Consider the following 288,358-nt stretch of genomic DNA (forward strand, 5'->3'; position numbering starts at 1 on the left):
GAATAATTTGTCACCCCAACTCAGAAATAATTATAGCTGAAATTATCAGTGGTTTTTCAGGCAACTTATTAATCCTCCTAAGTGGTGCAAGAAAAGTAATCTTCTCTTCTTTTGTCAGCTCAATGATGCCTTTTGTTTGAAAACACAGGGGGTGGAAAATATTTTTGTCAATCTTAGAGACACATATTAGGAGTAAGGATGCTCTGATTGTGATTTTTGGGACTAGTCACCAATTCCTAACACTGACCAACTTCAGGTTTTATTTGAAGCCTTTGATTGTGCTTATCAGATTATTCTTAACAAAAGTGTACGTTAAGAATTATTGAGAATGTGTCATAGTTTGACTGTTGATTTAAAATCCAATTCCAAAACCGTTGAGATAAGATAAGACTTTATTGTCATTGTCACTTTGCAAAGTTACAACGAAATTAAATGGTGCTTGACTCATTTAGAGTTAAAACAAACATAGTAAAAGTAAAAATGTAGAGAATTGACACTGCTATTTCCAAGAATTGCACATGTATTTACAGAAATTGCACTGGTAGTGGTAAATATTGCACTGGCGTGATAGTATAAGTAGAATAGAATATAGACAGAGATGTAAACAGAATTGTATTGGTAATAGATATATATGTATATACACAAGAACATTTTTTTTATTGCATCTTTGAGTTCAAGGCCATGATTGCTAATGGTGTGTAAAATATAAATAAAAACAGAATGCAATAATGAGTAAATATCTCAAACCAGTATTTTACTCACAATACAACATAGATAATATACAGAATGTTAAAAGCCAGACAGTTATACCATAGAAAATACTGATCTAGAATGTTATGGCAGCAACATGTCTCAAAAAGAGTTGGGTCATGGCCAGCTAAAGGCTAGAAAAAGTAAGTGGTACTAAATAGGAAAAGTTGGAGGGACAAGTTGCAACAAATTAGGTTAATTGGCAACAAGTCAGTAACATGATTAGGAACATAAAAAAAAGAGCATCTGAGAGAGGCAGAGTCTATCTGAAGTAAAGAGGGGCGGGACTTCCAGTTGGGCGATCAATGGAGTAGGACATAACTTTTGGAACTCCAGCTAAATGTTCTGAAAAACTATTTAAAAGGCACATTTTGGAGTTTTTTTCTTTTTCCAGCCTTATCCAACAATTCAACTTCAACTTTTTGCTGACCAACATGCCTACTAAATCCAAAAATTAATCTGTGCTACCGATGAGGCCTGCCACACACGCTCAATCCTCACCTCCTAGCAATACCTCATCCTCATGCCACAACGCTACTATGCCCACTGTTTTCCCCATTTCAAGAAGGAGCTGCTCTCCTCACTCCGAGATGACAATTATCTTCAAATCTGAGCTCCAGACAGCCTTGGGTGAAATCTTGACATCCATTAAAACGGAGATACACACATTAAAATCCAAACTGACTGTGAGTATTAACAACATCCAGTACCTATAGTAGGTGAAGTGGAAACTTCTGCTGGCTGTGATGACATCGCTGTAGAGTGGAAAAAAAATGTGAGGATCAGGTCAAGGCGTAACAATATAAAGATTGTGGGTGTACCTGAGGACTCAGCCTACTCTTCCACAACTGCAGCTGTCTCCACTCTGCTTAAGGAGGCTCTCAAACTGGAGTTAGAGCCAGTTTTGAACCGTGCTCATCGCACCCTCCAACCAAACCCGAAGCCTGGAGAGTGCCCACGTCCCATTATCGCTCGATTACATTATTATGCGGACCACATTAACATCTTACAATGAGCCAGAGCCCAAAAGATCAAGGTTGGTGAAATGGTCAGTTCATCTTCATCTTTCCCGACCATACGGAGAAGACGGCCCAGGCTGCCTTCAATGACATCCACCGCCAGCTCTGTGAGGTACCAGGGATTTGGTTTGGTCTGCTGTACCTGGCGCGCCTCTGTGTTACACATTACAGTTCCACAAAGGTATTCCACTTCAGCTCCTTTGTAGAGAAATCAGTGATTTCACCCTGCTCTGGCTGAACCCACTTTCTTGATATGGTTTCACAAAGGCCAGCAAACTTTTAAAGATCTCTACAAGAATGGTATGTTTCATAGTTTTCCAGATTTAGCAAAAGAGTTCCAACTCCCACCTTCTAACCTTTTTAGATAATTTCATATCAGACATTGTGCCAAATCTCTTTTTCCAGCTTTTCCTTATTTACCCCCAGCTCAGTTGTGGGATCTCTTTCCCTATTGCTACTTGTGCTGACATTATCATTGAAGAGCAGAATTTCTTGTTCATATGTTTTACTCGTTTATGTGATCTGACCTGCATGCCAAGCATTCAAATCACAAAATAATTTGAAGGAATGAGATATTGCCTCTCCTCTCCCTTCTCAATAGAAATCAATCAACCGTGCAGTGAACACTGCTCAAATTATTTAGGCAGCCAAATTGATCGGAGCACCCGTAGTTAACACCACAGTATTGGCCAAATAAGAAACAATTCAATGATGAAAAACATTCAACCCATCAGAAAATCTGTGTTTTGTTAGCTGGTAATGAGCTGTTTCAGAATGATTTTAGAACCATCAGCAGTATTGGCTGACAAAGGCCTTTAAAAAGAAATGTTAGTATGTATTGGCAAATACCAAGCTTCCCTAATTCAGAGTTTTGTTTGTAAAATGTTCAGTCTAAAGTAAGAATGACATATTTGAAATGTTGTAAACATGTTGTTTTGTCCAGTGAATGAGTACATTTGTAAGGCATTGTATTCTGTTTGCACCTGCCTGTGAGCTTACACTATAAGAGTAAGCGTCGTAACATGTCAATCCAATGGTACGGAGAACGTGATGTTCCCTGCAAATGATCTGTATGAAGAATTAGCTGCTCATAGCTCCCCTTTTGCACAATATCCATGGTTATACACTGAATTACAATTACTTATTCACTGTGATACAAAGAAAACATGACAAATATGATATTCTATAATTTATTATAAACATGAAAAATCCCATATTGCATTACATGTTTAGATACTTGTATACATACATAAATACATAAATCTTTCAGTATTTCCTGACTGGGACATGTGAGTCTAAGGTCAAGTCTAATGGTGATTAGCTGTTGCACGACAGCAATTAATGACTTAATTTTAAAGAACAATTTCAACATCAAAACACATGTACTATATGTTCTGATAGCAACAATATGTATCTATTTACTGGTGAGAGTAGTGAGGCATATCTACTAATGGTTTTCTCTGGATACAAACCCTGCATTGGCATTGAAAAGCTGTTGTTGGATTTTATTATGGAGGCATCTTGAGACAAGATAGTGCTTGATTGTAAACATAATTTTTTTTCTTTTGACCCGCACAAACTGTCTTTTCTTATTCTAATTTTAGTATTACCCTGTGCCTAGTGGCTTCTCAGATTTGATTATTTTGCAGCCTTCAGGCTCTTGCTTCCCTTTTTTGTATGACAAGCTGTCAAACTGTACCATTAGTTTTTCACACTGTAGATCAAAAATTCAGATTCATTGTTTGTTTTCCATGAGTTGCTGGCCAACAAATTTTCCACTTTGCTTGACATTACAGCTGTGTTGTGACGCTGTATGCTAGTGAGTTTTGAGAAAGTAGATATAGAAAATAATTTCAGAAATGTACAAATACAGAACAAGATACAGAACACAACATTCTAAAGTTGGGGGAACTGTGCCAACACAACCTTTATGGAACTTGAATATTTTGAACTTGTGACACTGAACAAGAAAGAATTAGATTTCTGACATGTGGTAAGAGACTAGAGTGTGTGTGCAAAGCATGTCATGATGTTCGCGTAGCCCTAACCAAGCCATTTTTAAGGTGTAAAAGTATTTGGTCAAACCAAATTAAAGTCTCCTGGATGGAACCAAATTTCTGAATGTATAGTTACTATTGCTAGTTGAACATATTTTTCAGTATAGAATTATGTTTATTCAGTAAGTCATTGTCACGGTGCGTGGTGCGAGAAGGGACCCAGATGCAGTTCTTTAACTTCCAAAACAAGGTTTATTCCAAAAAACAAGACAAGGCAAAAACATAAAGCGCGGCAGAGCCGGATCAAAAATACTTAACTATGAAACAAGACAATGACTGTGAACAAACAAAGGAACAGGACTATGAAGCAAAACCAGACTTATCTTTCTGTGACTCGGCATGACGTGGAAGCATGAAGGGATAGTGAGGTAAGGATTCTGCAGTGACTGAAAGGAAACCAGAAGACTAAATACTGTGGAGGGAGTGATCAGTGAATGAGGCGCAGCTGTGAACAATCAACCAGGCGACCTAAGTGAACCGAGGTGGCAGGGGAAAAACAGGACTAGAACATAACTGAAACCATGATTAAACAAACTGACATAACATAAACTTCTATAGCCGACTGTGACAGAGCCCCCCCCCCCCCTCAAGGATGGCTCCCAGACATCCAACGAGGGTGGGAGGGAGGGGCTCTGAAGGACCTAAAGCTGGGTCCCGTCTGGCGGACGGCCAGGGACCCGATCCCCAGTGCCGGAGACCGTCTGGCGGACGGCCTGATCTCCGGCAACCCGGCCGCCCCTTCAGGGCAACGAGCCGAGGTGGAGTCCGCCGCGGGTTAACCAGGGTCCCCACTGGCAACAAGTAGCGGTGAGTCCGCCCGGGCTCCCACTGGCGACGGCGCGAGGCCACCCGAGCCTCCATGGGCCCGGACAGCGATGAGCCCACCCGGGCCCCCATAGGCGGAAAGGTCAAGGCTTTCCCCACCCTGCCCACCCCCGACGACGCCCATAGCCCCCTCCTCAAGAAACGGCTGCCAGACGTTCCAAAAATGGGGTGGGTGGGCGAGGCATCAGGCGTGAACGAAACGGGGTGGGTGGGCGAGGCATCAGGCGTGAACGAAACGGGGTGGGTGGGCGAGGCATCAGGCGTGAACGAAACGGGGTGGGTGGGCGAGGCATCAGGCGTGAACGAAACGGGGTGGGTGGGCGAGGCATCAGGCGTGAACGAAACAGGGTGGGTGGGCGAGGCATCAGGCGTGGACGAAACCGGCAGGAAGGCCGGACCAGGCGTGGACGGCTGCGGCAGGACGACCTCGGCGGCAGCGGGCGGCTGCGGCAGGACGACCTCGGCGGCAGCGGGCGGCTGCGGCAGGACGACCTCGGCGGCAGCGGACGGCTGCGGCAGGACGACCGCGGCAGGACGACCGGCAGAGGCGTGGATGAAACCGGTGTAGACGTGGATGAAACCGGCAGGACGGCAGCGGGCTGTGCCGGGACGGCGATGTCAGCGGGCTGTGCCGGGACGGCGATGTCAGGAGACGGAGCTGGGGACGCAAAGGGAGAAATGAGAGGCCCGCGGAGAGCGTGCAACATCTGGGCCGAATCCGCGCCGAACACATCCAAAGAAGACTAAATACTGTGGAGGGAGTGATCAGTGAATGAGGCGCAGCTGTGAACAATCAACCAGGCGACCTGAGTGAACCGAGGTGGCAGGGGAAAAACAGGACTAGAACATAACTGAAACCATGATTAAACAAACTGACATAACATAAACTTCTATAGCCGACTGTGACAGTCATGGTCTATTTTCTGTGTAACAGAAAATTAAATTAAGCAGAGTATCCTTTAGTTTGTGACTTCCTTGTTAAAAAAAACAGGGACAATGCACATTAATAAACATAACTGTAAATGCACCAGAGTTAGCCAGATGGCTAGTTTTCATCTGGGGTCCCTATCCCTTGTGATTAAAAAGTAACTAGTGTGTGGGTGTGAATAATTTCCATAGTTGTCAATTACCCCTTGCTTGTCACTTCTAGTCCAAAGTTGCAAATTGCAACCTATTTAATACCCCTTGTCTCAAACTCCCCTTCCAAGCCTTAGGATAAACTATGTGTCTGGTAAAAATGCTAAAAGCACTGTCTAGAACTGTCTAGTGTTTAGTTAGCTTGTTCTTGGCTTCTGTAATAATTCTGCTGTGCATCTTAGCTGTCTCCAAGGAAGAGGATCTGTGAAATCCTTCTAAATCGTAAACACAAACAAAAACCATAAAAGTACTGCATTAATAATGCATTCACATTGCTTCCATGTTAGTTATGCATATCTTCAGAAATAAATATTACACATAAAGATACCACATGAAGGTGACCAGTGGAGGCGGTGGTAGTGATATAAGTATATAAAGGACTTTTACCCAGGAGACAGATGTTTATGTTTATGTTTATGTATTTAGCAGATGCTTTTATCCAAAGCGACTTACAAATGAAGATTTAACAAGCTATATAAAGCTAACAATAAACTACATAGAAGGAACCCACTGGTCTGACTATGTCAGAGGTGACAGAGTAGAGATAGGGTGCAGGCATAGAAAGAAGTGCAGAAAGATAAAGTGCAGAGATAGAGGGGGTAGGGAAGTACAAGGTAAGTGCTAGGATAGGAGATGCTCTCTGAAGAGCTGGGTTTTCAAGAGCTTCTTGAAGATAGACAGGGACGCCCCTGTTCTGGTAGCGCTCGGTAGGTCATTCCACCATCGTGGGACGACACATGAAAAGAGTTTGGATTGTCTTAGGCGTGGTGTAGGCACTGCTAGACGACAATCCTGGGACACACGGAGGGACCGAGTTGTGACATAAGCCTTTGCAAGAGCATTCAAGTAGATGGGAGCCGTTCCATTAAGCACTTTGTAGGCTAACATCAGTGACTTGAATTTGATGCGAGCGGCTAAGGATAGCCAGTGGAGTTCAATGAACAGAGGGGTGACGTGTGCTCTTTTAGGCTGATTGAAGACCGCCGCGTTCTGGATCATCTGCAGAGGTTTCACAGCACAGGCTGGGAGACCAGTTAGGAGAGCGTTGCAGTAGTCGGGCGGGAGATGACCATAGCCTGCACCAGGAGCTGGATAGCATGTTGGGTCAGGTATGGTCTGATCTTTCTTATGTTTAGTAATGCAAAGCGGCATGAACGAGCAACCGAGGTAACATGATCTTTGAAGGTTAGTTGGTCATCAATCATGACACCCAAGTTTCTAGCAACCTTTGATGGAGCAAGAGATAGGGATTCGGTTTGGATGCAGATGCTGTGTTGTATGGTTGGTTTGGCTGGAAAGACAAGCAGTTCAGTTTTTGGGAGGTTAAGTTGGAGATGATGGGCTTTCATCCATGCTGATATGTCAGAGAGACAGTCTGAGATTCGTGCTGAGACCGTGTGGTCATCAGGTGGGAATGACAGATAGAGCTGGGTATCATCAGCATAACATTGGTATGAGAAGCCATGTGATCGGATGATCTGTCCCAGTGAGTTGGTGTATATGGCAAAGAGAAGAGGTCCCAGTACTGAGCCTTGGGGGACCCCTGTGGCAAGGTGGTGCGCTGCAGAAGTGTGACCAAGCCAGGATACTTTGAAGGACCGACCAGTGAGGTACGATTCAAACCAGGAGTGTGCTCTCCCTGTGATGCCCATGCTTGAGAGCATGGACAAAAGAATACTGTGGTTGACAGTGTCAAATGCAGCCGATAAGTCGAGCAGGATAAGTACAGAGGACTTAGCTGTCGCTCTGGCTTCTTTTACGGCTTCTGTCACAGCTAACAGAGCCGTCTCGGTGGAGTGTCCACTTTTAAACCCAGATTGGTTTGGGTCAAGGAGGTTGTTATGAGAGAGGTAATCCTTGACCTGCTTAAAGACCGCCCTTTCAATGATTTTAGACAGAAACGGGAGGAGAGAGACCGGCCGATAATTCTCCACATGAGTTGGAGGGAGGGAAGGTTTCTTGAGCAGCGGTGTAACCTGAGCTTGTTTGAAGGTGGTAGGAAATGTGCCCGATGTCAGTGAAGCATTAATCACATGCGCTTAACTCTTCCCAAGTCTTTGGAGGGCTTGACAGGGCTATCTCAAATAATGTCTGTGTCACTGTATATATTCACGATATAATCCATTAGGGAGTCAGTCATTGTGTTTAAAATTCAAAATGAAACTTTTCAATCACTATGTAGTATACCACATCTCCATCGCTCGATACACCACAAAGAGTGTACAGAAGCTGTACCTAAACTGGTCCAAATAGACCATAATCCCTTGTATCTTGAAAACAAGAGCCAACAGAGCATGCTAACACTAGCTACTGCTAGCTATTGCTCGCAACTGCTAGCAACTGGCACTAACACTCGCAGGTTAATATTTTGATTTTATGAAGCATTGAGCAAAATGATGCGCCTTCGATGATGAGAGAATCGTGAAGTGGTTGAGGCAGCTCATATTATTTCCTTCTGAGAAACAGTACTTGAGAAATTGTCAGTATAATATAAATGGAGAGTCATATTTGTTAAGTCTAAACAATATATCTTGTGGTTTTATGAATTTTTTAGGGCATTCTCATTAATCTGTCCTTTCTGTTGTCTTTGTGCTTTTGTAACTGCTGATGCTTCGTGAGACTTGTCCCTCGTGGAATAAAATTGATAATAATGATAATTTTTTGTTGACGTTATAGCTGCTGTCAATATTTGTGTAGCTCAGCTCAGTGCAATTAAAAAAGTAGATGTGCGCAGTTTATCTGTGTCATACTGTTTTATTTCAGTGTTATTTGGAAAGATGCCAATTAGGACGTGTTCTCATCCACAAAAAGCACATTGTGGCGTCTCTTACGTCCGTGCAGATCCTGCCGGCATTTGTTTATCTGACATGAAAGTATGAATAAGCATTACATAATTATGAAGTACTGCTGCAATTCAAGTTGTGTTCGAAATGCATCAGCAGCTCTACCCATGACTGAATCCTCTAGTGAACAATATATAGTGAATGAGTGAGTTGGAACAAATAGACAATTCGAAAACAGCCCATTGCTCTTTACAGGGCATGTTCAAGTGTCATAACAAGTCCTTAAAGGTCTATTGCAGGAAAAAGGGCTTTTAGTGTGAATCATACACAGTGCTCCTTCCGATTTGAACTTCACACATTTCTGATTGCTCGTTCGCCTTAAGATCCCTGAAGTCAACTTATAACCCTAAACTTCATAAGTTTCAGGCAGAGGTGTCTATCACAGCTGTCATGTGACAAGAAGCAGAGAACACCCTGGAAAGGTCCGTTAAAACAGATGTGTCACACTATTAGGACAAATGTCCATTTAAATGCTGTACTGCATGACATACATTGTAATGCTTTAAATTGTATGTCTGTATACTCCAGAGATGCACAGAAAAATGGGCCTGGAAATTGCCAGTATTTTTAGGTAAAGTCTTTACTGGGGAGAATTCTGTGTGGGCATCCATCATAAGGACTGGCTTTTACTGAGTGTGGCTATACTGTACAAGCAGTGGAGAGCACGCAGCTGGAAAAATACAGCCGTGGTGCATTTTATATGTGTACTATCTAAAAGCCAGTGAGGAAAAAAGGGAGAAGCACAGGTGGGGCTGTGCTAAAACTGAGGCATGTAGGAATACAATGTAAAAAAATAATTCTAGAGAAGTACTAATTCTTGTGGATGAGCAAACTTCTTGACCGCTCAATAACTAGTCAGACGAACAAAAATTACATCAGTTAGTCACTCTAGAACAGATAATTTCACACTCTAAAGAACGTTTAGGGCACACGGTTCATAACGTGAAGAAGTAGTGGTCTGGAGTCCAGACATCTAAGACTTTTGCTGCTGTAGATTCCAGACTGTGCTGGTGTTTCCTGTTGCTTTTAGTTTGAAATTGAACTAAATCTGAAATTATCTTGTGTCAGATTTCATGCGTTCATTATGTTACCTAACCATCTACATTTTCATGAAACGATGAATGAGGTAATTTTGTAAAATGTTGGGATATGATCATATCTGCCAAAATGAGTAGAAAATAGGTCCTCTACCTAAAACAACCAGCTGCCTTTTTTTTGGATAATGCACAATGCATATCTACGAAGTAACTGTAGTGATTTGAAAAATAGCTGATATTTTACTTACTGGCTAAATTTATTTACTTTCAATGTATTTCCCTCAATAAATAGGCTGCTTATGATGTTTTCTCCTCACCTCAGCACCCGTAAGCATTAATAAAGTTATTGCAGTCACGGTCTGTAACACATGATAACCACCCACATGTTTCCTTCTCTAACACACCAGTTTTATTTCTCTTTTTGACACTGATTAAATTCCCCCACAAATCTAACTGAGGTTTATTGGAAAATTGATGTGTGGGAATGAAAACATTGTGCACCAAATGCTTTGTAATTACAGTGTTGGATCAATACAGCAGAGCACTGAGTGAGCTCTTTGCCATGATAACTGACCTACACTGCAAAAGCTTAGAGTGGGCCTTATTTGGGAAACTTTACCACATATTTTGTTAATTTATGTTTGACTCGTTCATGAACTGCACAGGAGGCTGCGAATGAAAGGTCGGCTCAGAAATGTCAGTCGTGTTCAGTTTATATGCTTGCTGTATAAAAATCTAATTCCTGGGAGACACATTTATTATTTTTTTCAGTTAGATTGTTCAAACATTGTCATACAGTGTGACAGCCGATACAAATTGTGTATCGGTTATACAACAGATTTATAATAGATTTTTGATGCAACAGGTCTAGGCGTTTATTACAATCAAAGTTGGTCTACCAGAAGCTAGGTTGCTTCTTGTTACAGCTGAATATTTAGGTTTAAATCAGTTTTCAATGAGTCACTTCTTATTCTTCTTATTGGTGTGCTGTTGGCTATGATGAATGAATGCGTGGGAAGAAAGTAGGCTGTCATGGGCCAAAGATTAAGCTGCAATGAAATGGGGTTAGAGGCAGGTTACACACTGAACAGGCCATCAGTTCCTCGCAAGGCAAACACCAAGAGACAGACAGGCTTCTTTTTCACCTTTACATTGCAGACTTTTACCACAGAACTAAGAAATTCTCAGCTATTGTAGGCTGTATCTAACAGAGAGATGGGCTGTTGTCCTTGGTGAAGAGCTCCTACCTAATCTCTGGTGACCTTAGAAGCCCCCTCAGTAGTAGGCTCCTACACCCATTGTGCAGGTCCTTCGTACCACCTGCAGTAGAACCGTATTATAACCATCTCACATAAACCTTATTCACTTATATGTGCTTAAAGTCTGCCTTGCTTTTGAGGCAGCCATGACTCAGCACAGAAGATTGTCCAAAGTTGGAGGTTCATTTGTCTCTTCTTGTGAATTTAAAGCAGGTAGCACATGCAAATAAACCCTCAGAGACCTTGCAACTATAGGAATTGTGAATGAAAGATAGATCAAAGACTAACAGTCAGACTTGTGGACGAGTCTGCAGCACGCTCACAAGAAGTTATTTCTTGAAGTCATTTCACAAGAAATTATTGTTACATGGATGAGGATGTGCTTACGTTTTCCCCTGAAGAATGTTTCTTCTATTAATTTTGTTCAATAAATGAGGAAAATATGCTATGTTACTTGTATACAAATATAGAAATGACAACGCTTGTTTGTCTAAAATCTATCAAAGAGAACCAAACATCTCCATGGGCTGTGTTGATCTTTATGCATAATTCTAATTCAGCATAACATGGCCATTGCTTTTATGAAGACAGCCTCTACTTTGGTAAATCAACTTTTAGAATTTGCAATTTGTAGTTGAGTAGGGATGCCAAACACAGCAGTCACCAACAAGGACCAATTCGAGTTACCCTGACAGAAAACAAACAGATAAAAAGGCAACGTCAGCTGAATGCTGGGGTGGCACCGAATATCCAGCATGGGTGTTAAATTGGTCAGTGTCCAGCTTTACAGATACTCAGACTGAACAGTGTTTTAAGGTTAACCACAAATAGGCGACGAGGAAAGATTGGAAATTGACTATTTGAAGCTCAAAATACTACATCACTCATTTTATTGTTTAGAACTATGGAACACCAGATGTAGAAACACTTTCTGCATATTTTTGTCCAAGACTTTTACTAATTAGCTTCATCTAGGACTAAAGTATCTCCTGGTGAAGGGTAAGTGCTGCAAGAAACATTGATGAGTGAGTCACTGTTTAAACTGAAATGTTTATTACATGAGTAATATTAAGAATTCATTCAAATGCTATGTAAATTTTGTAATTACAGTCTGCTACAGCCATTGCAAGAGACTGACAGTGTTTGCCTGCAAGGTATTTTCAGAACACACACACACCCACACACATACATAATGGAAATGCTAATTATATTAAACATCTTTGATCATAATAGGTTTTAAACACTTTCAGGTTGAATAGCATTGATACAGTGCTTTAAGACTGCACTAATAAATATCAATATTATAAAAGCAGATTTGCAAGGGGAGGCTAGAGTTGAACAAAAATAATCAGTCACAAAAAGAACAAGAGCCAAAAGGACTGCAAGAGTAGGAAGTCCAACTTAAGTCCATGAAAAAAGAAAAACCGGAGAGCACAGCCATAAACGGAGTCCGGCAAAAACTGGCAGGAACAACGATGGCCTGCCAGGGAACAAGAAAAATTCAGGGGAAAAGACACAGGGAGGGGTGATCAACTGACGGAGGTCAGGTATGGAGCAACTATACATAGGTGTGGAACTAAAGCCAGGAGTGAGATGGCTAATAGAAGCTAACAGAAAAGCACAGCAGCAAAAGATCAAAGGTAGTAATGTTACCTAAAGCACCAAGAATGAAAATCCAAAAATCAAAAGACAAAATCTAAAGAAAACACAACCAAAGACCACGACATAATGGCTCTGTTGCCTTTCTGATATATCAGCAGGGTTACTTAAACAAACAAAACAGAAGATTATTGAATGCTTTTCCATCAGTTTGTAATTAGATTTAGTTTTATGCCCACAGCTTAACTGAACTGGTTCAGACTCATTGCGCTGTTCCACCATGTTTGGGTACAGGATTTCACAATTTCTAGTTTTCCCATAGTGTTTGGACAGCTCTGGTCTGTAAGCATACAATCCCATTTAATGGTAATGTTAGCCCCATTAGCTGTGCTGTGTGCAAATACCAATGGTTTTTGTGGGGAATTAGCATAGCTGCTAGATGCAGATGAGTGTTTGAGACACACTTATGAACAAAACAGACATTCTGTTGTTTCTGTGTGACAATTTTACAAGTAAACAAAGCCAAAATCAGAGCACAGCCAAGGTATTTAACTTACCTGACTAACCTGGTCGGGGATTTTCTTAAATAGCATTGGGCAAAGCAAAACAGCAGTTTGAAAATGGATTTTGTTTGGCTGCTAGGTAAAATGTAGTTTTCATGGGCCATGTTTCAGTCAAATGATTCTAAACAGTTGGGAATTAGACCATATAAAACACAGTTGCCTTATTAGCCACAACTGTGCTAACAGTACACATGTAAGGACTTTCTGTGGGAGCTGTGCCAAAAGAGATAAAAGAAATTCATTAAGTCAACAGTTCCCCAGATGCTGTGAGTGCATCTTAACTATTGTGTTTGTCCTTGCAGCCAACAACTTAATATTTGGCATGCTTTGGGAGTTACTTTTAGTATTAGAATGGCTCTGACGAGGAAATAGAGGCTAATATAGGTAGTTTCACATTCTAACAAGCTTTGTTAGAATTAGAAAAGGAGCTTGTTACTTTGTTTAAACCTTTCTTTAACAGTAAATGTATAAAGGAAATTGTTTTCAGTGTTTCCACTACCTAACTAACTAACTTCCCAACAGCAAATATGAACACATTTATGCTAATTAAGTATAGTTTGATGGCAGCAACACACTCAAAAAGTTGGGATAAAGGTATGTTTATCATTATGTTGCATCGCTTTCCTTTTAAGTACAACTTTTTGCTGAATTCAAGCGGTTCAGCAGCCCGCACTTTTCTTTTCACAATGCTGTACATTTTCAATAGGAGACAAATATAGACTGCAGACAGGCCTTCTTTATTTTTTGCCATCGATTTGTATATGTATTTCTAAATTTTACCACTGATTTATTTTGCCAGCTAAACAGCACAATAATTGTCTGAAGTGAAACTGCAGTTAGTGGTTCACTAATTAGCAGTTGTTGTTCATTTTAACCAAAGTTGCAGATGAGAATATCCCGGGTGGATATCCCTGTGCATTAACTGTACAACTCCATGCACATCTATTGTCAGTAACAGGATTCTGACATGTCTCATATGATAACTGCATTGTATTTTATTCAGCAGTGTTTCTTCATTTTGGTTATGTGGTGGATTTATTATGGTACACACTCAGTCCACCAACTTAAAACCATATCATTTAAACAGCTTTAACTTTACCATTACAAGTACGCTACCATAACCAAACACGTATGTGACATATGAACACAACTGGGTGCACCATTTTTGTTGGTTGTAATAGGCAGTTTATTTGCACCTATTTACTGCTGATGTGTGTTGTGCATAAATCGAGCGCAGAGTGACTCTGCAACTGTTGCACAGCAGGTTGGTTGATGTTCACAGTGACGCATATGTTGTGGGCAGATTTTTGGGCTATATTCCAGGACCAGCGCCCCCACAACTGAAATGCAGAGGTTTTTGTTGCAAGCTTCAAGCCCTGAGCTGTGCGCTGCCCGAACGATACAGTACCTGCAGTGTAGCCCACATTGGCCTCATTTTCTCCTGATGCACCCCCATGCCATCATAGACTCTGCCTTTTGCACTTTTCTCTGATAACAGCCTGGAAGGTCATTCTCATCTTTGGCATCTAGAGCCATATGCCAATTTTCTCCTACAAGCAATCATGACCACAGAATATCTGTCCACTGTCTTTCTGTCCATCTGAAATGAGCCGTGTTACATTTCTGAATGCAGCAACAGACAGCGTCGAGTAAAAATAATTCACCAAGATACTTGTGGCTGTATTGATCATGGTGGCATCGTGGTTTCACATGCTGTGATGCCGAAGGCCTCGAAAGACCATCCAGCAGTGGCTTCTATTCTTTGCCCTTTACACATTGAGATTTCCACAGACTTCTGCATCTTTTTTCACAATATTACGTAGATGTTATGTAGAGGTTGAAAGACCAAATTTCGTTGCGGTCTTTTAAACTTTTAAAATTTTGTCTTTACTTGCCCTTCTCATTCTTTTTTTTTGTGTTGCCAACAACAAATTTGTTATTTTTGTTCAATTGCTTTAATACAATTGAGATGGTAGGGGAAGACTTTGAATGCAATTTCCTTTGTACTTGTGTCTAATAAATAAATAAAGGCTATAATTGATCAACAAATGATGTCAGTTTGGAAGTGCTAAAATTACAGATATAAGTTTTTGTTGTATTTTAGAAAGTGTTCCAACTTCTCTGGAAATCTGTTTTGTATACTATAAATTAGATGTTTCCCATTATCAGCTGTATATTTGCATGTATTGCATTCATCCCTGTAGCATGACAGAGAGTGGTAAAGCCTACCTCAGAATGTTCCATATGTGTATACATATATATATATATATATACATACATGTATGTATATAATTTCTTATACTAGCTGTATTTATCTAGTGTAAAAAAAAATCATATTTTACAAACGGTGCTAGTGAAGTGACTGCAGTTAGCATTCCAAACGTAACTTTCCAGTGTTCATACAACCCCAAGCATTTGTATTCACTTAAATCCACCCACTCACATTACTCTTTGAAAAAAAAACGCTTGCACAACTGTGTTGGTTATCTACTGTTTGCATAATTGAGCCTGTCATGTCTCACCATGCACTATATTAGCAGTGAAAAATGAGCAGCTAAACCATTTAAATGGATGAAAGTAAGCACAGCGTATGAGCGGTTCTCTGTGCCAGTTCAGGTTTGTCATGAGAAAATCTCTAAATGAAACTCAGTGGGGCGTAAAGGAAAGCACAACCTGGTGCCATTATTTTTCCACACAGTGGGTTAAATTGTGGCCAACACAAATGAGAAACATGCTGTTTATCCTAAAATACAAGCAGATATGATACCAGGCAATCATCAGTAAAAAGGGACAAAAGAGGTTTGTGGCTTTGCTTCTGTGATGAATTATGGAGAATCTTCTATCTGGAGAATATGAGATCTAAGTTGATCTCAGACTTATATATACTAAGCTGCTTGTACAGAGACATGTTGTGGATAATAGAACTAAAGGCCTGACTCAAGGATTTTGCGGAAAAAGTGCCTCTGCTGCAGTTAGGCATCCGCTTGCTCAAAAGCTTCCTCTGCAACCCTTCATTTACCTTTCCCTTCATATTAACTCACTCCAGATGTAACACACACACCACAACAGCAGTAGCAGTTGACTTCTGTATGGATAACCTCATCTTTCTGCATTCAGGACAGAGAACAGCTCCAGAGCCAGGGCACAGTACTCCCTGCAGTGCAACAGTGGGTGATGATTAGCATGGTGTGTCATTTATCTTTGATGTAATGTCAAAACTTCTGTTTGAACTTTCAGTATCATCTGACCAATATTAGTACAATGGTGTTCTAAGGAAGGAAGCGCTAAGGTCGCATGACCATTTCTTTGTGTAACATTTTGTAGTTATTCTGGTCACCAGAAGGGGACCTATTAAAAGTGCAGCTAAAAGTGGAATATGCCGGAAGACAACATGTCTGTCCATATTAGAAGGCAAAATGCAGACTTGTTCCCAGAGATGATGTTCAAAGAGAATCTGTCTTTAGCTTGTTATGACTTAATGTTGATTTTATTGTTGAGCAACTTCTAAAAAATTCTTGCCACATCTTGAAATTAAGAGTTAGAATATATACCAGGATGACATTAAGCTGCACAAAAGTGAGGGAGATATTGACTCACTGATCGTCCTTGATGGAACATATACTGTCAGGATATGAGAGTTCTTGCCAGATGTTATTGTCCATGGTCCACAGATTCTTTAGTCAGTCACAAGGACCAACAGTCTGTAGTTTAAGATGATGTTAATTGTACTACTCCCAATCCCATGAGTACTGGCAGTGGCCATGTTGAATGTTCAAACTTACTAATTACTGTTGTCATTAACTTGTGTTGCTCTTTCTCAGCTGGTATCCCTGGCCTGGTGTCACGAAATTTGTTGTCTCCTCTTTTCTGTCCTCTCAACTCTCAGCTGGTCGAGGCAGATGGCCACCCTTCCTGAGTCTGGTTCTGCCAGAGGTTTCTTCCTGTTAAAAGGGAGTTTTTTCTTACCACAGTTGCCTGATGCACGCTCAGGATGCGGGATTGGATCAAAGAGTTGTTTCGGTGCAATCTGTTGGTTTCCTTGGCGAGGCAACGTTTTTTTCATTGGCTCTCTATGAATTGGACCAATTTGATATTTGATTAATTTTGATTTGATTGGATTATAATTGTATTGAAGTAACTTGAGGTCAAATGTAACTGAGACAGACAAGCGGGTACTAGCCAACCAGTCCAAATATATTGGTAGTAGACAAGCGGCAGAAGTTGTAAGTTGTGATGAATGTCGTAATCCCCACTGCCAATAACGTCAGGAAGATGGAGCTTGAGAAGATTAAGTAGGAACGACTGGAACAAATGTGAAAAATGGTTTAAGGGAAAATAGACACATTAGGGGCTGTGATTCCCAAGGCACCTCTTGAAAATCAAGCACAAATCCTTGATTGATGAATCAATTTCTGGGATGCCACGTCACCAAATCTCACCAAAGGACTCTTCTAACAGTACAGATCCTTTAAAAGGACTTTGACTTTCATTTGGAGACATTTAAAGTATGCTTCTGTATCCTCAGAATTATTTAAGCACCTACAATACTTTGCGCAAGATGAAAATGGAAACCGAAGATGGATTAATGTTGTCAAAATATGTTACTTCAGTTATGCTAAATAAACTGTTTTCATCAAATTTGCTATATTCATGAAGTAGTTGGCATCAGTTTGTGAGCCAACAAAGGACATTACAGTATAACTGTCCAATTTAAAGTCTGTTAGGTTTCCAGTTTCCAGTTACGTCAATTTCTCAGCTGCCCTGTATGTAAGATGTTACTGAAATTGGGACCATTGCAGTGACCTATGCCCACTTGTTAGGACAGTTACAGTATGTGTTTTCCCAATACAAGAAACAAGTCTTCTTGAGATTACCAGAAAAAGCCATCTTGACTCTGAGAAGCACCTCCAGACTCAGAGACACCTCAGTTAAAAGTCATAGCGAGTTCTCAAAAAGTCTCTCAAACAAAACCTGATACGTTCCAACTTCTGTCCTAATACCCACAAGAAACAAGTTACACTATCACATACTGAGTCTAGTTTTGGCCACAATATTTTGTAAACCTACTGTAAGTACACCACAAGAGCGGCTAAAAGTAGATGCTCCCTAATTACCAGATACTAATGCACGTTTACATTTCTGATTATGATGATTAGAGTTGATGCACAGTATACTCATGAGGCCCAAAAAGGAATGCAGTCTTCTTTTAAGATTTTGTCAATATAAAATTATTCAAATATAGCTTAGTATATCTACTGCTGAGGGAGGATATTGATTGACCCTCCGGTAAGGAAACCAATATCCCAATAATGAGATAGTTAACGTGCAGAATGTGCTGTAATAAATGTTGAGTTCAAACATATCCCTCTTTCTCAGCTACAGTCTTTACTGAAAGACATTTATTTCTTTTGTGTTGTACACTTAAAAAGTTCCAGAGAATCGGTGCATTTTTGAATAGAGTGCTTGAAATTTCAGGATGTCTGTCACGACCTGCATCTTATGTTTTTGTCACGTCTGTGTTTTGTGTTTTCGTCCTGCCATTTCCTCACCTTTCCTCAGTTCCCTCCTGTGAGTCGTCAGTTCCACTCACTGTGTTTCTTCCCTCAGCTGCCTTCACTCACTAATCAACCTCCTCTGCATTTAAGCTCCCATTCACTGGTTGTCAGATCCTCACCGTCACACCTCATGTCTTGTTGGTCTGTTGAAGTTCTGTTCTTCGTGTCCAGTCAGGTCTGTTTATTCTTCGGGTTTTGTTTATTAGTTTTGTTGTTTGGAATTCCGGCTTTGCCGTGCCTTTTGTTACAGCTTTTTTTTTTTTTTAATAAATCAAGTTTCCATTAGCAATCTGGGTCTGCATTCGGGTCCTCTCTTTTCACATCGTTGCTACGCCAACAAACCGTGATAATGTCTGAATGGAATGGGAAGAAAGGGTTTATTGTTTAATGATCGAGCAAACATGCCTAAGCTAAAGCCTTCATCTTTTGTTGAGTGTGCTGTTGTATTTTCAGCTTTTTTTTAAGGCTGCTCTTGGAAGCCAGCTTGCTATGCTGGTTCTCTTTTTCTAAGAATAACAGGAAGTTAAAAAGATGGTCCTAGCTGTACCAACAAGATCTATTGAGAATTATATTTTTAGATACCTTTTAGGATACAAATTTTCAATGAAAAAACAGTCTAATCATGTGGAAGAGTAAATAATTAAATACAGATGTAATTGATTACTTCTACCCTCCTGGGGTTTGCCTGATGTGGATCACCAGCTCGAGCTCTGAGTTTACCACCTTTTACAGTTTCTCGCTATATTACGAGTACCAAAGCTGACATGAAATACAACAGAATTAATATTTAGCTGGTTATATAACATCTAAAATAAGCACTTTATGAGCAAGCTGTTAACATGACTGTGTAACAAGTTATAACTTTTGAAGGGCACGTGGATGTCTAGTCCACTAACACCTTCAACAGTTTAAAATCAACACAGAATTATTACAGCCTTGCAAATGAAGCAAGCTCACAATATGCACCGTCACTTTGATCTTCTAAGAAAATGAATATCTCCCAGACATGTTTTAAAATCCCAGCCTACAAAATCAATTTTTCATAGGCTGGAGTTGATACAGAGCCTTGATCCTGGTCTTCTTTGAAGCAGTCAGTCGTCCAGTAGTCAGCTACAGCATGGCTCGATGCCATCTGAATCCACTGCCAAGTGGATATGAGCCAATGCACAAATTTAACTGGTATTGAAAAGAGTCTCTCACTCTTCACTTGGCAGTGTGTTGATAATTTTTGGAATAAAAAGTTTGGTGACCATCACAGGATGTATAGGGACCTATTAATCCACCATCTCAGTTGGTGAGCCAGGCCAATTTGGAATGACCCTACTGTGAATCAAAGTCCAGTAGATAGAACTATCCTGCACAGGAAAATTCATTACATACTGCCCAGCCATTCTGACTACAGCCATCCTAACTGCCTGACCTGAAGATCACATTAAATCAGTCCAAATCAATACACAGAATAGCAATTCAAGTTACTTTCTGACCATAAAAACTGTTCAAGATCAAAGATCAAAGAGTCTTATAGGCTCTGTTGTTAAATACAGGACCCATCACTAACTCATTAATGGCATGTTTTTGTGGTTCAAGTCAATACTGTTGTTGTTTTGTTTGTGCTGACTTTATAAATGTTAATATGATTACCAATATACAGTAGCTTTCTACAGATATGGGTTTGATCAATAGCTTACCATCAGATTTCACTTGACATTGTGACCACAAAGTTAGTGAGTTGTGCCATGTTGTGACCCCAACCAGTTTCTATTCAAAGTGGCTGGACTCAGCCTTAAAAACAGGGTGTGGAGCTTCACCACCCGGTAGACCTTGAAATGGAGTTGCTGCTCCTCTGCACTGAATTGAAGTGGTTTGGACATCTAAATAGGAAGTTCTAGTTGTCTCTGTTTTTTTGGGCATAATTAGTCAAAATGAGGCACCAGGGCAGACCCAAAACACACCGGAGGGATTATACATCTCATCTGGGGATTCTTCCATGCATGCATCCATACACCTGTGACAGATGGTTGGAAAAGTCTGATTCTTTTCCATTGTTCAGTTATTCCACTTGATGTCATATTAGCAACACTGGTTCTTTTAGACTTACAGACCATAAAAATGAGGAACTATCTGTTTGAGACCAATCCTACCAGCTGGCCTTTTGTCCGTGGCTTGAACTCAGGCAGTCCGGCTCTGAGATGCTACTCCTGCATCATTTTGATAAAATAGACACTGTTTGGGCAGCCTTTGGCAAGGTGTTGCTTCCTAAGTTCCTAAGCAGGAGTAGGCTTGTAAATCCCTGGAATTTTCAAAGTTGGAAACTTTCCATGGGAATTAACAGGAATTAATGGAAATTAACTAGAAATTTTCAAAATTGAAAGTTGGGAACGTCAATATAATTGGTAAGAAAATATATTGAAACATAATCTTGGATAAAACAATAGATTTGATGCAAATACAGTTGAGTATCTATGCCATTCCTCAATCACAGGCACATAGCACACTACTTACTGCATGGCTACTGAGGCCTCACTCCCTAAATGCGGTGGGCAGTCCTCCATCACATGCACAGATGATTTCTAGAATTCTGAACTACTAAAGCTGCTCTTTTGAGCCTACAGAAGAGAGACACAGACTATTGAAGTCACACATTTGAGGCCAAAGACTACATAAAGTGAATGATGATATTATGAGGTAAACACATTTGATCTATGGTGTTAAAGTTTAACTAGCAACTATTAAATCAAAATGTATTCTTACAGTAGCACTGACTGGTCAATGTAAGCTAAATGTAAGCTGGTTAGCACTATTTCATTACATAGTCTATCTTATCATGGTTGCTAGCTACCTCAAATGTCATGCTGCTTCTTCTCTCTCCTGCTGGTCAATTTTCTGTAACCATACAAAATATTATACATCAGTTGTAAAATATTCTGAAGACCATTCCATTTCTTCAGCTATCTATCTCTCTATACCGGGAATCTTCCACCCCCTTTTCAACCCTAAACAGGACAAAATCAGAATATAATCTTTGCTTTTTTCCAGCATAATAAAAGAGAAAAAGAGCCATGAAAGACCAAGTCTCTTTTAAACTCTAAAATGAAGTCTCCTTGGAGGTGAGGGTGTGGTAACAGACTGAATGTTTAATAATGATGATACAGCTTAAGTCTAGGAAGTTTTGGAAGCACATTTCTGTTGTGAAGAAGAAATGCCTTTGTGCAAGAGAAAAAAATAAATAAAACTTTGGGTTTCCATTAATGGGATGTTACTTTGATACATACCACCTAAACATGGTTGCTGACCTCTTTCTTGGATGATGGTATTCCCTGATGGCCGTAGCCTCTTCCTGCAGGATAATGCATCACACAATGTCACACAAACATGGTTCAAGAATGGTTTGAGGAACCAGAGGAGTCTGAGGCGGTGATAAGGCCTCCAGATTCTCAGGGGATTTAAATAATTCTGATTATTTTTAACTCAATCACAATTCTGACTTTGTAAGAAAGACATTTTTTATTACATCATTTTGATTTGTCTGAGGTTATATTTTTTACCTTAACCCTTATAAAATTTGGGCTTAAATATCTACTTACTGTTGAGTAAGTTCAAATGTCACCAGAACTACATCCTTTGATTATTGTTTCACATTTTGTGACTTTTATCTTCTTATTCAGACATTGTGGCTCATCATTTAAACTTTTATTCTAACTATTTGATGTTTATCTTAATTTTTTTCGAAAGAATCATTTTGACTTTCCAACATCAAATTTTGGCTTTTAATGTCGTAACTGGATTTGGTAAGTTTCAATAAAAAATTCCACCACAGCTTACATTATATGTAAAGTCTTGAGCCACCTCTCATTTCTTTGTTTTTGCTTCGAAGGACCCAACCTTCCTTATAATCCCACAAAGTGATTTTGAGCAATAGTTCTGTAGGCATTCATTTTCAGTCTACTTGTACCTGACCATTTTGAGGAATGTATTTGTTTGATTTTTGGAATCATTTAAGTGTGAAAAAGGCACCTAACTCAAATGATAAACTAGTGTTAAATGGTAAATGGACTTGTACTTGTATAGCACTTTTCTAGTCTAGCTGACCACTCAAAGCGCTTCACTACATTCACCCCACTCACACACATTCATACAGCACGTCTTAGGATATAACTACGTGCTTTCTAAGCATTCACACACATTCATACCCCAATGATACACTGGGGGAGCAACGTGGTTCAGTGTCTTGCCCAAGGACGCTTCGACATGTATCCTGGGGAAGCCAGAGTTGAACCACCGACCTTCCGATTGGTGGGCGACTGCTCTTCCTCCTGAGCTACAGCCGTGTTTCCACGTACAAATTATATCTCCAAGCACTGTTACTAGCAGCCTGTCACAAATACACATAACTTATTCATATTTCTTTAGTTATATTTATGATAAATACGGATGATAACATAGTTTGACAGATACAAAATTGTACTTTTGCACAAACAAGGTGATTCCCAAAGAGCTATCAGCTAAAAACTTGGCATATCTCAGCCTGGTGTGCAGTGTGTCCTTAAAACATTTGATGGAAATGGACAAGTGGAAGACAAAAGAATAAGTGTCAGGCCTAAAAAACTATCTACAGCAGATGAACAGGATCTGAAAGTATCTGTCCTGAAGAAAAATCCAGCAGACCTGACACAGGACCTGAGAGACCTTCAGCTGATCTGTTGACTGCTCACTGAAGCCTCATCAGAAATGGTCTCCATGTTAGGGTGGCTGTCAAGAAGCCATTCTTAGGGAAGGGAAACGGGGAGAAAAGGCTGAGCTATGCCAAATGACACAAGAAGTGGACTGAAAATCAGTGGCAACAGGTCTAATGGAGGGATGAATCCTCCCCAGAGCCCGGACCTCAACATTATTGAAGCAGTGTGGGATCATCTGACAGAGAACGGAACAAAAAGAGGAGCTTTGGGATGTTCAGAACTATTCCTGAAGACTACTTAAAGAAATGACAGAAAGCTTGTCTTTAAAGCTCATCAGAACTGGAGAAACTGTTTTTGCCTTATATTCTGTTATTTCCATCCCTGTTTACACTTGTCTCAATAAATCGCTGCACATGTTTCCTGTTTTCCTGGTAGATACACTAAGGGGGGGGGCGAGAACTTGGGCACAGCGTCTCTCTAATTTGATCTTTTTCTGATGAAAATAAACCAGGGGTCTGTGTGGATAACTGGCTGTGACATCCACCTGCTCACCACGTGGAGGCGCCGCAGACCCGCTTTCCCGCGTCTCACTTCCTCGCCTGACAGTACTGGCAAAGAAAAAAGAAAAAGTAGTGGAGCCGTTACTGGGGGGGGGGGGCTCTTTTTGAACGCTTTAGCTCGAGATCAGATGCTCCCTGTGCGGGCTGTGGAGAGCGCCTGTGAGTGGAGCCGAACTGAGCACACAACTTCTCTGCAGCCCTTCCGCTGCAGCTGCTGCTGGACTTTCCTTTCAGGATTTGCTTCTAGAGACAACGCGAGCTGGACTTTTCTACTTTGCCATTCGTCAAAATGTATCCAGCAGCATTGCTACTGATGCTGGCCGTCAGGATCTGCGCAGACAGCATGGAGGGACCAACAGGTAAAACATGGCAATGTACGAGTACAAATAAATAAATAAAAGTAATTAAAAATGCGGGGAAAACACCGAGTTCACGCGCTGACTCCCTCCCGGGCAGCAACCGTTAAAGTTGACGCTCAGGTTGGGAAGTCGTGTTGAAGTTGAGGGAAAAGTGCGTGTTCTGGTGGGAACCTGCTCCTGTTCGGCATGCTGTGAACTTTCTCCTCCTGAGCTCACTGTGCCGTTGCATCATTTCACTTCCAGGCTTGGTGGGACTTTCTGTCGACGTTGAACTTTTCTTGTCAAATCTGCGAATCAAAAAATGAAAAAAAAAACAACTCAGAAAGTGGGGCACACCTTTTCTCGACTCGTTTCTTTTCTCCTCACCTGTGCCTCAGCTGTGAGGTTGTTCGCATGCTTTCATATGTTCATGCTTCAGCAAGTGGCACCACCATCTTATAGCTAAATTTCTCACCGAAAAGTGGGGAATCCTCCTTTAATTAACCTGTAGTTTTGATGCAATGCACAGAATTTGGCTTCTTACTTGCCCTCGTGTGAACGGCATTGACTTTCTTCATGTTTCTGTGGCTGCTGAAGATGATTTGGGGCTCAGGTTTCTTTTCTTTTTCCTTGCCTGCACACAGCAATCCACCAGCAGTGAATTGGTGATGTCAGTGTTATGGCTCCCAAACTGTGCTGATGCAAACATTCAGTGCTGTCTGTCTGTTAGACTCTGATAGACACATGTGGGGGAGACCAGAACACCTGAAATCCACTGAGCCTGTCTCAGACAGGAGTGAAAGTGCTTTCCATTTATCCTGTGGCCGGGTTAAACATTGCGTGGCTGAAACAGTTTGAGAAGATTTCTGAAGTCCTCCAGACATTATCCCCTAGAGACTGCTAAGGAGTACGACTTGAAAAGAAATGCATCCTGTGACACCTTTTTTTTTTTTTTTGAGTTGTCTCAAGCAAAAGTGCCAGTTGCTGTTTTTTTGTTTTTCTTTCACAGGAATGCTTTGCAACTCGCAAGCTTTGTGGCTGCGTTATAAATACTTGGGTTCGTGAGTATCAGTTACACGGCTACCGAAAGCAGTTGTTGAATAGACATGCACCCAGCCACTCCCCTGCTCTCCAGGATCAAGTGGGTTCGGTGGGGAAGATCTACTGCGAGAAGCCACCTGTCGTGTGCAGAGAAACAGATGAGAATGCCTCACAAAAGTCGGCACTGGGTCAGTTTACTGGGTCAGTAAATTCCGCCATCAAGAATGAATCCTGGTGGAGGATGGCTACAAATGGCCAGACCCAACTGTTTTTCTTCTGGGCTGTGAACTGAAAGCCAGGGGAATTTGTAGCATTTAAAAAGATGGCCTAGAATTTCTCTTCCTACTGTTCCTACTGATCGTATTGTTCCGGATTGAAAGCCCCGCTTATGACTGTTTGATCTCCACACAATTCTCCTTTGGTTCACACATATTTGTTTTCACTGTCGGTTAGGTTTTGATTAAATTAATTATGTGTTTGGGTTGTAATAAGTCTGGACATCACAATAAATACGCATCCCACTTTGTCCAAAGCACAGAATGTCTCAAAATGTCCTTCCAAGTGCGAAACCCGTCGATATCAGTTAATTATTGTGGAATGCAGAGTTTTTCTATGATCTGTTATCTCAGCTGTCTCTTTGGTATGTTTGTCCAAAATGAGGGACAGAAAGGGAAGCTCATCACTACCAAAGTTATTACCCGAAACAATTAACAAATTATTGTATCTAACTGTCTGTCTCTGTATAGTCTATCACCCATGGAGATGAATACTAATGATTGCAGTTTTCCGAATACAAGACTTCAGCTGCTCAAAAGTCCGTAGTTGCTGTTGTGTGAGGCTGTGCACACACACACACACACATCTGCATCTGCAGGTTTTCTATGCATTTGTGCCTGTCGTCCACATGCAAATGCACTTTTGAAACGTTTTGGAAAAAGCCTTCTGGGGTAAATATTTTCCACCGAGTCTAACTAAAACGCTTATGTGCAGACTGGAAAACCAGGGCTTTTGGTTTGCCACAACAGACTGTGAGCCACTGTGTCCTTGGTTTAACCTGAGAATATGCAACAGTTTTGCGTTTGATTACACGAGAATGGCAGACCTCGCCATGACCTTGCTGGTACCGATGGAGTTAACAAGGCTTTATAAAGTCTTTGTACATAATGGTCAGTTGCTCTTGAGGGGGTGTTTGCTGAAGAATTGTGGGAGAACTTGTGAGGACGTTAATGCATTTCACTGAGCTGCTTTTGAAGGGCAGGAAACTTTCATGCGATCACGTGTCAGTCCAGTCAAAAAAGTTGCATCAACACTGTGCTGCTGAGATACAAATGTTTAATGTCGACATGATTTCTTTTTTTTAGGAGGGGGTAAAAACCTGTTTTTAACAGTGCCTGGGTCTGATACTCCATACATTTGTAATAGGAGGCAGATCTGGCCGGCCAGTCAGGCAAACCCACTGTGGGTCTATGAAGCCATGCTGCTGAAAGGTGTGCAGAATGAGGTCTAACATTGTCCTGCTTATATAACCACAGACCTGGGAAAAGACGTCACCTCTGAGATACACTTCTGCCTCCATGCCATTGACACTGATGCACCCCCATACCATCACATACGCTGGACCTTACTCTGATAACAGTCTGGATGGTTTTTGCCATCTTTGGAGAGAAGAACCAGATGTTTCCTAAAAGCAGCTGAAATGTGGACTCATCCGACCACAGAGCTTGTGTCCACTGTCTTTCTGTCCATCTGAGATGAGCTCATGTCAAGAGAACACCACAGTATTTCTGCACATTGTAGATATATGGCTTCCTCCGTGTGTAATACAGGATCAGGTTACATTTTTGGATGCAGTGTTGATTGTGTTGAGCGGAAATGGTTTTCTAAGGTACTCCTGAGCCCATGTGGCTTTATTGAGCATGGTGGCATGACAAACCGAGAGCTCGAAATCCAACAGTGGTTAATGTCCTTGGCCTTGATACAGATTTCCCCAGACTCCCTGAATATTTTCACAAGTTTGGAAGGCTGCCCCCAAAGTGTCAAACTGAGCTTTAGACCAGAATAAAAGTCTTAGCTGGGCAAAGTTGAAATGGTAGGTTAATTGTAAGCTAGGGGATATTTTTACTTGAACTTATTGTATATACAATATTATATTTTCAGAAAACAGTAATTTTCACATTCACATCTTTGTCATCTGTTGTCTGGATCCATGCTCACTGAATTAGCCGATAGGGACTTTCCTGCAAAGAAAATAAACTATTCTTTGTTCAAATGTTGCTACATGTATGAAGAGATGCTTTTTTAATTATTTTTTTTTAAGAAAAAAAAAAGTTTAAAAGCTGGTCATTCTTGTTGGCGACAGTGTGGTCTAATGAACATTCCTCCATGCATATTGAATTTGTAAGATGTGTGTGTGTGAAAAGTGTGTCAAAGTGAATCAGAAACATTTGTGTGAAAAACTCAACATTTATCTCTTATAAAAGTGCAACAAATAGTTGACAGTTTGCTCTAAATTTTGACCGCTGGTTGAGCATAAAAGGTTTTAATCGAGGGAAAGGAAGATGCTGTTGTTGTTTTCCATGAGAAAAATGTATTTACTTCCATCCATCCATTTTCTATACCGTCAATCTGTTAATCGGGTAGCGGGTGGGCTGGAGCCTATCCCAGCAGTCATGTATTTACTTAACTTCTTGAATTTTTTAAAAACTCATCAGTAATTCTGTTTGTTGAGTTTTACATGCTGAGTCATGACTCATCCATGCTAGGAAAGACTACCTGTGATGGATGCTCCTTTTATACCCAATTTTGACACCCTCACATGTCACTACTTCATCTGCTGATTATAGAATCTTCCACAATGCTGTTTTATGTATTTTAAACTATTCTGTCATTCTTTGATTTTTCTCCCAGCTTTTTTATAGTGCGTTGCTGGCATCAAATTCTTGATTTCTTTATATTTTCTAAACATAATGATGGTGGTCTGTGAACACACTGAAAATAATTGAATTTGTTCTCGTTAGATAAAAGTCCTAACTAAATAACAAATTACAGACTTGTTGATTAGTCCATAGCTATGGCCTCAACTTCTCACAGGTACTGAGCTATATGAGGGAAACAAACATACAGTTACATTCCTTATGAAGCACTGCCATTTTTAGGCCCATTATTCTGGAAATGAAAAAGGAGTGTTTTCGCTGCTGACTTTGAACTCTTTCTTTTTTTTTCTGCACAATTATGTCAACAAGTTGTGTCACGCTTTAATGTGGATTTGGTTAAACATGACAAACAGCATGTCACCCTCAGTTTGATTTAGATCTAGCCAGTATTGCCTCAATCTCATTAAAATTCCATGAACAAGTTCATTAATACACAATGTCTGACATGGCAAAAATCCCATATTCAGTCTAAAATGGCTTCTTCCCTACTGGTACACAGGATGCTTCCAAGAGGACTTTTAGCTGGTATTGTGCTGTTATATAGGTGTATCAAACTTAATGGGTTTCTATGAAATCAAGTTTCAGTAGGGTCTTCAGCTAAGACCTTTGATACCTCAGTAGTAAAGTGGAATCCCTAGGTATGGTCTCTAACCCCAGCTCCAGTGGTTTGTCCTATAGAATGTATGATTTCTCAGGTAACACCTGGTGTGTTGCACCTTTTTCCTGTGGGGGGGTGGTATGAAACCGTGTGAGCAAAGTCCAACACTGAGTGGCGCTGACTCGCAGTAACCAACACTCTTGAGATTGGAAGTTGGAAGGAGGATAGACTGCACTGAAAATAGGCACTGACACGAGAAGGTGGGCTTTCATGGTCTGCTGGGAGGATGTAGAGAGGGGGGGTCCTTTGGTGTGTAGCAGCGTGGATCCAGCTTGGTGTTAATCCAATGGAAAAAAAGCCTGATGCACACACACAGTGCTCTCCGGGGGCAAATGTGGAGGGTGTAAATGGAGAAAATGGAGCATGTGCACACACAAAAGGCTATGATGAAATGTGGTTGTTCTGGAGGAAATAACACAAGGGTCTTTAATAGAACAATGGTGAGCTGTATAATGAGTACATGTTGTTAAAGAAAGGAAGTACATTATAATTATAGATCGTGATAATGAAATGGGAATGAAACAAAAACTTTTCCAAGACCATAAGAAATTAGAGGAACTAACAATAACCCGTCCACAATGTTTACCAATCAGTTATAAGGCTTCAGAGCTGTGGAAGCAGCACACTAAGCAGTCTGACTTTAATTGTCTGATTGCTGAAGAAAAATGGATCCACTTAGCCTGAAATGGATAAAAATGACCCATTTGAAATGATAAAGTAAAACCCTTGTTTCACTCCTTACCTCTCTGATGAACACTGCAGCATGAGATGGATTACATATTATAAACGGCCTGCAAGAGGTTGTTTTTGGTTATTGAAATGGATGGCAGAACAAAGCGGCCCCTGGCAGCGGTGGAAATCAGTAAGCATCATATATACTCAGGCCTTCTGATAGCATTTGAGGAAATTTTAACTGCCTTTTCTGCTTGTCGTCATTCTTTTAGCCATGTGGGTAAAGCAAACATAGTTGATTTGTATGTCTCTCTTATAAGAGGACTTGATGCGTATGTGGTGAAATATCTTTTAGTTGGTATCTTTTACGACAGCTCTAATGTATGTTTAGTATCTGGTCACCATAGCCGTCACAGTCAAACAGCAATAAATCAGACAACAGATGCTGTAAATACATTTTGACCTTGCTAAGCTGTGGCTAAGTTATCGTGGAAGGAGTCTAATACCTGGTTTTATCTTCTGATGTGTTTGCTGGCTTCTGTATTAGCATCTGATTCACCTTGACATCTCACCTGTTGAATGTTGGGACCTGTTGTCTCTTCAGAGTTTAGTCCATTGTTCCTTCATTCTTATAAAATCCCAATGATTTCCAGACTTTAGATCTCATTGTAAACACATTTTGTTTTTACTTCACAAGCAACAATAGATGCGTATACTCCACATCCCTGGACCTCTTAATCGTTTAAATGGTATGCCGAAATAATGGTGTGCTCACTTTGGCGTATACTCTGACCTCGATAGGGAAACTTTGCAGTTCTTGTGTGTAGTGTGTGCAGTAAAACTTTATTCAGTCGGATTTAATTGGTAGAATCGGGCTATCAACCAGGCTATAATGCATGCTGTTCTATCCAGGAATTAGTGTTCTGATTGAATTGCATATTTGATATTTCATTCAGGTTCCACTTTGTATTGGTTGATCTTTACAGCCTGAGCAAACATGTGAAGGTGTGTGACTAAGTTTAAAGTTAAAATTTTAAAGAGAATTTGGCAGATTACTGTTCTTCGGTTCCCCCTACAGTTGTGGGATGTAACGTTATCGTCATCGAAACAAATTCCTGTCAATTTGTTGTCACGTTGAAGACGCCACAAATACGCCACGAGAATCCCACAAAGCTTGGTTTTCTACTGAAAGAACTTTTCTTCCTGGAGGTGATGTTGGTGAAACGCAGAGCTGGCATCAACAAACATCCTTTGCCCTTTGACAGGCTGAACTCCAGCTTTTTCTGCTCCTTGTGTCTTTCAGTATTAAGCATCTTCAGTTGCCTTGCGTTGCCAGAATATTGGGCTGTGATTCACGATGTGCTTCGATAATTTTCTTATATGACAAGCTGTATAACATCCTACTTTTACTGCTGTCAGTGATGCTGAATTACTTTGCCATTGTTTGGGTCTGCTTCAGCCTTTGAGTTTCATATTCAAGGACATTATGAGCAGCTGAATCAGAAAAAGTGCTTGTTTCAGCGTCCAAGTGGTACTTCAGAGTTCGGAATGATACACATTTCTGACAGCAACACAATATCTGCCTTGGTGTGAAGAACGAGTGCAGTGACAGCGTTTGTTGGCAGACCAGCAGCTACACAATGCGTAAGTGGTAATTATTTTCTTCCTATTGTCCAGACCTCTTTTAATGACCATCCAAGACAGTTATGTTGTTTTGGATTTTTTTGTTTCATTCTGCCTTCTCCCTCTCTGCCCAACCCCAGTCAGTGTTAGAGGCTCGGCTTTTAATTGAATCCCAGATTAGCTTCATGCCATTTTCTGGGCTAACTTCTTCACCTTATACTGAGATGGGGTCCATGTTGACAGCCACATGTAGGTTGATCGTGGAGGAGGCAAATGGAGCATCCCGCACTATTAACGCCTCGTGCAGCATCCTCATGACACTAATCTGCGAGTGTGGCTGCTGCTGCTCTCGTGTGCCTGTCACCGCCTCGCATTGTTAATGGAGCTGACAGCGGTGCTAGAATGCCTCGGCCCGCACCCGCGAGGCGTCTTTGCCCGTAGGAGCGATTTGAGCTCTCCAGGTGTTAGAAGTGCGTTGTTTATCTCCCCTCATTGACGACAAATCATTACTGAGCAGATGGAGACATGCCAGCAGGCGCCGTGTCGCCTGTCAAGCCGATTGCCAAAACATGTTTAAACAATAAAGTTAATTTAGTCACTTTTAGACGATTGTAGTGAGCGCCTACTTTGATGTTTGCTGTAGATGACTTCAGAGGGAGCTGCCGGGTGTTTGATTGCTGTTGCTGTCTTTTCACGGCGACTCTTTTGAAGCTGTACAATAATGTGCTGGAAGAAAAGTTTTCTAAGCTTATTGAATTAGCTCTGGGGAATGTAGTCACAGCTGAATTTGTTGGTTGGAATCTGCCGTGTATTGCAGAATGCTGCTAATTCCAAAAAAATTCAGTCAGGGGACTGACCTGTTGTGTGTGCAGCATTGCGCAAAGAGCTTCAAGCATCCAAACTTTATGACAGATAAAAAAATCGGATGAGCAAATGTGAGATGGCATCTCTGCTCTGGAAACCCCTCCCATCCTCAGCCTGAAAGCTCACCTTCTGCCAAGGACCGGGTCTCAATTTTTCCATCATGTGATTGTGAATTTGATGCTTTGAAAGCTGCCAGGTTGATGGCATTTGCAACGATATCTCAGGGAAATGTGTAAATCCATTTTGAAGGAGAGCTGACTGTTAAATGAAAGAAATTGTAGATTTTTTCCCCTCCTCCCTTATATTTTGTTTTTCATATTGTTCATTTTTGACACTCCAAATAACATCCAGCTTACAAAGTGGAAGGAGACGAGGCTATTTGAGGGAAAGCTCTCACACCAGAAAAGCAAATGAAAGCTTTTCATAAAAATTCATGCCCTGGAATGCTCTCGACATCATAGATTGATGATGGATAAGACTTTTCCTTTGAAGGATAATTTACCCTGTGGTTCTGGAAGAATTTGTTCTCATCACATAGACACGACCCACTCGCTGTGAATGGCAGGTGAGATTGATGGGGCAGAATCCCACCAGTTGTAGCTATTGCCGTGTTCTTGTCTTAGAGATGAGGTTTACACAGAGATGAGATATGCAGGAGCATGACTGTTCTGCGGTGATGGCTGCCTGTCCGTTCAGTCCAGCTCTGCTCTCTGTCAGATTCTGCTTCTGCCATTACCTCCAGATTTGTCACCGCTGCTGACAGCAAACCATGAATAATTTTTATGAATATCCCTCTATAGCTCCATTGCCGACAGCGTGTTTACAGTCTGCGGCTGAGCCAATTGTCCGAGATATTTTCCCGTCCATGAAACCTGCGGTTGGAGCTGTCACGGCCGATGACGAGTCGATGCCAGACGCGGCGCTATCAGCAGAGCGGAAACAGTCGCCCGCTTACCGCCGTGCGGCAGATTCAGCGGATGGGGTCAGAGTTCAGCTACAAGATGATTTTGTGGTGGTGCTGTCAGCAAGTGTCACTCTAGATTGCGATGACGTCTGGGGCCAAACCGCAGGAAGAGCTCCCCTCGCACTTCCTTTCCTGTCAGCTTCAGGGGGAAACTGCATGATGCCTAAAGCTATTTCTTTTCAGCTTTGCTGCCTCAATTTCTTATCTCTCCCAGAGTCGCCCCTCTTGGGCTCAAATGCTTGCTCCCCCGTGTCATTAATGTAGAAAACCACAGTGCTGATAAACTGAAATCAGATTAACTACCATACTACAAACTCACTCTTCCTCACATTCCTTCATGTTTTAAAGATACCTACAAAAAAAGAAAAAAAAAATCATGATTTGGAGCAAAACCGGGGGTGTATGGGTCCCAAGGCAGCTGTGGATATTACGCTTTAGAAAATAGCTGTTTAAAGTTATCAAACCTGTGGGCCTCAGAGTGTCCCCGTGGCACACAAGAGATATTAAAAGTTGAGGGAAAACTTGGTGAAAAAAAAAAAAAAGCCAAATTATTAGATAAATAGTTTGACATGCCCCTCACTGGAGTGAACAAGGGCACTGCGGCAGAACCTGCTCACCCCTGTCAAGGTTAGCATTGACCCTCCTGTGCACAGCGGGGGAGGATATGCAGCATGGGCAGCAACACCTGCGTCTCTGCTATTACTGCGGGGCGTCTTCGTCGCCTCCGTCTTCAACGTCTTCACCGTCTTCACCTTGGCCTTCTGTGATGCTGGATCAATGCCAGTTTTTTTTTCTAATGTTGCTCTTTTCCATATAAATCTTACCTTGGAATGGAAAACATAAAGCGTCTGAGCCACAGGGTACCTGCTGGGAAAGAAGGGGAATCAAAACCTTTGTGTCACACCTGGGAGCATCAGGTACTGACAGTGCAGCCATGGACACATGCAAGCCATGTCCTCAGTCTATAAATGTTTCACAGCAAGCTGAAACCAGCAATTTCTGCCTGTCAGGTGAAAATTTACCGTGTGGCATGGCTGGAAAGACACATTGAGTGACAACAAGGCAGAGATTCTTTTGTTTGTGAGGAAAAACTTAATGTAAATGTTTAAATTAATGCACTCTACCCACTTTTGTGGACACCAGCCTAAAGGTGCCCTATTTAATTTCTCTGTTTTTCTTACCTGATATATTCCTGGCTCATTTTTTAAAAAGTACAAGCACAGCACTTCTCTGATGCTTTGATGATTTATATTTTAAATTGAGTTCTAAAGAGAAAAAGCTTAAGGGCCTGTAATCTAGTGCAAGGTGGGCTATATTTCAGTTCCTTTTCTGTTGGAATGTGACAAAAATGGCGAGCACTGGAGCACTTTTTTTAATGCAAGTTTCAGAGAAGTTTTTTTTTTTTTAATAGTTAAATATTCAATTAAAATAAAAATTGCAGTAATCAGACTGGACTGATCACTCTTAACAAAATTGAAAATTGAAATCCGCCAAGACAAAGGCAGTCATTTCTAGTTTAGAAGCCCAATGTCTTTTTTGTGTTCGGGTAAATTTCATAGTTGATTCTGGGTTTTGACTGACACCTGATCTGCTGATGAAGGTCAGTTTAAGAGCTCATACTGAAAATAGGGCGTGCGCCGAATCAGTGCTTCCCCGCTGGGGCTTAAAAATGACGTACTTGAGTCCCTACCTGAAACCACGCAATTGTTCTGTTGTAATGATCTTGGTTGTCCTCAGAATAACACAAGAGAGGATTCTAGAGCAGTTCAAATTCTCATTAGTCACAAGATGAATTAAGTGGGCAGGCTGGATTGTTGCTTTTAGGACAAGTGTAGGACATGGGGTGGCCAAATGTGGTGTCAGAAGGGTTTGGAATTTGAAAGGCTGTGTGGAAAACCAAGAAGCACACAGTTTTGAGGCATACACTGAACTTCACACAACGAAGGAAGGAACTGTGCCAGTTTTCAGCATGGCGTATGACAGAAAGCCCACTTTTTCAAGAAAAACAAACTTCAAACTGAAAGGGACACAGTCAACACTTCCTGTTTAGGTGTACTTGCTGAGAATTGAACCTTTAACCCTCCTGGTGTTACTGCTTTCCACCCCCATCCTACCTCCCGTGCCGTTCAACCCATCTGTCCTTTCTCTCAGAAACAGCTCAACGCATTTTTCTTTTATTAAGTTCTGCACTTCTTTTACTTGGTTCCTTCTGACATCGACGAGGAAGGATAACCTTGACAATGCTTCATGCTATGATGGTAATTTGGCAGTAAAAAGAAGTACTAGCACCTGCGCCAGCATCTGCTCTGTTAGCCTTCCAAATAGCATATGCATCAGTCGTGAACATGGCAGGTTGCAGCCCCTATGGCCTCAGAATTCAGACAGACACAAGTAAAGGATTATATTTATGGGCAAGAAACTGATGGATCATGCCCTAAATGGGATTAAGCAGACTGTAGAATCTTTGCATTCACAGAGGAACATGTTGGCCTGGGCAAGGGTGGCATAAATTTGAGGCATATGCATCTAAAATCCTCATTCTGTTCTTTGAGATGTATTGCTGCAGATGCCTGGGGTGTGATGTTATGGTTTTTATGAGCTTGGCATTGCAGCGGACCCTAAATCATTGATTCAGTAAGCAGGACCCTCTAGTGGAGGTACTGCATCTTATATAGAAGTGGAGAAAAAGAGGCAGAGAGTGATGTGAATTTAGGCGGAGAAGAGAGGAGCATGTGGAGCAGTGTACAGGATATTATTGATTACACTAGTGGAAGCAGTTTGGAGGGAACAGCATGGAAATCAGGTGGCGGTCAGATTTCTGTCGGCGGCACAACTCTCCGCCTCACCTTTCATCTTCTCTTTTCCGTCTGATCTAGCTGGCCGGCATGCAGCGAAAGTAATTCATAAGAGGCGTCTTCAGATCGGCCACTGAGCATGTGTGTCCCCGTGGCCTCCTGGCCTACACTCCTAATCTCAGCATCAATAGAGTGTGAGCAGATGGCGCGGTGGCTGAGGTCACCAAACCAGCAATGATAGGGCAGGAGAGGATGATGAGGCTGGCCCAGACACTGGAGGGGATGATACAGGGATGACCTGAGTAGACATTAAAAACAGATCCACTTTGTTTGCCCTTGCATAAGAAAGCAGTTGACATATGTTGTTTGTGAGTTGGTTCAAGCATAGCCTCCTGTATGTTGACCTAGAAAAGTGATGAGAACGCAGAAGAAAGCTTGCCATCAAAAAGCTGCAGTTGATATATATATATATATATTTCTGTTTCATGAGAAGCTCTTTGCTGGTATTGATGTATTATGAAACTAAAGAAAAATCTGCCATAGGCAGAGCAATGGCTTCAGATGCTAGGTTAGAACAGGGTTATGGGAGAATTTAAACTGATGTGAGCTGTTTGATGATGGCTTTCATGCAGCACAGATTTTACAGTTGCTATTACATTTACATTCAGATTACATTCAAATATTTCATCTAATTCCATGTCCCAATAGTTTCCTGAAAGTTAAGTTTGATTAGTTTGTTAAAACAATTTAGAGTTAGGATAGGATGTTAATGCAGAATATGATAAATAATACTTGATAATAATGCATATTAAGTTTTTATTTAATTGTTTATGTGGCAAAAGCTCACCCTAAACAACATTTAGGCCCCTTAAATGTGACTTTTTTGGCCATCACTCCCAGATCTCCTATGATCAATGTTGACAAGATTAAATCATGATTTTTACAATGGGGAAATATCTCTTAAATGTTTTTTTTTAAATAAAAGCAGCATTATGCAAAAGAGCTCTTTAAAATGCTCAACTTTGATTTTCCACTTTGAATGCAACACACTTACTCTGAAGTGCTTCACAGTGCAGAGAAACGGAAAGAGATGTTAGGATGTAATATGGGCACTAGAAATAGATACATTTATTACTGCCAGCTTTAACAACTGCTGGGGTGGTAACATCGTAATACATCCTGCTCATTTGACCGTAATATTTCTTCTGCGTTTATGTGTGCTTTGAAGTTAAACTTTACCTTTTACCACTTGACTGTAGCATTAGCCTATGCTCCTACAAAACTGTCAGATTCCCAATGGACATTTTAGTAAATATTTACTAATACTTTGTATAATAAAATCAATATCATAATTCCACACATACAGATTCAAGTATGTTTAGCTAGTTGCAGTTAATGGCGCTTGAATCTTTGATATTCAGTGGGCGACCGAGCTACAGATTTCTCGTTAGTTCACTTTTTCATGAAACTAAATTGTTAAATGATTTTTGTTACACTTAAGCACCTTGTAACACACGGTTTCCTGTAAAGGCAGTGACATTCCCTTTTGTTGCTAAATGATAACATTATTAAGCTGAAATTAGCCATTAGCCAACATTAGCTTAATTTACAAGTTAGGCCAAGAATACGCTTGCTCTTTAACCTAACGCTTACATGGGTAATTTTTCACATTTTCAAATTTTCCTGTGTACTACGTTTTTTTTTTAGCAGAGCATTCAACCACCCACCAAACGCCTGTCATCCATGGATGTCTTTTTCAGGGCCAAAAAGATGTTAAAAATCAAACTTTTCTTCGACCAATTGATGTGGTCGAAATGAGCAATTAGGATTAGGATAGCATTAGGCTTTGTTTAGGGGCAAACTCATCAAAACTTCTGGATTTGCAGGGTGTCAACCACGAACATAACAATAATGGAGACTTAGTTTTTGTGAACAACGCAGTGGAAGAAGTAAAAGCTGCAGTATTGTAGATGGTGTTTAAGACCCCCAAATGAAGGATGTTGGATATCTGGCCACATACCCATACTCTGCCTCTACTGGTCACCTCCATTTTTTCCATTATTTTAAGATGCAGCACACATTAGGGAGGAGTCATCACAAACCTGCTAACGCTCAAATGAATACCAGTACACTCTCAGCCTTTGCCTGTAGCCTTATAACTCCTGTCCGTATTGATCTGACTTTGTTTACTATGCTTTCTGTGCAGTTTTATTATCCATGAAATAACATTTGGCTGGCTTTAAGCACAATGTGATAAATTAACATGACCTTAGAGTTATTTTAATTGAGACCCAGGAAGTGATGCCTTGAAGGCAAACTCTCGACTCAGTTAAACTCAATTATTTTATGGTAGCTACATTTCTACAAAAGTAAGTATATGGTATATTGTCAAAAGTGGAAGAGTCGTCTTGCGATAATGGAATATTTGAATGTTAAAGAATCTATTTAACATAGTGGGCAACACAGCAGGAAAAGGTTGAGCTCTAGCCTTGCAGCAATAGCTGAGTAGATATCCCTGACTCAGCTGCCAGCTGGGGTCATTTGCCTGTTACTCAAGTGCAGGTAGGGGCAACAATGACCATGATGTGGTGACCTCAAGGGGAGGTCAAATGTAGAGCAACGTGGGACTTTTGTCGTTGTCATTCTGAAGGGACGGCGTTCACATAAATTGCTCGTGCCTGAATCTCTGCAGCCACACCCACACGCTTCTGTCGCAAGTCCCAGACATCACTAATTATATGCACACAAAAGTAGGTTATGCATTGTTATCAAATCTCCGCTTCACCTCTTTCTACCCTCATTCCTCCCTCCCCAACCACTTGCCAATTCTGTCACCCACTTTCTGCCAGGACAGAGGACCTGTTGTTAATTAAACCCTGTCAATCAAAGTGAGATAAGGAAAGGAATAGGAGGAGAGTTAATTCTAGGAAATGTTTTACAGCGGCGCATGCTTTATGGTAATGGAGTTGGTTACATTTTCAATTCACAGGCTGCGGCCAAGGATTTGCACAATGTTTTTTTTTTTTATATTAATGTGTGTGTACGTGTCTTGTCCTCTTTCTGCACATACATGAGAGCACTCGGGGAGGGTGGAGCAATTAACAGTAGTTGTAGATCACAAGCCTGTCAAACGTGACAGCTCTATTTTATTCTGTCTAGAGAGAAAAGGACTGAGTTTGGGTAACAAGCTCTGTTGCACACTTGGAATTATGCACAAGTGTCCTTTCGCCTCTAGGTCCTTGCCATGCCTTAGCAGTTTTTGACCCCCATGTGGCGTCTGAGTTTAATTAAAAATCCACTAAAGAGGGATTACAGTACAAGGGTGGCCAAATCTGTAGTGGCAAACAAGTGAGAGTAGAAGTTGAAGCACTAATACGAGGTTTAGTGTGGTAGGTTGGCTGGACACAAAAGCGTCTGTTGGTTGGGCTTGGGGGGCTTCTGCAGACATCTTTCCCTGTTTGAGTGAAGGTTGACACACTCGTCTTATCTCACTGAGCATTTGTTGTCGGAGTTGTTGCTCCTAAATCATGTCAAGTCAGTACCATGGTTTTTCATTTATGCTCTCAGCTGCCACCTTTACGATATCTGGAGCCATCTTGTTGTCAACACAAGATGACTCTGAAATTCCAAATTGACTAAATGTCATCTCCTTACCACAGCTTGACTTTGGAAACTGGACACAGCTATTGTGTGTTTTAGACACATTGACGTCATAGCCACATTTTCTGTGACTGAAAAGTAGATAGAAAACTGCTGTATGCCATGTAGCCGCAGAAGACACTCTGTGTCATTACTGATTCAGGTGAACAGTTGAAGCTGTAATTCAGGGGGCTGGATAGTGTAATGTAGGTACTACTTCCAGTAGGGTCTTCAGGCAAGACCCTCTTACCTATACGCCTACCAGTGTAAGTCGCTTTGGATAAAAGCGTCTGCCAAATGCATAAATACTACTTGATAATAGTAGGCCTAAATTATGAGAAATGATAAACCTTTTTTTACTGCCCCCATTACAGTGTACCGGAAGCATCTTGTTGTCAAGCATACAGTCTGTTTAGCTCCATATATTTCATATTTATTACAGATTTCAGTTTATCTTTATCTTGCATATTTACAGCAGTTTGTATGATATTTGTATTAAGTCACACTGAGGACTAAACTGCTTACGCTAAACGTTGTTGAAATTTATCTATGGCTAGATGGAAATGTTGAAATCCCATCTAGTGTGTTGGCCATCATGATATTGACATGACTCACCATGTGTGAAAAAAACACTGAAAAAAATCCTTGAATCCATGTAACTGCAACATTTAGGCTAAAGTACGGGGAAGAACAAGAGGTATACATTTTTCAAAGAACAAGATCTTTTTATACACCCTTCCAGTGTCATTGAAGTAACTTATGAAGTATACCACCTTCATTACAGCTTATTCCAAATTAAGGCTGTGTTCTGTTGCCCAGCGGTTCCCTGTGAAGTAGACTCCAGAGTATTCAGAGTATGCAGCTATGCTAAGTAGGATTTTCAAACCATAGGGAGCCTTTCTGAACAAAGGGAACCGTTCAAAGGGAATTGTGAACTGTGTAACTAGGGACCGAATGGTTCATCACTTCACATTAAGTTGAAAAGTTATATTATCCGTCAGTGATTGTGCTTCACTTGAGTTCCAAACCGAAAAGAAAAAATGTGAGTTTAAACATTTAGTTTGATAGTGATCACATTACATAAAACATTTTTTTTTTTAAAAAGTCCCAGAAAAGTCCTGGCTGTCCCCTTAAAATGGTACCTGTGGGGACCAAAAGGGAGCATTCCATGTAAGCTTGATCCGTGTTGCTTTTAGAACATCGCACCAAGACGAGTGTTATTATTAAGTAGTAGCAGATGATTCTTCTGACAATTGGCTCATTTTTGGAGTTGTAGGAGTGCATTGTTGACGTGGTGCTTTAAAAGTGTTGCTAACTGCAACTGTAGTTACTGCTGCTATCATTGCAGTGACAATGTAGTTAAATAACCAAGAACAAACAATATTTCATGACAGTTTTTGGACAAATACAACTAAAATGAATAACATTTGAGAATGAGAAATATCACATTTGATATATAGATATATATGTGTGTGTATATGTATGTTGAAGCCAATACTGGGTAAAATGTTGTGCTGCTGTTTTCACTTCCCCTTTCGAGCTCTCAGCCCAGCATACATAAGTCCTGTCTGTCCATAGCTGACAGGACTACTGGACACCTGACTCGGGACTGACCTCTAACTTATGCTGGTTTGAGACGGGATCTCTGGTCTCAGGGGGATGTTGGTAGTAGACTTTGCCAGAGGGCACCGGGACTGTGTGCTGTGCCCAAGGTGTCTGCTTGGAGAAATGAAAATGAATTCAGCAAACTTGTGAGTGTGTGGGTGTGTGAGTCCCGACCTAGCCGTGGGCGTGAATAAAAATGCCCAGTAATTGCCTGATTCTGTCACCGAGCTCATTACCACAGGTGTTTGGGCCCTTGTTGATGCAGGTGGGGATGCGTGTTTGTTGAGCGCTGACAGAAAAACAAGCTTTTTCCCCTGATTTTTTTTTTTTAAAGACTTGGCATTAGGCTATAATGATTGGGTAGGTAGGGGCCCTTTCGCTGTCACTAACTTTGACAGCTGGTCTTAACGATGTTGACATTTCAAATATGCTTGGGAGAAAATTGGCTTCTCTTTCCATGTTATGAAAAACAGAATCACTGGCATATGAAATTTTGCGCGGTGGAGGAGGGGAAGTGGTTGTATCAGGAACTGGGATAAACTGGGCACAAGTTTTTTCTGGTTGATTAAGCAGATCAAATCATTCTTTGTGATGCAGGGTAGAAGACCGAGGGAGGAAGGGAAGTTATACCTCCCGGAGGAAGACGTTCTGGGTTCAGCGTTGCTGGATTGAAGCGGATGGGTATTTTGTTCTGGGCTCGGTTTCAGGGGCATGGGCTTATTCATAGGCAACACTGGAGGCTCCTGAATTTATTCCGGCCCAGTGGGCCGCTGCGGCAGTGATGGCGAGCTGTGCTGGAGGATTTAAACCCCTATTGCAGCTGCACAGCAGCATGCTACTCACAGAGAAAATGAAAGCACGGAAGAAAAACCACATTCTCTCATTATCAGAGTCCACAGGAGACTGAAACATGGGGATGGACAGAGAGAGACTGCTGCAGAAAGGACTCGGCGGTGTAGGCTGATAGGGGAATAAATGTTGGGGAGTAAATGATGGGAAAAGTATTGAAATTGGAGGAATAAATAAGAGAAGGAAATGGGTGAAGAATGAAGATGAGGAGGAAGAAGAATGGTGGGGCCACTCAGTCCCTGTGTGAAGGATAGAGAGTGTGTTTGTCCACTGTTTGAACACAGCAGGGTCACTGTCTGCAGCTGCATGATCCGTGTGGCGGAGCTCCATTTCTGGGATTTTGTGCATCCGAACAAACATGCTCACAAAGAAAGGCAACTTGCATTAAAGCGAGGCTTCTCATTAATGTGCGGAACGGCACTAGGCCTGTTTTAGAAACCATTACGTCCTGCTAAGAACGCCTCGTTTGTCAAGATAGTGCAGGAATTACATCTGACTTGTCTTATTTGTTGCAGTGCACTTGATGTACAGTCAAATCAGTTCACCCATACTTCAGAGCTCGAACTAGAAAATTCCCTCTGTGGAAAGTATCCTTCCCGACTATTTTTACATATGGAGAGGAAAAAAAAAGAGTGTGGTATTTTTATTCTCCTGGCCCTCTGCCGTTTGTGCCTTCTCTCAAGGCTTTGAAAGGCCCAAGGGAAACTTGGCATTTTTGTCAAACCAGGTGCGAGACTTGAGGAGCATTTTGTGCACCCACCTTTACTATCGCTTTCTATATATGAGTACAGTTGATAAAACTTCTTTCCACTTGGTTATGAGCACAGCAACTTTTCTAGGGCATCCCCCCTAAAGTGTCCTCCAAGTAGCACATTGTACCACCGGCCCATCTTGACTGTATACCTGTAGCAGCTTTGGGGCTATTTCATGGGGGAAAGGCTCAATGGGGCTGTCTGCTGGCCTGCTCCAGGGTTACCGATGATAAATGGAGAAAGTCAAACATTCTGTGGTAATATGGAATGTTTTTCAGGACTGTACACTCTGACCTTGACGTGAACACAAAGAGAATTGACGGCTCCGGACTGATTGATGATCCGTGGATCTGATCTCTGGCCTCCAAGTTTAGTGGCTGTAGTCAAGAGTGACATGTTGTAACTATCAGGCTTATACATTAGCCTGTTGATATGAATAATTTTATTAAAATTGTTTACTGCTGACAGATAGTTCCAGCTCACCACATTTTGTCACACCTGAATCTTAGATTAGATTCAGTTAATTTTTTTCCCTCACACAGCGTTTCATAATGGCAAATAAATGTAGTTTTTTTTTGTGTTTCATAGATAAAAAGTGCAAAAGTGTACTTTTTGCAGAAATGACAGCCTCAAACCTTTTTTGGTAAAGATAGCACAAGCCTGCAGATCGTTCCATTAATAATTCCTTCCACTCTTCTTGGTTGTTATTAAAGCCCAACCAGCCCGGATGAGGAGGCCATGAGATATTTCCAAATAAGTTGGCTAAACCTAGCTTGAGTCTGGGATAAGGTCCAGACTCTTTCTGGATAACTCCAGCTCATTCACAGGGATTTCTTATGGTAACTCTTGGGGTGCCTTGGTAATATACATCTATTTATTGTCCTGATCCAGATCACTGTGGGAGGGATTAATCAGTTTTATTCTAAAACATAAACTAATGCTAGCTTAGCTTGCTTCTTAGCTGGTTTTGATGTTAGTTATAGCTCGTTTTCCTTAAGATAGGGGATTTCTAGGAAATGTCAGACACAAAGAATTTTCAGTTTTGAGCATTGTTGTTCGTGGGTAACTTAACTTCTTGAAAAATGCATCAGTAGGGAGTGTGGATTACTATCACAAAACTTTTGAACTCTTTCGCTAGCCATAATGACTGATGCCAATCTTGCGATGTGAAATGATAAACTGTTGGTCAGTTTGTCCCCACACAGTTTACAGTTCCTTTTGATTAAAGTATTTCTGCTCTTTATACTCTATGCAGCACTTTACAGGGAACTAGTTGACAATTGGAAGGCACCCTGATACTTTTGCTTCCCGTTTTTTTTTTAGCTGATTACATGACTATCCCGCTCTCGCCCGTTATCCACACCGGTTCTTTATTAGACATGACTTGCTATGTATACATATTTCAGTTTCTGTTGTTCCCTGCCAGGTTGTCTTTTCCAAAGTGGTTAGTTTCCCCTCTTTTTGATTGTCATGTTTTCCAGTTGAGTGCATGACTTTGGCTTGTTTCTGGTTTTTGCCTTGTCCTTGTCTGTATTGTTTGCTTCTGAATTTTTTTGCACTACTTCTGATTGTGGATTCTGTTTTTTGACTTATTTGGTTTACTTCCGGGACTGATTATCTGTGCTTCACCCTTGCTTAATTTAAAAACCTAATCTTTCAGATTTTACCTAACTGTGCTTTGCATTTGGGACCTCTTTCACATATGTACCATCAAGGAGAGAAATGTTAAGCTGGTTGGAACATTGAATACAAAATTGGGGAAAAAAGCCGGTGATATACAGAATAAAATTTGACCAGGTGAGAAAACATCCTGCAATGGTTCATTTAGCTTTGTATACCCCGGGCAGATAGCACTTTCCAAAAGTCTTTTTAAAATATATTTTGTTCACTGGATTTGTCTTGAATCCCAAAGCGCTTTTTGCAGTTAGCTGATACCGTAATTGTTAATGCCAGTTTTGAAAATCCATATCAATCAAAGTCTGCTTCTGTATGTTCATAGGAATAAAAATAAACTGTCATCACTGTCAGATGCTTCTCAAACCTGACTTGTTTATCGAATCTGAGCTGTAGGCCGAAAATAAATCAGCCAGATTTATACTGCATTCATGTCGGATTGGATTTATCGTCAATATGTACTAGCTGCCAAGTGAGATTCTGGCACTTTGGTGACAACGTATGTCACACAATTGCTTCCAAATCAGGGGAGGGATTGTTTTTTCCCATTTTCTGAGGTCACCACACTCTGTGTAACTTTTTTTGTCCACTTCACTGTTTTTGCTTTGTTTCCTCTGGCCTGTGCAGGGTTTTCTGCCAGCACATCTCCCACCACACCAGCACCTGTGCTCCACTTATTATTTCCGGGCCTCCCGATCTGACTGTGCAGATCACAGTGCAATGGGCTTGATTACTGCAGCCAATAACCACAAGTGGATCTGATTGCAAAGCGCCTCAGCCATGAATACGAACCTCACACTATGTAATCTGTGGCTGTAAAGTTTCATGTTCTGTGCTGTTGATTGCGGAGTTTCTAGAATCTTGTTGAAATGAAGGATAATTGCAGCCCTGCTCTGATAGATCATAGACTCCACGTTTTTGAGTGGCAAAGAGAAAATGAGAAAATTGGTGGTATTTTGTCCCAGGCTTTTCTACCCTGAAAAATCCTTTATTTCGGTGCTAGCAATCATTGATACTTCATTAGCAAACCGTTGATCAGTGGTTCTATCAAAGGAGGATGCAGGAGAAGCTGGCCTATAGTTGGTATATCATCCCTCATGAAAATAAATTACCCGCTTTCTCAATGAATCATAGACAATAGAGACTAATTATAGCCATTCACAAGTCTTAAGAGGATGGTGTTGTATCGCAAAGTAGGTTGCCCATGCTGTGAGTGATCCTAACACTCTGCAATGCTCTAACAACACTGGCACTGTGCGTTTATTCGAGTCAATGCTCTGAAGCAAAGACAGGTTTATGAGGGTAGTTATTGCTCTCTCTCTTTTCCTTCCCTCTGATGTTCTTATAAATTTGACTGAATATCTTTAGAGAAGAGTCTCCTCTAAGGAGCCGGCTCCTCCACAGGGGACCGGGTGTATTTGTAGAAGCAATCTGTCTACTTGAAGACTGTGTCTCCAGAGTCTCTTAAATCTTATTTCTTCTTTTTCTGCCAAAATGAAAGACGACACAGGGCGCTGTCTGCCCATTATCCAGAGGGTTTAGCCTCTCCTGTCTTCTCAAAGAGACTCGGGATGTATGTGTAAGTGTCCGTACCTATTTGTTTGTGTGCAGTGCAGGTTCCTGCCAGGGAGATGACACTCACACCTAGTGTACCTCCCAGATAATCTTTTTTTTCAAGATGGAAAAAACAAGATTCAGACATTTGGTGATGCGGTTAGAAATTAGAATCTAGAGGTGTACAAGGCCTGACCAACATTAGCTTATTGCCAGTCTGGGAAACTACGAGCTATATTCTAATGACTACACGTCCAGGGGCAGCAGCCAGTATTTCGGGGTCGTGGTGTAGCGAGGAGATGATGGATGTCCTGGTTAAGATTACAAAGATAAAACCTGCGTCAGGTGACAGCTGATGGTCTCCATTGTATTTTGGCTGACATTTTCTTTGTCTTTAGTCAATTTACGTTTCCTCGGGAGATTTATCTTTTCAAACTTTTGAATAATGCTGTCATAATCAGCATGAATCTTGAGAATTAATCAGATTAGATATACGCATTGAACAAGTGTTTGACATATTTCCAGAGCTGTGTGGTTATTCCAGTGTATTTTAAATGCACAACAAATGAAAAAGCGATAAATGACATTAGTGATAATAGCGATGATATTAAAGAATCTAAAACCACACTATAAGATGTCATTAAAAAGAGTTTTCGTCATTACAGTTTGTGCCAGTAAGAACAAAGAGAACATACTGGATTTCAGAGGTTAAATCCAGAACTCCTTTTACAGCATGCCTCATAAAAAAGAAGAAAATATCAGAAAATCTGCCATTGAATTTTGATGGACCAAGGTCTCATCCTTTTGGGTACATTTTTCAATTATCTGTTTATTCAAATTTGATTGCAGCAGGTACACTGGGTTTGGTGAAGATTTGAATTGTTAATCTGTTGCTGTTGGAAGTTGTTGCATTGCACAAACACAATCTCGCTTCTCACAACTGTCGTCATCCATGTTTCAGGTATTAATTGATTATATTATATATGTCCATAACATTATAATAAAACATTAAGCAATTATTAGAATTACTTTTGTTAGAATCATTTGGGACCAAATAACAATATGTGCTTACTCCAGATGTGCATGTCAGGGTAGTTCTGAGCAAATCTAAATGTAGTTATGTAAAGGTCTTACACAGCCTGGTTGTAGAGGCCATGCTTGATTTAAATAGCTGTGCTTGCATTACAGCTCTGTAGAGTTCATATAACCTGTCTGGGGATGGATTGTGGGAGGAAAGTGGAGCACCCACTTAGCTGTAGGGATGTGGTTAAACCCAGAATGTCTCTGATGTGGGCAGCATGGTGGTACAGTGGTTAGCACTGCCACCTCACATCAGGGCTCTGAGTTACTCGCTGGATGGCTGGAGCTTCGGTCCCTTGTGCTGGGATGAAGCGTAATGAAAGGATGTCTGATGTGTAACGACGCCTCCAAGAATGAACTGGCACAGTGGAGTATTAATTTCTCTGATGTCTGGGCCAACTTGTTTGTATCTGATTTGTTTACTGTTGCTTTTACTCAAAGGAAATTATGTCAAAGGATTCCATCAATTTGTTATGCTATGAAATTGTGCACATTTTTATAGCATGGAAATGACTCAACAGTTAATCAGCCAGGTGCAGAGATTTCTGGCTTGCAGAATGAACCTTCAGAGCAACAACCCGACCCACAGTCCCTCCTTCTGTCCCTCAGCTGCTGGCATTTTCAGCTCACTGATGGATGATGTCTGAGTGTGCATCTACAAAAGCTAAAATACCTTGTTCTCGAGCAAGGGGGAATGACAGTGACAAACTAGCATTTTAATATAGTATTTATCATAGGATTTTGCATGGTTATATATTTCACATTTGGCTTCACCAAGTAAGTGGGCTGTCACATCTTTTGAAAATCAAGAATGCTCTTAGGTCACATTGTCCATGGCGACAGCTACAATAGCTTCATGGGACAACTCAGATTCATCCGGTGCGCTGTCGATACTTCCTGCAACGTGGACTGCTGTGTGTCTTCCAACTGTCACATAAGAATTTATGACCAGTGATGTCCACCTGCATCCTTTATTATCGTCTTAAAGTTTCTCTGTGTCGTACAAATGTACGACGTGTGATGGGATTGTTGTGTGACTTGACGTGGATTTTTATAACGTGGCTCCAGGTTCGTCAGAAGTTCCTTTGACCCTTCTCCCTAAACAGTAGTGATGGGCTGCATATCTTGGCATAGGCATTTTGCTGTAGTGTTGGTGATTTGTTGGCATTTTTTGATCCTCTGATGGGGTACGTGCTGTAGCTGACTGTGCGGAACAGCAGGCAGTCAGGTGACGTTGAACACTGGACAGAGATTTGCTTTTACAAGTTGCCTCCGCTGCCTCACTTGGTGGCTAGTTGTTATCATATATTAACATTTTAGAATCATAAAATACTTCTTATTACATTGCTTCTCTGATTATTTGGTGTTATGTTGTCATATTAGGAGTTTTTTGCTTACTTGTTTCATCAATTTGCAAAACAAATATTATATTATAGTAGTTTATTTCCTTCAGGTGGATCAAATGGTGAGTTACTTCTAACAGCCGTCTATACAGCCTATAGTCTGAAGTACTTCCAAAATATAATTTGAAGTTTTTAAGTTCCCCTGTATTAAACTTTGAAGAAAAGTGACTTTAGTTGCAACATGTGACTTCTGTTAGCTTTACTGTGGGTTTCACGTGTTCACGGAAACAGGACTGCATCATGGAGTTTCAGAGCTTAACTGTACAATGGACTCCTCAAGTAATGGATAGAAATTCTGCAGTGCCAGTGCCCTATCTGTATGAACAATACATGAAGCCAAAGCTTGCTAGCAGCTGAATACCGGCTGCACCAGGCTCCCATACAAAGTGTGCTGATGCTAGTTGTTCAGAAGCATTGGCTGACCACCAAACACTAAAACTATGTTCGAGAGAGATGCGTATGTATATGTGTGTGTGTATATGTATGTGTGTGTGTATATATATGTATGAAATATATTTTGTACTTTTGGAAAAACTGTAGCTTCAAGATCTGAGACTTTACACTGCTTGAATCATGCTTGAGCTTCAGCCAAAGAGACGAACAGTAGTGGCTAAAGGCATCTATTTCTTCCTCTGTTCCATCCATGCGCTTTTACCAGAGCTGCACCTCCCCGCAGGCGTGCATTTTTGCCCTCCCTCTCGTGCTTTCTAATGCACACAAAGACACAACATGAAACAAACACGTTTTCTTTTTTGCTTTGATTTGCTACTCCCCACTCACCAGCCCACACCTCTTCCCTGTCCCGGCCATCAGTCAGACTTCCCGCTGCGCTGCCGATGTGACAGAAAAGCCGTCAGAGCATCTCAGTTAAAGGCCATGATGCTGAGCTGGAATGACAGAGCGACAGGGGGAAATGTGCCAAACAAAACAGCCAGTAATATTGCTCTGTCCTTTCACTTAGAGCTTTCTGTCAAGTCAGTGTGCTGACAGAGTGGGGGAAAAAGCACAGGCTCTCCTAAACATGCAGACATCCAAGTTATAGGCACCCTATGCACCTACGCACTCCCGTGTACACATAGATACACTATCCACATAGCTGTTTGCATTGTGTATGGATCATTTCAAAAGGCTTACTTGCTGTGATGCTCATGGAGTGTTTTTTTTTAAATAGCTTCCTGCTGCAAAGCCCAATGCAGAGATTCATGAATGCCAAAACTGTATCCCTCGCATTCAGTGTCTGACTTTGCCATCATAACCTCCCTCAGAGTTATTTGCACAGCTTCGGGTGAGGATTATGTCCACGGGCCCTGATTGTTTCCCATGCATGACTGGCATTAATGTGTCTGGGTAACTAAACGGGATGGGCGATGCACAGAGAGGCAGCAAGATCTTGCCTCAATCAGGGCCTGGATGATCCGGGATTACCGGAAATCACATCCATCCATTCTTTACGGGACTGCAGCTTGGTATGTCTCCAGGTCTGCTTGTGCTACACGCTAATCGCTGCTGAGGCACTCATCTGATCACATTCCATGCAGCAGCATTACTTCTGAGCTTGCTATAGGAAGAATCTTAAAGCTTTTGCGATGTTTTCTAACTACAAGGTTCAAGTATCAATGACAGATCTGTTCGCTTGTTTGTCGTTTTACAAGCATACACAGCTGAAATTTAGAGAACATCCTGTTCTATATGCTCATGCTCTAAGGCTTTCCCAGCTTTGACACTGACTCGTTTTTCTTTTATTAAGGGCCAAAATAATAAAATTGTTGAGTAAGCTTATTGAATTTAATGTGGAAAATCTGTTCATTTTCTTCCTGGAATATTCATCCTCACTGAGTTCTGCAGTGACAAAAGAGATTAAGAGGCCCCGATTCTCCTCAGAAATCCACTTTAGCCCTCCTAGAGATTCTCGCCCGAGGGTTAGAGGAAGCTTTACTTTCCTATCGCCAGGCTGAGCTTGTCTTTAGCTTTGTGTCCAGTGTTTCCCTCTTGTTCATCAATGATTGGTGCATCAGATAATCAACCCAAGGCAAATGGCTTGGATTATTTCCTGGATGCCTGCTGTTGAAGAACTTGTGACCTCCAGATGGACAGAGGGGTTCCAAGACATCCGATTGCTTACAAAAGAAACTTTTTCCATGCTCATGTGGGAAGTAACTGTATTATTGAAGAGACCACGTTCCTCATGGCCAATTGTTAGCTGACCTTTGACTTCTGCACCCAAGCAGATAGCCTTCGATTCTGCAGCGGCATCCAGTTACTGAGTACTGAGCACAGTTAATCTTCTAATTCATCTTTCTCATCCCCTTCGTAGGTGACACACATGCTCGTTGAGTTGGTGATGAATGATTGTCGTCTTAATCAGGACAAGTATGAATCGTGCGAGGAGACCTGCACAGTGCACAGCTCCTGGGATCCCCTGGCTCTTTTGGGTTTTTGGTCAGATGGAGCAGGTAGTTAATTTATTCTGTGGCTGCAGAGCCTGGCTGGAGGTGAAGCTACTGCTGGGCAGCCTGTGGCCACATTAATCTCCCTTCTTCCTGGAACCTATGCTGACCGCAGAGTGATCCCATTTAAAGCAGACATGCTTATGTGTTTTCATCTTTCTGAGAATAAGCGAGGGATTAATTTTGTTGTGTTAGGGGGTCTCTGTCTGCAGGTTAGTATGAAGTAATGCTCCCCTCTGGAACTTTACTCTTTGATAGCCAAAGGGTGTAAACATAAGTGGATTAGAAAACACACTTGCACAGAATCCACTTTCTGTTTTATTGAAGCTGCATGTCTCTGCACCTATATCCCAGCTTCCCCTTCCTTCTCTGTCCGTAGCGCCCACTAAAGCACTTGAAAACTAACATGCATAAGCATAAATAGACCCTCATGCTGGAACATTGTTCCGTGGCGATGAATTTGACGGTGGCTTTGCTCGTCTCGGTCCCTTGCTCAAAACAAGCTGTGATGGTAACACGAGGTGAAATGTTATCCGGCGTGGCCTGTTCATGAGGCTCGCCCTCTGTGGGGTGGCACAGCACCAACTGTGCAGCCACGAACAGTGGGCACACCCTGGAGCAAGGCAGCAGGGGAGAGCTAGACCCAGAGATAATGATGCAGTGCATCTTGCTTCCATTTTTTATTTAAATGAATTTTTTTCTCCAAAGTTATGCTGACTGCCTCGTGGCCTTTTCCACAGGCCAGCCATTAGTGGGATGCAAAGGGGTCCAGAGCTTTCTGCAAGTGACTAATATGAATGAATTCTGCTGCATCTGCATTTGATGGAAGGTTGTGGTCTTGTGCCCTGAGCTGGCATTCATCATTACAAAGTAAAATATCCTGACTGTTTTCATGGGTGTCCCACCAAAGAAAACCATTTGTTACTTTGATATTGACACTGTGTACTATAAGGCCTTGTGTGTATTATTATGAGCATACATGAGATCCTTACGTCTGGCTTTTTTTCTTCTCAGGAATGGCCTGAACTGAATGTCTTCTGACAGCATTAGAAAATGCAGGCATGACAGGGGCTTCACTTAATTCATTGACCTCATTCCTTGATCTTGTTTACATGTGTTCCGGCGACTTAGCAGGCCCCTTTAATGACAGCGGGTGCCGCACGGCAGCTCAAGCTAATGTATCTGAGTGTGTACGGGCTCGCTTTGAGATGCAGAGAGATGAAGCGGAGAAGAGACAAGGGGTTATTAGATTATCTCAAACATTATTTCAGCTCCCTTTCACATCCCTGACAGAGACTGCATACAAAAGTGGGAGGGTAATAGACTTTTAAACTAACTATTTGAATGGCTGATTTAATGCCTGTATTTCAGAAAGTGAAATCAATACCTCAGCCCACCCTCAGGCTCAGCCTATATAGGATATCCATAAATTGAGTAGATGATAGCCAGCAAGTCAAAGCCACCTACTCCCATTAAACACCATCATGAGAAGGGACAGCGATGGGTCACATTGTCGAAGTGCTGACAGAGATTAATTGAGGCTGTGCGACTTTGTGGACCTGCAGATTCTCAGGGGCCATCTCAGTCTCTGCCCTTAAATAACCTCATGCTGCTCAGCCACCTTGCAGACAGTAACAGGTGAATATTTTATGAACTGCAGGGATCTGAGAGAAACCGCTGCAGTTTTTTTTGTGGCTGATAATGGATTCAGATGTGAGATAAGGGAAGGTTCGAACTTTCCTTTCCTTCAACCTGATTTGAAGGTTGTACAGTTTATTCTGCTCACAGAGGCACAGTTACTCAGTGAAGCTTAATGTCATGTTAGTCTGCCTGGACACATAGGGGAGGCCAAACTAAATAAATGGCCTCTAAATTAAACTGTGCACGAAAGCCATTCTTTGAAGGAGGCCCACATGGCGAACAAACTGCAGTGAAGTCTCCCTATCATTTGTTTCTTAAATCCTCAGCTGCTTGGGACTCTGACTTTGTCTGCTGTCAACCTGTCTAGTTGCGACAAGTGCTCGAATTAAACTGCTCTTCATGCCTGAGCCTCTTTTATTATTTGTGAGAACAAAGCATGCAAGGCTTCTCTAATTGGACTTGTGATTCTCAGTCATAAGCTCTTTCCTGAATAGTTTCATTCCCTGCACACACACACATACACTTTGTGATTATGCTTTTGAAGATGTTCAGTGCAGCCCTTACAACAGAAATGTTGTGATTTTTTTTTCTTTTTCATTCATCATGTTGTTTTTCAGGTATAGAAAATTAATTTGATGACTGTAGTTTCTTGAAGGGATGTTCAGGTCTAACCAAAGTATTAAAATCCGAGGAGCCTTTTTAAGTCGTGAGGATTCTTTTCCAAAGTTATGCAGAGCGCGGTTATTAGTTATCAGTTAAGCTCATACCCAGCAAAGAGAAAAAGAAAAAAAAACATTCTTCTTGGTTCACATGCACGGCTTGACACGATACAGTTTGAGGATTTAAACTGTTCCCGTCCCCTGACTCTGCTTATAATCCAGGAGTGACCCCATTATGTTGAGGTCAGGGCTCTGTGGGGGTCAGACCACATGCTGATGGACTTCAAGTTGTCCTCTTTTTGTTTTGGGGCATTGGATTAGCATGTAGCTATGTACAAAATGCTTAGACCTTTTCAACACACTGTGGTTTGAATTATGAACGTGCGTATGAAAGTGGGGTGGGCGGGTTGGACAGAAAGATGGGATTTCTTTAAAGTGTACACAGGAAACAAAAAAGGCCTCAAATGGTCACATCAGTACTGTGCACTGCAACACATACAGATAGTTATTTATGTACTGCTTCATTTAGAGAGAAAAGAAAGGTTTTGTTTAAAAAGATGGGCCAGAGTTATCAGCAGAAATCACTTTCCACAGGTAAGCTCAATAGAAAATCTGATGAAGATACAGAGAAAGGCACAATATTTCCAAAACTCTGACAGCAGGCTACCGATAGTGAGGCACTAGATTTAAATATGACTGCAGTCATTACCGCAAAATTGTTTGGATAGCGAAGAAGCTTTTTGGCCCCTTACACATTTAAAGCTCTTTGAGACATATTAAAAAAGCCTTCACAAGATAACAAAATAGATTAGTTTGTCCAAATGTCCAAAATAGTCGGAGTACAACGAAGTAGTGGTGTTACAATGAAGTAGTAGTGTTGCAACGAAGTAGTCGTGTTACAACGAAGTAGTAGTGTTGCAACGAAGTAGTCGTGTTACAGCGAAGTAGTTGTGTTACAACGGAGTAGTTGTGTTACAATGAAGTAGTGGTTGTACAACGAAGTGGTGTTACAGCGAAGTAGTCATGTTACAACGAAGTAGTAGTGTTGCAACGAAGTAGTCGTGTTACAGCGAAGTAGTCGTGTTACAACGGAGTAGTTGTGTTACAATGAAGTAGTGGTTGTACAACGAAGTAGTGGTGTTATAGCGAAGTAGTAGTGTTATAGCGAAGTAGTAGTGTTGCAACGAAGTAGTAGTGTTGCAACGAAGTAGTAGTGTTGCAACGAAGTAGTAGTGTTGCAACGAAGTAGTAGTGTTACAATGAAGTAGTAGTGTTACAACGGAGTAGTTGTGTTACAACAAAGTAGTGGTTTACAACGAAGTAGTGGTTGTACAACGAAGTAGTGGTGTTACAGCGAAGTAGTAGTGTTACAACAAAGTAGTGGTGGTACAACGAAGTAGTTGTGTTACAACGAAGGCAGAAATTGTGATATTTGTAACATTTGTCATAGTCTCTTTGTATAGGAAAACATTCAGCCTGTACCTATCAATGCTTTAGCCTAAACATGTGTTTTTCTATGACTGTTTAGTTGAAAAGTTGTTTAATTGGGTTTTGGAAGTGGTAATTTTATCATTTCTGAGCATTCATTCGTTTGACAAAATGCAAGGCTTTGTCAAGCTGCCACTCTGGAAGGCAGACATATAATGACTTTGCGATCCATAAAAGGAGGATCATTTTCCAAAATTTTAGTTTCACGCTGTGGACCAACATAGCATTTTTACAGAGAGTTCCATCAAAGAAACTACCCCAACTATCTCTTAATGTCTTTGACAAAGCATCTGTTGGTTTGAAAAAAAGATTTCAATGTGAACGACAAAGCAAACCAGGTCCAAATAAGTCTGCTTTGGTATTGACTGAAAATAGAACACAATGGACGCGAGAACACACTGTTATAGACATTAGGCCCTTGTCAGTCTCGACTGGGGAGTTTTTGGTCTGAAATTGACCGACTCTTATTCTGGACCTGTAAATCTTCTGTGGATAGTTGGATCTTCTTGGTTTAATTAAGAGTTTCACTCTAAACTTTATATCCAAGTCCTGGGACTGGAAGAACCATTAAATATTTCTACTTCTGACGATCAGAACAGGACTACTTACTCTTTAAAGAGGAGCATTGTAAACTTAATGAGCTCGCTGTGAGCTGTTAGAGCACCTTGATTTGGCTCCGGCAGATTATATTTTATTAAATGTTTGGCCACAGACTTTTTTACTCTCTGCCTTTGTGTTGTTATTACTTTGGGAATGAAATGGCAAACATAAATACTAAAGCTGTGAATTATTTGCTTCATTCGGAAGCCTCAAAGTGTCCGCGGATCAGTAGTTGAACAGTTTGCCTTTTTAGCCATTTTTGTCAGAGAGATGAATTTTCATCAGTTTGGTATTGCAAATAGAGGGCTATTGTCTCGGAAAACACTGACTGTTGCTTGTATGTATGTGTCGGTGTGCAAATGAGTATTTTCACACTGTTTGATGAAGGTTGAAGAGCGTACACGCTCATTTCTGTGAGGATGTGTGCACATGTTCCACTGAACGGTGGGTTGTCATGTTTTTTGCCACACTGTAGTTGTGCGTGAGAGCTTCTCTGTGCGATTCCATCTGTCTCTCGGTATTTGAATGAAAGCAGACTTTTACAAATTGCTCTCCATAAACATCAGAGCAGAGTACATCATAAACACCATCGTCTTCCCCTCGCGGCCCTACCTGCCAAAATTGCGTACCCCCTAAATCTCAGCACCTGCTGCTCCATTCAGAGTAAATTACCTTTTGTACACAAAGATGCGGTTGCATGAAAAACAACTCCGATTTCATCACTCTTTCCGACATCTCCGGTGCTTGTCCCTATTCCTCCCTTTTCCTGTTTTTTCAACTCCCATTTCCATTCTGATGAGTTGTGGGGTGACAAAGCCTTTGGGGAGGTAGTCTAGACGCGGTGTCTTGGATGGAGGAGGATGAGGTTTAATTCTTTTAATTCTTCCGCTGTGGGGGTGATGAGGGAAAGGAAGTCTCTTCGAGGTCTGCGAGGGGTAAATGGAGATTATTAGAGACGTTGCAGAAGCACAGAGAGTTGTATGAGTCATTAAAGGCTGCTGCCACTCTCCCTTGTCCCTCTGTTCCTTCACTCGTGTGGTGAAATGCGGCGATTGCAGTAGAAAAAACACAGCTGAAACGACTGCAATGAAAAGGCAAATTATCCCTGAAAGCAAACACCTGCATCTTCACATGGCTGCTGTTTTTCTACCCTTCACATCATGTACGACTAATTAGCAGTTGTGACTTAGAAGAACACTGCAGGGATGACAAGGAGCTACCAGCATGCCTGTCCTCCACTGGAGGTAGTGTCCACTCAGAAGAAGAAAACATAAGGAAATTATTTCTTGAAAGTGAACAAAAAAAATCTCCTATACAGAATTTAGGGGACACTGTAAACTATCCAAATGATTTATTCGTACTTACATTCAGGGTAAATAACCTTTTAAATACCATTCAGGTTCACGCGTTGAATTAGACAGCTGACAGCCCTGGAAGTACCGTCTCAGCATTTCTGCAACTCTGAACAAATGATTGAAAATATACTGTCAAACATCAAAGAACACCAGCGAAGGCTATAAGTGAAAAAGCTCAATCGCTGTGTAAAATGGGAATCAATGAAAAACAGAATCTAGTGAACTGCATTTCGTAACACTATTTAACTGGAGCTTGAACAAAGACGACGTAGAAAAAGTTGAATCTGTGAAATTTCCAGTTTTTGGGAAACTACACGCTGAACCGATTAGATTCTGTTTCCAAGAAGAGAGAGGTTATTCCTAGCTTAAGAAGAGCTGACTTGGAAGGTCCCATCCTACCAAAAGCAGCACTTTAAATCGTGATCCAGTTGGTGACCAAGTGGATATACAATTGTACATACAGACACATACAGCATATGATGTTTAATATACAGTACTGCTCATTAAATAATGTTAAATCCTTGTCAGTGCTTAGTAAGTACAGAGAAACTAGCTTCCACGTTAGCTAACCCCTCTGCTGCGGTTTTTGCAGTAGGAGCTCCCAGTCTCTTCTTTTTAGTTTCCCCCAGTTTATCTCCCAGCTGTGACAAACAGCCATATATTGAGAATCACGTATAACAGCCTGAAATCATGGATCCGTGTTGGACGTTGCGGCTGTAAAATTTCCCGCCTGGTTGGTACTAGTGGAAAATGAAATGCTCAACATCTGTATGGTACCATAAAAATGGTGTGTTACCCTGAAGAAGAGGGGACCATCAAAGGGTAGCTTCTGTGATGGTAATATGTTGCCGAGCATAGTGTCATACCACGTAGAGTGCGTTCTGGAAACAGGGCTGTAATGCACCTTTTCTGAAAAGTAATTTACCTGCCGCTGATATTGTAGGAGTTGGGATTAAAAAGGTTTAAGTAGAACATTTTTGGGTCATTTTTCTTTTGTGCCCAAAGTTATGTGATCGTTTGCACTGAGAGGGCTCATTGCTGTAGCTCTCACAGTGGACTCTTTAACCCGCATTCTGCTCACAGAGTGTTTCACGTGTTAAAGGTGCTCGGAAATTGTGCGCCTTCAGATCTAAAAAGTTCAAAAGTGATCAACCAGTTTTGATTGAACAATGCGAACGTGCTGTCCACCCGGTCTTTCCAACAGAAAGTTCCACACTGGTTCCCCTTCCCTCAGCGTCCTCTGGCTTCATACAGTCTCACCTCTTAAGCTCACTCGAGTCCTTCAGTCTCGGCTCTCTTGAGCACCTTCCCACCTGTCATACAGTCACACTGTGTCTGTGTGTGCTCATGTGTGACACCCACAGGGAGTGTTTAACTCTGGTGCAGATGATAAATCTGTTTGTCCTCTTGCCTCCTTCAAAGTGTTTCGTCACATATCTTCCTATGTTGACACACATGCATATCTTTAATTTCCTGAACACGACCTAATCCCTCTTGAGTTTGGGTCACGGTAACATCTTGTAGTCCTCAAAGACAAAGTGGCTTCTCCAGTCTCACGCTTTTTTTTTACACTTCCTCCTCTTCTGCTGTTGTGTTTACAACTCTTATGCTGTCTCCGTGTTCCATCCACTACAATCAGAATGTAATCATGAGCACTGAGGCATGGCTTGCAAATGGAGGCAGAGATTTATTTTCTCATTGCTGAATTACTCACGATGGTGTGCTCTTTATGTAGCTTGTTAAACGACAGTACATTCAATCCCATCTACAGTTTATGGCCTGTAAGTATTAGGCTAGATTTGTATTTAAGATTTGTGTCCTTTCATTGCATTTTAAATTACGTTTATCTGACTAAAACATGCGCCCAAATAATTGGCAAGTTCAGGGGCACAATTCATCTGGTAATGGAGGCAACAGGCCCACCCATTTAAAAAAAGGGAGCAGGGAGATGATAATAGTTATATTCGAAGGTTCCAGCACTCACAGCAGTTGAGGCTCTTTAGGTTAGTGATGAGGGGTTGCCAGGTAGCTCATATTGCTGGATTGCTGCATGTTTGCCTGCGTCTCTGTTCCCGCTTTCCCTTTCTCACCACCTGCAAATAAAGTCTTCAATAAAATCTACATTTTCTAATCAAATATAATTACTATATGGTTACAGATTACCCATTTAATCTTTTGATAATCTTTTGATAATCTGTTACACATGTTTAGACTGGGCTGATTTCTCTGGGCTATACCATCTATTACTGGACACTTGGCATTTGTGTTTTTCTGACACTGCAGTAAACACAACATTTCACTGAGCAGGAAACAACATTCAGGAATTTCAGTTTACCCGTTCACACATCTTTTCTCAAATTGGAACACATCACTAGTTATCAATGGCTGCAGGATGATTAAATCTTCCCGATCTTCCCCATTCTTATTGCGTATCCATTGTTTTCCTTTCCCCATATTGTTTTGTATTTCGGGCTTTTTATTTCTCCTTGAGTTTCCGCAGGGCGATCATGAATGTTTCATTTGATCTTATCCGACCGTATCTGCCACATTCCTTCACAAGGCAGCAGTACCGTGCTGCTGCCTCAGAGTCGGGACCTGCTGCGTTCTCGGATATCATGAGATTTACGGTTTATTCCGGACAAAGCAAAGGTTGGGGCTGGAAGACCTATTTTCCTCTGGGGAAACGGTTCTACTCCTTACTAAAGATAGGGTGCAGCATAGAAAAAAAAGAGTTCTGATGGTGTAATAAACACAATAGAGGTGACACATTGATTTTATATTATAAGATCACTTTACTCTTTTCAGTTTGTGAGAGGTGTTGTATGATGTCTTCTTATATTTTTCAGATTTTTAGACACATGGGAGGCCTAACTGTTGGATTGCATTATAAGCACTATGGAGCATCGGAGCTAGCCCAGTTTTAAGTAACGCAAACTCACTTCTGTTAAACCAGTGTTTAGCGCTTTGCTGTGAGTCCCAGCTTCATGGCTGTGGAACACTGTTGAACTTTAAATTGTTTCTGACATGTATTTGACAACTTCTTGTGATTTAGCATCTGACATGCAATGCTACCAACAAGCAACTGGACTGAATTACTCGCCTCGCTCCAGTCCATGCGGAGTGACAGCTTCTGTATCAATTACATGGCTTCGGTGGAAAAGTAAATTGCAGTTTTCCACACAGTTGGTCAAAAACACTTGGTCACGAAACAGCAGAGCTGGAGTCATCATTGAAAGGCATCTCATCATTGGACATTTTATCCTGAAATGAGAGAAGCTTTGAAAAAAATGTTTTGAAAAAGGCTTTTTTTGCTGGATCATTAGATATCAAGTTTGTTTTTGATCTGATCAAGTGAACAGATATGTAAATTATATTAATAAGAATCATCAAAGCGATACAAAGAAACCAAGTTAATGGTTCTAAAGTAATGCCTTTTGTCTTGGACCCAGTGGAAGTTTGCAATAATATCCGAAATTACTCGGGATGGTTTAGCAGCTCAGATGCATTCAGGTTCCATTTTATGTGATATCAGTGGAGTTCAGGGAGAAAAAAGACCTGCTGATTGTTTTTGAAAACACCTCACAAAAGAAAGATTATGTTGATATGAGACAAAAGAAAATATCTGAACCTCTAATATATAAAGAACAGCCGCAAGGCTCATGATATCTGGTGCTGTGCATTACGTTAATGTCATTGTTTTCCATAAAATGGAAATTGTTTCTACTTTCACCGTGTGAAATGTAACAGACAGCCTTTTTTGTTTTTGTCCTCCTGTTCCATTTGCTTTTGAAAGGAGCCAAGAACATTGTCAATGGCTTCAATGGAACCTGTGCAGTGTGGGGATGGGAGGGGCCCCTGGGACACTTTTGCCAATGCTTTTTTTCCCCCATAACTCTCATGCTCTCTTACAAATGCAACAAGAGGCCCCTCTTTATAAAGTGGACACGCACAAACACACATACACACACACACACACACACACACACATATATATATATATATATATATATATATATATATATATCTACTTCTCTTTGTGATGTAGCTCTAACTTAGAGATGAGAGACTGAGGCAAAAAAGGAGCCTGGCTGATAAGGGAGATCAAAGCTGGGGAAGAAAAGAAGGAAACGAGGGAATAAACTGCCCTGAAAGGAAAATATGTAAAGATTAGTAATGCACCTCTGTGTGGTGATTAAGAAGACTACGGGTGGTAGGAATGGTGGGAGGCCTCGGGTTAGTTTTGTAGGTGCCGGTATTAAGGTCAGATCGACAGCTTCCAGCTCATTTCCTCAGTTCAGCACTCCTGCCTCCGTGTCTCCTCCCCACTGTACACACTTGCAGACACACTCCACTACACAGAGAGATGGTGGACATCATCGCTCATGAGCGCTCTGCTGGGCTTTAAGAGTCCTCCCCACTATGCACCAGTGTTGGAGTGAAGCCTTGTGCTCCTGTAGCCTCACTTTATAGTTCCCAGGTGGCCGTGCTGTTCAGCCTTCAAGTTAAAACCAGGTTAATGTGTTTGGCTAGTAGAGACAAGAATGTATGTGATGTATGTAATGTATACTGATGTTGCTAGAGATACAAGATTTTGAAATAATTTTTCATTCAGTATTAGAGATGCACTAATTGTGATGTCTTGGCTCATTCCAAATCCCCCCCAAAGTACCTCGGTAGAGTAGAGGTATTTGTATAAAATCCAAAGGAAAATTAAGTCCATTAGATTCTGCTTTTATACACAATGTTATAAAAAAAAAAGGAAAAAAAGAATGAAAGCCGATGTGATGGCAAATAGGAGAGCAGATGGGGAGAAGCTCGGGTTTGTTGCTCAGGAGCTGAAGAGCTGGGGAGCAGACCGGGGCAGAGAGTCAAGAGAGAGGAGCTGGGTAGAACACATTCCAGCGACGGGAAATATGGCTGAACAGCTAAAGCAAGGCTGGAGAGGGACAGCTTTCCAGGGCCGAGTACTACAGCAGAGGCAGATTGGGTAAAAAGTAGAGCAGAAGGTTTCCAGTAAGAGCATTCAGATCTGTTGGGATCTTCTGAACTGCAAAAGACAAACTGCTGCAGAGTTTGTGATATAACAAGACAGAAAATTGTTGAGGTCTTGCTAATGAGACTGGTCTCAGTTGGTGGGGGTCTGTTCTGACTCCGGCACACCTGTGTCCATGCCTGCTGTTAAAGCTACGTTGGAATTGTCCATTCGTTCAGTGTAGTCCACCATGCAGTAAATCAGCCATTTTGTAGTGCTGTTAGAAATCTCAGCTGTAACCTTTTGGCTTAGACTGCCATGTGACAAGTGTGTTGTGCCCTTCATCTGTGTCACATGGTTCACTAAAGCTGCATTCCTTACCGCAGTGTACTGAACAGTATTCCCTACCCCCTGGTCTCTGCTCAAGGAATATCAGCTTTGGGAAAATTCCTTTATTCAAAACGACGAGAACCTAACCATCACAGATGGCCCCCTCTAGATGAATTGCGTTGTTAACACAATAACGTCCTTAACAAACAAGGGATGCCTATATAACATTCCCGCTTTGTCTGTTACTGGTTATTTAGCAGGCCATGAACAGGACATTGTAGATATCCTTAACAACTTGTCGTTTGGTCGCGTTGTGATGTTATGAATAAAGGAAATTCAACCTTCCTCTTTTGATCTAGCAGATAACATTTTCTTCCTTCGCTCACGAAAGGAACTTCAGAGGTTTCTTTAGATATGTGCATGTGTGTGTTTTGACATAAACATCCATAAAATCAACCTCTTTAAAAATGTCTTTCCCTATAACTGCTAGCGAAAAGGTCCTTGTGTATAGCTTAGTGCGTTAGGCATTTTTCTGTGATTCCGTCAGACTGGTTTTGATCTTCGGCCATGTAAGAGTCCGCAGTGATTTGGCTAGAGGTTCATCTTTAGCATTAATTTTTGTTCCGCAAATAATGTCCCCTCAATGACGAGTCACGAGTCTGACTCGACTCTGATGAAATATGATAGCCCTTAATTACTGAAAATATACTGATATTAGCACAAGAAGGCAATTAAACACAAGAGGCAATTCAGGGAAAATTATCTTAATTAAACATCCCAAATCAAGACAAGTGCAAACGAAATAAAGATGTGCATTACTGAAAAATAAAGGGATGCTGCTGTTGTTGCAGGTGGGTGCGCCTGCAGTTATAACTAAAATATTGAAATATATTTAATATGATATTAAAAGCCTATAACATTGAAATATATTACCATTTTTAGATGATACGTCATATTTATAGTCTTGCTGAGATATGCAAAATTTTGCATTCAACTTTTTTCCCGCCATCTATTTTGGTAAAATTCTGCCATGCTGCCGATGTTTTTGACATGGATGGTAGAGGAGGACTCACTGTAAGTGGAACGCTCAAAATAAAAATAAATATTCAGCAAACCATCGTTGAATAACGTGGATGTTGTTCAATCTACTTGTCTCTGGTGGGTTGGGCCAATCCAAAATAGTGAAATCAACGGGGGTGTTCTCAGAGAACAAGTGCTCTGAAAACACCCCCATTAGCACTTAGTACTTTCCTCCTGATGAAATTAACCAAAGACTGTATGAAATTAATACGGCAAAAAAAATCGACCAATCAGAATTTTGGTCGACCCACAACATATGGACCAATAAAGTCGACCAGTCGACTAGGACTTTACAGCTCTACTCTACACTATTTAATCGTATTCTTCAGCAAGTTTTCTATTTGCTTTTAAATCTGGAACTCAATTGAGCTGCAATGACTCATGGGGCATGACTCATGGGGCATGTGACTCGTGGGGCATGACTCGTGGGTAATCTTGCTATTCAGCGTAGTGCCAAATGATGAGCCATTGCTCAGTTCTTCCCTACAATGCTCACAGATCCCTTTGAACTGAGGGTTTCTGCTCTGCTCTGCTGAATACTTTGTGTTACTTAACAGAGAACCATGTTTACGGCCCGGAGCCAATGACTATTGAATTGACAGAGCATGCTAATGCTAACATCAGCGGCTCCTTATTGTCATTTTCTTTCCTATTGAGAATGTCGGCATTTGTTTTTGCAACATATAGCTGTGATGCACAATTTTAAAGGATAGCTGCATATGAGTAGTCTCCTGAATACATCAGCAGCTGTGTCCCCCTGTGAGTTCTTGATACACTGAACACAATGCAGTGAATGCGTGAGGGAGTGAATGAGTGGTCAGTACGAACACAACTTAACAGAAAGAGACTTGCAGGCATCAGAAGATGAAGGAAAGGGAAAAAAAAACTAGAAACCACAAGGGAGGAGCTGGAGGAAAGGCTGGCACCATGTCACAATTTTGTTGCAATACATTTTGGCTACGTCAAATTTTTGCCCCAGGGTCCCTGGGATAGTTATTCCAACACTTTCATTATCAACACACCGCATCCTTACACTTTTCTGTGTGGACTATAAAGCATTTCTCTCAGTCGTCTGCGTGATACACTGCAGGAGGCAAAGCAACCACTGATGTTGAAGGGAGGACGCTTATTGAGAGGTCACTCTCTGCATTCCGCTCAATGACACAGACAACCTGAGCAACGAAAGACATACGGTGCATGACATATTTTATTTCTGGACTGCCTACTGCAGGCTGGGTGTTGGCACGATGCCCACATCCTCACCTTGAAAGGAGAAGCAGGCATGTCTTGGAGTACACACAAATACACACCAGGATCAGCTTCCATAAAATAAATAGCCATGGGTCCCTTTTTTTCTTTAATCCACTGTGACTAACTTTAAATCAGAACAACAGACTCTATGGGTAAATCATGGGTAAAATGTGCAAATATTAACTGCTATATGGCACCTGCTCAGACAACTTATTGCACACACTTGACTCTGCGACCAAAGGTTATGTTGTGGGAACGTGACCTGGCAGAAGATTAACTCTTACTTTCACTTTGTCTCCTTCTGTTTAGAACTCTTCTACCAACTTGATATATGGATCTTTTGTGCTTCGCAAAGGCCAAATGCCAAGTGGTACTAACTGATGAACACACTTGTGTGCTTGCTCTGCGACCCGGCCTGGAAGCTGCTTCTTGTAAAATATTGGCAGCTGTTTCGGAGTCTGAATATTAGATTAAGCTGGACTGTCCGTGGGGCAGCTGAGTGTTCCAGTCCAGCTTGAGTGATTGATGGAGAGTCTTGAAATATTATCCGAACAGCGGCTTAAGTGTCGTAATGGATTTTACCGCATCGTAAACTTTCACTCCTGGTTTAATGCTTCAGAGGCAGACACACATGCGCCACATGTGCACACACGTACACCGACTCGCGACGCCTGTAGTTAACCTTTACAGAGTCGCACTTGCTCTCTAACTCAGTCCAGATGGCCATGTGGGCTGTGGGCATTGGCCTCTATAACCACCACTAATAATATGCAGCACAAACTCCCAGCCCTTGTAATTCTTCACCCTTGCTCTGCAGCCTTAAAACTCCTCCCCAGCGACTCAGCAGGGCCCCACATCAGATCTGTACTTCTGTATGACCACAACTAAGCGCCTAATTATCAGCTTATACTGCCCCATGAAGGAGGATATCATCTGCCGTTGAGGAGGGCGGTGCAGTGCGCGGGCGAGGGGGCGGCGCTGACATTGTCCTTTTGCTGTTGTGGTTTCTGAGGGCCCTTGTGACAGTGTCAATGCCGGCCCCACTGAACACAAGAGTGCAAGCCAGGCTGGCCCCTGGCTGTGCTAATTACAGGCCCCACCACAGAGCTTTTGTGCGACATCGACTCATCCCGCTCCCTCGCTCACAGTTTGTAACAGAATTGTACGGCCGTGACCCGGTGAGGGGCCGCGTGGCTGTGGCCACAGAGCCTGCCTCCACTGCTCTCCAGAGCACAACACGGGAGTCAGAATATTGAGAAATTTTGCTTGAATTTAAAGTTATACTGTAAGATTATGATGCAGGATTTCTTTAATTAACCCAAGAGATCATGAAACTGATACCCAGAGCAACTCCACGTGCTTTCTGTGCGTCTTGCAGCATTTCGCACTAAAAGATAATGCATTACCGTGTCGTAAAACTCCACATAGTGCTCACGTAAGCTGACATAGTAATGCTTTTTTTATGAAAAGATACCGGAGGGATCTGAAAGCCATGTTTTTCTTTTTCTTGCAAACATGATACAAATAATAATGCTTCCATTTCCTTTTCTGTGCACTGGGAAGAATTCAGTCTGACTGCATGGGCTCACCTGGCACGAGCTTTTTGTCGCTGGTGTTTTTTTTTCATCTTAGTTCCCTTCTTCTTCCAACCAAAGCGTGAATTGAAAACAGTATTTCCCTTGAACTTTACATGTGGCTGAGACAAAATTGTAGAACGACAGCCTGCTGTTGGTGAAATTTCTGTTTTTATTTGCAGTTAAATCAACTGCTAAGGAGTTGGGCTGCATGAGTCGTAACCTTGCCGGTGTGTTGCTCCATCATTGTCAGTGCTGGATGAGAGTGCCGGTGGCAGCTGTTTTAAACTGAATAGTTTCAAGGTAGATGCTTTTCCAAATTTTCACGCTGCACAGTTGGTATGTTGTAAGACAGGAACTCATCCGGAGGCTGTTTGGATAAGGCAGCGTACATGAAACGACGGGAACCTTGAGCCTTGAATAGTAAAATGTGTAAGGTTGGGCACGTGGTTTCTATGTCCACACATACAAAATGACTGCTACACAATTAACTCCTAAGCATGTTGATTTTTTTTAACACTTACCATGAAAGCAAAGTAATTCCAAGTGAGTGTGAAGTGATAGGACAGTGGAAATCGTGTGGAATTGGTCTTGAATTGGGCTCTCCAGCATGGGCCTCACCACACATCTTTCATCCTTGTTGGTCGTGGCGAAAGGCATCGTCAGATACTTTTTACTGGTGCCTGTGCTCCAGTACAGATCAGCTGGGCCTCAGTATAATGTCACATCAGAGTTTAATCAAACTGGCACTTTGGGATCTGAATTAATAGTAATGAGGACAGTTATTTTATTGATCTTCATTATCATACATTGTCATTTAATTCAATAGAAGCTGAAGCGAACACAAAATGGTCTGTCTCTGCACAGCCTCACGCAGTGGGCACAGTGTGCACGTCGATAGCCAGATGGTGAGAAAAAGATGCTGCCGTGTCACAGAGATTAACCTCCAAGGAACAGTTGCCACAGTAACACAGATCTTCTCAGTCTTACTTTTTGCACTTGGAAGAGTTTCTTTATGCCTAAATGAGTCTAACCTTCGTATTTGTAGATATTTTTCAGAAAGATTGGCGGCCTACCTGGACTAGTTTCAGCTGTATGGCAGAAGCAGAAAAACTGGGCTTAACAAGCAAGTTTTTTGTCGTATAAGCGGTCATTGTACCATATTTGAGCCATAGCTGCGACAGACATGGCTCTAACACATTCTGCCGTTAGACTCGGTTGCTACGTAAACTGTCCGAAAGAACTATCAGGGAACACCTTCAGTTCAGACACCTTCTCTTCTCTTCTCTATGGGACTGGAATACTTAATTCCGTGGTTCAGCCTTATGGTTAAGGGTTAGGGTTTGACGTCCACACCTTTTTTGGACAGCTGTTGGACTTGCTTGGCTGGATTGCGTTGAAGAGAAGTCTCTATTTTGCTCTGCTGTCAGCCATTTATGCATCCTGGAAAAAAAGAAAAGAAGCCTTTTCCTCTCAGTGTGTACGTGAGTCACTCAGAGCTCATGTGGATGCAACCTTTCTTTGTCCAAGATCAATTCTACTTTATGATGGACGATTTGAGCTAATACTAGTAAACAAGATAGATGTTGCTACTCGATTATTTCCATTGACCTGATGACTCTTCTCTGCTGTTGTTATGCTATAGTACCCATTATCCATAATTGTTACTTGCAAACACAGTGGCCTCTCTTCACAAAGACTGCCACCTTCATTCATACTCTGAGGCGGACTAAAAGGAATTGAATGAGACCTGCTTCTCATCAGTTTCTGTCTCTCTTTTTTAAACTCATTATACACAATCTAACCATCGATACAAAGGGTGCATATAGTGGACACTTAAACTAAATTCTGTGTCTCGCTGCTGTGGAATAAAGAAGAGCAGAAAGAGCTCTTTTTCTCACCAGAGCTTATTCCAATAACTTCCACGTGCTGGAATTAGACAGATGTCAAAAGTCAACCAGCAGACTGAGGAACTGTGTCTGCATTTTGGAGAGTTTTTGTAATACTTTATCATAATAATGGACTGCACTCCAACTCCCAAGCTTCTTAACACAAGTGCTCATTTAAATGTATAGGCAGCTAAAGGAAGAGCTCCTTATAATGTCATGTAAAGCCTCTTGTTACTGAACACCACTCTCTGTTTCCGCGTCTTTAAATTTCTTACATGTGCGGCTGAATGGCATAACCCTCTGCTGACTAAAAAAGATGCTCGATGCATCCTCAGCCAGGCACTTTTGTCGGTAAGGATGTGGGGAGGGGGATAAAGAAGTAGAAAGTGGGAACGGAAGACAAAAACTGCTTAGAAAAGGGAGTAAAAGATGCCACCGGAAGGAAAGGGATCAAGTGTTCCACAGGGCATCCGAATCAAAGCCCTCTCTTCTCTCGTCGGCACAGTGAGAGGGGAGGTGTGAGTGGTAATTAAGTCGGAGCAAAAGACAGTGAGACTCTCTAAGGAGCACTGATCTCTTTCAGAAAGGGGCTCTCATCGCCGCGGTGATGGCGCCTTGTTATGCCAGTTTAGCATATTGTTTGTGTGTGCAAATGTTTTTTTTTTTTAGGTTGCTGTTGTGGTGACAGCTTCTTTTCAGATTGTGTATTTTGTCAAACTTTTTGACAGTTTGCTTTCACATGTGCGAGTACACCTGCAGAAATAGTTGAATTTTTTGTTCTGGATTTTAGATGCTGATAATCCCCCCTATACGGTGACTCAGTAACATCCGTGAGTCCTGTAGACTTACAGCAGCACATTCATGTTGGATAAGACTGAGGGGTGAGGCTTTTTTTTGTCTGAAATGCCTCTACTGCAATGAATGTGACTCAGTACCAGGCTGCAATCATGAAATGGCTCAGAAGCTAATTCACAATGTATCATTATCATTATGGATATACCTTCAATGTATAGAGTGGATTGTATGAATGTATTCCTGAATGGATGACTGTGGTTTGTTATGTAGAGCTCATCAAGTTGTCAGTACTAACAAAGGGCCATGTAAGTGCGGTCAACATAGCGTCAGCTTGCCTTATTTTTCAGATGGGGCATTGCCCGGATAGCATAGAGTCTTTGGCCCAAATTTGGCCCTCATCTTCAGTTTATTTATGGCCCACATTTAGCTTTGAAAAATGGCCAGTCAGGCCCTCGCATCATTGTTAGAGCTTTAAGACAGTCATAAGTGCTTAAAGCTGCCCAAATTCAGCCCAGATGTGCTCCTGGCCTTTGCACAGCGAAGGCTGTCATAATAACGGCAAATTTTATAACACCGTTGTACTAACAGGCCAACTGCAGAGGATCCCATGTAAATGCCACAACTGGCAGTGTTCCCTTCTTTTCTTCTGATTCAGTTTTCATGTACACATTTTTTTACTTAAAAGAAAGAAGAAAAGCTGCACTAAGACTGGCCATCAGCTTGCTTTTTCACAGTTTTAGGGCTGTGGCATGTAGCGATGCTCGGCCACCCACGGTCCATTTCTCTCCCCAGTGCTTCAGCCCCGGGAACCTCCGAAGGTGTCTGAATGTGCACAATGTCCTGAGCCTTTGCCTGCTATCAGGTGGAGTGTGACAGCTGTTGGCTGCCATCCGGCAGTAATTGTTTGGTTATTTTGGTAGGTGGGAGGGTTTTAACAGGTGTTACCTGGTTGCAGTTAACCTCTCTCCTCTCCCCACCTGCAGAAGGCAGAGCTGTGGTCACAACACTCGAGCCCTAATCTTCATTCCCATCCACATTCTACATAACAGCCACAACTTTATCTCTTGGTTATAAAGATTTGGTTAATCTAATAAATGATTTCCATTGGCTGCTATCCACAGTGTGTCTCCACTCCCCGTCATCAGACCACCCTCATATGTCTCGGTATCCCTTCGATGACCACACTCCTGAAAGCCTACTCTGAGGAAAGTGTTGAGTTGTTGCTTAGTCCACGCTTCGCCTGTCCTCTCAGTCCCATAAAATTCAGCTCAGTGATTTTTATTAATACCTGTTGACGGTGAGACAGACAGATCGCAGTAAAACCATTTTTTCTACTAATTCTTTTAATGAAGTGACATTGCTAGTATGTTGTGCGCAGTTTGTCTTTTTGACAAAGTGTCAAATCTAACTGTACAAATGGTTGCAACGTTAAATTACAGCAATATATTTCCACATGTGCTCTTAGCTCTGTGTTTTTAATGTGGAGCACATCCTTTGTATGAACAAGGGGAGGTGTGCTGAAGTGTATTGTCTCGCCATGTGCCTGTTGGGATTATGATGGCAGGGAGTGTGTGCAGTCAGGGCCCTGTCTCAGTAATGGAGGTCAGGCCCCCTGCAGCTGCCTCTGGAACCCGTGGGACGTGCTGGCTCAGCGATGTCAGAGACTGGTTCTCTGAGGACAGAGAAAGGGGGGGGGATTCCATCATTTGGTATTCTGAGCGTGTTCCCTGCTCTAGTTGATTTATATACATATACATGTATATGTATACAGTATATGAACGGGGGGAAAAGTCTTGCTACTGCTTGGATGTGCTTATTTGTAACCATATTATTGTATGGAAATCGACATCAAAGCAGCCGAGCACTTGGTTGCCGTGACATCATATGCTCGTTCATCTTGTATTCGTCCTCACATCCCATTACCATAATCAAACAACATCTTGCAGATGGATGTGATTTTTTTCTGGAGCTTCTGTTCTGATGTCGCCGGGATGAGACGAGCCCTGTTCTTAAAACCATACACTGAAATCTAACTCCTAATTGACCGTGACTGATTTAGGCATAAAGACCTCAATGATTCAGCGTACATGACCATCTCACAGGAAGATGCAGCTTTCAGCTGATGCATTTAGGTCACTCCTAAAACGAGTGCTGCTGTGTTGCAGCACACACAAGAGGCCTGACATCAGTTGTTCCATATGAAAACAAGCATATTCACAGTTGTGTCAGCCTTGTGCTGTAATGCAGGTCCTGGAGAAAAAAAAACTGTCCTCTTGATTAGTGTTTTTTGGGCCTCATCGGACAAGGTCTGCTTTTATTCATCAACCTCCATTCATGTGCTCCTGTCGTCATAATGTCTCTAACAATAGCATTGACAGGCTAAGCAGATCTGATTGTGTGAGATGGAGCTCTATAATTGATGTCTCTGTGGAGCATGAGAGGCGATGGAAAGATTAAACGAGAAATGAAAGTGAAGAGCCCATCCTAATGAAAAGTATCTGCTTGGTCCACGGCAGCTACTTTGTGACACCTAAATAAATTGTTGGCAGAGGATCTATAAACACTCTCTTTGCTGACAAAGGGGGGAGTATATTTCCTAGCCTGAGCCTTTTCTTTCTCTGCCGGTATCTATTTTTCCATCTCTTGCTGGTATACAGTTTGTCTGTGCTGCCATGTTGTTTTAGTTGGTTTAGAAAAATACTTCTGGAAGAAAACAGTGGAAACACTGCAATCAGGTATGATTTCCACCTTTCGTGTGGGAGACCAGGGTTCAGATCCCCTGCATGAAAGGTACTACCTCCAGTAGGGGTCCTTAGGTAAGACCCCCTTACCCTATCTGCCTACCTGTAAGTTTCTTTGGGTAAAAGCGTCTGCTAAATGCATAAACATAAACATAACATAACTTTCATCCATTTGCAATCACATCCTGCAGCAAAATCTGCACAATCTGGCACAGCTACTGGCAGCACACCTCACTGAGATTGGGCCTTCGGACTTTCTCCACACAGAGATCGCCGGGTAATGTTGGAAAGAACACGTCCTTGTTACGCTGTCATTGCTTGCTACTACTCGTTCACACACCAGAAGCGCCTCAGCGCTGCATCAGTGTATAGAGCGACACGTTTCCTTCGGCTGGCTCCTCAGCTCTATGATTACCTGCGCCCAAACGTGCATCAGCTTGACCCCCTGACTCTGACCGCTCTCTGGCAAAACTGAACAGGCCGTGTGAAAAGAACTATTGGTTACTTTTTCCCCAGAGGTCAGTAAATAATCTATTACCTTCTTAAGGATACTGAAGGATGCCTGAGTGTTGTTGTATCTGAAGTTACTGGTCTTGGCAGGCCCGGGCCACTGGGAGTTTGGCTGTTGCAGTTAGCAACTGAAACCATTGTGCACCAGTAATGAAACAATTTCACACAACAGTGTATGCCCTGCAGTGCCAATCTTACCGTCTGCTTCCAACCCAGGCGGGAAAAGTGCAGCATGCAGTTAGAGGGAAATTAGATTTTTTATTTACACCCCCCCACACACCCATTTCCTTCTTTGGGGTGTTCATAGTGACTTATTTGCAGTATGGTGAGTGAGAATGCAGCAGGTTGGAGCAAGACGGTTTGTTCAATCAAAGATAGGAGGGGAAAAACCAGATGGTGAAGAAAGAGGGCAGGGAGTACAAACAAAATATGGCTGCGGTTCATCTGCATTTAATGGAGACTTAAGGGACAGGTTTGTCCGAGGCTGGAAAGCCATTTTATCACTGCCAGAGCTTTCACTCTACATTTACTATCTTTGTCACAAAAGCACAGCGGTTTAGCCCTGCTGAGATATATTTATACTTATTTATTTATTGGATAAACCCCTTGAGATGAACCATGTCCTGTATGCCGGTCACCCCGGGCCCGGGTGTTGGTGGGCTTTCACAGGCAGCAGGTTTCCCTGCAGGTGCAGCAGTGGTGTCAGTTGCCCTCAAGAAAGCATCATCAGCCAAAGATTCGATTTCTTGGTAAATTCAAAATGTGCAAGTAGATTTGCCTGTCTTCCTTTAGACATGATGGATTTATGATTTAGCCACATTTAGCCAATATTTTTTTCTTATTCATATTTAAAGATTAAGTAACGTTCGGTTTATGACACAGCGCCCCCACGCTTCAATGGTGAGGACAAGAATTGCATGCAGGCCGGCATCTTTATTAAATTGAAATAGTGATAATTACCCTCATGCACAAATTATACATTAAAAATAGCCTAATTCTACTCGTGATGCATGATTATGACAGTACAAAAAAAAACAAAACAAAAAGGAATTGCTTGGGAAAAAACAGCATTTTGCCAGTAATTTAGAGACCCCCCAAAATTTCATAAATCATGTTTTCAGGGGAGCTCATGTCTCATTAAGGGGGGCTGAGACCCCTCTAGCTCCCCCGTAGTTCGCACCCTGCTTGTAACTCACAGCTGACGAACCGACAGAGTGGCCGACTTTACCGAAGCCGTGCTTTTATGAAAGGAAATACTTGAGTCCACACTGTGATTTCTCTTTTTTCCCCGACCCCTTTCATCTTGTTCCCTGACCCACAACTCAGTGCTTTTGATGCCTAAACCTAAACAGGAAACTGTCAGGTCTAAAAGGCTGTGTTCAGGTGTTTCACTTCATCTCACTGTGAGTACAGCTGATAAGCTGGAGGGGCGTGTGAATTGATTGGCTATGGTCTACCCACTGGTTTCACTTGTCCCAACCTCACGACCGGTTAACTTTAGTCCACATTGGTTTGTCCCACCCTTCTCTCATGCTCCTGGCAACCTACATCTCTATTCTGCCGAGAATTGAGGCTGCTGTTGTTGAGTGTTAGTTATCGCCTCCAATAAAAGGCTTTGCTGTCGACAGGGAGCTGAGCGACCTGTCACATGAGACTGAGCAGCTGTGGACAAAACACTGTTAAAGACGTGATAAAAAGTTTAGGAATGAAATAAAAACCCACTTTCAAGGTGCCCTATTCTAATGTTCTTCTTCCTATTTTGCCCCTGTACATTGAAGCTTAATATTTATTAATCAAATTGACTGAAGATGATGCTTCTGCTGACAGATATGAGAAGTTAGTGCACCATCAAATGAGTTGATTTTAGCATTTAGGTGCAGATAGAAAATCCTTTTCATGCTCATTTGAATATAATTTGTGTTAAAATGGCCTGCACAGTGTTTTTGTTGCCCTCTATATGATAGTTATAGGCAATATAATTTCATTATATATGCGTATCAGACTTCCTGCAAGTGTATGGGTTTAAATTTTATTGGATCGATGATCTGTTAGATTCAGATCATAGATGGACGGTCTTTGGATTGTTTTAGCTCTGGAATTTCTTCACTGCATTGGAGGGTTCACTAGCTGAACAGGTGAAAATATGTTTTAATTCCTGATTTTGGGATGTTCTGTACCAAACGACAACGCTTCACCTAAAGAGTGGAGCATTCAGGAACAAATTCTTTTTTTTGCCCCAGTCAGACTCCAGGTTCTGATGTCAGCTCACTGCTGTGTGTTAAGGGTGAGAAAGCTGAAGCTTTCAGTGTTACTGTCATAGTTTATCAGCCCACAAACGCTACGGTCAGACTGCCTGAATCCAATATTCTGCTCATACCTGACTTGGACCGGTTTATTTTTTCACTGTGTGAACAGTACAGATCCGATATTTTTGCGATGCGACCTCTGTCTGTACGTTCGAATTGGAACTCATGCAACTTCCGCGTCACTCTCGATCAGCATTATAATTCATTCAGGGATCATTTCTGTATATAGTGACGTCTTTGTCTTTTTGCTTGTGTGACGACGTCTTCGTTTATTCTTTGCGCATGCGGATCGGCTCGGCACAGTGAATCCTTCACACTGATATCACCAACACAAAAGAGTAACGAGAACAGGCCAACGGAAAATTGGATCTGAGCAGTAAATCAGAGTCGAGCACTGACGTCTGCAGTCTGTAGTCAAAGTTTTGGCAAAAGGAAAACTGAAGTTTTATGACTAATTTCAGTTTTAGTCAAATAGGAATCATTTTCTTATCTCCACAAATACAAATATAACGTGCTCTGCTCACCCTTATCACCAAAGGAATATTTGAAACGTGCATTTTTCAATTTAACGATTAACATATCAGGGTTTAGTTGTAATGGAACTCGCTTTTTAACTATTTGAGGCCACAGTGGATTTTGTGGGTGATATTGTGGGTATGGTACAGTTTAAATAGAAATATTTGCAGGTGATTAGCAGGGATTACCATCACAAAGTTTCACGGCGGTGTTGTGAATTGAGATGTTTACTGTTTTTTTTTTAAAGAAAAACCTGGTGCTGTCCATCACCTGTTTTCACTTCAAGACTTCACTTCGCCGCCGGTGTTTCTGAGTCGTGACTGTGAATCGTGGCTCATAATTATAAAGCAATGCTGCCTTAAAATAGATTAGGAATGACATCAGCAGCTGGCTGCCTCCATACCTCAATGAGTCCTCTATATAGTGGACAGTCTGAGCACAGCCCGGTTCTTGATGTGTAAAGACAAGAAAATACAGAAAAAAATAAAACCCATTGCTTTGAATGGGTGAGAAGAGCCTGCTTGTAAACCTTCTGGCTTATGTTTCGGGTTGCAGTCGGCAAAGACAGACAAAACAATGCACCAACAAAGACTGGAGAGGAGGAGAGTGGCTGTAAACAATTCATCATGAATACTTAAAAGAAAGAACTGGCTCGATAAATATTTGAAGATGAAGCAAATGCACTCAGTGGGTTTGTCAGACCGAAGGGACACAAAATGACTTCCTGCGTGAAAGTGAATGCTGCGCTTTCGTTTGTTTAGGATTAAACTCTACAGGGTACCTTTAATGTTGTGTGTGTGTGTGTGTTTGTGGATCTTGTGCATATTAAGCGTCTAACATCTATACCCCAGTTCGGGCTGTAAGGATTGAAATTCACTTAAGTTTTATGGCATGAAAAATTGATGCTGTGTGTATTGTTTTCGATGTAATAAAAACAATATTGACCGAACTCTGCAGCCTACAGAGAGCACTGCTTCTCTTTAATAAACCATCATACTCCGCTTGCTGCCCTCTTCATTGCTAACGCCTCTGACAAAGCAGTGGCTGTTTTTAATGGTCCATGAAGAAGTGGCGTCTGCTGCCTCAGTATTGATGGGCCGTTCGACCGTGTCTCGCTTGTTCCCGCCCCTCCCTCCCCTCCTCCCACTTCGTTCATAAGTAAACTCGTCAGGTCTGATGCATTGCCTGTGCACTCTCGAATGCAAATCACGCAGTGGCGGAGCTTTATCTCAAACCTAACAAGAGAAGCGGCAGAACATCCTGGATCCTCAGTCCCAGCAGAGCTGCTGTAACTGAAAGCTCCGAGATTAAAGGAGCAGCAGAGCGCCGCCGCTCGTTACACGATATTAGGTGGTTTGCCTGAGGAATTTGCTTCATTGCAATGGGAAATGAGCTTAACAGAAAGGGCTGCTTTATCAGTATAGGAGGATATTTTTGGTTAGGTTCAGCCGGTGAAGTACTATTTTAAAAAAAAGAAAAAAAAAAGAAAGGAGAGATTTGTGAAAAGAATAGCGGCTTGACTAAAAGAGAAGCAGCCCTGGAAATAAAACTGCCGTGCAGGAAAAAGTTTGAAATCAAACTGGAGGGGACAAAGTTCTCGATACGTTTCCTTGAAACATAAACAAGCAGCAATCAGATGGCTCATGAGAGAGGAAACGTGGGAGAGGATGCAGCGTTTGAAATAAAGCACTGACACGTGAACCATGAGCCTGGCTGAGATTTCCTCTGATTAGAATCGGCTGTCAGCACTGTAAGAATAACTGCAAAGAGTCCTTGTTATGTACAGATGATTTAAGTCTTCCGACGACAGCAACGGCAAAAAGTGATCACTCAAAACCAACTTCTCTGACCTGCTACGGCATAAGCTTTGCTAAGGGGGAAAGAATCCTCCGGTTGTGCCGTGCACTGCGTTTGATTTGTTCTCATCATCCCTGCCCCTCTTTCGGGACTGTTCACCCCGCCCACGTTTTCTGTCTCGCCCCTCTAATTTATGTCTCCCTCTCCAGGATAAATGCTGTGTAAGAGACTTGGGTTTTCCACCTGATCCATCACAACGCGTTTATGATGAGCTTGGTGTGTGGGCTATTAGTCAGGGTCGCCATGTTCACTGCAGAACAAGCTAAGTTGGACGCTTGTGCATGGGGGTCCGTCGCAAGTATTCAGGCTGCTGCACACATCCTCCCATTAATCTCCCTGCAGGGACTCTTCTGGCTGTCTTGCAGCCGCTAAGCAGTTACGCTGACTCTAAACCCACAATTCAGCACAACACAGTTCTTGATCTTCTACCATCTTACATGCAGCAACATGTTTCCATTCAAATCTCTGAATTGACTTTACATGGACAAAAAAGTTTGACCCTCCCCTATGATAAATGTTAAGGTTCAAATTGCTATAGTAACACTGAATATGTTCAGATGATGCTGCAGCGATTTAGTCATGAAGAGACCAACAATCGGCAATGAACATATATGGAATTGTATGTAAAGATTTGACATTTGGTCGTTTGTGCCATGAAGCACTAAAAGCTTTAGAATAAACACCTCAGTAAGGCGCTCAGGTATTGTGACATCATCAGAACACTGCAGTTTGTTCTTACTCAGTTCTGACTTGAAATGGGGAGGCCTCTGATGGTATTTGGATCATCACTGGAGGATGTATTAATGAGGTTCTTTGCCGCCTCTCGCAGGCTTTCCTGCCTTTTCCCCCACGCCACACTGGGGGGAGTGTTCTGTTCAGCAGTCACATGTGAGATTAGAAAGCAGAAAAACAGCGCCTGGCTTGCTAATGTGGGATCTGAGGTATCTGTTGGACCCTGCGGCTGATCTAAGGCTGGGTGATCTGGTAATGAACCTCTGGCTGTGGACGAGACAGAACCGGATCATTTATCAGTGCTTCCAACAACAGAAAGTTACAATTTAGGTGTGAAGGGAGAAAGTGCGAGTGCAACGTCTCCCTTTGTTCTTTTTTTCTTTGTGCGAAGAGAAGGATGGGAAAATATGTCGATTTGAGACAGGAAGACAAGCCAAGCACAGCTAAATCATTCTAGGCTTTGTATCTTACAACAAGCTGAGGTCTTGTTTGGCAAATTACCTCCCCTACCTTTCAAAGAGGAGGAAGCCTCGTTTTTATTTCTTTTCCCCTTTTTGTTCTCTTCCTGAGAGAGTTGTCAGCTCTGACAGTGTCTCACTGAAGTTATCGCAGGCCTTGTTGTCCGTGTCCCACATCGCTTGGGGAGTGTTCTGAACAGAGCGGCGCTATCGCCTCTGATAAGCAGTTGGCATTCTAAAAGCTCCTTTCTCTCACATCTAGGTTTATTATGTGGAAATGTGAGCAGTCTTGGTCCCACGCCGGCCAGGTCCCCTGTCGCTATGAAGAACTCAAATTAATTTGGAGTCATTAGGGGTTTGGCGTGATTTGGCGCTGACAGATTCATTACAATTTTACTAAATTTTAACTGGCATCAAAACAGCAAAAAAAAAAAACTCTCCTTCCACACATATTTTTAGAAATGCACATCCACACATGCTCGCATCAGTTAGAACTCAGCAGAATGCACGTGGATTTTTTAATTACATGGGCTTTCCCTCCTGCTGCCAGAGAAGCTCATTTGGGCGCCGAGAGGAGCATGCACGCTGAAAGCAAAGGAGGCGTGGAAGGAGGAGTCCTAATGAGGGGAGTCAGTGGAACGTGTCTGATGGTGACATTTCTTCACCAAGCTGGAGGGCTCTCAGTGAAAAGCAGGCCTTCACCGTGGGCCCCGTTTCAACCACTCGGCCCTCTCATTCTCTGATAAACAGGGACCGTGCAGCACAACATGCAGCCTTCACACAGGAGGCAATTAAAACTGTGATCTGCTTACACATCCGGAAACACTCGCTCGGCTGCAGGCAGAAGGGAAAAGGGGGTGATGTTTGTTTGTTAGCAGGAATGGTGAAAGCATTGGTCTTAAATTAACAGACTGTGTAGTTTATTGCAACATGCGATACTTGTATATTACTTAAGAAAACAGATGGAGTTTCTGAACCAAATACAAACGGCAACTTGGGGGGAGTTGGCCAAGTGGGATACTTTTAAGCAGAAGTTGGCAAAGAGTCAGAGCAGCTCTTTACCAGCAGCAGCACTGCTGTCAAGCCTTAATACGATCTGATGGTGAAGAGGGTCCAGGGACTGCAGCTGGACTAACCGAGGGTATTTGGAGTTAGATAGAGGACCGTTAGGCTTGTTTTCTAAAGCAGGTTCAGACTGACTGATGGCCAGCTTAGCGGTTGGCTGACAGGCCTGTGCAACACTGTACAAATGAGCAGCTCCCCTGAATCCCTCTTTTATTCCTGAGCCGCTCTCTGAGCAGGTGGAGCTGCTCTGTACAAATCGCACTGTATATTTAAACGTGAGGAGACTCAGTAGGGTTCTCAAAAAGCATGTGTCCCAATGATTCTGGTTTCCTGTTTACAAGTCCTTTGACTGCGCATGGGTTTTGCAACTTGGGTTTAATTTTTGTTACTCAAGAAACTGGAAGTATTAACTGTGATATCAGTATTCATTAGGGCTGCCACAAACGATTATTTTGATAGTAGTCCTGGTGCGATAAGCTGTATGTTTTACATTCAATATACGTATGATCCGATTAGTTGACTAATCCAAAAAAAAAGAATCTGATTAGTCGACTAATCGGATCATACGTATATTGAATGTAAAACATACAGCTTATCGCACCAGGATGCAGCTGCTCTTATATAACCATCATTATCTTTCAGCTTGGAGTGTTTAAGGTATATGCTAAAAAAAAAGACAGTTAATATCATAGTTCATTAACCCTTTGAAATATGCAGCTTGTTGCAACAAACAATTATTTAACTCTGTAGAAAACACACAAAAATAAATACTTCATTTGTCTCTGACATCAAACATAGCTGCATTTAAATTAAATGAGGGAGGCACCTGAAACTAAAGAATTATTCACAAAAGGTTTTGGTCTCACTGATTCAACTATAACACCAACATGTTCAGTATGGACTCAGTCAGGACATTTGCGTTACGTTAGCAAACATTAGCATTCCTATTCAAACACATCACTGTTATAACGTTACAGAAAACACATGAAATATGTGCTAAGGCTAATTAATCAAATCGTCATAGCTAATGTTAACGTTTACAGCTATCAATATGAGTAAGTAGCAAGTTAATTCTCTGTTTACGCTAATTTTAGCAGCTAACAAACCAGTTAGCTTACCGAGATGACGTCCCTCTTCACAATCAGCCACAGCAACATGCTTCCTTTTCAGATGCTCGTGCATCGTCGTTGTGCTGCTGTGGAAGGCAAATTCTACCTTGCAGATATTGCATTGCACACATTTGTCTTTATTTTTCTTAAAATGCTCCCACACTTTTGAGCTCCGTTGCCGGGTAGCCATGATACCAGAGCTCGTCTGGTTTAACTTCCTGTGACATCACGGCTGTCCCTGGTTACCACTACTGCGCATGTGTGTCAAAAGTTTGAAGAAAAAAAGGTCAATTGTTTTAGATACAGCGACATCTTGCACTAATTGCAAGTTGCAAGCAATGCATACCACTACTACAACAATGTTTTTTGGTTATTTGTCCCTTCTTATTTACCGTAGTTATATGGCAGAGCAGCATGGTGGAAATCAACTGCTCTTTCCAACATAGGGACTAAAAACTAATATTTTGCATCTCTGCCTCTAGGCTGTTACTTTTTGTTGTTTCATACATCCTTTTCAGTGTGGGGAAGCTTTGAACACTGCTCACCCAATAGAATTGAAATACTACAGCCTGTTGGTGCTTATTAGCCGTGTGATCCAGCAGATCTAGCATGTTGTGTTTGTTACGTTTCTGTGAAAATGGAGGAAACAAGCAAGCAAAGCTGTCTTTAGGAGGGCAATCAAAATACCAAATAATCTGAGCTGTACAAAACAGCTCTGCAATGATAAATCTGCAGACTTAACCTGTTAACTGTCAAGATCGGTGGTGATGGCAGGACCCAGATGCAGTTCTTTAAATTCAAAAAGGTTTATTCCAAAAGCAAGTCAAGAGCAAAAGGCGCGGCTGAGCCGGTTATCAACAATACTTGAACTGTGAATAACCAAACAAAACAAGACAAGACTGTGACTTATACATAACAAGACTATGGATAACAAGACTATGAATTACAAACGAGAAAAGACTATGAGGCAAGAACCAGACTTGCCAGTGGCAACTGTGGGATGAAGGGTCGTAAGGATTCTGCAAAGAACATTAACCAACTGGGAGACTAAATACTGAGGAGGGTGATTAGTGAGTGAGTGCAGCTGATGACAATGAAACAGGTGACATGAGTGAAACTATGTGGCAGAGGAAAAACATGACAAGAACATAACAAAGAACCTGAACATAACAATAATCAAAACAAAAACTGTGACATTAACTATCCACCCAACTGGAGACGCTGGTTATAAGCAAGTCAGTGTCGTCTGACTGCCTGCTGTTCAGCACACTAAACGAAAGTAACTAAAGTTACTCTTTTGATCCTTGAACAGAGTGTCTTTGCTAAAGATAAGGCCAACCAAATAAGAAACAAGAGTAATCAAGGCACTTTGGCCGAATTAGCTACCACTCTGTTAGAAGGCAACAGCAAAAATCATTGGTGGTTTTGATTTATTGTAATGCAAAAATCAAAAAGAAAATTAATGCCCTCTGCTGTTTGGAGATTGCTAACGATGTGATGTATTTTTTTTACCAATTTTTCTCCAAGACTGCTCTTGCTACAATTGTAGGCTGCTCCCTCTGGAATCCAGAAACTTAAAATAAACAGGCACAATTGGTGGATGAGAATTACCCACTATCCATTCGTCTAACTTTTTCCATCTTATATTGCTCTCTGAACAAATCTTGCTAACATAAATATTGATATCTGTCAAGTACCAGAGCACTCTGTGTTTCTTTATTATTCCAAAATCAATCGAATCCACAGAGTTTTTCCAAAGCAGTTTATTTTGTTGTCTTACAGGCACAAAGATCAGAGTTCCCCACATCAAGATCCGGCCAATTTTGTATTCGGGTCTGGTAACGATGAATGCAATGAAACCCACATCTTCCTTCAAGCGATTTATCAGTGGATGGAATCATGTGAAACAATCTTATTATGGATTTGTTTGACATTATTTTCAGCATTTATGTGGCTGTTGTGCAGTTTATACCTGCATTATTGTTGTCTTGGTTTTAGACTGTTACTTGGGCGACACAAGCAGCTCTGCATAGTTGTGATCGGAACTTTTCACCATTTTCAGACATTAGAATGAATAAATCAATCAGGGAAACAATCAAAACAGTGAGGGCAATTGTAAAACCAAAGCTCCAGTGGGCATCGAGGGGAAGCCTAAGGCTCATAACCATGCATGATCAGAAATCTTCCTAAGTCCAGAATAATCATTTTGAGATTTTCTAAAGTGCTTGTGTGCACCAAGCTGACCAATTAAACAAGAATAGAACATTTTTACCCCCTGGTTCGATAGCAGAGCTGGTGCCTTTAAAAGCCTGTGGTTTGTGTGATAATGGCCAAATAGTGAATGTAACTATTAGATGTCAGACAGGGTTGGGTCACCTTCACTGGTTGAGAGCCAGGCTGTTGTTGCCCTCCATCAGCTACAGAACCCCCTTTGCTGCTCTGGCACATTCGGCCCATTATTGCAGCCTATCAGGGTGACCTGTGGCTGCTGTGTCATTTTCACACCACAGGGCTAATTGCACCAAATGGTGGTGGGTTTTAAAGGGGATAGATGAGTGTGCTGCAGACTGTGCTGACCGCCTGGTGCCAAGTATTGGCTGTAATTTAGTTTATAGCTGCAAAGATTCTCTGTGTTTTGATGTATTAAGGGCAATTACAATGAGACTGTGATGTAACTGAGCAGTAATGTTCCTCCAATACTTTTTCTTTCTCCAGGCAGCGTGCTGCAAAGAAACTTTACTTACAGCAACTTTTCAGAGAAAAACTGCTTTTCAGTTTCTCCTCTTATAACACTTTAAAAAAAAACTGTTTTCCCTCTCTGTAGCTGGCTGCACCTTTGATGAGGATTCAGACCCTGGCTTATGCGACTACCGACAGGGCCAAGAAGACGACTTTGACTGGCAGCTAATCAGGACCTACAGCTGGCCTCACCCGACCACGGATCTTCTGCGAGGTAGGCTTCGAAGTGGATCTCAGTTAAAAGATAGCTTTGATGTGTTAAAACCACGATGTTCCCTGACGTAATCAACAACACTTTTAGGGACTTCTACAAAACCTTATGTTCATCACAAAATGATCCACCAGAAGATCAGCTTCTTAGTAACATCAACCATTCAGAATTACAACTTGAACAGGTCATGGCTTTGGATTTACCTCTTTTAATAGGTGAACACCCTGAAGCTCTTCAAAATATGCCTAGAAATAGAGCCGCAGGACTAGATGGATTTCCAGTGGAGCCATACAAAGAATTTTGGGACTGTTTTGGCACATGCATTTCACAAAATGGTATTGCAAATAAAAGAGAATGACAGGCTACCCCCAAATATAAACTCTGCTAACTTTAGCCTACTACAGAAACCAGGAAAAGACCCACGTACTTCCATCCAACCTCTGTCCAATATCACTAATAAATACCCTCGCCAAAAGACTAGAAAAAATAAATCCTCTTATAATACATCCTGACCAAATAGGTTTTATAAAGGATAGACACTCATCCACTAACACACGCAGGCTAATTAATCTCATAGAATATTCTTCGATTGACAACTTGGAAACCACAATTGTCTCTCCAGATGCATAAAAAGCATTTGATCAGGTTAACTGGAAATCCTTATTTGCAACTTTAAACAAATTTGGGTTTGGGTCGTCCTTCAGCAACTGGATAAGAATATTGTATAGACAAATGATCAAACCTCTCCAAGCTTTAGTCTGCAGAGAGATACCAGACACTTTCCCCCTCACTGTTTGCCTTTTTTAAGAACCTCTTGCAGATGCAATCAGACAAAATATAGATATTACAGGAATCCAATCCAAAAGTGTTGAGCGTAAAAGAAGCCTTTATGCTGATGATGTATTACTTTTCCTGCAGAACTCACAGACACCTCTAACTCATACATTCACGCTCAGAAATAAATTCTCAGCACTTTCTGACTACTCTATTAACCACAGTTCTGCCCATTATCTGTAGTTTCCAGAATATACCCACTACCATTTTACAGTCAGGAAATATTAGATATTTAGGCACAAACATTTCCTCCAGGCTCCAGCTAACAAAGCTAAATTATGTGCAGCTTTTAAAGACAGTAGAGGGTGATATCACACGATGGAAGTCCCTAACCACATCACTCATGGGGAGAGTTGCTTCCATTAATATGATGGTCCTACCAAAAGTTAACTAATCCGCTACTTAGCTTAAGTCACTAGATTCATACATCTCTAAATTTCTGCGGAAAAACAAACCAGTTTAAAAACTTTACAGAAGACCAAAGACAGTGATGGATTGGATTTTCAGCACTATTCTTAGCTGATAAGTAACAATATATATCAAAATAGTTTAGATCTAGCTCACAAGATGAACCATGACTAAATACAGAACAAAGGTTGGATGGGTCATTGTGGGGGAGCTACATGACTGGCCTTATTGGTGGCTTTGGTGGCTTGCGGAAATGGGTGGGGATCACTGGGGGGCTTTGTGCTGATGGCTCTGGGCGGGGTGGCTGGACTGCTCGGGCATTGGTTGTGATGCAGAGTCTTGGGTCTGGGCCCAGCCAGGTGCCTGGGGGAGGGTCTGGGTCGCCTTGGGCACACCATAATGGGTTGGTGCAGGCCCTCACTGAGTTATTGTACAAGGCAGGTACAGTATGACACTGGAATTTCAGAAACAACAAAAAGAACAATAAGTAACAATCGCAGATAGCTAACTATGTTGATTCTATAGAAGTATCTGCTATTCACTCAATATGATTACATGTTATTAGAAAGAAATCGAGTTATTTTGTTAGATGGACTTAAAATGGACTTTGAAAACATGTTGGTCCAACTGAAATTAGACTAACACACCCAGATAATGCAGTTGGGAGTTGAATTACTCTAGCGTATACAGTACACATACAATGGAACTGGAATTCTGTGCATGCTCGACCCAGAGGCCTTGTCCTGGAGGTCACAGAAGAAGCCGGTTAACAGAAGAAGATAAAGATTAAAATCAATTTAGTTTTTAGTTCCAACTCAAGCTTATTACAACTAGATTAATTGTAATGCAATCAATTCATTCAAATTCTAAATTAGTCCAATTCATACAAAGCCAATTAAAAAAATAGCCTAGCTTATAACAACAGAGAATAACATAAGGGACAGAGTGCATTTAGTTTGTTAAAGTGGTAAAAACTGCATAGCATGAATGAAATGTACAGAATGCAAAGCTGTACAATTTGCAGATCAACCTGGCACCAATTTCGCACATACTTAGCTTAGTAAATCGATTCCCCTAAGGCGCAAAGACTGTGGTCCAATTAAATGGCTCAGTTGAACGTACTGACTGTTATGATGAATTGTGACATACAATCCAGCTTCAGACTGAGCATAGCCACATACTGACATCTGAGAGGAAGGAAAAAAGTAGCTGTACCTAGTACTTCACTGACAACAATTTTCAGTGCACACCTGCTGTAGCAGAGCAGCTCACCCCTGAGCAGTTGTAGACTGTTCTCACATTGGACAGCTCCCATGTGTGACAAGTAACAGGTGGACGTGAGCATCTGTTGTAAGCACTCTATTCCAAGCACTCTTTGAAGTATGCGTAGTTTTTGCTGCAAAATACTTTATTTACCCTGCCAATGTCCAGGTGAGTTTAGGCAGAGGGAAACGGCAAAAAGATGCTGCATTTTTATCTGTGAAGGAGAGCAACACAAAAGAGGTAACGTATGCAGATGTGGAAGTTAGTAACCTGGTCAGTTTCCAGCTGTTGATAAGTTGATGTATAAATCATCTTTCACAACAAGGCCATTTAAAGTGCTTTAGCAAATTTTGGCCAAATCTATGATGGGCCAAGCACAGCCCATCATAGATTTTCCTCTCATTTATCTTCTCCCAGCGATGACACATCAACAGTTTATTGCTGGAGAAGTATGAAGATGTAAGTGCTCATCTACCACTGCCCACATCCTGCCAAACAAACAGGTGTTTTGGCTTTATTACGAACAGATATTCATTGGAAAAGTGATTTTAGCCATCCAGCCACTGTTGTACAAATGACTTGATAAAAATGTTGAGACAGTCCTCCTCAGTTGTTTCCATGGTTTCTGGCACTGGGACTTTGGCAGCTGATGCTTTTAGTCTTGTAGGGGTGAGGGGTGGTGTCCACTGTGGATCTGGCTTGTTCCAGGGTTTCCTGGGATCAGTACGGAAAATGTGGTTTGTATGTCAGATTTGATTTTTAGGACACACTGACAGCAAAAGATTAGATTGAATCTGTGTGCCCAGACATCACAACCTGCTTTTGGACATTGGCAGGCATGCAGCAACTTTCCAGCTGTTGGTTCCTTCCACCTTTAACTTGAGAGGTGACTCCCTCCAAACTGAAAGTAATCGGTTTACTTCGGCATCTGTCTGTGGAGCGTTCTTAATGTTGCCCTTCCTCAGCTGAATTACAAAAATTACACTTAGCGATTTGGTTTTGCTTTTCCAGTTTCTAGTTCGAGAGTCTTGAGTTTTTTGCTGTTCAGATGGTCTTTGAGATGGGTCGTCCTGCTGGACAAGGAAGCTGCCAAAGGTGGGTGAAAGAATCATCCATGTGAATGCAAAGACCCTAGATTTCCCAACAGAACATTGCATTGTGACAAGACAATCGCTGTTTTTCACTTCAGCAATACTTTGAATGTTGTGGCTGATGATTGTGTCTCCAGTGGGTTGCTGAGGCATGTAAACTACTTGGCTCGTCATTTGCCCCTCATTTCGGGACTTTTCTCCTGGAGTGATGAGGAAGACATTCTACAGGCCCCTTAGATCAACCACTGGTGTCTCATTCACATCCACCAGCGTGTCAGTAGTTGGCTTCCATGTAGACACTGGTTTCTCAAGCCTCTTAAGTCTTATTTTTGTCGCCAATTGTTCTCGGCAAAATGTTTTTTTTTGCTCATTAGACAGCCACACTAATAGAGCTCGAATGTGTCCTAGTTAGAGAAACGGGGAACAAGACGTGTTTGCTTGAGTTTAATGACCCTGTCAGGAGTCTGATATTGTAAATTTTATTTTCTCGGAACAAATGTGAACCACACAAGCACCAGGTATCCTTAGATATTTACCACCTAGTCAGTAAATAAGGCGATAAACAGGACCGATTCTGTACAGAAAACCCAGTGCAAAATAACCCACCGGTCTACAATAAGGCAGGCTTTTATGTGCTGTGTAGTTTTTCTACACAGATCATTATGGGAGAATGTTTTCCGACATTTAATGAAAGCAAAAACTCTAGAAAACTGACTTTGACTGTTTGTGCTACATTCTGTCAATTGAACTTTCAAGTCCAAATCCCAGGTCCAAACCAACTGCAGAACAATCCAAACTGGATAATTGTCTGATTTTCTTTTTTCAAAAGAGGAACAATTATTAGTCCCTATCTTTGTGGCTTTCATGTGTGTGTATTCCTTCATAATAATTCAAGATACCATGTATTACATCCTTTTTGTCAAAGAGTCTTTGACATGTGGGGAGTTCTGGAATGTTCCAAATGTAAATGAATTAGATCAGAGTTTGAGACATCAAACCAGCATTTAGCCCAGCTTTGGATCTGTACTATCAGCAATTTATGGGAAATCTATCTAAACGCAGTCAGGAGTGATTATAGTCTGTGTCCCCCTAAACCTAAGATCAAACTGCATTTTAGATTCTTCTCAAAAGGTGTATTTATGATTGGATTTTTTGCTTCCCAACTCACTTTTGATTTCCATTACGAGCAGTAAACTCTGACTGCTGCGAAAAAGAAAGAAAAACAACATTTGCGTTCGGTCATGCAGCTCGAAGAGAGTCGTGGTGGCTGTTGGATTTGTTGCCGCAGGGAAGCTTTGAACTTCATCACCTTGTGTGAGGTGTGTGGCAGATAAACTGTGCTTTGTGGCTTTGACTTGCTCTATCCACCATACTGTGTTGACTGTGTGGTCAGACGTGGCAGACGGGGATGACTAGATTACCCTCAGAAGTGGAGTGAGGAGTTGACACCTGAGTGACTCCTATATTGGCTATTTTTTACACCCTTTCTTTAATCTATTAAATCGTGACAGAATGACCAAAAGAATCATCAGTCCAAAGATGAAAGAGGGTCAGAGATATGCAGCAGTAAGTAAACAGTTCAAAACTGTCCACATAGATTTTCAAAACAATAAAATCTGTCATTTAATCATACATTTTAGCTTTAAATGTCGCTGTCCCACTGTACTTCTACAGTCTAGGCACAGATCCTCCCCATCCTCTTGTTTCAACAGCATGTTGTAACTTCTGAAAGTTTAGAAGCTGATTAAAGAATTCTTGAAAACAAGATCACCCTGGTAAAGCAGCTCACTTCTGCTGATTGTTCACTGATGACTGGAGGGAAGATCTGCCTGTTCTCTGAAAGAGGAGCACTCTTTATTTCAGGTCTGCATGAATGTTAACAGAATGTTGAAGTAAATTACACGCAGCCTCTGCATGTTCACCAGGTTTCCTCAGATTTATGCCAAACAATCTTATTAAATTGGACCCTTTTCCAGTCCTCAGCCTCCTGCCAGCTTGTTTCCTCGTCTGTGCTCCCTCTGTGCTTTACATGTTTAAGTTTGTCGTGTATCAACACAAGTGGCCTGCATCCAATCTGCGCTGACATTTTACATATATGTTTATTTAAGACGGACCGTTTTTTCTGGAGTATCGCTGTGCAAGCACACATCTGAGAGGGAAATATCTACGCGGGAAAGGCGGCGGTTATAGGTGGCTGGCTCGGCCAAATCATTTTCGACTGGTGGAAGGAGCTGGCAGACATCCGGGATTTCATAATTCATTCACAGTTATCAAGTGCTTGTTCCACTGTTCCAGGCACAGCTCCCCCGAGGCAGGCAGGGGATGTTAACGAAGTCCCTGGGATTGCTAGAGTCAAGCATGGGTCATTGCTGATTACACTTTCTGATGTTCTTAAGGGGCCAACAGCACCGCAAAGACTGATTTTCATCTTTTCACTGCTCTCAAACAAGATGAGCACATGCTCGGATGACTTGGTTGTTTCTCTCAGAGGCTGCTGGTGAAGAGATGAAGATTTCATATAGAGTATCTGAGTGGTGTATGGTCCCATCATGCAGCAAGCCTACCATGGGGCCACTTATGGCATTATTCATTAAGCACAAGCAGTGAAGCACACAAACACTGACATTTGTGATACAAAATCATGTGGATATCATCATCAAGTGTAAGTACCTGTAAATTGGTCTGGAGCATTTTGGGTGTTTTAACACAATACCAAGGAGAAAGAGATCGCCAATGATGTTCAGAGAAGCAATTTTTGCTGCTCATTAATCTGGGAAAGGTTTTTAAGGTACTTTCCAAGCAAGTTGAAGTCCATCATTCTGCAGTGAGAAATATTGCTCACCAAACATTCAAAACAGCTGTCAATCTTACCAGGAGTGGACGTCCCAGCAAATTCACCCAAAGGTCAGACTGTGTAATGCTCAGAGAAACTGCAAAAACAGGAGCTGCATCTCAGACTCTACAGGCCTCAGTTACCATGTTAAATGTTAAAGTTCATGACAGCACAGTTAGAAAAAGACTGAACAAGTATGGCTTGTTTGTAAGAGTCGCAGGAGGAAGCCTCTTATCTCTAAAAAAGAGCATGGCAGCACAGCATATCCATACAAACAGCAATTGTCAAGCACGGTGGTGGCAGGTTGATGGTTTGGGCTTGTTTTTCAGCCACAGGATCTGGGCACCTTGAACTCCTGGAATGAACCTTAAACTCCTCTGTATACCAAAGTATTCTGAAGTCATGTGTGAGGCCATCATTCTTCTCGACTGAATCAACACAACAACACAACACAACACGACAACAAACCCAAACCTCAGAGCTGAAAGAGGATGTACTTTGTTCTTCACACGACTGTAGATATGGATGCATAGAATCAGATATCACTTCCAATTTTATCACGTCTTAGAGACACTTTTTACTATTTAAACTTCTCAGTACCTTGTGTGTCAACATTATATGTTAAATATAATTTTATGGACTCGATTTTATCTGCACATACTAATAAAAGATTCATTTAAGAACCAGATGCCCTGGTCTCTAAAGCTGGCTGTAAACGGGTCCAGGTGGTCAGTGCAAGTAGCAACTAAAAAGCTGATATTTCTATTCAGCACAAACCTGAAGGACCTGCAGCAGATTGCAGAGTGAATGTGATGTGACCAGTGTAGCAGGCATCGTAGTGTAGATCCACATCAACATATGCCTTTCACGTCTCTGAGACCGAGACAGCCACCCAGCTCCTTCATATGCAAGATGCGGTGATGAGCCCTGTAAACATCAGCAGTAATATACCTAAGGGCAGAATGATAAACAACATCCAAGGCCTTAAGAGCGGAGGCACCTTGTCAATCACATCAGCAGAATCACCTGAAAAGACACAAGGTTGGTTCTGTTTTTATTCAAAACAGTGATACTTTCCTTTGTGATTGTGAGGTTTATATTTTATACCCTGGCATTTACATCTGATCACCTCCAGCTCTAGACCGCATACGCTTTCTTATTGTGGATTCTGTGCAGGCCTGAGATCATTAAGTTCTTGAAGATTTTTAAGCTAATGGTGCCAACCTTAAGGCATCGGTATGTAGTTTGGAGCTACATCTTAACCTGTTACAGAAGTAAAAATCTTTTGGTTGGACTCGATGAGATGGTTCCAGGAGAATTTATTGGAAGTGCAATTGATTTGCTGGTGAGTGGAAATGTGGCTTCAGCCGGTCACCTCGAGTATGAAGTCAGCTGTATCGGCGATCATTAAAAGCGTCAGTGAAAAAAAGCATCCATCTATCTCAAGGTCTGTGGCTAAGGAAGAATGTTCAAGGTCAGAGTTCTGAAAGTTGCTTTGCTGCACATGTGCACAGGTGACGCTGCACATGCACAATCTACCTTGAATTTTTCCAAGGGCTTCAAATTCTCTCAGAGACGCTAAAGAGACAGCAATTGAGACAACAACTTAGTTTATTGGACACCAGCAGCTCGATAGTATTGATTTGCACCCACCAGCCAGTGGAATACCAATGACATGAAACATTGCAGCTGAAAAGGAACATGTTACACCCCTCAGCTGTGCAGGATATTTTTTTTTTTATAGTAGTTTTTTCCAAATCTCTCAGCCTGCTTTTTCTAATGTGGCAGGGTGAGATGCCAGGGCTCATTGTCAGGAGTTGCAGGACAAAGGAGACATGCTTGTTCTGCCTCATAGGCAATGTTTCTGCTCTCCTTTTTATAAAAAATAAAAGTGAACTTCTTATTTCAAGATCAAACAAAAGCCCCTGAAGGAGATTTCATCGGACTTAGATTGAACAGAACGTGCAGAAGACATCTTATCAAAAGAAAAAACAGGACTAAGGTGATATCTCCGGGGATCCTGGCAGTCCCCAGAAAGTTTGATCTAGATGAGAGTTACAGACATGAGGAGAAGGTACTGTGAGGCTGTGATAGACATGCTGCTTTCTCTTAGCACTGACATTCCAGTCCAATCTGGCCAGATGGCCTTGGTGTGAAAAGGAAAGTACAACCTCTTCCAATTCCACGGTTGCACATATCGGGGGCATAACACCGGGTCAACCTCAGGTGAACAAAAACAAAAGACATGTTACTCCATGTTTGAGAAAAGCTAAGCCAAAACCTTTGTCAGCCAGAAGCATTGCTTGAAAAACTAAGTCCACCCCAGGATTCCACAGCTTGCAGAACTACCTGAAGCAGCAGTCACTTAAAGTATCGGATGATGGGATCAGTCGCTCACATATTTGTGGAGGATTCACTCTTCTTTTCAATCTTGCTTCAGCTCATTGGGGCTTCCGGGCAGTCATTTTTGCACAGCTCTCCTAAGTTTGGATTTTGACTTGGTTGTTGCAGCCCCTTAATTCTTTTTTTCCCACTTATTCTGTTGTAGATGTGGAAGTGTGATTGGGATCGCTGTCCTGTTAAATGACCCGACTTTGAACAAGCTTTAGCTGTCGGACAGATGGCTTAGATGACAGAGTTTATGGTCGACTCTGTGACTGCAAAGTCCTGCAAAAAAAAGCCCAAATCATCAGCCCTCCACCACCGTGCTTGACAGCTGGTGTGATGTGTGTTTCTGCTGATCTGACTCAGCAAACCTCTGACATTTGAAAAGCTGCTCCTGGCTGCTTCTTACACGGTTCATTTCTATGAAAGCAGCACAGAGGGACCCAGTTTTTCATTCACTACTTGTGCATTTTGAATTAGTATTTGTTCTGTCAGTAATGTGTAACAGCTCATGTTGTGTTCTACATCAGAGGTTGTATTTATCTCATTTTGAGACATGGCAAGAACAAGATGTTGTTTTTTTTTTAAGTCCCATTACGGGTGTTCTTTTCCATTTGCTTTTTTTCTGGCCAGTTTTAGTTCTTTCATTTTAAACCAAATGAAAGATGATAAGTATTCAGAAAGGAGGTGATACTGACATGATAATATTCATACTGACCTCATAAATTCATTTAGTTGTTGTCCTGTATTCATATATATTCATATATATGTAATTCTTTGAGCTGTCAAGTTGCTGTCAGTTAACTTAATCACAGTTTAATCAAGTGAGTGAGTAGCCAGTCCACTGTTAATACCAGCATGCGTAATCACCTCATTTTGTTTGGACAGCCATCATCTGCTTGAAACAGAGCAGCTATAACTGTAAATCAAAGTCAGATACACCCCACTGCTCCACGTGAACTCCTTAAAAGAGGCCAGTCTGGAAAATGAGGGTAATCTCCTACACTCCGAGAGTCCATTAATTATGTTGGCATCTTGGCAGACCCTGTGGTCTTTATGCATGTTGGCTTTGAAAAACAATATGAAAAAAAGGTTTGTTTGTATATTTCTAATCTGCCGGTGCTAATAAACGTCGGGGCAAACATACTGTCATTGTCACACCTGGTTCGTAACTCACCTGTGTTCCATCTTCCCTTGATTGCCCCGTTAGTTTAAATACCTGGTCTTCTCCGCCTTTCTTTGCTCGTGTGTTAATGTATTTGTTATGCCTGTTTGGTTCACGACCTGGATCCTGACCCTTGGTGTTTTGTGGATTATTTTCTGTTCTTGGATTACCTTGGTTTTTTGCTCCGGTCCTGCTGGCCGACTTCCCTGCTCACCAGGCCAGGTTTTTCCTCTGTGTGAGATTTTCTGTTAACCAATAAACTTTTGTTTGAACTAAGAGTTCTTGTTCTCCTGACTCTGTGACCGCACCGGGGCCCGCACTTCATTACGGTGTGACAGTCATGTTGAGAGGAGGAACTTTTCTCTCTTAAAAAGCGCAGCGGTGGCCCAGTTATCAGTGTCAGGAATCGATGTGCGATTCTTCCTCGCTCTCTGCTGCTTTAGACGGGCTGAGAATGCAAAAATCGTTTGGCTCACTGGAATAATGCCAAAGAAGCATAAATAACTACAAAAATTAGAAAAGAAATCAAGTAAGGCTTAGCAGATATAAGAGGCTACTCTCCCTTTTAACCTCCCTCGTGGGATTCAACATGATGCTTATTTGCTGAGCAGAACTTCAAACCCATTTGTGGTCTCTTTTCTCCACCCTTTGCCCTCTTGCTTGAACCCCCGTTGTGCTTGGTTTTCTCCTGCTGGCTTTGATGGTCCTGTGTGCGGTGTTGAAAAACTAACGAGTGAAAACAGAATGACTCTTTGCATTTAAATGGAGCATTAACAGAGAACGGTTCCTCTTGATCCTGTGACTTATTTGAATTAGTTGCATTTGCAAGTCTGACAGAAGTGCAAAGTTATGAATAGTGGTACCCATCAGACACGAAGCTCTTAATATTCTTATCAGGGTGAACATAGACTCTAATTACCAGCTTCGCTTGCTTATTGCAGCTGGTTTGCTGGAAGGGTTCAGTATATGTATGAATCCACAAATAATTACATTCCGTTCATTGACTGGTTGCCCTGAAAAGGGTTTAAGCTTCGATATCTAGGGTCAGGTGGCAGGACTCGGCTTTCCATCTTTCTTACCTCTAAAGTATCTAGAGAATATGAAATACTGTGTTGTAAGTTAATTTTGTATTTTGGTCGGTAAAACATGTGCGTCTCTTTTTGGGCTTATTGTCTAATTGTGGATTTCGAAAGTTAGAAAATAAATTTTTCAGTATATTTGAACATTTGCTGTGGTTTAGAGGATTCTCCAAAGGATTGTCTCCATTTTTTGTCTGAACCATTGGGCCTGCCACAGTCCATCCGCAGGGGGGCAGGAAGGAAAGAAATCCTCAGAAATCCAGCCAATAAGATGTGCAGCAGTGGTCAAAGTGGGATTTGAATGTCTCAGAATCAGATCAGAACCTGGGTGTTATGGATCTCTCTGTCTGCGTGGGAATATTTCAAGTCGAATAATTCGATGACCTCAGTATAAGAATGAAAATATGGGTCTGTTAATGCATCTGTGAGAAGGGACACTTTGCATTTCCTCTCAGGAAGACTCAACCATGCGTTTGGATCTTAAACACCACTAACAGGGGTCTTAAACTCCCCAGGGGGAAAAGGTGATGAGTTGTGGCGCTGATAGGCTGAAGGCAAGCGATGGAGCTTTTTTTTCCTCGTGTCAAAATTGCAAAGATTCTCCATGTGGAACTTCTACCTGGCAGGTGTTTTCTTATCCTCCTGTGGCACATCAAGATGATAAAGGCTCAGGGCAAACGCTGAGATTTCTCTTGCTGGTAGAAAAAGGAAGACAAAAAGTGAAGATAAGAAAGCTGGCAAAAAGCTCCGTCTCCTCTTGCTAAGGACCGAGCACCACAAGTTTTTAGAATCAGCTGAATGAGTATAAGGCTACAGAGGTTTAGCTGACAGCTCATATTGATTGGCCTATAATGCAGCGAGCTTGACAGAGAAGTGATTAGACGGGCTTTGTATGGTTCACTATTGTTTTTGAATAGCTGCTGCTGACCATCATAATTAGCTGATTCTGTGCAAGTTTCATTGGCTCATGTCATGATACAACTGCATTACTGAAGCTGATTGGAACGTCTGAATGGAAAGTTGTAATTTGTGAGCATTAGAAGTTCATTAGAAGTTCAGGCGGCTTATTTATTTATTTGTTCGCATAATTTGTCCTTGTATGGAACATTGATTATACACCCGATAAGGAAGAACGTCTTTAAATTCCAGACTAAAAGAGGCTCACTCTGATTGGTAAAGAACTGTCCCAATATCATATTTACATAGTTTTATGATGAGCTCTGGGACACCAGGTTCAGTTCTGTTGAAGTGAACATTGAGATTTAACCCACAGTGGAACCCCCCCCCCCCCAAAAAAAAAAACGGACACGGCTGCCATGTCCTCGTGTCATCAGGAGAACCTCATCAGAGGCAAAGTTTTTGTGCAGCTCGAGTCTTAACAACGGGGTCAGTTGTGTTGCCCTGTCTAAGCTCTCTGCAGTTTATGAGAGGCATTTAGAGTGGATTTACATTATTTATTAGCTGTGCCTTCGCCCTTCAATGTTTGCCTGAGCTTTTAATACCTGGTATTAACAACACGTTATTCCCCAAGTGACTGTTAGGTCCCACTGTTCCAAACAAGACTCTGCTCTCTATTACTGCCACTGATTATTATAAGGCTGCTCATACACTCATACTGACTACTCTGTTTCATTAAACTGCAGTGCACACACACACGCATCTGTGCTACCTCTGACTTTTAACTTCCCCTCTCAAGTAATGACAAAAAGCTGAAGGACTGAAAAAAGCAGGGTGAGAAACTCAGATGATCGGTATGTATGTGATCCAAAACCAGAAAATATCTCGTCTGCTTTTGACCTGAATAAGTAACACGAACTGCAGACAAAGACGCAGGTGGTCAATTTTCTCCCCAAACATGCTGTATCATACCAGGTATATTTGTGGTAACTATGTTCTGCTGGAGCAAAGAATACAATATAAATGCAGATGGTTCTCTGTGTGTCGTACATCAGCAGCTTTGGTGGGACAGATGAGCTCCCCACTTGGTTTACTGCACAGCAGGCACTCTGACTGAAGTCCTTCTCAGGCTAAGCTGTTTAAATGGTAAATGGTAAATGGACTTGTACTTGTATAGCGCTTTTCTAGTCTAGCTGACCACTCAAAGCGCTTCACTACATGCCGCATTCACCCCACTCACACACATTCATACAGCACGTCTTAAGATTCATAACTACGTGCTTTTCTAATCATTCATACACACATTCATACCCCCAATGATACACTGGGGGGGGGGGGGGGGGGCAACGTGGGGTTCAGTGTCTTGCCCAAGGACGCTTCGACATGTATCCTGGGGAAGCCAGAGTCGAACCACCGACCTTCCGATTGGTGGGTGACTGCTCTTCCTCCTGAGCGCATGTTTACTTGCATGTGTTTTTGTGTCCTGTCCACATGCGTGTACACCTGAATTTTATTAGACCACCTTTGAATTACTACTTGCACAGGCTGGAAAAGGAATGATTCATTTGCATATTCAGAGTGTCTGACATTTTGTAGCTTACTATTAAATTTTAATTGTTTTCAGTGCAAAACTGAAAATTAAGTATCCAAATCAACCAAAGTATTACACATTTTTATTTTGTACATTTATAATTGCAGTCATGTAGTTTAATTAGCAATAAGTATGCTTGTTTAAAATATTCATATAGTTCCATTTTGTTCTAATTCTTTTTATGGTGTTTTTACAGCGAAGGCTGTCCCAGCTGTCATATTTGGATCTTTTGTCGCTTTGATTCATGTGGATTTATTTCTTCTGAGCCGTATGTGTCTGTATTTTTTCTCCTTTTCCTTTTTTTTAATCCCCTTTCTTCTCCTCCTCCAGGTGCTGGCAGGCTATCTTTAGGAAATCTTTCTATATCCGCTCAATGCAAATGTCTTATTGTCAGTGTAATTGATGTATTTCGTATTACAGGTTCCAGGGTTAGGATGAGTCATTTGCATATATCGGGCAGATAAGTGACGTAATAATGAATGCCTCGAGCCCGACACGGGAGCGATGAGGCTCACGAGACTAATGAGCGTTTAAATAATGCATGATAAGTGATATTTTCCAGCCAGATCAGAACCTCTGGAGCTCCGCAGTCAGAAGGAGGAACACGCTAGAAAAACAACGTTTCACTGAATTCCAGCACAAATGATGAATCTTATTAATTTTGTTGCCTTCTTGAACTGAGACCACAGTGTCTCTAACCCCTGCTCCAGAGTAAGACAGAGTTACTTGTCATGCCCAGTGCTTTCAGGCACTAATGAATCAGTTAATTATTTTTCTGAACCTGCATGTGACTCGGACCCCCCCCCCCCTAAAAAAAAAAACCAAAACATAAACAACAAGCAGAAAGCAGCAACAGTAGTAGCCAGTTTTGCAAGCGATAGACTAAAATAAATACACATTTAACCCAGTTACCAGTTAATTTTAATAATAACCAATGCAGTCTATTAAAAGTGACACCATTTTGTTTCGGGTGACAAAACGGCACACCTGGTGAGGGTGCTGCTATTATTGGCACGATAAGTGTTCAAGGTGAAAGCTTTTCCTCCCTGAGAACACAACGCTGTTTCAGCAGCAGACATCACCATAATATCAGCCCTGAAATCCCAGCCACAGAGGAGTCAGTCAGTTGAAGAGAATGCCAAAATATTAAGTGTAGCAGGAGGCACTGGGAGACGTGCCACTCAACATGCTGTCATAGCTCTTGAGTAGAAAATTCTACAAAGAGTTGCTTTCTGTTCTCTGTGCCGCCTTCTCGTAGCACCAGCGATAATTGTAGTCATGTCAAGTGCCAAATGAGTGAAGACTTAATCTCCTAAAAACTCAAAAATGTACATTTTTAAGTTATTGTCACGGAAAAAAAAACTTTGTTGCCTCAGAATGGCTCAGATGTGACGCCACGTCCTCTCCAAGCCAGCAAAGAAATGTAGAAATGTCCCAAGAAATGTAATTTCTTCAGCAAGTCTGCCCCAAGGACTGCCCCCAGTTAAACCGATCTCAGTCACCTCCGCTGGTCGGCGTTTGGTGGGCATTCTACCAGATGCCCAAACCACTTGAGCTGGCTCTTTTGATGCAGAGGAGCGGCTCATCCTGAATGACCCAGGTCCTCACCCTCAGCGACCCTTCAGAGGAAAGTCGTTTTGGCCACTTTGTATTTACAATTTCGGCAATTGAAAGCTATTCCTGATACAAGTGGACAAAAGGAGGTTCAATCCTCATTTTGCTGGCATAACCCAGATATTTTTAAGTCAAATATGCAAAGCAGACGCTTGAAAAGAGAAGACTGCAGGCCCATGTCCTCTGATATTTTTAATGGGAAACTGCGGGACGCCTTCTAAGAAATCGAATTGATTCCTGTCCTAGTTTAACATCTTTGGGTAACACATTTCAGAATCTGATTTCATGCCATCACAGCCATAAACAGAGTCTGCCACGTCTGCACACCGGGGAGCTTCTCCTACTTGCTGTCTCTCTGCTTAGCTTGTGCTAACTTCTCCTGTAGTTTGCACTAGCTTCTCATTTCAGTGGTTTTCCACAGCACATGCATATTGGCCAAGCAATGGTTTGGTCCACAGTGTTTGTGGGGCTCATGTCACTTTCCTGTGCAGAGCTGTGCAGACCCGTGCTCAGTCACCCACCGTTTACCTCACTCAGTGCGTGCAATGTTCAATAAAAGTCATGTTTTAGGACCGGTAGCAGGAATGTGTCACGTAAGCTAACAACCACAGAGATGTGGCGGCAGCTACTGTTTCTCCGGATGGGTGTTAGTGAGTGTGATGTTAATGCTGACACGCTGTCTGCTAATTAAACAGACAGGCCTCATCAGCTAAAGAGCATCTTTCTTTTTAACCCTGACTCAGTTGACTCGGCTGCTCTTACACTACGAGTCGCCTGTCAGCTATTAGGCATCATGGCTTCACTTCACCGAAGCACCACATTTCCTCTCACACTCGCTCGGCTGACTCACTTTCTCTGTAATCCTGAGTACGTGAGCTCTGCCTCAGTGGGGATGCTTCCTGTGTCCTTGCGGAAGCTTTGTCTACCCTGGTGGGCAAACCCCACACACAACTCAAAGTCTTCCATGCTGATGTTTATGTGTCTCTCCGTTCGTGCTGTCTGATCAACTGATGTTTTGCATGTTTCAGTCCATTTGTTCCTGGAATCCCAGCGGGTTGCTCCAGAAAATGCCCTGAATCCTCTGAGAATGTGGAGACTGAAAAGGCCATCTCATCCAGGCATGACAAACGTGCCGGATGAGTGTGAGCACTGTCAGTGCAAGACTTTCATCAGCCATTAGATAACACATCATTCTGCTTGGAGGTTTACATGCTTAATGCTCCAAAACAGATTTTTTTTATTGTTGTACTATTGTTATCATTATTGTGACTTTGCCGACCAAAAGGAGACACACTGAACGGGAAGAAATATTAATACCATCTCTTAAAAGCCTGTAACCTTTCCCCTTCTCCTCCTTCCTGACATCGTGCAGAGTGTCTGCCCCCCCCTCAAGTGAAAGTATCTCCCGCGCCTCCCTTTCTGTTCAGCTCACGTGTTGCATATCATTTGCCTTTGTGGTTGCCAGACTCCCTTAATTCATCATCATCTGTGGCTTGTGGCTCTGTCTGGCTGCAGGTTGTTGTTGCTTATGCAGCGGCCGCTCTTTTCCTTCCAATCCCCAAGCTGCAGATAAAATTCTGGTTGACACAGAGGGATGACACGGGGTGGTTATCGGACAGAAAACAGGCTGCCACTTCTCACCACGGTCGACTTCCTCACATGGGTAATTGGCTTCCTCTTCTCCTTCTTCTTCATCGTTCTCTCGGCTGCTGCTCACTGATGAGTGCTATCTCTCCCCCCCCCCCCCTTTTTGCTCATTTCAACTATGGCGAAATTGAAAGTTCGTTAGATTGAGATTTGAAAATGGGGACGGTAAACATGCTCTACACTTGAAGAGGCTGTTGCAAAGTGGGAAATGAGGGCTGAGGAAGATTATGATGTCAAAAGGAAATATTTTCACTCTCAGCCTTTTGCATCTTAACTAGTTTCAGTTTGAAGGTTTTTAAACCCATTGAAGTATTGCTGCAGTGTTAACTTTTCTCTGCCCGTCTGGTAACCTGTTACTTGTCTGTGGTGAATTAACTGTAAATTCTCAAAATGCAGACATTATATTATTTTTGCTTTTGGGTTACTAACAATAAGCTGCCACTCATACAAACGGTTGATAATACACATGTAGCAGCTCAAAGTAGGAATCCCTTTAAAACACAGGAAAAGTGTAAGTGTGCAAATATGTTGAGAAAATATTGCAAAGGAAATGATTTAAGAGGACATACAGTCATTAATTGGTAGTTTAAATGGAACAAGGATGAGTTTGGCTGCAAATATATTAGGGATTCCATCCAGTAGGGATGCAAATTTGAAGTGAAGTCTTGAAATGTTCAGACAATACACGTGTGGATTATTTCTATCAGCTTGCTTGGACTAAATACATGAGGCTGCGCTTGTCTCCAGCGGACGCAGTGCAGGCTAAGTTGAAGGGCTGTTTACCAAGGAGATACTCGATAGCGTTACGATACGAAAGGGACAAATGACTATATGTCATAAAATGTTTATGATGAACAAGACCCCATCTTACTTTTTAAAGTTATAAACCACCAGCAGAAAAAGGAGCATCGACTTTCATTAAAAACCTTTCATAGACATGACTGACATCAGTCACGTGAGCAACATGTTGTCTGTGTTGCGGCTGATTTTGATGAGGTGTTTCTAACTGTTCACGGGGTGCACTAGAACAGATGCAGGTCATTGACACGCTGAATGCGTCACTGTGCACAGTTGAATCGAACTGAATCACATTTTTTTTTGTCATGTAACCATGCCGACTGCATCCAGTGGAAATACACTTGAAAAATATGTTGGATTGAATGGAAGCTTAAGTTTGGGGAAACGATCGAAATCTCTGTGTTGTTGCCGGGGCAACATTAGGTCAGTGCCTCTGGCTTTGGTGAGGGTAAGGCTTTTTTTCTAAAGGAAGTGAACTTAGTTTTTTTATAATTTGTTTATTTGTTGGTGTATTTTTTTGATGTTAGATTTCAGAAGAAGACAAGTAAGAAGAGGTAAAGAAGACGTGCATCTGTAATACAGAAAATAAATAAAAGCTCGATGCTTCCACTTTGCAGAAAGAAATTCAACCCTTTCCTGACATCAGAAGACTTTTTAAGCAAAGAAAATTCTTTAATATGATGTTTCTTCTGCATTGGATTCCTTATTTTATTAGACTGAACAGACTCGTCTAACCTTTCCTTGAACTTGACGGCTTTCTCAGTTACTTCTGTTTTCCACATATTTGCCTTCTTGTCTTGAAGTGCAATAGCTGACGGGCTGCCGAACACGCAGGGTGTTGCTGCGAGGTGCGCTCACGGGTGCCTCGTGGTTACCGTGGTAGATGGGGGGGGGGCTGCATTGGCTCTCCCCCCGGCGCGTCTTAATGTTGACATGAACTGGAGTGCTCTCTTAGAGCACCCGTCAGAGGAACAGAAATAAAAAAGACGGCAAGTGAATCTTCACTTGGCAGGTCTAATCCTGACTCCAGGATCTGCTGTTCTGGGCTGCTGTCTTTAACCGGGGGCTGCAACTCCCACGGAGCGGAATTCAAGACTCTGATTGGGCTGCCCATGCTGGTGCAAAATTTTTAATTTTTTTTGGCCAGAGCTGGAGGCTTAGTTGTTGCTGTGTACTTTTCTCTTCAAGCCAGAGTGATACAGCGAATAGAAGGTCACGGCCTTAAAAACTGCCTTCAGCTTAGATGAGCACAGAGTTTTGCTTTCCTGCACTTTCTCTGCCCCGTGAAGAGAGCACAGACCTAAGAGAGATGTTGCTGCAAAAGGAGCGAACCCTAAATCTCAAACAGAAAAACAGTGGGCTCACACCACTCCGCGATGTCGAGAAGAGAAGAAGTCAAAGAAAACCTTTACAATGCAGAACGAAACCAATTAAGTCTGTGTTTTCGTTTCTTAATGACAGCTTAGATGAATCCGAGCTTGGCAATTTATTCTGAACGTTTTTTAATTGGATGTGGAGCGATCTCTCCTGATTAGCACACATTGGAGTTATTGGAGGGGTTTTCATTTTGCTCTCCAGTAATCTCCAGAGCTGGATGAAAACTCCTCAACTATCAGAAAGGTGAAGAGTTCCACAGTGATGGCATGAGAAGATATGGAGAGTCTATTTCCCCAAACAGGCGAGTAATTAATTGGACGAGAGAGGCTTACGTAATCCTGTTTTCCACGGTCCATAGCCATCTTTGTCCTGGGACTCAGGCACTTCAAAGCCCGGCCTAAAATACCTAATAAAGACAGAGAGAAGTCCATATCTCTACATTACATCGCTTCCACCCTCTCTTTCTCCTTTTTAGCCATCAAGTTTTGCTCTATCTTCTTTCCCTTTCATGGGTTCTGTAAAGATAGAGAATACGAGAGCGATAAAGTCATTAAAATTCGAAGAAAAAAAAAGTTTCTCCTGGCACCGCTTATTGAATTAGTTTTTTTCTGCCTTGAAGAGGTCTTTGAATGCCATATTAGCCCTATCTCAAAATGAGTTGTAATGAATGAGTATCGGATTTGTGTGGAAGGAGGGCCCTGAAAGATCAAAATGCTGCGTAGGGTAAGTTAGAAAGTTCCACCCAGGAAAAATGACATCTCCACTGGCTTTGCTTCTAACAAATATGACATATTTCAGTACTGAAAGCAGCGTGTCGCAAACTCTGCTTCAAAGAATCCATTTTCAAAAGGTCTAGTTTTGACAAGATGGTCGTCCAACCCTGGTATGACATATGAAGCTTTTCTCAGGTTTTATTTATGAAGTACTGTTTGAGAGTTATTCATGGCCAATGCTTCCTCTGGAGAACATTCTCATTTCTCTTTAGAATCTGGACATCACAGATTGTTTTTTTATGACTCCATGTGGCTGCATCTACGGGTTTCAAGTCACCTTATGTAGATGTGACATTGATACACTTACAGCTTTACTTTCATTACTGTCTTTTTAGAAGTATGTCTAACTTAAGCCTACAATAGGTGGCAATGGCCCCCATTCAGCTTATTACTTATTTGTTTTTTTTCCAGTTGACAGGCTACATGACAATCTAAAACAAATAACAGGTCATTTAGCTGTAAGATTGGCACACTCCCCTTCTTTTTACCGGCTTTTTCCATGACTTCTGGATCAAAGCTTGGAGCGGGAACATAAAACTGTCCAATTTACAATCCCCTAATCCCGGTGTGTTAGTCCGACTTTAAAAATTGGATTTGGAACAATTTCGGACTAACATCTTCACATGTATATGAAAGGCCTGCTTTTAATTAAATTAGCGCTGTATTTGCTATTTTTCCTAATATACTGACTGTTGCCTGACCTCACCACAGGAATAATAGAATTTGATTGTTTAATGGGGTAAAAACGACATGTCCATTTCCAGAGAAGCCTATTTGAACCCCAAATGCAATATTTTCTTTTATCAGTAAGTGAAAGTTAAAGAATAACAGTCCCACATGAAACTCAAAATTCCGATGACACCTGTCCCCATGACTTCCAGGCCAGGAATTCACATGCTTTTAATTACAGATATGCGTGCTTATCATGGCTGCCTTGTGTATCCTCTTATTTGTTTGGAGCGTCGTTTTGTGCACGTCCTCAAAAATCGCCGCCGCACGTTCAGAAGCTGCAACCTGTAGGTGACCAGTAGGGGCAGTGTAGGGCCAAATTCCACTGGATGTAGGGTCATTGGGTTGGCAGGGGTAAAAATGGCAGGAACTTTTGAGAAAGCTAGCACTTACCTGCATCTTTATGATGTGTCTTTGCCACTGCAGTGACATATATGTTTGTCAAAATAGCTGACGAGAAATCAGACACCATTTTGGAATTGCCCATTCATGGCAGAAAGTGCTGATGGCATGTTTTTGTCTGGTCTGAGTCATCTGGTGTGCCCCCTAGTGGAATCCACTGATAACAGGTGTAATACAGCGGCAACAAGTATGTGAACAGTCACGCCCACAATGGAACAAGTTGCTTATGTGATCAAGTGATTAAGAATCAAGTATTTTCCTGGTCTTAGACCACCTGTTTTCCATATATCTGCACTCAGTTATTTGTGTGTAGTTTTTGCACCAAGTGAAGCAAAATGTTGCACTGACATGTCCTCTTGTAGTGAACAGGCAGCTTTGTTGCACACTAAGCTGCGACACTGGCACGGTGTTATAGTTTTCTGTAGGAATATAAAGAAGCGGGAAGAAACAGTAAAAAAAGAAACCACCAAATCCCCTTAAGCTTTGTGATCCACCCAAGTATGAAAATCCTCAGTGTATCGAAGACTGGGATCAGCTTGCTTTTGTTGTTCTATCTGAGCTCCGCTGTGACGGTCTGTTTTCATCTCCGCATTCTGAGCTTTGTCATTACTCAGAGCGCAGAACATGGGTGTGCCTTTTAAACACACCACCCTCCGTCGGTGCAGAATGTCATGAATAACACAAAAATGATAACTAGCCTTCGGATGCAGAAGCCTTATTCTTAGGAAAAGCAGTAGGCTGTTTGCCATATACAGAAATGTCACACTTGGACCTGGAAATACAGAAAAAGTTGCTCTTGGAGAGACAAATCCATATGTTTGAACATATTATTGTTCTGTTGAAGCCTTGTGGTCTGAATTAGCTGGTTAGGGTTGAACCCAAAGGAAGCACAACAAATTAATCTCTGAATATATGAAAATAAACTTGAGAAAGTGTGACACACACAGCAGTTGACTCAATCAAAATAACTCACATTTAGATAATAGCTTGGCAGATATGATGGTCAGGACTGAATTCATCCTTCAGGGAACCTAGAGGCAAAAATGAGCTGAGAGTTGCTGTCGGTCTCCACCCCTCCAAGCTGATTTTATAAGTCCAAAATTACCCATCATATAACATCAACTTGAATATCAAAGGAATTAAAAAGCAGAAACCGAGTCTAAGACAGCCTCACAATCACACAGCTGCTCAGGTTTTAGAAATCTAAGGTTCACCGCTCAGTTTAATGTGTTAGCGTGTTCATATTTGCACATGGACACAGAAAATATGTCCAAGGCTAACAGGATGCAATGATTAATGCTGTTAGTTTTTTAGAAACCGGGGGATTGGATGAAATAGATCCTGACCTGAGGGGGTGTTTGAAAAGTCAAGATGAATGTCTGCGTTTCCTCTCATGGAAATACTTCCAATAGCTGTTGGAATATTTTACTGTAAAACACACATTTGAGTGTGTTTGCAGAAAGTTGAGTAAAATGTCAACCAAACCAGAGTGGAATTAGTTGCTGATGATTTATGCTCCGCTCCGATCGCCCAAAACATTAGAACCAGTTTGTTCTTGGAAGATCAAAAACAAGAAAACATGAAAATGAGTCTGAGTTGTTCACCCAGACTTAGACTCCACCAAGGCCCATCCACACAACCCATGGAGCCAATAGGAGCTATTGCCAACGTCCTAATACCGGATGCTTGGGGACACCCCCGACCGTCTCTTCCTGTTAAAAGCGAGTTGTTCCCTGGCATACATGCTGAGGACAGGGAACCAAATCAAAGTGAAGATTTAATGCAGATTTAACAACTTTCTAAAATAGGCTTTATTTATAACACGACAAGAATGAATTGGACTGAATGGGATCATAATGATAAATATAGTGGGCACATAAGGACCTACTGAACAAAACTTAGGTGGTCATAATGTTGTGGCAGATGTCCATGTAGATATTTAAAAAAGGCAACATGTGAAATGTTAAAAAAGAATGAGATGATTTTCACAAGAAGAGCAGATGTAATTCACCTCTTTTTTCTGTTAACACACACTTCAGTAGGTGTCTAACCACTCTAACTGCATGCTGCGTTTTTGGTTAAAAATGCTTGCCATGTAATTGTGTATAAGTTAAGTCTTCCTCGTCCTTTCACACTTGTTCTACTGCTGAAGAGTTGGATTTGTATTTAGACCTTTCTGGGTGCCAACAAACTGGAGTGGGATGTTATGAGAAAGTGCTTCTAGCCAGCAGGTTCTCATTATTTTCAAGGTGCCCTGGTTTGTCAGTGGCAGGAAGGGCAGCGCTGTTTCTGCTTTGCAAGGGACAAAATGGAGTGCCGCTGCAAAAGCATTCCTAGAAAACACCAAAGTTTCACACATTTCCAAGGTCGGAGGATTGTAGTGAGAGCTTTTTGGTAAACTGATGATTTGGGGGTTTTTTATGCACATTTTCCAGCTTTACCCAAATAAAGCTACATTTTCTGAGCTTTGGGGAAAGGAAGCAGAAATGAAATCTTAAAACGAATCTGTGGTTGAAAAAACTGTTTAGATACATCTGCTGGAGCCTGACGGAAGCTGATGGCAGTTGGAAGAAGAGAAATCTAAAGCCAGAGAGGTAAAGAGGGGGGGGTGGAAAGTGAGATGAGATCATGCGACAGTTTATTATGCAGATGAGTAAAGTCAGTGACTCCTAAACTGTCTGAGAGTTTTCTAATTCATCACTGTCGCTGGGAGTGTGTGCGTTCATTACGACACAGCGGTGTGTCTGCGTGGCGGCCAGCAGTTCTGATTGATCACTCTTCTGCCAACAATAGAGGCACATTCTCAGGGCCTGTAGCTGCACCCGTAGCTGCCTTGTCGCCTTGATTAAGGCAGAAGCGACCCCAGAAATGAGCGCCGCTAAAGGCTTCACCCTCTCAGACATTGTTCTGTGCCTTTCATTCTCTGTGGCTCTCTGTGTCCTTCCACTCCTCAGATTAATCTGTCCCCCTCCTTTGTTCACCCATCTGATTTCCTTTTTTTTAAACCACCCCCTCTTCTCTCTGCCAGGTTTTGCATCTTTTCTCTATTGACTTTCTTTTGTCTTTTAGTCACCTTTTTGCTTCCTCCTCTACCGGTTCTGTGTTTCTTTTTAGCCTTTTCAGTTTCTCAGAGATTTGTAATTTTATAGTAAAGAAGTTGTGCTGGATTTGATTTGTTGTCAAACGGAAGCTCTGCACCGAAAATCATTATTACATTTATTGCATTTCCCATGTGTCGGGTACATGCTTTCACCATGTTGTACAGTAATTATTTTTCACATTAATCTCTTAACCGTCTGTTCTCTAACCAACCAGCAGTGTCTTTTGGAAATAAGCCTTTTTAACCATCATTGCTGGCACAAAGTTATGAACAGACATTCAGAATAGTCATTCATTCAGTCTCAGTTGTACAATTCAAAACAACCAAAGTAGTCTTCTACTAGTGGACTGGACTGTCATAAGAATTTTCTCCTTGTCCTTGATCTTTTGTTGTGGTCTGGGCTGAAACAGCAAGGTGCTTTCAGACTGCAGGAACCCTTTCATAAGTCAGGATTCCATTCAATAGCAGATCAAACCTAAATGATCTTTTGAAAAGCCACAAAAAAAGAAATGTTAGCCAGAAAGGCTGTTAGCCTAATTTATTTGCTTTGCTTCTATTAGCTGGTGTGAATCGAATAAACTCAGGTAGTGTGGTGTTGCCAGTTGGTAGCAGTATGGGCTATGCTGCTCATAGCTGTAATTCAGTAAAAAAAAGAAAAAAAGTTGTTGTCCTAAACAGAAACAAACCCTGAAGAGGAAAAAGAAACAACAACTGCAGTGGACGTCCACAAGAGGAAAGTGAAGTGAGCTGGAAATACCTGGGATGTTATGTCATATCTGGGAAGATGCCTGTCATTCACATGATTCTAATGTGTTCTGGTTGAGACTGGCAACCGCTGTTGAGTCACTCCAGGTCAGGTACAACTGGCAAAGTTTCTCCAAAGCACCGCAGCAAGAAAAAACCCACCACAGGCTGGTGTTTAAACCTTTTTGTGCTTTACTGGAACTACTTCCCTTCAGTTCTTTCAATCACGTCCCTTAAATGCAAATTGAAAACAACAGTTGAAACGGGGCTATTCCTTCTATAACTACTGAATGAAGCTCCCCGTTTTCGTGTTTAGGAGCGACGACTGATCACGGCTCATAAAACTCCTGCCTCATAGTAGGAGCTCTTCAAGCATGAAGGGAACCCCAGCATGTGACGAAACTGTATGCCAGTGTCTGTATCTGCTGTTCGAATGCAAATCACGGTTGCTTTTAGGAGAGCTTTCCAGTCCCTATAACCCTCAGCATGCCCGAAGACCCATTTGGTCCAAAAGCTCCCCCAGGGTCATCGGGATGGTCAGACTGTTCATTAGATTGTGACTGGTTGGGGATTGTTCAACTTTTCTAGAAGTAGCTTTCGAAATAAAAGAAACAAACACTTAACAGCTGTTTTAGTTGTAACCGAACTGTCTCAAGCTGAAAACCACCAATTGCATCATGTGAAATCATAGACGGGCTGAATAACTGCCGTCTGGAAATGACAGGTGACAAATGTCTCCATGACAGCTGACAGAATGATAGCAGTAAGGGGTCGCTGCAGTTGTCACATTTCAAACTGGACAGGTTGTAGGTTTTCGAGGTGAATCCGTACTAGATCCCAAAAGGCTGCAGATCATTGGAACTGTGACGGCTGATGGACAACACCTGCCGCGGCAGCATTGATTGGGTCGTGCCCTCAGATACAACATGTTTGAAAGTCTCCAGGATTTATAGAAGGGAGGATATTGCTCCTCTAAATTAGTGACAGTTACCTTCTTCAAAGCCAAGCTTACACAGTAATCCAGTAAAAGCTTGTATGTGTTTTGGTTTCTCTTCTCACTCCTCCTCCATCCTTTCCCGCTCTCCTGCATGTGGAAGCAGCAGCAGCTGACGGCCGGGAATTTGTCTTCCGTTAGAGTGCGGCATTCCCTGGGAGCGCCACCAGCTCCAGTCATACAGCTGCCATTACATTCTGTTGGCATTACATTATTTATCTCCCCAGCTGACACCTATCACCCGTAGTGACTGCTCTGCAGCCCCGCTGACATCCCTGCTGTCAGCCCGTTGCTGCTGCCTGTTCACCCCACATTAACATGTCTGGATCCCTTGGGGGACCCAAGCAGACACTTTCCCCCACTTTCATTCAGCCGCAGCAGTCTCCAGGCTTCCCCAGGACCGGCCTCCCGACCCTGTCCCGAAAGGACGGGAGGGTTTTGCAAGGGTCTGAAAGGATTAGAAACAAACGTTAGGAAGTGTGTCTGAGTGAATAATGACAGCTTCCAACCGTCACCTCCTCCTCAATCAGCTGGATAAAACAATTGGATCTGGAGCAAAGAAAGGCAGAGCAGCTGTTTATGAACGCCACTGTGTAAGAGTCCTGATCCACCGTTCATTCCTTTAGATTTTGCCTCCAAGCAGCCAGACTTTCTTGTGATCTTTTAAATATTTATTCAGGCTTTCTGAAGGTACATCTGTGAAAAATGTGAAAATCTGAAAATCAACAACAGGTCTAATGGAGGGATGAATCCTCCCCAGAGCCTGGACCTCAACATTATTGAAGCAGTGTGGGATCATCTGACGGAAGAACGGAACAAAAGGCAGCCAACATCCAAAGAAGAGCTTTGGAGTCTTCTTGAAGGAGCCTGCAGAACTATTCCTGAGCTTTCTGTCATTAAAGAAATGACAGAAAGCTTTTCTAAGAGGGTTCAGGCTGTGCTGGAGAATAAAGGTGCTCAGACCAGATATTGACTTTAAAGCTGGTTTCAAACCGTGTTTACCTCAGATACTGAATTTCCATTCATTTTTGTACATATTTCAATAAATTGTTGCGCTTATTTCCTGTTTTACTGAAAATGTAGAAATAGACGCGGGGAGGTTTAGGACTTTTTCACAGAACTGCCCATATAAGGAATATCCTTTATTAGATATATGGGAACTGCAACCAGTCCAAGTATAGTAGTTACATTTCTATTGTAGCACCCGGTTCTGTGCTCTAAGGCACAGCTGGGCATTGATCCAGACTGAATCCAGCCGACGCGCACACACCTCACACTCACACAAACACAAGTCAACGGGCAGTGATGTATTGTTTCCCGTGTCGTTGCGTTTTTGCTGCACGATCTCTGAGTGTCTTCCAAACCGACTCTCCTGTCACAGATTAATTGGATTCTTGACCCAGTTCCAGTTTGTTCCCCTCCTTGTCTCAGTGCTCCACTTGGGCTCTGACAAGAGGCTGTGTATCGTGTGCGTGTGTGAGCGTGTGTGGTGGGGCCCGGGGGGGTGGTCATCAAATGTGTGTATAGGATTTAATGTGTTTTGGGAATCTTTGTCTTCCTGCCACCCCCTTCTCTCGTGTGTGTCTCCCGTCTGACAGGCCAACAGCCAGCGAACAAAGCCAGAATCCCACATTTAACCCTTTCACACCCACTCACACACACATGAACACGCGTACCCCTCCGCCCGGCCGGCCCTCTTCATAACGGCCACTTGCTGCCTTGTCACAACAATAGAAGCCGCTTCTTCTGCTGATGCTATGGTTCTCCAGACATTTCGGGACCTCTTTGGGGGGCTGTTGGCATTAAGTCTGTCTGCAGTGCTCCTCACAGAGGGCCAGTAAAACAAGAGATACGGCATTAAGCTGACTGCATGGCTGCAAACTCATGCCTCCCTCCTTTATTTGTTGTTCCCCCTCTGTCGCTGCAAATCAAACCCCGGCTCTCTGTAAGAAAACTAATGAGAGAGTTGCCGTGGAACGCCTCCGCTACTTTTTGTGTCCTCTGATGCATTAGTGAAAAATAGTTTTAGTGTTCAGCCAGTTGCATTTGCGCTGGAGCTCGTGACCTTGCAGTGAAAGTGCTCAGGTCAGTTGTTTTGCATTGAAAAATAATGACTATAATGTCACTTTTGCTTGGATATTTTCCCCCGCAGGCTTTCATCAGACTTTTCCGTCTCTGCGCTCTTTTGTAATTACAAACCCGATGCTGCTTCAGGTGCAGGGTCAGCCTTTTGCAGCTCCTTTTACGGACACTGATGGCCATGATTTGTAGTCAGTCGGGCCGCTCACCCTTAGCGGATCCGAGGATTAAGAGTTCCCCTCATAAATGTCAAACAGCGTGCATTTTCCCTCCAACTTCAGCCGAGATGCTTATTATGCTGATTTATTACTATTGATTTCAATTTCCATGGCTTTATACGCTGGAAGCTGCACCATTAAAACGGCAGCCACGCAGGATATGAATTAAGATCCCGGGGATTACAAACGCCTTTCATTTGCATCTCGCAGAGCAATGACTTTTGAATGAGCGACAGGGTTTGCACGCATGTGAAAGCAGATGAACTCTGAGTGCCGCCTGCTTTTTGTTTGGTCCGTTTGAAACCCGCAGCTGGGACATTGGCTGCTTCTGTGTCTCCCCGCAGCCAATTGGGTTGAAGCGTGGGTGTTTTTGAATGACTCCCAGTCACGGTATTGTGTGTGGCACGTTAAGCCGTTAGTCCGTTGGTTTAGACCCAAAAGGGGTTTGAAAGGCCCCCTCCCAGTTAACGGTCTACCTTTCACTGACACATTTAAAATTTAAAGCACCCTGATTTTTTTTTTTTTTTTTAATCCAACAGATTTACGTTTGTTTTCCCTTGAGATTGGGTACACATACAGATTCATTATTAAGTGAGGGGCCTCAGTAAAAGTTGCAGACTGGCATTAGTGTGCCCCCTGCTGCTGGATTTAAAAGCCCCAACGAGGTCTACTGAGGGCTTATTTTGTGATTAGAAACATTCAGAAATACAAAACTGTTATCAAGAATAGAACTTTTGACCTCTTAAGTGATCAAATTGTCTATAATGTCTGAGCTTTTTGTGTCAGGTCTATAGGCTTCATGATTTCAGGTTTGGAAACCCAAAGGATTCAAAATTAAATGAACAAATAACCACATTATGCAGTCACTGTTCAGAAGTTATTTCTGCTAGATTCAATTCTCAGTGTATTTTTCTGTTAACATCACGGGTGGTTAATTTCTGCCATTGTCAAAAATACTTAGATTAGGTCATCGAAAATACAATTTTTCAAACTGAGCTCACATAATTGACAAATTGTATCGTATGAAAGTATAAGAGGTGCTTTGTGTGAATGGGTAAATCATAAAAACTCATTGTAAAGTGCTTTGTGGAACCTGGATTGGGTCAGAAGGCACCTCATACCGTCAGCACGTACCTTTATTAACCTTTCACTGTTTTTGTGCCGTGTCCTCCATCATCTTTATAAAAATACAGAATTATAGAACCCCTGCAGTAGAGCTCATTAACTTAGCTTATTTGTAACAAGCAGCAGTGAAGGAGCTCTGTGGTGAAGGCACCTTATTAAAGTTCCATTCTGTAACATTCAGGACAATCAGTTAGTCAGAAATGTAACATAGAGGGAATAACTATGGTTTCATTTGTACAGAGTTGTGTAAAAAAAAGTAGAATTGTTTTCTTTGCTTATGAAAAGTACTATATATATGCATTTTTAATATGTCCTCTGTTGTTTAACAGAAGCTTTTTATTCCGAGAAACTCAGTGATGAATAAATTGATATGACTACATTAAGTTAGCAGATCCAACAGGGTTTACTTAAAGGTCATCCTCACGGTCAGCACTGAAATCATTAAAATGTTTTCCTCAACAAGTTTATGTGGAGCTACTTTGAACTGTTCCTTTTTTATGTTTAGGGTACACAATAATAACTCCGCACTGGGTCTGGTTTTGGCCGCCCTCGCGAGTTGAGCATGTTTTGAGCCTGGGGTTGTGATTCAGGCTTAGCAGGAAGATGTCCAAAAGATTGGAGCAGATGTTTCACAGCTGCTGAGTAAACATGTGAATGTGGAGTCGCGGCGGTGTTCCGTCGATGGGGTTGACCCGTCCGCTAACCAGCAGCTGGGTCACAGAAAAATTCCCAGAAAATTGATCCAACGGGCACAACCTCATGTTCGGGGAGAGGAAGTCATCAAACTTTTTTGGGATGTTGCTCGTCTATGTCGCTGCAACACTTGAACCCAAACATTATATAACATTTTATATTTGGAACAAACAAAAAAAAGATTGCATGGCTGCTGCAGTTTCACTTCCATCATTTCAACATGGCTGTGCCCGCCCTGACCCTGTCTGACAGGACGTTCCTGTGGTCAGGGCTGCAGAGGCTGGGCTGCAGAGGGGACACGTTGGGGAGGGGATAAGGCTTGGTCTTTGCAGCTTGAAGGTGATCCGACCAGATGGTATCCTTTCTCCTCCAGATGCACTTCAACTTTCCCTATCCGCTGCCGGCGCACCACAGGACTGTAACGGATAGGGCCTTATCGCAGCAGCTCTGTGTGCGGAGGTTGCTGTAGCGGGACCTGCAGCAGGCTTTGATCCTGCCTGGCAGATCCCGTACCCGCTCGTCTCCTCCTCTTCCACACAGATGCTGCAGCTCTGCACTGCACCAAGTGATGAAAATCTGATTTAAGGCTGCTGGTCTCAAACTTCCCACCCACTTGTCACCGTTCCTATCAGTGAAGGACAAACAGAGCTCAGAAACGGGCTTATCATGAGGGGAAATCGGTTCAGGGAATGGAGAGCTGCATGGAAGCTGAAGACTCTGGACAGATCATGACCTGCTTTTATCGATTGGCCTCTTCCCCCTCATTACCTCAGGTTACTCAGCCTGAGTGCCTGCTCTCATGTTGCCTTGTGTAACATGGCAACCATCCTGTAACATCCTTCTGTTACAGGATGTATAAATTCACCTAATGTCTGAGAGACTGCAGTATCCAGGCTGTGATGGAGCCTCTTATGACGCGACCATTAGAGCTGTTCTTATTGTCTTCTCTCAGACTCACCCGTAGGATTCATCAAGAGAGTAATGATATCTGAAGTAGATGCGGTCTCTCTGAAGGATATTTTCTTTTCTCACTGAAGGGCCACAGCCATTAGGTGTCGTTGAGAAAGCATTTCAAGGCCGAATTCAGCTCAAAGACAAAAAATAGATAAATAAAAGAACGGAGCCACATAAGCTACATATATAGATTGGAGGAACACTGTTTTAAACATTAAGATTTACTGGATCCAGTCATGTAATATATTATTATTATTAACTACTAACATGAAGATTTAATTATTTTTTTAATCAGAGGGGAAACCTTACACCAGCAGTTTGCACACCAGCTCTCATTGTAGAAAGAGTTTAAAGGTACTTTTAGAGGTTGTTTTATCAAAAAGTTTGCACTGATGAAATGTGTCACTGATTATCGATACACTGAGGATTCATTCTTTTATTTCCATCTTATCGGCCCTCATTTGTTCTGCATGACTGAGTTACGTTACTTAAACCAGTGATTCGCAACATGGGGGTAGAGACCTCCGGGAGGGTTGTGAGATGACATGTTGGGGTCATCTTACGGTTGTAAAGAAAAGATCAAACTCATGTACATTTTATCACCTGTACTAGTAGCTGGAGTTCTGTTACTGGAGTGGGAAATCTGAAATGATCTGAAGTGTCAAAAGTCTTTTCTTTGTGGTTGGAGTAAAGTAGAAGAACAACAGAGTCGCTACTTCGTGAATGAGACGCTTCCTCCAACACTTATCACCCCGTACACCTGCTAGTGTACACTAACTCTGATTTATAACTTGATTCTTGCTCCTCTGAACTCCCAGCAGTGGAGGAACTTCCAAAGTCTATTGACTTGCTGCTGTGAAAAAGTAATACATTTATTAATCATCTTTCTATCTCGTAGACCCAGTTGTTTATTAAAACCCGTACATTTTGTATCTTGTTGCTCTTAAATATGTTGTCTATACACAGGCTGAATTGGTAAAAGTGTCTTTACATGGAAGGAAATGACTAAGCAGTGTGCTCAGGTGTGTGCCATGGCTTTTAAAAATTGCTTTCATTCAAAATTATAATGTGTGTGTGTGTGTGAGTGTGTTGCTTTTTGCTAAAAACTTATTTCCCATGCAGCCAGTCCCCACAAGAATTACTAACCTGAAGATGAGGAGAGATCAGTTCAGAATGTCCCACAATGCAGACACTGAAAACACAGGATAGACGTTCATTGAAACTCCAGAAGCACCCAACTGTATACGTGTCCAAAAAGCCCAGCTAAAGGACTCTGAGTACTTATTACTGTACATGTGACTAGTATCTAACGTCCAGTCTGTACAGAACTGAGGTTGGTCACTCAGGCTCTGCTACTGAAACGAGGCAGCTTTTTATATTCAAACCGTTTCCAGGTTTTTTCTTTTAAGGTTGATCTGGCTGCTTGTATAAATTAACATGTAAATGTTAGACAGCAATTTGATGATGCGAGACAAATCAAACCATTAACAAGTGAATCATAATGGAATGAGGAGGCCAGTGAATATTCACACCTTTAGTAGCTACACGGTCTGCTCCCTGTTCTGAAAGCTCTTACGGAGGCTGCAGTCACAACTTTGCTCACTTACGAGTAGGAAAAAAAATTAATCAGAGTCCAGCAGAATTTTTACTTGTCTTAGATAGTCTTACCATCCTTAGATACATGGAATACATCAAATCCCTTTTATGTGATGATACACATTCTTTCCATTTCTGCAACAGGCAGAGGTCTAAAATAGTTGCATTGTTCTCATAATAGCCAACACAGTAAGACAAAATATATACAGTATACATGCCTTTTAAGAACAGCCTATGTGTTCAGCACATGTACGTCACTTCCCTGAGGGGAAAGCTCACCGTTGCTGCACTTATTTGTCCGTCATGGCCCCGCTCTGAGCCCTGATCCTTCACAGGAGGCGTCCAGAAATGGTGCTCTGTTCACTGGATGACTGGTGTGGAGGGAGTGAGGGATGCCGACACGGAGAGCAGAACATGCAGCTCCCGAAAAGGCCTGCGGACGGCCGAGATGAAACAAGCCATAGATCACAGGAGCTGGATGGAGAGGCTGAGGGCGGGCGGGATACATCAAGATGCTGCAGAAGGGGGCGAGAGAGCTGGTGGTGGTATACGAGAGAGCATAGCCGGCCCGCACATTGTCGCTGGGAGGCTGCTAATGCACTATTGATTTCTGCCACTGAGAAAATTACCCTGCGGTCCGAGCCTGCTCCCCTCCTCTCATGCCTCTGTCAGCTGGCCCGGACCCTGGTGGACGTGGACTTCAGTTTAGAATCTTTTTTTTGAAAGGCCTGAATTCACGCTGCGAGCTACAAGAACTTTTATAACTGAGCACAGATGCTGTGGAGAATGTGTCTCATCAACAGGTTTTAGTGCTCCGACTTGTGGTTTTTAGCCTGAGACCCTGCTGTGTTTTCTTAGTGAACACCTTACGAGCTTTGCAAGAACGAATCGAGCCCCATACGACACATGACGATGTTTCATATTTCCTTTTATCAGTACAGATGGTTTTTTTTTTGCCTTTACAGCTGCAGGAATGACTTTCCTCAAACACGGTCCCAAGAAAGTGGAGGAGGCAAATTTTTTCTAACTGAATTGAAAAAAAAATCGGCATGACTCTTGTATGACTTTGCACCATTTCCCCCCATCAAAGTTTATTCAGCCTCACTCCTTTGGATTCTGGAGGGCCACGGTCATTCCACACTGTTGTGATGCCTTTTTCCACGGGTCATCAGCTGCGTGCCTCGTACCGGCAGCAGCAATGGCTGCTCACTTAGACGACCCAAGAAGACCAAATTTCATGGTCACCTTATGGAGATGCGGCTGTTGGACTCAATCATGGGAGAGCCTCGTTGGAATGAAAATTGCTTTCCTGAGGCAGGACTTAAAAAGACAGCGTTTCCCTCCTTTTTTGTAGTCGGTCTTTGGAGAAAATGGTTCTTGGGCCAGAGTTGGAATTTTAAGACACAGCAAGAGAAAAGCCATTTCCTTACATATACTGTATGTGGCAACAGTAAGGGAGCGTGGCGCCACACTTTGGGGCAGTTGTGAGTGTGTGATTCAGTGGAGTTTATTAGATGTGAAAAACTTTTCCGTCAATATGCTTCACAGCAGGTCAAAGGAGTGGAATTCAACCTCAGGTGTGACACGTTATGTGTTCTGTTCTCAGACGAAGGTGTTTAAGTCTCCAGCCATCTGTTCAGGTGTAATCATACTGAACTCACCAAATTAATTTCTGGGATCCCAGAATACCTGCAACGTTTCTGGAGATATAAATACAAAGTATCTGGCAATCACATGAAGTTACAGAACCTGGGAGGATTGCTGTATGTACAATGTTAAATGTTCACTGAGAGATGGCTGAGTGAGTTTTGGCCTTTACCTTTTCTTTCTCTGGCACAATCCCACAGCGCCTGCATACTAGTAGAAGATCTGACCTTGACTTGAGCCAATCCAAGTTTTGTAACGTCATGGTTTGTAGTTAAAGGAGGACCTAAAAAAAGGCTGCGGGGGGAAGCAGACACATGTAGAGCAAAGGATCATTGAATGGAACTTTTAAACAAAGTCACTGCAGAGCAAAAAATGTAGAGCAGGCAGAGTAAGGAACTCTGTTGGGGCAAAAGGGCAGTAAAGCAAATCAGTTGGAATAATGAGGCTCTGACATTTAACTGTATGTGTAGACAGTGAGGATGTGAAGGATGTGTAACCAGCCAACTGATGCCAGGTGTGAAACTAAGAGTCAGGGTGAACTGTTGTATATTAATGTAATGAGCTATCTGAGATGCAGCCATGGTAAGATCAGGATAAATGATTTGAAAGCGTAGGGAAGAAGCATAAATGTTGATCTCACTGAGAACAGGAAACACAGAACCACATCCTCAAGTGCATCAGATTCATTATGAATCTCTCTTGCCATGTTTCCCTTGCTTAATTTTCCAGGAAGAGCTCTTTTTTCCCTCTTCTTCTTTCTTGACTACTTGCCGACACCCCGAGTGTGACACTGCCACAGGGGAGGAAACAAAACCCACCGCAATGCACGAAGAAACATTTTTATCAAAAGAAAACAAGTCGTGAACCAAAGCAGAACGAGAAAACATAAGACCACAAAGATGAAATGCAAACAAGCACAAAGAAAACAACCTAAACTGAAAGGCCAGGACATGTGCAGATTGCTTTTCCATTTCCTTGCTACAATCTTTCCCTTCAGTCTAGAAATTTCAGAAATATAGACTCTGGACATAGTTTTTTTCATGAAGCGCCTGCTTTTGGTTGGACTCGTAGTTGAGCTTTTGGAATCTTCTCAGGCAAAGTAAACTCTTTAGAGGAGCTGTTGATGGCTCGCACCCCTTTGATCCTGCTGAAATCAGCTTTCTCCACTAAAGTGGCTGATCGAAATGCTATCATAGCCAACTGCTCATCACACAATGCTAGAATTTCTTTTTCCTTTATTTTGAATTTCTGAAATGACAATGTGAAAGCAGTGTCTGTGTGAAGGAGTCTGTTGTGGTGAGGGACGTGCAGAGAATATCTGAATCTGCAGGTCCTCTCGGTCTCATTCTGCAGGCCCCCCCTGTCAGTGTTCACTCTTTTAGTTCACTCTGACCACATTGCAATTTTTAGCCCCATCAGGAAAACTGCTCTCACTGGAAAAACACTAAAATCCCACTGTACCCTACCTGCTGAGCTCCAAAATGCAGACGGACACAATCAGTGACTAACTGCTAAGCATTCAGCAGCTAAAAACTCTAATATTCGCTGTGTTGCAGTGCAGTGGTGAGCTTTGCCCTGCTGGAAGAGGCAGCTGCTGTCAGAGTCCGGCAGGCACATTAGAAAAAACTATTTAAATCTAAAATTTACATCTAAAATAACTCTCTAACTGTTTTTGCTCTTTGTCTCCCCCTACAGTTTTGGGATGCAATGCCACCATCATAACCACAAACCTCTGTGTCAGCCCTACAAAGATACAGCCACACACTTGAATTTGTTGTCTTGTTGGAGAAGCCACATAGACACCGTGAAAAGCCCACAAAAATGTCAGCTGACCGTAAAGAAAAGTTGTGAACTGCAGTATCTCAGTGGAGAGTTTCAGGCCTGGGAATGTGAGTGACAACTGTCAATGTGATTCTAAACGAGTCAGAAGAACCTAGTTCTTAAGGTTCACAAACTTATCTAGTGTTGCTTTTGAATCACAGAGTATAAGAAGAGCAGGTACGGCTGCACAAAGTAAGGTGTTAGGAGAGGAAATGCTCTCTGAGCGTAGGCCCGTATGACCGTGCAGACCTAGGGTAACTCGGTGCAGTTAGGCTTGTTTTATAGTTGACGCGTCGCTCACGGCACGGACGTATTTCTGCCTGAAAAGTCAGCAAAAAAAGTCAGCACGACACGTAGTCGTGCACCAGTCAAAATTTGTAATTTGGTGCGTGCAGAGAACGACAAACCGGATGGACCCATTCGAAAACAGGCTCAGCGAGGAAGTGTGTCTGCACTGAAACAGCATAAACAAGTAAAACAGCAAACCGATCTATTATTATTATTATTATTGCATCCTGAAAGGCAACGATAATTCCAAAGTGTGTCCATTGAAGCATACTATTTCATAACAAACAAACAACGAAAAGGTAACACAATACACTTAAAAGTCCTATAACAATATTCTAAACACTATATCAGACTATAATGGTGATAACACACCTATTGGAATTTCAGCTTCAACTTCTGCAGGCTCATCAGCTATTATGTAAGCAGAGGTGAGAATGCTGACCATTGATGACAGTGCTACTCTTCCTGCTCTTGACGGGACATTGTTTTCTTCTCCTCTTTCGTCGTTGTAGAGTAGTTAGCGGTAACCTTCACGTAGCAGCGACACCTCTGTGACAGAGAAGATGGCAACTACTGGCGCATCAACTCGCCACTACATGTGGCCGGCATGACATCGCGCAAACCATGCTGGGCCTTTACACTGTAGGCAGTAATGGGGAGCCAGTGAAGCTGAATGAGTTATGAAATAACATGTGTCCTTTTAGATTGATTAAGTATGAATCTGCGCCACAGCTTTCTGGACCAAATTTGAGTTTCACTGTGCAACCTGTCAGAAGAGCAGTGCGAGATAGCCCATATGGACCATGGGTGACATTCTGAGTGATTTAAGGGCTGATTTTTATAACAAGGTCATCAATGTTATGAACTTGCCGGTGGTTTTAGAGGTTTGGTGGAACAGAACAGCAGCACACAGGTAAAGCTACTACATGTGGTGCATGAAAGCGCATGTTGTTGGCGCATGCCACTCAGTTGGTGCTGCTAATCAGTGCGTCTCAGAGGTGCCGATGTAGAAAGACAGTAATGACTCATTGTTGATGGCGGTCTCCAAGTTGTCTGCTGGGTTCTCGAGTCTCAGCTGGGGAATTCATTAGCTCAAACTGTCAGCTGCACTCAGACTTGTTTTGTTTTTGGGATGTTTTGGCTCCATCGGAGTGGCATTCGTGACCAGCTGCTGTTGGTTTGTAGATTTCCCATTTGCACATTGTGAGCAGTGTGTCACCTTGTAAATGGCAAAATCTGCATTGCCTTTTGGCTCCACTAAACAAGCCCGGCTCCGGTGTTCGTGCCAGACGAGTACATCACACACTGCAGCTAGATACAAAGAGGAGCAAACTGCATGACCAATCATCTACACTTTACATTTCTTATGTATAATATCATCTGAGGTCAGAGCGGGTCTGGTTTGCAATATCGGAAAGACGAGGAAGAAATTGCAGGAAGCAAATATCAAATTCAGAGCTGAGATTAAAAATCGGGAACAACCTTCTCCAGATGCCCTGTAGGAGTGGGGGAGGGAGTCGCTTTCGTCAAATACATGGTCCTGATCAACATCACCCAAAACCAGACCGCTCAGTGTTATTCGTGGAGAGTGGACGCAGAGGTAGTATGGGGTAGGAAATGTGAGATAAGGATTTGATTAAAATGCATCAGGTTTTGCCCAGCCTCTTCAAAGGAAAGATGGTGTTGTCATTGTGTGGAATGGGACTGCCTGAGTTATACAAAGCGTTATTGATGGCTGCGGAGGGATTCTAACGAAAAATGACAGGCTCTAACATAAAGATAAAAGCCTTGGCTATCTCTCCCTCTTTTCTTGCTCTGTTTCCCTGCCCCTCCCAACCACTTTCGGCTCCTCTCGTTATTTATTTTTTTTTCCTTAGTGTAAGTGTGATAAAAGCAGGCAGACCTATGACTCAGGCTCCCGCCCCACACTCTGATATGAATTCAGGGAGCCCAGGCCGTCCCCTAATCTCTTAATGCATGTTCCCTCAACCTTGGCAGGGTCATGGGAGAAATAGATGGAGCCTTATCAGCTTTTATGGATTTATGGAGAATTTCTCAGCACTGGCTGTGTATTTTTTTGATACACCAGCTTGTGTGTACTTGTACAGTATGTAACTCTGTTCATGTGGGTGTCCTCAAGGGTTCTCTGTAAGGTTATCGAGATGATTTTTATGGGTTCTATGATTTTTTAATTACTAAATCAATCATGTTGACTTTAAGCAAGAGCCTATTTTTGACTAATTTGTGCCTGTTAGATAACCTTCACCTGTCTGCTTCAGCTAAATCAGAATATCATGCTACCCTGTGGCTTAAAGCTGCCTTCATCAATATATTTTGAACATTGTGGGTCATTTAGCGTGACTGAGACGAGAAAAAAAAAGGTCTCTCTCTGGGGTTTTCATTCACCATTTTAGTGTTCTTCATTTCATTGGAATAGGATTTTTTTGGCCAGAAACTTTAGCTGCTGTGATGGTTCAATCTCAGGAAGGGGATTCAGACCACAGCCAAATGAAAAATTAGATTGTACATTTGACATACATTGATGTATGAAGATGGATATATCAGTTAGCAATTGTTTGCTAACATTAGCGCTGTAGAGAATGCTAACATTTATGCTGACACATTAGCAAACAGTGAGAGTAAGGGCTCTCAGGCAGAAATCCACATTTTTTTTGTTAATTTGTTAATTTGTTAGTAATGCCCACCCTCTAGGAATGACTATGAGTGGGTTCAGTCAGAGGTGTCTCCAGCTCTGCTGCTGTAAAGAACGTTACAGGAGGTCGTTCCTGCCAGCAGCAGTAGCCACACATTGACTACATTGAACATTTATTTTACTATTAATTACTAATGCAATGATTTTAAGAGATGTCCTGCAACGTTATTTTCCTTTGGGTTGAATAGATATTTTTTAATTTAATTTTTACTTTCATTAGGGAAAGCAGCGCAGTAACCAGTAACTGCTGGTCGAAATGCGATGACGCTGATGACATGTTAACAGGCTTAACCTGTTTCTTTGTTTTCCACCATTCAGTCAACAGTGACTGGGATACTGATGACTGGTTATTGTTTTAAACGCAAGACGATATCGAATTTATACACTGGGTCAAAACCATGAACCTTGTTTTAGGCTTTGGTTTGAACTTTGAGGCATGAAATGTCCCTTAGACCTTTCCCACGTAGAGGTTACTGATGTAGAAAAGCAATTAGTGAGACTATTTCTGTATATATGAGTGTAGATATATTTGATCTCATGCAAGCAGTGTTGGACAGATATCTAACACACTTTCTATGTGGATCACTACTGTTGGATTTTGAGAGGACTCGCCTCATTTCTGAGCATTTTAGATTAGAAAGCTCCACATACGGTTAAAAGGCAGTTTGCAGTCTTGGTTTGATTAATTTCAGCAAAATAGAAGAGGACGGGCAAGACTACTGGGCAGATGAATGGGTGCAGATCCACAAATTGCTGAAGTTGAATTTTAGATATTGACATTTGTTTTTCCCATAACCTAAATCTAAATTGCTTTCAGGCATAAACCTAACAGACTGCAGGGAAAGCTCTTTGCTATTTTTCCTGCCCTTGATAGGAGGGATAATTCCTGATGTGCTCATCTGGGTCATACCCAAGGTAAGGACAAACAATTTATGAGGTTGTTCAGGTTACAAGCCACTAGGTGGCTTCAGCAGACCTAAATGAGTAATGCACCCTTTGGGAGCAAATAAAGAGCGTCCACATTTGGCTTACCAAATTGAGCGTTACAGCCGTGGCTGCATATCGTTGCTATCCCACTCCCACTCTTCCCAGTACAATCTCGTTATGAGGACAGTTGGAGACTTGCCCTCCAACAATGTGGGGCTCCCGCTCTTATAGCTGAAGAAAAAGCAATTTAACCACACAGCCCCCCTGGAGAACTGACACATCAAAGCAGCAAGAGTGGCGGGGCCTAAGCCTTCGTCCGCTCAGCCTTCGCCTGCAAGCAGGTGAGGGAGAGAAATATATCAGCGTTGTCCAAGAACACAACGCTGATACGTTGTCCGAGATCTCAAAGGACAGCAGCTGCTTGTTATCACAGGATATTTCTGTCAGGTTGGTGTGTCATCCGGGCAAGACAGGGAAGACTGAGGCGAGAGAAGGGACGAACAGTGGGCAGGCCATCCATTTTAGATCTTTGTATCTCCAGATTGTCCATGGCTCTGACTTACCTTTTGACCATTTTTCAGTTTCCTAAAATGTAGGAGATGATAAGAGTAAATCTGACCAAAAAGGCCCAGAACAATCTAAGTTACACATTTAACCAGGCTTTAACATGCTTTCGAAAACCGAATGATGCCACTGCATCACAGGTAAAACAGAGAAAATGACTGTACAACTACTCTTAGTATAACTATAACCTTACGGGAAGGGACACATGGTGAGACAGGTGTCACGAATGATTGAAACTAAAATGAATTTACCAAAATGGTGGTGGTGTTTGAAAATCTTGTTGGGAAATGTCATCTATGTGGTCCATTTGGTCTATTTTATATTCCCTATCATTTTTATTGAAAGAAAAATGGGTCTGGGTTCTTATGGGTTAGCTTTTTCCTATATAAATGATCACATTAAGACAAAGGAGCACATTAAAGTGTAAAAAACATTGTCTTGTGTGCAATCGGCACTCTTAACTGTAATCCATGAAGTAACAGCACCACTTACTTTTTCTTTCAGTCCACACATCACCTGCTAATGGAAACCTTTGCTGATATTTTTCTGTGATGTTTATGCTTTATGCTTTTACTGGAAAACAGAAAGCAAATGGCAAACCTTTCGTGTTAAAACGATTCCACTTGCCATTTATAAATGTATTACAGAGTACATTTATTGGAAAGGGGTAGAGAAAAAGGAGATGAGGAGAAAAGGAGGATGACAGAAAAGTAAAAAAGAGAATAGGGAGGAGCTCATAGAAGACGCCTGGGAAGGTCAGCAAGACTTGGATCTGAACTTTGTTTGTGTGTGTATGTATTTATAAGATAGAAATGTGTGTGCTGATATGTGTCCTGCTTGTCAGCGTGTAGGTATTATAGCCATCTCTCTGGTTTAAGCATTCCCTCGGTTGCCATTATGGCCTAATAACTGTGTCAGTATGATTAATGGCTGGAGGCAGCGGTCTGATTGCACTCTCCCTCAACTACAGTACCTAGGCAACTACACTACCCACGATCCCCACGGTCTGTCAGACCAGGCTGCGTCGAGCCGCAGGCAACACAACTCGACTCTAGAATTTTTTTGTGCAGGAAGTTATGCATTCACTCTCCTGCGGGCAACGTGAGAGAGTCCGTCCAGCCGTGATTGTTAAAGATAGCATCTTATTGTGTTAATCCTTATCTCTGGTTATCATTTGTTTATAGAAGTAGACTGAGGAAGAGCATTTAAAAAACAAAAGGACAAACCATTATGGAGGATATTTGTTTCTTGAGCCTTATATAATGTTTCAGTATAATGTAATAAGTTACAGTTTTGGCACCCCAGGCAAAAAGAAACATTCACTGAAGTAAAAAAGAAGTAAAAACCAGCCCAACAAGTTCTCTAATCCATATGACCTCATGGGTGGTTTGTTCACGCCCTTCTAAGATGGCACCCCTACAGGCTTCAGAACAGTCTCACCCACCCAGCAAGACGATTTAGGGGGTGTGCAAACGTTTTGGCCCCGTCAGTGATCTGTTACAGCCCATTTTCATATCCAAACCAATAATCACTACGTTGGTCCATCGTGTGAATAAAGGTTGTATAAAAAAATACATGTGACAGTTGCATTCTTTCTTTCTATAAAAGTCACAGGACTTTCCCCCATCGGACGAAGGTTTGTGTCCTTTCTGCTGCCATCGTGTTTTAAGCCTTAGTTTTATCCGTTTGTGCTTTAGTTAAGTTTAGGCACATTTAGTCAGAGAAACAACTTGGTTGTTTTGTTTTTTTTAAAGGCGATAATCTGGCTTCAGTTTTCTGATATTGCTTGGTGAATGAGTTCTTCCACTAGAACCATGACCAGCTCACAATTTTTTTTCTTGAATGCAAAACAACTTCAGACCATTTTCCTTGCAGATGGTTTTAAGTGCTGAGATAAGCTTAACGCTGACACAGCGTGTTTATATAGTCCCAGAGATTGTAAACAGCCACGGGACTGTAAGGCCCGTTCCAAAATCTCCGTTTCCTGCGGTGGTGGAAGTTATTCTTGCATCTAAATTCTGAAGATATTCTGGGGAATCAATTCCTTCCATTGTTCAGCATTTTCTGTGCCACAGCCTGCTTCCTGAGCCAGAAGCAGAACGATCCAGTGCACTAAAAAGTTCACATGGTGTCCTTTCTTTTTATCTCCAAACCAAAAGTTGTTCTACCTTTCGTCACAAGCATGTTTGTTAAACCCTGTTTGTTTCCTGACTTGTGCTTTGAATTCTTTGAATGAGAGCTGATGGGAAAACATCGGACACACATTGGACGTAAAGCAACATAAAGAGCTTCTGTGTGACAGCAAAAATTTTAAAGCAAGCCTATACCTTCACAATGTTTCCCTTGCTTGTAACCTCTCGATTGCATTTGACACAGCAGATATGACCAACTAGTGTTTGAATGGGTTTAATATCAGTCAGCTAGCTTCGTTGGCAGAGCCCCTGCTTTTTTTTAGTTTTACCACAAGGTTTAAAGAAGTGGAACTTATTACCATCAGCTGAGTTCCAACTGACAAGTCAGAATAAAATCTTAATGAGCTTCTGAAGCTTCTCAACTTTTGCACATGCCACTTGATTGAAGGTGGTAGAAGGCCGAGGCCACATTCTAAAGCAGACCACCCGTTAATATATCTATCGCCACGCTCCTCTGATGGCCAGGGCATTGCAGCTGTGCTGTCTGGAAAAGAGAGCGAGCCTCGCATCTGTGAACTTCAGTCCAAAATAAAAGTCCAATTTGATACCTCAGCTTTGAGCCCAGCAGATCTGAGGTAGCGCTGTAAAACTGATGGAAGCCCTGTGAAGGCAAGGAGAAGCGCATACTCAACAAATACAGACAAATAGCCAGAGAGGATCTCGCAGATATTTTGAGTAACAACCTTGAACCTGTCAACTTTGGCACTCAGGCTCTGTTTTGGCAGTTTAAAAATAAGGAGACGGCAGTCTGGCTTCAGCAGCTTAAAACTAACATGACATGTCTATCTTCGGTGAGGTGTTACAGGTGAAGCCCGACGAGTTGGAGCTTGTTATTTCTTGTTATCTTTGTCTTGCAGGTGAAAATACTTACATAGCTGCTATCTGTCAGTCATGCATTTCTATAGCAGCTTGGTAATGTTATACCTTTGTCTCAGTTCCAAACTTGTAGGAGCTTCGTTTCAAAATGTGCAGTATTTGAAGAGAACAACTGTCCTTTTCTGTTTTCACCACCAGGGTCCTTCATGATGGTCAATTCCTCGCAGCATTTCGGGGGTCAGCGTGCTCAGTTGCACCTGCTTCCGCTCAGCGAGAATGACACCCACTGCATCCAGTTCAGCTACTTCCTGTACAGCCGCGATGGCCACAGTCCCGGAGCCCTGCAGGTCTACATCCGGGTCAACGGGGGTCCAAAAGGCAGCGCCGTGTGGAATATCACCGGCTCCCAGGGGCACCAGTGGCACCAGGTGGACCTCGCTGTCAGCACTTTCTGGCCCAGTGAATACCAGGTTAGTAAAAAACATGAAGAAGAACACCAACCCTGACTCATTTTTATATTAATTCTGAGCCAAAGCAAAATGAGGAGGTGAATTAGTTTGTCCAACTTGTGAAATGTGAAGTAATATCTGGTCTGTAATGTTTGGGGGGCGTTCACTGCGGCTGCTGATTGACAGCTCCCACGCCAGCTATGCGGTAAGTGAATCTGTTGGTATCACATGAATCGAATCAAAATTGATTCCAACACACTTGAGGGCTCCAGGGAAGTTTCAGGCTCAGCAATGTGCACAACAGACATCAGTGTTCTTCACAATGAGTCAGACACACAGTTTTGGGGTTCACACACTTCTTGGGTGTTGCTTTAAATATAATCTACACGGCAATTGAAAGTTGTGTTGGGTCGCCTAGTGAAGGGATATATAGGTAAAGTGAAAAGGCTTCGAGCACAGAACCCTGCGGAACTACACGACTAACAATGCTGTGTGAAGAGAAGTCATTGTTTTGAATGAAAAAACTGCAATCTGTCAGATAAATGTGACTTAAACAAGCTTAGTGGGGTTTGTTTAATGTTTCTTTGGGACAACATCATATGAAGACACTATGGAGGTAGCTGGTGACTCCCCTGTGTGCAACAGTAAAGATAAGTAACATACCGGTCACTTTAAACTTGAGTTTTTTTTGGCTTTTTTTTTTTTTTAGAAAATATGTACTTCACATGTACTGAAATCTTTTCTCTGTTCTTCATAGATTGTGTAAGTTGTACCGGTCTCAAACAGAGATGCAGTGAAGAATGCATGGAGAGCTCTTTTTGTTTTGTTTTCACCTTTAAGTTGTTGGCATCGCACTGTGTTCCATCAGTGGACAGGAAAGTGTAAAGAATAGTATAAATGGCTGATATGTCGCCTTTAAACAGCTACAAGCTATTACCAGTCTTGTCAGCTTTTCAGCTGTTATTAGTGGGATGTAGCTGATCATTGCGGTGACATCATTGTGTGATGGATTTAAAAACTCTTTATTTACCTAAGAAGGACCCAACTTGGCAGGTCTCATCCTACCAAGGAAGCATCCTCGACTTTGAGAAGCACCTTGCTTCTGTTCTTGGCTCCTTGTTAAGTCGCTTTGGCCTCTGTACTGCGGTCACTTTTTTTTTCAAGTCCTTCTTTGTTTCACGTAGTGTTTGGACTAAATAATGCATCAGTTTGCACCATTCTCATTAAGTTTGATGTTTTGCAGGATACATTTTTAATAATTTATTGAAAATAAATGAATACACGTGTAGATAATATCATTACTGTCGGCTTTATCAGCGAGTTACCCGTTGGAAATGTCACTGTTTATGAGCATTTCTAGAAATGGCTGCTTGCACTTCGGTTTGTTTGGATGCAAGGCTAGGTAAAAGTTGGTGTTTTCACTCTTAAGTGTGGGATTATTCTCCTGAGAGGTTTGTCCAGTCTTTACCCAACCTGAATTCTATTATGACACGTTTAGATTTTAAAAGCGATGTTTCTATTCTATATCGTGACCCCTGTGAGTTGCAGCATGCTTTGTTAAACCACATGCAGGAATTAGCAAATTGCAGCTTTGTCATATGCCACTGTGGTTCAATAGTTGTGTAATTACAGGGTGTGTGTTTAGATTGTATCTTTATTTATTGGTCAATTTACCTGTGTGCTGCATTGTAATCAATAGATGTGTTTGACGCCTGTGTCGGCGGTGCTGCATTAGAAGCACCATTGTGGAGCTTATAAGCTTCTCATGACTGCATGCAGCATTGCCTCACCTCATTACAGCTGATAATTTATCCCCTAATGCTTCTTACCAAGCCTGCTGCCTCCCACCTCACCTCACCCTAAAAAACTGCTGTTAATGAGAAGGCAGTGGCTGCTGTAAGGGCTTGTGGGAGCGTGAGTCTGCAAGACAGTCAATTGACCTCAATTCCATGCAACCCGTGAGGGGGGGGGGGCATCCGGGTGTTTGCTTCCATAACCTTGGTGTACCCCGAAGCCCATCTCAATAAATCAAGAGCCAGTTAATGAGATTAGAGGCCTGCACAGATCAATGACAGCCTGCGCCTCGCCATCCTCAGCTCTGCTGTCCTCACAACTCTCACAAACAGCCAAACTTATTTAAAGTAATGATTTTCTCCTCTTCTGTATGGATGAGAGAAGTTTGCCTGCCACACACGGCAACAGAGGGGGTCTCAGAGGGGTAAGCTGAGGTGTACAGTTGGGCTCAAGTGGGGAGTTTGCGTAGCGCTGCAGTGTTTGGGAAGGCGTGCATACACAGTGAGATCTACTACACTGGTGATGAATCTCCAAGCTGCATCAGGTTCTCCAACAAGGCATATAGACACAGCAAGGATTGTTTTATTTGGTCCAATAAACTTGGATGATGGGCAGCAGCTACTGAAACAAGTAAATCTGCACCGATGAGTTAGGAGGCTCAAACAGGAACAAAGAGTTTATCTGCTGTGTAAAAGAAGGCACGAGTGAACCTGGAGAGAATCTCTCTGCCTCTTCTTTAGTGTTTTTTTAAGTCACATGATCCCACTAGCACTACTGCTCAGAGCTCAGCAAAGGCCCCACAGGGCTGGCTCCACTCATCCATTCACCCAGTGCCATCGATAAAGATCACTGCCAGCACACAGATCAGCCCCTGCAGGCCAAAGAGCAGCAGCTCCTCGCAGGGGACGAACAACCACTTCAAAGGGCTTCGAGGGCAACACACGAGTGCAAGAAGCTGCTGGTGATGGTGGTGGATAAGATTAAATTAAAAAAGGGAAAAAAAAAGCACTCAGTAATCATTGAACATCGACTCCCCCCCTCAGGAGAGACAGACTGCTTTAGAGATATGTTGGACTGTGATCAGAGGTGTTTTTGGCCTGTAGCATTTAGACTTTAACTGATATCAGATTTTTTAGAGTCATTGTCAATAGTTCTGGATTCCAGGCGTCCATCTTTGATATTATGATAGCCTTTTGTGCTATAAATCCAGTTTATTTCAGGTTGATGTAACGGTTTAATGACAAAAAGATGGGCAAACCTTTTAGACGTGATATTGATCTGTTCAGAGAAGGTAAAACCTATCCGTGCTGGTTCCAGTGCCAATCAGCTCAGGAAATATAGCAAAGCAAATTGTCCAACTTAATCATTTAAGGGGCACTCCAGTGATTCCAGTGATTTAATACTGTGCTTTCATACAGTCTAGGGGACTCAAAATAGGCTAATTAAAAGAAGAGTGGCTGAATGATATAGCGGAGGCCAAGACATTCATTTAATTGATTTAAACTCCAATTTATATCCTTGAAATTCTCTCCATCATTTTATATGGCTACAGTTATTAAAAACAAAAAAATTCAGTTTCAAGCTTTTCCATATTGGGACATGAGAAAGTATCCTCCAGTATTAGAGTCTTAAAAAAAAGAAAGTGAATTTATCCTCAGTGTAACACTGTGTGTAATGTGCTGCTGCTCATCTGTGTCATTATATATTTACCAGAAGCTCAGCCAAATTGCAGAAGCAGGTGGTAAAATAAACTACAGTAAGTCCACCCTCACTGCTTCTATGGGAAATAAGAGGGGGGATTGACAACATGTCTTCGAAAATAACTTCAAGCTATTGCTGCTGAAGGTGGTTCTACGGACTATCAGGTCACGAGTTGGACTTCTGCCTCTCTGTTTAGTTTCTGTTCGGTAAATTCTGCACTTTTAGCCGCTGCTTTACAGCTAATTTAACACAGAGGTCGTAATAATGCAGCCTGGATCATGAAACACCGTGAGTTTGTGCAGTTTGTCTGTTGAACCGGTGAAACTTTGTGGAGGAAGAGAAGCTCCATGGGCAAACAAAACAGAACGCATCACAGTTTTTGTGCCGATCCGGATCACCTTGAAAACTGCATTAAAAATCGAACTTTGGGCTTTGGACTGTCCAGTCCAGTGCTCTTCTAATTTACTGCAGTTTAAAGAAAAACCTCTCAGTGTCTGAAATATGTCAGTGGTTTGGCTTGTTTCACTGTACATTCCATCTGTAGCTTTTATCTCTTACTGGCATCTTATAAAGAAATTAAATTTGATATTATCAACATCACAGCAGCATTTAAAAGATGCAGGCCGGATCTTTTTGGTCAGAAGCGTTTGCGCCCCTGACAGTCTGCTTAGATCGATCCCTGGAGTTAGTTTGTGACCTTTGACCCAAGCAGTGCTGGATGTTTGCCTGACACAACTTAACTTGGATGACAGATGTCATTGCAAATTGGACCTGAGGCCGAAGGAAAATGTGTTCAGACAGGTTCACTGTGGATGTAGAAAACATTTTATGGAGAAACTATTTAGTCTCCTTTAGATTCAGTGTTTGCTCTTCCTTTATTTTTGTCTCCATGACCATGTTTCTCTGGTCCACTGCCTCTGGCAATGCAACGCATACTAATTGCTTTCTTAAAAGAGAAATTCTTAACCAGTATCAAACCTTGAGAAAGAAAAAACAACTGCATTGGACATCCAAAAGAGGAGAATTCAGAGACTGCAAAGACAAGAGATATGTTTGCCAGATCTGACTGGAAACAGCCGGCGAGTCACGTCGTCTTTACCGTTGCCACGTCAGAAGCGATTCGTAGGGTTGTTTCCATTTTCCCAAATGCACATCAAGTGTTTTTTTCTGCGTATCAGTAGCAGTTTTTCAATTCTCCCTGTTTCTCCTCCCCCTTTTCTTGTTCAAATCATCTACAAATAGAAATTTTGAAGCTATAACGATTATACAGCAGTGTCTTCAGACAGAGGCTTCTTCAGCAGCTGCTGTAAAGAACCGGTATACAAGGTTATTTTTACTCATAATGTCGCCTGATACAATCAATATCTATAATGACTTTTTTTTTGTCTTAATGACTGAATCATTTTTTGGAGGGGGTGGGGTAGTGGGGGTGTCAAACTCCTGGATTTTGGATTAATATAGTGCTTTTCAATTCATTTAGTTAACATGTACGTATACAAAAAATTCTAATGTTTACATGCTAAGTTGGTGTCGTAGGAAGAATTCAACATCTTCTTATGATTTTCCTCTTCCTAAAATCCAGGCTACAGTTTGCTTCCTGTGATAAAAGTTCAATTTTTCTCTAACTATGATGCACATATGAGGACGTAAGGTCCTAGAATAATTACACCCCAGGACTAGAATGATTACATATTTAAGTACTTGCAGTCTTGTAGATTAAATGGCTGAAAGTTGGAGGTAGTGATTTCAGCACATTTACATTTTTCATTTCTTCGAGCTTTTTCTCATCCCAGCCCCATTCTCACCTTCATCACAGAGGGTGTTTGTGGAGGCACTCTCGACAGTTGCTGCGTAAACACATTCAACCACACTGCGCCCACACAAGGCGAGAAGGTATTCGACATATGGCATCCTTCGGCCCCTCCACCACACCCCCATCACTCAGCTGAAGATCCACTGTATTCCTCGCTCCATCTCTTCAGTCTGCAGAGTGAAGGTGACAGGCACGGTTGCTTGTCAAATATTTACACGTTTTTCTGTCCACAGCCGATATGGATCAGTGATGCTGTTCTCAAGCAGTTTTTCGTTCAATGCATTTCTTCAACAATTACACGCAAGTGGTTAGATTAATGAAACTCCTCAGGAAGACTTACGCTGCCCACATATTAGAGACTTTAATCATAGCGCACATGCATGAATAATCACCATTGTCCTCTACTGAAAACCAAAAGCTAAAATTATTAATTACTCTGCAAATCTACTTTTTACTGTCACCCGGTTTCAAGCTCCAATGCTTGATTTTATGTGTTCACTGCAAGGCCCCCTTACTGGATTCAGTAAGTCTACACTATCAGCTCCTTGTTGTTGCATTTTAGGAGCCAAACGCAAATCAGCAGGAGGTTCATATTAGAATTCCTGCATGCGTTTTACTTCAAATGTAGCTGCCCAGCTGCCTCCATCTTCCTAACTGTCGACACTTGCTGCTGAGCTTGCTTTCTGGTGGGGATTTGTTTCTCGTGTCATTTGCTTTGGTTGCTGAGGATGACAGAGCTCCTTCCCAGAAGATGGCACCCTGCTGCTGCCAGCAGACCGAAACGGGCTTCACCCTTCACAGACTGTTCCTGAGCGGTGTCACGGGCCTTGAAGAATATTTTTTAACATCAAAAGCAGGAAAGAAAACTCGAGAATGACATCACCTTGAGCTGATACTCTTGTTTGGACAAAGCCATCTTTTTATATTGTTTGCAGAAATAGATTTTCCTCAGCGCCTGCTTGTGTGGGGATTGGTAAAGGTTGAAAATGTGCTATCAAATATTAAAGATACTATCAGCCTTGTGGTGGCAAACAATAGCAGTAGGCCTTAAGATCCCATCCTCTTCTTCCTCTGTGAGGTGCATTTTCTTTTGCAGTGCATCTTTTATTTCTTCTTTTGTAGTGTATATATATATATATATATATATATATGTACATAGTCTCGATTTCAGCTGCGACATTCAGATGGTCGGGTCAGAATTTGGCGTAAAACAACATGAAAGCATGGATCCATCCTGCCGATTCAGGCTGGTGGTGGTGTAATGGTGTGGGAGATATTTTTTTGGCACACTTTGGGCCCCTTAGTACCAGTTGAGCATCGTTCAAATGCTGCATCCTATCTGAGTATTGTTGCTGACCATGTCCATCCCTTTATGAGCACAGTGCACCATCTTCTGATGGCTACTTCCAGCAGGATAATGCACCGAGTCACAAAGCTCATATCATCTCATACTGGTTTCTTGAACATGACAGGGAGTTCACTGTACTCCAATGGCCTCCATCGGCAAATCTGAAGGCAAAAAGGGGGTCCAGCCTTTTACTAGCAAAGGTGTACCTGATAAAGTGGCCGGTGAGTGTCTGAACACGTGTGAAGATAAATTGTCCCGACAAATGCATTCTTCAGTATTCTTAGAAAGATATTCTGAAAGCTTCTCATGGCAACAGAAGTGAAACATTCTTTCACATATCTCACATTCAGCATTCAGGGTGATGAACCAAGTCACATCTGCAGTTACGGCAGTTTACTTTGGGCTTGTTGAGCGTACCGTCTGGTTCTGAAGATGAACTTCATTCAAAAGACCTCTTTCTTTATCTACTTTAGCTGCCAATACTGGACTACATCTTTTTATTGATTTCCCAAACTGCAGAGCAGATGAAAGGGTCATATTCATAGGACATTAGCATATATATATATATTAGCTACTTGGATTTTTTCTGTGCACTTTGCAGTGTTTCAGGGTTATGTTTAAACGAACCACACTTATATGGCTCATTTTAATCTTATTTACGGCCTACTAAGGGCTTTTTCTCATTTACCTATTCACAAAAACACTCATACAGCACTCCACACTTTATCATTTCCTCTCAGCACTTGATTCACTACAGTCAGCAGTGGGCATATCAGAAGCAATATGGCGGATTCAGCACCATGCCAGAGGACACTTTGTAACGTGGAGGCGCAGGGATCCATCCACCCCATCATCTGACTGGAAGACAGTCGTCACTAAATCATCTTTGATTTTCTGTATTTGGATCCCATTTTCCTAAGTTCATACATGTGTTCTCATCTGTCCAAGATGTTCTTGCATGCGTATCTATTCAGGCTGGCGTGTGATGACATCATTCCTCCCCCTCAAACTGCTCTCAGCTCCTCCTGCATCGAGCAGATCGTCTCATGTGCAGTTCTCACCTTTGTAGGTACACGCTGCAGACGGATTCCACTGTACCCATTTGCATAATAGCTGGTGTTTGCATAAGAGCGGCTATTTTGCACTGCATTATACCTCAGTTTGGGGCACACTTGTGCTCATGCACGCTTTTCTCCAGATGCGGAGGAGCTTAATGATGGCTCAAAGCGAAGAGCCGAGCGAATCGATGCCGGTGGGTGCGTTGGCGCGTGATGAATTGAAGAGTTAATCGGTCAGACGTCTCTAATGGCCCGACATAGGAATGAAAAATAAAAATAAATTAGTAGAAAGAAAGCCTTAGTCTTTATCCATCTGCCAAGGCCTTTTGTGGTATTGATTGGCCCGAGGCACTTAAAGCCTGATGTATTGTCAACATTTCAATCTATTGCCCGTCTGAGTGCACAGTCGCAGTCAGACTTTCACCCGGCTTTGGCATAGACAAGCAGCAGTGTGAAGAGTGGGTGAAACCCTGTGACTACAGGCTGGTGTGGCTGATGCAGGTACAGCTTTCATCTTACCCACTGTTAATGCTCTCGGTCTTCAAGTTCAGACGTTGTGGCGCTGCAGTAAAAAGTGAAGGGCTGCTTTCAGAGGGAATCATCCAGGCTCTGCCGACTGTAATTACTACTCGGAAAGCCAGAATGACTTTGCTGCACGCTGGGAGGCCTCCCGTTTCACTTTGAGTCTCTGCGTGTGCCTGGCTCATTTAGATGAGTGAGTGAATATTTAGGCTGTGTTTAAGGCCTCCTGGAGCTGCCGTATGGATTTAATAAAAGCAGAGGAGAAAGAGATTTAGTCACTGTAAGGCTCAATAAGGTAAAATCTCTTACGTTTACCACTAATCTGATCAAACAACAGTAGAAGTGTGAATATTTGGTGTTATTTGAGTTTATATTATGCTGGCTGAGCTTTCTTTGATTTCTAATTTAACGAATTTACATTATAATAGGAGACTTTAGCATTTCACACTGTTCACAATGTTAGCAGTCATCATCATTAAGTCTGTGATGATTGTGTGCAGTCGTGCACTGGTGTTTCCAGATAAAATGATGCAAACCGTCCAAACCTCCTAATGTTTTCCAGTTTGAAAGCAGTTTGAATTTTTACACATATATGTATACACATATATATATATATATATATATATATATATACTTTGAGGTTAGAAAGCTTGTGTTAAGTTGACAGCATTTTTGTTGGAGGATGATTCAACACAGACGCCAAACAGTTCTGTTCTCCGTCCACCGCTGGTCTGAGAAAGCTTTGCAAGGCTGAACACCTCAGAAAGGTGCAAACACGAAGCATTGATGTGTTTTCATCTTTTAAGGCAGCTACACAATGTGATTGTAGTCTGCTTAGAAGTTCACTTCAAGCCACCCAATGCGACCGGCATCTAATGAACTCTGCTATGACATCACGTTTGATGTGTATGATGAGGACACCTGCTGAATCGTTGGAGGCTGCATCTGTGAAGAGAAACACAGCGTCGCACGAATGAAAAGTATATTTAAAAAATATATTTTAGGGCTCTGGTGGCGTTTTAGTCAGAGTTGCTTGACAGGAAATAGGGGAACAGCTAGAGGGGGGAAAATGACATGAAGCAAAGTGCCTGAACTGGGACTCGAACCAGCGTAGGTCTGAAGATGTAAAAAAGTAAGTTTTATGAGCTGATAAACTTAACATGACTCAGAGCTGCAGTTGGTAGCACTATTTCTTTCCATACTGTGTGCATCTCAGTGTGGAAAGTGCTTCTCTTCATATTCCCATTTGTAATTCAATCACTCAATGTATCAATCAACCAGTCAGTCAGTTCACTTTCTATTTATAGTATCTACAAATTCATTTTAATAACACAATTAACACATATTGCATCTCAAACATTTGAGGCATTTGAATGCAATTCACTCTGCCTATTTAATCGTTTAAAAATATGTGAACTGAGAAGGTGAGCTAATTGATACAAACAAAAATTCCCTTACCTCCAAGAGAAAAACAGCCTTTAAATAACAGAGCACAGAGAAATAAACCACAGCTCGTTCTTGTGTTATAGCTACTTAAATCTGTCTGTCACACTATATTTCACACAGTGGTTGGTCAAAAATATAACAAGCTATATTGAACACACCCATCTGCAAAAACACCCTCTGGCCAGAAATCTTTCATATTTCATGGCTGTATCCATATAACAATAAAAAAACTCATACCTGCCAATACTGGGCTGTGAAAAAGAGGGAGAGTACTCCACTCCCTCCCCACTTCTTCTGTTGACAAACTTGACCAACTCCCTATCAGATTTGGGGTGGCCAATGAGCTTTCAGGGGTGGCCACCCCAGGCCGGCCCACAGAATCACACACTCACATTAGAGCAACAAAGACTACAAAGATGAGAGGTAAAAGAACTCCAGTGAACAAGATCCTTGTTTAGATGGGAGACTTATCCACACCGCTACAATGTCCTGTCTGCGATTATTTTCCAAGGATGGAAAGCTTCGACCCACAAGTTAGCATGAATAGCACCACATCCTCTTCTGCAGAGACCAGATCAGTTTCCCACGAAACAACCTCCTGGACCAGACTCCACCCATCCCTGCTAGAACTGCATCAAACATGTTCCTCACAGACCTGTTTCTGTTTCCAGAGATCCGACATGGCCTAGCTTTGTGTCTTCCTTTTTATTTGTGCTTCCTGTAAGTGAACTTTACTTTATTTTCTACCACCGTCTCTATACACCTTGTGGCCTTTGAGGTCGAGGTGGCTGTAGCTTCACTACAGACGTGTGCAGCTGTACATTTGGAATATGACTGAAAGCATGCAGTACCCCTGACGTGCCTCACGCAGCTGTCTTGAGGCTGCTTTGAATTCACAGCTGTTCAGGCCAGTGTTAGTGTAGTCATTTATATCTTTCTGTCTTGTTATGGAGCCTTTGTGTAAGATGCGCATGACCTTTCAGAGCAAAATAGAGGCTCTAGAGAGCTCTTGTTTTTTGATTCAGATGGGCTTAAACTAAATCCTGACATTTCCCTGTCGGTGGTCTCCAGAGATGTAAAGCTTCTGCTAATAAGTTGTTCTCTTATAGCTGTGAATAAATTGCTTTGTATGACAAATGCCACGCAGCAGTGAAACATACGCGATCAAGGTTTAATTAAAACATAGAACTTAGCAATAAAGTTTTTTCATTTTCAAAGAGATTAAATGAGTTACGTGCGTGTTCTTGTTCCTAGCAGGACTTTGAACTCTACCCGTCTTACTTTCCCTCTCTTCTCAGTCTACTTGCCACTCAAGATGTAATGGTGTGTACTCATTTAATCTGTCCGTTGTCTCCGCAGGTCATCTTTGAAGCGATCGTTTCCGAGGAACGACAGGGCTACATTGCCTTGGACGACATTGTGCTGCTCAATTACCCCTGTTGTAAGTACCTGCTTCTGCACTGCTCATAGCCTACCTGCTGACCTTTACCGAGCCCGCTCCAAGTGTGCAGCTGAACAATGGGAGCCCAGGCCAGAAAGCTCAACGGCTCCTCAGATGGGATTGAAGACTATGTGGTAGTTTTGCTTACGGGGGGGGGGGGGCACATATACCTGGAACCTGTCTGAGTGTCAGCGCTGCAATAACACAGCGGGAGGCGTCTCTTTTGTCCTGGATGAATGGCTGACCTTTCCGTTCACTGTGGTCCCAGCCAGGTGCTTTGAAAGCTAATGGGATGATGCAGGCAGGGAAAAGACAGCGAGGGGTTGTAGTTTAAACACTTATCATCTTATAGATGTTAGGGAGTAGGAGTTTTGTTGTAGGAGTGTTTTCATCCCTCTCCCCCTATGCTCACATTTACATAAGTAAAAAAAAAAAAAAAGATTATTTGCTCTACTGTGCAGCATAGCTAACAGCTTACTTTAAGCCCTTGTTCATCCTGGTAGAAGACGCCGTTAGAAAATCTGACCTATGCTTTCTCCCAAATGAGATAGCAAGCAGCCGCAGCGCATATTCTGAAAGATATCTTTAAAAAAACAGAACGGCTCCTTTCACTGTTATCGCTGTTGAGAAGTTATTGTGTTAGATCACATGTTCACTGTGCTACTGCATTGTTTTTGGCAGAATGCCTTAAACCCAAACGGGCTTGAGTGTGTTAATGATACTGGCTTCCGGCCCACATCCCAGTGCGAGAAACTCTAATCCAAACAAATGCAAATTTCCTTCTACATTTGTCTTTTTTCTTCTTGTAAATGTCTTTTTGGGCTTGTTCCACCGCCCCCTTGTGATCAGAAATCACTTCACGAAGCTTTAAAAACAAAATACATTAGTCCATCATCTATTTGCTGCTTCACTTTAAAATCTAAAAACAGTAAAATTGGTATTAAAAAAGGAAAATTTCCTCGGCATTTCAGTTGCTGGATCCACAGTTCACACTGACTTACAGTTAGAATGGGCTGCATAAATGTGGGAAAATGTTAATGAATGATAATGTGGTGTATTTATGAGCTCATGAAATTCAGATATGCTTTTCTGGCGCTCGTGAATCCAGACTGGCTGCATATCATAAATCACCCGATCCTCACTGGGAAACGGTGGAACTAAAATAACCCTTTCCAAATTCAGCGTCCGGATTGTGTTTCTTTCTCTCATAGCAGAGCTGAAGTTTCCAACTCCTCCTCTGTCGGCCATTCCCGTTTGGAGCAGGATGCGTTTCCATGGTGATGTAGGATGGGGTGGGGCTGAGGGAGGTAAAGCCCATCAATGTACGACCTAGAGTTTAGCCCCGGTCCAGATGGTGGCAGTTGAGCCTTCACTGAGCTTCTCAGCTGCTGCAAACTGATCAGCATCAACATTACAACCACCTGCTTCATACTGCTGGAGGTTGGCAGGTGGAGCCTCCGTGGACCAAACTCGTTGCGATACTTCAATCATGTTTGGATGCGGGGCAGTTTAGAGGATGCGTTTGCCCTGCTCGCCCTGTTCCTGAGCAGATATGTGGTGTGGGTGACGTTTCCCAGTAACATCTGTGCAGATGCCAAGATGCATTCTTTCTCAAAGCTGCCGGTGAACATTTGTTAGAGAGCACAGAATCTCTTAGAAACAACAAACATGACAAAGTATCGTGTTGTCAGGCTGATCTCACTCAAAAGCATTTGTCATTTGTGGGTTCTTTTTGTTTTCTACTCAGTAGATCGTGCTTTTAATTTTATGCATGTGCTTTAGACATGACCAGTCCAACGATGCATCGTTGATAAGCGACAGCATCACTAATTTAAAGAATGTACATCCCAGACAGTAAAAACGCATTTGGGATTCAAATTACCTTGTCTTTTATTTATCTTTAACGATCTTAATTAAGGCTCGACAGATCGCATATCCACACTACTGAGCTTTTAGATTTCAAATGAAATGTTCTTGGTAATTACTCATGCAAAGGCCATATCCTCAAATAACTTATTTTATAATTGGATCTTTTATCGCTGCACGATTTGAAAGTTTATGCACGTCCCTCTCTGACAAAATATCCCAACTGGCAGCACAACAGATGTCCTCCGTGGAGTGTCTACTTTGCTTGTTTCCTCTCTTTTGGGGTCACTTCAGCTATCTTTACCCAGCACATGATGTATGTGTGAAATTGCTTATTTATGGTTGGAGATATGCACATGAGGAAATGACTGACTGTCACTGCTTATTGGATGAACAGAGCATGAAAAGGACTGAAAGAGAGAGAGGGGAGGAAAATGAGCAAAATGTGAGGTGCATTTCTGTCATCCTATTCTCAGCCAGATGTTGCTGTTGGTTACTGTGAAAATCGAGCATGACTGTACGGGAATTGAATTTCGTCCTTTACATGGGTGGCCAGTCGAGATGTGCCACCGCTGAACAGAACATATTCTGTCTACAGGACAGCAGGATTTGCTCAGTGTGGTTTCTGTCTTACATACAACCCTGGTTCCAAAAACAAAGAAACAGTGTGTAAAAACAAAAACGGAATGCAGGGATTACTAATCTGATTAACCGGTATTTTATTCACAATGAATCATTTAAACCATATCAGATGTCAAAAGTGAGCCCTTTTAATATTTGGTGAGGAATATTATCTCATCTGGAATGTGATGGCAGCAGCACATCTCATGCTTCCCGCTGCGTAGCATCCCTTCTTCTTTTAACAACAGTCTGTGAACGCTGTTGTGAAATAGCTCCACAGCAACTGCTGAACCTCTGTCCAGCCCTGCTTGTGAGAGACTCTGCCTCTCGAAGATGCTCTTTTCATACCCGGTCGTGTCATCATGTTAACTTTTTGGAGACGTGTTGCTGCCATCAAATTCAAGATGAGCCAATGTTTTCTTTACATTTGATATAATCATTTGATGCTGTGTATGTCCTGTTGTGAATTGAACGAATGGGATGTGCAAACCATTTCATTCTTCTTTACTTACATTTCACACAGTGTCCCACCTTTCTTGGACTCTTGGCTTGTGATTGGGGTTTTTCAAGGAGTCATAAGACTTTCTCAAGTTGGGAGGGTATTGGTGATGCTGGGGTGCAATGTGAAGTAAAGGTTTGTCTTAACTTGTGTATTCTTAGCTTAAAACCGGTGTAAATATCTGTTATTGGTGGTGAAATTATTCACCTTGAGGCCACTGAAAACACGTTAAACAGCAGTTATTGCACAGGCTCTGAATAGATTACTCCTCACATCTTAGTGTTGAATATATTTAGGCTCAACTCCAGATGTGCCACTTTCATCACTCTATCTGTGTCTCGTGTGTCCTCCTTCCGCAGACAAGGTGCCTCATTTCTCTCGGCTGGGTGATGTGGAGGTGAACGCCGGGCAGAATGCCTCGTTTCAATGCGTCGCCACGGGCAAAGTTTCTGAGACGGAGCCCTTCCTACTGGAGGTGAGAGCCAGAGTGGGCATCTGAGGGTGCTTTTGTTTTCTTCTTATTTGTCATCTCTGCTCGAGTAGACAAGACTCAGCACTTGAAATATAGAATATAGGGACTGGAGACCAAAGGGAGGGAAAGAGGCAACACAAAGGGGGGGAAAAGTTTTAGTTTTAGTCTTATCACAATTAATTTACTGCGGTTTTATTTGAATACAAGGCAGCTGGTCAGACTCCCGATGAATTCGTACTCCAGTGGCTGTTTACACGAGGCCCAGTTAACATCCTGTCCTTGGATAAAAGATCCCCACAAATTCTTACAAAGGTTCCCCACAGTCAGAGCTGCTGACTCCAGGACAGTCAACTGCTTGCTGGTTGAAAGCATCTCTGCCCTATAATGTCCTGCTCTACTTATTAGAGCATATTTTTCAGTGATTTTAATTATGTTTTAAAGATTTTTGGAAGTAAGCCTGCCTCAGCCACAGCTACCACCCAATTTCGGAATGTAATGCTCAAAGTGAGTGAATGTGATGCCATTATGTATTAGAATGTTGAAACTTTTACTTATGGAGCTGTCTCAAGCATTTTATTTTAATTCTCAGGCTCTTAAGTAATTGAAAAAGCCAAGAAAAGCTGACATTAAATGGGTTGTTGAACTTGCAGCGTTTACTGGAAGATCCTTTTCGCTAAAAACACTGAGCCAAGTGTCCCAATAGGAGGTCGCCTGCAAAGGCAATCAAACAATAATAATCTTTAGCTGTAGCTAACTTTTTACAGAACTGTCCCATAATATGAAAAATGTGTATCGTTGTGTGCTTTTAATTGTTGTGTTTTGCTTCTAATTAAAAAGTCTAAAATCTTGCTCTCCTGAGCCTGCGGACACCTTGTTAAGTTGTGTTTTTTCCACTTGAAAGCTGAAACAATGCACAAGCTGCCAGCTAGGCCTGTACACTGGAGGTCTTGTTACACCTCATTATTGCACATGTACATTATCATTCTCTTTAGTTTCGTCAGTCTGAGTGCAACTAACCTGGAAAAAAAATGAACAAGATATTTTCCAATGACTGGATGAGGACCATTGAAGCGCACCGTTGAACAAATATCTGCCCCGCTGTGAACTGAGGGAGGTTGAGGACTGCAGTGCCTGGATCAGTATGAAATCAGCCACTGTCATTACATGGCAGACTGTGATGGTGTGAGCAAATATCCTACAATGCACTGCGAAAAGTAGTGTATAACATCTCATCACCCTCAAATATGTACCATGATGCATGAAGGAAAAAAGGCTGACACTCAAATTTAAGGACTTTTTATTTTTATTTTAAGTGTCTTGTCATGAAATAACAGACTTATCAATTTAGTCTTTTAACCGCAGGCGGGAGATAAATACAGATGTTGTGGCTCGAAAAATGGTGTGATACCTTTTTTATGATTAATGTGAGCAGAGCCAGAAATCAACACATGCAAGGTTAGTAGCAGCTTGCAGCTTAGTAAAAGGGGACAGCTTGACCTCAAAAGCAGACTGGACTAATAACCTTCCTCCGTTGCATCATACAGTCCGCTGTGGCTCAGCACAGCTGGGTTCAAGTAGTACAAGCATTTAATTTCCTATAACAGGTAGAACCACCTCAGCATGGTCACGGCAATACTCTTTCATCTGCAACCAAAGTTTGTACCTCCTGGGCTTTGCAAGCTTCCATTGTTGTTGAAACATTTGTCCTTGAATAAAATAAATCTTAACAAATTAAAGCAACTGAGGTTGTACCAAACAAGTCACAATCAGAAGATTTATTGTAAGAGAAACACTCTGTCCACTGTGACACTTAGCGAAAGATGTTCGGTTTATTCCCATCATCTATGGCTGCTCATAGTATTTTGACTCATTACAGTGTAAAGTTTTGAGAGAATGGAGTGTGTTCAGTCAGAGGCTTCTTCAGCTCTGCTGCACACAGGTTCATTCTTTCCAGCAGCAATAAAAAAAAATTAAAAAAAACGTGCAAAATTCTAATTTCCCTTTGGCAAGATCAAGTATTTTTAATTTAAATAATTCAATTTAATTCAGTATCAAATGTTATAAGGCTTTTGGACCCGAGGAATAAGCTAAAAAGAATCGGACAAAACTACGAGCACAAGTGGCCGAAGCTGCACGATTAATTTTTTTAACATTTTGCCTCCCATAAATCCCCAAATTACATAGAAGTGCACCATTTTATTTCCCTTAACACCCAATAGACTCAATGGTCAACTGTCTTTTTCATCGTAGCAGTACGCGTTGCAGAAATTTGTTTGTCGGCGTTTTTCTTTTGCATTATTGCAGGGAAATGAGTCATTTGAAGATTCCAAAGCTTATGAAGGCGTTTCTCTCATGCATTAACTGAAAATAGTTTCTTCAGTCTGAATATGAGCTAATGTAACTCTACAAAAATCCATCCCTGAATGCTTCCACTCCTCCTCTGGCCTTCGAGCTTGAACGTCTAAGTGGTTTTGAAATGACGGCAGCAGAGCGGCGCTTTGCAAATGAGAAATCTCAGTATACTTGGTGATCCATCCCTTGTGTTATTCTAGTTTATTTCACTACCCTCTGAATTTAAAACCTTTGAAGTTCGTAGGCATGTGAAAGAGCCATTTGCTTAAAAATCAGTTTGTGTGAATCTGGAGGTGGAGCTACACATTGTGCAGAAAATGACAAACAATACGATGCTTTTTCTTTTGTCATGTAGGTCGACATCAGCCACAGATCTGTTTTTCACGTTTGGAAAAGTGAGGGGGGTAAAATAGCTGAAAGCAGAAATATATCACAAACCATTACTAGTTTCTGTTCTTCAGTTTGTTGTTCGGGGCCTGTTTGATCATCAACGCTGAGTCTGCTGGTTTTTGCTTTCTCTTTCATCTCCCTGGTGCTGTGGAGGTCCTCTCCGGACCACTCTGGAGCTGCTCACCCCCCCATTTTTGTTCTGTTTTGGTAGTCCAAACAAACTGTTTGCATAATCTTAATCGATTAGCATCAGCTTTCCTGTGCTATCTAATGTCTCAAATGCTGTTTTGGATCTTTTAAACTGAATATATATCCAGACCAAAAGGACTAATCATGCTAAACATGAATTATGATGTGATGCAGGGCTTGCTGCCAGACAGGAAGCAGACTTTGCTTTGAAAACCTTCAGGTGGGAGTTTAAAAAAAAGAAAAGGGAATTTAGAAAATAAGGAATAAAAAGTAGGACACATTCAAAAAGAAAATTTTAGATTATATTGATACCAAAGCTGAAGATAACATGAGCTATAATCTGTTGCTTTAGGCAGTAGCGCTCAGCCACTGTAAATATAATTACATATTTTCCAACAGTGGTGCATTTCTCCTCCTAAACCAATTCAAACACGAGGGTGTCAAACCTATTTATTTGTGAAAAGCATGAGCAGGCGACAGCTCACTAAATAATCTGCTTATACTTCGAGAGAGCTGCACATATTGTATCTCGTACCTGGAATAGCTCCGTCTGAACGCTGGCCCCTGATTTCCTCCTACACCGGTTGAGCCAGTTGCCAGTTTGCCTGGAGCGAAGACGCATCAGCACACAGAGAGCCGCGGAGGCGCCAGCGCCACCCAGTCCCCGGTGCACGAAACAGCCACCCAAGAGGCCTGTGTCACCTGCTTCAACGCTCTTGTTACCAGTGACATTTACCACATCTTCATTATCTTGCCTTCCCATGTAGCAAATTCCAAACCTCCTTTGTCTTCCTGTCTGCTTCTCAACTTGCTGCCCATTTTTAATCACTTCGATAGACTTTCAGTAAACACATGTGGCCGGTGTGCTCATGGCTGATTTCCCTCTGCGTGCTGTTTTTCTGACTGTCAGCGGAGAAACGGCATGGTGCTTGACACATCCTTGCTGTCGCGGTTGAGCCACAAGCGGCTGATGGCAACCTTCCAGGTGGAGGCACAGCGTGGAGAGCAGGACCTCTATCGCTGCATCACCCTGTCGCCCAGAGGTGCCGCTGTTTCCAACTTCGGGGAGCTCATCGTCAGAGGTAAGTCATGTAAACGGTTCCATATAGGTGTGGAAAAACATTTATTTTTGTTTTATAGTTAAATGTTAAAACTGTAGCCAGGAAATGACCCGCATAGAAAAAACATTTTGTTGTCTACGTTAGAAATGTTGATTTTATATGTGAAAAGCTTTCTATGGAAACTTACCAACAAATGCAAGCATTGCAAAGAGACCATTGTGAGTCATCAGTTTGATGGTTGGTTGTATTGGATAAGAGTCAACAGATGACAGATGGTTAAATCCAGGGGGATTCAAGACAAGAGGCGAAGAGACCACAGCAAGTCTTGAGAAGACAGCAGGCAGCTGTTGGTGTTGGAGGCCAGACGTGTATTGCTGGATTAAAGTAATCCTCGCTGTGCAACTAAAAATCAAAGAATTAATATAAATGATCAACAAAGACAGATAAAACATATTTATTGTATCATTTGCTATGAGCTCTGCGTTACGAAGTGAACGTTACGAAGTGAACGTTACGAAGTGAACGTTACGAAGTGAACGTTACGACGTGAACGTTACGACGTGAACGTTACGAAGGGAACGTTACGAAGGGAACGTTACGAAGTGAACGTTACGACGTGAACGTTACGAAGTGAACGTTACGAAGCGAACGTTACGAAGCGAACGTTACGAAGCGAACGTTACGAAGCGAACGTTACGAAGCGAACGTTACGAAGCGAACGTTACGAAGCGAACGTTACGAAGCGCATGTCGCACTAACCACAATCGTGTGAAATATGTCAAGATCATTCTTATCTGCTGAACTGGTGCGGATATATTTCTTCTTAACAGGAGTTTTTAAATTGAAAGTCGCTGTTGCTATCTTAGATTAGGATGGCCAGTCTTAAGCTAGCACGTTAAGCTTCAGTACAATAATTACCAGAGTTGAATTTTCAAACACTCACAGAAGTGGTGAAACCTTCAATAATTACAGTCATCGACTGCAAGTACATCTTTGCAATCTGTTGTCATCCAAAGCAATCTTCTGATGTTGTTTCAGCTTTGGGATGTCATCACTGCTGTCTGACAGCACTCCTCTGGGCTGTTACTGCAGGCATGTCTGAACAGCCCGGAAAACTAAATTAATTTCAGACTCCACAGTAATTCTGTTAGGGTTCTTCAAAGAACTGGACAATGCCACCGTGTTCTTTGGTTGCAGGCTAGTTTTTTCCATTTTTTTATGACTTGGTTTTGAGATGAGGGTAGCCTGACTAGACTCTTCCTTGTAGCTTAAAATCTGCTGACCAGTTGTTGGTAACTGTCTCCAGGTTCAGGATGAAGTCAACAGGGAGGAGGGAATTTGTACTCAGGACTCCAAAACTCTCAAATAGATGGAAATCATGCTCTGTGTATGCTCTTTAATATAGAATTATTAGTTATAGAAGATGAGTTCCTGCATTTTCTCTTCAATTCATTATTCCGGCCTTCTACATTTTTGCCATCATTTGTATATTTTTTCTTGTTTTCTATCTGAAATTCTCCTTTTTATCATTCTTATAATGATGATACAATAGCTGTCATTACCACAACAAGCCGCTGCATGCTCAACTCTTCCCTGAGCCTCTTCCGGAAAGATCCGTGCAAATAACCAGGGCTTGTGAAGCACAAGGTATTAAATCTACAACTACATGACAATACGAAACGTTCTGTGCTGAGAAATACTCTGTTTCGCAACAGGATTTCAAGCGATTGAAATAGTTAAAAATGGCACTTAGATTTAAATGGTCTAATTCAGTTTAATTTAACTTAATTTTATTTAGATTTTTCAATTTGGAAAATGTTGAACTCTCTCATGGGATCTGTGACTGAAGTCAAATAAAGTTGCTGGTGTTTTGTAGTTGTGTTTGACATCATTACTCAGAGTCTATAACTAACTTTCTACCACCTTTTCCTCTGAATAGAAATAGAAAGCTATTATTGTCATTGAATGACTTGCATACAATGAAATTAGGAGCGCTGCTCCGTTTGTTGCCACATATGTACAAAAGAGAAAAAAAAGAAAAAGCATGAATAAAGCGTAAATGTAGGTAAAATCAGCTTCATTTCGCACACAAAGCGGAAGGCATTCCACCACGTACCCCAGATGGGTCTCAAATATGAAAAAGTGAAACTGAGGTATTTCCCGTCACACCACACTTCTTGTTGTTCAAAGGACTGTGACAGACTGCGTTTTCTCAGCCACTAAATGATCTGCTTAAACGACAGTTGTTTTTTTATTCTTCGAAACTAATGGTACACTTCTCACCTGACTGTCGAGTGCCGTTATTCCGATGACAAGTTGAGCTAGAGCTGTTACCAGAAGTGGAACATTTTGCTTCTACAGCCTTGTGTCACAACTACCATGTTTTTTACGTGACAGTAGAGCAAAAAAATAAATAAATCGAGCTTCTCAAAGCTGATTGAGCACACCCAGGTGATGTGGCTGGGGACAGAATCACTGCTGCTTGTTTACACTCAGCTCCACACATGCTCCAAAGTTCAGTGTCGGTTCATCAGAAACTGTGAACGAAGATCAGGTCAAAAATGACCACGCTGTTGAACTGCTCTAGTTCTGATTTATTATGCCCATCATCTGACAAAATCACCATTCCACTGACGCCTGTGCCGTGAATTCCGATATGCCCACGTGAACGATGAGCTCCCAAAGAGAAAGCCGGAAACGGCAGAATATCTTGACCGGTTTCTCACGCAGTCCACAGCGTTAATGCATTCACACATACTTCAGTCAAAAAGTCGATTACGCTCCTGAGCACGTGTGCTGGGACATGAGCTACTGTAACCGTAGCTCAACTCATTACTAAATGTTATTAAATTTGCCTATAAGGACACGCTTTGCCAAAGTCCACGCCCATCAGCTCTGCTGTATTTTGGAGAAAGGAGAAAGAAGACTACAAACTGGCCACTATACCCACATTCTTTGGTGATGCCGTAAGTCTCCGAATTATTCGAAGAATATGTCTGACGGTGGATGACACGGCTGGGCCTGTAGATTTTTGAGTTTTTAATGTGAGGCGGTTATATTTCTCCACACTGAACAGAGGCAGGCAGAATAGAAACGGCATCAATATTGTGCCCCCGTGGAAGAGAACAAAGAGGTCTCCCTTCAAGGATGCAGAATTACTCCGTTGAAAAACAGCATCTCTTGCTTCAAGTCTCAGTAAATTATGTCATAAAAAGCTCTGTGGGCAGGTGCTGTCACCATGCGATATATCAATCAACAACACTCCGCCCATGCACGTACAGCTCCTCACCCGCAGCATTGTGTGCTGAATTCATCTTATGTGTGCCTGTTAGCGGTCCTATTATCCATCCATCTTGAAGGGGTTTTTTTATGTTTAGAGAGGACAAAATTAGTTGTGCAATTATTCATGCAAATAAGCCCAGATACAGTATCATTAGAGGGAGGATGAAATTTTGACTTCTTTTTCAGCATTCAAGGATCTCCGGCACTCGTGCTTCTCTGTCGCTCTCATAGTTCTGATGTGATTGAAAGATTTCTTTTTTTCCGATGAACGGCCCGGAGGAGCAGAAATCACATTACTCAAACTGTAAAACAAAAAAAGCAAAACGCAATGACAGGCATCCTTAAGTTCTTCTTTCTCTTGTGTGAGTCAGCTCTTTTCTGCTGAAAATGGCAATTATGTTTTTCCAACAGTGTTTTCAAGGACAGCGTTTGTCCTTTTTTTTTTTTACTTTATATTTCTGCTGATGCTAATGTCTCAAAAAGTCATTCTAATGGGATTATATGTTTAAGTTTGCGTACTGTATTGAAATGTCAACATGTTTGATAGAAAATTAGATTTTGTTGAGCTCCACCAAAATGATCTAACAATCTATGTTACAGTGCCCCCAACACCGATTGCTCCCCCCCAGCTCTTGCGGGCAGGTCCCACCTATCTGATTATCCAGCTCAACACTAACTCCATAGTCGGGGATGGACCGGTCATTCGCCGGGAAATCCAGTACCGCGCCAGCCAGTCCACGCTGACAGAGACTCATGGTGTTGGCTCGCTTAACTATAAGATTTGGCACCTGGAGCCAGACACAGAGTACCGCATCAGTGTCCTGCTCACCCGGCCTGGAGAGGGGGGCACTGGAGCACCTGGACCCCCGCTGGTCAGCAGGACAAAGTGTGCAGGTGAGTCAGATAAAACATCGTATCATCCTCGATATATTATCCATGACCGTGAAGCTCACCGGAGTTTCAGAGATAAAGCTGCTGTGGCAACTTTGTGTGGATAAAATGATCACGCTGCATCAAAGCCTGAGACAAGTCTTGAAAGGTAAAGGCAGGTTCATTTTTCTTATGTTAAAAAGTAGAGAAAAGTCCTTGTTTTAGTCACTTTTTGTTTTATGTTATCAACATTTCAAAATGCAAAGATGTTTGACTTACAATGAAAAGACTAAAAGCTGAAAAATCTTACCATTGAGATGGTGGACTTATAACAGCAAAGATTTACCAGAATGTAAGAAAATGGAAAGCAAGGTCAGACCCAGCAGTGAGTGGGGCTCTCTGAGGGATATGGAGAGTGGAGAGGCTTTTTCTCTGGTTGCATTCAATTCAAGTCAGTTTCAATTCAGTTTATTTATATAGCGCCAAATCACAACAAATGTCATCTCAAGGCACTTAAACCACGGGCTTGATGGCTATGGCCTCCTCTTCCTGACTGTCACCCAGCCAGCCTGGCTGCAAATGGGCGGCTAACAGGGTTAGCTACATTAGGTACGCAGGTGGCTCCACACTGACGAAATGGACCTGGCTAGCTATCGGGTAGTTTTCAACGGTGCAGAGTCGAGTTTCCTATTAAGATAACTTCCCCTCCAAAATGCCAAAAAGACTACATTTGTTCCATGTACCATTATCACTAAAGGAGGCAGAGGAGTAACTAAACATCTGACACACAGAGCAGGTGAAAGCAGGAGATGGAGGGAGAGAACCGGCAGCCATGCTAAGCTAGAGAACCAGACACACCGCTAAAAAGTGAAAATAAACACCAAAGATCTGTAGGACTGAGTGTTAAGATAGAACAAGTGTGAGATACAGTTAATTATGCAAAAATGTGTAACTTATGAGGAGAAATTTGAGTGATTTTTAACAGACATTAGACATTGAACCTTTCATTGCCTCTGATGCGTCCATTGGCGTGTGAATGTGTGTGATAGAGAATAAAAGCACTGTGTTGCTTGTAACAACTCGTGCTGTATAAGGATGCGTGTGAATGGTTGAACGCAGCTTGTAGCGTAAAAGCGCTTTGAGTGGTCAATTAGACGAGAAAAGTGCTATATAAGTACAGTCCATATGAAAAAATACCTGTAATAGTTCCAAGAACTATGAAAAAGTTCCTGTGGTCAGTGATAAACAAGCCAAACAGTAAAGACCGGATCATTTACTCAGTATGGCAAAGAATTCCGTACCAGAATCCATCTGCTTGTCGGTGCTTATGCTAGTTAGCAGTAAGACAAGTAATGGTGTCTGATGATTGGCTCTCTGGGATATCCCAGCATGTCTAACATGAACACGACTTAGAACACACAGTCATAGCCCTCTGAGTTAACAATGTAAGGTGATTATGATATGTCCACCCATTTTGTTTACGACCCTGTCAAACTAATGACTTTCCCAGCAGCTGTGGATGAACTTTACGTGCAGGGCTAATTAGCAAGCTAAAGTGCTACACCAAGATTCCATTCAAGGTAAACATTGCATGTTAGCATTGTCACTGCATGTCACTCATCCAAAAACACCAGAGGATAATAAGTTATAATTATACGAATGACTTTTAATGAGTCGCTGTGACACATCGTGAATGCAGCACGGACTGTTTTCAGAGTCTGCTCCTGCTCTCACACTCTGACATTCACGCAGCTTCTGAGCTGCATCAGGGAGCTGCATCAAACTGTTGTGACACATCACTTAACAGCTTGTAGTTCGCCTGCAGCCACTTAGAGAAAAAGATGTGTTTGTTGTCATCACACCATGAAAGATGCTTTCTGGTTCTCTGGGACAAGCCTCCGATGAAAACACATTTTTGGAAATCTAACGCCGCCTTCATCTGTGCTCGTTTACACGCAAGAATGGCATTGTAGGAGTTTCTGTGGAAAGCCGCAGATCACGTGTGAAGATCCACAGTTGACACGCCAAAGCCTCAGGTTGAGGTGAAATCTTTTTCCTGCACTCAACGCTCATCTGTGTTGCAACCACAGAGCTGCTCATCTGGGGTAAAAAAAAAAAAGAATGACTCATTGCCAAGGAGACGACGTGATGCCCCTGTCACCTGCCACAGTCTTTGATCCATTCACGTCAGCGCCTCCACTCGCCCACCTCCTGTCGACACCCATTGCTCACATCTGAAGCTTTTTCCCCGGGGTCAAAGCAGAACACAGCAGAGGCTCTGTGACACCGAACTCTGGATGAATTTGTCTTCCTTATGTGTCACAGAGAGACGCTTCTTTTAGCACAGAGAGGCCTCTTTTTGGACACTCACTGAGCGTGACATTTCATACCTACACGTGCAGACGATTTTAGTCCCATGCTGCTATTGTTTAGAGCGGCCTGTCATACAGACGCCTCCTTTCAAATGCTGCGTGAGTGGCATCCATCATTGCTTTCCCCCCTTTCTTTAGACTTTTTCTGTTATTACAAATTGACACTCTTGGCATGACCAGAGATGTTCCTTGTGCTCCAGGCATTCAGTCTCAACTCAGGAATTCAGCAGAAAGAAAATCTTTTTTACTGGTGACTTCAGCTGTGACTTCAGCTGTGATTGTCAGAAGTGGGCTGAAGGTACATTATATGGTAACAACCAAATTCAGACCATTCTTTGAGACTACAAAGACATGCACCAGTTACAAAGTTGTTGTGGGGACCAGGGGCAGAAACTGTGTCATAGGTACATTTGTTCACATGACCAAAACTCAGCAGTGTCATAATCTGAGATTAGAAACTTGGAGATTTATCACATATTTTGTAACATCTAAACCTAACCATGTATATTAAAAGTGTGTATTTCCAACAACTAGCACCAACCATTTGTGAGTTGAGCCTTCAAGCCCCATGGTGTGGGATGAGTCTTCTCTCCCGGGCATCGTGCAGCCAGACAAACAGGGATGTGGTGAGAAAAGAGGTGAGATGCTGAATGTCTGTGGAACAACTAGAAGCTGACCAAAGCTGCTTGAAAACACCTAAAAAACATGGTCAGAAAAAAAGATTCTGGTCAAAAACTGTGGTTTTCTGTACTGTCTGCTAAGGGATCCGCAGTCAAGTCCACAGAGATGTACACAGTTAGTACGGTCTGTTAAAGGCAGTGCTATTGCTGAAGGTTGTGAGTTTCAGTAACTTGGATTAGCAGCCACACCTTTAACACAGCTGACGGATAAAAGTAAGTATTGTTACAGTCCTGCATCCTGCATCCTGACAGTCACAGCCATGTTATTTTGGCACCTGCCACCCACCAGAACACAGGGTCTGAGGCCTTAACCCGGCTTCTAAACTCCCCGGCCACAAATCTGACGGCATCTGTGGGAGGTAACTCCATTCCACTCAGACCCCACCCAACAACTCACAGACCCAAAGGTACCACACAGCCCTCAGATGTTCTTTATCCTCACTGGTCAGAGCTATTTTGGCAGCTTGAAGAGAATCTACTTATTGTTAGGCAGTCGGTCATCATGTTATGGCGTATCTGCATAATGTCCTCATCAAAAGAATGATGGTGTTTGTCATTTTCCTTCCCTCATTCTTTGTATTTCAAAAAAGTCTGCTCAGGACGTTCAGCTCTCTGAGGTGATTTAGTCGACTATTCACACGTTCAGGACAGATGCTTGTGAGGTTGTTTGCCATATTGTGCTTCATTTGCAATAAGCAGGTCGAAAACAACTAAATGCTGTGTGTCTTCTGCTTGGTGTAATTCTTCTGCTACCATTTCATCAGATTAAGCTGCCTTAAAGCTGACTTCATTATCAATATTAGAGATTATGCCTCAAGAAATGAATACTTGTAGAAACTCATTCAAACAAGTGTCAGCCTTGCAAACCCCATATGGTTTCACTGGTAAGTATGAGGCTGTGCACTGGTAGTCCGTCTCAATTCTAAGATAGCTGCTGGCAGGAGGGGCAGGCCTCAGTGGCAGCTCACTGAGGCAGCTGTTAAAGATGAGGAGGATGAGATGAAATGCGCAGATCCACGGGGACTCTGCACCCCCCACCATTCATCTTTCCTTTCTCCAGTGCTCATCTCTTGTCTTGCTTCCCTGTCCCTTCTCCATCCGCCCCCCTGCCTCTGGCTAATCCCTCTGATTAAGCTAATCAAGCAGAATGTCGGTTTGGGGCAGGATTGGTTGAGGACAGGCGTGTGGAGCGGACAGAGCAGAGCCAGAGCCTGCTGTGGTGCAGCTGTAATGATGAGTAATGGTGTCTGAAGCAGAGAGCAGCGCTGGTTTTAACAGGATTAGACTGCTGTACGGAGCTATATTGTTAAAAGGAATCAGATATTAAGCCAGTTATTCTCAGACACCTTTGACATGACTGGATGAAACAATTTTTTGGAACCAAATTCTTCCTCTGTGATTGATTCTGTTCTATGGGAAGGCTTTTTTTGGCTCAGCTGTCAGAATACAGATCAGTCAAAGCCGTTACGTTTTGTTTTTTTTGCTGTTAGGAAGAACGAAACATCCTTCAAATCAGCAGCCACTCGAGGGACGTCTCCTCTCTGTCCTGCATCTGTCCCCTCAGAAGTGAGATCTCCCCTGTGACATTGTTTCATTCATGTATGTCGAGCTTATGATCTATGTTTAGTGACGCAGATATTACTTTTCCAGTCCGGCCCCAGAGCCCTGTCTTGCTTGATCTGATGTCTTTGCAGTTCCCTTTGGAGATCCAGGCAAGGCCACAGGACACAAATGCCCTCTTGTGCACTTGAAACTGTACACTCTGCTTGACAGGGACACGAAGACGTCCAATCCCAGCGTTCACACATGACAGCAGTAATTAGGCCTCATCCGTTCACGTGTAGCCCTCTCTTGGGGCCCTCGCCGTTCTCCTATTGAACCTACAAGCTGGGAATGTTAGAGCTCTGTTCTGTTTCTTCAGGCAGGGGTATTTTTTCTCTTGTTTCACCCCTCTGTAACCTCAAAGTCTGAGTTTGTAAAATCAGCTGCAACTGTTGCTGTCTCCTTTTCCACATTAGTATTCCACTCTTAAGCTGTACCGAAGAAGGTAAAAATACCCTGGACTTGTCGGTAAGAATCCAAATTTTTGCTTTAAAAGAAAATAGCTTATCCGCCTTCACTAAAAACAGACTAATCATGGTTTTAGTTCAACCTACCCATTTTCTTTTTTGCACTTGCAGCAATGTTGACTGTTGCATTTCCCCAGCCACCCTCTCTCAGATCCCAGGTCTTCTTAAGGGGGAATGAGATGTGTTCTTCCAGCGTGCTTGGGGATACACTCGGTTTTTCTCTAAATTAGAAGAGTCCAGAATATCTTAAAGGAAGCACTGAGGAGGCATCCTGAAAACAAGATGCAATTTGATGAATGAAATGAATGAAAAATGAGCAACAGAAGTGAAGTTTGTGGGGGTGCATTTCCCTGAAAAAGAAATCCCTTTCTGCTGGTATTTTCCTTTGTTTACTCAGATTTTGCCAGGTCGGCTGTGTTTTTCATCTGCAGCCAAAGAATGTGTAGACACCAGCCAATTAGTGTAGTGACCAAATAGTGCTAAAAGTAGGATTCTAACCATCAGTTCACCCTCTCTGGAAAAGCAGTAGTGATCAAAATATTATTGAAGAAAATATGATGATTGCAAACTTTCCAATTCTGTACAATCTTTAGAATTCAGTTCTATCGAGCTGAATGTAATGGATTATAAAGCAGTTAAATCCAATTTCAATCCAGCTCCATCCAACTGTAATTCTGTTCAGTATAATTGTATTCGTATAAATGCCAATTCATAAACCGTAGTATTGCAAAAGTAAACCAAATGGCTCACATTCAGTATCTAAAGTATGAAAGAGACAGATCAGAGCAGATAAAGGTGCAGATGAAGTCCTTCATATGTTTGTGTTTTATCATGCTGCCCCCAAAAGGCAAGAAATATTACAAACTAGAGATTTGAGAATGGTTTTCTTTTATCTTTTTACATCTAAAGACAGTGCCGGTCCTCCTCCACAGAGCCAGACACGTTGCACAGCCATGTTTCTACAGAAGCCCAGAAAGGACAAACCAAACGCTGGCTTGAAAGAGGGATTTTTCATTCAATGAAACCAAATTCAGTTTAATTATACTTTATTTATCCTATACTGCTGCAGTATAAATAATTGTTATAGATGGATAATTGAATAAAATTTGATTAAAAATCATGTTTTTATTGAATTTTTTGCATATTGAAAATATTTTTTTTCTAAGGATTTGTGCTTCGTGTCCCCTTCAGAGCCCATGCGTGCCTTGCGAGGCCTTACGGCCACTGAGATCCAGCCTCGGCAGCTGGCCCTGCAGTGGGAAGCGCTGGGCTACAACCTCACCCGCTGCCACACCTACTCTTTGTCCCTCTGCTACCGCTACTCCATGCCAACGGGGGGCAGTGGAGGGAACAACGCCACCGTCAGAGAGTGCCTGTCGGTGGACCGCAACACTTCCCACTACATCCTGAGGGACCTGCCACCCTTTCGTGCGGTCCACGTGCGGCTGGCGCTGGCCAACCCGGAAGGCAAGAAGGAGAGCAGAGAGGTCACCTTCCAGACGGAGGAAGACAGTGAGTGGACACTTTCAGTTTACTTCAATGCATGCATTGAGATGCAGAGGTTTGCTGATACCATGCAAATGTATTAACTGCGACATCATTACTGAAGACATGGAAGGTTCTTTATGTATGCTCTTTATTTTCATGTCTACTCAGCTTTGGAACTTAGATTTGCAGTTGTGCCTTCATGCTGAGATAATAATTGCACATTGCTTCCACAAATCCATGCCTTTAGTCATCCAGTCCAAGCAACAAAAAAAAAGGAGAAAAAAAAGACAAATATTGACTCACAAAATAAGCTGGATCAGCATAACTAAAGAGAACATCAGCCTTTTAAATGGAGACTAGTGGAACATTAATCAGCTCAAGCCTCAGCCGGTAGCATAATGGTGAAATGATTTAGCTTATCTTTGTATTAATATTTTCCTGTGTACATCAGCAGATTATGTGCTGTCTGGTGCACATATCCAGCCAGCGGAAATACAGAGGGTCAAACACCTATTGTTGTGTAGAATAAGCGAGACTTTGCTGTGGAATTTTATACCACTCTGGAATATTCTTATTCCAGTAGAAAGAATCAGAGGAAATGATGGTCACGGTATGTCGTTTTTTCTCTGAACATTTGCTAAACGTGTAGGATTGATCTACATTTATTCATTAAAGCAGCACTTAAAACACCAAGTAGTGAGGGAGACATGAACAATGCACACAGCTCTCTTAATTATCTCCTCCTACACACTGCCGTGTTCAAGGCAGGAGAAAATGCATTTCCATAACTGAATAACATATAGAACGTAGCCGTGAGTTGTGATTTTAGCGATTAGATTTGACTGCTTTGCGAGTGACAACTTAAAGCTTATGAGTCAGAAAAACAAGCTGGGATCCCCCCCCATACTTCACTTGATAGTTTGAATATCATGTCAGAACCAAGTTTTATTTTTGAGCCACTAATGCCAGTCCTGACAGCCCCCCTGTCACCAGCAGAGCCGCCATCACCTTCACAACCACGGTAATTGAGCTGCATCCGCTGACAGTTGCTGTTGCCTGTCTCCTGTTGAGCTCAACAATCAAAGACTCGAACAGTGAAAATCTTGTGCTGCGTCACTGCTCTGAGCAGATTTGGCTGTCATGGATACGGCGGGATCATCTTTTAGGATGCTTTGCCTACCTGAGCTTCAGTGTATCTTTTTTAACCCAGAAAATGTTGATGTTGAACAGCATTTAGTAATTCTGTCTTTTTAGAGATAAAGCCTGTAGGTGTTCCTTTATACATGGGAGACCTTCTGGAGAGCAGTGTGGTGCAATAGATTACCATCGCTCATGCTAAGAGGTTCATAGTAACTGTGAGATATCTCAAGTGGCAAAAAAAGACAAACATAACTGGAAAAGAGAAAATCAATAAAGTGATAACAAATGTCAAAGCAGGTTATGATTCCATTGTCTATACCAGCATCAGCATCTTCCGGCTACTTAAAACCTATTATCCTCTTAAGACCACAGTGTTGTTATTAGACAGTTAAAGCCAAGATCTCTATTCATTCCGAGGGCTGGGAGCAAACGGGTCCGCTCCGTCTCTCTGTCCCACCTCCTCCTCCATCCTTGTCCCAGCACCTTCTCGCTCTGTCAGAGGCGTTTTCACCCCCTGGTGTGTCTGTGCAAAGGGTCCAAAAGCTTGAGACCCAAGTGAAGTGTTTGTTTCAGCAAAGTGTTGTTTTGTCTCCTGCTATAGTTCCTGGCGGCATCGCTCCGGAGTCTCTGACCTTCACTCCGCTCGATGACATGATTTTCCTCAAGTGGGAGGAGCCTGTGGAGCCCAACGGTCTTATCACGCAGTACGAGGTACGTTCATGCCAAAACTCCACAATCCGCTCTAATATAGCTGCTACATAACACACTAATCCTCTCCAGGTGTAGGATGTTATTTTCCACATGCCAATATCTATTTTACTCAGCCTCCTACAGTACAAAACAAGAAAAACTCTGCTCCATGCTTCTAGGACTGTACTGCTCTCCCTCCACGATTCCCTCCAGGGTTGTTTTTCTTGTATCTTGCCCAAACCTTGAGCACGAGGCTGAGCCAAGAGAGAGGAGAGGACCCACTTTTCACAGTTCACAGGATTTACTGTACACGTTCACATGGTAATGAGGTTGAGGCACAGAGTTTAGGCTGTAATTACATGGGGGACAACCGTTCTAATTATTTATTTGGCTAACGGATGCCTCCACAAGGGGGCAGCTTTAAATGTTTCGAATGAATTATTGATGGCCTCGTATTCACTACAGACCTTGGTAGCCTGGGCTTTTTTCTGTGAAAACCCACCGTAGTTTAACACATGGTCACTGCACAAGGAGAGAAAAAACTCGTTTAAATTCACAAGTAGAGAGCTGAGTAATGCTGGAACCTTGGTGCACTTACATATAAACTACGAGCCGAGAGATCAGAATAATTCAGTCAAAAAGACAATTGTTTACCTTTAAATTGTCACCAGAAGCCTTTGTTTTTGCTGCATGTGTTACTATATTAAAAGATGTCAGCTGTCGATGAGTTCCATTAAAGGGGAACTCCAGTGTTTTTAAACCTAGACCTTATTTCTGGCATGAAATACGTTGATCTACTCACCGAGAACAGTTTGGCGAAAGACGGCGTCCTTCGGAAGCTATTTAGAAAATTCGCCATCGGCATATATCCATATAACGGAGTGAACAGGGCAGGGACGATGCAGCCTCTAAATAAGGCATTATCTGTCTTTATTTCACCAATACTTGAAGAAGAATGAATGAACGAACATGTACTATAGCGCTGTTAGCTCATAGCTGCTGTTATGTGGCTATGGGAGAGCTAACAGAGGGATTTCTACATAGGCACTCTATTGGGACCACTTCATCCACACGCCCCCCTGGAGCACAGTTTATTTACTCCGTGCTCTGTGACAGTCGGCTAACTTCACACGGAGTTTGCTACGGCTAGTTTTGTGCAACATGGCAGGATATTTATCAGATTTTGACAACGTGAACGCCGACTTTGAGTGAGATGGACGTTCTTACTGGAGTGAATGAGCTGTGCTGCAGCCTTGCGTGTCGATGAAGTCGTCTTTTATTTAGACTGAACAAGGCAGAACGTGACGTTGAGCAGTGAGTTTGTTGGCAGTGAACGTCTCATGTTAAATTGTGCCTGTACTCACTCCTCCAACTTCGCATTTTGGTCATGTAAATGATTTCTGCACCAGTTAACGTCATAGATACAACCAAAGAAGACTTTGCACTGCGGGAAGCCAGAGGAGAGCACTGGCAATGTAGGACGAACCAGCACGAACGATGTCATCCGAGGTGGTGCTTCCACATCAGATTTTGCTCTGCTGCTCTGTTTTCTTTCAGGTTTCTTTTGGGATTCGGACATTTTACTGTTGCTGGTTGCTTTTGAAGTTGCATTCTCCCAGTAGCTACCAAAGTTATCTTGTGTTTGTGCAACATCAGTTGTGAGGCTAAAGCATTTCATTGTGATATAGCATCAACAGGTGAAGGTCGGTTGGCCCTGCATCAAAGGAGATCTGCAGTCAGTGGAATATAAAAGAGCTTGAGATAAACTGTTAAACGATTCATTATTATTGAGTAATTAAAAGTAATCGCCTTATCAAGTCCTACACTTCCCTACAAGTAACTGATGATGTATATGTCATCACTGTGTCATTTTATTTACTGGATGGGCTTTGTCATAGCATGCACGAGATGTGAGAGTATCACAAGGCTAAAACAAGACAAGCTGCACTGGAGACAAAGAACAGAACATCCTGAAGGAAAGTTCTTAAGATTTAAGAATCTCGTTTTACAGACACTTTCATCCAACAGTTATAAAAAGAAACAACATCATATTAAGCTTCAGTCATACTCGTATCCCCCAGAATCTGATTATGGGTTTTACTTCATCCTATAATCCAGAAAATTGTGTTAAATCAGGCCAGCGGTGCTGGAGGAAGACACTGAGGCATATAAACTACTGCAGTCCGCTCGTCAGTGGCCAACTCCAGTGCAGATTGATTAGTCCTACTCAGAGAGACAGCTTTTTGCAGAAGTTTAAGATTGATTAAGAGGCGGATCTCATTTCTTACAGAAAATGCCATCTATTTTCCAGGCTTTCAGGTCGTTTCAGTTACGAGTGCTCTGTAAAGCATCTCACAGACACCTTGTAGGCTTATAATGGCTTTTATAGAAGCAAGAATGGAATCTATCTCCCACTTTGCTCTGAATCAAACACTGCTGCTTTAAACATTTGAAATCATTCATGTGGTTTTCATGAACTGAAGGTGTCAACGGGATCATTTTCCTCGTCACTGTTCCTGTTAGTCATGATGCTCTGAAGGTCGCTGTGATGGTCGACCTCTTCATTCTCCACTTTGTTCCACACATAACATGTATTCGCATTTCACAGGGGATGCAGCCTGACAGCTCTGGCAGTTAATAATTAATAAATCAAATACTTATCCCATAAAATATCTCAATAGCTTTACACTTCAACACCAAAGGGTTGTGTGGGAATGTAAAGTTCCTAAATGAAGAACCTCAAGGCCTTAATACACTGGTAAACCTGCTAATTGGCTTTTGATTGCATTGGGAAAGGGTTTAATCAGAATTCAGCGCTGCATCAAATCACTCTGCAGTGGTCACAGGTATTCACCTGATTAGGCCCCAATCGACATTAATGAGAACACAACATCTGGGTGCACTAATTTTCAATGTGTGTGCGGTGGTTGGGGCGACAACAGTGCTCATAATTCTTTACTGTAATGTCTTACACTGAGGCTGTAAAACTGACGGAACAACTGTGTGGGGCAGTGAATTCAAATTCAAAAATAGATTAGCCTAATTATCTTAGAAAGTCATGCTCATCAAAAGGGCTTATTGTTGTCCAACACAGCCTGTAGGATGCTGTGACACCATCCCTTCATCTAGTTGTAGTTTGAGGCTTGTCCCCTGGCAGGTGGTGATTATTGGACTGGTTCTGATGATACTGTACTGAGCACTGAGCGTAAAGATGCTGCTACCAGCAAGGGGATAGATTAAATCAGCATTTTACCAGATGTTCCTAGTCTAAAAGAACTTTGTGGTACTTTTAGTGTGAAAACAGCATTTACAGATCAGGGATGTCCAAAGTCGGTCCTCGAGGGCCGCTGTCCTGCAGGTTTTAGATGTTCCTCTGCTTCAACACACCTGATTCAGATGAAATGGATCTCTTCAAAAGATTGTTAAGTTATGCACAAGCCTGCTAATGATACCTTGATCTAAATCAGGTGTGTTGAAGCAGGGAACATCTAAAACCTGCAGGACAGTGGCCCTCGAGGACCGGATGTGGACATCCCTGACTTAGATGATGAGTAAGTGTGGTGTGAAATGGTTTGATGGAAGGATTTTTTGAAGGATTTCCCTGAAAAAGACGAAAAAGACCTCAGCATATCGAAGAAATTTAAGTAACTGTCCATTGTTCATGAAATGTTTTTATTACCAATCTCTTGTACAGCAAGTTTTAGTCTTCAGTATATAGTCCCTGAAAACCTTTTCCCATATAGAGACTAACAATGCAGCTAGAATACATGCGGGCTGTTTAATCCGAGCCCGTCTTTTCTCTGTCTGCAGATCAGCTACCAGAGCATCGAGTCCTCGGACCCGAGCATTAACGTGCCCGGTCCCCGTCGAACCGTGTCCAAGCTGAGGAACGAGACCTACCACATGTTCTCGGGTCTGCATCCTGGAACCACCTACCTGGTGTCTGTCCGGGCCCGAACTGCCAAGGGCTTCGGCCAGACAGCGCTTACTGAGATCACCACTAACATCTCCGGTGAGGTTTTGTGCTGATTGCTGCCGTTTGTAGTCGTGTGTGTGTGCGTGTGTGTGCGTGTGTGTGGGTGTGTATAAATGCTATAGCATATTACTGAAACACTGTTTCAACAGAGAAAACCAAACAAAATATACAAAACAGTTTGGGAAATAGCACAGAAAACTGAGTAATGACTTGTAATCCTCTAATTATTTTTTTATATTATACAAATTATCTTTGTTGTTCTTCAGGCAAAGAGCTTTCAGATACACACTGGCTTCGATTCACGGGGAACAAATTACAGCAAACTCCAAACATTGGGCTCGAATGGTTTGGGTAAAAACAGCTTTGTCTACGTTTAGGTGACACAACAGTTCAGAAACCAAAGAAGCTGTCTTTGTGAGGGAAGAGGTCGCAGGCATGGATCATGAAATTGGTGTGAAAGATGTGCTGGAAATGTGAAACATTCTCTCCTCGATTGGATGTCAACAATTTGTTTTCACTAATTGGGTTTTCTCTGAAATTCCACTGTGTGATGTTCCCATAAAGCATGCAGGGGTAAACAGAATGTGTGGATGGTTTGAAATTATCCAGGAAGCCGTAATGAAGTACTGAAAAAGGCGTGCATTCTGAGTAGCTCTGCTGATCACTTTCTCCTTTTTCTTTATTTCAGAAATTACATTAGAAAAAAAAATCCCTTCGGCCTGAAAATGGCTGCAACATGATGTTTTTTACATGGCAAAGTTCACTGTTCCAGCAGATTGCTTCATTGTGTTGATTCTACAAATGTAGGGATAAACACTGTTAACATTTTGAAATGAATGATCCCATAACAGTCTGAAAGCATTTCAAAGCTGAGGCAGTAAACCAGACAACTGGTTCAGCAGTAGGAAAACGCCACTTCACTCTCAATCTGCAGCAAGATTTTTACTCGCGTGTGTGATTCAGTTTGTGACCGTTGTGTTCTTCTCCTGCAAGAATATGAACAGTCTGTGAAACGTAAAGGAAAAAAACTAATGCAATTATTTGCAAATATCATAAACCAATATTTTATTCACAAGTGAACATAGAAAACATGTAAAACGTTGAAAGTGAGGCAGTTCACCAGGCATCCCCTCTTCTTTTAACAACATCTGGGAACTGAGGAGACCAGCTGTCGGACCGTTGTGAGAGGAATGGCGTCCCAATTCTTGTCTGATATAGGATTCTAACTGCGCCACAGTCCTGCAAACTCTGCAAAGCCATGCTGTTAAAATGTCATTGTCTTGCTGAAATATGCAAGGCCTTCTCTGGAAAAAGACGTCATCTTAACAGGAGCATGCCAGTTGCCTATTCCATAGGTACTAATGCACCTCCACACCATCAGAGGTGCAGGCTTTTGAACTGAGAGCTGATAACAAGCTAGATGTTCCCTCTCTCCTTTTTGTGATTTGTCTGACCACAGAACAGCTTTACACTTTGCTAAGACAGCAGTCTTTCTGGATGTCTTTACATGTGGCTTCTCCTTCTTCTTCGTCTTCTTCCTGTATTTGTAGATGGCACGATCATGTGATTTTAATGACAGAATTTTGGATATTTAAAGCAGTGCATGAGGGCCTTGAAGATCAAGGGTATCCATTACCTTTTGTGGCCTTGTCCCTTGCACACAGAGATGTCTCCTGATTATCTTAACCTTTTGATTATATAATGCACTTTAAGGGAATTTATTGTGAGGAACAATATTCTGAAATTGGCCCACAATCTATAGATGCAGTATTTTGCTGAACCTCTGCCCATCTTTATCTCTGAGAGACTCTGCCTCTGTAAGGTGCTCTTTTTATACCCAGTTATATTAGACCTGTTTCCAGTTAACCTAATTACTTGCTCCATAGCTTTCTGTATTCTTTCTTAGTACCACTTAACTTTTCTGAGACGTGTTGCTGTCATAAGTTAAAATAGCTCATTGTTAGCTTTGATGTTAGCTGCATAGTTACATCTTCATTTTTTAACTTCACTTTGGATAAAAGCATCTGCTAAGTGCATAAATATAAACATAGTAACACAATTCACACACTGAATCAGCCTGTTCTGCATCCTTCTCTATGATCCGTGCCTGTTCCATCTGATTTAGATGGAGGCCTATGCGGGCTCACAGCTATAAGTGCATAAAACACAACCTACACCATCACATTCTCCATCCTGGCTGCGCTACAAGGACTCCCATGTAAGTAGCAAGCATGAAAGTGCAAAGCTGTACTCTTATCCCCTTGGTAAGTCATTGGGTTTAACCACCTGACATGCACTGGCTCAAACACTCCCTGACACAGCTCGTGTAACGCAGATCTTGTCTGTGTTTTTCAGATGACGGGTTACACAAGCAGGTTTTTACGACAAGCGGCGATATCCTGCCTGAGAAGCCGAAACATTCGCCTCTTCCATTCCACAGCGTTTCGGTCTGAGCGCATCTGTTGTACTAGAAGATGGCCGTTTGCTCCACTACATACTCCAATTAATTCGCTTTATGTAGTAAACAACGATGGAAACACTCAACCTCATTGTCCCCAGAGCTTTGCTTAGGTTGTGCAGCTTTGAGATCTGTCCTAATTATGCTATAAGAGCCTCTTGTTTCCTCTGTAGTTGGCTACTGTTTCTAGTCATCATCAGTCAATGGCACTGTGTGGGAGGCCTCCACACACAAGTGCGCTATGAACATGTTGGGTAATGAATAAAGATAGCTTACTGTATCTTCTCATGTGGAGGTGAAAAAAGCAACAAGCCTGTTTAAAGCCCCTAAATCCTGTTCAACATTTCCCAGGAAGTGATTTAAAGTGATTCTGGCCTTCTTCTGCAGCGTTTAATCTTTTTTCTGGCTCTGGCCTAACCAGTTTTTTTTTTTTTCTCAGCTCCAGTGTTTGACTATGAAGACATCCCCTCTCCGCTGAGTGAGTCGGAGAGCACCATCACCGTGCTGCTGCGCCCGGCCCTGGGGCGAGGAGCTCCTGTCAGGTACCGCTAACACATGATGCTCATCCAGGGCTCCTGCACACTGTATTATATAAAGCTGCAGTCAGGCAGAGCTCTGGGAAGCATCAGGATGTTGTCCTTTAAGCAAAACATACAAAAGATCTGAAAGGTGTTTTTGTCATGCTAAGCGAGTCCTAATTGAGTCTTCATTGGCGCAGGATAGTTTATGCAGCAAACACGTAGTGCTTCAAATAGCTTAGGTTTTATTTCTAATGTTTGCTCAGTCTAAATTAAACATCCCAGGGCTGCAGGAACAACAGCAACACCATATTTCCTTCTTTTTCTTCGAGTTTTAAATAAATATTTCACGTTTCTCTCTCATCATCTTCATTTAATTTATTAACATTAGGGCTGTCAAACGATCATTTTTTTAATCGTGATTAATCGCATCTTTCCAGAGTTAATTCATGATTAATCTCTATATTAAAAACATAGACTTAGAATCAAATAAACGCAAAGAAAAAATGTCTTTAATCTTTTATTTCTTCTTTCAAATAAAAAAGTGCATTGCAGACCCACTTGACATAAAATGACACAACAATGTGGGCTTAAAACTGAAGAGGGAGTAGACAACAAACAGAACAGGGCCTAATGACAGTTAAATGAACGAAAAACTGCAGTCATTAGACACATCAGACTCAGAACTCTGAACTCTTAGTGACTTTTCTCCTATTCATTAAGCCAATTGCTAAGGCTGCGATTAATTGCAATAATTAAAAAAATTATCGCGATTAACGCGTTAACTACGACAGCCCTAATTAACATACATCAGTTCTTGTTTTTCAGGCCAGCAACACATTAAAAAATATGTCGAAACTTTATTTAATATAATAGAATAATAGTTTCAAACAGATGATGTCAGCAGATGACAGTAGATATGAGTACGAGTAGAAAATCTTCAGTTTGTCAACAGAAAAACCCCAAAAACTTGCAAGTGTTTAGTAATCACGTGCCTCAACGAAAGATCCGAAGGGATTTGCACATTTTTCCCTCTTACAGTGTGAAATATGATCAAAGTGTTCAAGCATTCTGCAGGAATGGCACAGAGATGGACTCTCTCTGGCCCTCAGATGTCATTCAACAATAGCTGAGACACGAACAAGGGAAACCTTTGTGGAGCGTTACAATACGGAGTGGCTTTCATACACATCAGCCTTATGTTAACCATGAATAGAAAAATCTGGATTGAAAAGAAATGTTGATGGAAAAGCTAGATGTCAAATTCTCTCCAAATGGATGTTGAGCATTAAAAAACAAAAGTACGAGAAAGAACACCAAATGGCTTTTTTTTTCTTTTTTTCTCTTCCAACTTCCAACTCTTCCAATTTTGGACTGAAAACAAAAAATGCACGTTGTTTACTAAATTTGAATATGAAAAATACACATGTATACTTATCTCTAAAGTATAGATAAAATTCCAAAGCTGAGCTACAGTTCAGGGGGAGATTCAGGAGTGCATCCTCGGTCGAGGACAATGCGTTTTAATGAAACTGATCCTGACTAAAATTCCACGGGTTAGTGGTATTTCAACTCTCCACCGAGGTCGATGGTATTTGGCCCTGTAGTTTTTGTGGAATTTAAACAGACAAATGATCAAGCTTCCGCTCAGCGATCATTACAGGCCAACAGCCTCATCTTAAAACTGTGTGATTCTGGATTATTTCTGAATTCAGTGTAATGTCACAATGTTCTAATATCTCAGCATGATAATACCTGTATATATATTCAACTAATGATGGCAAAGTGGCGGCCGAAGTGCTTATAAACCAGAGCTTTCTTGTGGGTTGTTTGGTTAAAGAGGTCTTCGTACGTTTGTACTAACCCCCTCGTTCTCCTCTCCCAGTGCCTACCAGGTGGTGGTGGTGGAGGAGGATGGCTCCCGGCAGGTGAGGAGGAGGGAGCTGGGCACCGTGGACTGTTTCCCCACCCCAAACTCACACAACGAGGCCCAGGCCAAAGGGGCCCGGCATTACTACACAGCGGAGCTGGCCCCCAGCAGCCTGCCAGAGGCCACGCCTTTCACTGTGGGAGACAATCACACCTACAACGGCTACTGGAACAGTCCTTTAGACCCCACCAAGAACTACCTCATCTACTTCCAAGCCACCAGCAACTTCAGAGGGGTATGAACTATTCAGCTGCCTACGCAGGCTTTTGATCCTGCAGCTCAGACACACAGCTTTTATGTTTCAGCAACCTTGACAGTCAATTTAGATTAGCATCGGGCAAGTCAGATGGTAGGAGGCAATACACTGGAGGTTCCACTACAGAGGAAGCAGCTGGGAGCTTAAACAAAGCTTTATTACCAGATGGATTGATATATATTCTGCTTTTTTTTAAACACAACAAAAAGAATAAGCCAGAACCATTTAGGAGCAGATAATAACCTGCAGAATGCAGTTTGCACTTGTGCATTTTTTAGAATCGATTAGTTCTCAGATTGCCTCACACTGTTCAGGCTCTGTTTAAGTTTTATGAGTTCTCAAAAAACGATCTAACTCTTCCTTCCAGGGTTAAAAAGATTAGAAAGGAGCCCTGTATGAAGCTGTGTGTGTGTTTGGCTGGCTGCAGCTTTTCATTAAGATATCAACACTAGCTTGATGTGAAAGTCCTCTCCTCCGAGGTTGGAGCTGGTGTCCTCTGGGTGCTGCTGGGTGGGCCGCAAGAGCCAGAAAGACCACAACCAGCGTCTGGTTTGGTTTGGAAACGAGAAACTTTACGTCTCGCTCAAATCGCTCCGCTTTGATTTGAAATCCCCATCATGGACCTCTCCCATAAGACCAAATGTCAAAGCTCTGTTGGCGCCGCACCTCTGACGCAGAAGTCAGCTGACGCAACAAATTCAGAAATAGAATTGTTATTCAGCTTTTGCTCTTCTTCTTCTTTCTTTTTTGGTGAACTACATTGGGTTTCAGCTTAGATGGGCTTCATAGATTAAAAAAAAGGGGGGTTGGGGGTGTGTAATTATTTAGATATTTACTCTGCATGAATTAGATGTACGAGGCTTACTGTGGACCACGAGCCGCCATTGCACTGAAACAGTAATTACTTTGGCAAATATGCCATCAGTGGGGCTTGAAAGACGAACGATATGTGTATCCAGCTTCTCTTAAAACACGCAGGGGGGAAACAAACACACTCTCCCAGGTCATTTTTCTTTCTGTCGTGTCTGCAGGAGCTTCTTTGCTCTGACAAAAATAAGGGCTTGTTATTTGCAACAATGTCCATCCCATTAAAGATGAAATTTAACAGCGTGCTGTTATTTTCCCTGTCAACCCTCTGTTGTGTGTATAATTGCACATAATCCCTCAGTTTTATCACTTTGTGCCATTTAGATGGGAGATTGAAAGGCTCTGATCTGTGATCCAGCTCTAGTTTGGCCAAATACCCAAAATGTGCTCATTTAAATAGTCTATTATTTCATTTCCTGGGCCACTGCCTTTTTATTAGCAAAGAATAAACAGAAAAAAAAAGTTGCCACTCCTTATTTTCTAGCTAGGCCTGTTCCCTATTTGAATGGATATATCCATACTGTTAAAATGGGTGTTAAATAGGAAGGCAGGAACTTATCAGGTGGATATTTGTAATATGAGAGGTGTCACTCATGGCAACCAAATAGTATCACCCACTTACTTCCAACAACTCCAAAAGACTTTTAGCATTTTTTTTAACTGTCTCCTTTGGTTTAAGAGCCCATTTTAGTCTTCTGGTTCACTGTAATTACTCTCATCAAGCTCATTTACGGCGGCAGCAGCAGGCAGCTGTTCTCAATCAAACGTCTTACAGCAGGAAAGTTTGGAACCAGCTGGTGAACTAAGACCTAATGCTACTTTAGTTCTGTGGTTGCTGGGTATATTATACTAAATCAAATTAATGATAACATATATTCTATTATATGTGTGTGTGATTTGTTCCCAGATTTGTGTGCAGCCACAACTTTAACTGAGCTTTTCTGATAACTGTTAATCAGACTCAGAGTTGGAGGGTCACAGTAAGCCTTTTTCTTTATGGTTAAAAAAGCCACTTACAGTTGCATAAAGCTGGAATGAGGAAAGCTTTATAACGAGTTACGTGATTTATTCACAAAAGCTGTTGGATTCAGGTCCTTCCACAGCATTTCTGCTGGATTATCTGGACTTTGCAAAACATTCATTTTCTCATTCTTTAACCTTTAAAGTAACTGACTTACTGGACGACCGGGTCCTTTTGAGATTCAGTTCCTGACCTTTTCTTTGGATTTTGCTTTTCTGTCTGTGATGGAAGAACAGTGGCTTTCTCCTAACAACCTCGGCCTGCTCGGCTTTATTGCTCAGAAGTGTCTTGGTGTTGGAGTCAAACATTGTTATTAGCTTATAAGGGAGACCCTTTTAGTTCTAACATTCGCCTGAATTTGATCAATGACCAACTGTTCTATTTTTGTCTTATTTCTTTGATTTATTTTTTTTCTGTTTATCTGCTTAAAGGATATGTGGAAATCTGGTGATATTTTAGGTCATTTTCTGCGTAAATGTTGAAAAATTTCAAAGGGTTCATGCATTTTTAAGCCCTATTGTAAAGTGATTCTTTTGTGGATTATAAAAGACTCATATTTGATGAGCAGATCCAGTAATGGGATCTAAATTTAATGAAATGTGAAATGCCTTCCGAGAGTAAGGATACCTCAGTGCGCTGTGCATCTTTCTTCCTGACGCTACTAGAGGTTTGCTTGCTTTAAATTTCTCCTTTTAATAAGCTTTGACATTTCTTTTCTGAAAACCCAAAAGCCCACGTTGACGGAGAACAGGATGGCATGTGACACGCGTCTTGCTGCTGCTTTAATAACCCCTGGGGTGGGAGTAAATATGACTTATCTGTCACTCTGTGGGAGATGAGAGGAAATGAGTATCCACTTGAAACAGATTTCCAATTAAAGAAAGGTAAATTGCCAACCGTTTTAGGTGGGAAAAAGGTTTTTGACTTCAGTCTCAGAGCACAGATTAGCATAATTACCCATAAAGGCTGATTTGATGTAATTAGGCAACATTCCCCTCCATCTTCAGGATAGAGGTGACAGTTTCAGTGCGAGGAGGAGCCAGGTGACACAGTGCAGGATAGCAGGGGTCTTAGCTATCACAAGCAGAGTCGACTGTCAGAACATTTCTAATATTTATCTCACAGAGCGACATTTTAAACAAGCGCTGACCACCTGTGCTGCATCATGACACACTGGCATGATTAAGAAGCGATAAGGTGAGGTTTTTGTGTCCTCATTGCATCCAACCAAATGGATTAACTGTAACCTTTTCTTTTACCCACAGGAGACCAGAATCAATTGCATTCGGATCGCTCGCAAAGGTAAAAATGTGCCTCATGTTGCATTTTAACATGAAAACATCCTGATCAGTTTATTTGTCAGACGTGGCTGTCTCCTGAACTCTCTTTGATGCTTTACACTGTGATCTGTTGATTGCTGAACTGCTTCACGGTACATAGCACGAGGTGGTTAACATTAAAGGATGGTTATAGAGTTATAGAGAGCTCACTGTAAGGGAATCCATCTTACCAGGTTCCAAGCTACGGGTTTGTGGCCGAGGAATAGTCAACAACAAACATGTTTTAAGCATTAATTGTCTCAGAAATGGAAGGTACTTTATTATAGAAAGAGAGCAGACACAGAGCAACTTTTCTTAGTGGAAAAGATGTCCTTATAGTTCTCCTGAGTGACTCAGCAAGTCCGATTTTACCAACTGTTAACACAAGTTCCCACATGGTGGAAGGTTCATCACCTTTCAGGGATTTTTTTAACTTGTGAAACCATATTTCCATTTATAATCTTGTAATCCACGCTTGAATATGCCTCATTCAAAGCAACCTTAGAAAAGTCTGTGAACCCTAAAACTACGTGCTTCTGACTCAGTTTGAAGTACATTAAACTTTTTATGGTCATCCCTGGGCCTGAAACTGCCCTGGAGTGCCAGTTGGTGGATAAGCTGCAGTTCACAGCTTTGGTTTCCAGCCCAGCACCACGCAGTTTGTCATCACGGCCGCTTGACTTTTTTACGGGCTTTTGATTGCATCTCTGTGGCCTCTTCAACACGACAACAGATTCATGCGTGTGGCTGTACATGTGCAGGGTCACACGGAGACAATGTTAAATCCTGCAACTGTAGGGCGAGAAAAAGAGCCAAATAGTGTAGTGCTACGTTAACAGCACAAGTACTGGGGATGGGCATTTAAAAGAAAAACTAACATCAATCACCAAAGCTGCAGCAAAACCAGTTGTTGTTTGTCTTTCTGACCTCATCGCGCTGGTGGAACCGTAGTATGCTAGCATCATTCCGCATAATGCGCGTTCGACTATGATGTCCAGTTGAGTGAAATGCTGCCATGCTTCGCTTCGCTTTGTTTTGTTGCCGACACGCAAACTCCGGCCGTATACAGTCCGTATACCTCCAGTTTCAGACTGAACTGCTTCATAGCTTCTGAATTTTTTGCACATTGCCTCAGCTTCTCTGCAGTATGGCCACATTTATTTGTGATAAAACTGTCCGAGTGCCTGCTTGTGGCTTTTTATGCTGAGATATGAGATGACAGGCCAGTGACAGCTTTACCACCCGGTCCTGAGGCAAACACATTAGCAGTCTTGCAGCTTTTTAACAAGAAGCTAGTTGGAGTTTTTTGTCTAAGTCACTTGAGAATGAGTTTGAACTTTACAGTTGCCACCTTGACTTAGTTGCTTCTGAAAGATTTCTCTCTTGCCTTATATACTGCACACAGCTTTGACTACAGGGCTGTAGTTGTACGTATTGATTAAAAGTTGAGATTAGATAATACGGTTCTATTGGAGCTTTGCTTACTAAAATGTTATCATCACCCTTTAGGTAATCCTAACCACTGCTGTTTTTTTTGTTGGCTCCAGCGGTTTCAGCTTTGTGGTGCATAGACTTAGCGTTTTTTTGGGTGCTGCAGGGAGGAGGCTCCCCTGTCAGTCTCTCCTCAACAGAGACTCCTGCAGAAAGGTGAAAGCAAACATGCATCTCTGTTCTCTCTCTTTCTCACTTGAATCACTGACGCTGACATTATGGCAAACCTTCTACGGGACAGATGGCTTTGAAATCCCCAATCCAGCAGTGTTTCTCTTTCTTTTTTCTCCCCTACCCCCGAGAGAGGAAGCGACCGGGGGTGTTTGTTTTAGAGACAAATGCTGACAGAAGGGTATCAGTTCAAATAATGGGTGGAAGGCATTGGGCCAGGGGGTTGAAATGGCGTTTTCCCATCTATCCTCCCAGCTGAATTAAGTTTGTAGAGCTCTAGAGAATGGCGGCAGATGAATTGGACTCCTCACCCTGAACTCCTTCATATGTGAAGTACGATCACATCAAAGAATCCTAGCTTACTACAGTCTGCCGACATGCCACCTGAGTGCCTGAGTGAAGGAGATGGGTTGCAGGAGCTGTTTTTACTGTGGATGTGCGCATATATGACTGAGGCAGGCCGGCCCAGAGGGCTCGCTGATGTTCCATTTGTCTCAGAGGTGGCACAGAGGTGCTGTTAAAGCCGTTCCCGTTTCTCACTTCCTCTCAACAGCTTCCCACACACACATGCTGCCAGCACCTGGCTGAGCACCGCACTGGTGGGCGAGGGTCTTTTTTTTTGTCTCTCTTTTGTTCCACATGACACTCTGGCTCTTTGCTTTGTGTTTTTTTTTGTCCCCAGATGAAATATGGCCAGCATTAGCCGACAATGAGAATATGTTCATTACAAATCAAATCCTCCTGAAAGATTCCTCATTTTCCTCCAAGAGAAGCTTTCCATTCACGTCAGCTCAGGAAAGCATGACATTCACATTTGCCTCTTGGAAAATTTGAAATTTTTGCTTAAAATCTATTTGACAGCTCAAAGCAATCTCGTCATACCACCAATTCTCAAATCATTTATTCTCACTTCTTTTTCCCAGAAGTAGAGAACCAAACCTCCATTTGAAACCAGCTTCAATAAGACGTGGCAAAGAGCCCGCTTTTTTTCTCTTTCAACTTTTCTTTTTTACAGCACATCATCCTCAAATTTGGTCGATTCTGCTTCACCGTCATGTTCTTATGCTTGCATCAGTAAGCTGTGAATGATTCTAATATTGATTAGATAACTGTTGCAGTGATTGACAGCGTTCGACAGGTACATTTAATGTTCAATATTTCATTTTTAAATAATTTGCCTTGACATATTCTCCAAAGTGAATTCGGATTGAACTCTGAAATGGTACATATACACACTTCTCGTTTTCATAGAAGTGTGTGTTCGTACACATGTTAGCTGGAACTCTTTGGGAGTTCCTGCAACATTTGATAGGTGAGCAAATATGGCATTTTTTTCTCCTTTTCTTTTTTCCCTCTAGAATTTGTCTCAAGTATATTGAGAAATGTCAACTTCAGCTGTGGATGTCACAGAGAGTGTTACGGGGGGATCACACCAAAAGTGGCGGGTTGTGAGCGTCATGAGCGGCCGCCGCTCACAACCCGCCGCTTCTGCTGCCGGAAGCAGCCAAAGGGGCGGGGCTTACATGTATAGCAAATAGCAGGCACATATAATAATCCCTCCATACATCGGTTCCCTCTTTCACCATGGATCTTACTCTGGGCAGCATTCTTTGTGTTGCATCTGCATATTTGCGATGGAAACGCAGGTCCCGCTCTGCCCTTTTCCGCCTTCGGAATCCAGATTGGCCCCAATTGGCTTTCATCGCCGTCGCACGACTGCTCATTTGCATAAAGTTGAGCTTCTCTCAACTTTTGAAGCTCACAACTCTCATGAAGCTCATTAAGCCCACAACGCGCCGCTCATCGACGCCAGTTTACATTGAAAATGAATGGCAGCTGGCGGCTCAAGATGCTTTTGGTGTGAGCCCCGGTCAGGGAGTTGGATAAACAAAGTACTTAAAAACGACTAGCTTGACAGTCAACTCATCGCTGTCTTCAACACATTCAAATACTTGAATGTCTCGTATTTATCAAACTATCATTGAAGTTAATGGGAAGCTGTATTATATGCATTGTCCTTCATATATGTTTTAACGAGGGCTGTACAGTCCTAGTCGACTGGTCGACCAAAATTCAAAATTCTGTGCCTTTGTCAAACGCCTGTGTTAATGTTGTCTGTTTTGGTCTTACGCTAGCTGCTGCTTACGCTAGCTGCTGCTTATGCTAGCTGCTGCTTTTGCTAGCTGCTGCTTATGCTAGCTGCTGCTTTTGCTAGCTGCTGCTTTTGCTAGCTGCTGCTTTTGCTAGCTGCTGCCTCCGCCTGCGGTGCTGGTGCCGCCGGGCCCCTCGCTGTTTGGCTTTCAGCATACTGTTTGGGATGCTTCCTCTTCAAGTAATTGAACAGGTTCGTCCTGTTGCCACCGACGTGCAAACCGTTTCTGTACAAACTTTGCAAATTACATTTGCTTGCGCTTGATCAGTTGCGGAAAATCCAAACCAATTCCATATAATGGAGGTGGAATTTTTTTTTAGCGACCAACTCCTCCTTATGGCTTTCAGCCACGGCTCTCCATACAGCTACTGCTACACACACAAGCAAGGAGGCGGGTAAGAAAGCGCGTCACTGCCCGTAATTCGCTGATTGGTCGGTCAGGTTGACGACGTAATACGTCTGGTGCGTCGCTGCATCAGCATAGAACTGCAATTTATAGAATGGGCCCTAGACGATCCCACGATCTCTGCAGTTTGACAGATCGTTACGGGTCGTCTTCACGTTGCAATCATTCATGATTTAGTATCGTCACATTGCCCACCCCTACGCCCGCAACAACGGCAGCATCCCTCAGATACACCCAGACCACGCTGTTAAGCCTCCTCTATCATCCAAAGGTAATGCAGCAATGCACAGCTGTATTTCATTTGCACTTGTCTTGATCTGGGATGTTTAATAAAAATAATTTTCCCTGAATTGCCTTTTGTGTTTAATTGCCTTCTTGTGTTAATATCAGTACATTTTCGGTAATCATGGGCTATTATATTGCGCAGATGCACGTGATGCAAAACGCTGTCAGAGCTGTCAGACTCGAGTTTGCCCTCCCTCCCGATTAGTCGATCTTTAACACACAGACAGATCAATCAACCTTTTCCATTTTTTTATCCATTCCAAACGAAATGCATTTCATGAGATGGAATTACTAGTCATCTGATTATAGTTCTTGGGTACCTCTGGATAAGCTCTGCACACTTTAGAACTCAAAAGTTTGTATTTAGTAAAGAACGAGGGAGGGCTTGTCTTCCTCCTGAGAACAAGAGGACCTGGCTAAAGTGTTCTCTGATTTGTCCAATTCCTGGAGGTTTGTCGTGGGGTGATGATGACCCGTGAATGCACGCAACTACAGTTGCTGACAGGTGACCTAACACAATGAATTAATGAATATGCTCATACCTGATTGTGTGAGTAACTCTGTTTCTGAGTGGTTGTAGGAACGGCAGATGGACACATTCAGTTGCCCTGTGTATGACTTTAATAAAACAAAGAACAGTTAGCCCCCACAGCTCCCTTTACACTCAGTGTAACCATGATGTTTGTGTTAAAATCCATTCTCATTTCTAATGCCAGCAGAGCACAGACATTTGAAACAGTTTCACTCACCACCTGCAGTTTAGACTCAAGGCTCTTAAGTGTTGGAACAGCCTAGACTTTTTTGCTTCAGTGTCCCCGCAAAGCCAGTGTTGTACTGGGTCTTGTCGACCTGTTGTACTGGTCAAACAAATCCAAACCTTTTCTCCACTTGCTGGCCAGGTCGAAAAAAAAAGAAAAAAGAAAAAGAACCGTGCTCTGAAAAGTACTAGTAGTACTCTTGCTGAAGCAGCGCAATAACTTGGTTTTTAAAAATGGCGGCGGTGGTTAACGTGCACCCTGTAGCTCCTGTGAGCACACGCTGCCAGGAGAATTTGACCATAAAGGGGAAATCCTGCCTTTCACTCACTGAGTGAAAAGGCTGTGGAAAAATATCCCTGCAAGCGAGAGTCTGGTGTTTAAGGTAATAATACATCCCTTAACACAGCAAAGAAGCCAGAAAACCTGGAAAGGCATGGCATGGGACCTTTAAAGTTATTACATTAAGCTGTTACTGTGTACTTGCACCACGGTTGTTCCGTTCCTACTTTAATGCAAACCCTCCTGTTCTTAGCAGGGATTTTATTGTCAAACATGCATGTGATACGCAGCAGGAGAGTGGCTGTTTTAAAGTAGCTCACAGTATGTCAATCCATTATAACAACATGCTAAATACATGATTACTTCATTAAACTGATTAAAGTTGTAATCTCTCCCCGTCCCATTGGTTTGGATGCCGGCCTTTATTTGTTCCCTGTCGATCTGGCCATTATAAGAGGCCTTGCTTTTAATCGAATTCCCACATCTCATTTAAGTAAGTTAAGTAGTTTGTTTTCTGCTGTGGCTGCAATGATAACGGTGTACTTCTGTAATTGTGAAATTGTTCAGATCTGCAGCCAAAAGGAAAGGAATTGGATTTCAGTCAGTGAAAATGGTCTTTTGAACAGAAACCGAGAGCAATGGATTGGTTAAGTGGAGGGACATGACTCACGATGCACTCATGGAATAATTGCTCCCAAAATGTGCAGCATATCAAACATGCAATTATAGTAGAGGTAATTGCGTCCCTCTTTTATGTATCTATGCCTGACAAACAGGAATTGCCGAATGGTGACATGTTAAGTTTGTCCACCGTTCTCAGATCAATCTCTGTATAGTTGAACGTGCGCTTCTATAGCACAGGCAGTTCCAGGCCATTTACTGGGATTTGTTTCTGCACATCTATGTTGTTTGGAGTCTGATATCTAGCTTCTATTAGACAAATAGAATGTAAAAAGTGAATATTTTTTTTCAGCTTTGATAGTAAAGTACGTGTGGCTGGATTATTTAGGAAAGGAAAACAGTGTGAAATGCCTGAAAGTGCAGTGAATTTATCTTTTCTCTCCACTGTTCACACTTACGTCATCTTTCCTCTGGGTCCAGAATAATGCAATATGTCTTGCTTGATAAATTGTAGGCCAGTGCAATGATATTAAAAATTATTGTAAAACATGTCACCCACTATCTTTAGTACAGCTCTATTAAACCTAATGGATTTTCTGTGCGTGGCCACTGCTGGATTTTTTTTGGTGCAATGAAATTGACTCCGATAGCCAATTTCTAAATACGGCCCTAAAGGCGGAATGACTCGCCCAGCATGATTTATGTGATTGCACCAAGTCTGTCAGGTTGTATTGTCTGCCAGAAGCTACAGTCACCACCAATCCACAACTCATTGAGCCAAACTCAGTGTTCTGCTGCACTATATAGGCTCACACCCTTCTTTTTCTTCAGCAAAAGCAGTAACGTCCAGATGAAGCACCTTTGCTTTGGTAGAATACACTGAGATGTAGCCGAATCTTTATGTTGCTGCTACCAAACTTGACAGGCCTCAGACTCTCTGATAATTGTTTTTTCTCACTGTGATTTGTTTTCTCATCACTGAGGTGACAGCCTAATGAAAGGATTGATGACATAAGTACAAAGAGACTTTTACATTCACAGTTCTTTCACCTTTAGAAAACACTAAAGTGGTGATTTATAAAAAGGAATATTGATATTTGATGAGACAGAAACACACCGCGACTGTGACATACAGGTGCTGTAGGAGGGAACCAGCAGCCTGAATGAGAGCAGACATCTTTTTATTAGATAGCTGGTGAGCTTTGACTCTCCTAAGCAAAATATGTTCATCTCCCCTTTGGAGACACTCAAGTTACTGATGTTGGTGCACTGAGACAAAGTTGAAAAGTTTACAAGGTTATAAAAGATTTTGTTGTTCCACTGAAACCAGACTTTAGAAATACATGTTAATATGTTGGTCCCAACTGAACTGAGTCGCAATCGAATTCAGTGCACGTCTGACACGTACGCAGCCGTAAAGAGTCTGATTCACCGCTCAAAGTGGTATCAGTTTTCTGCCAACTAAACTGTTTGTTGCTTGTTTTGTGATGTAATAGTTTGACCAGAAATACACAAAACTAGCAGGCTGAAAGGGGGCGTATCGCCTCCTTCAGCAGAGGAGTCGGACGTGGCCCAGCCGAGCTGTAACCGTAGCTCCACTTATCTGTGGGTAAAAATGTAGGGAGCATCATACTGCCCACAAGCTCCTTGTTTCAGTGCCGCTTGTTACTTCTACTTAAGCTGGAGAGAGCCTGTTTGAATCAACCTGACGGATAAATTACAACAACGGAGTGCTGTGTAAATAACCTTTTTCCTGGTAGTGTCAGTAAGACGGTAGAAGTGGATGTAAACTCAGTTAAAAGATGCAGCATGTTAAAGACATGCTTACTGTGTCCTTGTGTGCGTTATGTATTGCTGGCCAAATTTCCCATAAAACTGTTCTTTTTTTTTTTAAATGTGGATACAGCTTTATGTAAAGGTAGTCTTGTTGGATATGAACTTTCATTACCTCATTTATTCTCTGAATGTTTGATTAAATGAGTCACCTTTGAGGCCAAGCTGTTTTTTTCCTTCATGTTGAGCGAGGCGCTGCTTGTGTGCTGCAGTGTACATATGTGCAGTGTACCTGTGTGCAGCAGTGTACCTGCGTGCAGCAGTGTACCTGCGTGCAGCAGTGTACCTGCGTGCAGCAGTGTACCTGCGTGCAGCATTGTACCTGCGTGCAGCAGTGTACCTGCGTGCAGCATTGTACCTGCGTGCAGCAGTGTACCTGCGTGCAGCATTGTACCTGCGTGCAGCAGTGTACCTGCGTACAGCATTGTACCTGCGTGCAGCAGTGTACCTGCGTGCAGCAGTGTACCTGCGTACAGCATTGTACCTGCGTACAGCATTGTACCTGCGTGCAGCATTGTACCTGCGTGCAGCAGTGTACCTGCGTGCAGCATTGTACCTGCGTGCAGCATTGTACCTGCGTGCAGCATTGTACCTGCGTGCAGCATTGTACCTGCGTGCAGCAGTGTACCTGCGTGCAGCAGTGTACCTGCGTGCAGCAGTGTACCTGCGTGCAGCAGTGTACCTGCGTGCAGCAGTGTACCTGCGTGCAGCAGTGTACCTGCGTGCAGCAGTGTACCTGCGTGCAGCATTGTACCTGCGTGCAGCAGTGTACCTGCGTGCAGCAGTGTACCTGCGTGCAGCAGTGTACCTGCGTGCAGCAGTGTACCTTGTTTTCAATCCACCTCTTTTTATGCACAAGCCAAATTTAACCTTATTCATATAACTAGCTCCTGCTCACTATTCCAGTGTTTAGTGACTGATTTTTATCAAAAGGATAAGATCTTCAGTTTTGCAAATGTATGCTTGTAACGGCAGAGCACAACAAAAAACTGGAACGTACTCTTCTTTCTGTCAGCAGTCCCCCAGTGGAACACAGCAGTATTTATTGTGAGAAGTCAACATCAATCATCAGTCTATCATCTGACTCGACCTCTTAAGGTGATGATGCAAAGTGATTGTGATCCATACACGTGATTGACTGCTCACTCTTGGGTAACTGCTGGCTTTTCAGGCAAAGCAGTACAATTTCAACCATCTGTCTCGTATGGAAAAGAAAACATGACAGCTTAAAGGTTCATGGTTCACATACCAAAACTGCCTCTCCTCCATTTCACATTATCTGAATGGTTAGATAGACAGTGTTGGGATAACTGAGCAGCACGAGACACAAAAAGCGTCATAGTTTCAGCTATGAAGGTTTAATAGAAGAATTGCACAGCAATGGAGTAGCAGTCCCACCTATGCACTGTTAAATATGGTTGTGCTTTGTTTGATATTAAACATGTTTGTGTAGAAATTCACATTTATCTAGTTAAAGGAGCACCATCCCCGGTTACTTCTACAGTATTTGTCCAGGCTGTGATGTTCTGAGTTCTGGTCTCTTTCCCTATGATGGAGATAAATACATTTTTCTGGTGGATATTAAACAAATTTATTCAAGGTGAGGTTTCTGAATACTGTAGTAGACCTTTTAGCCACAAAATAATCTGCAACACCACTGCGCTGGGTGGAGATGTAAATCTCCCAGGGAATTATAAAAAGTGTAGCCGAATAAAGCTTGTGAAGTTGGATATAACACATCAGATATTCCCACCTGGTCAAAAGCCTCAAGCATCAGTTTTCAATGTGCAGGGTACCACCTAACCGGCGCTTTCAGCTTTTTTATTGCGCTCAAACTTTTCTTAGTCACTTAATGAGAAAGAAATATAGCAAAATTATACAGTAATATAATTGTATATTTTTCATATATATATGTACTTGGCTAAGGTTAGATAATGCTATTACATAGTTACGGTTAGGCACTTAAAATACTCAGTTATGCTTTGGAAGACGTCATGGTCAGTCATTAAAACATACGGTAAAATACACTTCATTGCAGAAAGCTTTGCAGGCATTTTCCATGTTGCCGTTGGGATGGCTCCCACCACTGGTACCAGCATCAGTATATGACGAGTGTGTACATATACTCGTATTTTTGGAGTTCGAGGGGTGAGCTCTGCTTTTAAGTAGCAGATCTGAACACTCCTCTTGTTTTGTGCCATAATCTGTGTGGAAATGGAGCAGATTTCCTCGCAACACACACCTACAGTGTAAAGACCAGCAGAGGGTGCCAGCCATCATGACGATAGTTTGTTTATATTCATTATCCTCAAATCAACAGTTAATTGACATTGAATCCCCTGATTGAACATCATGGTTTAGTAGTTAGAATGATGGCTGTCTTTGTGAGAAACTCTATGCTACTCTTCCCTTGCAACCTTCTCTTCCTTACATCTGTCTTTTTTTATTGTGCAGCTGCCTGTAAAGACTCTAAGAGGGCTCTGGAGGTATCCCAGCATGCCGAGGACATGGGTCTGATCCTGGGGGCCTGCGCCGGAGGTCTGGTGGTCCTCATTCTGCTGCTGGGGGCCATCGTCATCATTATCAAGAAGGGGTGAGTGGCTGTTCACAGCCGTGTTGGATGGGTTTGACCATTTAGCAGTTATTGTCGAAGGTCTTAATGTTTCCCGGGTAGCCCAGTTAATCCACATCTTTCCCACTTGGCAGCGAGGTTCTACAGAGGAATGCATCTTGCAATGAGAGTAAATTGCAACCTGACATAGTGGAATGGTTGAGCATTAATCCTAAATTCTCCCACCTGTGTCTCGGCCGGGCTTTTGTGTTCATCTCATCTTTTAATTTCAAGGTCTGCATGTTGGCTGAACACATTCAAATGCAGCCTGCTCACACTGGAGCCGTTGGCTGGCTTCCACTTGCAAATTACCTCTGTAGTCTGTCTCACCTGCAGTGTTTTCTTCCCTGCTCACTGGGCGTTGGTGGAACATTTGTCTGGGTGTGACATATTTCATCAAGGGCCGTGTTATTCCATTGCCCACTCAATTACGTGAAGTGAGCAGCTGTGAGGTGCTGGTGGATGGGCTCGTAATTGGTCAGGAAGGTTGTTTTTGCTGGTTCTTTTTGTTATTTTACCGGATGAGCCCCAAGCTCCAAGACGTTGTACATTATGTCATCATTTTTACACACCTACTCAACACTTTTTTTGTGTTTCTTTGCATGGGTGAAATGTTTGTCCCTTTTAGAGTTTGACCGCTCAGAGCCACCGTACATGATTAGACCATTCATTTTAAACGCGTTTGGATGAAATTGGCGTTCTCTTTTTTTAACTCACTCAGTCTTTTCACAATGTTCTGCTCCGTAGATGTGGAAAGACAAAAGTTCTTTGCTTTTTTTTTGTGCTGATCATAATTTTCATATGATCATCATGATGCTCCTTTTACACCCAATCCTGAAACCCTCACCAGTCACCAGATAGAATCTTCCAGAACACTGTTTCTTGTATTTTTTCTGAAAAACTTTGACTTTCTTTGCCTCCTTGTGTCTTGCTAGCATCACATTTTTAGATTTTTAAAGAACATTTTCTAAATAAAATGACATTGCTTTGTGAAGACACTCAAAAATTCCCCTTCGTGCTTTTGTCTTTGAGACAAATGTTCAAATGAATTACAAATTAAACTTTTCCTGGGGTGCGGTTGCAGTCACAGAACTTAACAGGTGTGCAGCTGACATAAAAGAGGATCCCAAGTTTGATGACATGTGATACCTAAAAAGATGTAAGATTTAGTTTAATTCAGTGATTTTACCTGTCAGCCTTTATCTTTGACGTGTTATTCATGGGGTATCAGGACTGACTGATACAGATATAATTTGATATTAACCTCAGATTCTGCATGTTGGTTTTGGTTCTGTTAAATGATGATCCCTATTATCTTTTTTAATGCCCTGATTCATAATTCCAGACTGGGAACATTCCAACACACTTCATTGATCTCTCTGAAGCCCATCTGGATACACCATAGTCACCTTTCTTTTTTTTTTTCTCTTCACTCTCTTCTCTCTCCTTTCCTCCTCCTTCGTGCTAATCAGAAGGGACTTCTATTCTTACCCTTACTACCCGTAAGTTACTTCTCTCTCCCTCCATTCTCCATTTTTCCCCTGCTTGCCCTTTGTAGCCCAAGGAGTACTAAAATGGAAATAAGCACCCCCCTCCACCTCCTCATCCTCCAGTATCATCTAGTCAACCCCTACCTCCCTCCTCCTCCTCCCTCTTCTTCTTCCAACCCAAACAGCAATCTGCTGCTATCACCAAATCTCACTTTCCCCCTTGTGCAGTTTCAATCTTGTCGTCCCTTTTATGTCTGTCCCCCTCAGTACATTTTCTCATCTTCTCACCCGCCCACCTTTCCTTTCTCCCTTATCTCCTTGCCTGTCTCACTCTGCCCCTTCTCTACTTCTCTCTGTCTGCTACTGCTCTCTGCCTCTCTTTCTTACTATCGTTCCACCTCTCTGCCTGCATCTCCACAGTAGGAAGAAGGTGGCCATAAACAAGGCAGCCATGTCCTACAGGCAGGAGAAGAGTCGGAAGCTGAGCTCTTTAGACTGCAGCATGACGGAGCAGAGCACTCTGCAGCAGGATGAGAGGATGGCTCACTCCTTCATGGATGCCCACGGCTGCAACGCTCGAAGTAAGGCCGCCAAGAACATAGGGGTAGTCTTGAGAAAATGTCCGGAGAGAAAGCAGCTCCCTCCTTCCTGACCTTCAGTTATGTTTACTATCAAGCATGTATGCAGTCTGCTCTGCCAGGACACGAGGTGCTCTCAGCAGAGAAATCTCTTGTCTGTTTGAATATTCTACTGCACCAGTCAGCCCCAGCAGTTCAGCAGAAATGCTGACTTTTTTCCCTTCAGCTGCCCCCCAGACTTATTTACATTGATATAAAAAAAAGAGAACAGGATCCATGGTGTCAGCGGTATGCCGTGAAAAGTATGTGTTTGTGTTCCCAGACGAGCAGCGCAGCTCTGTCAACGAGTCCAGCAGTTTACTGGGAGGCTCGCCCCAACGTCAGTGTCGGAGGAAGAGCTCGCCGTATCACACGGGCCAGCTCCACCCTGCTGTAAGGGTGGCTGACCTTCTCCAACACATCAACCAGATGAAGACGGCCGAGGGATACGGCTTCAAACAAGAGTATGAGGTGAGGAAAGAAGATACAATGCACTGTACTTTTGGCCATTGAGGAAAATGAGTTGTATTGTGGCAACAGTTTGTTTGATCGTCTCCATCGATGGACAGAGGTCACGAGGCTCGGTCCATAAACAACTGATTTAGTTAGCTGGGAGGTGAAGTGAAGGCTCAAAGCCCTACAGGCTTTTGTAGAATCTGATGCATGTCAGAAACGGTCACACATACACAGCAAAGGGGGTTCGAACCTGGAAGGTTTCAGCACCAAGGCGAGAAGAGAAAACAAGTGGAAACAATATTCAAGGAAGCCTCTACTTAAAATTCTTGATATGTCTTAAATGAACAGTCTCACATCTTTATTCCTGCAGACCTCTGCAGTCTGCTTTCAGAAGGCATAAATGGGTATTTAATATTTATGAACAATCAGTAAAATGCAGTTTTGTTTCATTTGCATTACAGAGATAATGCTGCTGTACTAAACTTTTCGATGCTCCTTGGTCTAATTAAATTTTTCAGCTACTCCATTCGGCCTTCGTTTTTTGCCATTACAGGAACTTCTCCACATCAAACAGTTGTGATAAGTCTTTTCTGCAACTCCACCTGCAGGAAGCCAGATGCACTTTTTCGATTCATTAAGCCATCCCCTGAGGGCACAACAAATTTCTCCCTACCAAAATCAATATATGGGTCGCTTTTTCACTCCTTGGTGTGGCTTCCCATCACCTGGAGAAATAAACAAGATGAAGGGGATCAGCGTGAACGCTGCTGTCAGACTTCATAACCCTTATTTCCCACTGGGTCACGCTGCCTCTGCCATTGATCAGATGTGTTTCAAGGCATTTTGGAGGGGCTGTGAATGACCCAGGCTGTGTGGTTGGAGCACAGTGTGTTATTTGCAACATCTGGAGTTAGAGCCAGTGAGTGATTGGAAGTGTTTCAGCCTACGAGCGCACAGCCAACCGTGAGTGGGGTTTTGTAATGTAATGGAATTCCGTAAAGTGGTCTTGAGCAATGGTTCTTCAGGTTTTCTGAAGGTCTTTCCAGGTTTTTCTTTGGACCTTGGTGGCCCTTTCACTCATTTTCAGTCCAGTCCTTTTCCCTGACCATTTCTGTTGTTTGTTAAGCCACTTAACAATCACTAACTGATTAAGCATTAAAGCATAAAAGTGGCACCTAACTCAAGAGACGAACCAGTGTTGTGGCAACAAATAACAGTCAAATTAGCAAAAGACCAATTTTTATTTCTGTCTTTAGGCGCTTTGTTACGAGTGTTTGTTTAAATCAAACTTTTTTTGGTTTCGTCTATACAGATTAGTTTTACAGACATAAAATAGTATTTTTGCACCAATAAGGTGATTCCCAAAGAGCTTTTAGCTGAAAAACTTCACATATCTCTGCATGGCGTGCAGTGTGTCATTAAAAAACTGGGAAGACTGAACAAGTGGAGGACAGAAGAAGTATCCGGCCTAAAAAAAACTATCTACAGCAGGTGAACTTTATCTGAAAGTGATGTCCTTAAGAAAGAGGAAAAAAATCCAGCAAAGACTTGAAAAACAAAGATGCAGCAGTGTGGGGTCATGTTGACAGAGAACGGAACAAAAGGCAGCCAACATCCAAAGAAGAGCTTTGGGATGTCCTTCAAGAAGCCTGAAGAGCTATTCCTGAAGACTCCTTAAAGAAATGACAGAAAGCTTGTCTGAGAGGGTTCAGGCTGTGTTGGAGAATAAAGGTGCTCATAATAAATATAGACTTAAAAACCGTTAGAATTTTACAAACTCTTTTTGCCTTATACACTTTATAACGTTTCAATAAATAACTGCACCCGGTTCCTGTTTTCCTGGTCGATATATATGTAGAAATAGGGAATGGAAATTACGGTTCAAATGAACTTAACAGAACTTATTTGCCTTGAATTATTCATTATTTTTTCTTGAACTGGCTGCACTAATTGACTGTTTCACACTGCAGCAGGCAGAGACTTTTCAGCAGCAAAATCTCTCATAAACCCCCCAAACAGCATGAGGATAAAGGAGGCTGATCAACACAGAGGAGCATTCAGCAGCTTTAGAGACAGAAGATTTTCTCAGGAGTTTGAGAGGAGATACTTGAAAGGGGTATTTAAAGCTGGCTTTTGATCTTGTGGTCACAAATGCAGCTTCAACCATGTTTCTTCAGCTCTGAAACTCGCTCTGAAGTTTACTAAGGCTAGAATTGTACTGGCTTTTAAGCACGGACCAGCATGTTTGATCATGGGTGTCTCCTGCATTGTTTGGAGCGTTATTTGTGCATGTCCTCAGACATGAACAGTACGCGTTTGCAAGGTGCGGTATGTACATAGACCAGAGTAGGACCAGATTTGACTGGATGTAGGATCATAGGGTCGGCAGCTGTAAAAATGGCGGGAATTTTAAAGACAAGCTTTTAGAGATGAGTGAGCAATTACCCGGCAGCGTTTCACTAGTTATGGAGAAACTTCATGGACCGTATGTAAGCAGTGGAAGAGTAGTTTTAACATACATCATAACCATTTCTGTGTGATAAAAAATAGGTTCTGGTATAAGTAAAAAGAAGAAACATTGCGCTTTGTAAAACTCAGTTCAGGGCAGTTAGCTCTGAGCTTGAATGCTGAACAAGTAACAGTCCCATCAGTGACTCTCAGTTACTTGTTTTTCTCGGTGTAAGTGGATGTTTGGAAAAAGAGGTTACAGGCCTCTGGGATTTGGCAGTATTTTATCACTAAGTCAGATGCAAACACATTCTGCCTTTCTTTGTAAAGCAGATTAGCTTTATCCTGATAACATGAAGGATCTCTTAGCTTTACTTTTAATTATTTGTTATTTATTCCCAAATTCCTCATTCTTAGAGGATACTTTGACATTTTGGATCAAATCGTTTGGTGCTTTCGGAGTTATTGATTAGCGATTATGAGGAAAAAATAAAGCTCCATGAAGATAACACACAGTTATTTCCAAAACTGCAGGGGTGCAGCGCACTGGAATAGGTGTTACCTGTACACAGTGCAGTGGCTGTTTAATCGCCTGATCACATTGTGCTCCCCTGGGGCCTCATGTACAAAGACTTGCGTGAATTTCCTACTGAAACATGGCGTACGCTCAAACCAAAATGCCCTCCAACGTACAAAAATATCCGGATGTATCAATGTGTGCGCACGCATGAATCCAAGCACATTTCTTTTGTACATCCCGATCAACGTGGAATTGAGCGCACATGTCAGAGTACCCGACTCCTCCCTGTCCACGCCCCTACTTAAATATGCAAATCATATTTAAATTAGCCCTCCACCTGCGATTCCCCTCTCTGCACGATCAGAAAATAAAGAAAAAAGAATGAGTAAGACGGAAAAAGAATAACTTAATGGAAATCGAGATGGAGGTGCTACTTTCTGAAGTGGAGGCCCGCAAAAATGTGCTCTTTGGCACGCTGGCCTACGATATAAACAGCAAACATAAGAGGAGTGGGTGGGAGAGCGTGAGCGAGGCCTGTAATGCTGAGGCGTCTGAGAAGCGCACACAAGCAGAGGTGAAAAAGAAGTGGTTTGAACAGAGAGTCGGCACAACTATGGGTGACACTGCTCTGTCAGGGGTTTGGGTGTGGGAGTGTGGGTGACTCTGATTAAAGGTAAATACCTGTATTTGTGTAACTCACAACAAACGTGTTCATACAGTAATCTAGAGCAGAAGTGCGCCTGGGAAAAGGTGAAGCTAATTATGACACTTCACACTTACGGGGTTATTAACATTTGCACACAGAGACGATCAGGGGCTTGTTAGAAAGATCTTAAGCTGTTGTTTAACCAGCAAAAAACAGCAAGTTACTAACTTTAACCACCAACTATGATGCTGTGAAGACGGGATAGAAATTAGGGGCGCACACGCTCAATGCACGTCACGGGGAATAATATTAGGACAATTACACGAATAAAGTTACTCACCAAGAAGCCACCCATCGGGCACAGTGCCAGCGTGTTGTCTGTTCCCAACAATTCTGTTACTGAATGTATGAATCGTGTGTTGAACCTTCAAATTGCGCTTCAATGTTGGCCTGTTCAACTGCATTGTGGGAATTTGATATACCTGCTGAGATGCAGATAATTCCGTCCCACTGGGATGGCATGACTCGGTTCAGGGTCGACTGGCACAGTCCCAATCGGTTGGTCAGCTCCCTCTGGAATGCCCCGGTTGCTTAAACCCCAGTGTGCACATCACCTGTGGCACACGCAGCGCATGGCTCCTCGCTGTGTTGCGCTTCAACGCCGGCCGCAGCTCTGCGCACAGTTACAGGGGGATTGCCCTCAAAACGGCTGATGAGCCAGTTGTCATCATGTGCCAGCAAATCCTCTTAGTCTCTTAAAACACGCTATTTTCTAATTGCAATTCTTCTAATACCGCTAAAGCTGCCATTGTTTTTAAAGGTATGCACTGCAACACTTTGCCCTTGCTTTTATATCCACTTGTGTAATTGCAGACAAGTGTATTCATTCTTCATGTGTCTCAGATGTGCACATCACTCAGTCTGAGGACAAATTGTGTTCACATTTATTTATTATAACAGTTTCCCAACATCACCTCTAAGTGTCGCCAAAGAAACAACAGCGGTAGAAAAGTGCGTACGACAGCCCTGAAATTTGCGTGAGGCACCGCACATTTCCACGGTCATTTCGCTCTTGATACATCTGATCGTTGACGTGAAAAAATGTGTACGCCACTTTTTTGTGCGTACGTACCCTTTGTACATGAGGCCCCGGGTCACCTTGAGCCTCAGGTGGTCTGAATCTGGCACCCCCCACCAGATAAGGGAGGAATTGGCCTATTGTAGATGAGAGATGACGTGCTTTAATACAGGAGCCTACCGATACAGCAAAGAGATCCGACTGGAAATTAAAAAGCAAAAGAACATCCAGATCAAATCAGTCCTCAAGAGCTAAACATTTTGACAGTTTTGTCTTTGTTCTCCTGCTGCTCGCTCTTCACTCTCAGTATCAATTTAGATTCAGTGAGTCACCTCACCACAGCAGCAGATTTTGTCGATCGGTGTTGTACTGTAAGCAGCTGTCACAGATATTGCAGTAAAACATGGCAAGCCTCACGCTGCATGTAGAATGAAGAGGACTGCAGCGGGCCACCTCCGCGCTGTCGGTGCTGCCTGCATGCCATCTCTCAGCTTTAGTGTCTCCCTGCGACGCTGCGTCAGATGTTGGTTGGTGACTTGATAGAATGAGGTGATACAGAAGCCAGTCAGACCTCAGGGTAATGCTTTGGAGCCACTTAGCTAAATCTTTCTCTCTGCGAGAGTTGAGGTGAACTAAAGACGTGTCACACTCTGTTTGTTTATTTTTCTCTAAACTTGTCATTTTTGACTTTGCAGAGTTTTTTTGATGGCTGGGATGTCACAAAAAAGAAAGACAAGACCAAAGGGAGGCACGACAGCTTGCTCAGCCGTAAGTATTCATGCATGCTTGGAAAGAACAAGGAAAGGAAATGCAAAAATGGATGAAATGAAGTTGATAAGAAGAAAACATGAAAGCCTTTGCCTGAATCTGCCTGAAAATGAGTAAAGTCAAAGAAAGAACCCCTGCACTACCTTCCCAACTTTTACTGATTTGCTGTTTTATTTCATCAAAGAGTCAAAGCAACCGTTTTTTTTTTTTTAATGGTTTACCAACAAGACTTATATTCACTTCTATTTAACCGTTTATTTGGATAGAAATTGATGGTTAGTGCACGGAAACGTAGCGCAACTCCATTTGAAAAAGACTGAGACCCTGTGTAAAAGGTAAATAAGAACAGAATGCAGTGATTTTCAAATCTCATAAACCAACATTTTGAGAATTTGAGAACATAAGTCAATATATATTAGTTGTTGAAAGCGAGAAATCTTACTATTTCATGGAAAAGAATGATCTTACACTTGATGGCAGCAACATTTCTGGAAAGAGTTGGAATGGGGGCAGCATACGGCTGGAAAAATAGGTACTGAACTGAAACAGCTGGACGGACATGCTGCAAATAATTAGGTCAATGACAACAGATCAGTCACATGATTGAGTATAAAAAAAACACCTTGGAGATGCTACGTCTCTCAGGAAATTGACAGAGGATGAGCAATCTGCAAAAAGGATGTGGTCCATAAGCAAAAGAATTGGAAGCCTGCAATCTACAGGCACTCAGACAGCGCTGAGTGAAATCTCTGCATGGACTCAGGAACACTTCCAGAACATTTTCTGCTAACACAGTACACTGTGACATCTCCAAATAAAGGTTTAAAGCTTTTTGGGCTCGGGCAAAGCAGTAAACTGTTCTGTGGTCAGATGAGTTAATGTTTAATGTTTATGCATTTAGCAGACGCTTTTATCCAAAGCGACTCACAGGTAGGCAGATAGGGTAAGGGGGTCTTGCCTAGGGACCCCTACTGGAGGTAATACCTTTCATGTGGGGGATTTGAACCCAGGATTTCCCACATGGAAGGTGGCAATCATACCACTACACTATCCACCCCCCAATGAGTTAAGATGAGTTAAAATTTGGAATATTTTCTGGAACTCATGGGCACCACACCCTCAAGGACCATCCAGCTTATTATCAGCACACAGCTCAAAAGCCTGCATCTCTGACATTATCAGGAGGTTTAGTGCCTCTGGAACCGGCAGATATATACAGGTTTTAGAGCTGCATGTGCTCCCATCCAGATGAAGTTTTTTCAGGGAAGGCCTTGCGTATTTCAGCAAGACAATGTTAAACCACATACTGCAACAGTGTGGCTTCATAACAGGCGTCAGACCTTTCACCGACTGAAACCATTTGCTGCATCATGAAACACAAAATAGAACAAAAAGGGACCCAGGACTGCTGAGCAGCTCGAATCTTATATCGGTCAAGAATGGGCCAACATTCCTCTCCCAAAGGTCCAGCAGCTGTTGTTAAAAGAAGAGGAGATGCACCACAGCGGAAACAGCCCTGTGCCAGCGTTGCTGCCATCAAATTGAAGATGTACCAATATTTTTCATGAAATAGGAGAATGTCTGACTCTCAACATTTCCTGTTTTTTTTTTTTTTTCGCTCTAATGTGAATAGAATATTAGTTTATGTGATTTGCACGTCTTTTTACACAGTGTGCATACTTTATTGGACCAGAGGTTGTCATCTCTTTAATGCTGTGACAGCTTGTATTTTCCCTCAGGTTTAACTGTTATAGGATGTTAACATTGGAGTGGAGCAAACTGTGACACTTTGATCTATTCTTCAAGCTTTCCAACATGTTAAAGATTGAAGAGAAATCACCTGATATGCAGTTTGCATTCCTGACAAACCAACTGATAGTTCTTCTTCATTCCAGACGATCGCCATCGAGTCAAGCTCCACTCTCTGCTGGCAGACCCCAGCTCTGATTATGTCAATGCCAACTACATAGATGTAAGAAATTTGAGTTTTTTCACCCACTCTTTCATCTCTGCCTTTGCTCTTTCCACAGCTCTGCCCTATTTGTATTATTTTGTGTGACCCAATGCTTTACCAGTCACCGGACACCTCCACATGCTCTATCTCTAACTATCAGTTAATAACTGCATCCACAGCCATAGCATAGCACATTGCATTGTCTTTGTGTGTGTCAGTACACACGGGCTGTCAGGTTACATTTTACCGCAGTAAGTCCAAAGATCCTACAAGAGCCCATAAGCCCGAAGCAGTGGGCCTCGTGACTCACATAAATGCTTTTTCAAGGCAACACTAGACCCAATACAACTCTGCTGAGCCTTTCAGATACTTTGATCCCACCTACAGTTCAGCTCCAGTGAGTATCTAAGGCAGCCTCTCCAGTGCCAGCAGCAGTTTGCACCCCCATGAGATCCAATCTCGAAGCCCTCCCATTAGATGGACCAACACTGTCTGAAGGAGAGTCACTTATTCCTTTTTCCGGTTCATAATGGAAGGGTCACCTGAAGGGTGCCTCTGTTTTTGGCACAGCTTTCCGAAGTCTGCCAAAAAAGGAAAAAACAATGTAAAATGGACAGAAGGAGACATTCAAAGCTCACCGTGTTTTGTGTGGCCACTTTATCCCCTTTAGTGCTCCATAAGTGCTCCATTAGAGCAAATACTCCCAAGACCTTTGTGCCATTAATTGTGCCATCTACAGCACCACCCGCATGTCTGGCCAAGACCTCTGGCACACATCACTGCTGTGAAACCATTCCAAATTATTCATGGAAGGGACCTAAGCTGGAATTACTCAAACTTTGCTTTTTTCTCTAAAGGTTAAACTTGAATGGTCTGCTATCCTTTCCACTTTCACATGTAGGTTCAAATATTTTTTGTTTTGCAGGGGTGTTGACATTTTTCTGTCAAATCTTCAAAGGATCCTTTTGTCTATTCTCGACAGATGTAACAAAATAGCGGCGCAAGCTATTGTCAAGAGGCATTGCATTTGCTGTGCTAAGCACAACTGCCAGATTGTTTTTTGTTGCCCTGGTGCTTAGAATGAGCTGCAAGTCACTGTGATGGGTTTGGAGAAACAGAAAATGGGATGGAGCAGGTGACTGGTCGGTCAGATTCTGTTTAAGCTTTGAATGCAGTGCATCAATGCAGTTTATTCACCTGTGTCTCTTTAAAAAGTCACCTGAAAAGACCATTCTTGCTCATCAACTTAGCTTTTGACGGTAATTTGCTAGTTTTGGCTTCTCCTAAGTAGCATGTCACTGCCAGTCTTCCCCAACAGCAAAAAAGATGGTTATAGCCAAGAAGAGTAATGTTATTTTGTTTATATACCGCATTTAAACACAACAAAGGGTGACCAGATTGCTGCTTTTAAGAGCTACAGGATACTATTAGACAACCACAGGGGTCATTAATACTGTACACAAAAGACAACTCACTCAAACTGGACCTAAAATGGAAAGGCCAGTGAGAAAAGGAATATTTTTAATCGAGATCTGAGCACATGACCTGATCTGGGGAGAAAGTCAGTTTTAAACATGGTGATCCCACTGACAAAGTCCAGTAATTCATACCATACTGAATGGAACAATGCCAGGATACGGGAAATAAGTTTTCATTTACCAGAAAGCTTCAGCAGTCCAAACAAACTAACCATCCAAACTTATAACAAATTTCAGCCATGCAGTCTGGATCTAATCACCAAGTCACCCTCTCAAGGTCCTTGGAAAAAAAGGAAGGGTGTTTGAAAAAGGCTGGCTTTGACAGCAGAGTGGATATGCAAACCAAGAGACAAACCCAAAATAACAGTTCATTATATGATTTACAACAAGGTAACAACTGGCCAAATATTTAGTCAGGGGGTTCATAAAACAGAGACCGGTGTATAAACTAGAGCTGTGAGACTCTTTCAGGATTATTTCATGTATCATCAGTGTCTCCATGATGCCAGATCTCAGCAATAGTTGTTGAGCACATGCTTAGGTATGAAAACATATACACAGTATTTCTGAAAGCCAACTATATTGTGTTTAAAGTTCCTGAAAAAATTGTGGTCGCTGCATATCCTGGCACAGTCTCATCTTCCCAAACAAAAGCTCAATAACTGTTCCTCCACGTGTGCCTTCTCCTCCATTCTGAAGACTGAAGATGCCCATTTTCCTTTGGAGATCAAGGGGTAATTATCATTTAGCCATCCAAATTACCACAGTTGAAGGGCTTAATTGTCATTATTCACTGACCCTTGAAGAGAAGAGGGGCACATTAGCACTTCAAAACAGAGAGGTAGGGACAAAGAGAGGAATTGTGATTTTGTGGCAAAACTGTTAAATGTAAACCAAACACGGAGGTGATTCACACAGATTCTGAGGACACTGTAACTTTGGAGGAAACGTTGTTCAAGGTTTAAAATGTATGGAATGACATTCTGTGTTTCCGGAGGCATTGGCAGGTGTGCCTGCTTTCATCACAGAACCTGTTTGACTCTTGTCTTAGTCATGTGTCGTCCTTTCACCTCTGACCTGCCAGGAAACCTGCCGCTGTGGTCATTTCTCCCGTATCCTCTTTTTAACAATGAAAATTAAGCTAGGACAGTTTAACAGTGATAAGACTGTCCAGCGTCATCAGGGGGAATAAAGCATAAGGCAGAACATTGTGGTTACCATAAAGTCAAAGTTGTTCTTTACTGTAGAAACATGAGAAATTGAGTTTTCCGAACAATATTCTCTCCACAGGTTCTCAGTGTTAGCTGCTCTTTAACCATTTCATGGCTCTCTTTTTCCTGATCTTTAATCACAATAACTAGTTCTTGTTTCCTCCCCTACTTCCCTTCTTTCTCTTTCTCTGTTTTCCGCCCCTGTGGTTTTTTTAATTTTTTGGCATCTCTTAGATACGGATAAACAGGGAAGTAAGTACCTTGCTTCTCTACTCTTTTCAGCTTCTCTCCCTTTTCATGCTCCTCACTCCTCATGCTGTCCCCGCCAGCCTTCCATGGCTTCCTTCCAACAGCAGATCTTCTTGCCCTTGTCCTCTTTGAGCTGCTGAGCCTTTCCACCTTTGGCCATCACTTTTTTTTATGTCAGTCTGACTGCAGTGGTCTCTGTCCTCTTTCATCCATTGTCAGATGCTCACCTGGGGCCTCATGTACAAAGACTTGCGTGAATTTCCTACTGAAACATGGCGTACGCTCAAACCAAAATGCCCTCCAACGTACAAAAATATCCGGATGTATCAATGTGTGCGCACGCATGAATCCAAGCACATTTCTTTTGTACATCCCAATCAACGTGGAATTGAGCGCACATGTCAGAGTACCCGACTCCTCCCTGTCCACGCCCCTACTTGAATATGCAAATCATATTTAAATGAGCCCTGCACCTGCGATTCCCCTCTCTGCAGGATCAGAAAATAAAGAATGCGTAAAACGGAAAAAAGAATAACTTAACGGAAAGTGAGATGGAGGTGCTACTTTCTGAAGTGGAGGCCCGCACAAAAATGTGCTCTTTGGCACGCTGGCCTACGATATAAGCAGCAAACGTAAGAGGAGTGGGTGGGAGAGCGTGAGCGAGGCCTTTAATGCTGAGGAGTTGAACAGAGAGGCGACATAACTATGGGTGACACTGCTCTCTCAGGGGTGGTGGGTGTGGGAATGTGGGTGACTCTGATTACCCCCAAGGTAAATACCTACATTTGTGTAACTCACAACAAACGTGTTCATACAGTAATCTAGAGCAGAAGTGCACCGGGGAAAAGGTGAGACTCATTGAGACATTTCACAAGCACGGGGTTATTAACATGTGCACACAGAGATGATCAGGGGCTTGTTAGAAAGATCTTAAGCTGTTGTTCAACCAGCAAAAAAACAGCAAGTTACTAACTTTAACCACCAACTATTATGCTGTGAAGACGGGATAGAAATTGTGCGCACATGCTCAATGCACTTCATGGGGAATAATATTAGGACAATTACACAAATAAAGTTACTCACCAAGAAGCCCACCGTCGCGCACAGTGCCAGCTTGTAGTTCCCAACAATGCTGTTACTCAGAATGTATGAGAACCGTGTGTTGAACCAGGCCATCTCGCCACAATGTTAGTTAAGTGCATTTGCGCATCACAAATGATCTGTACATTGATGGAATGGAATTGCTTGTTGACATACACAAATTCATCATGTGATGGCGCTTTTATAGCAATGTGTGTGCAGTCGATAGCTCCGATTCCATTAGGAAAACCGGCTGTCGCTGCAAATTGCGCTTTAATGTTGGCCTGTTCAGCTGCCTTGTGGGAATTTGATATACCTGGCTGAGATGCGGATAATCCCATCCCACACGGCTGGCATGGCTCGGCTCAGGGTCGACTGGCACAGTCCCGATCGGTCGGCCAGCTCCCTTTGAAATGCCCCGGTTGCCAGGAACCCCAACGTGGTCATCACCTGTATGGGAACAGGCAGCGCATGGCTCCTCGCTGTGTTGCGCTCCAACGCTGGCCGCAACTCTGCGCATAGCTCCAGGAGGATTGCCCTCGGGAACCTAAAACGGCTGATGAGCCACTTGTTCTCATGTTCCCACAAATCATGCCTGTCTCTAAATACACGCTCTCTCCTTATTGCACCATTTGCTATGTCTTCCAACACCGCTAAAGCAGCCACCACTTTGCGCATACTTTTATATTCACTCTAACTGTAATTGCAGACACATGGGTGTGTTAATTGTTTATCAGTGATAATTGTTCATGTGTCTCAGATGTGCACATCGCTCATTCTGAGGACAAATTGTGTTTAAATTTATTCATTATAGCAGTTTCCCAACATCACCTGTAAGTGTTGCCAAAGAAACAACCGCCGTAGAAAAGTGCGTACGACAGCCCTGAAATTTGCGTGAGGCACCGTACATTTCCACGGTCATTTCGCTCTTGATACATCTGATCGTTGACGTGAAAAAGTGTGTACGCCACTTTTTTGTGCGTACGTACCCTTTGTACATGAGGCCCCTGGAGTTCTTGTATAACATAAGGACAGCCTTTCAAATCGCTGATAGCATGCTATAGAGGAGGAAAGACTGGGTCAGGTCAAGGCTCATGTTCATACATACAATAAGACATTGTACCAGGAAAAGAGAAAGCACATGCAAATTATGATCTACCAGGGTCACTGTTTTCCATATTTATCAAGCATCTCAGAGAAGAGTTAGAGAGTAGTGCCAGGTCAGACTAAATGCAGCGAAATTAACTGTCTTCGCCAAATAGGTGTATCAGGAAACTTAGTGCTGTCTTATTCCCCTAATGCCTTAACAAATACGGCAGTTTTGTTAAGGCATTTCTGGACGTAGCAACATTAGATGCTGATAAAAAAGAGCTACTTTTATGCCTCAAGACATCCCAACAAGACACTTGAGCTCAAAACCACCTTAGGCAAACAATTTATTTGAATTTTTTTCATGAATTAATTTCTTCTTTCTTAGGGTTAGGCTTCACAATTTCCTTGTTAGGTTTTGGCTTCATTATTTCTTGGTTAAGGTTAGGCTTCCCACCAAAGGGGCACTAAAACGGCCCTCAGATCATCTACCTTACGTAATTGCCCATTTTTGTTAGAGGAACATTATTTGTGGGGCATTCCAAATCAGGAGGTTAGAGGTAAATTATTTAAACCTATCCTTCCACAACACAAGCACCCAACTCCCTTAGCATAACATCTACACTGACCAGAATTTGAAACGTCAGGGTTTTATTTTTTTTCACTTGCAGTTGTGGGGAAATGTTTTTTTCATTAGTACTTCGATGCTTGCAAAAGAAGTCCTGACATTCCCCTGTATGTGTGAAAGACGAAAACATTAATGGCAGGACTAAAAGAGGACATTCCCTTAAGGTCGGACTTATATCTCATCCATAACCTCACACCAAAACCAAACAACAGCTTGTCATAAACAATATCATCAATAACATCCCACTCACGTCCTGTTTAATCGAACATTGTAATAGGAAACACTTGTGGACGTAGCTCTAAATGCCACATAGTCGCCCAGGGGAAAGCCATTATTTTTACTTTCCTGATTAGGTTAAGGGTTCACAATGTCATGGTTAGGTTTAAAGCTTAACAGTTTTTTTCTTTAGGTTTTTAGAAACCGAAACTAGTTTGTGGTCGAAGTTTTAAACACAGCCTCATTACGTAATTCCAGGGTACCAAATAACGATGCAGAAATAAACTATTTAACTATATTTAGCTTTAGGATTGACACTAAAAGCTACCTTCTGTATTTATAACAGACAGCAGGGCTCCTGACAAAGACAGTAGGCTACATGAGGCCTCTGGAGTGGAGTAAGAGGGCAGTAGCATGCAAGGCAGCAAGAGCTAACTGCTAGGATGCTACTCAGTTAGCAAGGTAGCAAGTTGAAATTAGATTAAGTGCATTTTTAATTCAAATTTGAATAAGTATTTGTTTGCTTAGAACAAACAAAAAGAACAGTTATTACCTCAATAAACACCCAGGATCAGTTAGTCAGCATATTCACAGCTGCGTCATCTCTCTGTTGCCTCAGATTGGTCAGTTTAATATTTTCCTTTACACACACACACTATACAGCTTGTCCTGCGAGATTTTGCATAATTAGATGAGCAGAATTGTGACTACCTATCCTCCATATTTTGGAGGTCTTAAGGTTTAGCTGTCACTCGTAACAACAGCTGGCCACAGAGTGAAACACATTTGGTGCTACTTACATCATTAAAGTTAAAACATTAATCAAGTTAAAACACCCTACAGTATACATTTTCTCAGTCTTGGAAACCTATCTAAATTAGTAGTGCTAACAGATGGACAATGACACTTAACAGCTGATGTTCATTTTAACTGAGACAAAAAGATTGAATGAGAATTTGGTCATTTTCTCCATTCACAAGAACAATTCCACCGGACGGCCAAAGCAGTTCGCTGACAATAAGGGAAGAATAAAGAAACTAAAGCTATCGGTCAACTATCGAGGACAATAAATGTAACTTTTGTAGGTTTTGGTTAAATGTTTTCTTGGTCTTTACTAGTGCCAAGTTAGCTTGGTGTGATGGTGAGCTGTTGATTAATTCACTTCTCATTTGGCGGATTTTTAAATGCAGACTGTATTTGTTTATCTGTTTTAACTGAAACAAAAAGCTACATGAGAAGCTGCGGGTGCCGCTGCCAGTGTAATTTATTCTCAGAACTAGAGAACTCAGACCTCTCGCTCTCAGCGATGATGATTACATTTTTTTCCCTGCGAGTCTTACAAGTGATTCTGAGATGCATGATGAATATGAGCTAATTTACTTGCATGCGCCAGGGTCAGATTTTCCCTGTCAGCAGGCTGTTGTTGGAGTGAGATGAACTTGTCAAAGCAAAGCAAATGAAGACTTGTTTTTCTTTCGAAACAGATAGAACAGATAAGCTCTCCATGTGTCACACGCATGCTTTAGTTTTCCTTCTTTTCAAACCATTGTGAATTCACATCGCTTGATGTTTTTCTGCTTGCCTGCTGTTGGAAAACATGTTTTGACAAACAGGAAACTTGGTCAGCCTCGAGAAACTCTGCAACAGAGGCTCGCTGTAATGAAGGTTGTTGCACTCTTTCACAGCGATGGCCATCCATCTCCACTTCTTTCTATGGAATGACAGTTATGGAATGTAATTTGTGTTGTTTCCTGGCTGAGTTGTGCATATGTGCATACTACAGTGTGTGAGGGGCCGAATGGGGTGTGCGTGTACAATATTTGTACAAATGTTGAGCAAATACAGCAGTTTAAATCACTTTAGCCATGAGTGATGAGCGGGTTCACCAGTATAGATTCAAGGGATCCATCACAGTCTGCTACTTTGCATTCACTGCAGCAGCTTTGCCTGGCAGAGGGGCCTGGACGCCACTAATAGCCTTCCAAGGCCGTACAGCATGCACGCTGTATCATAACTGCGCTAATGCCAAGCCGAGCAGAGAAGAGGCAGCCAGATCAGTCAGTGTCACTCAGGTAGAATTACTCCCAGGGCTGAAGATCCTTCACTTGTCAATCTACCTTTGATCAGCCGCCCATGCTGCATGCAAAGCTCTGCGTGCGGGGCCGCCTCCGAAATGTGGCTATCTCTCTCTGAATGTAATGACCTGGCTCAGACACACAGAGAAGAACTTGAATTAATGCCATTTCTCTCTGCATTATAAGTCAAGTGTGATCTTTCATTCAGAGCTGGTGCATGAAGGCCATCCAACAATTTTTTTGGCTTGTCAAACATCAACAACAGCTGATAGCATAGATTAGTTCATATAGAATGATCATCAGTCAAAGACAGGGCAGAAACTGAGCAGAGCGTTGACATCAAGCCCTGATATGAGATGAATGAGGGATGACTTGATGCTTAAAATGAAAAAAGAGAATGGATGAGATGGATGGAATCAGAGTTACAGTCCCTGAGTGTCATATCTTTGTGTGCTCCAGTAATTATTAACTCTCTCACATCTTTTTCTTTCTTTTCTTCACTCTCTGTCACGCAGGGTTACCAACGATCAAATCACTTCATCGCTACTCAAGGTGAGAGTTCTGTTCCATTTATGTTTGTTTGTGGCTGCCTTTACCCCACAGCCTGGCTGACTGTATGAAAATGAGTTTGCTGAATAATTAACGTGTAAACAAAGAGGAGCCTTTGTTGCATCACACTCACATCTGGATTTCCAGCACAAGCAGATACTTTCCTGCGACAGCGAGAAACGTTCTCAGAACAGTCGACTGTAACTGTCAGAGGGTGTAACACCACCGACTGTGGCTGTCTGTGAAGCTCTGCTTTTGTTTCTCTCACTGCCATCTGCATGTGTGGCGCAGTGTCTCTCTGAAGTCGTTTTGATACACCGCACAGGCTGTATTCCCCAAGCAGAGAAAGACTGAAAAAAAGACCCTGTCATTATCCTCTCCCGACTCTGATCATGTTTACTCAATGAACTGTTTTCGCTCAGTAATTCCCCCTTGATTTCTTTCCATCTTTCTCAGTCCTTTCGCTGATCAAACGTGACGTCAGAGAAGAACTCTGAATCTGTCACATTTTGCTCTTTATGCAAAGGGTGGAGAAAGTGCTCTGATATGCACTCAGAGTCAGAGTGATACTTTCACATGATTCAAATTAGATGCAAGTTTAAAAAAGAAAGAAGTAAGAATGGATAATGGCTCATTCAAAATATCATAGACGAGGACTAGTGATTTTTCTTTGTTTCAGTGACTCATATCACCTAGTTTGAGTGTAGTCCAGTTGACAAAAAAGGTCAATTAATTTTTTTTATGTAGCGCCAAATCACAAGCCAATTAGAGTCCAATTCATGAGAATCATAATCCAATTAATTAAATAAATAAATGAGTCCAATTTATACATATAGAGCCAATTAGAAAACAATATCCTAGCTAAGGAAACCAACAGATTACACCGAAACTTGTCTTCAGTCCAATCTCCCGTCCTGAGCGTGCCTGTGGCGACTGTGGAAAGGAACGACTCCCTTTTAACAGGAAGAAACCTCTGGCAGAACCAGACTCAGGAAGGGTGGCCATCCGCCTTGACCAGCTGGGGTTTGAGAAGACATAAAAGAGGGAAAAGAGGGGGGGAAAACACCATAACGCCATTCAAAGGATACCTGTTGGAACAGAGAAACACAAGTTAATAACAATAATAATCCCACATGAAGAAATAAAAGGGGGAAAAAGAGAGCAAAGTGAGGAAAGGTGTGACAGATGAGGTCCCCCAGCAGTCTAAGCCTATAGCAGCTTAACTATGGGATGTTTCAGGGTCATCTGTGCCATTCCTAACTATATGTTTTATCAAAAAGGAAAGTTTTAAGCCTAATCTTAAAGTTAGAGAAGGTGTCTGCTTCCCAGACATGTACTGGCAGCTGGTTCCACAAGAGAGGGGCCTGATAACTGAAGGCTCTACCTCCCATTCTACTTTTAGAAACTCTGGGAACAACAAGTAAACCTGCAGTTTGGGAGCGAAGTGCTCTGTTAGGAAAATATCTTACAATGAGATCTTTAAGATATGATGGAGCTCGGTCATTAAGAGCTTTATATGTGAGGAGAAGAATCTTAAATTCTATTCTGAATTTAACAGGGAGCCAATGAAGAGGAGCTAAAACTATATATGATATAATTTCTTAATTTCATCAAAATCCTAGAGCCTCACCCACATGTTCACTGGACCTGTCCTGATCGGATAAGCTGAGATCCAGCTGACCTGAATAATACAGGGGCTGGTGCAAAGTGCTGGTGCAGTTCACACTGACTGAAACACTAACAAAAACTATGATAAATGAAATAAGATAAAATATAAAACAGAACGTATTTTTGCAGTAGTTCAAATTACTTCCATCTAGGCCCATATTTGCTCCAGTAGCTGCCTGTGTTGCTCATGTCGTGTGTTACTGGGAGACACTCGTCTCAGTGCAGCCTGTCAGTCTGTTTAGTTCATCGTTTTAGGGTCTCTTGGCAACCCAGCTGTGAAGTGTGCTGTCAAAGCAGTGTCTTCACTTGCCACATGTTGTTTGTGGTCTCAGATAGAGGTTATGCCAGAACCTGAAAAAAGACATTTTTCTTGAAAAATGTAAAAGAAATGTGTTTTTATGCAATATTGGACTGTGCAGACTTCCTTAAGAATGACTTCTTGACAGCCACCCTTCCATGGAGACCATTTCTGATGAGACTTCAGTGAATAACTGACTGAAGGTCCAGATGCATTATTCGGGTCCTGTGTCAGGTCTTTCCTGTATTTGTTTGTTCCTCTTTCTTTTGGACATCACTCTCAGATGTTTTTTAGGCCTGACACTTCCTCTGTTGTCCTCCACTTGTTCTCCTCAAATGTTTTAAGAGCACACTGCACACCATGCCAGGATATGCCATATTTTTGGCTCTTTGGGATTTGCCTTGTTGGTGCAAAAATACTATTCCATGGCTGCCAAACCGTGTTAGCTTTGGCAATTTCATTGATGCAACTTAAGAAATTTCAACAAATTATAGTTAGTTTTAAGCTAACTATTGCTCAAGAGCACTTTGAGAAGTTTACTGCAAAGTCTGGCAGCTTGGTAGCAAAATATAAAGAAACAAGTTGTAGCTCCAGACTTTACACAGTACTGTATATATGATGTGCTTTTGCTTTTTTATGTTGTTATGAGCTGAAGCGCTTCAGAGCAAGTGCACGCTAGTTTCCAGTCAGGTTTTCTAACTTGTGATGATGGTTAAAACATGAAAAAAAACAAGTCTTTGGTTGTAAAAGGCTACAGAAGTAGTTTTGTCAGCCAGAGTTTCTGTAATTTATTCCTTCCTCTCTAATACACCTGAACTGCAGAGTGTCTTCACACACACAGACTTCACTGCATCATTAAAGCTGTCACTTGCCGTTGCACGCTGCACTCTCCCAGTATTATGCATAATTCTTTACATATGAGTAGCATGAGCCCTGGGTGGTCGGGCGGCGGGTTGAGGTTGATTTGTTGCATTTTAGATGAGCCTTAAGGCAGCTGCGCCTCTGCGGCAGGCGGCAGGTGCTCCGGGCTAACTCTCTATTATGTCCAGAGATGAGAGAGCAGGGGGACAGGTGGTGGTGGCAGACTTAAAGGGAAGGAGAAATGCCAAGCACTCTGAAAGCCCCAGTCCAACGCAACAGCATGATGTTGTGCAGTGCATACAGATTTACCCAGCTGCTGGTATCACACATTATCCGTCTTCCAACTGACTGCCCTGTCCCCCTGGCGATGCATTAGTTCGCTTCTCCTGCTGTTGAAAAATTAACATCCTACATCACTAATACACATAGAAACTGTCGCTGTTTCTGCTAACAGGGGAGGGAGCTGTGAATAATCCTGCCAAAGAAAGGAGCTATTTCAGTAGGTGCCCACGTGTGCGCATGAGAACATGCACAGGCTGCTGTTGATTCACCTCGGGTCAACTGTAGTCGATACAGGCAGAGTTCTGACTTTTATAAAAGAGAAAGCTGATGTCAGCCTCTGCAGATGTCCTGTTTTAAACAGGCAGGCATGTTGTTCCTCCTCCTCTTCTAGTTAACTTCGCACATTTACCGTAGGGCATGTAGGCAGTGGTACAGTACCTTTTGATTCCACAGCTGTGGAGGAGAAAACCTGTGAATATCAGCACTTCTGCATAGCTCACGTAGTAAAAAAGCTTTTATAAGGCTGTTTTACCTTTTTATTTAACTTGATTATAGAAGTCTTATTTAAAAAATCTCAAACTTTGTCTCCCTGTCAGATCCCTGTCGAAGCGGCTGGCTTCGGTGCCTTCATTGGGTTGTTGGATGAAATTAAATTAAAAAATACTTTATTTTTATACTTTACGCACCGTCGCCTCACAGCAAGAGGTTCGATTCCCGGCTGGGGCCTTTCTGTGTGGACTTTGCATGTTCTCCCCGTGTATGCGTGGGTTCTCACCCAAAAACATGCATGTTAGGTTAATTGGTGACTCTAAATTGTCTCTAGGAGTGAGTGTGAGCATGCATGGTTGTGTGTCTCGTCTGTCTCTGTGTGGCCCTGTGATGACTGCTGGGATAGGCTCCAGCCCCCCGCGGCCCTAAACTGGAATAAGCGGGTACATAGAAAATGGATGGATGCTAGTTATATAGTTGCAGTATTTTTTTTTTAATAAGTTATCGTTGCAACCTTTCATTATGAACACTAATTGCCGCTGGCACGCAGGACCAAGTATTCCAGCCGTTTACCCTTTAGAAAGGATCAAAAAATCATCTTCACTTCATCTTCACTATATAGTCTATACACCGTCCTGTTATAAGAAAAGTACACCCCTTTTCGATTCTAAGATTTTGCTTATCAGTACATAATGGAAAATAATTTGGTCCTTTAAGGCATTTAAAAAAAGTAAGTACATTAACAACAGTAGAGGACATATTACACTAAGAACCTTGACATAGACGTTTGACATATGTTGCTTTATAAGTCATTCAGGACCATTATGATCTTCCCTGACCCAGTTTCAGCCAAGCTTTAGCTGTCAAGCAGAGGATCTCACATTTGACTCCAGAAGAGTTCATGGTGGACTCAATGACTAAGGTGCCCAGATCCTGTGGCAGCAAAACGAGCCCAAATCATCAGCCCTCTACCACCGTGCTCTGTGCTGATATACTTTATGGGACATCAACTCTTGGAAATTTGTCTTCACTATTTTCCACTTGTGAATAATCTTTTTCACTGTTTAGAAATGACGTCATAACACTTGATGGGCAGCAACAATTGCTTCTCTAAGATCACTGCTGATGTCTTTCCTCCGTGGCATTGTGGTAACACGCACCTGAATGCTCCAGCAAATAGCCAAAACCGCTGCTTTTACCTTTCACTGATTTTCAGTGAATCCAATAAAATGTAGAAGCACTCGGTAAAATAACAAACTGGTGGTGGGGAGATTGCAGTGAAACAGAAAATATTTCAATTTTTCCATCACCCAGGCTATGATGGAACTGCTTTTAAGGGGGACTGAATAATAGCAGCATAGAAAGGGACTTGCTCCACAATAACCTCGATTGTTGGACTGCAAGAATCAGCGCTCACAAATATGTAGATTTGTTTTTCAAGTATGTTTGTAATATGCTGCAATTTTTAGCATTTAGCGGTCAAATGTTAGGAAATGGGCCGATTTTCAGCAGTGGATTGAGATGTATATATTTGGTGCTATAGTGAGTATTTCCCTCAGCAGGATGCTGTATATGTAAGACTGTGCCATGTAAACAATATTTGTGTTCATGATATTAAAGGACCATGTCACCAGTGCAACCTTGTTGCTCACTGATGTGCAAATTGTTTTTGGACAGCAATTGAGCTCTAAGGCATATACCGGTAAAAAAAAATAAAAAATGTGGTAGACTTTGAATACTCAACAGCACACACTGTAGATAAAGGAAAATGTTAGGATATTCCTGTTTTAGTGGCAAAATGTGATGGGTAGAAAAGTAAAGGCACCTTGTTTACCAAAAACCGGTGTGGCATACTCGAGAGAACAGTCAGTGCGAAGGAGTACCTTGAGATATTATCAGTGCCGCGGTGTAATGAAATCAATGAAAGTGTCGTCTTTTCCGGGAGGTCATGATTTGTGTGAGCCGCTGGTGCTTGGGAGAGGCAGCACAGGAGCTTGTTTGTACAATGGCTGAGAATTTGTGGGTGTATTGAAATGACATTTCTCTGCAGTATTAGGGGAACAAAGAGCGTGCAATAGTTCATGAATGACACATTGTTTCTCTATTCCCTGGCACAGATTACACAGTGCCTCTACATTGATGGTTATTGCTGCTGTTTTCTCTGACTTATGTCTCATCTCTCCACCCTCTTTATCCTCCTCTCTTCCTCTTCCTACACCTTGGTGCTTTTTTTTCTCCACCCACTCCTCCATCTGTATGTTTATTGTATACCTTCCCCTCCGCAGGCCCCAAGCAGGAGATGATCTATGATTTCTGGAGGATGGTTTGGCAGGAGAACTGCTTCAGTATTGTCATGATCACAAAGCTAGTGGAAGTGGGCAGGGTAAGTTTCCCTTGCCTTTGTTCTCTGACCCCTTCAGCCACCTGTGAAGATTGATGGAGGGTATGTATTTCTGGACCTTCCCCCATCACTCGCTATATATCAGAGGAGCTGCTGGGCTCTGTTTTGTGGGAGGAAATGGCTGCTGCTGTCTGATCATGAGTGATCACCTTTTACTTTGGTGGCTGTGGTTCAAGGTCAGAGCTTTGATGTATATGAAAGCCAGTGGTGGAGTATTGTGTCCTGTTCTGTAAACTATTACCACCTCAGCCGGATACCTTTCCTTCAAAATGTATAAGTTGCAAGAGGTAACGTTTTTAACATATGAAGATACCAAAGAGAGATCTGCAGTATCAGTTATATTAGATAAAGAAGGCTTCATGCTTTATATTACAAATTAAGGAGGCATTCCAACAACTGAGCACAACGCTCCATAGGTTAATTACGATATAGTGTTCTTAGTTTGATAACGGCTGTGTACATCCATCACTAAGTGTGGATTACAAGCAACTGTCTAAAACCGAAACTAATCTGAAAGATTAGTTTCGGTTTTAGACATGGTTAACGGACAGGAAGTCACTGTAGCATCTTACACATTATTCCAAAAATGATAGCTGCGGTGGGGAGACAATTTAAGAAATGACCTAAGCTTTACTGTTCTGATACACTTCATAAATTCTTGTAGACAGTACATAAATAAAAAATGTTTTATCTTATTACATTTTATATCAGTAAACTACTTAGGGTAATTTGGTTAGCCAGTTACACAATTTGCTTCCATGGTGATTTGTAGCTGTCAGTGGTTATCATTGTTGGAAAGTGATTTGTTATGTATCCGAGTTAGATGACAAAAAGTGTAACGAGTTACAGTTTTGATGTATTGTTAGGCTCATCTCAACTGCTTTTCCAAAAAGTGAGTTGTTTGCAGCCGTGTCTCATGCTGACTTTAAACCATTAGCTTATTTAGCTCATGCTAAATGTTTTGTTACTCAGGTGGTATTATGTTATTTTTGTCAGAAAAAAATCCCATTAGTGAATTACAGAATCCCATTAGTGAATGTGATTTTAGCAACAAAGCTAACATTGGTTTTGCTAGTTTGCAAAACTGGGATGCTACCCAGCAATAACTAGAATTAATATTAAATGTTTAACTATGATTGCATAACACCTCATGAACAGCTGAAATATGTTTCTACTAGTCAGTTAGATGGTGCACCCAACGACAGGCAGAAAGGAAGGATGATGCTAGTATCTTAGCACTAGCTACACAGATTTTGACTTCTTCTGTGTTTTTCCTAAAATTTGAAAGGCTTCATGAAATTGTGATTTAAAAGAATGGAGTCATCTTTAAATCAGTTTTACTGTCAATTTTAGTTTTGCAGCAGTTTCTATTAAAAAAAATGTAAAAGGACAAAAAAGGCCTGTACAGTTAAACATACCCTAACATCTAACCCTTTCATGTGGGAAAGCAACTGCTACCTTTGCACAGTCCACTGCAGGCTTTTTTAAGGCGTTGTCAGTGAAAAAAATAAGGCACGTATTTCTCAGAAAATTTGTCTGCTCCCTGAAGCAGTTGAAAATGTTGACATGAGGTCAGCAGTAGAAGAAAACGTTGATGCAAAAATACTACATAAGCAGAAAAGTGAAGCAGCTGTTTCCCCCTTAAACAGTACAGTGGTGGCGACAGGTCCGGGATGGAGAGTTGTGCTGTATTTCTAAGAGTATGAAATGCCCAAATAAATCCTATCAAAGCAGGTCCTCTCTAACTTTGATGTCAACATATTTATGACTCACATTTATAATGGAGGTGAGGGCAACATTTGTAGCAAAGGACAGAGCAGAATGAAAACGTGGTTTGTATTCCTCGTGGAGGTAATGTTTGCTGAGGGGTGTTGAGATAAATCAGCTCAAAATTAATGTAAACATTGCTGAACTTTGTTGTGTGTCCAGATGAAGTGCTGCAAGTATTGGCCTGATGATACGGAACTCTACGGTGACATCAAGATAACACTACTGAAGACAGAAACCCTGGCAGAGTACACTGTGCGCACCTTTGCTATGGAGAGGGTGAGTCATCCTCTCATTATTTTTAATGTGAACCCAGAGCAGATCTACTGTGCAATGTGTGCCCAGCTCTCATTTACTTTCAGGTTTGTTTAATTGGTTTCTGTTTGTGAATGCCTGTAAAAACGTCCGTTCTTGTTATAATCATGTTGCATTAAATTTGATTCGTTTTCTCCTCTAGAGAGGCTACCCTGCCAAACATGAGGTGTGCCAGTTCCACTTCACCTCCTGGCCTGAGCACGGTGTGCCGTACCATGCTACTGGCCTGCTGGCTTTCCTGCGCCGGGTCAAGGCTTCCACTCCCCCTGATGCTGGGCCCGTGGTGGTCCACTGCAGGTATGGAAGTCCACTTCCGTTGTGATAATGAGCTAAACACCTAACAGCTGTAATTATTCCAGCCTCCGATACTCTCTTTTTATATTTATATTACTATATATTTGTCTGAATATATTTATATATATTAAAATGCATGTAATGTTCAACACATTGCAGTAAACTTAGCATGTTTTCTATATCCAGAGTAACAGATTTTGATCCTGTAAATGTTTCTACAGAGAGCACAACAGTAAGCATGTTTACATGACGCTAGAAAAAAGAAAGTTATTGTGTTATTCCAACCAAAACTTGACTTTCAAGATTCACGTCAACGTGCTAATTCGAACACCAAGGTGATACAGTCGGGGGGCAAAACACTCAACTAAACTCAAATGAACCCTGTGGATGACGACTGTATTTTCTTATTAAAAGGTTTTCATTTAAAAAAGAGATGGAGTGCAATTTTCTGACTGCTGCTGTTGTATCTCCTTCAATAAACGAAGCTAAAGACCACTTGAATATGGAAGGATTTTTATCAGACTAAGTTGTTCAGTTCATTTGTGATCTGAGAACCACAGTATCTGCTCATGTGTGATTGGAGCATCCGTTTGAAAGCCAAGCTGCTGTAAAATCCATCTGCTTATTGGGAAGTGTTCAGGGAGGCATCTCATAACAGGCCATCTGTATAAGCAGTAAACTTGATGTCCATTCAAATTATTTAGTAACCACTGTCACTTTGACAGTTCATCAAGTTTGTGGAAAAGACAAGGGAATAATTCCATCATCCCCTCTGCAGCACTACTGTCTCTACCTGTGTGTCATTATAACATGCAGTACATCGCAGTCCAAAAATCCTCTCAAATTAAAGTGCAACATGACCTGCTGTCTGTCGGTAGAATATGAGCTCCCTTGATAGGTTCATGTAGTGCTAATGATGCAACATAATGACCGGAAATGTCATATCGTTGACTTATCTGTCAGTGTGAATAACAAACATTTCTGGGATTAGTTGTAAAAGTCCAACCTCGAACTTCAGTCGGGAAGGCTCCCCAGTTCCATCTTTCAAGAAGGAAGAATCAACAAGAGAAAGCACAAATGGCTTCAGTGAGAAGCAGCAGCGATGATGAAGAAACTGGTTTCTGTCATTGTGCAATCTCTAACACAGTTATTTAACATAAACAGGCACTTATTTCACTTTCACACCTGTGCTTCAGTTCATTTGGTTCAGAACAAGTTGAACCAATGCTCATTAGTTCTGGTGTGGTCCAATTCCAAACTGACGAAAAGCTGAAATGAAGCTGATGAAGTGAACAGCTTTGTCATGCTGCTTCATCACTGCCACCACATGGACCCAGTCACGGCCAGACGATGGACTGGGTGAAAATCTGCATCGTTTACACTCACAGATAAATTTACATCTCGCTGTAATTAGTCTGTTTCGCACATGTCAGAGGTGTTTGGTGCAACAGAGGAAAAAACAAACACGACTGTTAACACCAAAACACTGGCACGCTACTCGCACTGAATTGGAAAAAAAAAACTAAGGTTGCTTTTAATAGCCCGGTACAAAGAATGGAAAATGCTAAAGATTAGACGATTGATTTCTGAATTAATTCATTCTGATTCAGTTGGGGTTCATTTAAACTTTTTTACAAAAAAACAAGATTTTGTTGAACAAAACAGAAGTGAGCCTGCAGCCTGTTCCGTGGTAGCACATCAAAGAAATACAATGAAGTCCAAAGACTGTGTCTTTACTCACCAAATTCATTTTTTTTATGGGAAAATAAATAGTTTAATGCCACCAACTCACTCAAATGTAAAGACTGGATATATATAAAAACATAAAGTCATGTTTACCACAGTGCTCCTTCAGCTTCCTTTTTCATCATTTGGTAACTGAGGCTACTAACTGTTGGAAGTTTAAAAATATATGGACTGCAGGCAGGCCAAGCACACACACTCTTTGTGTATGAAGTCAGGCAGAAAGAGATCTGGTTTTGTTCTGCTGAGATAATGACTTCTTTTCTGGAAAAAGGCATCACCTTGATAGCAACATGTACCTCTTCAAAATTCCAATCTATACCTCAGGTTTGTTTTCCCCAAAAGCAGCTGAAACGTGGACTCATCTGAGCACAGAACACGTCCACTGCCTTTCTGTCCATCTGAGATAAGTCTGCGTTCAGAGAACTGTTTTTACCCAGAGCTGACATGACAATCAATCCTGACACCCTCACCTGTTAGCCATGAATCTGCTGATTACAGAATCTTCCAGAAGTGTGTTACTTGCATATTCTAACTAACAAATAACAGATTTTTATTACATTTTGGAAACATTTTGTAACGTTTTTTTTATTTTGAAGGAATAATCTCAGAATGTAAACTAGAGGAACTATTCTTTACGTGTAGAAGGGATGTAACGATATGGAAAATTTGATATCTCCATTATAGTGACCAAATTATCACGGTTAACGATATTATTGCGGTGTTCTTAATTGCTGTACAAATGTCCAAAATACACATTGAAATACGTTGAAATAATTTCATGAAATCTTGAGCTTTTTCTGATCATACTAAAACATTTGAAGCCAAAATCTTCTCAAAATGAAACTTTCATATTAAAGGGGCAAACAACTGGCACAGAAAGAGGGTTTATTTTGTCATTTTTTTAAACAAAATTTGTTCACATATTTTGTTCATACATAAGAAGTGTGTGTGTGAGAAAATGAGTGTATGTTCTTTTGTGTGTGTGTGCGTGTGTGTTGGGCCAGTGAATTAAATTGACACAGAATTTTATTTAATTATTTTAAGTATATTTAAAATATCACCATATGTTCTTCCTAACGTTAGTGAACATGTTTACATTATATTATATAATAGTAGAATTAATGACATTAATTTAAACATAAACATAGAATTTTACCGCTTATAACCGTTACATCCCTAACTGTAGTCCAATCTAAGATTCCTTCCAGCTCACGAGTCACCGGCCAAACTCTAATACGATTACTTCTCCCGTTCAGAACCTGATTTTTACATTTGTAGAGTGTGTGTGTTTTAGCAGTCTCCCTGAGCCTTTTAACTTTCAAACCTTATCTTCAATATTTTTGCTGCCGAAAACTGATGGTCACTGTATTCCCTGACTGTGTTTTCGGAACAAGAATTCTTATTATATTTGACCTTAGGCGGAGTATCTGGAGCCTTCCTGAAGTTTCCATGCTGAGACTTTTAATTTCAGTGCTATGCTGAGGCTTGTCAAACGCTCTCCTCTCTCCTCTGTAACAGTATGGGGGCAGGCAGGACTGGCTGCTACATCGTGCTGGATGTCATGCTGGATATGGCCGAGTGTGAAGGAGTGGTGGACATCTACAACTGTGTTAAGACCCTATGCTCCCGTCGTATCAACATGATCCAGACTGAAGTGAGTGGGAGGGGAGAAGTGTGAATAGAGGTTGTGCTGACAGGTTTGATGTTCACAGTACGAAGCAGCAGGAGTCGCACATCTCTCAATACTGGTATATTTAACCATTAATCATTTTTTAGGCTGAAAAAGCTTTGGAAGCAGCATTAATTTAAAAGGAACAGGTTCACATGCAATGCTTATTTGTATGATAAAATTTAACAGATTAATTAGTAAAAACTTATCTTATAGTTCAAATGTGACATTTAATTTATTTAAAGAGAAAAACTAAAGGGCAACAGAACAAGCATATAGAGGAACATATAGGTCAGCAACCCCAGAGACTTAATGTGTAAGTATATTACTCATATAAATATTAAAGGGGGTATACACAATAACTTCTAAAACTATTATAATTGTGTACACCCTCATAAAACACAGCTCAGTGTATTTGTAATGTAGCATAAGAGAGTACAGCCAAGCTAGGTCGACCTCTACAGAAAGAAATATGGATCCATGCAGGAGTTTTGACACCAAAGAAATCTAAAACGTCAATGCACACACTCATGGCAGAACACAGCTATGTAATTATGAGCCTGCTAGACATCAAAGAGACCAGGAACAGGCAGGGATAAGGACAAATGATGTCCACCAGACAGAAACGAATTTGTGGTGTTACGAGTGAGTGTGAGCTGCTGTGTTGATGTGTTGCAGATGTCAGCAAACGATTGCTAATGTTTTCTTCACCGCAAACTTTGCCATCATTAACAAAAGAAATGTAGTATAACAAGTTAGGGAGACTTTGTACTTCTGGATTGTTAATAGGACTCAATACCTAAGGATCTGCTGGCATGCTGTTAGTTGTATTACAAATGGTCACTAACGTGAAGCGGTGCTGTTTTATGATGCCAGAGATATCAGAGCAGCAGAGGGAAAGGATCAATTTACAGAGAAATGAAAGACTAATCAGACTCACAAACCTTAATATGCTTTAATAACCATCTCCTACCAAAGTAGGATGTTAAAAACATGTTCAATGTTTCATTTATTGTAGAATGCTCAAAGTTTATCACATTTTTTAAACTACAGTGGCCACCAATACTTTACTTGAACTACAGATTCTGTTTCGATGATGAGGTGAAATGTCCAAGCAATAATGTTCCATCTTTAATCAGTTAGCAGTAAAGATATCAATCCAGTCCCACGTGGTGCTGCTTGGTTGTAATGTATGTTTGAAAGTCAACAAGAGAAGTAAAGCAAGTCTTAGCAGCTTTCCAGGGTAACAAACGAAGTGAAGACAGCCTCTTGAAGACCCGCGGCTGTGCTCTGGCGTCTTCCCTCATTCATTTGATGCCTTTGTCAGCTAGCTCAAACAGGAAAGAGCTCACGGGTGTTTCTTGTTATGGAGACTAAAAATAACCATCATGATACGATGTACCAGTTCTTAAGGGTGCCTGAAATCTTTAAAAATGCTTGAATTCTAATGTAGTGTTTTCAAGGTTTGTAAAGTACTTTGAAACTGCTTAAAACTGGGATTCGACTTCTTTTGTAATAAATCGTAATTTGATTTAAGTTTGCTGTTTTGATGAATAAGAAGGATGTAGCGTCATTATTTTTCACGCAGTGATGTGGAGGCAGTCATCACCTCTCTGCCATCCCAGCAGTTTTGGTCCTTTTGATCAAAGGGATAAGGGGCACTCAAGTTATTGGTGGTTTGATTTTCATAGATCATGCATTGATTCATAGAGCATTCAGTGTGTTATTCATGCTGCGGGTTCCAGATGAGCTGGAGGCAGAACTCAGGTTGTTTTTTCAAACATTAAGGCCACTCGAGTCAACTCGAGTTGAGTTGTTTGGATTTTTACACATTTTATTCTAAAAGGTAATTCACCACAGCAATATCACCGCTTTAGTATAATTCTCTGTGATATTTGGTATATCCAAACTGGACCCATTGTTTCAATAATCAAAGTCCAAATTCAACTAAACTCAACCACAGTTGCATCACAAATGAAGAATTTGCACTGAGACAAGCATGAAAATGTCCTCAGTCACAGTATGCAGCAGATGACAGAGGGTGGAGCTCCTCTGTTAGAACTCAAAAGCAGCTGTCCTCTGATCTTCTTCATATTGGTGAACATTTTCAGCAATGTCTTCAGTCTTTTCTTCACCATTTTCACCGCGCTTGGGTTCAAATCGAATAGGCCGAACAGAAGTCACATTTATCCCTCTGTAGTGTCCAGAGATCGGGCCTCTCCAGCTTCCAAATATGATATATCACTACTACCCATAATGCACTGCGGTGTGGGCTACAAAAACAAAGACATCTTGAGTCATCAGATATCACATCTGTATAAGAAAAGCCATGATTAATCAAACATGCCATACAAGTCATTTTAGTCTGGGTTCCACTTAACTCTTCATAAATAATATTAAAACAAAATATTACGAATGTATTTGGCAAATACAACTTGCAGGTTGCTCTTAAAAACACAAAATCTGACCTGTTTAAGAGTTTATGATTGATATGTTTGGAATTTTTCTTCCTGCTAATAAACAACTATTTCTGTCCACTCTTTTCACTTTTTATCTCCGCCACCTACGGAGAAATATTTCTAGCTCTCCACTTCCTAAAGGTTCCTTTCACAAACTGGTTCAGGTACCTGTCCTTTTTTTACCCTCTTCCAGGCAAGGATGGCCTGCAGCTCCGAAACAGTGGGAGGGGCGTCACACTTCGCTTTGTTCACCAGCTGCTGTGACTCTCTGCACTTCAGTGTACTGGAGTTTGATTTTCTCCACAAACTGTTAGTTGCTTTGGTTTTAAAGTAGTGTCATCATCATTTTAGTGTCCGCTACGTACATTTCACATCACATTTCTCATTGATTGATGATGTAAAAATGTGCAACATTGTACAGTTGGAATGTGTACATTTGCAATATTGGTTTTAACTTTTAAGATATTTGTACAGTACAATGAAACAGTTTTACTGCCACCATTATTCGGTCGGCTTTCTGCACCTGCTGTAGCTACAATTTTTGTTTTGGTTTGAAATACATAAAAAAAAAAATCAATAGCAAGAAGAAGCTTTGTCATTAAAAAAAAAACTGTCAGACTGACATTAATTCAAGTTTAGTGTGAGCAGTCAATACACTTCCATCCTGCTTTAATTGCATAAACATGGCAGCTCATCATTCCATGTAAACCTTGCTTGATAGCAACGACCATTTAAAAAAAGAAAAGAAGCAGAGAAAGACATGAATTACTCAAATGAATAAGACTATTAAAAGTTTAAAAGAAAGTTATCTTCCTCACAGGTCTGGACCACAGTAGATACCAAAACAATAGTATTTATCTCCCTTTTAATTTCATCTTTTCACCTTTCAGACGCAGTCGAATGCATTTTTCTGCAATTACAGAACACATTAAAAATGAGAAATAAGTGTGAAAAGGGACAGTTTCATGCCTGTAATTTTGAATGTCTCCCCGCCTCTTTGATCTTTTGTTTGGTTGCACGTCAAAACAAATTTCCTAGTTTCCTCATTAATTGCCCGGCTCGTGATGTTATTTAAAATATGCTGTGTGGGCAGCGTGTTGCTCCTCTGATGTGTGTTTACGGCTCTTTTTCTCCATTTTGTTGACAATATTCTGCTTGAAAACAATGAGTGAGTGGGCATGATGATGTGAAGGCTGTTTGACAGTTCTGACTATTAGTCAACATTCAGCAGCGGTAATTAAATTCTGCATTGTTCCTCATGAGTGGGCAATTAAAAGTTGGGATGTTTTAAGCACAGCCATGTTTTTTTGTGCGATTCGGTCGAACATTTCCTCCCCCCGCTGTCTGTGTCCCAGGAGCAGTATGTGTTCATCCATGACGCCATCCTGGAGGCCTGTCTGTGCGGGGAAACCGCCATCCCTGTCACTGAGTTTGCTCTCACCTACAAGGAGCTGCTGAAAGTCGACTCTCAGAGCAACACCTCGCAGCTCAGAGAAGAATTTCAGGTAACACACATTTATCAACTTTTAGGAAAGGTTTAACATCACAGGGGGGAGGTGAGGGGTAAAGAAATAAAGGCTCCTGGTCATTTTAAGTATTGTTTCAGTTGGCATTTCTAATCTTTATTATAGGTTAACATGGCAACATTTTTCAATAAACACTGAGAACAAAGCAGAATTGTTCCTAAATGAAGGTGTCATTAGTTTTGCTTTTGTGTCTAGTTATGAAATACTGGACCAACTTGAAGGCAAACTAAGAAGAATATTCCTTAAAAAAACAAACATGTCGTCCCATATGAAAGCAGTCTCTCTCTGTTTTCTGACCCAGTAGAAATGTGTGACGGTGTATTTCTCCTCAGAGACGTTGTCTTTTTGTCGGTATTTCCCTCGTTTCGTCTTGTTTTGCTGCGTTTGTGATGTTTTCCGGCTTCTCGCAGAGTGGTGTGCGACCACATTGTGTCACACAGCTGGTATTAATACTGCATTTGTTGGAATTTGGAAACCCAGACTTCTTTACAACAATGTTACTGAAAAAAACTGTAAAAACAAAGTCTTCCTCTTTGTTATCCTTGTGGTTAAAAATGGTGTGATTTAAGTTCTTCCTCCTACCTCTGAGGTACGTTCAGAGGTACGTTTTTTTTATGTTCACGGTCACACACACACCAGGTATTATGTTAATGTTAATTTTACCTTCATCCTAAACAGTAAGTGCAAAGAACCCTTTTAAATTTTACCTACTGATGAGCTGTTAACATTTGACTTCAAACAAATGGCTTTTCCTGACTTGAAGGCTGTAGGTTTGAAACCTAACTGACCAGGTAACATCTGTTTTTTAATATTACGACTTAGTATGAAGAATGAATTAGCCGATAACTGAATGAGCCAAACCAAAGTGAAGCTGTGCTATCACAGGGTTGGACTCAGATCATCGTATGAACATCCATTCTGCGATTATTCTGACCTAACTATGATTCAGTCTATATTCCCACAGTGAGATCAGTTAGAAAGTGAATAGGTAGTCAGCACGAGAGCAGGTTAAAGTTGCTTTTCATTAAACATGGACGCCTGCGGCCATGATAGTTTAGTGTGTATGTTGATTATGTGATCTTATTGCTCTGTCTACTTAATGCCAGCTGTGTGCTATTGATTGGTGACCTTCAGCCAGAAGAATTAGCAGTTCTCTCCCCCTGCAGCACACATCCACTCTGTCACTGCTGCTCATGAGCTGTCCAATCAGACAACCTGCTCATGATCGCAAATAGTTGCCAAGATGCAATATTCCAGTTACAAGTTCAATTCATTTAGTCTTGATAAGTAGGGCTTCATTTACAACATGAGGCGGGTTACATAATCAGTTCATTTGAATTTCCACTGCTTCATAATATGCTTATTCATAATGTATGAGACCGCCTTCAGTGTGTTTTTATCTCTTTGGTGGTTTTGACCAATAATATGTGTGTTCTGAAGTCAGACTGTTACAGTTAGAACTGAGAGTACTTGTCTATCTTAGATCTCCTCTAATCACAACCGTTATTCTTAATGTTTCATTCATCTCTTCATGTGAAATATAAATACGTTCTCTAACCCGCATGTCATCCTTTCACAATCTTCCCTGCACACTCCCTCCTCCTCCTCCTCCTCCTCTCAGACGCTGAACTCGGTGACTCCTCACCTGGACGTGGAGGAGTGCAGCATCTCTCTGATGCCCAGGAACCGCGAGAAGAACCGCAGCATGGATGTCCTTCCACCCGACCGCTCCCTGGCCTTCCTCGTCACCAGTGAGGGAGAGAGCAGCAATTACATCAACGCAGCGCTTGCCGACAGCTTCCTGCAGCCTGCCACCTTCGTCGTGACGCCGCACCCGCTGCCCTGCACCACCACTGACTTCTGGAGGCTCGTGTACGACTACGGCTGCACTTCAGTGGTGATGCTCAACCAGCTCAACCAGTCCAACTCTGCCTGGGTAAGAGGAGGCCGATTCTAACACAGAGCGAGCAGACAAACCAGCTGTTGAGCTTGTGTTCATATATTCTGGAGATAGAATTCAATTAATTATTATTCTGCTTTTATCAACCTCAAACTTCCAAGTTATTAGCATTCCACTTTAATTTTCCATCACAGCAGGGTTGCGAGTTGTATCCTTACTTACAATAATTCACTCAACACTTCACTCAAATGGCTGGTATAATTTTTTAAACTACTGCCTGATAAAGAAAGGATTCGCTCTTTGTTTTTATGCATCAGAACATAACAGAAAAATCCTCCTCGCCGGGACTTGAAATGAGCTTGATACAGCTACAGCTAACATGTTACAGTGTTAAAAGACAGAAGCAGAGTGTGACAGAATAAGACCACCCCATGATCCAGCAGCGCGTCACACCACCTGGAGCAGCTGTAACTCGACGTAATTCTTTTTTGTGTGATGTCATCAGTCGTTGTGGAGGAATTTTGGTGCACTCCCTTCACTGAGGTTTGCAGCATTTGTTTATGCACAGCTCTCTTAAGGTCCTCCCACAGGACGAGCCCTCTCAGATTGATGGCCAGCAACAATTGCTTATCTCAGATCATTGCTGGTGCAGCAGTAAGAGTGTACTTAAATCTTTACACTCTACTGTTGTACACCTGAGGTTATTTTTACAAAATTTTAAGACCAGGAAAGGTTTTTTTTATGTCCTGATTAATACAACTTTAAAACTGAAAGAAGCTGTGATTCCTTTTCCACAGACTGACTGCTTTTAATGTGCTATTACTTTGCTATTGAGTCAGTGTATTGTATTGAGGTTCAACTTCTGCCACCAGTGCAGCTTTTCCTGTGAGAAATGTGTTTATTATCTAAAGAGGATGTTGGGAGAGAAGAGTGTCAGGGCCAATTTCCTACTAATTCCAAGAACTGCAAGGCAAGCAGTGAGTAGAGCTGTGTAAAAGATTTGGAAACAAAAAGCAGTGTAAACCAAGAAGATGTCAGGCTCCCATATAAGTCCTGCCTACTTAGCCAGCAGCCTCGCCTGTAAATAGCATTTCCTTGTCCCTGAAAATATCAAATAGCTGCTTCCTAAGCCTGGATATTTACAGAGAAGAGGGGTGATTTCACTGCTGAGTAGGAGGCAAAACACAGATTAATACCAGTGTAAGTGACACAGAATGATTGCAATAAACACAATAAACAAAAAGAGTCATGTATCAGTTTAATGTAGGGGCTGTTAAAAGTGCACTTAAGTTGTTAAACAGTGTCTGATGTCTAGATAAAACCATGGAGAGAAAAGCTTAAACAGATGATCATAGGTCTACATATGTAACACCAGCTTCAACCTGGTCAGATTTCCATCTTAAAATGAGACAGACAAGCACCAGGGGAGTGCTTCACATATGATGCCGACACTTTTCGCTGTCACCTGATTAATGGAAAGCAGAGCTTGTGTGAAAGAGCCCTATGATTAATAGTTGTTCCCCACCAGCTTGTAGTAGGGGAGCTGAGTTTGTCAGAAGGTGCTTTCAGACAAGGAGAAGCTTTTCTTAGTTCTTCTAACTGTTATAGAAAGGCTGTTAGTGCCTGCACTGCAGGAACTGGTGTATTTTCCTCTGGATTCCGAGAGCAGTCTAACCTTACATGCACTGACACACGCATGAAATGTCTGAGAAACCCTAACGTGATGATGTTGGTACACAATGTAAAATCCCGTTACTGTGCACCACGTCACCTAATGTTACTGTAATTACTGTGTCTTATATTTGACTTGTTGAAACCTGCAGAGACCCTGAAAAATAAGTGAAAATGTAGCTAGTGTCCAAAGAAAAACTTTGAGACACCTTCAGGAAGCCTGGAGAACTATTTCTCAAAATGATCGAAGAAGATCAAAAGAAATGAGAGCTGCCTCAGGACTTTGTTGCACATTACTGCACATTATAACGTATTGACACTGCAGGTCCAACACTTCTATTTCCTCGAGTGAGACCTGAATGTGACTGACAGTTCAGGGAGGAGGGGTCATCTGCCCTTTCACTGGTTTCCTGCCACCTCACTTCAATTCTGCGTTCACGCTGCCCATTTAATTTGCTGTCATGCCATTAACACGTCCTTATCGCTCCCCTCCATGTTTGCTCATGCGTAGGTTTGTTCTGCCGCCTCCCTATCGCCGCTCCGTCACCGTGTCATGTCTCATTCCTGTGCGACGTTTCCACCATGCCTGTCAGCTGCAGCCTGTCCTTCGTCCACTGTCACTCTCTTCTCATCTTCCTCTTCTTCTTGTCTGAAGCTGCCAGTGGATGAACAGTTCAGCCCTCCAACACATACCCGTACACACACAGTTTGTCCTGCTTTTCTCCTGTCTGGATGTATAAATATTTATCTCCCTCTTGCTCAATGTCACCTGTTAATACCCTTCTGTCAGTGTGTCACACTTATCACTTCCTACTCCAGGGTTGTGCTCATTCCCAAAGTCAGTACAGAACATGTCAGCACCGTTCCCGCGTGTTATTATCCCCCTTCTCCTGGCTTGGGGGGAGACATGCTTTTGAAGCAGTGATGATGGGAGACCTTGGCATTTAAGTGTGTCCAGCCCCTCAGCTTGCTTCGTTTGTCTGTTCCATGCACAACCAAGGTCTCTTACTCCATTAATTTATAATGTGCTAATGGTGATGATTGAAACTCATGAATATTTCACGCTAGGTGACTGTGGCATATGTGAAGGATTGTTCCCCATGATGAGTGGGTTGTTGTGTTTTTTTTGGCCCATTTAAATTACGGTTGCTATTTGTAGGTAATCATTGTCATTTAGTCTTAATTGTCTCTGCTGTCAATACTGAGGTGTCTTGTTACGAGCTTCACCGTCACTGGCTGCTGACATAATGATTTGTTCTGCCTCAAGGTAGTGTGGGCTAATGACTTGCTCCCATCTCTCCCCCTGTCAGCCTTGTCTACAGTACTGGCCAGAACCGGGGCTGCAGCAGTTCGGGCCTATGACAGTGGAGCTTTTGTCCAGGACTGCTGATGACGACGTGATCATCCGTCTCTTCCGGATTCAGAACATCACACGGGTAGGTCGACTCCCCACAAAGTGGGAAAGGACAGAGGTGCACAGCTGGCTGCGCTAACAACAAGGGTCTGATTCAATCGGTTATTTTAGATTCAAACTGGAGAGATACTGTGTCAGGTTTTTCCCTTTGTCCTTAGCTTTTCTTCACATCTAGCCAACATGCTCCCAATATAAACTGTATATAGAAGTATATATAGTATATACATAGGCATCTGGTGTGTTACATTTATAGCCAACGAGGAAATATCTTAAAGTCCAATATCACTGATGGCCACCTGGCATTGGCTCCAAAACACCTCTGTTTCCAACAAACTCAATTCAAAAAGCCTCAACTTCTCTCATAAAGTTAATACATTTTTATCATTTACATGACATACAGATCACAGGTAGTACGACTGGAGAGATATAACTGAGCATTGCTTTGAAAGGAATTGTGGTACAGCATTATCTTCTGTCCTTTCATAAAGAATGCTCTAGTGTTTTCCATGCTAAAGGAAATACCAAAGGAAGCACTGAGGCCCCTTTCGTTTGTATAGAATTCAAACAGCCCTTGTCATGGCTGAAGTTTACTTACTTCAGGTTTATTTCACTCAGTTGGGAGCCTACTTCTGCTAAAAAAGACCAAAACTCGAACCTCTCGAACCCAAAAATCTTGCACCTACACACAGGTTAAAGCCAGAAAAGAACTGCTTCGAAATGGACTGATTTATTGTTGGTGTTCTTGCGAGCAGTGGCACAAACCAAAACTGACATCATAGGACCTGGTATAGAGCCATTTGTTCTCTTCCCGAATTCTGTAACCTTTTGCACACTGAGCAATTTGTGCGACTGAAAAACAGAAAAAGTTACAGGGAGTCTTCAAGGTCCGTTGATATCTGGACAACTCATCAAAAAACAAAGGGTACAATTATTTCAAATGTTAGAAAAAAAATCTGCTTAAAACACAGAAGGTGAAACAGTGTGGTCAGTACACTGGTATGTTTGGATAATGTGCTTCCTGTATGACTTCCTCCAGTGCCTTCAGTGAGGCGATATCATTTTCTCATCAGTGACACCTGCTGTTTGGGATGAAAACTACAGCGAACCAGCACAGTTAGAAATAGTTAGCGCACTGTGTTCGCGTCACACTTTTCCTAAGTGATGACTAATGCGTAATCGCAGCGTAACTTGGGCCATGGTAGTTTTTTTTTTTATGCATTTTTTAATGCAAATCCAGGAATAAACTTTGTAACAAGAAAAAAAATATACAAACCTTACCACTCACATACTGTTACCTACATGGCAGAGGTTAACAGTCAGTCAGTCAAACAAATCACAGCTACTTTCCCGTATAGATTTTAAGAGCAAAGCTGGTAACCACTCTGGAATCATACAAAGTCTTAGCATTCTCTCTTTCTTCCTGTTCATATTAGTTCAAAGCTTAACAGTGTGATGAGTCTGCAGCTTCACTCCATTAATAAAGGGCAAAAAGTTACAAACACGACGGCATATTTTTTTGTTTTACATTCAGATTAAAGTGGCATTAAGATCTCCCTTTAACATTTGATAATGCCGACTTTAGACGTTGTTTCTGAATGGTTCTGAATTGTTATATGTGTTCGAGTTCACACAGCCTTGGCCTCAAATAAAAGTCATTTCAGAGCAGTCAGAAGACAGGAGAAGGAACTGTTAAAGCCACTAAATAAAACTGCATGAATAGTTTATTCCTCATCAACTACAAGCTGAGAGAAGAACCTAATAAAACAGGCAAGTAGCTCGCTAATAGCTAGCTTGAGTGAGTTTTCTGACATTAGTGAGAGTGTGTCTTCTTAGGTGACCCACTGTCATCCACCTCTGTGGAAAAATCTGGCTTTGTGTATGTCCACATGTTTTTGGCGTGACTCTGCAGACGGTGGATGTCCACCGTGCCTTCGTATGAGGAGGCAGCAGTATACCAGACACAGATGCTGCGGATTTTTACTGCGTGGTAGCACAGCGAGCGTTCTTCAGGTTGAAAGTGGGGCCTGGTAAGAAAGATAGGTCAACACTTAATGAAATGATGTCCAACTTTAAGCATAAACTCAGTCGCCTTGATATTGGATACCATCTCGGGATGGAGTGATTTTCGATCGGATCGTCTGTCTGCGATCGAATGATCTGAAGACGGGGCCGATTTCACATCCCTAATATGATCAGAACCCCAACTTGAGTCTTGCCTCAGCAAAAAAGTTTTGCAGTTCTGCGTTGCTGCTGGAGGCTGTTCGTTTGTTCCATTTAGTTTTTCGAGGGTTTATGACACCTGGTGCTGGTGTAATGATTTATATGGTGACCCAGGTCCCAGCTTGCATTTGTCCCTTCCAGCGGTTGAAATAATTTGCGGTATAATAATCCTACCTCAAACAAAGCAGCTGTATCACCAACATGCTATTTGCCACATATGGTCCTAAAACCTGTTTAATAAGCTTGTACGCTTCTGTTTGAGCAGTTTGTTGCTACTGAAATAAATCACTTTTACACTCAGCCAGTAAGAGTTAATTTGTTTTGGCCATATTCACTATTTGAGTAGAACTGGAATATTTGTGTTACTCTGTGTTATCTCGTACTAGTGACAACCTCAGTAGATGTGCAGCAGTCTCCTGTAGGTGCTGCACATCACAGCATCTAGTTTAGCTCATCTGTTCATGTCATTGCTCCTTTATCTGAGAAACCCTCTTAGCTCCCAGTGACCTCAACCTCCCCTCACAGTGGCTTAAACTCCCCTGTTACTGCCCTCATGCCCCTCCCTGTCCCTAAAGAATCTTGACACCATGTCAGAAACCGTTTTCACGTGGACTCTCTGCAGGATCAAGAGGAGACAGACACCCCAGAGCAGGACACCAATAGACTCTGTCCCAAGAAGGTATTCTGTTGTGCTGTAGATATAGCCCCCAGTAGAATAAGGAAATTACCAGGTAGAATTAAAGAAGATGCACTTCACACCTAAGGCGTTGTTAGTGGGGCTTTTTTCATTAGTTTTTTTTACATACATGCAAAATGTCCCACACTCACACAGCAGCACATTTACAGTATGAGTAAAATTTACTGTTTGAACCCTACTTGTGGGAATATCTAAGAAACATTTTTTGTTGGGGAGAAGTGTAACTGTTTAATGTTAATGGTTAATGAAAGACAAAAAAAAAAGAAAGACAGATTGCTTGTAATGTTCCTTTTCCCACAATCCATCAAGCTTCCACGTCTTCAGTCTTATTGAAAGTGATGAACAAGTTAACCAAGAAACCCTCAAATCTGCGTGTGCTGGAGGACAAAAGTGAGAGAAGGGAAAAGGGTGTAATTTCAAATATTACTTGTCTGAAACACAGATTTTGGAGGAGCTCTCTGTGATAGTTTGGAAACCAATTTGCTGAAACTGTATTTTGAAGAACAAATGCATGTTTTCTGCCTGTCACTCATGTTAGTAAGCACTGCATCAGCGTGCTCTTTCAGAAACATGTAGGCGTCATGTGATCCACTGATTGTTTCGAGCAGCGTGTTCAGCCTTTCTTTCTGTTCCTTCCAACGGCGTCGATTTTAAACTGTTCTCCTAGAAATGAGGACGTTCAAACACTATGCAGAATCTAGCGATCGTAGCAGTAACTATGTGAAGATGTGAAGCGTCATATTGGGACTGCTAACGCCAAAATGGTGATCGTGACTCGTAGACTTAATGTATTTTAGCCTAACAAATTAGATATGATTTAAAGCAGATAATACTACTGCTTAAACAGTTGTCATATCTGGTTAGAAACTGCTCATACCTTCGCTATTCAACACCCCTCCTTCCTCCTCAAGATGGACTATATGACTTGTTAAAAGACTCTTGAGAATGATGTTTGGTCTGATTTGGAAAAATTCCTGAGTTGTCCCTCCCTCCTCCCAAGTGTAGGGTTGGCAGTGCACAGGACACGCTGTATAAGTAGCTTTTAGATGCGACAAGGTTTTTTTTGTTTGTTTCTTTTGGAAGATTTCTTAGTCGGTTCGACTCAGAGTCTGACCCCCATTCTGCTTATGACACACAGAACGTTGAGGCACAACAAAGACACGTCAGTGAGTGTGAAAAGGGCTTAAATTTCAGGGGATAATGAAAGATAGTTGCAGTTTCTGGACTTCAGGGATCCTTGCTTTCAGTGGTTTTTGCTACGTTATTACTAAGATTTGGTCATTGCTTTTTTGCGGTAAAGTAGTTTTGAATGCATCACTGTGATGATGGTTTGGACTTGATCAGTTTTAATGTACCTCTCAGTGCAACATTTAACAGCCCATTAGAAGTGAAGAACAGTTGCAGGACTGGCTGACAGAATCCCCTCTGGTTGATAACCAGATAGTCCTTCAAATAAGTTTGTGATGTGTGAAATATATATGATGCGTTCCATTGAAAACATTCATCATTTTCTCATTATGTCTCCCATTACTCTCCGCTTTTCCTCTCTTAAGCTTCAGGAAGGCCAGCTTGTGCTGCGTCACTTTCAGTTCCTGCGCTGGTCCCCGTACCGCGATGTGCCCGACTCCAAGAAAGCCTTCCTCAGCCTTTTGGCTCAGGTCCACAACTGGCAGAGGGAGTGCGGAGAGGGACGCACCGTCGTCCACTGCCTGTGAGTCTGCTTTCACCTCCAACAAACGCTTCTCTTCATCGTTGCACAACAAAAACTAGCTCAGCCCAACACAGCCTGAAACACCAGCCAATCCAGGTGACAGTTCATGAAGCTGGTGACCTCACCGCTGACAGTAGAGACAGAGCTGGTACTGGTTTGAAGAAATTGAAATATCACACATATTTTGCTTTTTTGTTTTGTACATTTTTAGACTAAAACGTGTCAAACACTTGACACTGTAGAGAGTTTAAGCATAACTCAGTGTTTATGTTGACCAGTAATGACATGATCCTTTGAAGCTCCAAAATCTACACCCCCAAAATTTTATAAAATGACATTCATGAATATTATCAAGTCAGCAGCTTTTCAGGAATTGTGTTCCTCTATGAAAAGCCTGAGAAATAGCTTTCAGAATCTCCTCTGAAGGCTGGACGTTTGAACATTTAGAACTCAAGTAGACTGTTCTAATAATCTATACTGCATTGGCATTGTCCACTATTCATCTTGCCTCTGTAATTTAAAAGCTTGCCATGGTTACACTTGAGAAAGTCTTTATTCTCCTCCTTATGTATCTTTGTGTTATCGTGCCCATCGTAGGTCATTTTGCTCTTTGGAGGTCAGTGAGACATCTCACATTAGATTAAATCCCAGCTCCGGTATTTTAATGAGGTCTTTATTCAGATATTCATCTTCAAAGTCTGCCGGTTGGCCTTTTTCTGACAGCATCCTTGATCTGTGCTCAGTCAAACTCTGACATTTCACACTGTAGTTCCCCCTCTGAGAGGCTGTCAGAGCTGCTGTACCATATCTTTTATTAGGTCATTCATGTCTGTACACCCCTCTTCTGTGTCTTGGTGTGTGTTTTTGTCCGTTTCTTTTGGAGCAGGAATGGTGGCGGTCGAAGCGGTACTTTCTGTGCCTGCACCATGATCCTGGAAATGATTCGTCACCACAGTTTGGTGGACGTGTTCTTTGCTGTCAAAACACTGCGCAACTCCAAGCCAAACATGGTGGAAACAATGGTGAGCACCAGAAGTCTGTATGTCTTTACTGCAGCACATTAGCTCATACTAAAGCACTGACGGGAAAATTGAAATGAACTCTCTCCAGATATACAGTATTTTACCTGTGGCTTCAGTTAGTCCATATTAAATTCTTGTTCTGTTACAGTTGAACTTTTATCACAATATTTCACATTTTGCATTGGTCAGTGCATTCTCTACCTATATCCAGGTGTAACTACCGTATGTTCATTTGTTAGTTTTTCATCAGTTCAAGCAGTGATCAGTGGATTTATTGCAAACACAAAGACCAGCACAGCTTTCCGCAAAGTACAGCAAACTTTTAACACCCTCAGAGAACCATCTGCAATAATGCCACCGACTCTTAGGTAGGCCTGGGCGATCTGGCGGGAAAACTAAAATCCCAATTTTTTTTACAACACCAAACTCGATCTTTGTGACAAAAATAAATAAATAAATGATAAAAGCATAGTTACCTGTTGGATTTTTTTACTTAACTGCGCACCTCATTGGACTACTTTTAAACTAAACTACTTTTAAGCAAGCTTTCTAGAAATTTCAATGTCCAATTTTCCAGGAACCTAATCTTTTCCCCTTTGTAAAAAAAAACAAACATTCTTTGTAAAAGGTACATTTCTCTGTGGGTACCGCAGTACGTCATTAAACTCTCCTCAAAATAGAAATAAATGTGCCTGGCTTTGGTAACTTTGTAAATTTCTTGTGGTGGAAGTTAAAGAGAAAATTTAGTTTTTAAAGAATCACTAATTTAACAAAAATATCAATTTATAACCCAGCCCTGCTTTTAGCATGCTTCTAAATCCCTGAATTACTCCTGTGTACCAAGTTGTTCACTAATTCAAACAGTTCTAGTTGTGTATTCATTAATAGTTCAATGCATGGGACAAAGAAACAAACCAGTTCAAGCTTTGTGAGTGGTATTATAATCGCTACAAAGCTAGCAAGCTACATAGCAAGCTAGATAGCAAACTACCTAGCTAATGGTTTAGGAAAAGCAGCTGGAAACTGGCCATAATATCTTTATTCAAATGTCACAGGTCACACGTGAAGCACAATCAACTAAAACATGACCACAGCTATCTTTCCAGCTCTTTATTAGAGCCAAAATCAACATTTACTCATTTTCAAGAAAGAAATTAGCCAACATTTATTCAATGCCAGGTTGAATAAAAAAGCTAAAGCAAACCTGCTCCTTCCACATGCTTCCACTGCATGTGTTACTACCTCGAAACCTCATGTTCATTATGAGCCATAATGTTCATAACGACCATTCTTAACGTCAAATGTATGTTTTCATCCCTAGTTTTTAACTGAGCTGTTGCTGTATTTGTTTTTTACCACAACTGATCAGATGTAGGCGCTATCCAGCGTTAGAAAGTTAATATTTGATACCGTACTGTGACTCTTGTTTCTCCTTTAAGATAAGAACTTAAGATGCATTTTAGCATTTAGTTAAATAGAAGGTCTTAGAATATTTCAGTGTAACTTTTCACCTGTCTGTTAGATAAGAAACTAAATCCAAGAGTTGCTAAACACATTGACTAATTAACAATCTGCATGTCAGCAGCTCTAAAACATATAAATTAAGTTTTTTTTTTCTTTGTCATTAAAACTTAGACATAAGATATGACAGATTGTGTAATGAGTTTGTTGCATATAGAACTAGCTGTTTCTCATGTCTAGCTGTCGGTAAAACAGCAGAGGTAAATTCTGCTCGTCTTAAAGCAAGTGTTACGTATCAGAGACTAAGGCAGATGTCGACAGAGGGTTGAGGGAAACTGAATGCACCAAAAATTGATTTACAGCACAATGTCTGATCTTAGTCACGTGTTGAAAACCAAACTCCCGTTCTGTTCCCAGGAGCAGTACCGGTTCTGCTATGACCTGGCCCAGGAGTACCTGGACTGTTTGGAGTCCAGATAGCACCTATCTCTGTCTTTTTACCCCTCCTCAAAGAAAAGGTCTGGACCCTGGATCCGACATCCTGGATCTTCGCTCCTGCCTCGTTAGTACTTAGACACAGCTCTTGTTGTTGTCATTTCCTGGATGAAACATCCCTAAAGGATGATTGAGAAAGCTCACTGGACAGCTTGTAACATACTACTAATGACACCCTTTTGCTCAACCTCTGCTTTCTGATCCAACCCACACTCCTCTGTGCCAAACCAGATGACTCTTCCAGAGTGAAGTAGACTTTTTGAAGAACACTGTCAAGGCGGCATGGCTCTGTGATATACTTCTCGCCAACAGGATTTAAGAGCTCCACTGTATCCTGCCTTACTATGAACAAACCCTGAAAGGGAACTACATTTGATTCCATCCACAGGGTGACGTTTTACGTTTGTTTGTAACACTGTAAATGGTGCAATCTGCTGTTAGTGAACATCCCATGTCATATTGTAATATATTTGAACTTTATTGTGGATGAGGGTGCATACTGGAGTTTAACTGAGGGTGAAAAGGAAAGTTGGACATGCTGTATATGTACAGTGGATTTGTCTCTGACCTAATTTCTCTTTATTTATTCTTTCTGTATATAGGTTTTTCTTTTCCTTCTCTGGGGTGTTTTTAGATGTTTTCAACGTCTTACCAGTGTGCCAGTCCATTCTGTGTCTGTAAATGAGTTTAGGGTTCAGCATCTGCATGCCCAGTCTTAAGTGTTTCATTGCAGTGTGTGCTTCTGGGTGGATTCTGCAGCGTGAATCCCTCTGCTACTCATGAGCGAGTGCCATAAGAATAACCACGTGTTGCTGTGAGAGTACGGCAGAAACCCGTTGCTTTCTAAGTTTGTATTTATTCAATGTGTTTTCTTTTCTAAATAGTGTATAAAACAGAAAAATAAATTGAAATATAGTTACTTAAGAGTCATGCGTTTTGAGATGATTTTTGTACATCTCACAAGTGCAAAGCAAGATCATTGAAATGTGACTGGTCAAATTGTTTGTTTCTTCTTTTCATGTAAAGTTCCCTGAGATTACTTAAATTGTGAAATGTGATCTAAATAAAAAATATTTGAAGCTGTTCCCTGTATCAGCAGAGTCTCAACAATAGATATGGTGCATACATAGACCATGTTAAACGCCTTCATTTAATCACATTTTATGTTTCAGCCTCAAGCTAAAACTGTTTTAATTCAGTTTTTCCCTCACTGTCTGTTGGGTTAAAAATGACAACTTGAAGTAAGCTTACATGGCAGCTAATAGCACCTCACAAGTGTCTCATAAATTAAATTCAAATTGATTTACTGGCCTAAATATCACAGGAATTGCACTGTGTCAGTAATACAGGAGCAAATAGCTATATTTTGCTGCTTGAGTGGATAACTAGACAACAAAAGCAAAGCACTCTCTGTGAAGACAAAAAGGCAATTTCAGGAAAAATGGATCATTTCCTACCTATTTGGACCTCCAGAGATGGATAAAAGTGTAAAATATTTAGGCTAATGGCGCTTATGGCACATTCATGAGTGAAGAGCACCAGTTAAAGATTGAGCGGCATCGACAAACAACACTCAAATCTTTTAATCTTGTGAAAGCAAAGTTTTATTGCTGCTTTGGAAAGCAGTTTGGTTTGCATTTTCTTTGAAAAATTATGTGTAAATAAAGTTCACTGGAGGTCAGTCCTGACTTTGCAGGTTGTTTGATGGGTGCATTTTTCTGTGTACAGCCCTCGGTTATATGCTGGCTCCTTATATTGATACCTTTTGAAAAAGTAGCCACGAGTCCTCTTGGATATGACCAAGCTATCCACACTATGATCTAGAAGTTCTGACATTCCTCTTTGCAGATCCTCGCAGGTTTGTCTGAAAGGATTTGCACATCAGCAGAGAGACAGTCCCGGTTTCCAAAGATATGTCAGAAGGGCTCTGGACGTACACAGATTTGACCCATAACTATCGAAGTGTTGTCTTGGCTGTGCGCCTTTGGTCCAGTGAGAGGATGAACTCTGCATAGTCTGAAGTACTAAGCACTTAAGAATAGGTTTTCTTTGCTGCAGTCGCTCTGTACCTACTGCTGAACATCAACTCCACATCATGATGCTACCACCACTGTGCTTTTCAGCTGGGATAGAATTAGGCAGGTGATGAACAGTGCTTGGTTTCTCCAAACATGATGCTTAGTCTGGAGGCTTAATCTGGTTTAATCTGGAGAGACTGCTCTCTCCAAAAGTTAACGTATCAATCAATACTCAACATTTTGATGTTTAATATTTCAGCTTTTTATTCATTTAAATTCAAGAGTTCTGCAATCAGTTTCTTTTACCTCGATATTTAGTCTCTTGCACATACACACACACACACACACACACATATATATGTGTGTGTATATATATATATGTATTGTCAAACGTGACACTTTAGATCGGTGTGTGTCTTTATTTATATTAAGTCCTGTCAACCAAATATACTGCAAGTGGACTCATTTCAAAGATGATTAAGAATATTGAGACGTCTTTTTAAAAAATTTAAAGTATCTACTGTCCCTTCGTATGATTTTTTATTTTTTTTATTTGTAAAATATCAGCAAAATTTTTAACATTTTTGTTCTTATTTTGACAGTTGAATGTATGAAGTGATTGAAGAGGGACTTAGCTGAATTCAATTTAAACAAAAAAAAAAAGTCAATTGATTTTAATTGTAGAACAGCTAATGTGAAAAGCTGTCTGGTAAGCATCCTAAATCCCAGGGTTAAACTCAAAAGATTACCACAAAGAGGCACAATTTCAAAGGCGAAACTACAGTTACACAAAACAACCACAAAGAGACGCGACATAGCAACAGAGAGACAAACGGCTACAAAGAGTTGTAAAATGACCACAGAGGTAGCCACAAATGTAGACAATCTAACCACAAAGAGATGGCCGCCACGAATTCCAAAATAAATTACTCGAGATGACAGACGTTAAGAGACTTACAAGGTCTACAAGCAAAGTGAAAAGACCAGCAAATTGAGCACAAGGGACAGAAGTAAAATCAGTCATAGTTACAGGTGGAAGTTATGTTTCATGGTGACTTTTTGTTCAGCATTTGCTGACTATTTGAATTGTTTGAACAGATAATACAACTGTTAATAATTTTTCATGAGTTTTCTTTCGCTCTACACGAATGTGCTGCTGCTGCTGCTCTCTGTAAAAGTTATTCTGAAGCACCACCCGCCTCAGCCTGCAGATTACGCTGCCGAAGAAACCTTTAGTTAGTTCTTGACCTGTGTTTTAATTTACGCTTATCATTTAATTAGCAACTTTAATGGCCTTTTTCAAAAAAAAAAAAAGAAAAAAAATCATTACTGCTAAACAGAGCCTAAAATATTCAGCCACCTTTTTAATTAGAGGGACTCTCGAAGATTCACTGATTGAGGACGCAGCACATTTAATCTGCATTTGTGACGCTTTACAAGTGATGTCACATCTGGTTAGTGTGTTCTATGAGCTGCTGATAATCTCTTCTGTTTCGCTGCCTGACCCTCTCTTCCACCCCGAGCTTTATTTCTTATCAATATACTGCACCATCTGTCGCCTGTGCACTTTTTAAGTGAGCAACAAAGTTCTTCTAATGCATCCGGAGGAGAGTGTGCAGACAGTGAGACAAATTAAGTTCAGAAATAGTTTAGTAATATCATGAGGGTCAGAGGCCAGTCTGGGTTTTATTGTTCAGTTGTCAGAGTTGTCATACAAGTTCCATTATATTCTCACTATGTCTTTCACAAGCAATAGATCTGCCTCTGCTGCAATTAAAAAAAAGATGAAAAGCCTCATAATACCTATTGGATAAAAAACAAAATTGCTATTGTGTACAGCGCATAAAAGGATGGGGACGACTCTCTTCTCGAAGCATCTGTTTATGTCAGATTACAGAAACCTGGAAACCCAGAAACCCCCCCGCCCCTTCATGTTGCTGAACAGAAAAGAAGACTGCCCTTCATCTCCACTGCCTTTTTGAGGCTAAATGCTTCAGAGAACATTACAAGTCTCATTGTTCCAGCGGCGCTGTTTGTAATTACAGTAAAGCCATTGTTTAATGTTGAAAGGCTCATGTTTAAGTGGTGGAACTGAGACTTTTGTAGACGACTGAATGGAATGCAAAGCAGGATGTGGGACTGAGAATATCTAAACCTGCTTATCTTGAGGATTCTGTTCATCTTTGACATGATATCTTCAGTCATCTATTGTTTTTTTGCAGGCAGTCAATATAAACACAAAACAGAGAAAATGTATTCAGTCATACTTTATTTCTTAGGTGCAGTAGTTTATTGAAAGGTGAATGGAAATACAGTATAAAAAGCAAGAGTTTGTATAATTCTTATGAACTTTAAAGTCAGTATTTGCTCTGAGCTCTTTAATTCTTCAACACGGCCTGAATTCTCCTAGACAAGCTCTTTGTCATTTTTTGAAGTCATCGTTAGTTCCCCAGGCTTCTTGCCTTTTGTTCCGTTCTCTGTCAACATGATCCCACACTGCTTCAATAAAGTTGAGGTTCGGGCTCTGGGGAGGGTTCATCACTCTTGCCACTGATTTTTCGGTCCGGTTCTTGTGTCATTTGGCATACCTCAGCCTTTTCTCCCTGTTTTCCATTGCTGATGAGACTTCAGTGAACAGTAGATGGATCAACTGAAGGTCCAAATGCATCTCTCAGGTCCTGTGTCAGCTCTTTGCTGTATTTTTTCCTATTTCCTAAGGATATGACTTTCAGATACTGTTCCTCAGCTGTAGAATACCATTTTAGGCCTGATATTTTGTCTTTTGTCCACCACTTGTCCAGTTTCCTAATTTTCTCAAGGACACTGCAAAACATATTGATGTATGCCAAGATTTCAGATAATAAATAATAGGGAATCACCTTGTTGGTGCAAAATGCAATTTTATGTCAGTCAAACTGATATTTTTCATAGATGCAGCGAAAGAAATGGGAACAAATTATGTCAATGATGACAGGGTGCTACTAACAAAGTGCCAAAAGATAAAATTTTTTTTACAATTTGCTAATTTGTCCGTTATGTGTCGACACAACACTGGTTGATCCCTTAGGAGTCTTTTTTCATAGTCATAGGTCAATGTTAGGGGGCTTAACATAATAAAAACGAAAAAATGTATTCTCAGTTCAGGTACAAGGACTGGACTAAAAATCTGTGAAAACGCAGCCAGTGTTCAAAGCCAAACCTTGAATGACCTTCAGAAAGCCTGGAGAATTGTTGTTCAAGACCACTTTAAAGATTACAAGAAAGCCTGACTGCTTGGAAGCAAATAATCAAAAGACGAGGGGTGGCTCAAGACTTTTGTACCACTTTGTAACGTATCACCTAACTGATGATCTTAAAGGTGTGTTTGCAGGCCAGGCTCTCTGCAGTCTCTGCCATCACTACAGCTCTCCACATTAGTAGAGCATTTGCCATTCTGCTGCAAATGTATTTGTCACACCCTCTTACAAAGAGAGCAGTTGAAGAAAACTTGGCAGCCCATTTGATTGTTCAGATTCTCACTCATGAGTTATTAATATCCACACAAGTGAGCAATCACGCCGAGCAGACGATAAGCCAGTAACAAACAACAAAAGGCTGCTTTCCCCTACATATCTTCTAGCTTTGGGTTTTCTACTTCAAATGAATGGATTCAGCATGATCTGCAAAACTAGCTTTTTCCATCTCTCTTACTACTCAGATGCTTGTTTCCTGAGGGCCAAATGGCCTGATGGGACTGCATGAACAGATCCAGGCACCAGGGAAGCTGTGCAAGACAAATTTAAAGATCCATCTCATCCCATCTGCTGGCTTTGTGTTAAAGCTCCAGCCATGCAATGTTTCGCCACATGAATTAATTAATATCTTCCTTATTCAGAAATTATTTGAAAAAAGAGCCTGGCTAGTGAATACAAATGCATTTGTGCCCCCCAACCCTCTTTTTAACTGATGGCAAATTCAATTTGAGCCCACTCTATCTCCATGCAGATTCATCTTATCTCTGACAGAATTTTACATTGCATTAAATTAGATTGCTCTTAGCATGGATATGGACCTGAAGCCCCTCTCATCTCTGTACATGGTTTAATTAAATAATGTCACACAAGGCCTGCAATACCTATTTCAAGATAGTATGGGTGCTGACAAGAAAAAGGGGGATGTTTTTAAAGCAAGTGTCTCCGTGCGTGGTGCACTCATCATTGATTATGTCAAGCCAGAATGATGGAAAGTTCAAAATGGCAGATACGCTGCTTGGTGAAAAGACAGCACATCATTCGGGGTAGCCTGCGGCAGTGCAGAAAAAGAAAAAAAATAATGAAACTGTTTTCTTACCCACGGCAAAAAGCTATGGAGGTGGGAGGGTTGATGCGAAGAGAAGGCCAAGTGTCAGTCAGTAATGGGCCTGCCTTATCCCTCCAGCTCGCAGTGCACAGGGCCTGCATCCCTATCTGCCACTCTGAGCGCAAAGAGAGGCTACAGAGGTCTAATGTGGTCAGACCTGCAAGGACCTGACTAAAACAGTTTTTGCTAGATACCAGACCTCCATGCATAACCCTGTTATGGCATGTCCAGAGCTGTCAGAGCTCAATGCCCCACACTCTAAACCATCATGCAGTATTGTGGTAGAAATAAGCATCAGGGAAACTTTAACACTGGGATAACTCCTTTGAACATCAAAATTAATTCAGAAAATATTGATAAAAATTCAGCGGAAAGCCACTGGATTGAACTCCAGTGCCTTATTTTCACATATGTATGCGGTTAATCCATATTTCCATCTGATGTTAGGACTATGCCCAGTACAAGTCAGTCTAAGAAATAGCTCTTCTTTTCAGCGAGATAAAAACTACTCGAGCGATGAAACAGGTTTATTTTAGTTGTTTTTTTGCCAAGTGTCACACCTTAATGAAGTGCGGACCCCGGTGCGGCCACAGAGTCAGGAGAAACAAAACTCTTAGTTCAAACAAAATTTGAGAACAGAAAATTCTCACACAGAGAAAAAAATGGCCTGGTGAGCAGAGAAGTCGGCCAGCAGGATCGGAACAAAATAACCAAGGTACTCCAAGAACTGAAAATAATCCACAAAAATACTACAGGTCAAGATCCAGGTTATTAACCCAACAAGCATAACAAAAACATGAATACACTAGCGAAGAATGGCAGAGAAGACCAGGTATTTAAACTAATGGGGCACTCAAGGGAAGAACACAGGTGAGTCAAGAAGCAGGCGTCACAGCAGTGGCTGTGACACCAAGTTTCATAAAGAATGTGCGTGGAAGTACAGCACATAATAAAGTGAGTGAATGGTCATCACAAACTGTAGGACAAGTTCCTTCTATCGTGGGATCATCAAATAATTTTTAGTAAGTTTCAAGTGGAGAATGGCTCAGAAAACCCAAAACACAAGCTAGCTAGGCTATTGCTCATGATAGCAGCTGGCAGTGAGCATGAAAAAAACAATTATTGTATTTGTCATTGTCCCGTCAGAGGCTAAACTCTGTGCATACACTGATGTACTGAGAACTTTAGAGTATGTTTCTCTACTTTAAGAATGTCCTGTGTTCAGCTTTCCTCTTTGTCCCTGATGTTAAACAAGAACCCCACAGCATGATACTGCCACCACCATTCAAATGATGAGTGGTGTCTTGTTTCACCGAATATGTTGCTCAGTTTGGAGGCCAAACGGTTAATCTTCTTTTGTCTTGTGTTAGACTAATGTATATAAACTTGTTAGTCTGACTGAAACTGATCATAAGTGTGCGTCTCAAAACTGGATTAGCACACCCAGATAATGTGGTTCAAACCACTCCTGTATGCTCAGTTAGAGTAAAATGGGCCTAAAGATGCTCCACACATGCTCCAATATTCCATCTATTACAATAACATACTATGAAGAGCAGTGGCTCCCAACCTTTGTCCCTGGAAGCCCCCACCCTCTCCACTTATTTCACAACAAATCTCAGCCCACCTCTCTGCCACCAAAACTTGCAGGCAAACACACACACGCACACTATAAAACTTATCTCCAAAACTTTATTGGCACCTTTTCCAAGAACAATCAGTCCCAAATTTTCTTTCATAACAAAATAATGATCATTGTGAACTGGAAACTACTGTTTGGTGAGTCTGGGGCAAGAGTGTGTCCTTTGGCAATCCCAAACTTTTTTTGCATTTGCTTTCTTGAAGATATTTCTTTGGCAATGAATCAGCTTGAAGGTGGGGGAGCCCATCTTGCTCAGCCCAGGTATTCCATGTCACTCAAGGTGAGTCAAACGTAACAGAGATCAAACTCTCATAGTTCCATTTGATAAGTATATGACATCAGTAAAACAAACTAAAACAAAAGTTTCTACCCACAGCATGTTTATATACTGAATTAAATTGATGCATAAGTCAATGTTGAGTGATTTGTTGTTTAAAGACTCAGGCTTGGTGTCACGCTTCAGGCAGGGGTGGACTCTGAGACTGAGCAGTAGACTTATTTTATTACGTTTTCTAGACGAAAGGGAATCCAGGCAATCCAGGTCAGACAGGCAAGGGAAAGGGTTTTTCCGGGGTTTTACTCAGGAACAAGGTTGGAGACTATGGGAAAGAGGACAAAGTGGTTTCAATGCTGGGTCAAACAGACAAGGGAACTGACAAAGGGTGTGCCTTACCACAGTTGTCTACACAACAATCTTGTCATAAAGTCATAATCCATTTAAAGATGGTGGGACATGTGTCACGATCATGCTTTGCTGTGTTGTTGCTGTTTGGTTTCTGAGTTTTAGGTGAAGGTGGAGCAGGTTTCCTGGGAGTCTGGGGTGGAAGCTGGCTCACTCCTGCCGTCACACCTGTTCTTCATATACCCTCGTCAGAACACCCTTCAGAAGGATCTGCAGGAGCTCCAGTCTTCGCCAAATTATCTCACTTTGTGAGTGGTAATACATCTCCTGCCTATGTTCTCAGAGAATCTTCTCAATGCTTACTTTGTCCCTCGACTTCGACAGTCTTGCACCCGTCGGCTGCTCTCTGAGCTCAGGTTGCTCGTCCCTGGATCTACATCACTGTTGGATCCTCCACTGCCATCAGCTTCCCTTACCTGCCTGCTCGTCCCACCGCTGACTCAGAGACAAAGTACCACAGCCAGCACCCTCCTCTCCTACCTGGATTCCCCTCTGCACACCGTAAGGACAAACCAGCAATCACTTGTGAATTTATAGTTCCTCACAACCTCCCTAACCGTTTCTCTCCTTATTCAGAGCATCTCTTTTCCTGTAGCTCCCCGACGATTTGCAATCACTACCTCGACTCAATAAACCCTGTTAACTTATTTCACCTCTGCTTGCAGTGTCTGCATTTGGGTTCTCATTGTTTAAAGGAACGGCTAGAAAACCCAGCCATGGCAACATGATGTCCATAATTGACTGCCGTTATCTCAGTTACTTAAAGTAAGATTGTCCAGAAAGCTTGACCAACAACCTAATAAATGCAAGATCAGTCTTTTCGAAACCTTTATGATGTGTGCAGTCAACTGTGGTGGTTCAGGTAGAGTACCAGAACAGGAAGAAAATTCAAATCATAAGAATGTTCTCCAAATGTAAGCTAACGTTAAAGAGGTGCCCATCTATGACCCAGTGCCGGAGGACCAGGAGCCATGACCACACTTACTTAAGGCTCTTCCCACCTGCTCCATAGAGGTGATTAGCTTGGTGGTGTGGATACTGCTGTATGGTTGTTCATCAGTGTCAAAAACTGCAGGTTGCATGTCACATCTATTACTGAAACCATTCAGCTTATTGCTTCCCATCACCTATTTGAGTGCTGGCTTCAGACCTTCTTTGTGTCACTCTGTCGCTCCAGCTTCCTCCAATGAGCCTTCTTTCTCTATCTGATATTGACTAACAGCTGTTTCTGGAGCCACTTTGTAGCCTTCCTGTCACCTGACATGAAAACCCTCCTCTTCCAATCCAGAAATGAAGATCAACTGAACCAAGTTGTATCTTATCCTCCATGTGCAGAGCAGGCAGGGCGATGGTAATAGTCTTCTTTACAGTTATTCTATAGCAAGTTATTGCAGTCCAGCTTCTTCAAGTTCACAAAATGAATAAAAGTTGGGAGACTCTTATCCAGTACCAAAATGGCCAATATGGTATGGATGTAGTTAGCAGCTACAGAAACACTTCAATATCTTGCTTTCAGAAATGGCCTTTCATATCCAGAGTGACACAATTTATTGCCTCTGTTCTACTACTCTGATATAACCATGTCTGTCTGAACCTTCTACACACCCTGAATGGAGGTAATGGGATGATTTTTACTTGTAGCCATGTCCCTGTGGAACATCTAACAAGACATGCACAGAAGGGACTGAGTTCCATCTTAGGCTCTAAGTTAATCCATTTTATTGTTCAGCTTCTAATTCCACTTTGCCCATGACAACAGAAGAAAGATGGTTCTTATATTTATTCTTCTCTGATTGTGTTCTTTTTCTTTATCCTGATAATTTCCCATGCTGTCTCATTCTAACTCTTCAACCTTTGTGTGTGCTCCTCTGATTCCGGTTGGTATGCATGTTGTTGCTGTTCTGGTCACCATGCCAGCAGGCTTCAGTATTATTAGCTTGTCTCTGGTGTAAAGCAGTCGAGTGTGGAGTTGCTGGGCAACAGCAGAGCTACTGAATGAAAGGTAATAACATAGTGACAAACAATGCAGAAGACTCCAAGCCATCATGTTCAAATAGGGTAGCATAGGAGGGAAATGGGGGTGGGAGGCATCCCTTCGTCAGTGTGCAATTACTTTTCTGTTTGGTTTCCCTTTTCCTTTTCACACATTTGTAAAAGCTCGTGTTTGGCCCTCATAACAATACCATAACAATTTATAATGTTTAGCTGTAAATAATTTACCTCAGTGCCAACTCAGGTTGTATGAGATGATGATCCTTCACCTTAAATCATTTATGATGTGACATGAGGGAGAAATAGCTGTGAGTCAAAACTCATGTTGAGGGCGTTTTCTCCCGGACTCCGATCCCTTTGATGTCTGACAGAATGTCTCTTAAAACTGATTTACGACTTTGTCCATAGTCTTCTTCAGACTACTTTATTTAGATTTTAGTCATTCTAAACATGAAAAAGTTCCATATGTCATAATGCTGATAAAATATGAGCAAACGTACTTGAGACTCTCAGCGTCTCCCTGGCTGTCCCTGTTTGTCTCAGCCCAATGCGCTGCCTTCACTCAACTTCACCTGAATTAAACATTTCTCTTCTCTGCTATTTCAACAGACCTGGCTGTCTAACAAAGAGACACAAACGCGCACAGTGGCATGAGAGGCAACACTTCTTAACTGAGCAAAAGACAAAAAAGGGGTTTAGGTTTAGGTTTCCCACTGCAGCGTATCACTGACGTCTGTGTTGTCTACGAAACCACCCAGAAACCTACCTGCTATTTTCACGTACAGTTTGCTGTAATTGTGTTTTTCGAAAAGTGTTAATGAAACTAAAAAAAAACATTTCTTAACAAAATATAATTAAGGGAACACTTAATGTGCAGTAAAAAAAGAGAACATGTAAGCGTGTTCCCTTTTTATCTGACTATTTTTAAGATAAGATCGAAATTATGTCAGAGAAATATTGTTATTGCCTGCAATATTCAGAAATACAAAATTCTGCTCCCAGTATCCCTTTTCAGCAGACCAATTTGCTTGAAAATCCATAGAAATCGACTGATGAGTTTTGACGGTTTCATGCTTCCATCGGCAGACACATCCTGCTGCATCCACTGCAGTCTGACACATAAGGAATATACCACAATTTACAAGAGGCAAAAAAAGTTGTCTGTTTACTGCAAAAACTTTTTTTTCTTGTCGAAGTAAACAAAAGTATTTTAAACATCCTATGTTTTAACAAGAGAAAATTAGAGTGAGCCAAACCAGTATGAGGAACCTGGTCTCTTAAAACTATCAGACCCGGGTCTTTGTGTCTCTGAATGTCATGTGCAGTTTAAAAGCATTTTTACATATACTCAGTTATGTTAAATATGTTGTATTGTGTATCCAGAACAGGAGGGAAATGGCTGAAAGGACAAATGTACATTCAACAAGATGTTTTATGTGACATTTTATACAGTGTTGGAGTTTGAGTTCTACATCACCTCACATTGTAAATTTTATATATGGTGCATTTTCAGTCGTGTCTAGATTCTACAAATGTGCACTCTATATGACGTATGCAGCACCTTTGAACTACAAATGCACATTGGCGAACATGGGGGACAATGTTGGGTTCAGTGTCTTGCCCAAGGACTCTTAAACATATGACAGCACAGGGAATTGAATTGACCATCTTCTGGTTGGAAGAAGACCACTACCAGCTGAGCCCGTCGGCGCTTCCTCACTTCCTGTCAATATTACTCATTGAACTGAAACTGGATCATGATAGGGTTCTTTCAAAAAGCACAGGTGGGATATATTATGGGAGTCGCTTGAAATAACGCTCAAGTTCCATCTTTATTGCTCCGTGGTGATTATAAGCCATTCCTGCTGCTCTGATATCTTTATCTGTTCGTCTGTCTCAGGATGCTCTTTTTTCCCCCGTACAATTTCAAATCAGATCCTGATCCCTGCAATTTGAACAATAATACATCAACAAAAACTTAAGGCAAGCTACAGCTACAACTCAACTACACCGTTTATTTGGACTGCTGTCCTTGGCCTATGCCCAACTCTACCACAACAGGTGGAGATGTGCCCCCTTTCTGCTTGTGTCATGTTTTGCATTTTTCGGTCATGTTTTAGGTTTCTGTCTAATCTTTAGTTTTGCCATGTTTTCCTCACTGTCTCTCTCTGGTCTGGTCATCAGCTCCAATCCCTTCATCTGTGTTCATTTTCATCAGCTGCACTCACTCATGTATCATCAGTATTTAGTCTCCCGGTTTGTTCTTGCTCGTTGTCAGATCCTCATGGTCACTCATGCCAAGTCACCGTCATTCCTGTTGTCTCAAATTTGTCCATGTCCATGTCAGGTTGTTGTTTGTTTCAAATTTTGTTTTGTTAGTTTCAAGTTTTGTTTTATTAAGTTTAGTTTTTTTTTAAATTCCAGCTTTGCTGCGCTTTTTGTTTGGACCTTAGAATAAATCAAGTTTTCATATCATAAATTAAAATATCTGCATCCGGGTCCTCTCCTCACCTCCACGCCACAATTTATTGACAGCTTGTTAGTATTTGGCTTTTTCTGGTTGATCTTATACATCCTCGATGAACAAATTCAGCAAAATATTAGCTGGTAGTAGTAAATTGCTATTGTGCACACTGCTCTGTACATTTCGTAGGTGCTGTGTGCCTTGCTGAGTTTTACAAAAATAAATTACATTATCCCTTGTTATTATTCTCTATAACTGGCTTCTTTTTTCTTTGTGCATCACCCTCTTCTGTTACTTTTAGTTTAAAGTGTGACCTATGCCAGTCTGGATCCAACTGAACAAATACTGCATATGCAGGAGGAATTTGACCATATAATCCTGCAGTTTTAGTCCAACTTTGAAAAGTTGATTTGGAAATAGTAAAATGTCTCACTTTCAGCAATTGATATGTATTCTATCCATCTACTCTTCTCCTCCAGCAGCATCTTTCAGCATTTTTCCAGCTCCTCCTTTCGTAATGTATTCACTATTACTTATTACAGGACTTTACCGTGTACAAGACACGGTGAATATGGATTAAACCTGCATTACTGTGTTCTACAATTTGTAGAACATCAAGAACACGCATTACCTGTAAAACTAATACAACTATACTAATACAAATACTATATATATATACTATATATATATATATATATATATCAGATGAGGCGCTGTAAGTCACAGGAATAACAACCAATTTAAAATCAAACCTCCCAGAAGTCGAGAGACTGAGCAAGAAGCCGTAGCACTTGCCGAGCTGCGTGAGCTGATTGTATGCTTGCTCACTATGGAGGCAGCTAGCTGCAGGAGCTTGTCCTCTTCCCACACCTAATACTTCCGTAGGCGAGCTACCTAGCCTACACTAACTTCTCCTTAGCTTGCCAGCTTCTCATTTCACATGTTCCTCACAGTGCATGCAAATTAGCTTTACAGCACTACCCTGAGTGTAGTCAGGGTTGGTTGGCACTGCTTCCTCCAAACAGACACTGATGCTCTGCAAAATCATAACGGAAATCTTCTGCCTTTGCCGCGATGGCTGATTTTCCTTGTGATATATCTTTAAAAGTAGTATAAATGTTAATTAAAGTACCATATTAATACACTGTACACTGCTCAAAAAAATAAAGGGAACACCTAAACAACACTTCTGTGAAATCAACCTGTCCAGTTAGGAAACAACTCTGATTGTGAATCAGTTCCACCTGCTGTTGTGCAAATGGCACAGACAACAGGTGGAAATGAGAGACAATTAGTAGACAACCCCTAAAAAGGAGTGGTTCTGCAGGTGGTGACCACAGACCTTTTCTCTGTTCTCATCCTTTGTGGGTGATGTCTTGGTCACGTTTGCATTTTGTAGCATGAGGCAGTGTCTACAACCCACAGAAGTTGCTCAGTTAGTGCAGCTCCTCCAGGAAGGCACATCAATGTGAGCTGTGGCAAGGTTTGCTGAGTCTCTCAGCACAGTGTCCAGAGCATGGAGGAGATACCAGGAGACAGGTCAGTACACCAGGAGACGTGGAGGGGACCGTAGGAGGGCAACAACCAGCAGCAGGATCACTACCTCCTCCTTTGTGCAAGGAGGAACAGGAGAAGCACTGCCAGAGCCCTGCAAAATGACCTCCAGCAGGCCACTAATATGCATGTTTCTGCTTAAACTGTCAGAAACAGACTCCATGAGGTCGTAGGTTGGAGCTGAACAGGCTGCAGAGGTTTTTCTGCCTCATCAGGAATCCTTCTTAAATACCAGCAGGAGCAGCCAGTCTTCGCCAGATTGTTAGTGTTCTTCACATGGTATTCAGGTCTCTCTCTCTCTCTCAACCCTAAACCCTAACTGAATCTCTGTCTTATCTGTGTTTCCCTTTGTCTTTCAGATTCCTCAGTGGAACCCCATGCTGATTGTTCTCAGCGGTTAAGTCTTCCCTCTTTCCCTCGTGTCCTTCCCTGTAGTGATATCTTGGAGAACTCGCCTTCACAACTTAGCTCCCTACTCACCCTCTGACGGCTCAGTTCCTCCTCATCACAGCCACTGTCTTCCCCTAAGAAGGAAACTTCCAACCTGACAAGTAAGGAGAAATTAATTTACATGGACACACCGGGAATTCTTCAGAGGTATTACCAATATTATTCACATACCTCTCCTCTGTCTCAGAGATTCAGTCCAGTCAGAATTTTGCTTCATCTTTTTTATAGCCCATCATACCCAATTACCATCTCCGGCCGACACACACGGAACTACTCAGCAGCTGTATATATATATATATTTTTTCTCTGCTGTGGTTGGCGACGCACTGGCTGTGCTAAAAGCAAACATCTACAGGGAAACCTTTTGGACTGCAGGAAACAGTTTCCTGCAAGTAGATCAATAGATTAAATTTTTTTTACAGTAGAGATTAGGCATCTAATAACTTCTGGTGTAACATACTGAGACAGGCAATAAACAGAATGGAACCATAACTGCAGCGGGGGAGGTGTTACAAAAGAAAAAGCTTTTGATATACTTTAATGTTTGTGCTTAAGTCAATATTTAACTGATTTGGCCAAAATTCAATCTGGAACTGTTTTAACTGAACAGCCATATCATAATAATTATCCACTTTTCAGTGTTTCCTTTTTCTTGATTTGTTTTTGAGCAATGAAGTTGTAAATAAGCAAAATTTAAACCATCTACGATTGTTTATCTTTATATTGGGGGCTGATGTGTTTATATCAGTTTGGTTAATAGCCAGATGTGCTCCTTTAATTTTGCCAAGCACAATAAGAGTTTAATACTTAGACAGCACTAATAGTTGAGTCTTCATTTTCTATTGTGTTAATATTTCTATTTCACTCCAATTATTGTATGCCAGACATTCCGAGACATGTATGGAGTTATGAAGATAACCTTTTTTTTTTTTTTTTTATATGAATGGATTTATTTTGGAAACACCGCTGTGTGAAAGGAAGACAAAAATAAAAAAGTAAAACTTCCTGTGATGTTTAAGTTTTCATATAGCCATTTCAGCTATAACTGATTCTCATTTTGTGAGGATCTGTGCAGGCTCATGTTTATCAAAACTCCTTAAAGTTCCATTCTGTAACCACCAGGAAATTCCTTTTTTAAACGAGTAGTGAATTACACATCAATTTCAGTTGTCACCTTCAACATTTATTTATATAGCACCTTACAACAACCAGAGATTGACCAGAGTGCTTCACTATTCCAAAAGCAGATCACATATAACACAAGACTGCAACAAAAAGGTGAGCCACAGCTTCAGTGAAAAGCTAGCCCAAATAAATGTGTTTTTAAGCGGATAGCTCGGCTGGGTTGGTGAAACCTCAGGGTTTCACTGATGCAGGGGGGTGCAAGGCCATTAACTGAGTTGAAAACAAATGATAAGCTTTTAAACTGGATCCTAAATTTTACAGGTAGCCAGTGGAGGGAGTAAAGTACAGGTGTGATGTGGTCGTGTTTACGGGTGTTAGTTAGGAGCCTGGCAGCAGCATTTTGTACCAGTTGTAGGCGGTGGAGAGATGCTTGGCTAAGTCTGATGTGCATTGCAGTAATCTAACCTTGAGCTAATAAAGGCATGGATGGCTGTTTCCAGGTCACAGCGGCTCAGAAATGGCTTAACTTTTGCAAGTGCGAAGCTGAAAGAAGCTCGCCTTCCCTACTGCATTAATTTGTGGGTCAAATTTTTGACTGGAGTCAAATGTCACTCCCAGATTTTTAACAACATTATTACAGTAGAGTGCCAGTGGACCAAGACCTGGTGTAGTGCTAGGCAGGTTTCATGAGCCAAACAAAATACATTCTGTCTTGCTCTCGATCAGGCAGAGAAAATATTGTGATAGCCAGAGTTTAACGTCACTCAGACATTTGTGGATGGACTCCATGGCAGAGAGTTTGAGACAATGGGCAGATAGTTATAAATCTGCATACAGATGAAAGGAGACATTGTGCTTCAGAATTATTGAATTATTGAACCTAATGGCAGGAGATATAATGAGAACAAAACAGGGCCCAAAATGGTCCCCTGTGGAACACCCAAAAAAACGGAGGAGCTGATGAGGAGAAGAGGTCACCAATCATCACAGAGAAAGTTTTTTCCATGAAGTAAGACCTAAACGCCTAAGCGCTCTCCTCCGTATCTACGAGGGAGGAGGAGCACGGCTATGAAAATTAACAAACATAAAATCTCTCCACAACGGGAGGAAAACCAAAAGCTATGAAAACTTAACAAAGCAAAGTCATGCTCTCAAAGTGAGGCGGAATAAAACAAAGGTGCACTCTTTCAAAACAGGGGCTCTATGAAACTTTAACTTAAAGGCTCTCCTTTAACGGCGGCGACGATGAATGGTTACAACGAAAAATCACTCCGTGAAAATGGAGGAAAAACAAGGCTATGAAACTTACCGTTCAATAAATAAACTAAGGCTATGGTACAAGGATAAATTACAAAACAAGACCGCACTGCAGGAGAGTCGCTCGCTGCAGGCTCGTGGAAACTGTGGGATCTAGACAAGGCAAGGACAGTGGCTGGTAATGACGCTCGAACAGAGACAACATACTGGCACAAGACAAGGGAAACGCAGACTATTTGAACACACGAGGGACCAAGGGGAACAGGTGAAAACACTTGGAATCAGGGAAGACAATCAGATGCTTGACACGGGAGGAAGGGCAAGTCACCTGAAACGAGAGGGCAAGATTAGTGATTTTTTCAAAATAAAACAGGAAATGACGAGACAAGACATGGAACAGAGAATAAACCGTGACAGATATGAGGAGACTTGGACCCACTTTGCTAAAAGCAAATAAGCTTTAAGCTTATTTGATAGAATAATGTCCAGTGGGCAGTTGGTGGCTCTTATTCCCTGGACCACTTCAAGCAGAAGGGACAGAGAGACTGGCTCAAACACATTAAACACAGCAGAAGGGACAGCAGAAAGACACACATCAGTAACAATAGCTGCATTACCAATAGTCTGTCTAATAGAGGCTACTTTTTCAATAAAGTAATGCAACAACTCATTAAAGGTTGCCACTGACACATTTTTCAGAACGTTATTGGATGAGTTTGTAATAAATTGAATGGTATTAACACCTGAGGGCGATTACAGCTGGTAGATATGACAGTTGACAAATATTGACATTTGGCCTCTTTAATAGCTTTTTGGTAGTCATTAAGACTGTCCCTCAGAATGCCAAGTGAAACATGTAGCCTTTCTTTCTTCCTAAGGGCGCGGGTGGCATCATTGAGCCACGGGTCAGGCTTAGGTTTAGCAGAGATAGGCTGATATGGAGCCATAGTGTCCAAGATTCCCGAGAATGCGGAGTGAAAGGAGGAGACAAATGTCTCTGGACACGGGATTGGACAGTTCATGATGGGTGTTAAAACTACTGGTCATGAAAGCAGCAGCAAACTCTTCAGCTGTAGTAGAGGTGATAATGCAGTAACATGAGGCTGGAATGTGAGATTTGGCTGTAGGGGAAGGGGTTATGAATTCAAATATAATGGGGAGGTGATATGATATACAAATGCCACCTATTTCTGTGATAGTGGGAGTCCATGAGAGAAAATAAGGTCTAGTGGATGCCCATGTTGGTATGTGGCAACATTTACTGACTGTACCAGGCTGAAAAATGACAAAAGGCTTTGGAACTCAATCGCCAGTTGGTTTGAAGGACAGCAGACATGAACATCAAAATCCCCACAGATCAGCAGACTGTCGTGTTTTGGCATTAGATCAGCAAGTAGGTCTGAGAACTCTGTTATAAATTCCTTATTATGCTTAGGTGGACAATAGATTACAGCACACAGTACAGGACATGTAAACTGCACCAATAATAGCTGTAGCTCAAAGCTGCTGTAACTTTTAGCTGGGAGTAGGCTGCAGCTGAAACTATACTGTAGAAAAAGTAGCCGGGTGGGATGAGCTCAGAGAAAGCCTGTTGTCACCTGGCTTCTGCCAGGTCTCCGTAAGCAGAAGCCTCATCTCATGTGTGGAGATCAGATCATTCAGGATGAAGGTCTTATTTGTGAGTGATCTGATGCACGGGCCGATGCCTGTGCCTCTTGTTGGGAAGCAACGCGCAGGAAGGACGCCGTTGATAGGCTGGTACAGACGCTAGGAATGGTGGCGGTGGGTTTGAATGTCCATTATATGCATAGTCAGGCGAGTTGTTGACGGTTTCACAGATTTCGAGTAATGTCAAACGACCGTACACCCACACAGAAGCCACATCATGAATGACAAGTAGGAAGAACACAACAGTCAATAGCAAACTGCACGGGCGAAAACGGCAAGCCACACACCGGCGCCATCTTGTTCTTTGGATTTTGTTATTCAAACTGATAAAATGAATGTTTCTTTGAGCAGGACCTTCCATAATTGGATAAGATATCTTATAAAAAGTTCATGTTTAAACTCCCTTAATAGTTTAACAAATTATATGACACATTTATAAACCAATGATGCATAAGAAAAGTGGTGTGTGGTAAAACTAGAAATTATTTTACAATACATACTGTATATCTCAGTTTCACTTTGCTGCTTTATTTGTACAAATTCGAAAACAAGTTAACTTTGCTGCTTTTTAAAGGAAGAAAAAGTTGTCATCCTGCCTGGTCTTAATGAGTGCAAAAGCATGAAGTTGTGATAATGAGTGTCAGTCGACAGAACAGCTGTAGTTACTAATCATCAGCACTGTTATTTGCACATTTTCATCAAAAGAAAGTACTCCTTTTTCACCTCTAAGGTAGAACATATAAGGATATAATCAAAATGAGTCATCTTGTCCTCATAACATCTTTACTGCCTCTATAAAAATTAAGAGATTAAGTAGTAGTCAGGTTGCTGCTACTCAAAGGTGTCTAATTATTTGATCATTATCAAGTGTGAGCACTTCCATAAAAGCAGAAATTTGCTGGTCTGGAGCATTCAGGTGTGTGTTGACATCTCAGTCTCTACAGGCCTCAGTTAGCATGTTAAATCTTCAGGTTCATGACAGCACAATTAGAAAAAGACTGAACAAGTATAGCTTGTTTGGAAGAGTTGCAGGAGAAAGCCTCTTCTCTCTAAAAAGAACATGGCAGCACAGCTTAGGTTTACAAAGTTGCCCCTGAACCAACCGCAACACTTCTGGAACAATGTCCTTTGGACAGACCAGACCAAAGTGGAGATGTTTGGTGATAATGTACAACACTATGTTTGGGAAAATCAAACACAGCATATCAGCACGAACACCTCATACCAGCTGTCAAGGCTGATGATTTGGGCTTGTTTTGCAGCCACAGGACCTGGGCACCTTGCAGTCATTGAGTCCACCATGAACTCCTCTGGATACCAAAGTACTGTAAAGTGAAATGTGAGGACATCTATCTGATAGCTAAAGCTTGGCTGAATCTGGGTCATCAACAGGACAATGATCCCAAACAGCAGCAAATATATAACAGAATGACTGAAAAAGAAAAGAATCATGGTGTTGCAATGGTCCAGTCAAACTCCAGACCTCAACCTGATTGAAATGCTGTGGGCGGACCTTAAGAGAGTTGTGCATAAACCAATGCGACAAACCTCAAAGAACTGAAGCAACATTGCTAAAGAAGTGTAGACCGAAATTCCTCCACAACGATGTGAGAGACCAGTTGCATTAAATAGAAAACAATTAGTTCAAGTTACTGCCGCTAAAGGTGTTTCTACTAGCTTTTATTCACAGCTTTTGTTCTAAGTGACATAGTGTAATATGTCATGTATTACTGCTCATCTGTGGTTGCTTTTACCTTATTTTAGGACCTGGTAAGAACCAGATGATTAATATATTATGTTATTTGTTCTGTGATGTACTGGCAACCTGTCCAGGGTGTACACCGCCTCTTGTCCAATGACAGCTGGGATAGGTTCCAGTCCCTCCGTGACCCTGACGTAGATTAAAGGGGTATAGAAAAAGGGTGGATGGATGTTATTTATTCTGATACATGTAACTGAAAGAGGGTGTACTTTCTTTTTAACAAGACTACATGTACTTTATATTTTTGGAGGATTAGTTGTTTAATAAAAGTGTCAAATGTTGTCATTATTCTATGTTATTCAGTTACTAGCTCAGAGTAAAAAAACATAATGCAATTTGATTCAACACTAAACAAATAGTTTCTTATGCATATGGCAGAAGTTCCACTTTATTTTACTCACTTTTAAAGGTTAATTGGTTATTGATTCTTAATTTGAGTGATAACTCCTGGAAATTGCTATAAGATTTTCCGCCCTATGTTAGATATCTAATTAATCAACATTAACATATATGCATGTCTTGGATAAGAATACAGCTGAACATTCCAGAACTGAAAATTAGGATCAAGGTCAACAAAACTTTATTTGGAAATTCTTGCTTAAAGGGGACATATAAAAAACAATCTTTTTCTGTTTGGTTGTATATTTGGTTGTCTTAAGTCACTCCCTACTCAAAACCCCCAAAGAAACAGCCCTGCCAATTTGTTTTCTGCCTCATAGGATTTAGAAATATATAAGTCAATAAAGGCTCAGAATTTCAGGGAAAAAGTAGGTCACAAGCTCCAGGTCAGAGTATTGTTATCCAGCATCCTCATTTTTTTTGCATTCGGTGTACCTCAGCCAAGAGGTCACTTAATTAAAAGAGAAATTAACCAATTATGCTTGACTATTCTTTTTCCTAATATCCAGACTAGGAAATCCAACTCGTCAAGTATTTTCCTATTATTATGGTCAAGTGACGTGGTTAGGCATTGTCTTGTCTTGTTTTAATGTCCTTTAAGTGTCTGAATACAATCATATTCAAATTTTCCAAAGAAAATTAAGTTTACAACCTAATAAGCATCTCTGTGTGGCTGTTTTATATACCAGATGACATATGATAATAAAAATATACACTATTGCTGAATATCTCCACCTTTGATTTGTGAAACTTTAAGTTACACTAGAGAATTTATCAAATTTTTTGCTCTTTGGCTCCCCAGGCAGTTGTGGGATGTAACATCATTGTCATTAAAATAAATCTCTATGTGAGCAAGTGTACAGCCATATGCATGAATTTCTTGAACATGAATGTTGAGGAGGTTACAAAGATGCTATCAAAAGCCCACCGGAATTTCAGGTGACCATCAAGCAAAATGGTGTGGCGCAAGGCTCCCTGTGGTTCTAGAGCAGTTCCAGGCCTGTGAACTTCAAAGCAAATTGTTTTAAGGTTCACAAACCTCTCTAGTGTTTCTTTAAAAGGTTGTAAGTCTCAGAGTGTTGTCAGCAGCACATGAGCACCACAGGGGACAGTACTCTCACTGTCTATTTTCACGCTGTGTTCTTCAGATGTCAGGTTTAAGAGACAAAGTATAGAAGTTGCAGAAGTTCCACTGCCCTGTTCCTTCACTTACTTTTGCTTGACAGAAAATGAAAAGCCTCTACTCCTCTGCTTCCGCTCTCATTTCTCAGTGTCATTCAAATGGAAAGGGAGGATAGGATGCAAAGAACTCAATTTGAGTGCACTGTGAATACTAATATTAGTATTCATTAGATATATTGCACTCCAGTATTAGTTGTGGTAATATGTTTGGTGTGACTGAAAAGCTAATCAAAGTAAAGAGAGGAAATGTCAGTATGAGTTTTTTTTTAAATACTGGACCACCATATAACTGAGCAGTACAGGAGAGTGACACATTCAGTTAGTACCTCAATAGTCATATGCTTCCTATCAGTATGTCCTTGCAGTGATTATTGACCTGGAGATATTGGATGGACTTCACACAATGGAGCAGTGTTTGACTATGACAGATGGTCCCATGTGTTAGATTTCATAAGGTCTTCTTTGCCAATGGCCCTGGAAATTAAATGACAAACCACTATAGTTTTCTGTCTCTGTTGTTCAAAAGCCATGGACCAATCTACCATGCAGACAGAAAATCAATAACACATCACCTGAAGGAGGAATGAATTGGTGTGTTTATGTAATTAACCCCTATGTAAAAATGTTCCTATTCAGATTAAGATCCAAAACTATCAGCCTAAATGACTGAAATGTTCTGTACAAATTCAGTGGAATTGGTGTGCCCATGAAATGGATATGAGGGAAAACCAGGGGATACTAGTTTGGCTTCATGAACATGGGTAGGATGAATGGTTCTTTTGCTTTGACTGAGTTATGAAAGCATTTTGCTGTGGGCCTGTTTTTGTTGGATTGTTATTATATGGGAGTTTTTTTTAATTTAATGAAAAATAACCTGAGTCTAGAGGCAGCAACTTGCTCCCAACCCATGATTGTTGTCTTTAATCAGTTTCATCAGTTGCTTCCGTTTTCCAGTTGAGGACCATGGTCTCAGTCTTGAAGGTGCTAATTGTCGTGCAACCCTCCCCATTCCACACTAGAGATCTCTGCTTGATGAGGCCAAAAGAGACTATAACATCTGGGTCAGCACCTGGGATAGGGGGGAAGAGTGGGGAGCTTGTTTATCTAGGATGGGTTCCTAGAAGAGTTACAGTTGAGGTGGTTCTGGCATCTGGTCAGGATTCCTTCAGAACATCTTGCTGGGTAGTGTTTCAGGTCCCAGTGGAAGGAGGATTCAGAGAAGACCCAAAAAAGTAAGGAAAGTCAGTAACTTACTGCATTTTTATTTCTTTTTTCAAAAGATGATGGTCTGTAGGAGCAGAAAAAAGATGTAACTTTGTTTAAAAAAAGAAATACATACTCTACAGAGGGGCAAAAACAAATTATCATCATCATTTTCAGATTATAGATGGAGGGTTGATTTTTGTATTTGTGAGCTTATTGAGTTCCACCTTGTTGAGCCAAAAAAGTTTCAAACCTCACAATGTACTCAATGTAGCCATTGAAAAGCCTGGTCAGGTGTAGGTGTAGAGCAGTGCATTCTGTATTGTCTGCATGAAAGTGACATTATGTATGAGAGACTTTTTGTGCAAGATTGTTGAGATAGTAAGAGTAGTCACAGTACCAATCACTGTGGCACAGTCTTAGTTACACTAATCTAATTAGAAGTGATATCCTATGTCTGCACACATAGAGATCTGTCTGACAGATCATTTTCAGACACTTTTACACAGAATGCGCTGCGCCTCAATATTACATGATCGATTGTGTCAAACGCCTTGGGCAGATCAATAAAAAGATCTGCACAATAGTACTTGTTGACTAAAGATTCAATGAAATCATTGATTACTTTTAAGGCTGCTGAGGTTGTGCTGTGCCTTTTTCTGAAGCCTGATTGAAAGTCTGATAAGATATTGCTAGAGGATGAAAACTCTTGAAGTTGTTCACTGATGAAAGATTCCAGAATCTTTTCAGCAGCAGAAAATTTGAAGACTTGCCTATTTTGTTTAATTTTTTATTACTTTTCAGAAAGAAAGAAAAAAGTAAAGAACAATTGGCAGATTTCAATAGAAATGAAACTGTGTTTCTATTCAACGACAAATTGTTAACACTGGTGAAATAAGATCATCTTAAATCTTGAAAAGTTAAGATTCCAAATTATCCCTGCTTGCCTGAAGTATAGAAGTCTGAGGGCGCTCTGAAACTGTGAGTGTACAAAACTAATGACTGGGCCCACAATGATGTCAGAAATAATGAGGGACTTATACATTGAACCGAAGGCAAGAAAATGGTAAAACTGTTAGAACATGACAGTGCATGGGGGGGGGGGGTCTATACCATCATATTAACAGTTTAGGATTCAAACATACATAAATTATTCATTAAAAAAAGTATTTAAAACCCTCACACATAGGTATAGAAAATGGATGGATAGTCATGAGAAAAAAATCTGTTATGACAAAAAAGCATATGCAGTCACTTTGAATTCATTCTAAAGCTTTTCATATGAGAATATTACAAAAGATCATCTGAGCCTTACCAGGTCCTTTCAACCTTAGATGTCAACTACATCTAACACATTGTGAGCTTTATGTAGCAGCCAGGTGCTGCTGAACAAATTCACTTGATTAATTGATCATCATTAAGGGTGAGCACCTCTATAAAAGCAGTTTGCTGGTCTGGAGCATCCAGGTGTGTGTTAACACAATGCCAAGGAGGAAGGACATTAGCAATTATCTTAGAGAAGCAATTGTTGCTGTCCATCAATCTGGGAAGGGTTATAAGGCCATTTTCAAAGTCCATCGTTCTACAGAGAAAAAGATTATTCACAAGTGCAAAACATTCAATGCAGATGCCATTCTTCCCAGCAGTAGACATCCGAGAAGGTTCACCCCAAGGTCAGACTGCACAATGCCAGAGAAACAGCAGAAAAAATCAAAAGCTACATCTCAGACTCTACAGGCCTAAGATGTTGGATGTTAAAGTTCATGACAGTACAAGTTATTGACTTATTTGGAAGGGTCACAGGAGAAAGCCTTTTATCTGTAAAAAGAACATGGCAGCGCAGCTTAGATTTTCAAAGTTGCATCTAAACAAGACAAACAAGACTTCTGGTACCTCTGTACAAATGAGACCAAAGTGGAGATATTTGGTTTTCAGGAAACACTTATCACTGTGCATTATGAACAAACACAGCATAAAAGCACAAAACACCTTGTACCAACTGTCAAACACGGTGGTGGTTGCTACCACAGGACCTGTGCACTTTACAGTCATTGACTAAAGCGTAAACTCCTCTCTAAGGCTCACAAATCAATATCTTCAACCTCAATACTAATAACAAGGAAAATGCTCTACCAGTTTTAATATCAATTTCAAGATACAACACATCCTCAGACGAACTTTTTCCTTTTGCAGCATGAGTGGTGAAAATAGGAATGCAGCACAAAAAGGAGCATCACAGAAATCAATCTTAGTATTTTTTATATTTTTTAAAATGTTTTTTCCTGTTACGTACTGACACTGCATGACTCACAAATACATGCAAATGATCTGGTCATAAACTGACAAATTGCAGACATAAACAAACTTCTGTTTAATCTTAAAAGAAATTGTTACAAATTAGAGGTTTGCAAGAAAAACTTTTTTATTTTATGAAAGCAAAATGGGATTTAAAAATTCCATAGCAATAATCCCATCCTTTGCTGGAGATTAAACTATCTGTTCATTACCAAAACATTTGTCAGTAATTATGTGAGGATAAAATAGGGGCCAACAAACAGGATGGAATATACTGAGATCAATACTGAGAGAAAAGAGACAAAAAACAAAAAACAACTGTAAACACCCACACTCACTCCTAGGGTCCATTTAGCATCACCAGCTAAGCTAACATACATTTTTGGACTGTGAGGGGAAGCCAGAGTAACTGGAAAGAACTCACTCATACATGAGTTACAACATGCAAACTGCATACAGTTAGGACCCAGCCTAGATTTGAACCAGGAGCCTTTTTTAATTTGTCAAAGTCAGTGAGTTGTATTTTGACGACTACAGTTCTACAGACCCCTAAAGTGTAATTAAAACTGCACTGAAATGTTTTAAGTCCACACAGTCTTATGATAAAACTAGTCAAATTAGATCAACCATTTAAATACTTTCTTCCACAGAGAGTAGGGGTGTACAAACAGTATGTACAGTCACTAGGTAATTGCATTGAGATTAGCTCTGTCAGTGTAAATTTACCCACAAAAAGTGCAGGAAACAGAAGAATCACATAGTTAATTCAGTTTATTTAGCTCAATGCCTTTGCATCCTTGTATAAATTCAGACGGCATGGTGTTCAACTAAAATGGACCATGTCATAGTGAAAGCAAAATGGAACCAGAGAAGCAGAGCTCATGCTAACAGAAGCAGCAGTTATATAATCTAATGGAGAGCCCTCCATTATACTGTTTTTTTGCCAGTATGAAACAAGCAATGTGTAACAAGCCATACAGACTCTTAACACAGGTTGAACAATTACTTTTCTCTGTGAGTAGTAGTATAGATATAATTCGTCGGTGTTGCCCAACCGCTTCTTTTTTGGCAGTTGGTAGTTTAAAAAAACAGAAAACAACCTAAACATGACATTTGTAAATGTCAAACTTTTTTGTATTTGTAATGCATTAGCTGCTTCTGTGTTGTCACCAGTATTGTCTTTGAGGTGAATGTAGGTGGCTTGATATCATCTCCATGATATGTTACAACAGCAACTAATACTATCCTGTGACTTTACAGCAAAGCCACATAGGGAGATAGAGAGTAGACAGATGCTGGTGGAGTTTTAAGATTGTAAATTTCAGCTGTTGTTTCACAAGAGACCATTATTTTTCCATCTTCATCCAGCTTGCTATTTAGTTTGGTTTACCGGCAAGTAATGCTCCAGTTATGCCAATAGTAAACAGAGACTGAAAAATATCATTCTCTTGTTTTATTTTTGCTTGTTTTTCATTTGACAGAATGGATGGAAACCCCTGACCAAAAGTCCAGTGTTCCGGACACAGACTTTTTCATCCCCAATATTGCTGAACATGCACCTCCCTTCATCCGGAGTATGGTTCATTTCCATCATGACTAGAGATTTCACGAATCTGGATGCTGACATTTTCACTCAGCACATTTTCAGTAGGATCAGTTTATCACTGGTTTTTATGAAGTTTGTTTTAAACCACATCTGCTTTCTGAAAACACAATCTGTATAGCCAAATGTAATAAGCTCAGAGCCTTGCAGAGAAAAAAGTTAAATGGGGCAGCAAGAAAGGCATGGTGGGAGATAAAATGAGCTTTTATCAGGGAGTTTGTGAATGCTCGAATAATGAACTTCAGTAGTTTTAGGCGATCTTCTACAATCCTCCGATGCTTTAATTTGTTTTGCTGAGGTGTTGGCATGGAACTAGAAATATAGGTGCCTTCTAAATGCACTGATACAACTTTGGAAGATCAGTACACTGTATAATTTAGGAAATCAGTCAGATTAATACTCAATTCAATAATTAAGTAGATTTGGGAAGAAAAAATGTATGCCAACATGTTCATTTTAGACTATTTGCTGCTGGATGCTGACGTTTTCTTATTGGGATCAAAGCCCCAATGCTACACATTAGCAATCACAGTATCAACTAGTAAGTGAAATGTTGAAGTGCACAAGAGAGCTGAATAAATATATGCATATCTGTTAGTCTAATGATAAAAACCATGCAAAGCATACAACTTCAGGACATAAACCATCTCAGCATGATAAAAGACAGCTGTTAGAACTGTGGCACATTAGCTCTGGTATATTCTAACATATTTCCTATAAATCCTTCACAAACTGCATCATTATTTGGTTACCCTCAGCTGTTGATGCATTTGAAGAGCACCAGTCTTTTGAATTTGGTTCAGACGCTGTTATCCTCACCTAAAAAAAATAAAAAATCTTGCTTCCTACCTTGAAGGATGGTGACTGTGTGCAATCACAAAGCACTCCCCAAGTCTTCAGGATCCTTTTTATCAGACTATAAAGTGCACTAATGTGCTCGGGCATGGGGTCTTTGTCCTGCACTCTTAATCATGAACAACACTAGTTCATTAAAGCTCAGCTTAATGAGTCATGTGCTACAGATTTGCCCTCAGCAACACCAATTAGTTTCTGTTTTGGCAAGTAACAGTGTTCCTGAAGGGCCTGAGGCTATTAACAGATGTGAGGTTTATTCACACAATAGGGCAATAAAAAGAAGTTACAAAGGGGGACAAATCTAACATTGTTCCATATTGTGCTTCTCATGCCGCTGCTATTATATATTATAATATTTTCACCGAGCTGACTTTCAAAGATCAGAAATCTAAGCCCCCTTGATGTAAGTTTGGCTTGTTTATTTACTGATCTCATGTTCAGAGAGGTTAGAGAAATTTTGAAAATGATGTAAAAGCTTAAATCTCTAATTCATTGATTTGTTTGAACCTTTATTTAACAGATACAGATCCAAAGAAATTATTTTCTGTGTTCACAGACTGACTTCATTGTATTTAGAAAACAAGTAACACATTCCAACAAAAATGGGATAGAGGCTTGTTTACCCTTGTGTTACATCAGCCTGTGTTCCTTTTAAAGACTTTTTATTGGACTGGGAATTGGGGATACTAATTGTTGCAGTTTCCAAAGAGTCAGTGCCCATTCTTGCTGAATACAAGATCTCAGCTGCTCAACAGTCCATGGTTGTTGTTTTTTTTTCTTCTTGTCTTTATAACGCTCCGTACGTTTTCAATGGGTGACAGATCTGAACTGCAGGCAGGCCAAGCAAGTCAAACACACACTCAAGCTGAAGTCACACAGAATGAGGTCTGTGCCTGTTCTGCTGAAATAACCGCATACCTCTGGGGAAAAAAAATGCAACATTGATGGTGACATAGGTCTCCAATATTTTAATACACGCCTCTCTATTGATTGGTACCTTCCATTCTAGAATGGTGCTGCACGAGTAGCAGCCTGTTGCAGTAGCTCAGGACATGTGGCTTTCTTTACATCTTCTATTGAATTCCTTCTATGCTTTTTCATATGAAAATGCAGGGTTGTGAAACAATTTTCCACACTGGTTTGGATGCTGTGCTTCTTCTTTTTTTTTTTACATCAGTTATGACATATAACCCACATAATCATGTTTGCATGTGGGAGCAGCTGATTGAACTTTCCAAAGCCCTAGTAATGCCTGAAATAAGACCCTAAATCCAGATGAGTTGAAGAGGATGTGTAGGATGCAAAACACAATGGAGAGGAGTAGGAAGTTCAAACCATTTCTTCTCTTGATTATTATGGGAAGTGTGAGATCACTGGTGAATAAAACGGACAAGCTTGGAGCCCTGGTGAGGGAACAGCAGGAATATACGGATGGCAATATAATTTTTTTCACAGAAACATGGCTGCAGGAACAGGTCTAACACTTTAAGCTTTAAGACTCTACGGGCAGACATAAACTGCAGACTGAGAGGTAATAGTGAAAGAGGAAAGTTTAAGGTGCTTGTTAATGACAGATGGTGTAGTCTTAGATAAGTCACTGTGAAGGAGCTTCTCTGCACCCCAGATGTTGAACTGTTGGCAGTGATTTTCTGTCCAACTCTTACCAAAGCTGGGACATCCCTCATCACAATCAGGTAAGTTGTTGCCAAACTATAAAAACATCCCCCAATCCATTTATGATGACCTCTGAAGATTTCTACCATACCTCTTTCTGCTATACCTCAACTTTCTAAGTGTTTGTCAGCTCATTTCTGTTTGATCTATGTTGTTATCTGTTCAAATCAATGACATATCTATAATCCATACTGCAGCAATATAATTTCTCTTTGGGGATTAATAAAGTAACTTTTAATTAAGTTCACAGATGTGTGAGTCCTCCATGCCATGGGCACTGACGTACCACCATACCATCACAGATGCTGGATTTCTCACTATTCTTTCAACAGCCTATTTGTTTCCTTAAAGCTGCCGAATGGACTTATCTGACTCCAGAACACATGTCCATTGTCTTTCTGTTTATCTGAGATGAGCATGTCAGCATTTCTGCACAGATCTGATGTGTGGCTTCCTTCTTAGGGCTTGCACTTTCAGGTTACATTTTTGAACACAAGGTTTAACCAATCTGAAGGTCGATGGTTCGACTTCCAGCTTCTCTGGGGCACATGTCAAAGCATTCTTAGGCAAGACGCTGAACCCCAGGTTGCCGATGCGTCCATTGGAGTATGACTGTGTAGAAGAAAGCACTGTGTAGCCCATATGGACTAAGACGTCCTGTATAAGTACATGAGTGAATGGGTGAATGTGTCATGTGGTGTGAAAGTGCTTTGAGTGGTCAGCTAGACTAGAAAAGTCCATTTACTATTTAACTGCCTCCTGAGCTTCTCTTATGAGTTGGCTTCAGCCATCAACTTTAAATTAGTTTATATTTTCTAATACAATTAAGTTGGTCAGTGAACAGACTGAAAACCTATTATTTGGTCTTGTGTCTGTTTAATAAAAGTTCAATCAAATTAACAAATGACCAATTTAAGTTTTTTTAAATCGCATTTTAGAAAATTTGCCAACTTTTCTATGAGGACGTTTGCAGTTGGATACAGTCTTATGAGCTTGATTTCGCAAAAGCAGTAAATGGCCAAACCACACTTTTGATTGATTATGAAAATGATATAAAGAGGAAGAATTCAGTCAACGATATGCATCAAGAAAAAAAAGTAATAATGTGCCTTTAAAAATGGTGGACAGTTAAGCTTGACATCTGCTGTTAAGCTTGAAAATCACAGGCTTCAACCATCCTGTTCTCCATTCATTTCGGTTCAGTATAGTTTTATTTACATGGTGCTAACTCACAACAATGTCATCTCAATGCACTCATCACCTCACAAATTGTCATTTTGTCAAAACTCTTTGTGTCATTCATCAGTACCTAACGTCAACCTTATAGGGCTTTTATACGAGACCCACCAGCAAGAGTGCTCCAGTTAGTGCGCTCTGGCTGATGGGTGTGTGTGACTGTCTGCAGAGGACTGTGTATCTGGACTTGTTGGGATGCACAGTGAGACCTACAGGATAAAGCAGACATAGAAAATGTCTGTCTGTATTCACTGTGTATAAAACTAGGTACCTACTATATTGTTCTCCTATGAGCTTTTCCAGCTGAGTAACACTCTCAATAGCATTGTAATGTCTTCACCTTAAGAAAAAGATGTGAATTTGTCATCTGTTAATCAGTCAGAAAACAGTTCTTCCTTCTTTAGTTAAATAGCATCTCAAGGTGCTTTACACCGTAAGGGGAAGACATTATAATGTTACTGAGAGACTTAATGATTTTGCCTCAAGCAGGCAACAGTGGGAACTGAAAACAAAAAGCAAAAGGCTGAAAGCTACAGTGTGAGACAGGGGTGAGAGGCAAGTGGAGATAATCTGCATCGGAAAATCTGAGATGAAATCAGTACATGAGGGACAATTTACATTAAATAGGTAATATAAAACCACTCTGTGTATCCATTGATTTGTTTTATCATTTTAGATAATTCAGCAATGGTCACGAGGTCAGCTTGATTTCATAAGCGTTGTGAAATTGAATAATCTAGCATGAACACTGATTATCTTTAATACAGAGTGAGTACCAAGGGCATTTTTCAACCGATTAACCATCCTGACAGATGATCCAGATTGTTGCACTTCAGATTGTAGGAGGTCAACTGATGGGAAATTGTTTTAAGTTCTTATGATTATTGCAGTTTGTTGCTCACCAATAGAGATGTTTGCATGGACAAATGATTCTTCAATCTGATGGAAATCCCTCTGATTACAGATTCCAACTGAAATGTTACATGGATAAAAAATAATCCAGTAGAGTTTGTTTACCTGCCACCAATCATTTAATTAGAATCTAGCCTGTTTTATATGAACAAAGTGGGTCTGCCCACAAGAAAATGCCTTAAGAATTAAGCTTTATGATTCTATACTGTACTGCCCAAAAGCCTTGATGTTATGATTTGGGTTTAGTTTAGGCCGGACCAAGAAACAAGCTGAGGCGAGCAGACAAAGGTAAGTGGTTCATTCACAACAATAATCAATTTGAACAAAGGGATCGATGTCCTTAACATGAGTCCAAAACCTGAGTCCTTCCAAAAATGAGGAAGGCAAGGACAGGTCTGATTCACTATAGTACTGACTGGACTTCTCTGTTGGGTTCTGTGACTGGCCTTGACAGCAGTGGCAGCTCCAGTTGAAGCAGGTAAACTGGCCCATAGGTCCAGTCACAGTGGGACTTTCTGAAGAGAGGCAGAACACAAACAAACTTAAGTTTCCTTAATCTTCAAAGGCATGAAGAACTTGACTTAACAGCAAAATGTAATTTCACTATATTTGTACCACATACAATAACCAACAATTTAGCAACGAGGAGGTAGAAGACTGGAGCTTAAATACACCGAGGCCAGGAGTCCACCACAGGTGAGTAGAGTTAGCAATCAGCACAGCAGCAGCCACCACCACACCCAGCAGGGAGTCTAACCCCCACAATATGAAAAGAAAGGAAGTTACCATAACAAAAACACAAACCCTGACACTTGAGCCACCCTTCAGTTCTTTAGATTTTCCTTCCACGAATTCAGACTTTCTAATAATCTTTTAAAAGGGTCTTATGAAATAGTTCTTAAGCCTTTCTGGGGGTCTTCTTTGGGCATTGGCTGCTTTTCACTTGTTTTCAGTCCAATCTATATACATGACCATTTTCAGAGCAATATTTTTTTTTATTTGTTAAGCCACTGATCTATGAAGAATTGTTCAGGTATAAAATTGCTCTTACTCAACGGATAAACCAGTGTTGCGTCAACACATAACAGACAACTTAAAAGCAAAGAACCAATTTCAAAATGAATCCTTTATTATTTAATACAGATTTACAGACATAGAATATTAACATTTTGCACAAACGAGGTGATTCTCAAAGAGCTACTAGCTGAACTTGCGGCATGATGTGCTGTGTCTTTCAAAAATTTAGGACAGAAGTGGAGAACAAAAAAAGAAGTGTCAGGGTTAAAAAAAACTATTTATAGCAGATGAACGGTATCTGAAAGCGATCCTTAAAAAATAGGAAAAACTCCAGCAAAGAGCTGGCACAGGACCTGAGAGATGCATCTGCACCTTCAGTCAGTTATTCTTGAAACCTCATCAGAAATGGTCTCCATGTTAGGGTGGCTATCAGAAAGCCATTCATAAGAAAGGGAAGCAGGGAGAAAAGGCTGAGCTATGCCAAATGACACAAGAAGTGGACTGAAAATCAGTGGCAACAGGTCTAATGGAGGGATGAATCCTCCCCAGAGCCAGGACCTCAAGTTTCTAATGACTTCAAATTCAAATCAAATAACTCAAAATTCAAATCAATTAATTTTATTAACTTGCTGTCCGTTTACACTAACTACCCAGAATTCCCAGATACAACACAACATACAGTGATGTCCCAGAAGAGATGTACGAAGATTTACTGTTACGTTACTGGGTCCCAGTTGGGAAAAATGATACCTAAGGTAATTTAGTTTGCTTACCTAAATTACCAAGTAGTTAACAAGAAGCAAACTGCAGTATTCAAAACGTGTATATCAAAAAAATATGGATGGTGAGGCAACAACGTCCAACTTCATTTGACATTTGAATCTACATAAAGAATGGTAAGTCAAGGCTGTAATGGTGATCAATGTGTAGTTAGATTAATGACGTGTAGTTGTGTAGTTAATGTGTAGATAATGTGCAGTTAGTACATTTTCTAGCTTGCTCGTTTAATAATGGAGCCATTTATTCCATAGTTCTAATTTTTTGTAGTTGTTAAATGCAACCCCAGCACTTTCAGTTCAGTTGCACTTACTGCTTATTTTGGCAAATAAATACACATTTTAAGAGGCGGTTATTATTTCTGGAAGTCATCTATTATTATTCTGCATTCGAATTAGATATTTGGGCAGATGACTTCATAAGAGCTGACCATGGACGTCCACATCTTGACTGGGACTCGCACGGCTTTACTTGGGACTTGACTCGAGACTTGATTGGAAAGTCTCAAGACTTATTTTTGACTTTAAAAACAGTGACTTGTTCCCACCTCTGCTAAACTGACCCTAGGAGTGCATCAGTGGGAGTGTGCATGGTTATTTGTCTCTGTGTGGCTCTGTGATGACGACCTATCCAAGGTGACAGCTGGGATAGGCTTCACCCCCCCCTGAGTTGAATTAAGCAGGCATAGAAAATGGATAGATGGATGGATACCACCTATTGACTTTAAATGCTCGTTAGTATTTTACAAACTCTGTTTTTATATACTGTATTTCCAAATATGTTTTCACATATTTCAATAAATCGCCGCACCTACTTTTTTTTCTTCCTGGTGTGACATGATGTATTTGTATCCTGGTTAGGCTGGTAATCTGATTATAAGCAGTCGATTTAAATGCATTTGTTGTTCTTTTTTTCAAACTGTTCACATGATGTGGCTTTATTTTGGTAGCAGCTGACTAACTATAGTTCTTACACTCTCAATCAAAAAGTGATGTGAGCAGTGCTTCTGTTCAGCTAAAGTCCATTCAGTTTAAACCAACATCAAACTATTAAGCAGTCTCTGCACACAGACCCAGGCATCTGCCATCAGCAGCTCCTGAAAAGCTGCTTGTCAAGCTGTGTTGATTTGTTCATGTTGGAGCAGGTGTGGAGAACATACCAACCAATAAAACCAGAGTGGGACTCTTTCAGACACCCAAGAAAAGTTCTGGGCATATAAACAACTGATTGGTGTAACTTTTGACATGGATTAGTCTTTCCTGAGTTAGGAGGCCTCTGGACCATTAGTGACAGTCAGACCCTGGAGATAGTTTTATTGCTGTTTGGGAATTACTCATACTGCTCCACAGTGTTAGAAGCATCTCTAAGCTTTAGGCTGTATTGGGGGAGAAAAAAAATCTTCAGATCTTCAGGCTCCAAATCTTTCATTCATTAATTCATTTTCTGTACTCTCTTCATCCAGCTCAGGGTCGAAAGGGGCTGGTGCCAGCTGCCAACGGGCAAGAGACAGAGGGCACTTTGGACATAAGGACAGTTGGTATAAATGGGCTGATAGGGCTAAGTCTCCTCTTACTTTAAAAAACAAAGATGAGAAAATCAATAAAAAAACTCTGAACAGATTATTTTAAATTTTGGGGAAAACTACAGTAGCGACAGTACCAATTAGTTATGAGAAAAATGCATAATTCTTCTGAATGGGTGAATTTTTCACAGCCCAACACAAGTTGTCATTTATCTTTGTTTTGCCAAGTGAATGACAAGAGTTGTGTCACACCCCCTTCTTTTGCTGCTCATTTGGGCTAAATTTGATCAACCCAAGGGCCACTTTGGCCAATGACAGTCGATGTAAAGTGAGGCGCTACTTATGCTATCTATCTATCTATCTATCTATCTATCTATCTATCTATCTATCTATCTATCTATCTATCTATCTATCTATCTATCTATCTATCTATCTATCTATCTATCTATCTATCTATCTATCTATCTATCTATCTATCTATCTATCTATCTATCTATCTATCTATCTATCTATCTATCTATCTATCTATCTATCTATCTATCTATCTATCTATCTATCTATCTATCTATCTATCTATCTATCTATCTATCTATCTATCTATCTATCTATCTATCTATCTATCTATCTATCTATCTATCTATCTATCTATCTATCTATCTATCCATCCATCTTCTTATTTACATATTCAGGCGAGGCTGCCACGGGGAAGGACACCATGTTTATGTAACCCTTGCCTGATCAAATGAGATCAGGATCAGTTTCTACTGTTAGGGTTTCTAAATTGCTGATAAAGGTCGTGAAAAGTGTTAATTTCAACCAAAAAAATAACTAAAGGCAAGTATAAACTCAGCTCAGTGTTCGTTATTTGTCTATTTATCCATGAATTTTAGCTTGTTTTGCTTCTTAGTGTTTGGGTTTATTATTTTGGTCTCTAAAATTCCATTCACTGTTTATTTTATATCTAGTGTAGAGCAAAGATTAGATATATTTTCAATTCTAACAAATAAAATTGTATTTGAATATTTGATTTTTTTCCCCTTCCTCTGTCTAGTAATGATCTGATAAACAATGGTGCAAGAGGATGTAGGTGATATACTTTAATCTCTGCTGTTTTATCTTCTACTTTTGACCCTCAGGGTCTCATTTCACTTCTAAGCCTGAGTTTTTTTTCTCCTGCTTTTGATTAAATGACAAGCTCTAGGCACATGAACCCAATAGTATAACTTGCCTGCATTTTAAATCTACAGGTCTGTGCAGATCTCAGCTAATCGGTTTTTCAATGTAATTGGGAATATTGAGCGGTCCTCCTCTCCTATGATCTTTTCAGTTGACCCTGCTTTTATTTGGGTAAAATCCCAGACTTCAGCGACCGTCAAATGAAAATCTTTCTCTATACAGACTTTTTGACATCTCTCAGTGGTGCTGTAAGCAACTCTCCAGCCTCATTGTGTCAAACAGTGTTTCGCAATTGGTCACACTGAAATATTGGAAGAGTAACGTGTTTTTTCCCTCCTTACACATCAGTAGTTCATCTCTCTGTGGCCGAAATAAGAAACTTTAGATGGTGTTTTACCATAATATGACAAAATCATATCTCAGCCACAGAACTCTTACAGATGCTGAAATGAACTGAGACACAAACATGATAGATTAATTTTTTATTTCTGTGGAAATCACGCAAACGTGGTTTGTGCAATAATATGCAACTCACTTTTATAGACTTTTCTGTTTTCTCACCTCTTGCTGAGGGGCATAAGCTGCAAACATCCAACCCAAACACAACCAATGGGCAGTGAACTGAGCTGAACTTTTACCCTCAATATTTATGAAATTGTGGAGCTCACATCTGCAGACATCCCTCAGCTCTGCATTGCTTTATCAAAGCACAAGCTCTCAGTTGGAGCAGCTGGTAGTTATCTGGCAAGACAGAGTTTGAGTTAGCACATGAAAGATCGCCTGGAGGCATGATTTCGTACTCAACTGTTGTGCTGATTCTGCTGGGTGCATGTTTGTCTGAGCCTGCAGTGACGGCAGGGCCTCTCTGTGGATACGCTGAGTTGCAGCATGTGCGTGGACTGCGAGCCAATGGTGCCGCTGCCTTTTTACCGCTGCATAAGAAGCCAGAGCCGCCTGCCAGCAAGTCAAGAGACGGAGTTAGATTACGGTGAAACACTAAGAGAGTGTTTGAATTCTGAATTCCCAGAAAGTGGTGAATCCTTTCATACCACCCCCAGCTCATCTGTCCCTTATCGTTACATTCTGGTCAGGGCGGCTTGTGTCTGGCCTATCAGCATGTATTTCATGTGCTTTCTTTATCACACTTTTTGACTTGGAGGCTCATTGTGAATACGTCACAGCTACTAAATATGACAGCAAAAGCAAATCATTCAATACTGTTTGATATTATCTGTGTGTGTGTGTGTTACAGGTCAGTTGCGTGGTTTGGGTGTAATTAAGTGTTAACACTGCCTGTCTCAGAATGTTAAGGGTAGGAGATGGAGTACTAAAGCCAGTGTCATCACATAGGTTCTCTGCTACTGCTCAGGGCCTCCTGCCTCATAGAGCATTGCAGCTGGCAAGATCTACATCTGAATCTTAGTACATTAATACACACGATGTCTCATATTTTGAGAGGTTTTTATTCCAAAGGGAGAGAAATTAAAGTTCAGATACTTTGTTCACCCAAAACACCTGCGAGATTGCTTGTAAAGCAATACTTAACTTTCTCCCTGACAATACTCAAAATCTGAACATCTGTGTGCAAATCGTTGTTTCATCTGATTCATCTGCAATGAAGTTGTTGTTGTTCCCCATTGGACAGTTTCTCTCTCTCTTTTTATTGTTGTTTGATTCAGAACCTTAAATCATCTTGTTGGTCTTATTGCAAAGAGTCCATGTGACTGTAAGGTGTGCTATTTCATAAAGAAATCACTCGGCTGTTCGAATGGTTGTAGATTGCACTACTGCAATCATTTTTTTTTCCTTGGATTTACGTAAAATGCTAAAGTACTTGAATGCATTTCATCCTCACACAGACTTTTGATGCACCAGTAAACATGTTAGGATTTTGTTCATGCTCAAATCTTATTTTGAAAACCTCACCCACCCAATGTGAGTTGTGGTTGGAGGGTTCCGTTCTAGAGTGACTGTACAGATATCTGTAAGCCATGTGTAACGACCATGTTAAAAGACAATTTAAGCTTTACAACTTAAATACAAACTCAACAGTCTGTTATGATCTGACTTGACAGTTTTAAAGGAAATAATATTTTTTTCCCACAGTCCTCAGGAGACAGGCTTTTATATGTTGGCCTATGAAGTTGTTTGCTAATGTTGACCAGTGTTGTTTGTGTAATCCTAAATTTTGGCCCAGTTAATGATTTACAAATAAACCCCAAACTTAAGTATGCAGAAATCTAGCAATCTTTTTTTTTCCTAAATGTGGATTATTAGGGATCCAAAAGGGAATTTGCTTTTCTCTTGACAAGTGAAGTGTCATGGCTCTAGTCCCTGTGTCTCCTGTGTTTTTTCTGAAGATATTTTATGTTGCTACTTTTCTCTGGTTTCTCCAGCATTGCTATTACTTTGCTATTCTTTCGTTGTAATTTGTTTCCAGCCGTAGGCTCTGTTTTTAATAAACCTTTTTGACTTTTATTCCCGAGTTTCATCTCCAGCATTGGGGTCCGCCCACCAGCGAACCTTCACATTAAAAGACGGAGGTAAATCTGAATTTGGGGCACAATATCGGTCAGATATGGTTGATCTTGGGTGGTCGGTGGCTTAGTGGGTTAAGCAGACGTCCCATATACACAGGCTAGTCCTCGATACAGTTGGCCCCTGTTCGAGTCCTGTACCGGATGGCCATTTCCTGCATGTCATTCCCTCTCTCTGCCCTGTTTCCTGTCTCTCTCCACTGTACTATCAATAAAGGCACTGAAAAGCCCAAAAAGATACTTAAAAAAAGAAGATATTGTCGATCTTTATCAATGACCTTAAAAAACAGGACACCTAGGGTCCGATCTTAATTATTTATGGGGATTTCTTAAGAAAACAAAATCTGTCAGGGATGTCTTTTTTTGTGGAAGGTAGTCTGTCTCTTTGACAAACACACATGTATCGCCACCTTGAATACTGGCATATTTTCATAGTTTTATGCCAGGACTGATTGTGATCATTTGTTAGGCTAAAATAGCAAAATAATGTCTGATGGTGAATAATTCTGCTTATCAAAATTGTGTTACACTGAGATTATGCGTGATCTGGGCATGAGCACATGTACAGACCTCGTAGCCACCCTGCAAAAGGTCTGGCTTTCACTTTTATCTAAGACCAACAGGATAAAAATCTTGCTAACGTTTGAGAAGTTTTGTGCTCATTATCAAAGACTGTGTAGACATATCTGATTTCTTCACCAAAAATTTCCAAGAAAAGGTAGTTGACATCGTGGCAAGAAGAGCTTTGGTTGTGAATCAGGTTTCCTCATCAGGAAATAAAACCTTAAACAAAGAACTGATAGAGATTTCGTGAAGTATACACCTGCATTTAAGAATTTGGTGTTAATAGCAAAGCAATTAAGAAGAACAAAATATTTTGGATACTCTGAGATACAGCGAATACAGCAGTAGTTGCAGGAAAAACTGGATGGAGATGAAGACGAGAAGGCTGGATATTTTTACTCTGAACTGGGAGTGTGACTGAACAAAGCTGGGAGGCCAGAAACAAAGTGCCAGAGTTGTTGTTTTTTTCAAATTCTTTTTAAATAGTTTATCTACTGTTTCTTTCTTTATGTGTTTTTTTTTTTAGTTCATAGTAACTTCAAAGAAAAGTTTTTTTTTTCCTGTTTAGTTTGTAAATGAAAAAGGCCAACAAAGAGGCCGACTTCACATTACCTTTTACTGGCTGTGCACATACAGCACTTTGTACCCTGCAGAATTTTATTTAAGTCTCAGTCCGTATGTGTGGAAGTATGCATTTCCCATTAGCTGCTTCTCAGGCCTCTGGATCCATAAACAAAAGAAGACACTTTTTTTTACTGAGGAGGGGAAGAAAGCTGGAATGAAACGCGAAGGCTCTTAAAGTATGAGATTGGGCCTCGGGCCTTGGACCTTGGACCAGTCAGACGTGAAGCAGTGGAAACCTGCAGCAGTTTATTACAGTAAGTGAAGACCAACACTTTCTTTTCTCCACAGGATACTCTTCACGCTCTAAAATATCTTCTTCTTCTATCATTAAATTTGCAGGGCAAAGATTAACGTAAACAGTCAGAAAGCTTTCTTTGACAGAACCCCCACTCAAACTTCACTGACATGCAATATCAGTCAAACCACAGAGCTTATTCTGTTCACATTACTAAAAATTCCTCATTCAAAAAGCCAGACACTTTCTTAGAAGAACTACAAATTCTCGAGTGTGCCTGCATGACAAATCCTCTGTCCTCTGCTTTTGGATTGTAGAAATGTGCCCTTTCAAAATTTGCAGTGATTTGAATGTAGCTCCCTTCAGTAACAGAGGAGTTGAAGTAAGTGCCTTACATCGCTGATTTCTGCTGCTGACTGGAGGAATTAAGGCATCAGACAAACATCAGCAAATACTGTAAGAACGAAAACTCATAAAGGAAGCGACAGGGTGATTTTCATTTGTACTCAACTCAAGAAAATTGACGTCTTTAGTAAACATACATCTTTGCTCACTGATTACAATTATACCAAATGTGGACAAAGCCGACAAAAGAAAACCATCACAGATATTGTAATTTTTATTTTTTTCTATTGTACTTGATGGCTGACTCACTCAATGGACGACTGAAACTGTCATAAATCAAAATAAATACCAAAATATATAAATGGCTGAATAAACAAGCTTGTATAACAATAAGTGCTACTAAAATAAGAAAAACATTTCTTTTTGCTAAAATAATTGAATAGAATGCCTTTCTGTGTGGAGTTTCCATGTTCTCCCCGTGTATGCGTGGGTTCTCTCCGGGTTCTCCAGCTTCCTCCCACCATCCAAAAACATGCATGTTAGGTCAATTGGTGACTCTAAAATTGTCCTTAGGAGTGAGTGTGAGTGTGTGTGTGGTTGTTTGTCTCATATGTCCCTGTGACCTGTCCAGGGTGTACCCTGCCTCTTGCCCGATGACCGCTGGGATAGGCTCCACCCCCCCTGCGACCACCCGACTTTGTTTTGATCTATTCTTTTCATTAAATTATTTATTTCTTTATTATATTTTGACTTGATAGACAGCCCATCTATTTCCATGTTTTCTTTTTTTTTGGAAGAAAAGATGCTTGTTGTGGTGTGAGGACCAGTGATGGCTGGCTTTAGGGGAGTGACTCTGGGACGCCAGTGATCACTGTCTAGCCTGCTGAAGGTGTTGTGGGCCCAACTGGACGAAACACTGATGAAAGGAGGTTCCCACCTGATGACCCCAATGACAGGTTGGCCAGCATTGCTCACTGGTCTATAGGGATTATAGGGAATTATTCACTGAGTCTGGTCCATTTTTTCTTCAGCACAAGAAAATTCCATTTCTCTGTCTCTGTTTTTAAACTTCTCTATGCATTTCTTCCACATTATACAAATGAGGGGGTGACCTTTCAAAAATCTGTCACGGGTCAGCAACTCAGCTGTTAGTTGATTATCGGGCCACAGATTGGGTTTCAAAACATTGTTCCTGAAACCGGAAGTGGGAAACCAGTACTTCAGGTACCAAAACTGTGATATAAATAGCTTGATAATTGAATGACACCGATAGTTTGTGTTCTCTAAGTCACTGACTTAAAATGTTGTATATGTAGTTTGGACAAAAATGTAGGCTGCACAACTGTATGCACTTCAAACTGGTCTCTTTTGCTGTGTTGTCATGAAACAGTCCTTCAAAGACACCCTGAAAGACTGGGACATGTAAAAAGAAAGCATGGAAATAAATTGGCTTGAGCTAATAAATAGAAGTAAATTGATTTATAAATAAAATCAGTTTAAAAAGCAGTTCAATTAATTCAACCAATTCAAAATAAAAATAAATAGACCAATACAATGTAAGGGGAAATAATCCAGAAATCAATACAAGAAGAAAAAATTGACAAAGAAAGAAATTGAAATTGAAACAAATCAAATTTGTGTTAAAGTAAATTTAAAGCAGAACATTTGATTTATTTCACATTCTGTTCAAATATTTTAGAATGAATTACTTTTCAGTAGAATTGATTCTTTTATAAACTTATTTATTTAGCCATTTCTATATTTTGTTTTTATTTCGGATGATGACCGTTTCAGACCTCCATATCGCTCCACCTATGATTCATCAGTGCTGCTTGCTTAAAAGTCCTCGTCTCCTCTCTTTTCACAGCCAGTTTGTATGCTATTCGCGCCGTATTGTTCAAGCCACTTTGCTTCACAAGAGATCCTCCTTTGTGTTGGCCTACTCTACTAATTCCAGTCTCTGTTTTTTACTTCGAAGAATCCCATAATATTCAGCAGTCCAGTCACCAGTTTTAAACTCCACCTGGAAACTGTTATCGGTCACCCTGTTTTGTGAACTGCTGGAGGACGGTTAACCTTTCTTTTGGTGAGATTATGTCAACCAGCAGAGAACTCACCGTTCTGTCCGTTCTTAGACCTAAATTCCATCTCCTGAAGAAACCAACACCTGCCACCACATTCCTGCAATCCTGTAAATAAATCTGTCTAAATGCTCCGTTCAGCCTCTCCTTCTGTGTCCATCCTGGACTAATCTTAACACTTTCCGCTTCTTTTTAATTATTCTGTGTTCATGTATTAAATGCTGAAAACATGCTGTAAAAAAAAAAAATCATTAAGCCTCACGATTGGACATCAAGCTCTGATGCTTGCTTGTAAGACTGGATTTATAAATAGCTGCTGATCTTTTCAGCCCAGTCTGTCGCTGGTGGTGTGCAGCGGAGGTTGGCAGTCGTTGACATTCTGGTTCTACGTTCGAGCTAAACACACACACACACACTCACACACGCTCACTCATGCACACACATTCTTTTTTTTTCACAGAATTGTTCTTGGGTAAGTAAAATTGCAATAATACTGCAACTATCAAACTATTGAGGCATCCGAAACCACATCTGGGTAAGTTCTCACTGTGACAGCCTTACATCTCAGTAAACCAGCACTTTCAATTCCAGATTACCCTGCTGGTTCTCTAATATTTCTTCCATCAGTGCTTTGTTTTGTAATTTCTTTGAGACTTGGGTTTGATGTGAGCTAGTATCTAAATCTAAAAAGATGCTGCTCTCGTTCCGCAGTATCTTCTTGTTTGCAGTGCAGGGATAAAGGAGGAAGTTATACATCAAACAGTGGTGCGTTTGGTGTCACTTTGTAAAAATCCATCCTGTTATCTGAGAGGCATCTTCAGAGTCAGGCCTCATTATGTGTAATGTGTCTTTTTAGAGGCTGCACAGAGTGAGTTTATCTCCAAAACTGTTGCCTGCACCTACTCAAACTTCCTAATGAGACATGGCCAAAACAGTAAAGATACCAGCGCATAACCAGAAGAATGAGCGGAAATTTGCCATGAAGCTTGGTGGGGATGAGGGGAGATAAAGTACTGGCTGAAGAGGGTTCTTCTCGTTACTGTGAGTGACATCTGTCAGCTACAATCACACATCTTATCCAGTGGAAATATAAAACATATCTGCTTTACAGTCAAACCTCATCTTGACTGCATTACTGATAAATAACTGAGCTGGTCAACAGCAGAAAAGTTAAAGAAGTGACCAGTCTGGTTTTAGTTAAAGAAAACTGTTACTTTTTGTTTAGCACAGAGTATAAATTATGATTTGATCAGACTTCAGCAGTAAGTGTTTTATGAAAACATTGTGTCTCTTTACATTTGGTGCTTACATGCATCCCAGCTGATCCAAACACAGTGAACATGTTTAGTCACACATGGTATTTAAATGTGAAAAAAAAATAAAAAATTCATTTAAAAAGCTCCCGGTGACCCAGTTTAGTAAAACTTCAACCTAATGAAATCATTTGTTCATTGTATTCCCAGAGATTTCCCATAACTTTAGTCTAATCTTTCTCTTTTAAAAGTCCAGTTTGGCACCTTGCTTGAGCCCATAGGAGCTTCTATATCACATCAACAGGCTATAACAGCCAATGGCACCACCAGACAGTACATTACCCTCTGAAAACAAGCCTTTTCAGGTTAAAGCCTCTTAAAAGGTGGCTGACAGGAGAGATCCAGTGATTTGGAGCTTCCTGCCTCTGCAGAAACTTAACATCAATCTCATCAGAATCACATTTGGTCTGTGGGTGTGGGACCATCTCTCAGGTCCTGTTTTGGGTCTTTGCAGGAGTTTGATGCATTGCTGTTAATCTTATACTTTAACCTGCAGCAGGTTGCATCTTCGTACACAAATAGGATTTTACATGTCAGTGCAAGTCAATCTTTAAAAGCAGCATTCACACAAACTACTCTGATTATTTATTTTTCTGAAAACTGGAGAAAATACTGGAGACTGTTGATTTGGCCAATATAAAGATAGCCTTTTTGAAATCTCTTAATATTCACTATGTATTTGTTTTTCTTTTGCATTTCGGTGAAGATAAATCACATAATAACATATGTTAGATGGTAAAATGTGACAATGAATGAAAAAGTTCATTCAGAGCAGGTCCTCAGCTCCCGTGGACTGTTTTTGTGAGCACCCGCTCAAACAAAGCACTATTCAATTTTCCAGTCGCAATTTGGAACAAAAGTGTATGCAATTGAAAACAGTTGGGTTTTGATTTTTTTTTTAATGCCAAAACATTTTTATATCAAAAGAAAAAGGAGGATAAAATGATTCCAGAGCAAAAATTTATTTCAAAGCAATACAAACACAACTGCTTAGAGGTGAGGAAACTAACAATTAACCTTAGTTAAGCTACTATATTATAGCTCTTAGCACTTTTCTGCTGCAGTGTGAGAAATGCCAGCATTTTATTCATGCTGAGATGATTAGATTCTGTCTACATTTGTCCAAATGTTCACAGAGTCTTACGTTTGTCTGTCAGTGTCAGAAACGTTCCATCCATTTGTGGGTGAGATGCAGCAAGAAGCAGATGAAGCTGATATGCTGCAAAAAGGAAATGTGGGCAACACATTGACATTGCTGTGATGGTGGAAGGTCGTGTTGGTATGTGCTGACAAGATTCACCAACATAAACATGAGACTTTGTTGCACAGTTATTTACAAAATAAATAACTGCTGCAGAGCGGCTTTGTGACGGGTGAGTGGCTGCAGGCTGACCCATGACTTGTGAGAATTCGTTTGGTTGAAACAGGTGAAACACCTGAGCTGTTTCAGCTCCTGTGACGTGAGGAACAGGCACGTGATCCAAAAATACACAGACGATGCTAGAAAGAGGCATTAAGGACAGGAAGCATAGAATTACTCAAAAAGTACAACTTGGAAGCTGGCACTTGCTGCAGAGCAGACTCAGGCTTAGGAAGGAGCAGCCAGCAGCCAGCAGCGCAGCACAGGTGAGTCCTATGAGGTGATTGAGCCACACTGGGAAGCCATGTCTGAAGATGGCAGAAGCATTAAGGACAAAAACACTAAACAAAAGAGAAAAACCCACAGATCCTAACAGCCGCTACACTTTCTCAAGTTGAATGTCCATTTCAACATGTTCTTGAGTAACAACATTGATTGTGTCACACAGACCCAGTCCATTATTGGCTTTTTTTTCCCATTTTCCTTTTGCAAATGCATGAAAATAAGGAAGCATTGTGGTTTAATGTACTTTCCCTCAACAGATATGAGTAAGTAAAGCCAGACCAGTGCCCTTGTGCCTTTTTTAGGAAGTGTTGCCAGCACAGTAGCACAATTTATTTTATAAGGATGTATAAAATGTATCTGAATTCCCAAAACTAACTATCAATGATAAAAACCTGGGCTGGAAAGTTTGAGGAGATTTATGAGATTCACACATCTCATATTCCTCAAAATGTTTTGGTCTGGCAAGTCAGTACTTTGTGAAGGCCGAGTTAACATAACCATTTCTTCACTGCAATATGTTGAGGTCACCAGGCCAAGTCTTTTTTTCCTCCATTTCAACATTTGGAATGATGATCTGGGCTTGTTCTGCATCCACAGGACCCGGGCACCTCGCAGTCATTGAGTCCACCATGAACTCTTCTCTATCCCAAAGTGTTGTAGAGTCAAATGTGAGGCCGTCTGTCTGACAGCTAAAGCTGGGCTGAAACTGGCTCATCAGCAGGACAATGATCCCAAACACAGCAGCAGATCTACAGCAGAAAGTCTGAAAAAGAAAAGAATCAAGGTGCTGCGATGGTCCAGTCAGAGTCCAGACCTCAGCCTGACTGAAATGCTGTGGTGGGACCTTAAGAGAGCTGTGCATAAACCAATGCTGCAAACCTCAATGAGCTGAAGCAACAATGTGAAGACAAGTGGACCAAAATTCCTCCACAGCAATTTAAGAGACCGATACCATCACAGAAAATAGTAACCTTAAGTTATTTCTGCTGAAGGTGGTTTCACAAGCTGTTGAGTGAAGGGCTGGAGTTAGTTTTTCCACACGCTGCTTCAGCATTTTACTTTTATCTTTGAAGAGATGACATTTGTTTGCAGTTTGGCACTATTTAAATAAAACTCCATTGAATTGTATTTTGGCTAAGTTTTTGTTAACTATCTGATGACATGATGTAATACATCATGAGTTGTTCATCTGAAGCTGTATTTACCTCATTTTGAGACCAGTTGATCGTTTTAAATGATGTGCTGTTACATAGAACCCTGGAAAAAGGGGATTCTTTCTAACAGCAGGTCTTTATTGTCGAGGCAATCCAAGTAGTAAATGCAGTCAGCTCTTCCAGTCATTAAGCAGGTCTAAATTACTATTCATTTAAAAAAAGGGAAATTATGTCATGTAAGATTTGAATTGGTTTTCGAGCAGTGGAACATTTACCAGAACTTATACCCAGCATGATGAGGGGACGGAAGAGAAAGGCAAACGGATTAAGCAGTAACCCTAAACGGGCCTGTGCAATGCTTTTTCATTTTTCTTAGATATGCGCAGACTGAGACGGAGAATTGGACATTATGCAGGCTTAAGTGGAATCGATTTGGCATGAAAATGAACAGCACATTGCAGCACTTGAGAGCTAGGAGTGTTATTGTCTGCCATCACAGCCTATTCAGAACAGGTGACAGACTATTTCAATGTTAATTGCAGAGCTTGGCATAGGCATTTGTATTCTGCACTTTCAGAGCAGCAGCCCCACCTTTTAAAGCTGATGCAGCAGCAGAGTAGCCACAAAAAAACACAAGTTAAAATCTTTGTGGCGCAGAAAGATATAGTCAAAAAGAAAAAAAAATAAATCACAAGGCAAATTCTAAATAGAATATGGTTTATCAGAGAGCTGCAGCACTCTTCAGATAATGTGTGATGCTGCCTGTGAGGGCTGCTGAGATTTATTTTGGCTCCATTGCGCTGCAGTGGGGATCGTGATGTGGCACCACACTATCTCTATTGACAGCACATTTATCACACTTTGTGTCTGATTGCATTCATTTGCATGGGCCCATCTCCAGTAGTGTTGCTCGAGGTTTGCGTGCCAGTATGTCCACACAAGGCACAACCAAATATACAAACATTTGCTTTTTGCCAAATAAGAAAGGTTGAGTGCTATACACAGCTGAAAGATAGCATCCCTTTATTGCCTCCTTTCCCCATTTATTCTGGGCTAATGTTCCCCATATGTTTCTCAGTACATGACAGAACATTGCACAGCTTTGATTCTGTCACGGAAATATGCATTTAAAATAATTTGTGTAAAAGATATAAGAGGAATGCAAGTTGTTGAATGCTTTCAAAAATGAAACATGCCTACGTTTTGAATGACCACAAACTGTTGATCAAAAATTATAAAATGACTGCTTTTTCCAAGGCTTCAAAAAGGTTTCATGCCAACCTTTCCATATGTAAACTGTAACATGCTTACATGTGCAGCATCAAACTGTCATAGATGTGATTCTGCAGCACAACATGGTCAAAACCACTCTTAATGGGCTACCAGAGGATGGATGGCAGCATTTATTCAATTCAGTTCATTTGTCTAGCACCAAATCACAACATATATCATCTCAAGGCCCTTCAATTAAAAAACAAAAACAAATTACAAAGTCTAATTATAATACAGTCCACTCCTATTAATTATAATTGAACTCATTATCATCCAATTCTATCCAAATCAGTCTAATTCCTTACACTAAAAAATAGCAGTCTGCGTACTGGTGTGGTGTTTCGCACTGCCGGCTCACAGCAGGAGGGTTCCTGTGAAGTCACGGTTCTATGTGGAGACCGCATGTTCTGCCAGTGCCAGTGTGGCTTCCTCCCACAGTCCAAAATCAGGACTGTTTAATTGGTGATTTGAAATTGACCACAGGAGGGGGAGTGCAGGGTTGTTTGTCTCTGTGTGGCTCTGTGATGGACTGGCGGCCTGTCCAGGGTGTACCCTGTCTTTAGCCCGATGGCAGCTGGGACTGGCTCCAGCACAAAAAAAAAAAAAAAAATCACAAGCCAAGTTCAGCTTTGTGATCAAACACTGGCAGAAGTTTAAAAAGTTTCAGCAGAACAGCGATGAAGCCAAACAGATTACAGAAAGGGTGTCTGGATTCATTGCTCTGGATGACTGGCTCAACCAGAGCTACCAGAGCTGTACGAAAGAATTTACAGGGCATTTTATCTAATGCGACTGCGACTGGCTTTACTACAGATGTATGGAGTTCTTATGTTTGATAGAATGTCAATACTTAACCTCACTGCCCAATGGATTGATTCCTTATTTAAGCATGTGGTGCAGCTTGCTCAGCTCTTTGAATCTCAGAAAGAAGAGCATGTAAAAGCAGAAAGCTGTGGAGATGCTAAGTTGTGTGTAATAATGCAAGAACCAGGAAAAGTGCAAACATAACGTCAGGAATTTTCACTCTTTTTTTGGTTTTACTGTTAATTAAAAACTCAAAGAAGAGCATGAATGAGACCTGCTTTCGTTACTGCATTGCAATGCAGACACATACAGTAAATTCAATTAATTCTAATAACTTTGATGCACCTATGTGTGCTGTTTGCAGCTGTGAATGTAACCCCTCCCTGCACCTGTCACTTTAAGACTTGGTTAAATATAAAACATGAACTTAAACTTAAACTAGACTGGATGAGAACGCTGCTGATATATACCAGACTATTTTTTTCATTTAGACCTGTAATGTCTACCCCAAATAACACACAACGGCAGATTAAAGGTTTAAAGAACGTATATTATAAGATCCTTCACATGATCATTTAAAAATTAATTAATTAAAGTCAATACTGCACAGAAATATTACAGTGCATCAGTACTCAGTTCTGGATTCACCATACAGTTGTTTTAAAGACCTTTTCTTTGTTATTTGGACCACAATTGAACCAAAAACATACAATGAAAATAACAAAACTCTGAGATCTCAGGTATTTAAAAGTAAATTGTCCCGAAAGTTCAAATGAATGGAAAAATAGGCCTAAATAAATCAAATAAGATGAGTTCACTCAAAGTCCTACCGCCTTCTTTAACAGCTGATGTCCAACAGCGAGCACGTGATGGGGACGAAGATGAAGATGAACATCATTAGCAAGTTGAAAGTTAAGTTGACATCTGTTTAGTCCTGCTCAACTCGCAGCTCACCGATAGTTTTTTCAAACTTTCCGTCTTTTTTTCTTCAGTTTCTTGACTTTTGAGTTTTTTTTTTAATCACTTCAATTCTATTTTATTTCTTTTCTTCTCTTTCAGCTCGCACACCTATATAGACCACGGGGACTTCCAGAGATCGGCGCCAAAGTAAGATGCACACTTCTGCTCACCGAAAATGGTGCTAAACCATTGCCGCCTCTTTTAAATAGGTTGTTTTTTTTTTTTAGATGTTTTTACTGCTCCGCTCTTGTAAGATAAACAGTCATGAACTTAAATTTCAAAAGAACATTTAGAACAAAAATATATCATATAAAGATTATATTCAAAACAACTACAAATAACCTGGAGTTTAATTAACCCTGGTTACACGTGCAGAAGGAAAAATCAAAGTGAGACTTTCAGCAGTAATATTAAACCCACTGTCAGGTAAAGTGTATAACATCCATCTTTCGACAATGGAATATTCTGCTGGGAGAATCTGCATCCTAGTAGCAGCACTTCCCCTACAGCAGCATCCTCCACCAGCAGGACAGCTCAGAAAAACCCAATCCACACAGATCCCATCCCACAATCCACAGAGCCAAGGAAGTCCAATGTTCCACAACCAGATTGTCCTGAGTGGGCAGAGCTGATTTGGCAGCATAAGGAAGACCTCAACATTAGGCGCGTCATTTTAAGGTTAGAACTGATCAGTGTATACAAAAAGGAGCAAAAATACATACCTGTAATTTCTTAATTAGTTTGAATTAATGAACTAATTCTTAACCTACAGACAAGAGTGAAAGGGAAATTATTTTCAGTGTCCTCACTGATTGACTTCACTGTATTTAAAAAAAGTATAAACAGAGAATTTGATGCCAACAACACAAAGAAACAGACAGAGCTTTTATGTATAACCCCAATTCCACAAAAGATGTGATGCTGTGTAAATGTAAATAAAGACAGAATGCATTGATTTTCAGATTTCTTAACCAATGTTGTTTCTACACAATAGAATATAGAAAAATGTGAATTGCTAAAAGAGAAAAATTTTACTATGCCATTAAAATTTTTTAGCTCATTTTGAGCTCTAACTTTCATTTGAGGATGGATGGATGTTCCTAAGCCCATAAAATAATTTCCATGACAAAATCATGCCTGTTTGTAATAGAATAGAAAATACTTTATTCATCCCCCAGTGGGGGAAATTCAAAATGACTGATGTAGCTCAAATAAAAAAAAATAAAAAAAATTACAATGATTGTATATTAGAACAACAATAAATAAATGAATACATAAATAAATAAATAAATTTGAGAAAAACATGTCCGCAGTCACGGTTAAAAAGCCTTATGGCTGTGGGGACAAAGGACCTCCTGAATCTCTCAGTCCTGCAGTGCATTGAGCTGAGCCTCTCGCTGCAGCTGCTCCTCTATCCTGCCAGGATGCTGTGGAGAGGATGTTCATTATTCTCCAAAACAGAACATAATTTCCTCCTCAGCCGTTGCTCCACCAAAGCACTGAGAGGGTCTAATGAAGTGCTGCCTGAAGGCCTGGAAATCACAGACATCCAATATTGATTATTATGTATGGCGCTTGCACACAGTTCCCTGACTGTTTTGATAATATTATGTATGTGTGATGGAATATTAAGTCTTCACAATTTTATATCGATGAACATTATTCTGAAACCACTCCGCTCTTTGTAGATGCAGTTAACTGCAGAATGTTGAACCTCTGCCCATCTAAAGCAATCTTTTTTTATATCTGCTTGTGCATGTAATCATCTTAAATAGTTCTGACGTAAGGTAGAAATGACAATATTTAATTTTCTGTATCTGTTCCACTTTTTTTTAGTTCATCAGCTTCCACTTGATTTCTTTGGAAACTCATGTCCATGGGAATTTTAAATGAAGTTGAGTGAGATACAACGTGCTTGGCCATGCAGCATGCGTTAGTACTGAAGAGCTGGTAGAAGGTCAGCTGCAGCTGACAAGTTAGGGTCAGACTCCCACAAAGCACTGAGCCTTTTACATCCTTCCATGGTAAGAAAACAATCCTCTGGGGAAGATATTCAGAATTTTATCTTGCATACAGTAACTAATGTTTTTGCTTGAAATGCTCAGCAGCTGGTGTGCAAGTGAGAGCTATGGGTCATCCTCAGCCATCACTTACAAAGCAGGAACTAAAAACCCAGAGCGAATGATAAATGGTCCACACTTAAATAGCAGCTTTTACCCTTACCTAGGTTTCCCAAAAGGCTTTGCTTCGTATTTCTCATTCATTCACACAAACACCCATACTGCACATCTCATCATATGTTTGCATTTTATATGCAGCTTCTTTTTTTTTCCTACAATGTGGAGTTCATGTCTTTTTGACCTCTTGGCAAATGGATCGGCTGGGGGTTAAACCACCAACCTTCCTTCTTGCTATAAGAATGTCGCTCATGAAAAACGTGCTTTCTAAGTAATTTCTCGAGAACACGGCTCCAAATATAACAGATAAAGGAGGCATGCTTAATTGGAAACATGAGTATTTTACTACAGTGGTTCCCTGGCTCTAAGACTCACGGAAACATTCAGTAATGAACATTCCAACCTGATTCCAACAACATTGCAATAACGAGTTGGAGTAAAACACTTGAGCGGAGCAGCAATGTAATTGGCTAAGTACTGTCAGATCACACATTAAAACTAGTAAAAATTGTATTTGTAAGTTTAGCTTTACAACTGGAGTTGCAAGATTAAACAGACACAATTTAAAATATATTTTTTACCTGAATTTTTTGCAAGGACATACCTCTGGAATACTTTATTTAGGATCTATAACCTGGGAAACAGTCAGGCTACAGCCTGATGTTGCTTCAGGGCTTTGTCCAAATCTTGTCACAAAAATGAATATTTTACAGATTTTCTGAGGGCATGTCTAAGTGTGTGGAAATTTGGAGACTTCACACTGTAAGGACAAAACTCATAACACACACACACACACACAAACACAAGCCTTAGTTTGAAGGCTTTACACTCTGATCTTGTCTGTGTAGCTTGGATGAGGAAGCCATTTAAGGCATACCCAAAGAAATATGCTATATTTAAATGTAAGCACAGCAGTTTAAAATGCTGTTTCTTCTTCCTTTCGTTGTATTTAATCTAAGGGTCTGAGTAACAGATTACACAGTACAATTTTGGAAATCTGGAGCTGGAACAAGGAGCTATATGGGGACCTAATTGTCCATTGCAATGTGGATGATATCCAATCACACGTCAATGTTAAAGCTCCATACCATGGATGAATCTTTTATTATGTCCTGCTTTAAATAAACAGAATGACTCAAACTCAGAGGTAATTTCAATTACTCTGTAGCTTTAAATTAAGAATTAATCTTCTCTAGTATGGGCATCTTATCTGTTATTGTCTGAAGAGAAAGTCACAAGTTAGGTGTTATTTTCAGCTCTTTCTTTTGTCGCTCAGATAACTACAGTGGTGTAGTCTTCATTTGCCCATCTAAGAAGGCTAACCACGATCACATCATTTCTTTCTGTTGCAGATTTTGAAAAGTTCCTCAAGGTTTTTATTAGATTGATGCTTGACTATTGCAAAGCACTTTAGTCTGGCACAGAAAGGCAAAACATCCAAAGGTTGCTGTTTATAAAATTGCAAGCACCATGCTTTTAGCACATTCTGAGAGAAGTGGCCACAGTACACCAATCTTTGCCCCCACTTCACTGTCTAGAACCGAGTTTTAAGATTCAATTGTGCCTTTTCAAAGCTGGTATGGCTCCTGTTCTGAAACCTTTTGTTCCTTTTAGTCTGGATCCCTACTATTTCTCAAAATTCTATGTGGCACCGGATGTGACGGGGCCTTCTCTGTCTAAGCTTCTGAGCTGTGGGACAACCAGACTGTAGTTATGAAGCCAGTCTTTATCTTATCTTCTTTTAGACTATTTGTTTATAACTCACTTTTATAGTTTAGCCTTTCCTTAACTGCTGTCATTTGTTGAAATAATTCCAATCATGTTATACTGTTTTAACTTTAAATTAACAGTGTCTGACAGTTACAGACATCTAGTGGTCAGATTGGGAATAGCAGTCATCTCAAAACATGTCCACCCACTCCTGCAACCTATTGTGTATCTGGAGGGTAAATTACCTGTCAACAAGTAAACAGGCAACAGGTCACTCAAAAACCTTTGCTGTTCATCAGTGAATTCCATCTGAAAAAAAGCCACACAACATTTAGAAACAACAAGAAAAAGATTTGCCATTTTTGTTCACAGCTGTAGGTTGCTGTAATCATCTGTAATTTAAAAAGAATAAATGTGCTGATGTGCATAGAGTACGGGGGCATTTAGAATAATAGTCAGACGTTGTGGCATTTCTATAGTGCAGTAATTTCACGTCAGGATTACAGAAATTTGTAGGAACGAATAATGTCCTCATTGTGACAAATGCCTGCAAAAAAGCTTTGAATACAAGGAAATCAAAAGTGACATGCCCTTTTCATGAAAAATTCAGTCTGTTCTATGGGGAGAGGAGGAGCTGTAGAAAAGCAGATTGGTGAATTGTCTTCAACAAGCTGATCTTATTCAGAATAAATCTGTATATTGACTATTGGGCTTCTGCAACAATCAGGGGAGATCTGAAACTACAGCGCTTATTTTTACTAATGATATCACCACATAGAGATGGTCCTTCTCTCAGTGAATTTAATTTCAGATGATAGCTGTGAGCCTTTTGTTGTTATATCAAACAATTTAGTGTGTGATGTGTTTTGATTTGATTAATGGGTACGGATGTGAAGAACAAATGAAGTCTAAATGTTGTAATTGTGCTCACGACTGTTTTGGAGGGTTCATGTGCTTTGACTTTCATCCACTGTTTGGGCATATAAACCTCTGGATAGACGTACTGATGAGGTTGAAAGAATTAAAAACTATTTAGGTTAGTGTTAGTAATACTTCATGACTGTCAAATAGAACCTGTCACCTGGTAACCAAGAAATATATTTTTTCTTACATACAATGTCCCAACCTATCTGCAAACAGACTCAAAGATGCAGGCTGGATAAAACTCCAACTGAAACACATACCTTTGAAAGTTGTGCTACACGTTACAAAATATCAAAATAATATTAGTAATAATAATGGTAAGCAAATAAAAATCCATTTGCACAGATTTACTGTCATACTTTTTGTTTTTAGTCTCGTTTCAGGACTTTCTATAAGACTGGAATTAATTCTTAAATCCTTTGAGTGGATTTTTTTGTGTTTCCGATGGCATCATATGGCACTTTCCAAATGAGGGTTGTTTTAAAGAAAACTGCACAAAAGAGATGGATGTGGCTCCTGTAATCTGGTGGCTTGATTTAGGTTTTAAAGTTTAAACAATTTTGCCACAGCTGCTATTTCAGCAACTGAGCTGACAACAGAAATGACAAACTGCCATTGGCCACATGCTTGTGAATCACAACAATACCCTGCCCTAACACACGCACAGCGTCATCTTTTCTTACCTAAAATGGATTCCTAATTCACTGAACATATGATGGATGATAATAGAATTAATCTCACTTGTGGTATTAGGAATTGAGACTAGAAAAAAACTGATTTAAAGTTTTAATTCTACTGTGGATGGACAGACAACACTCTGAATGAATCTTTTTAGTTCCTTGAATAAAGGGAATGTACGTGGCGTCAGAGATGTCAGGGTTCTCAGGTTATCGCCTCTACTTAATGACCACAAGCTCTCTGACCGCTGCGATAACACAGAAATCCTGTCATTAGGTGTAGCTGTTATAAAACAGATAGTACCAACATATTCAGGGAGAATTTAGTTTTTTCTTTTCACAAACTTCCAAATAAGGGAAAGAACAAAATGCATTGCTCCAATTCATTGACAAGTAGACTCCTTTTTTAATTATTGTTTTTGTTGTTGTTGTTTTTATGGTCTTTGTTGTATTTATTGTAGACTGAATTAGATTAAAACATCGGTACTGGGTGCATATTTTGTCTTCTTTCAAAAGATAATGTTGCTTCACTCCAATTGGTGATAAAGAAATGCCTCAAACAGTGAAAGTGAATATAAAGCTTGCACTGTAAGCAGCAAAATGAAAATGTCACAGCAAAGTGAATTATCACTTGAAGTGCTGCTAGGCTGGTGTTCCAATGCAGATGCCATCAGAATGCAAGTGTGTGATTGCGTATCTATATTTATGTGTACTTGTATGCAACATCCACAGGGAGTCTTTACGCAACTAATCACTTCTCTCCCGATTCTGTATGCTAATTAGGTTTAAAATATATATCATAGTCTCCCTCGTCTCTTTAATTAAAAGTTGATGGTAGTTTTTCAGCTATCAAGTAATATGACATTTTATCATGCTTAGAAAAGTGTTCAAAAAGTGTGGCTTAAGTGCCAATATAAAGGCAAAAACTACCCAGTTTTATGGGAAGATGGAATGCTATGTGCCTCTTTATGTTCTGTGAAAACGTGCTTCATTGCCTTTTCAACTGAGCATATGAATAAGAAAGAATAGCTATGAAACCCAAGATGATGAAATCATTCATAGAAGAAAGGAGATCTTGCATGGCGTAATTATTTCAAGCACTGAGAGGTGGAGTACATTCTCAGCATGTATAAAGAAACATTGGGTGAATCTTATCTGAAATGCATTCAGATAAGCGTTTGCAAAGGGGCCAGAGCTCTTCTCTGCACAACTGGAACTGCACTAATGAAAAGAATAAGAAGGCTAGCTTGGGAAAATGTTTCCCAGTCATGAAACCAGTTGCAAGGTTATAGATAAAAAAATGTTGAATTAATTCAGTTAGTATTCATCATGGCACCCTTAAGCTTGCAATCATTTTCAGCTCATGTGAGACTCCAGATGTGACATCATCTGCACCTGAACTGTAAATGAATAAGTGGACTCTTTATGATTATGTATTAATCTTTATTGATTGTGTGTTATTTGGAAATCTTTAGATTTATGACTGGTATGTTTACAGCAATAGCCCCTCAATGTATTTGCTTTTTGTAATCTGGATGAATTTTCGTGTAAGAAATTTAAAAGATACACAAATACACATGTGATTTATAGATAGAAGTGACTTGTTGATGGCTGTCTTGTCATATTTAAAGCAGTTACTCTATTATATAAGTGACCAGTCACACCTGCAGACAAAAACATTGAGAAGAGCAAAGATCTGGGCAGAGATTTAAAGCTAAAAATCAAGTTCTGAAGTTCAACTGAGACAGCATTGTTTTACATTATGTGTTACATACACAATATATATAGAAAATAAGCTATTTTTTACTTTAGCAACAGCAAGAGAGGGAAACTACAACAGAAAAAAATCCATCATGTTAACAGTACAACAAACCCTCAGAGATTGACCTTTACTTTGCATCTTTATGTGTGAATGGAGCATAATGTTCGATCATGTGTCTAAAGTCGATGACTTCATGGACAGTTCAGACATATATGCATATATCTTGAGCCACCCAATGTTTCTTTATACATTGCCTGGAAAATGGAAGATATGAGCAGGAATACATGGCGAAAAGCAAACATGAATAGAAACAAGGACATTATCATTGTCATTGAATCATTGAATTAAAAGTTAAATTAATATATACAGTTTTAAATACTACTGAAGTAGCAAACCTTTGCTGTGTAGTGGCATAATAGCATCCTTACTGGAGTTATCCGAGCTCCTGTGTTATCTCTGCTAAGCCAGAGTTGCATGCATCCGATGACTGCTCACTGTGCCATCTAAAGCCGGCTAACTTACAGATTTTCCACAGTTGAATAAGCAACATAAGTGAATCTTGCTCTGGTTTTCCTGAGATAGAGTGAGAAATGCTCCACTATGGAACCCTACTATGGATACTCAGATATGGTGTCATCACGGTTTGTCCAGCAGAGTGGCTCAGACTGTTTTCTCAGTACTTCTCATGATGAATGTTTAAGAGTACGCATTGCAGCTGAACAGGTAGTGTTGTGAGTCCACAACCAGCTAAATAAAACTCCCCTTTAATGCAGGAGCTGCACACAACTCCCAGATTTTACAAGTTATTGTAGTTCTGTGCTGTTGTTGGCACATGCTCATCAGTATGCACTGCAAGTGTATCACAGCATCATGTAAAAGTAGCTTGAATTTGCTGTCAAATTATTTGACAGATGGATTATTGGAATATTTATTTAGAAAATTACAGTCCCAAATCAGTAAAGCTGGGACTTGGTTAATGCAAGTAAAAGAAAATCCTACAGACTGTATGAACCCAAGATATCTCTTGAATTATCAACTTAATTTGTTTTGTTCTGCCTGTATGGCCTTGTATTTTCTGGCTTTCTTAGTGACTGTAGGACTGTTTAGGTGAGTTTGTCTGCTGAATCTGGTAGTGTGTCTTTTCCTGCCTCCACCTCTGGCACTCTCTTTACTTTCATTACCCCATACCCAAACCAGGGTTTGAATCCCATTCCTACTTATCTTTACCTCTTCTATGAAGATGTCGTGGACCCAACTAGATGAAACACTGATGAAAGGAGGTTCAATTCAATTCAATTTTATTTATATAGCGCCAGATTATAACAATTGTCATCTCAAGGCACTTAAGTAATATTGTCCAATTCAAGCCAATTGGAATTCAATTCATTGTAATCATAATCCAATTAATTCATATAGAGCTAATTCAAAAAATTAATATCCTAGCTAAGGAAACCAACAGATTGCACCGAAATGTGTCTTCAGTCCAATCTCCCGTCCTGAGCGTGCCTGTGGCAACTGTGGAAAGGAACGACTCCCTTTTAACAGGAAGAAACCTCTGGCAGAACCAGACTCAGGAAGGGTGGCCATCCGCCTCGACCAGCTGGGGTTTGAGAAGACAGAAAAAAAACCTGATGACCCCAATGACAGGTTGGTCTGCACTGCTCACTGGTCTATATAGGGATCATAGGGATCAGGAGGTTTTTCATTCGGTACTGAGCCTTGTGTTTACTTTTAATGTTAATATAATTTTTTGTAACTCAGGCCTGCAAGATATCCAAAAAAGTTGGGTCAGTAAAGCTTTTCTCTCATTGTTATGTTGCCATTCCTTCTAACAACACAGAAAGACGTTCTGGTGCTGATTATTAACCCATTTTTTGTTTCAGAATTCATGCATTCTCTAGTGGAGAAATATCAGGACTTTGGACAAGTCAGACCAGCTGCTGAACCCTCCTCTTCCTCAGTCATGCCTTTGTAATGTGTGCAAAATATTATTTTGCCTTGTGAAAAAATAATTTACCTCCTTTGAAAAGAAGTAATCTTAAAGGCAGCATATGTTGCTCTAAAATCTCAGTGCACTTTTCTGCGTGAATACTGCCATCACAGAGTGTAAATGAATTTTGCCAAGAGCATTGATAAAGACCCCATACATCACATAGCCTGGCTTTTAGACTTGTTGCTGAAAACAGTCAGGATGATTATTTTGTATTTGGTACAGAGCACACATGTTGGTCTGACCACAGTACATGTTTCCACTGTGCAATGGTCCAGCCCAGATTTCTCAAGGTTAACATTAGATTTCTCTATGCAAACAAATCTTTTATGTGGCACTTTTCAATGCAACTCCATACTGTAGTGCTTGACAAAGGTTTACCATAATAGTCTCTTGCCCATGTGGTTGTATCAGCTATTGATGAATGACAGCTCTTAGTGCAGTGCTATCTGAGAGATCATTGTTCAACGTGTCCAACTTTGGCTTGAGCCCTTGCCTTTTAAGCACTGAAATTCCTCCAAATTCCTTGAATTATTGAATGACATTTTGCACTGTAGAGGGACTAATATTGCAACTCCCTTCAGATCTATCTGTGAGGAACATCGTTGTTAATAAGTAAAATAATTTTCTCACACATTTGTTGAATCTTTGCTTCACCATGACTCAGCCTTTCATGGATTCTGCTTTCACACCAAATCCTGATTACACTCACTTGTTGACATCACCTGTTTGGAAAAAAATGGAGAAATGGATGAATATCCATCCTTTTTTTACACTCAATTCAGGGTCGCAGGGGGGCTGGAGCCTACCCCAGCTGCTGAAATGGATGAATATGAACAGATGAAATGAAGTTCATTTCACACAACATCAACATATTTTTCTGATTAGATGCTGGAATTTAGTGTGTGAGCTGCAAAATGTGAAATGCTTTTCATTCATGCAAAATTTTCAGTTTTTTGGGCTTTGGTTTGGTTTTGAATAGGAGTAAATTGTATAACTGATGTAAGTTCGCAGTTTAAGGTTAACATCTGACCACAATGAAATGGGGCACTTTGGTTAAACTAACACAAAGACTGCTGATGGTAAATTCAGTTCAAGTCACAAAGCGACACTTTCCATATTTGTCGTGCCTGAACTAAAGTGAGAAGTTTTATGGTCAACAGGAGACTAGCAGTTCAGGTGATGTGCTATTTGTTTCCACTCTGGGAAAAGCTTGGGAGGAAAATAAAAAAGCTCACAGCAGACTGCATTTTCTATGTTTTTCTGATTCAGGAAGCCGTAAAGAAAGGGGG

General features: G+C 41.4%; 1 protein-coding gene across 2 annotated transcripts; it reads left to right on the forward strand.

Moving 5' to 3' along the window:
• Positions 1 to 24,005: 24,005 nt before the first annotated feature.
• Positions 24,006 to 228,572, forward strand: ptprua (protein tyrosine phosphatase receptor type Ua). Of its 2 annotated transcripts, XM_072370575.1 has the most exons (31): positions 24,006 to 24,239; positions 82,524 to 82,652; positions 126,205 to 126,476; positions 137,497 to 137,578; positions 140,924 to 141,039; positions 144,878 to 145,049; positions 148,911 to 149,204; positions 155,493 to 155,813; positions 157,531 to 157,640; positions 161,430 to 161,631; positions 164,493 to 164,595; positions 166,457 to 166,736; positions 169,911 to 169,947; positions 180,415 to 180,553; positions 182,044 to 182,073; positions 182,482 to 182,642; positions 182,962 to 183,149; positions 188,522 to 188,594; positions 190,490 to 190,566; positions 193,472 to 193,489; positions 199,090 to 199,126; positions 205,007 to 205,104; positions 207,052 to 207,168; positions 207,347 to 207,501; positions 210,763 to 210,898; positions 214,728 to 214,877; positions 216,520 to 216,834; positions 219,780 to 219,905; positions 224,354 to 224,511; positions 225,398 to 225,533; positions 227,412 to 228,572. In XM_072370575.1, the coding sequence occupies exons 1-31, from the start codon at positions 24,170 to 24,172 to the stop codon at positions 227,472 to 227,474; spliced, it is 4,365 nt and encodes a 1,454-aa protein (XP_072226676.1). In that variant the 5' UTR covers positions 24,006 to 24,169; the 3' UTR covers positions 227,475 to 228,572. The 2 variants fall into 2 exon arrangements, with proteins under 2 accessions (XP_072226676.1, XP_072226677.1); XM_072370576.1 differs by lacking the exon at positions 193,472 to 193,489.
• The last annotated feature ends 59,786 nt before the right edge of the window (positions 228,573 to 288,358 follow it).

Source organism: Leuresthes tenuis, unplaced genomic scaffold (genome assembly GCF_036924035.1).
Source record: "Leuresthes tenuis unplaced genomic scaffold, fLeuTen1.0.hap1 SCAF_18, whole genome shotgun sequence".
Classification (NCBI taxonomy): Eukaryota; Metazoa; Chordata; class Actinopteri; order Atheriniformes; family Atherinopsidae; genus Leuresthes; species Leuresthes tenuis.

What these genes read in the sequence shown, in the direction of transcription:
- ptprua (XM_072370575.1), top strand. Translation starts at nt 24,170, where the DNA reads ATGTATCCAGCAGCATTGCTACTGATGCTGGCCGTCAGGATCTGCGCA. An exon ending in CCACGGCTGCAACGCTCGAA is followed by an intron (nt 182,643 to 182,961) that starts GTAAGGCCGCCA and finishes TTGTGTTCCCAG; the next exon opens with ACGAGCAGCGCAGCTCTGTC. An exon ending in ACCAGTCCAACTCTGCCTGG is followed by an intron (nt 216,835 to 219,779) that starts GTAAGAGGAGGC and finishes TCCCCCTGTCAG; the next exon opens with CCTTGTCTACAGTACTGGCC.